General features: G+C 40.7%; 10 protein-coding genes and 4 long non-coding RNA genes across 28 annotated transcripts in view; 6 read left to right on the top strand and 8 right to left on the bottom strand.

Moving 5' to 3' along the window:
* Positions 1 to 274, top strand: part of xaf1 (XIAP associated factor 1) — a 5,712-nt gene extending 5,438 nt beyond the window's left edge. For both annotated transcript variants that reach the window (XM_040025555.1, XM_040025546.1), the window contains exon 7: positions 1 to 274. This exon is cut by the window's left edge and continues 895 nt beyond it. The gene's annotated coding sequence lies outside the window, so the exon portion shown is untranslated.
* Positions 275 to 369: 95 nt separating this feature from the next.
* On the bottom strand, positions 370 to 9,080 carry tekt1 (tektin 1). 3 transcript variants are annotated; one of them, XM_040025503.1, is made up of 9 exons: positions 8,977 to 9,080; positions 7,052 to 7,146; positions 3,522 to 3,697; positions 3,264 to 3,429; positions 2,960 to 3,088; positions 2,706 to 2,852; positions 2,310 to 2,535; positions 830 to 1,026; positions 370 to 693 (listed from the first exon to the last, which is right to left on the bottom strand). In XM_040025503.1, exons 3-9 carry the CDS (start codon positions 3,685 to 3,687, stop codon positions 534 to 536), a joined length of 1,191 nt encoding a protein of 396 aa, XP_039881437.1. In that variant the 5' UTR covers positions 3,688 to 3,697; positions 7,052 to 7,146; positions 8,977 to 9,080; the 3' UTR covers positions 370 to 533. The 3 variants fall into 3 exon arrangements, with proteins under 3 accessions (XP_039881437.1, XP_039881446.1, XP_039881429.1); XM_040025512.1 differs by lacking the exons at positions 7,052 to 7,146; positions 8,977 to 9,080 and adding an exon at positions 5,154 to 5,340; XM_040025495.1 differs by lacking the exons at positions 7,052 to 7,146; positions 8,977 to 9,080 and adding an exon at positions 4,370 to 4,493.
* LOC120729713 lies at positions 7,697 to 11,129 on the top strand. Of its 2 annotated transcripts, XM_040025537.1 has the most exons (3): positions 7,697 to 9,405; positions 10,032 to 10,160; positions 10,660 to 11,129. In XM_040025537.1, the coding sequence occupies exons 1-3, from the start codon at positions 8,838 to 8,840 to the stop codon at positions 10,728 to 10,730; spliced, it is 768 nt and encodes a 255-aa protein (XP_039881471.1). In that variant the 5' UTR covers positions 7,697 to 8,837; the 3' UTR covers positions 10,731 to 11,129. The 2 variants fall into 2 exon arrangements, with proteins under 2 accessions (XP_039881471.1, XP_039881460.1); XM_040025526.1 differs by having other exon boundaries at positions 10,032 to 11,129.
* Positions 11,130 to 46,015: 34,886 nt separating this feature from the next.
* On the top strand, positions 46,016 to 47,652 carry LOC120729732. Its single transcript, XR_005694987.1, has 2 exons — positions 46,016 to 46,063; positions 46,672 to 47,652. It is a non-coding gene; the product is annotated as an uncharacterized LOC120729732 (long non-coding RNA).
* Positions 47,653 to 47,683: 31 nt separating this feature from the next.
* On the bottom strand, positions 47,684 to 51,826 carry LOC120728712 (intracellular protein transport protein USO1-like). The gene is made up of 2 exons (XM_040023790.1): positions 48,594 to 51,826; positions 47,684 to 47,690 (listed from the first exon to the last, which is right to left on the bottom strand). Exons 1-2 carry the CDS (start codon positions 50,258 to 50,260, stop codon positions 47,684 to 47,686), a joined length of 1,674 nt encoding a protein of 557 aa, XP_039879724.1. The 5' UTR covers positions 50,261 to 51,826.
* Positions 51,827 to 56,712: 4,886 nt separating this feature from the next.
* Positions 56,713 to 76,753, bottom strand: inpp5ka (inositol polyphosphate-5-phosphatase Ka). Of its 5 annotated transcripts, none has more exons than XM_040025641.1 (14): positions 76,478 to 76,753; positions 76,005 to 76,086; positions 68,421 to 68,525; positions 68,235 to 68,343; positions 68,022 to 68,138; positions 65,107 to 65,282; positions 64,843 to 64,954; positions 64,637 to 64,746; positions 64,501 to 64,527; positions 61,947 to 62,178; positions 59,951 to 60,088; positions 59,774 to 59,875; positions 59,586 to 59,690; positions 56,713 to 59,449 (listed from the first exon to the last, which is right to left on the bottom strand). In XM_040025641.1, the coding sequence occupies exons 2-14, from the start codon at positions 76,073 to 76,075 to the stop codon at positions 59,360 to 59,362; spliced, it is 1,494 nt and encodes a 497-aa protein (XP_039881575.1). In that variant the 5' UTR covers positions 76,076 to 76,086; positions 76,478 to 76,753; the 3' UTR covers positions 56,713 to 59,359. The 5 variants fall into 5 exon arrangements, with proteins under 5 accessions (XP_039881575.1, XP_039881590.1, XP_039881581.1 ...); XM_040025656.1 differs by having other exon boundaries at positions 59,792 to 59,875; positions 76,478 to 76,747; XM_040025647.1 differs by lacking the exon at positions 76,478 to 76,753 and adding an exon at positions 76,249 to 76,457.
* Positions 65,445 to 72,737, top strand: LOC120729805. Its single transcript, XR_005695000.1, has 3 exons — positions 65,445 to 65,456; positions 68,465 to 68,471; positions 72,366 to 72,737. It is a non-coding gene; the product is annotated as an uncharacterized LOC120729805 (long non-coding RNA).
* Positions 76,754 to 77,288: 535 nt separating the features above from the next.
* On the bottom strand, positions 77,289 to 88,112 carry LOC120729789 (phosphatidylinositol transfer protein alpha isoform-like). The gene is made up of 12 exons (XM_040025684.1): positions 87,947 to 88,112; positions 85,608 to 85,638; positions 82,681 to 82,826; positions 82,234 to 82,325; positions 82,027 to 82,034; positions 81,841 to 81,915; positions 80,929 to 81,012; positions 79,263 to 79,340; positions 79,036 to 79,146; positions 78,802 to 78,924; positions 78,167 to 78,218; positions 77,289 to 78,074 (listed from the first exon to the last, which is right to left on the bottom strand). Exons 1-11 carry the CDS (start codon positions 87,961 to 87,963, stop codon positions 78,171 to 78,173), a joined length of 813 nt encoding a protein of 270 aa, XP_039881618.1. The 5' UTR covers positions 87,964 to 88,112; the 3' UTR covers positions 77,289 to 78,074; positions 78,167 to 78,170.
* Positions 88,113 to 89,336: 1,224 nt separating this feature from the next.
* Positions 89,337 to 115,809, bottom strand: LOC120729751 (large neutral amino acids transporter small subunit 4-like). Of its 2 annotated transcripts, XM_040025620.1 has the most exons (15): positions 115,621 to 115,809; positions 113,385 to 113,607; positions 109,066 to 109,285; positions 108,920 to 108,975; positions 108,686 to 108,762; positions 99,477 to 99,569; positions 99,152 to 99,285; positions 98,520 to 98,731; positions 95,484 to 95,627; positions 95,357 to 95,374; positions 94,999 to 95,125; positions 94,784 to 94,916; positions 94,342 to 94,415; positions 92,772 to 92,895; positions 89,337 to 92,672 (listed from the first exon to the last, which is right to left on the bottom strand). In XM_040025620.1, the coding sequence occupies exons 2-15, from the start codon at positions 113,542 to 113,544 to the stop codon at positions 92,511 to 92,513; spliced, it is 1,734 nt and encodes a 577-aa protein (XP_039881554.1). In that variant the 5' UTR covers positions 113,545 to 113,607; positions 115,621 to 115,809; the 3' UTR covers positions 89,337 to 92,510. The 2 variants fall into 2 exon arrangements, with proteins under 2 accessions (XP_039881554.1, XP_039881562.1); XM_040025628.1 differs by lacking the exon at positions 95,357 to 95,374.
* A 7,215-nt stretch (positions 115,810 to 123,024) lies between these two features.
* On the bottom strand, positions 123,025 to 184,893 carry LOC120729737 (unconventional myosin-Ic-like). 4 transcript variants are annotated; one of them, XM_040025586.1, is made up of 33 exons: positions 184,795 to 184,893; positions 184,357 to 184,535; positions 143,884 to 144,039; positions 143,191 to 143,306; positions 141,439 to 141,637; positions 140,936 to 141,016; positions 140,485 to 140,664; positions 139,617 to 139,715; positions 138,979 to 139,089; positions 137,789 to 137,860; positions 137,475 to 137,594; positions 136,173 to 136,246; positions 135,886 to 135,991; positions 134,695 to 134,775; positions 133,887 to 133,978; positions 133,648 to 133,742; positions 132,125 to 132,171; positions 131,962 to 132,042; positions 131,344 to 131,449; positions 129,839 to 129,956; positions 128,870 to 128,983; positions 128,649 to 128,725; positions 128,481 to 128,549; positions 128,295 to 128,379; positions 127,566 to 127,725; positions 127,355 to 127,438; positions 127,175 to 127,268; positions 127,044 to 127,099; positions 126,831 to 126,966; positions 126,629 to 126,699; positions 126,432 to 126,529; positions 126,188 to 126,287; positions 123,025 to 125,412 (listed from the first exon to the last, which is right to left on the bottom strand). In XM_040025586.1, the coding sequence occupies exons 2-33, from the start codon at positions 184,444 to 184,446 to the stop codon at positions 125,386 to 125,388; spliced, it is 3,195 nt and encodes a 1,064-aa protein (XP_039881520.1). In that variant the 5' UTR covers positions 184,447 to 184,535; positions 184,795 to 184,893; the 3' UTR covers positions 123,025 to 125,385. The 4 variants fall into 4 exon arrangements, with proteins under 4 accessions (XP_039881520.1, XP_039881511.1, XP_039881540.1 ...); XM_040025577.1 differs by having other exon boundaries at positions 184,694 to 184,810; XM_040025606.1 differs by lacking the exons at positions 184,357 to 184,535; positions 184,795 to 184,893 and adding an exon at positions 178,166 to 178,335.
* LOC120729798 lies at positions 178,287 to 189,152 on the top strand. Of its 2 annotated transcripts, XR_005694999.1 has the most exons (4): positions 178,287 to 178,396; positions 184,525 to 184,603; positions 184,804 to 184,953; positions 188,792 to 189,152. It is a non-coding gene; the product is annotated as an uncharacterized LOC120729798 (long non-coding RNA). The 2 variants fall into 2 exon arrangements; XR_005694998.1 differs by having other exon boundaries at positions 184,525 to 184,953.
* A 6,928-nt stretch (positions 189,153 to 196,080) lies between these two features.
* ywhae1 (tyrosine 3-monooxygenase/tryptophan 5-monooxygenase activation protein, epsilon polypeptide 1) lies at positions 196,081 to 207,885 on the bottom strand. Of its 2 annotated transcripts, XM_040025773.1 has the most exons (7): positions 207,642 to 207,885; positions 206,028 to 206,227; positions 204,680 to 204,786; positions 204,303 to 204,509; positions 203,764 to 203,900; positions 200,205 to 200,252; positions 196,081 to 197,282 (listed from the first exon to the last, which is right to left on the bottom strand). In XM_040025773.1, the coding sequence occupies exons 1-6, from the start codon at positions 207,703 to 207,705 to the stop codon at positions 200,245 to 200,247; spliced, it is 723 nt and encodes a 240-aa protein (XP_039881707.1). In that variant the 5' UTR covers positions 207,706 to 207,885; the 3' UTR covers positions 196,081 to 197,282; positions 200,205 to 200,244. The 2 variants fall into 2 exon arrangements, with proteins under 2 accessions (XP_039881707.1, XP_039881697.1); XM_040025763.1 differs by lacking the exon at positions 200,205 to 200,252 and having other exon boundaries at positions 207,642 to 207,883.
* On the top strand, positions 207,376 to 217,148 carry LOC120729856. Its single transcript, XR_005695012.1, has 3 exons — positions 207,376 to 207,758; positions 210,747 to 210,751; positions 217,138 to 217,148. It is a non-coding gene; the product is annotated as an uncharacterized LOC120729856 (long non-coding RNA).
* On the bottom strand, positions 208,294 to 219,336 carry crk (v-crk avian sarcoma virus CT10 oncogene homolog). Its single transcript, XM_040025752.1, is given in 4 exon segments — positions 208,294 to 211,231; positions 217,496 to 218,085; positions 218,780 to 218,870; positions 218,872 to 219,336. Coding segments are annotated over 4 exon segments (948 nt in total). The 5' UTR covers positions 219,001 to 219,336; the 3' UTR covers positions 208,294 to 211,093.
* Between the last annotated feature and the right edge of the window lie 3,058 nt (positions 219,337 to 222,394).

The following is a 222,394-nucleotide window of genomic DNA, read 5'->3' on the forward strand; positions in this document are numbered from 1 at the left end:
CTGGAAGCTAAGTATGTTTGACTTCTGGTCATTTAGGCAAATGCTACTGACATATGTGCTAATATGTGCCATTGGGTTCCGTGAGCTTTCGTGTTAATAATGCCCAGATAATGTAGCTGACATTAAAGGGTCATCAGCAAATGCAGTTCATCTGGGGATTCAGGCTATACAAGCTGGTGAAGGTGATCAGTAAATCTCTTTTACCTTAAATCAATCTTCTTTAGAGGTTAAATTTAAATATTGCTTTTAGGTCTAATAAATTCAGTTTTTATTATCCTGTGTGTGGGCTTCATTCTTGGAACACTTTGCTGTAAAACAAAAAAAAGCTATTATATAGTTTGCAAATAAAAATAATCACAAGATTCTATGTGAGGTCAATTTTAATATTTTAGTGAGGGGAAAAAAGAGATTCAAACAGTTGTAAAAGAAAAATGATGCCAACCAACTACTTAAAAGAGAAACAGGATCACAGTTATTGTAAAGAAAATGTTATATGACTGCATTTTGAAATACATCTGAAGTGCATATAATGGTCAGAATGTATGTATCCTGACAGGCTCCCTGAGCTGAGTGCAGATGACTTCGTCAATGTAAAGAGAGCTGGCCTTCATATCGACATCCTCCTCCATCCTCAGCTTGCAGCGCACTAGCGCCCTCTGCTGCTCCTGTGACTGAGCTGTTTCCTCACGCAGTCTGACAACACAGAGACAAAAAGACATTGCATAATGATGTGTGTCCCCTGCAGTAATATCCCCAAATACTGCACACGGTCATGAGGTTTGAGCTGTGCAGCACAAACATTTTACATCTGTTTTGTTGCAGGCCATACTTCTTGATGTGAGAGGTGAGGTGCTGGATTTCAGTGAGGAGCTGAGCCTGGGCTAGATCGTAGCACTGCTCCTTGCCGGGCCTTTGGAGACGCATAGCCAGCCGGGTCTTTGCCAGATTCAGGGAATGCTCATTCTCTGTGATGGCCACTTGCAGATCCTCTCTGAGCCTCTCCTGGCTGAATATCTCAGACAGAATCTAGAGGGAATACAGGTGTCACACCAGGGGCAGCCAAGATTCACAATCTGCAGTGAAATTATTTCAAACTAATTCTACTATGAAGTTAACATTCTAACGGTGTGTTCACACCGTAACATTTCATTAGTCTGTTCCTCTGTTGTAACTAGCAGATATATGTGTCTTTGCACTGCACACATAAGGTTAGCTTGCTAATACACTTTGATAGCATTAGCTGTTTACATTGCACTCTATCCTCTCATCAAAATATGGTCACCTCTGGGACCAAAATACTAAGGTACTGTGCAAGGTGCTACTCTTGAGGCCTCAAAAATGCAAATCCAATGATGACACCACAGTTGCTATGTCTGTTTTTTTAATGTACACTCTATAATTCAGTTCCTCTGCACTCTGAATCTTTGATCTACTGGGGACAAAGTTTGATGTGATTCACATCTTTTTGGCACTCTGACTAGAGGAGAGCCCTCTGGTTACATGCAGACACATTTTGCTCTGCACATGTTGATTCTCCTGGAAATGAAAACTAAAGTGAGAGGTTTGTTTAGCAGTGTACCTGCAAATGTGGACTTTCAGCGACACTCTGACTGAAACAGAGTTTTGAAGTCAGGGAGTAATCACAATTATCTGAGGCCAACAATATCAACAATGTATGCATGCTTTTAGTCTACAAGAGGATGGGCCATTATATTTTAATAATCATTTTGCTGATGCAATCACATAAAAAATACTTCATGCTTCTTCATGCTTACACTTACTGCAGGGTCAGTTTGAAAACAATGCATGGCCCCTGAATGCATCATATGAAGTCAATCATACAGTTACTGTTTTGAAACGATATGAGGTATAAGGACACAGTCCATGAGTGTGTATGCACACACAAGGACAGACTGTTGTAGAGAACAGCAGATTGCACAGGCAACTTTCTTGGAAACCACACGTTCAAACTATGTGAGTAATGTGTTACAGGAAACCAAAGACAATAAATAGACAAAATGAAGTAAGAACTTGTGAGGCTATCTATGAAAGAACCAGTAGGAGTTTTAGACCATCAGAGTGACGTTTATAAAAGTCAGAACTTTTTGGCAGGCCATCATTCTTCCTAACTATATAAATATAAAGGCCTGACTTAGGTCACCACAACACGTGCTAACTTTAAAGCAGAACAGAAAATGATGTGAAACCAGTCATTAATTTAATACCTGGCAGAATGATAAACACAGCATTACATCTGCTTCCTTGTATATTACAACAAGCACGCAGTCTAACAAACCTCCCTGCCCTACCTCCGGCAGTTTCTCTTCCATCTGGCTCTTGGCAGACTTGATTTCCTGGATATGTGTCTGGAAGGCAGTTGTTGTTGCCTGGAACTGCTTCTGCATGTCAGCAGCTGTCTGCTCCAGGACAGACTGCACCAGGGCCCTCATGGACTCAGAGTTGGTCTTCTGGTGCTCTGCTTTAGCTATGTTGATATCTGAAATGTTCTCCCACTGCTTTGGAGTCACTGTCAAGCTAAGAAAAACCAAATGACGCAACTATCTTTTTAACATTTCTTGACTTTCCTTTTATGCAGAAAACTTAAGGAAATTAATCACAGCATAAGTTTAGACCTCAAGTAGGAAAAAACTAATTCATGTCTGAAAACTGTTTCTACATGTTTCTGTGTTAAACAAGAGGTTCACCTCGGCAGACTGGTGCTCTTGGTTGTGGACAGCTGCAGGTTACCGATGGAATGGGTGGTCATTACAACACAGAAGTTGTCAATGTGCTGAGCCTCAGATTTCTCCTTCAGATCCTTCTCTAAATGGTACTTGGCAGATCGGTTCAGTCTGGAACAAAACAGCAGACTTTCACTTTGGTTGGCTAGGTAGCAAACCCAAAGCCTCTGTGTGCTTTTATGATGCCCTCGAAATCAAATTGAGCCCAATTTTCTTACCGAATCTGTTCACTCATCTGCTCCACTGTACGCTCCAGGAGGGAAGCCACTCCTTTGAGAACCTCCTGCTCCTTCAGCAGCTCTCTTTCCACTTCATCCTCCACCCTCTCAGCCGGGAAGCGTTTCATCCTGCAGATCATGAGCCTAATGTTAGCCTTAGCTAGGAGGTGCATCTTTACACAGAATTAGGGCTGACATTAGCTTCTTTAAAATGTATGCTTCAATCATTTCCTGGACTCTTTGGTACCATTATTATTATAAACTTGTAAATGTTTATAATAATTAAAAAAAAATATTGCCTCACCTCTCCTCCAGACAGAGAACAGTGACTCTCAGAGGCTCTTTGGTGCCCTCCAGAGCCTTCACAACACTGCTCTGTAAAGTTATAAGAGCATCAGTCTCCAGAATGACCTCCTCCAGCTTTAGCTGCAATTCTTTTATCAGAAACTGGATATCTCTGACCCGCTGATCTGGACAGCAGAATTTTTTTTAAAAAAGGAAGAAACATTACAATTCACCTCCATAGTCTTTCATTCTGTGTTAAATATTCATTTTTGCTTACCGAGTCTCTTTTGATCATCATTTTGCATGCGCCGCCATGCTTTGTCAGTCTCCTGGATCAGCCCTTTACACTCTGCCCTGAAGAGCTCAGAGTGATTCAGCATAACTTCAATGTTTTTCAAATCGGGTCCCACACCCAGCAGGGAGCTGTGGTCCGGGAACGACATCGTTCTCCACCTGGTAGTGAGTATGAGCAGAAAGGAGGAACATTAACAAGGAAGTGGAAAGAACTGTGGCTGCTGATTGTTACAGAGAAATTAAAAAATAACACCAGAGGAAAGTGCCCATGACACTCTGCTAGGTCTACTGAACACCAGCTGATCGCCTCTACTGGAATACCAAACACTTAATATCACCCTGTACAACTGCACTGCTGTGAAAAGGAGTCTTGGCCAGCCCTGAATAATCCAACACTCATCATGCCTGAACCACCAGTGTTCTGCTTCAGAGAAGTCTTGTGTTAATGCAGCCTGAGCCTGTGTCCTAAACAATGATGCAAATGCATACAGCCTGCTTTCTGTCCTGTCTCTCTCCCCTCTGCATTAGCAGATGGATTTTCATAGTCAGCCGGCCATTAAAAAGTGAATGAACAGAAACACAGTCAAAATTAAAGTAACAGCTTCCGTTATCCCCCCCTCTCCCAAACACACACACACACACCCTCCCACCGGACAATTCAAAACATACCAGTAAAAGAGTAAAACGACATGGCAAATTTCCATTTGAAACAACACAGGGTGTATGCCAACCCCAAAATTACTTGCCCGCTGTTCAAACTTCAATCTGATATCACAGTTTCCGACGGGTTAACTTAACAAACGACAGGAGCCTAGCGTTTATGATATATACCTTCTTTGGTACAGCAGAAAACCACCAGAAGAGTACGTTTCAATGTCCTGTACCCTATGCAGGAGTTAGGCGAAACAAGTGGTTACCATAGCAACGGCTAATAAAGCCTCATCAGACGCCGCCACCGGAGTACTGTTACATAACAACACTCAACTAGGGAGAACCGGAAGAGTCACACGCATCGAAATAAAGCGTTTTAAAAATGTACTGTGCAATTAAGATTATACATCAGTAAAATAGATTTTAAAATAGATCAGATTCAGTTTCATTTACAAATTCAGTTTTAATTTCGTATTTTTGTTTAGGCATTAACAAAATAAATTATTGTTTAAATAATAAAATAAGAAGAGTAAATAATATAAATATTTCAAATTTAACGGATGTTATGATTTAATAACGAATTGTGCCATAAAACTAATTGTGCAAAAAAATCTAAATCCTAATTTTAATAAACATTTTTGAATTCCAATTTAAAAAAAAAGATTTTCAAAGTATTTTAAAGATGTAATTTATTAAATAAGTGGACTTCAGGACTTAATTGGGAATACAGATGTTTGTTTGTTTTTCTGACATTTTAAAGGGTGATCCAACTCCTTATCGATCCCTTTCCTCTTAGCTATCGGATTAACTATCATGATTCAGCTTTAAGATTAACTACAGGACTAGCTACATAATTCGCTAATAAAACTCATTAAGGCAATGGTGTGTGGTATATGTGGCAAACGTACAGACATTCTTTACTTTAAAATTAGGTCTTTAAAGGATGTGTGTATCAGATACTCACAATAACTTCTGTTGAGAGCTCCAGACGATTTTCTGTGTACAGGCTGTAATCAGCTGACATGTGCTGCTACTCCTCGGAAGTTTCCTGCTCTTTGTGGATTTCCAAAACTGAATTTAACAGAATGTAACCTAAAATTTAACAAGCTAACCTGGCTGATTTCCATTATACTGTTTATCCTAACTTTATACTAGGCACTAAACAGGTACAAAGGTGAAAATCAGTAAATAAAACTAAGCATTATCGGTGTAAATTCAGAATATCTCTGCTATAATTTATGTAACATAACTATGACCTGAGCACCACAGTCGCTGTGCACCAGTCGCCACAGTACAGCAAGTTATAGCAACTATTTATTTATTGTAGGGCCTACCTTACAATATAAAGCACCTTGGGGCGACTGTCGTTGTGACTTGGCACTAGAGTGTATTTACTGAACCTCTGAATAGGAGTCAGTTTGTTTTGCAGGATGTTTCAAAATTTAAAAAAAAAAAAACAACTTTACTTAACATCATATACAGATCTAATATTTGATTGCAAAAACTCAACTAAAGGTCTACTTTACATTTCCGGTTTAGCAAGCATCACTAAGCAGTGCTTACCTTTAAATATAACTTGAAAGATTGTATTTAAAATTACCTGCAGTTTTATAAAACATTATTCTCTTTAATCCCACTATTTCCTTTAACTTATCCCTCTTCCTTGATCTTCTGTCCCAAAAATGCAGTTCCCGAAAGTTGCTATACACTTTGATCCTTAATCCACTCTAACCCTACAGCGCTACAGATTGTAGAGGAAATATCTTTTTGCTGCTTTCATTTTTGTGTGTGTGTAATAATCACTGGTCACGCTATAAGATTGTCATTGGTCACCTCCGTTAGATTGATATAAGTTTGTTGTTTAAAGACTGGTAAATAAAGGTTTCCATCTAATGTGTTAAACCCAAAGTAATGAACCCATTTTTAAAATGTAAGGAAATTACAGTAAAAGTACAAATATTTTGTCAAGGGGTGGAAGGAGCCAACACGAACACAGATCTCACCAAGAGTTTGGCCATTAGACGGACTTCTCCTCTTGGACTTCTCTTGCCCAAAAAAGGCTCTCTATCAAAACATAAACAGACCATCCGTAGTAAAGGCAAAAGAAAGTGTCCTCAAAAAAGAAAAATTCCATCTGCTACTCTGGAGTTGTCACCTCTATTGTATACACTGCTCGAACACAGTAAAGCTGCAGGTTGTGGGAATGGCCCATCATTTTTTATATAGGAGGTCTAGATTTATGCCAGAAGTGCATTGCCATGCAAATAATTTGTATTTACTCAGTATGTACTTACTAAGTACTACTGTTAAAAAGTTTAAAAAAACAAATGTTTGCCTTTTTTAAAATTAAAACCACTTTATAGAGAATCACAACAGTTACAGTGTAGAATCAATGTCATTTATAGTGACAAATGACAAAATGTTTTGAAAAAAATCTCACTATATATACAGCACAAGACTTTTAAGAGTATTTAACAAAAGCACGTTTAATTTTTCACAGGTTGTACAACCACAATGGGGCACATGTTCACCAAAACGCAGCAAAGCTTCACTATCTTATCCAGAAGGGTCATCTCTTCAACCTCACATGGAAGAAGTAATATGATTGGCATGGTGGTATGTTTGAGGCAGGGATTTTGGAGTGCCCCATGTGTAGCGTTGGAATCCAGTCAGAATTTGTATCATCAATTTCATAGGCTGGTTTGCCTGCAATAATGCCAAATAATTATCAACTCTATAAATAGAACATAGTTCTGCAAAATCACTCACTAGGGTATTTGTTCTAATTTGCTATGACCTCAGAGTGCATCGAAAATAAAACTAATAGACTATAAAGAGTAATATGAGCTTTTTAGAACTTACCCGAATGAAAATGTCTAGAACACACCAACAGATATCTGGGGATGGTAGAGAACTTGATATCAGCTCGTCTCACAGCTGCTGTACAGGATGGATGCCTTTTTTCCAGGTGGGAAAACAATGAAAAGATTGAAAGTTTATTCTCTTGCCGATCGTGCAATCTAACATTACAACCGACCACACAGCAAGTATGAACCATAGCTAATGTTATTCAATTCAATTTTATTTATATAACTATGCATATTTACAACATGAACGCATTTTCATCAAGTCATGGATTGCAGAATGTTCTGCTACTGGAGGGGGAATGACATTCTAGCTATTAATAAATACAAAGGTGCTTTTTCTCCATTTTCGTTCAAGTCTCTACTGATGAATTCTCAGATTATACGGATTATGAAGATAAAGACTATGTCCCAGATTCATGTGGCAGTTCCTCTGACACAAGTCTCCATAGTGTGGACATGAAAATCACAGAATCTGTGGTTCCCCAAAATATGTTAAATGACATGGCATTGGAGACGGCTTCAGGACACAGTGGGAAGATCGCCAGTTCAGAGAAACCTACAACATTTAGTTCGTCACTGAGAAGTAGCAGTCACAGTACTTCGGTAACAAGCCGCAGTTTTGATTCATCAGGGGTCACCTAAAGACAGCTCCATAAAAGTCACACCTTTGCCAAACACGGAAAGACAAAGCAAGTACAACAAGAAGCAATACTGTCTATATTGTAAAAAGGCCATTGCTAAATTGGCAAGACACCTTGAATCTGCCCACGGTAATGTGCCGGAAGTTGCAAGCGCCTTCAGTTATGATAAAAGATCCCGCGAAAGAAGAGATTTGTTGCACTCTATTAAGAAGAGGGGAAACTTTAACCATAATGCTACTGTGGCAAACTCTGGTGCTGGAGAAATGGTTGCTTGTCGAAGACCCACTACTGCAACAGGATCTGAGGACTACCGTCATTGCAAATTTTGTCAAGAAATTGCCTATATGCAAGAAATTGCCTTTGGAGGCATGTGAGAAGGTGCCCTCAGAGGTTTAATGAGGAAGCTCCCTCTGGGCAAAGACGGATGCATCTGCAATTACCGAAACCTGATCAAGTTCATGAAGCTGTATGGAAGATTGCATGTGAAATGAATCAGGATGACATTTCCTTGGTAGTAACAAGTGAAAGAGAGTGAAAGATTCTTAGCCTTGGTGAGTCACTGTACAATGGCAGGAAACCAAATGAAAGAAGGAATGATTACATACGCCAAAAAATGAGACAGATCGCAAGGTTATTGATAACCGCCAGAGCTATAACACCTTTGAAGAGCACAGAAGACCTTGTTATGCCTAGTAACTTTCTCCATGTCATACAGGCAGTCAGAGCTGTTGCTGGTTATGAGCTGGAGAGCAACTCATATAAAACCCAATCCTTGGCTTTGAAATTGGGACACAGTTTGGCTAAAGTTGCAAACATTGTGCAGTGTAAAGCCATCATTGCAAATCGCTATGATGTTGCAGAGTCAGCCAAGCAGTTTTGCCACTCTGTATGAAAAAAAGTGGTCAGAGTCCATTTCAGCTGCTGCACTGGGCACACTTCAACAAGCCAAATGGAATAAACCACAGATTTTGCCATTTACACAGGATGTGTCACTGCTGCACAAGTTTCTTGCTACTAAGTCTGCAATGTACATGAAGGACCTTGAGGAAAAACCCAACAGCACAACCTTCGGAAATCTTGCTCAAGTGACTTAACAGGGTAGTGCTATTTAACAGAAAAAGGCAAAGAGAAGTTTCAAAAATGGAGCTCCAGGTTTTTACATCCCGGAATCGCACAGAGTTGAATCCTGACATCATGATCGGCCTAACTGAGTTTGAAAGGAAACTTGCAAAGCACTTTGACAGAGTTGAGATTCGTGGTAAAAGGTCAAGAATGGTACCTGTGCTTCTCACACCTGACATGATCGCTGCAATGGAGCTCCTCGCAAAAGCCAGAAGTGAGTGCCAAGTCCGCCCAGAGAATGTGTACATGTTTGCACGCCCAGGTGTCCTTTCCCATTACAGAGGCTCTGACTGCTTTCGCAAGTATGCAAATAAATGTGGTGCAAAGTACCCAGAGGCCCTTACCTCAACAAGATTGCGGAAACAAGTTGCCACTTTGTCCACAGTACTAAATCTAAAAGAAAATGAAATGGATCAACTTGCCACCTTTCTCGGACACGACATCCGTGTCCATCGAGAATTCTACCGGCTTCCAGAGAGTACCCTGCAGCTTGCAAAAGTCAGCAAACTGTTGATTGCAATGGAGAAAGGAAAACTGTCTGACCTGCAGGGGAAAGGGCTGGATGACATCACGATCAATCCTGATGGTGAATTCTTTTTTTTTTTTAAACATAGTTAGCTTTGAATATAACATTTGTGAATGTTCAGCAGATTCTAATATAAATATTTTGTCTTGACTATTTTTCCCCAACAAGATGAAGTAATTACAAGTGATGATGATTCCAGTGGAGAAACCATCACTGGTATCTTGACTTGCCCAGTGTGTGACAATATCTTTAAGTTATGAGACTGGAGACAGCTAATAGGTTCCTGATAGTCATGTTAGATGGGCTTAAGGGACAGCAGTATATAAATTAGACAGAATGGTAGACACCATTCATTAATATGGTACTAAAAGATCTGGATACATTGAAGTCTGGCAAAATGCATAAATAAGCAATACAAAGGTAAATATTAAATATAAGGATTAGGAGGTCCACTTCTGTGAGATTAGGCACACAAGTTGAGAGGTAGTGCATGCAAGTAATGTGTTCCTAGGGAGATGCCTGAGTATTGATGAGTATTATTAGTAGATTATGTTCACATGTAAAATATTCATATCAAATGTAAAATTACACACTGCCCAATGCTGACTTTGCCTACAATGCAAACAAAAAAGCAAACAAACCTATTGCATGCATTAATTCTCATATTTCACTGTTACTTTTCAAAGGCTCAAGGACCAAGAATTCTGGGAACCAAAGCCACACACTTTACTCAGCTTCCCTGGACAATATGGAGGTTTCTTCTGCCTCATCCACCCTGGACAGCAAAAACATCAGCAACACTGCACCAAGAAAGGGTAAAGGCACCCATATACAAAATGTTTTAAGTGAATATACTTGTTATCAATGGACATGTTTATTCTTTTCAGGCATGACACTATTAAGAGCTTTTATCATAATCCGTTTCATCTTCTTTGATTCCCAGCAGAACACAGCACTTCAAATGGTTCATCCCAAGCATCCTTAAAGGAGCATTAAGCAATATCTTTTCACTGCTAGGTGTGCTGTTGTGCACTGCCTGTAAACCAAACCAAAGTCTATGGCTGAAGATCAACACAGAGAGAGGGATTGTGACTTCATGGTGTACTCCAGATTAAATTACACCTCTAATTCTTCACATAGCCATTTTTAATTCCTTCAACCTAAGTGTGATGAATTGTGCTTATTGCTCCTTTAAAGTGCTCCAGTAGAAAGCAAGGTTTAAGAACATTTTGTATTCACATTATAAACTAGAATATTTTCTCTCTTATCTTACATTCGCATTAAGATATTTTATTTTGTTTCCATTTATGACAGCTGGGAAGGCAAGGTGCAAGTGGACAAATGATGAAGTCAAGCTGCAAAGTACCTGGCAAAAAGGAATGTGACTCCTGCATCCAAGCAGAGCCGGCAGCTCTGAAAGGCAGAGACTGGGTTGCCGTAAAGTATTACATTCACAACAGGATCATAACATTGAAAAGAAAGATGAATAAATAAAATTATAAAATGCAGGTTCAGGAATGCTGCATCAGTTAAAATTAACTTTATTTTCATTTTATTTTTTTAAATTTTTGACTTTATGTCTGTTGGGTTAGTAATGACTAAGTTACTCAGTCCTTTCTCCTGGTTTTTGCCATCATAAGTTCATACTCTGTTTTCAGTTTAAACAAGCAAGGGAGATAGTTTGTTACTCTCACAGTTATTTCAGTATTGCAGGTCTCTGCATTGCGTTGTTCTTACCCATAAATCTGTTTATTATGGGTGCATTTTGTAATTAAAAAATAAGAAAGGCAGATAATGTTCCATGTTTTTATTCACATAAACATTCACTGCAAAATGAATTAATGCAATACAATATTAAGACTTAAAAAGTAGACTGACCACATTTTTGAGCTATGTCTCTTTTTAAGTCTCTATACAGCTCATATTTACTGTGTTGTATTAACACATGAATGTCTGATATTTCTGTCAGAAGTTACCTGACTGGTCATCATTACTATTGTACATCTATGCCTATTATATTGTAATTTCAAAAACCTGTAACAAGAGCCAAGCTGAAAATACAGACTCTAGCCTTACCTGGTCCTTATAAGTCATGTATACTTGAAAATTATGTGTGTATCCATGGGCTTCACAATTCACCTAAACATGAAATATCAGTGTGTGACCTTATGGTACTCATAAGTCACATAAACCTGACAGTGTCCTCACAAGTAGCAGTAAATTCAGGTTTGACCAAAATGTAGCCCTAGCCAAAATCTCAACAGATGGGCGTGTTCCTGGAAGCATGGGTCAAACTTTCTGTGATTCCCATGCCTGTAGGACCTTTGGAAAGTTTTTGTCATACGTACTGATATATCACGAAAACACGTATGTGTGTGTGTGAGAGAGAGAGAGAGAGAGAGCTGTGCATGAAGTGTCATTTTATCATGGTGGAAGCAAAACAGCAAAAGTAAGAGGGAATTCATGACGATGTTTATGTGAAGCGTAGTTTGGATCCTCTTTTGCTGCTGGTTCGGCCAATATTGTTTGGAGAGAGATAAAACTAACAGCTCTAGAATGAGCGCAAAAAGGACGTAAACACAAAGTGCGGACCCGCCGAAACATCAGAATCAACGAGCTGTCGGCTTTCAGCCCCGAGCGTGTCCGTGCCGTCGGGTGAGAAAGGCGACATCTCACTGATTCTGATCTGTCGGCAGGTCCGCGCTTTGTGTTTACGTCTTTGTGCAGAATCCGTGTACCTGCTCTCATTTACTGTTTTAGCTGTTTGGTGGTTGTCGAAATTTTGTGAGGTTTAACCTGAGATTCTGGCGTTTTGGGCAAAATAAATTTATATAAAAAATCGATTCAGGATTTTAATGAATCGATATCACGTTATCCAAGCCAGAATCGATTTTAATCAATAAATCAATTATCAAAACCCACCCATACTTGAAAGCCAGAAATTCCACTACCTTTTCTTTCTGCTCCCATATCTTTTAAAGGTAATGTAGGGAGTAAAAGTTCAAATTTGTCAGAAAAAAATAAATACTCATGCAAAATTATTAAAGTTTTCTGATTCTGAAAATACAGATGCCTGAAAATTAAGTACAGTAACTAAGTATTTTTACTTTGGTACTTCCTACCTCTACTCTCTGCTAAGGTATTAGGATCACAGTGGAAAGTTTAGAATTGTTACCCTGTTTTAAGGAATGAATACAATGAATAGAAGTAGATCAAAAGTACTCAAATACAACAACTCAGACTTAATAAACAAAAAGAAAATCAGTTCAGTCCAATAAATTTTATTTGCAAAGTGCCAGTTCATAAGAAGCTGCTTCAAGGCACTTTATATTGTAAGGTAAAGAAACTACAATATTACAGAGAAACCCCAACAATCCGAGGACCCCCTATGAGCAAGCATTTGGCGATAGTGGGGAGGAAAAACTGCCTGTTAACAGGCAGAGACCTCCGGTGTGTTGGTTAATTTTGGGCGTCTATTGCGTAATCTTTGGAGAGTTGTTGGTGAATTTGGAGGGTCTCCTGCTTAAATTCTGCAATGCAAATGTTTTGCCTACGAGAGGAGGGAGGAGAAAAACCTGTTTTTTCTGTCTTTTGAGGAATGCTGGAGAAGAATCTGGTTTAGTGCCCACCCTCAGACTGCTGATATGATTTTGTCATACAGTTTGACTTGGCCTTGGTGCAGGGGTGGATCTAGAGAAATTTTCTTAGGGTGGCAAAGAAATCAAATGGGGTGGCAAAATCAAAGCCTTTTTTTTCCCAAACACATATGCTGGTGGTTACAAATGGTTAAAATGATTCAAATGCAGTAAGTATACACGTTTTTCATATAAATATAGTCTATAACTTAATTATTGTCTCTAGTACACACTTTAGTTACATAAAACATGTGAGTTTTGATTTTATGTATTGTATAGCCTGTATAATAAATAAATATGTAGCCCAATAACTATAAAATCCAGAAAGCTACACAACATCGGGCGGTTCATTTACAACCGCTAACTTAAGTTTCACACTGCTTCAATTACACAAAATGTCAGAAATGTCACAGACATACTGCATTAGTATTATTGATCTGAAATCACACAAAGAACTTAAAAGCCCAGTAGTATTTTTTTACTGTAAAAAAAAACCCCACAGACATGTTGAGTAAATTTTTATAACTTGAAATGCAAATATCAATTGTACATTTTGTAAACATATACAACTATTTATATAAAAATGCAGCCAGTACACCTGCCGTTTTTTTGTTTTGTTTTTTCCATTTTGTACAACCATTAAAAAATATTACTAAAACTAAAATGAGAGGACAATCAGGTGTGGCAATAAGATGCCCCACAAATGATGTGTGCCAGTAAAAAAAAAAGTTTGTCCACCAAAAGACAGAGGAGAACAGCACAGGGATAAACCTGCAGGCCTGACAACAGAAGGTGCATCACTCCGCTGGTTTTCTACTTCTTGACAGTGTTTACATTGCAAATGTGCCTTTGTGACATTCATTAGTGCCCTCACTGACACACAAAACAAAACGACTACACAACAGAACAACTACACAAGACAACACAACACACTAACTATACACTATACACTAAACGTCACAAATCTCCCACATCTAAAAGCTCTCTCACTCAGCCGCTCTCTCACTCGCTCACTCTGTCTCGCTGCCGTTACTGTCACCCCTAAACTTTCCCCTCTTCCTAAACAACAAAATACCCACATGTTGACTTTTTTTTAATTGGTCGATATGGTACATTTTTCCACCGATAGGAAAGAGGTGGCTTTTTTTCCCTTTCTTTACTGTTTTCGCGCTGTCCTTAAAAAACGCTTAAAACATACACACACAAAAATGTGACGACAGTATTTATCATAACTCTGGATTTACTGGCCTGTAATTAAAATTCTAAAACTTTGAAGTCCAAACTTTCAATATGGGCTGAAATACAGACTCAGCGTGGCTGCAGCTTGCTGCTATGTCAGCTTAAATTGGTCATGTGATTTGGAGGTGCACCTTCCTTCCATTTCCAGAGTGTAACCACCTGTGTAAAATCCGAAATTCCCATGGTGTTGCTCAAAATATGCTCTGGCACAATCATAAGCATCACTTGCTACTGAAAACAAGGAAAAAAGCAAATGAAAGCAGGTACACGGATTCCACACAAAGACATAAACACAGAGCGTGGATCCGACGCATCAGAATCATCATAAATGTCGTCATGAATTCCCTTTTTACTTTTGCTGTTTTGCTTTCACCACGATAAAAATCAGACTTCATGCACAGCTCTCCCTCTCTCTGTACTTCAAGAACAGTTTCCCTTCTCAAATCTCTGTTTTCTGCATTATTCATTTGCTTATGACCCACCAGTCTACCATTTTATACAGCGCTGTCTGCCACTGTCTTTTTCTTTTCTTTTGTTTACGCTTACGCTTTCAGACAAGAAAGCGTAATTTGTGCTGTTCAATACTGAAGAAATGTAAACTTTTTAAAATTGTGCAAAACTGCAGAATATTTTTAAGGTTATCTGCTATAAAAATCCAGGCCAGGAAAATCTCCTTCATGTTTTTCTGTGTTTTACTCTCAGTTACTTTCACACAAAGGCATCTGCTGTGATGTTCACAATTCTGATGAAGTCTCACATGTATCAGTACTGATAAATGATCAGAATTATAATATTTCTGACTGTCTGAGGCAAAATTGAATCGAATCAGGACTTTGAGAACCAGAATCAAATGGATTAAATCAGTGATGATACCCAGCCCTAGTGAGTAGCCTAGGCCCGACAGAAGTGGATGTAGCTGTGGGTAATAAGAAAAGATGTAAAGAACTATTGATAACTTTTTTAAGTTAAGGCCTGATCCATCTGAAATTCATAGGCAGTGCTCTGACACAGTGCCATCAATCTTTGAATGCTGAAAAAGCACAGTGTATTCAGAATACACATTATATGCTGCAATAAATGCACTGCCCAAGTGTCCCCTTCCTCACTGCCTTTCAGCAGGAGACAGCAGCAAACATGTCGTCAGAGGAGGCAGAGATGATGATTAAGTTTAACATTTTCTACAATATTGCCAAAGCACTTTAAGTACAAGATCGTTAGTTAATCATTCACAAATGAATATTGTCTGTATGGACTGCAATCCCCCCCCCCCCCCCAAAAAAGTGCACATGTAAAACTGTGGTGTTAAGGGTGTTAAGGGATGCAGTTAAAAAATTTGAGTGCGCCTAAGTTTTGTGCCGCACCGGTGCAACTGTGGCAAAAAGTTAGTCTAGAGCCCTGTAATGTAAAAAAAAAACCTGGTTTTATTTTGTATATAGGTTTTATTTACATTATATAACATATATATATATATATACTATGTTTATACATAAATATTAGGGGTGCAACGATATTCGTATCGATATTGAACCGTTCGATACAGTGCTTTCGGTTCGGTACGCATATGTATCGAACAATACAACATTTGTAATTTATTTTATCAACTTTCCTTCTGACGATGCTGTCTGTGTTGAGCGCTCAGTGAATCTGCGTTCGACTACTCCGCCTAGGCTGCACTGTCAAGCGCAGATCCACTGAGCGCTCAACACAGACAGCATTGTCAGAAGGAAGAGCGCAGGGCACCTCCCCCACCCTCCCCCACCCTCATTCAGATCTGGCGTTTGGAATTATTTTGGTTTTCATGTGACATATGACCCTGAAGGTAAGCGAGTCATGGACTAAAGTAAAACAGTATGTTGGATGTGGCATGCAATGCTCAATTACATGGGTGGGAACTAGTGTGTTAGCGCAGTTAGCTCGTTAACGTGTTGGCCGTCTAGCCCCATGCACGGGGCGATCGGTGGTAGCTCGTTAACGGAGATTTGCCGTGTTGTGGTGTTAAGGTCATTTCAACGAGATTAACCTGAAAGCACTAGTGGGAACACAACGAATATGACTGCACATTTACGCCGACATCATCCTAGTGCAAAGACAAAAACAACAAGCATGCTACTAACTTTAGCCGAGTCATTTAGACAGCTGTTAGCACATGATTCTCCTTATGCTGCTGAGAATATAGCCCAGAAGAAGCGGATAGTATAGCTTTTATTTTGGAAAGAGACATTTCTCTGTAATAAACTCTCTTTTACAAAGATGAGTGATTCCTCAATAAGATACAGGGCTCGCAATATCGCTAGCCCGACGTCCTGGGGCTAGCGATTTTTTTCAGTCGGGCTACCAAAATCTATCTCTTCCCTGCCCGTCGGGCTATTGTAGGAAGGAAAAATATATGTCAATGCTTTTGCATTCTTTCAGAAATGTAGCTGGGTAATTATGTCATTGGCATCGGTGAGCCACTGTCAATATGTGACATATTGAAATCGCGTTTGAATTTGCGCTTGTTTTTTTGCTTTCCCTTTGCAATCGTGCGAACTGTGTATAGAGAGCGACAGCACTGATCTGTGAGTGATGATAATTTGCGCACCAATTCCTCTGACATCATCTTATTAATCGTTAGCTTACTATGCAAACATGACAAGTGAAATCTCCCGCAGCAAGCTTAAACATGTGAGAGGTTGATCGCGCAGAGAATCGCTGAGCTTATGTGAGTGCGTGTGTAAAAGCAGCAGGATATATATTTGACTACGATGACCTGGATGACTGAGAACCTTCACAGACAGATATATATTTTAGTTCTGCTGAGCCAAATAAGACAGGTCAGGGTGAAGAAGTGACAGCCAAAGAAAAGCTTACCACAAAACGGAGAAGTTATGACAAATCAGACTATAAGGCAAAAAGAAAGTGCAGCTTTATGGTTTCATGGACAAAAGAATTTCTGTGGCTGCAATATGATGAGCTAAATAACCAGGGCTGCACATAAGTGGTCCGCAGGTGCGCATTCGCTGTCAAAATAAAAAAACACGCACAAGGGTTAGGGTTAAATTTAAAAACTGTACTTTTGAGTTAAAATATATATTTATAATTTTAATAAATGACAAATTAAAAAGGCATGAACATTTTTTTTGTATCGAAAAAATATCGAACCGTGACACCAAAGTATTGAACCGAACCGAACCGTGAATTTTGTGTATCGTTGCACCCCTAATAAATATATATGGTGGCCCCTAGAGACAAAGCATGTACAAACTCCAAAACACATACAAACTAGGGATGGACCGATCCGATATTACGTATCGGTATCGGCCCGATACTGACCTAAATTACTGGATCGGATTTCGGAGAGAAATAAAAAATGTAATCCAATCCATTAATTATCAAAAAGAGCATAAAGCACAAAGACATACTTTTCTTTCTCATTTAAAATGTCTAGCATTTAATAAATAATTATCTGAATCTTACACCCAAAGTTTTAATCTGATGTAAAATGTATAGAATTACTGTATATAGTAACCATTAAGTCTAACATATATAGTAAGCTATAGTACTTTTTCTTTTGGGAAGATACCATCTGTGCAGTCTGCAATTCTGTTGGTAAAGATGTTGAATCTATTTAATTATTGTAGAAAAATAATTTATTTCTGTGTTTTTTGTTTTGTTTTTTTACACGTGCATTAAATTAAAGTAGATTGCATCGATTAAACATCAGGAGGCGGAGGGTGGGCGGGTTGTTCCCTATTTTTTTGCTGGGAGTTGACAATAGAGATTGACAGACCACGTGACTTTCGCGCATTGCTTTGTGGGTACCCGTGGCAACAAAATCAAAACACTGCATCAAGCGCTAGTATTTCCAGCACCAGTAATCATTAATTCTGGCTTTTTTCAGTGTTTTATTTGTTCGTGAGTAAATCTGTTTGGCTGAGATTAAAGTTATTAGATTAGATTCGATTATCTAAACTTTAATCCCCTGGGTGGGTTCCTCCTTGGTTTTCATACAGCTGACTAAACGTCAAACAGAAAACTGATTAAACAGAAGTGTGAGATGGTCGAGAATTTATGCCAGTGTCCTGTTATATTTTAGATAGCACGAAGCAGACGGCCGAGTTTATTAAACTCCATCGAGACAGCGGTGACGCTAATCAGAAGGCTAGACCGTCCAATTTCCCCAGCCGTTTACTTCCGGCCTACCCAACCTTCTGAGGACCCGGCCCACGTAGACCGCGAAGGCCGGGTCCTCAGGAGGATGCAGCCCATGAATTTGGACACGACCTATTTGTCGTTTCAGGTTGTAGTATTACACAACATTTTCAGATCTAATAGAAATGTGTTTCGTAATTCATTCAATTTATTGTCTTTATTTATAACTGGCATTATTGTTTTATTCTATTATAGAATCTTACAAGAAAGAGGTAAAATTGTAAAAATCCATCATGATTTATTAGCTGCTTCGGTAAAAAACAAATCAACAATGCAAAAAAAAAAAAAACATTGCAAAACAACATACTGGAAAACAGTCATTCATCACTTGATTGCTTCAATACAACCCTTGGGTACATATATGCGGGACGTTTCGTGGCTGTTTTGATATCGCTCTCTCTCTCTTATCAAATCTCGCTGTGGTAGCAGCTTTAAACTTGGTATGACCCAGGTTGATAGAGGGTGCCCAGTCTGGATCGCATTCCAGCATTTTGTAGGCTGGTTTTCCTACAAAACACAACAAACATTAGCCCGCAAAGCCACAGTGAACAAAGCAGCATTGCGCAACGAATTCAATTCAAATTAATATAAGACTTATTTGTAACCTACATCAACAATTATGTTATGATAAATTACATACAGTAATAACTACAACAGAAGACTTGCCTTTGTGGAAATGCTTGGAGCAGACTAACATGTGAGCTGGAGTGTTCTGGAACATTATATTTGGTCTTTGAATGGCTGCAATCCAGGCCATCCGTCGGCTCTTTGTTACTTCGGAAACATGGCTTAAACAATTTCTCTTCCACCTCCGCTGATGGATGCATTTGCTGTGGCGCTTAAATTGCTGGATTTTTGGCTTCACGACCCTCCTTCATGGTTCGTGCACGTAGAAGCTCAGTTTGCTCTTCGTTGAGTTTCAGCCGACGATACTAAATACCACCATGTGGTGGCCTCACTTGACCCGCTGTCAACCCACCGCATGATGACTCTCCTCCGGGACCCCCCAGCCCAAGGCAAGTACACCGCCCTCAAGGCGCTGCTGCTGCGCCGTTACTCCCTCTCTGATGCTGAGCAAGCATGTGGGGGGGCTGGTTGACCTCTGATGACCTCTAGAAAATTTTTATTAATATCTTTAAAATGATAGCGGCACAAAAGAACATTTTTGCAGCACAAACGTAGCACAAACGTTTGACATCAATTTTGTTTGATTCCATCAATGTGGGGGTGCTAGTTGACCTCTGATGACCTCTAGAAATTTGTATTAATATCTTTAAAATGATAGCAGCACAAACGAAAATTTTTGCAGCACAAACGTAGCACAAACGTTTGACATCAATTTTGTTTGATTTGGGTAATGTGGGGGGCTGGTTGACCTTTTGACCTTTACATTTTCATTAATATCTTTAAAACAGAAGCAGCACAAACAACAATTTTAGCAGCACAAACCAGCACAAACGTAGCACAGTTGATTGACACCCATTTTGTTTGATTTAATTAATGTGGGGGGGCTGGTTGACCTCTGATGACCTCTAGAAATTTTTATTAATATCTTTAAAACAGCGGTGCCCAACCTTTTGTGCGCCACGGACCGGTTTATGCCCGACAATATTTTCACGGACCGGCCTTTAAGGTGTCGCGGATAAATACAACAAAATAAAACTAGTACCGGTACCGAAAAAAAGAAGATTTATTCATAACACACGTGAAAAGACCAAGGAAAACCGAGTTAAAGATAAAAACGATAACAAAATAACGCTGAAAACCGATAAAAACCCTGAAAACCATACATTTCACACCTGAGTCTCAACTCTCGCGGCCCGGTACCAAACGACTCACAGACCGGTACCGGTCCGAGTCCCGGGGACCGCTGCTTTAAAATGATAGCAGCACAAACGAAAATTTTTGCAGCACAAACATAGCACAATCGTTTGATACCACTTTTGTTGGATTTGAAGAAGGTGGGGAGGCCAACTTCACTCACATATTCTGATGTGATGATGTTGTCTCTTGTTGTTGCCCCTGGCTCTCTTTCTCTCCTGCTCTGTTACTGTGCTACTGCAAGTGTAACTACCGCCCATCCCCCCTTTGCTCAGCGCAAGCACAAGGCTCACGTGCGAAGTGAAGCAGAAAAAAGGGCGAGAGAACGGCTCCCAATAAGGAACTGGTTTGCGTAGTTTACTTAAAAGACCCGGCTCTAAGGCTACGTTCACAATGCAGGCGAAAGCGCATCAAATCTGATTTTTTTGACCCTATGCGATCCATATCCGATCATGGTATGACAGTGTGAACAGCACAAATTCTATATTTTCAAATCCAATCTGGGTCACTTTTGTACTCACTGCCTCGGCTAAATGGAGAGGGGATTTCAGAAGGGCCAGGGCACAAGCATGGACCTTTTTCAGCTGTAAGGGAGGCAAGAGCAAGGTGTGATGTAGGTCCCCGGGGCCTGCTGGAGGTCCAGGTCCATGCCCGATGTGAGTAGCAGCAGGGCCAGTGCGCCCAGGAGCACATCTTTTTCGACCGTAGGGGAGAGAGGAGGCCGACTCACTGCCTCGGCTAAATGGAGAGGGGATTTCAGAAGGGCCAGGGCACAAGCATGGACCTTTTTCAGCTGTAAGGGAGGCAAGAGCAAGGTGTGATGTAGGTCCCCGGGGCCTGCTGGAGGTCCAGGTCCATGCCCGATGTGAGTAGCAGCAGGGCCAGTGCGCCCAGGAGCACATCTTTTTCGACCGTTACGGAGACAGGAGGCCGACTCACTGCCTCGGCTAAATGGAGAGGGGATTTCAGAAGGGCCAGGGCACAAGCATGGACCTTTTTCAGCTGTAAGGGAGGCAAGAGCAAGGTGTGATGTAGGTCCCCTGGGCCTGCTGGAGGTCCAGGTCCATGCCCGATGTGAGTAGCAGCAGGGCCAGTGCGCCCAGGAGCGCATCTTTTTCGACCGTAAAGGAGACAGGAGGCCGACTCACTGCCTCGGCTAAATGGAGAGGGGATTTCAGAAGGGCCAGGGCACAAGCATGGACCTTTTTCAGCTGTAAGGGAGGCAAGAGCAAGGTGTGATGGTGGTCCCCGGGGCCTGCTGGAGGTCCAGGTCCATGCCCGATGTGAGTAGCAGCAGGGCCAGTGCGCCCAGGAGCACATCTTTTTCGACCGTTACGGAGACAGGAGGCCGACTCACTGCCTCGGCTAAATGGAGAGGGGATTTCAGAAGGGCCAGGGCACAAGCATGGACCTTTTTCAGCTGTAAGGGAGGCAAGAGCAAGGTGTGATGTAGGTCCCCGGGGCCTGCTGGAGGTCCAGGTCCATGCCCGATGTGAGTAGCAGCAGGGCCAGTGCGCCCAGGAGCACATCTTTTCCGACCGTTACGGAGACAGGAGGCCGACTCACTGCCTCGGCTAAATGGAGAGGGGATTTCAGAAGGGCCAGGGCACAAGCATGGACCTTTTTCAGCTGTAAGGGAGGCAAGAGCAAGGTGCGATGGTGGTCCCCGGGGCCTGCTGGAGGTCCAGGTCCATGCCCGATGTGAGTAGCAGCAGGGCCAGTGCGCCCAGGAGCACATCTTTTTCGACCGTTACGGAGACAGGAGGCCGACTCACTGCCTCGGCTAAATGGAGAGGGGATTTCAGAAGGGCCAGGGCACAAGCATGGACCTTTTTCAGCTGTAAGGGAGGCAAGAGCAAGGTGTGATGTAGGTCCCCGGGGCCTGCTGGAGGTCCAGGTCCATGCCCGATGTGAGTAGCAGCAGGGCCAGTGCGCCCAGGAGCACATCTTTTTCGAACGTAAAGGAGACAGGAGGCCGACTCATTGCCAGGTCCATGCCCGATGTGAGTAGCAGCAGGGCCTGAATCCGATACATATCCGATGTTTTAGAAAGCAACTGCTGTTTGAATGGTCATGTCGCATTAAATCCGTCTTTTATGTCACTGACACAAGACAGACGCCAATTATCAGCGCCAGAAAAGCGCCCGAGAAGACATCGCGAACACTTCCTGTCCATCCAGTGTAGATGTCAGTGAAACTGTAGGAAAGACAACGTTGGAGAAACGTGAATATTTTATTTGTACTGTATAATCTGCAGATTCTGACAGAAATCTGCAACTATCCTTTGAAGCACCGCTCCTCTAAAACAGCAATAAGGATCATTATTAGGTTATCTACATTATTATGTAAATAACAAAATAACTTAAAGCAAAAATTGGGAAACGTAAAGTCCGAAGTCTTTATATTAAGGGCCATCAGTCAAACAATACTGTTTGGTCTGGGTCTAAACAGAGCGCGTTGTGTGTGACGTCTTCTTTTGCGCATGCGGGCCACTTTGAGCGTTCACACTAGAGCGCGTTTGCTGTCGCATTTTATTTGTAGTGTGAACAAGCAGACAAAAAAATCGGATTTGATCAAAAAATCGGAATTGAGCATTAAGACCTGCAGTGTGAACGCAGCCTAAGAGCCGTTTTGTTCGCAACCGACACATCACTAGTGAAAATCCCTTTACTGATACCTTACCAATCAATCAATCAATCAATCAAAGCTTTATTTGTCACAAGCAGGTTGCCCTGCAGCGAAATGGGACCCCCCCGACCTTACACACATAACACAGACATCACATGGGGTTACAAGTCGGAGATCGGTAGCGTTACAGAAAACAACACTGAAATGTACACAACAACGGGAGGGTACAAGAGGGAAAAAAAGAGACCTCCACTCATGCTGTGCTTCCATGGTGGGACAGCACGAGAACAGGAAACAAAAAAAACTCCTCTGCACAAAAAAGCACATGAATGGCCACAGCACCACATTGTGAAAGACATGACAAGCCACAGGGTAAGGTAGGGGATAACACACCATAACACAATAAACACAGTGTGTACATCTGATCCGGGACTGCTGCAATCTTTCGACTGCGCCGCCAGCTGCCCGATGTGCAATATAAATATTGTACGAATGTATTCAAAGTTCTACAGTCTACACAGTCTGTGGAAAAAAAAATTCTGATGAAGATATGCCCTTCAATGCACATATTAAACAAATATCTAGAACTGATTTCTTCCAATTCCAATCTTTGCATAATGTCTCTAAAATAAGAAATATCCTGTCTCAGAATGGCGCTCAAAAACTAGTTCATGCATGTTTTACTTCTAGGCTGGACTAGATGTTGGGACATCATTTTAGAGACAAAACATTACTTTCTACTTACTACATTGTTCTTGCCAATGTCAGAGATGCAGCCGAGGATAATTTACACTTTGCGTGGTCTTTATGTATTATTGGTTCATTTCCACAGATTATATAATAAAGTATTCTTCTATTCCCTGGAGTCATATCAAACACACAGGCCAGCACCAAGAAATAAAGAAAGGAGCAAGACGAACTGAAAACACTGCCCTCTGTATCTGAAAAAAAAAAAAAAAAAACTATATACATATATACAGTAATAACTCCTCAGACTAGCCGCATCTTTTCATGAGGGTCCCTGCGTAAGATGGAGTGGTGTTTCCAGCCTTTCCAGACACGGCGTAGACATGAGGGGTTATAAAGTTTGCAGCAAAACACGAGGCTTTACAACAGATGTTCCTTCCATACATCGAAAGCAGTTCACAGAACAGTGGGGAGGCCTTAAAACTGTTAGTCTTGAGAAATTAAGTTTTCCAGGAAAGGTTTTATTATTAATCACAGCCTGAGGTGTTTCCTTGGTGGAGTGAGGCTCCTGCTGCTGCTCTCGTCCTCTGCAGGCTTTCTCTTTGCACCCTCTGTAAACCTCTTCAGATACTGTCAGACCACCGACATGATAACTCTGCCGTAGGAGGTGTAGTCCGTAACTCTCCAGCGGTTTTTCATTTCCCCGTCTTCTGTGCAATACACAGTGGAAATGACTATGGTGATGGTGAGGCCGTTGACATGCAGAGTGCGGAGACAGTTCCTCCAGTCTGCCTTCAGGACGTAAAGATCTGCCTTCTCTGGAAGTAGAGGAGTCAGTATCCGAGAATGGTCCCTGCAGGCAGCACCATCATACCAGCTGGTGAGTCAGTAGGAGGAGATGGTGTTCTCCCTCTGACTCTGTAGCACACATGGGTGAAAGGTGTCATCAGCTGCAGTAAGTAAAATAATCCCCTGAATGCAATATAAGGAAACTCCTTGGTCCCTGTAACCAGGTTGTGGTGTAACGAGAGGACCAGATTTTTCATCAAGCCCACATGGCTGGGGCTCAAAGGATGGTTTCTCAAGTTGGTGATGAGCATCTGACGTACGCTGACTGGACTCACCAGCTCAGCCACGAGAAAACAAAAAGGTCATCTGTGTTAATCGTGACATAATCTGACAAATTACGGATTTTTCAAACAAAAATTTACCAAATTCACCTGAAATGTTCACACTCATGAAATCTTACTCACCAGTATAAGGTGTATTTGTTTGTTTAAATATTCTATTATACTTATTAGCTTACTAGGCTTTACCATAGCGCTCATCAAGAACACGGGTGACGCCAATGGAGAGCAGGTACTGCTCACGTTGTAATCCACGGGAGCTCATTTTTGGGTGGGTTAGGGTTGCCGGTTTGAGCCCCGGCTTGGACAGTCTTGCTCGTTGTGTCCTTGGGTAAGACACTTCACCCGTTGCCTACTGGTGCTGGTCAGTCAGTGTCCGGCAGCCTTGCATCTGTCCGTGCGCCCCAGGGTGGCTGTGGCTACAATGTAGTTTGCCATCACCAGTATGTGAATGGGTGGATGACTGGTTGTGTAAAGCGTTTTGGGGTCCTTAGGGACTAGTAAAGCGCTATACAAATACAGGCCATTTAAATGAGTTGCTGCATTTATAACATTTTTATGGAAAATTTCTCTCCGTAAATGTTGTTAAGTCAAGTAAAACTGGCAAATCAAAGTAACGCCTCTTTTATACATTATAGCCTCATAAAATCAGACAGCTGTGACAAAAACACCAAGAGCGCACCATCCGCTCCGAGCTCCCTGACCTGCACTCAATCTACAGCAGGCGGTGCTGGACCAAGGCCAGGAAGATCGTGAAGGACCTCAGCCATCCCAACAACAGACTGTTCTCTCTGTTGAGGTCAGGAAAGCGATTCCGCTCCCTGAAGACCAACACAGAGAGACTGAGGAGGAGCTTCTTCCCGCAGGCGATACGGTCTCTCAATCACACCACCACACAGTACTGACCCACACATACAGTTCTTACACACACTGGACATTGTTTTCACTTCATTACTTAAATCACGCTGCTGTTATTGTGTATATGCTGCTGTTATTGTGTATATATTTATTTATATTTCTTTTACATTCTTATATAGTTCTATAGTTCTATATTGTGTATTTTGTTGTACAGTTATTTTATTTTCAACTTTAATTTATATATTTTTATCTTATTCTCCCAGTTAAATTTACCCTTCATTCTAATTTGTGTTGTACAGTTATTTCATTTTTAACCTTAATTTATATTTTATTCCTTCCCAGTTAAATTTACCCTTTTTAATTTTTCATATTTATTTCCTATCTTATTCATAGCCTTTTCCTTTTTTGTTTTCTTTAGGTCACGAGCAGTTGTCCAAGCATTTCACTACATATCGTACTGTGTATGACTGTGTACGTGACAAATAAAATTTGAATTTGAATTTGAATTTGAAGATGTACCAGAATAACGGGAAGAGTATAAAGAAGGATAGAAACAGCTCATAATCCAAAGCCTATTCCACATTATCTGTCAAACATGATGGAAGCAATGGTATAGTGTGGGACTGCCTGCACGTCACTGGTTTCTCTCAGATGATGTGACTGCTGATAGAAGCAGTAGGGTGAACTCAGAAGTGTGCAGTGCAGTACTATAGTCTCTGCTCAGATTCAGAGATTTGGCTGACGTCGGTTGATTGGACGGAATTTAACAGTGCAATTCCATAAGGACCCAAAATGTACTGCAAAAACAACTCAAAATATCCCAAGGCAAAGAAATGGGATATTGTTGTCAAACCAATCACATGATTGAAAAATAACACTCAAAAAAATAACTAAAGCTGATTTACTAAACCAGGATATGTCAACAATTTCCACACAGTAGGGCTGGGCGATATGGCCTAAAATCCATATCACGGTATAATTTGAAGAATGTGTGGTAACGATATATATCGCGATATATTCTTTTCTTCTGTATAACGTATTTTACACACTATAAGGTACACTTAAAATCCTTTAATTTTCACAAAGGTCGACAGTGTGCCTGATGTATGAATTCTGGCTGTGCTTACTGACCTCGAACCGATTTTATGTGGTACACGGCGCATAAAATCCATCAAAAATGTTTTAGTACGACCTTGGTAAGCTATGAAGGCGCAACGCTTGATGGATTGCCAGAAGCATTACGGCTGCCATAGTCAGGAGCCTCACAGAGTAATCTGGGTCCAAAACTCTGTCTGCTTCAGGTCCCAAAGTCAAACAAACACTGCAGCATCACTGAGAGTTAAAAACTGTCTAAATTCTTTCATTATTAATAAAATGATCAGCGTTGCTGCTTTACCAGGTGTAATAATTAAGTTTAACATCCAGGCAGAATTAGCTGGTATATAATGATGTCCTACGTGATTGCTAGCAAAACAGCTATGTTAGCATAACATTAGCACAGTGAAGCTGAAGGATGAACGCCAACTTTTTTCCACTCAATAAAAGTTAACGTGAGTGTTTCTGGTGGTCAGGGACAAATGCAATGGCAGGATGCTATAAACGGACGAGACTTCAGTCAGGAGAACAACTGAGATAATCCATCCACAATACGAGGTTAGTCATTAATATACTGCAACAACACGGGAATAGAGCAGCTGCAAGAGAATTCAGCATTAATGAATCAATGGTACAGAAGTGGAGGAAGCGCAGTTTTTGGCTTTCCCCATATTCCAAAAGTGCTTCGTCTCTTTGCTATTACTGTCGCCCGGCATAATTTGCAGATGATGTTGTTTGCATCCGCTGCGATGCTTTCAACCAGAACAAGCGCCGCTTGATGACACCATCAACATGCACTATTGCGGTAGAGCGGTATAGTCAAAATCTCTACCGTTGCCCAAATTTATATAGCTTCTACCATATACCGTTTATACCGCCCACCCCTACCACACAGTGTAGTTAAGTTACAGCACTTCAGTTATGTGGAACAAACATTTATCACCAACGGAACACAGATATCCAACCCTCTGAGTATCAATAAACATAACTTATTCCTTTTTCTTTATTGGGCGTAATGTTTAACAGTTTTTGCTAAAGAGCAAATAAGAAGGAAAAGTGGTCCTATTTCATTCTTACATTAATAAGATTATAACTAGTGATTTTCTATGCTCTCAAATCCTATTTACAAAACAAACCAACAGCAAATGGACTCTGTAGCAGTAGCCTGTACAAGTGTTCTGCAGTTCCATTTCAAGGTTACACTAAACCAGCGGTTCCCAATCTTTTTTTTGCTAGGCCGCCCTTCATTTTACAAGAAAAATATCCCCAACTACCCCCCCCCCCCTCACCCGCTGCCCGCGCATGCAGGCGCATGCACAGACACATCCTCCAACCACACACACCCATATTTTGCTCCATTGCGGTTTATTTTACACCTCAAACATTTAGTAAACAATTAAGCAAATACAAGTAATCTGCAATAAATTACAGGTAGTAAGAAACTAACTACCTAACTCAACTAACTCTTTTAAGCTACGTCCGCACCTACATGGGTATTTTTGAAAACGCAGCTGTCTTGTCCACACAGACTGTGTTTTGAATCACCGAAAACTGAGATTTTTTTAAAATTCATTTTTTGCGTTGTGTGGACGAGGAATACAGAGTTCGTCATGCAACAAAGGTATGTGCCTTTTTTCACGTCATGCTGTGCACCATGTTATTGTTTACATGAGATGAATTGCAGAATGGCAGATAGATAGATAATCACTGAAAAGTCCAAAATAACTGAAATTTTTAATAGTTTCTGCAGCTGAAAGTAGCAGTTTAAACAGTTTAAATCTTAATTTTAGGAAGATTTTTCAAAATCGACTTTCTATGCCAGAAGTTGTAGCACAGTTGCATTCACACAATAATAATAGAATTAACCGCCTAAGACCCAAACTCTTTCATGCATGCAATTTCTCTTTGCTATTTGGGCTGATTGGGACCTGATGAATGTAAAAACAAAGAATTACCCGGGTTTTTTTTTTTACTGATTTTTGTTTTGAGAAAAATAAGCTCCACATATGAGGACATTCGTTTTAAATTTTGATAGAACAGTGGCTGTATAATGTCCTTGTGGTAGGACTCGACTTAAGCGGTCAAAGAAGTGCAGGAGACTGATGCTGTCCAGTGTAGCAAGTGATTTATTCACCATTTTGTGGCCCAAACAATATTTACAAAGAAACAAATAAGAAACAAATAAGAAACTCAACTCTATAATTAACTCAATTCAAATAAACATAACTGAACTTAAAGCAACGGAACTTAAGGTCAAACTGCACACAGCTACACTGACCTGAACCTTTCTTCCGAAACACCTGAGTTCGTCTGCTTAAATAGTCCACTTAATCAAACCTTTCTCCTCTGGACTATTCCATTCAGTAGGTAGGTGAGATGAACATGATTATATTCATCCTCTACTACTCCTCTTGACTGGCAACATAAACTCTGGTGTAATCAATACATATCACAACATTAACTCTATTTCTTTATAAACCCTTTAAAATCAACTTTATTAAATTATGAGAATTCTTCCCCTCCTGCACTTGGTCCCTTCCTGTGACCTCAGATGAACCCAGAAGGTATAAAGCAGGAAGTAGAACTACATTTCCTCCTTTTGCTTCTGGAAGACAGGTAGGTAAAGGTAAGTTCAAAACAATACAAATTAACAGTTGAAAGAAATAACATGTTAACTTAACAAACTTGTATGAATTGATTTAAACCAAGATGTTATATTATATAATCTGTAAAAGTGCAGAACATAAACAAACCCGGGATAGTAGATGTTTGCCTATTGCAGATTACATGTGAAAATGGTTAAATCAAAACAAGAATGTTAACTAAGAATGTAGACAAATGGTCTTCTCACCCACTTTGTCACAGTCCTCGTCAGTGGATGTCAGGCCCTTGTAGATCAAAATGTAATATTTTGGTCTAGACAACCCAAAATGTGATGTCCACATATGTGGACACCACGTCCTTGGAGGTTAATTGAATACACAAATATATTTTTTGTCACGAAGCTCCTCTTTTCCTTCTGAAGGAAAGAAGGAAAATGTTTGTGCTAAATGGGCTGACTGACAAAAAGGTTACATATACACACCATACATAACTAATATACTGGCATTGCTGCAATGCCATATGCAACAAGTTTACTACTGTGTTGTAAGTTTACTACATCCTTACATTTACTTTGCAATAGCTAATAATAAGCTAGACCATTCTTTTGCATTTTGTGTTTTCCCTACCCGCAGGCTTGCTGGCTCTGAGCAGAACAACAGCCAGCAGCTGTTAGGTTTATATTTTTGGATTGTCATTTATGCTTAGAAATGTATACTCATATATGCTTAGAGTTATATAATCGATTGCATATTGATAGAATGTCTGATCCCTAGCAGTCTGCAAAGACTCTGTGTGCCTTCCAGAGGGTTATGGCATGCACACACATCCTAAGGTCATGAGAGAGGTCGTACTTTCTCTTACTGATTTATACTATGAGAGGACACCTATTCTGTATCTGTTTAAGTATAAGAACCCTTTGTTTAGGTGGACCACTGGGCTCCTAGCACCAGCTTCGGGGAGTCGTTTACAGCATCACATCTTGACACACACACACACCTATGCCTATACGTGCACACAGACAAGGTACTCCTTGTTCACATGTATGCCTATGTAAGACATCATATGTTAATGAGACTATGCATATTCATGTAACCGCAATAAAGAGCTGTTCTACGGGGGAGCTAACTGAGAGTGACTGGTGTTCGAGCGAAAGGAGCGGCACTCGTGCACGAGCAACACGAAGAGCTCTGGTGACTTGCGTCTTGCTTTTGCTGTTGTAGTAGAATTGTCTTGGCGTTCCAGCAGTAGGCCTGTGCTACACAGACCTATCAGCAGCTGCAGTCCAAGAAAATGGGCTTACTGAAGACAGCTAATGACTTATTCACTTATTTATTTTATTTTTATTTTAAGCTAATATTATTTACTTAAGAATAAGCAAGCATAGCTCATCACATTTCATAGGCTACTGTAAGGTATGAATTACACAAGAAAGTGAAGTTTTCTTGTCATTGGTTCACGATACTGCACAAACTAATTACATGTATCCATTAAGAATGACAAATGTGACCTTTGCCACAATTTGGATGAAGAACACAAAAAGCTGACCAATACTGCAGGAGCAGTGTCAGTGTTGTAACAAATAGGAAACTGACATTAAGCAATCCAAACAGATGAAAGTGGCTACACTTCCTGAATTTCTAGCCAATCTAAAATGATTCTTTTCAGTATTAGAGTATAAATTAAAGTCTTCCTTTAAGTCACGCAAGCAGTACGTTATGATTTCTTCACAAAAAAAATTTAACCATTTTAACCAGAACACATACAGATGAGTGACTAAGTGTAAGAACATGGATGGATATTAATAAAATTATGTTCATACAAAATCCATGAGTGACAACCTCATCAGCTGTCCAAATCAAACTAACTGGACACATAGACCTGGATTCCTTCAAGCCAATCCAAACAGATGAAGGAGATGTACTTACGAAAGATTCCTTGGACATTGGCTACCAGGCCACCGGGTGGACATGGTGAGGTCTTCTCAGAGAAATCGCATGAGTACAGGACATTATCCACTGTGGTGCCATGCTCGCTATAGTTAAGAAGTTCATAATGCTTGGTATTGTGAAGGACGACAAGCACACACACAATTTACATCTTGGTCACTAACAACAACAGGAGTGCTCTGCAGAGTGATGTAGTTTAAAGGCCTCACCTCATCATAGAAAATACCGGCATGTTTCCAACTACAACTACAACTACAAATGATGTGTAGTTGCAGTGGCCATAGTTTGTAAGGTACACATCCATGTCAGCACCTTAAAAAACATTTAAAGACTTAAACACCCCTTCCCACAACACAAGGAACAAAGATTTGCAACATGGATTTTTTTTTGTCTTTTTTCTGTAATATTGATGTGTCAAAATGTATTTGAATGACCCTGCACTCCAATGTGACATATTGTGTTTTTGTTCAATAGTTTTTATTCCACATTCTGTGTCACAGTCAATGGTTTACATATTAAGACAAAATAAAAATCATCTAGATCTTAGCGGGTCTTGTCTTGAAATACAACCTCAGATGAACTATAAAATATGACATTACACTGTCACGTATTTGACAAAAACTAAGCCAAAATGCAGAATTAGTGTATGAAACACTAAGCAAACCCTTACTGCTTCCATAGAAATAAAGATGGTATCAAGTGTCAGGTACATACGAATCATAATCATAATCAAATGCAATTGATTAACTGATTAATTGCATGAGTGACTCTATAAACTCAGAAGATTTGGCAGTTTGCTGCTCTGAAGCATTCTGGTGTGTGTCAACATAATGCCAAAGAGGAAATAATCATGACAAAGATTATTTACTATTCAAGTGGAAAACATTCAAGACAGTTGCAAAATATTCCCAGGAGTAAAAGTTTTTTAAAAAATCACCTAAGATCAGGCAGTGCAGTGACTCCAAGCACATCGGAAAATCCAACTTTGACTGAAAAGGCTATCTGGAGGTTCTGCAAGCTAAGGAATCATGGGGTGTTGTTGGTTTTTCCACACACTGCTTCTGCATCACTTCCAAACCAAGGGCCCTGGTGTACATGCTATGTTGGCAGCTTTGCGTGTCACCAGTAATGCCATCACACAGTTATATCTATGATATATGCTAGCTGTTACGGTGCATACATGCTGTAGTATTCTTCTGAACAATAGGTATTTCCAGTCCTCCAAATCAGCATTGGTATAGAAGGAGAAGAAGTCAAAGTTGGAAGCCAAGGAATTTTAAAGTTTTTGTCAAGTTTCAAAGTTTCAACATCTCCCTCTGCATAACCTGTGAATCTCTAAACTTCTGTACTGATATGATGTTTGAATGCCATTAAAAACAGACTTTAACCCAGCTGCAGCAGGAATGGAACAAAGCACCAGATTATTTAAATGGAGAAGTTTATGACCAGCAGAGATGACAGCTTTTGCTGTACAGTGACATTTGCCAGGCACCACACAGCAGGTATAATGGGGACCAACCTATGCTCTACTTCTGTCTTGCTAAACTTTAGTCACAAGGCAAGAATATAACCTAACATGCTTAACTGGACTGTGGTGAACTGGTATGATTTTTAAAAAAGTACATCAGACCAGCTTTAACTGTATTCTCCTATGTGAACCTTTCCCCATCAAAGGTGAAACCTAAGAGTGACTCAGAGCACAGAATGCAGCAGGGTCCATCAGCGCAGGAGCAGCCTTTATGTCTGAGGGAAAGTGAAAAAAATTGGGGGGGGAAAATCATTTAACACATTTCAAAGGGTTGTAAGGACTCTTTGCAACATTATTTCATCTCTTTTAACTATCATCAACTATTTACTGTGCCCTTTAAAACACCTGACACTGCTCTGTCCAGTCTGTGGCAAGTAAACGTAAAGAGATGTCAAATACTAAGTCAGCTTCCTATCTGAGCAGTCCGTATAAAATGCTGTATTTTGTCTTAGTTTTATTAAACTAAATAAATAATTCACTGAGCAAACAACATCGAATCTGATACTTTTGCATCTGCTGGTTAAAGAAACTGATCTGATATCAGTGTTGAGTTAATTAGGTTCATTTCTCTCTTTGACTAAGACACTAGGCATCAGCTAATTATGCATAACATGAGGTAAAAGTACGACTAGAAAAAAAAACTGGTTTTGATAGTTCACTATACAGGAAAAAAGCGCACAGGAACTATTACTGATCTCAGTAGTTAAGCAAGTTATATCTGCTTATTTTTTTATTTTTTTATTCATAACTCAATAACTAAAAATAAAATGTGCTCTTAAATGCACAACAGATTATGTTAGCAATTGAGTATTCAATCAATATCAATAGTAAATATTCAAAAGAGAGAAAACACAACTCTTTTAAAATTAACTTCTCATTTGTTTCCACTTTAGAAATGGCAATGTTTTGATAATTTAACTAACAGTATCTGCCAAAAGAGCTCAACTCTTTCATTGTATTTGCATCCTATATCAAAATCTAATTTTCCACTTTGTTGAAGAAACATTCTCCTAAAGACAAAAAACTGATAAATTATTAAAAGTAGAAATAACAGAATTACAATTTTAAGTGACCTGCCAAATAAAATAAAATTGCCTTCTTCCTATCTTATTGGAATGCTTTCTTACATTGTAAGGGGGGGGGGGAAGAGTTCTGACAGTATTGCATCTTCTAGATGAAGTAAAGTTGATCAGTGTGCATGTGTGTTAAAGTGTGCTAGTGAAGCCTTCAAACAAGCATGGAATGAATTTGAAACACTCATTCCTTTTCATACATTGAAAGAAATAATCAGTTTTTAGACTGGTCAACAAACATAAATCGACTTTTTATAAAATAAAAATCAATCACTAAGGGATATGGTTAAAACATTACTTAAAATATACTGAGGCAGTTACACCTCTAACCCAGGAGGGCCTGTATTTACCGTAACTCCAAAAAATATCAGACAACAATAAGTAATAACATCTGTTTGCTGTGAGGAAGTGACATGACCACACCACTGAGCCCTGCTCTTAAAAACTGCCATAGATGTAACTCTCTCTGTAAAGTTGGATTTAAAAAATAACTGCTTAAAGTTAAAGTTCCTTCTGTCAGCACAGGACATGAAGTCATGTGGTTGGTTGGCTAATAGACTTACATTAGTTTATGTTTGATAACTATTGACACAATCAATAACTCAGAGGAGGAAAATAAGAACACTAAAACTAAAAATCAGAGGATCACTGCGTGGGAGCAGCGGCTTTGCGCATGCGCAATTCATTTGCAGCGAACATCTCGCTCTGACAGCAGCTGGAAGTAGTGACGTGCGATACCACTGATTTCCTTTCCGATCCGATACCAAGTAATATTCAGGGTGGTATCGACGATACTGATCCGATACCGATACTTTATACAAAAACTTATTTTATTTATTGTATCTCAAATTATAGCGTCATAATGATTACGGGACATCAGATTACTTGTTCTTATCACTTAATAATGCAGAGTTCATCATATAGAAATAAAAAAAACTTAAGTTGTGCTTCCTCACAGCAAACTTCCTCACAGCAAACAGATGTTATTACTTATTGTTGTCTGATCATCATCATATAGCTCCAACCTCTTCATCAAGTTTGCGGACGACACAACGGTGGTGGGTCTCATTAGCAACAGGGATGAGACCGACTACAGAAGTGAGGTGAGACGCCTGGCCACGTGGTGTGCTGACAACAATCTCTCTCTGAATGTGGAGAAGACGAAGGAGATTGTTGTGGACTTCAGGAGAATGCACACCCAACATGCTCCTCTGACCATTGACGGAGCGTCTGTGGAGAGAGTGAGCAGCACCAAGTTCTTGGGTGTGCACATCACAGAGGATCTCTCCTGGACGTACAACACCACAGCACTGGCCAAGAAATCACAGCAGCGTCTCTTCTTTCTCCGCAAACTAAGAAGAGCAGGAGCACCAGCCCCCATCATGTACACTTTCTACAGAGGCACCATCGAGAGCATCCTGTCGAGCTGCATCACTGTGTGGTTTGGAGCCTGCAATGCGTCCTGTCATAGAACCCTCCAACGCATAGTGAGAGCTGCAGAGAGGATCATTGGTGTCTCTCTCCCCTCCCTCCAAGACATTTACAGCACCCGTCTCACTAAAAAAGCCCTTTGCATAGCGGCTGATACCACGCACCCAATGCAAAGCTTCTTCAAGCTGCTGCCGTCGGGGAGGAGACTGCGGAGTCTCCAGGCCAGGACCAGCAGACTGAAGGACAGCTTCATCCATCAGGCTGTCAGGAAGCTTAACTCCCTCCCGATTCTGCCCCCTCTCCCCTCTCTCCTCCACGGTCTCACTGAACTCTGTCACACACACACACACACACTCTGACTCACTCACTGGCCTGCACCAGTTACCAGTCACTTTGTGGAGCATTGGACTCCCATTACCTCATAAGACTTTGTTGTTACACTATCTCTTACCGTACAGTACTAAATCTCCATTTGCACTATTTGCCTATTTGCACTACTCTGCCTGGTTTACACCCAATGTCATTTACCCATTATATTGTATATTGTATAGTTTTCTTGCTATATGTAAAATTGTATTGTATTTATTTATTTAAAATTTTTACTTTTTAATTATTTTACCTGCATTTTTAATCACTCTTATATTTAAATGTTCTTTTGCTTTTTTATCTAGGGATTGAGAGTAACGTAGTTTCTATTCTCTGTATGTCCTGTACATGTGGCAGAATTGACAATAAAGTTGACTTTGACTTTGACTTTTGAGAGACGTCTGTCTCGCCCTAGCAGCACCTGTCCCTGTCCTCCTCTTCAGTTCGTCTCAACATACGCTCGTCATATTCTGTGATATGATTTACTCTGAGGTGTTTGACAAGGTTAGTGATGTTGCCACAACCATACATGCCAACCCTCACAATTTTTCCGGGAGAATCCCGGAGCCACCATTCTCCCGAATTTCCACCTGGACAACAAAATTGAAAAACCATGTTGCAGAATTCATAGCGCGGCCCAGCCAATTCCAGTTTCCAACAATGGTGGCAGCTACTTAGTTTTAATATTACTCTTATTTCTCTTTCTGGGTCGCAAAAAAACTTTTAACATATTTTCAGGTGAGTATGTAGCTGTGTAAACTTCAAATATCTGAGCTGACACATCGTTTTCAAACCCCCGCGGTCTTTCGCTACTCGGGTTAAATATGATATATAAGTCACTTTGATAACTTCAAAATGTTATTGTTTGGCTTTTTCAGTGTTTTATCTGTTCGTGAGTAAATCGGTTTGGCTGAGATTAAAGTTATTAGATTAGATTAAATTAAATTTAACTTTATTAATCCCTCGGGTGGGTTCCTCCGTTGTTTTCACACAGCTGAATAAACATCAAACAGAAAACTAATTAAAGAAAGTGTGAGACGGTCGAGAGTTTAAGTCAGCGCCCGGTTATATTTTAGATAGCAAGGAGCAGACGGCAGAGTTTCACTCCACCGAGGGAGCTCGTGAGGTACTACCCGGTGTTCTGACAAAACGTCTTTCTTTAGACCGCGAAGGGCGGGTCCTCAGGTGGAAGCAGCCTCTGAATTTGGACACCCCCGCTGTTTCCGGGCCGGCCAATAATAACGGTGACATTTAACGTATTTTATCCGATAAATAAACACTGTAAAATGTATTTATCACCCCCCCCCCCCAACATCCCTTTTGAATGTCTCCCTAATTCTGAGGTCTCAAGGTTGGGAAAGTATGGCCACAACACCTCACTTAATGTTATAGACTCTTTCCACTGTGTTGCTGTTAATGATAAACTACAAATTTACCCTAAATTACTAAAAATATCGATATTTTAATGTGAGAATCAATTCTAGAACATAAATGACTGGTATTGGAGGAATCGATATTTCAGGATCGATCCGCACACTAACTGGAAGCTAGTGATGTGCGATACCACTGATTTCCTTTCCGATCCAATACCAAGTAAAATTCAGGGTGGTATCGGCGATACTGATCCGATACCGATACTCTGTACAAAAACTTAATGTTTCATTGCATTTCATAATACAATATATAATTGTATTATGTAATTGTAATAATAACATAACCATATTGCTTCATAATGATTAGAGGACATCAGACAACTTGTTTTTATTGCTTAATAATGCAGAATAATCATATAGAAATAAAAAAAAAAAAAAACTGACATTGTGCGTCTGCGAGAGACGTCTGTCTCGCCCTAGCAGCACCTGTCCCTCTCCTCCTCTTCAGTTCACCTCAACATAAGCTTATCATATTCTGTAATGTGATTTACTCCAAGGTGTTTGACGAGGTCAGTGGTGTTGCCACAACACCTCACTGTCTTGCCACATATATCACAAACCGTGTCTGGGCTGTTTGTGGAGGTAAAACGCGTCCACACATGACTCTGTTTGCGCTCAGCCATTGTTGTGAGTGTGCACACCAGGGGCTGCAACACATTTATACAGCCGTATTTCGCATATGACTATGAAAGGCGTAAGAGGAAGTAGTTCCTTCCAAATTAGACGATCCGAATGGTATAGTTTCTTTCCACTGCGTTCATTTTAATGGAAAAACTACAAATTTACCCCAGAGTACTAAAATATCAATATTATAATATGAGAATCGATTCTAGAACATAAATTGCTGGAAGAATCGATATTTCAGTATCGATCCGCACACCACTACTGGAAGCGACTACTGCGTCACCCGTGAGCGAGGTGCCCACGGCAGCACCGGCTGCTTGTTGAGAGTAAAAGCGATACGTGCTTTCACATCAAAAACTCAAACGTCTCCAATAACACCAGAAAAAGTCACTAAGGGTGTCTGGAAACTTGCTAAATATGGCGACAAAGCCGCTAAGTTGGCAACACTGCTAGCTAGACTCAAATGGGAAAATCCAGCCGATAGCCGTAATGTTTGAGTTTGTAAGGGACTTTATAAATGGGGACTGTGTGGTTAGTTTGTGTTTGCTAACTAGTGACATAATATAACGCAGAGGAAAATAAGAACACTAAAACTAAAAATCAGTTAAAGAGAACACATTTAGGAAGATATACTTTCCACTTTCACTGTCTGTCTCTTTAGCAGTAAGCAGCTGTTCACTGTTCGGCTAGCTAGCTAGCTACACGCATTTGAGAAAATCCAGCCGTTAGCCTTAATGTTTGACTTTGTATTTGAATTTATAAATGAGGACTGTGTGGAGAAATAATATGGAAAATTATAAGACCATATTTTGGTTTTTAAGACAGACTAAATTGTTTGGGAGGATCTCTGTCCACACTCCAAACCAGTTGGTGGCGGTAATGCACCATTATGCTGTTTGGCAACCACTATGAAGTAATCCAGTCCAGCTGACGGGAGGAAAAAACAACAAGTGTGGCGCTCTTACTGTGCATCTCTCTCACTTTTACTTCTGTCTTTTTTCACACACACACACGTTTTAACTGAAGGGTGACTTATTTTCTGAAATGCCAACGAAACTAGGAACAGGAAATTGACCGTCTGACGGAGCAGGTAAAGGAGCTGCGTGAGGAGAGTTCGTTAAAGGTTGAGCTGCACAAATACGCTGCACAAACGCAGGAAAAAAATCTTCTCGCAGTGGCGAACAAACAGACTTGATCCTAAAAGAAAAATTCACATGTCCAGTTATGCAATAGTATTTGAACAGCGCTGCCGGGACCACAGAAAAGGACAAAGAAATTAAAGAAGAGACCACTGTTACACCCCGGCATGGCAAGTGGCGTGCAATACAGAAAAAAAAAAAAATAAGGGGGGGGGAAAAAAAAAAAAAAAAAAAAAACTACTACGGGTCTCCACAAAAAAAAAAATCCCAAAACGAAAGTATCGACAGCTATTTACATCAAAACACCAAACTATTTACGGGGGGGGGAGATCACAACCCTGACAAACTGAAACACAGGGCTTAAATACATAGAGGGAGCAATCAGGGAATGGACAACAGGAGGGAAACACAGCTGGGGCAAATCAGAACTGACTAGACAAGGAAGCGTAAACTGAACACACTGAGATAAGACAGACTTTCAAAGTAAAGCAGGAAACACAACCGTCACGCCTAAAACAAAACACTGACAACACCGAATCGTAACACCACTCTTGTCCTGGCCCTGGCTGCAACACTGAGTTTTAAATTGGCTTACTCACTAAATTCACCTAACTTAATTTGGTGTAAACTTGAAATTCAATCAATTTCTCCACATTTTTCACCCGCCTCTCTTATCTATTGTTGTTAAGAAATCATCATTTCCCCCGCCACCATCAACCCCTATTTAATTTGGCATTAAAGAGGCATAAAAAAAAACAGGAGAGCCCTTTACAAAGATGATGGCCTTCTTAGCCTATCAAAGCTACCCTCAAAATTTAACCTACTACCTTCTCACTTTGCTCTCTCTCAAATTAGACACTGCATCTCATCACTGTTTCCAAATTTCCCAATTCTCCCTGCTGAACCACCATGGGTTGACCTTCTGGTTCTTAGGGTTAATCAAAAATCACCTCTATCTAATATATAGTGACCAAATCTGACTCATTAGGCAAAATCAGAACCGCCTGGGAGCGTGAATTAGGTGTTGAACTTTTTGAATCATGGTGGGATAAGATGAATCTCACTTTTGTTATTGGGCTGCTAACATAAGATGTCCAGTGTTCTGTTTCTACCACACTCGGAGTGGCTGTCCTGACTCGGTGACTATCAAACTATATAGCAACAATAGTATGTCTTTACCCGCTGCACTTTGCTCTCTACTTTCATTCTCTTTATTCAACTCATATCCATCCCTGTAGTGAAACACTCACTGAAAATATGGGTCCTGTTTAGGAAATACTTTAATCTCTGTTACTTCTCCCCTCTCAACCCCATTGTGTCTAAACTTTCTGTCCAGTATGGTGTGTTTTGGAGTGACACAGAAGTGGAATAACTTACTTTAAGGACCTTTTCACAGCCAACAAACTAGCATCACAGGGGAGGATGGTGTGTGTGTTTGGCATGATTTGAAGATTTTGAAGCCCTGTTTTGACTGATTATAGTGGGGTTCCCAGAAATGCCAGGACTATTTTTTCCCAGTCCAGCCCTGTTTCTGTGTACACAGATAGATAGAAATCCAACCTGGGCTGTAGCTCACTTTAAGGACAAAAATGTTGGTAATCTGCTGCATGATGTGTTCTGTGAGAAATGGCAAATCAAACGCACTGCTAAGAGAACAAAACATCCCAGTGCCTTCAAGATGGATGGATAAAGAAGACATTGTTAAGTTCCGCATTGATTTCAAAATCCTACTGCTTACTTATAAAATCATAAATAACATCGTACCAAGCTACCTAAGTGTGTACTCCCAGTAGAACACTGAGATCGTCTGACCAATTGCTCTTGGTGCAACCTTTTTTTTTTTCTTTTTTTTTTTTGCCTGTCCCGTTTGGCTCTTTTGCCATCAGAATTATTGTCTAAAGGCAAAGAAAGATGCCCAACGGATTTACTTTACCAAACTGACCATCCCAGCCTTGCCATAATGGTCCATTTGATTCACCTTTTATTGTTTATTTTATTTTCACTTGCTGAATACAGGACAGACTTGACTGGAGGAAAGAGGGGGAGAAAGAAAGAGGGAAAGAGAAACAGCTGAGAAGAGGGACGGGGGAGAAGGGCAAAAAACAAAAACCAACAGAATGGGCAGGGAAAAAAAGAAAAGAAAAAAAAATGCATATATCGATCACCTAGATCACCTGTTGAGAAAGAAAAAAGAAAACAAGCAGAAGAGAACAAGAGTAATAGAATAAACAACATCACAATGATATATGGGAATATGACAGTAAATACTAAATGTTAAACATTATTGTGCAGCACATAAGATCAACAGAACACAGTGTGCTTTGAGGTAGGAGCCAAAAAGGGTGTAGTTTGTGGGTGTGATCACCCGTGTGTACACCTGTGAGCATGGACGCGCTTGTTTTTTTTTGTTTTGTTTTGTTTTTTTTGTTTTTTTTAAAAAAGGTTCCTTCATGTAATGATCTGCTAGAGGGTGTGTGTGTGTGGGGGGGGGGGCACAGCCCCGTCCTCCAGGGCATGAAGCAGGTATGGAGGAGATCAAAACTCCAGACATCCAGAGGCCCCCAGAACACAAGAGACCAAGGAAGACCAACAGAGGGGCAGCCGCGCCACTGTCCCAGTAAGAGCTGAGGAGAGTCCCAGATGAGGGCTCACTCAGCAGCCGCGGAGCAGAAGCCAGGGGGAGTTGCAGTGACGCGCCCGTGAGCTCCGCCGGCAGCCAGCTGTGCCTGAGTGACCGAGCCCCAGGCCGAGAGGCCGGGGGCACCCCACCTCCGAAGTGGCCCGAGCGAGCCCCAGGCTCCAGGCCCCGATAAGCGGCCGCCAAGGAGTGAGCCGGTGTGTACCTGGACGCCCATCCCCAGACACAAAGAACCACCAACGCACCGATATCTGAGGGAGTCCGCCACTGGCAGGGGAAGTGGTGGTAGGGGGAGATAGACCTCCAAACCTTGGAGGGCCTGAGATGTCCCCAGAGAGGTGACGTCTGATACCCAACCTGACATATAGACACAGACATACAGGCACACACAGATACAAACATCCATTCCCACCCTCATGCTCTCATATACACTTACTCCACACTCAACCAACGTGGAGACAGACATAAAGAGACGCTGTACACACGATCACACTCCCCAAGCATACTCTACGAACCGGGTCTAGGTACCCTTGCCCCTGGAGGGGGGAACTGCACCCAGACCCAGGTGGTGTTACCCTTTTCCCTGCGGTGGGGAGAGGCAGACCGCCCCGACTCCGCAGCAGCAGGGAGGCCCCACACTCCAGACCGCAGTCGGACAGCCAACTCCTCCTCCTAGCCCCCCCGCTCCAGCAGGTCGCAGAGAATGGGGGTGAGAGAAGACTCCAAACCTCCCTCCGCCCGCTCATTGTAGTGTTGATGCATGTGTGTTCTAAGGTGCATTTAAAACCCAGGAGGGCATGGAGCTACCTGCCAGAGAGCAGCAGGTAAGCGCATAGCCCCTCCTGCTAGCCCTCAATGTCTACGTGTATTTAAAATTGAGGGCTTGGTGCAACCTAAGTCACTGCTGAAACCAGAGGTGACCGTGCCTTTGCTTCAGTTGCACCTAACCTCTGCAATAACCTCCCTCATACTGTTCGCGCGTCTGACTCGATCCAGACGTTCAAGTCTCGATTGAAAACCCACCTTTTTAGCTTAGCCTTCCCGGCCGCCTATGCATTTTAAGTGTACTTTCTTGCCCTCCCCTTTCTTCTCTTTTGCTTATATTGTTTTTATCATTAAGTCTTGCTTGCTTATCTGCGTACTTGTATACTTGGTTAATCAATGCACCTGCTAGCTTATCTGTCTTTGTGCTTTACTGCTGTTTTATTGGATTATGTGAAGCACTTTGGCTACCTCTGTTTTACATGTGCTATACAAATAAAGTTGTATTGTATTGTGTACTCTGAGACTTCTCCTGGACTCAGACAGCTCTGCATAGCAGGAATTGACTTTTGTGATGATAAAGGTGTAAACAGTAAACCGGGATTCAATAAAGCAGTCAAGTATGGGATATTTGTCTGGACTTTGTTATTACAACTCTGTTGTTGTCAGGGAATACTGTATCCGCAAATGTAGATATTTTAAAACCAAACAGCGGGAAACTGATTGCTTAATAAATCTCCATTCTTGAGTAAATTACTAAAGCTTGCAAGTGATAGGAAGGCCCTTACTTTAGTTACTTTACCTGACCATTTAAATTTAATTTCAGACAAATTCCTGCTTTCTGGTACCGGTAGTTTATAACTTTTTTTTACACATGATTTTATTTGATGAAAACTGTAACTTACTTGTCTGTTTGTTTTGCTATTGTTCATTAATGATATTTTTTAAAACAAACAAACTTCTGAGTTCCTGTGCTGTGGTGGCGGTGATAAGAAGGGTCCGGACGCAGCCTCTGTGGAGCTCCACAGTAGGCGGAGACACGTCACCGCCACAGTAGGTAGAAACAGGCGACCTGCATAGATACAGTGGAAGCCGCGCAAGTTATCATTTTTAAACTTCTACTTTTTATCGTGCTGCATGGCAGAGAAACACGGATATGTTTCCTTCCTGGCCCTGGTTTAAGTAAGGGAGCTTCCAGGTACACACCGGCTCACTCCTTGGCGGCCGCTTATCGGGGCCTGGAGCCTGGGGCTCGCTCGGGCCACTTCGGAGGTGGGGTGCCCCCGGCCTCTCGGCCTGGGGCTCGGTCACTCAGGCACGGCTGGCTGCCGGCGGAGCTCACGGGCGCGTCACTGCAACTCCCCCTGGCTTCTGCTCCGCGGCTGCTGAGTGAGCCCTCATCTGGGACTCTCCTCAGCTCTTTCTGGGACAGTGGCGCGGCTGCCCCTCTGTTGGTCTTCCTTGGTCTCTTGTGTTCTGGGGGCCTCTGGATGTCTGGAGTTTTGATCTCCTCCATACCTGCTTCATGCCCTGGAGGACGGGGCTGTGCCCCCCCCCCCCCCCACACACACACACCCTCTAGCAGATCATTACATGAAGGAACCTTTAAAAGAAAAAAAAACAAGCGCGTCCATGCTCACAGGTGTACACACGGGTGATCACACCCACAAACTACACCCTTTTTGGCTCCTACCTCAAAGCACACTGTGTTCTGTTGATCTTATGTGCTGCACAATAATGTTTAACATTTAGTATTTACTGTCATATTCCCATATATCATTGTGATGTTGTTTATTCTATTACTCTTGTTCTCTTCTGCTTGTTTTCTTTTTTCTTTTAAAGAAAAAAAAAAAAAAGTAAGGGAGCTGGATTAAGGGCTTCTGTGGGTGACATGACAAAAAATAGTCTCTAAACCACATTTTGCATTGAAATATGATTTATTGTTGGTATCAGAGATGGAAAGTAACAAAGTAGAAATATTTTGTAACTGAAGTAGAATTTCCAGTTATCTGTACTTTACTTCACTACTATCTTGTGCCCACTTTTTACTTTTACTTCTGAGTGCCTGTACTTTCTACTCACTACATTTTTTAAATCAGGATCGTTAGATTACCCCCCACCCCCTCGGACACAAGAATATTTTATACTTTACTTTACTTTATACTTGTATACTATATTTAAGTATACTGTAAGTATAAAAATATTTTGTATTCTGAGTAAAGTATTCTGATTCTGAAAATACAGATACCTGAAAATTAACTTAAATACAGCAACTAAGTATTTTTACTTTGGTACTTCCTGCCTCTGCTCTCTGCTAAGGTTTTAGAATCACAGTGGAAAATTTAGAATTATTACTTCGTTTCAAGGAATGAATACAATGTATAGAAATAGATCAAAAGTGCTAAAATACAACCACTCAGACTTAATAAGCAAAAGGAAAATCAGTTCAGTCCAATAATTTTTTATTTGCATAGTGCCAGTTCACAAGAAGATGCTTCAAGGCACTTTATATTGTAAGGTAAAGACCCTACAATATTACAGAAACCCCAACAATCCGAGGACCCCCTATGAGCAAGCACTTGGCGACAGTGGGGAGGAAAAACTGCCTGTTAACAGGCAGAGACCTCCGGCAGAACCAGGCTCAGAAAGGGGCAGTCATCTGCCGCGACTGGTTGGGGGTGAGGTAGTGACACAGATGGAATGTGTTCATGTCACTTCCTCACAGCAAACAGATGTTATTATTTAGTGTTGTCTACTATTTTTGGTATTAAGGGAAATACAGGCCCTCCTGGGTTAGAGATGTAATTGCCTCAGTGTATTTTTAGTATTGTTTTTAACCATATCCCTTAGTGATTGAGTTTTATTTTTAAAAAAGTCAGTTTGTGTTTGTTGACCAGTCTAAAAACTGATTATTTCTTTCAATGTATGAATGGGAATTATTGTTTAAAATTGTTTTTTCTGGTGTGGGAACAGGGCAGCAGGTTTCTTACTGGTGTGATGACCCGGCTGATGGGGTCTGTTACTTAATTATGGGGGTGTGTTGGTTAATCTGGAGGGTCTACTGCTTACATTCTGCAATGCCAACGTTTTGCCTACGAGAGGAGGGAGGAAATAAACCTTTTTTTCTGTCTTTTGAGGAATGCTTGAGATGAATCTGGTTGAGCGCCCAACCTCAGACTGCTGATATGATTTCGCCATAGAGTTTGACTTGGCCTTGGTGGAAATCTGAGGTAGCGGGGCGTGCTTTGCGCTGACCTCAAGTGTCAGTTGTTTATTTTCTTCTACAAGGCTGCTGTTCTTAGCCTCATATACAGAAAGGATTCGCTGTGTTGTTACGAACTGCTTTTTGAGGTCGCGATTTTCCCACTCACATCTGTGGAGTTTCTGTATGGCATCTTTGTTTTGAAGTGCAGCTATGGGCAGAAATCTGTGCCATCAGAAACTGAATTTGAATAAGTTCAATTTGAATTTGAATTGCTCAGATTGAATCTGAATTGTAACTTGAATAAATGCTTTTGAAAACTGAATTTGAATTAGTCTAATTTGAAATTGAATTTATGGTTTGAAAATGATCATCACTAAATTGAAACTGAATTTATATTTTGAAAATGAATTGATTTGCTTTGAAACTGCATTTTATCCTTTAAAAATTCAGCTCTCGAATAATTTCAGTTTCACTTCTCACCATTCAGTTTCAGTTCTACAATTCAATTTCAGTTCCAAAATTCAGTTTTTTGGAACTTACATCCGGTTCCGGTTCAAGCGCAGATTAATAGAACTACGTTTTACTAGCGGACCGAAAGTGTTACTGACGCGAATCTACAGCGTCTTGAGCTGAATTAAGACTTCAGAAGTCATTCGTCATGTCGAATGACCAGCGGATAAACTCTCAGGTTGGTAATAAATGTATTACATGTATAAGAACAAGCGTCATGTTAACAAACGATAGCCGTAAGGTAACTTTTATGCTTATTGTAGCTGCTTGCTAAAAACGCTAATTTAGCGTAGTTTGCCCTGAATTCAGCTTTGACAAACAAATATGATCGACTGTTTCTAGTAGAATTCCAAAGTTGTCATCTTGTACCCTCTCAGAGTACCCCCTCTGTATGCTTGCAGAGACCCCTACAGTAGGGAAACATGCAAAACGGTGCCCAAACCTTTGTATTTTAGCTTTATTTATGTCTTACACAGCATCCCAACTCTTTAGCTAACTTAATAACTTTAGCTAAAGTGAGTAGTTAGTCTAATTCATTAGTGCAGCATTACTGGGTCACCTCTGTTTGAAGTGATATAATATGATATACAACTATCACTGAAACAGCAAACTTTGTAAATAAGCAAACAACACTTCTCATTCTCTAAACGTTTGGCCACAGCTGTAGATTACACTATCAGTGCTTGTTCACTCTTGACAATAATTACATTTCTAAATTCTCTTTGTGCATTTACAGGTAAACAATATCAAATATTTTATCTAAATGACTACTTTGTCTTTGAAAAGGGTGAAGAGCCTGAGGTTGGTGACAGTCCAGTTCTACTCTAAGTACATCCTTACAGTGGCTCACAGGACAAGGCCACATTCCTGTCCTGCCAGAAGAGAAGAGAAACTTCAGAGTCTTCATGCAGTTCAACCACACCTGTCATATTCCGTATGACAGGGGTCTCAAACTCCAGTCCTCAAGGGCCAGTGTCATGCAACTTTTCCATGCCCTCGAGGACTGGAGTTTGAGACCCCTGCCGTATGGTGTTCATGCTGTTTTCTACCACACAGTTACAGCATGTCTGACTGCCTGTTCAGCATATGCAAAAAATATATGATGAGTTTAAGCATGTGATGACTAAGGCCTTCCATTATGGTGTTTGTCATCACATGTCACAGACATCTGGATGATCATTTGGAATAAACAAAAAACTAAAAACTTGTTACTTCATCTTTTATCTTTATTATTATTATTGTTCTTATTTTACACTTTTCATTGTTAGGCATTGGGTTTATTTGTAGTAGTCCTTTCCAACGTCTTTCCCTCTTCCATGTTACTGTGTCAGCTTGTCAGCATCTATTTGGGTTTGGAAGTGGAACAGAAAGTAAAGAAATCCAAAGTGCCATTAAAACCAGGAGAGGTTCTTATATTTCAGAAGAAGGGATTAATTCAAAAGAAATGACCTCAATGCCATATTTTATTTAGGAACCCTAGAGAGCACTTTGCAAAATAACACATTCTTATAATTTCACCCTCAGATGAGCCAAGCTACGACTGTCAGGGAAGGTGATGTAGGTACAGAGCATATGAGAGTGGTTAAGTTAATGTCTCTTGTCTAGATGAAGGCACAATAGGGATCAATGGCAAGGCGTAGAGATTCAGTATCTTCAGTCTTCAGTGGACACTCCATTTCTGGCACAAAACACCTGTAAAAGATGGTCGATTTAGGAGGTGACCCGACAACTTCAGCCTGTCAAACATATTAATGGAGCAGTATGCTTTTAAAAAAAAAAAATCTAATTAAGCATGCACTCAGTACCTTAAGAATTATTATGGTAGTTAAACACTGATAGTTGTATATCATATTATATCACTTCAAACAGAGGTGACCCAGTAATGCTGCACTAATGAATTAGACTAACTATTCACTTTAGCTAAAGTTATTAAGTTAGCTAAAGAGTTGGGATGCTGTGTAAGACATAAATAAAGCTAAAATACAAAGGTTTGGGCACCGTTTTGCATGTTTCCCTACTGTAGGGGTCTCTGCAAGCATACAGAGGGGGTACTCTGAGAGGGTACAAGATGACAACTTTGGAATTCTACTAGAAACAGTCGATCATATTTGTTTGTCAAAGCTGAATTCAGGGCAAACTACGCTAAATTAGCGTTTTTAGCAAGCAGCTACAATAAGCATAAAAGTTACCTTACGGCTATCGTTTGTTAACATGACGCTTGTTCTTATACATGTAATACATTTATTACCAACCTGAGAGTTTATCCGCTGGTCATTCGACATGACGAATGACTTCTGAAGTCTTAATTCAGCTCAAGACGCTGTAGATTCGCGTCAGTAACACTTTCGGTCCGCTAGTAAAACGTAGTTCTATTAATCTGCGCTTGAACCGGAACCGGATGTAAGTTCCAAAAAACTGAATTTTGGAACTGAAATTGAATTGTAGAACTGAAACTGAATGGTGAGAAGTGAAACTGAAATTATTCGAGAGCTGAATTTTTAAAGGATAAAATGCAGTTTCAAAGCAAATCAATTCATTTTCAAAATATAAATTCAGTTTCAATTTAGTGATGATCATTTTCAAACCATAAATTCAATTTCAAATTAGACTAATTCAAATTCAGTTTTCAAAAGCATTTATTCAAGTTACAATTCAGATTCAATCTGAGCAATTCAAATTGAACTTATTCAAATTCAGTTTCTGATGGCACAGATTTCTGCCCATATGCAGCTTCCTGATTCAGCATTGACCGCAGTTCTTTAATTTCTTTGTCCTTTTCTGTGACCAGTTGTTTATATTTGCATAACAGGCGGTCCTGGTGGCGCTGTTCAAATACTAATGCGTGACTGGACATGTGCATTTTTCTTTTAGCGTTAAGTCTGTTTGTTCGCCACTGCGAGAAGATTTTTTCCTGCGTTTTTGCAGCGTATTTGTGCAGCTCAATGGCAACCTTTAAGGAATTCTCCTCACGCAGGTCCTTTACCTGCTCCGTCAGACGGTCAATTTCCTGTTTTTGTCCTTCAATCGTTTGTCTTTGAATTGAACTCATTTGAATTTCAGTTTCCAGCTCTTTTATGTTTTGTCGCTGCTGAAACACAATTTCTTTGTAGTGTGTGAGCTCTTTGTCCACCTTTTCTTTGTCTGCCAAAATCTGGACCAGCCTTTTCTTAACTACGTTGCGCTCCTTGTTGACACAGGCAAGTTGTTTGGCCTGTGCCGTCTGCGCTTCTGCCTGCTTTTGTCTGATGAGCTCCAGTTGATTTTTCACAGCAAAATACCTGGTCTGAGACTTGGATAGCTCTGCTTGAATCATTTCTCGTTCACTATTCTTTTGTTCTGTGTCTTTTGTCAGTGACTCTATGGTGTCCTTAAATTGACTGATCACGGTCTTAGCCTCAGATAACTCTTTATTAAGTTTTTCATTCCAAAACTCGTCGTGCGTCATCTGTATTTTTAGTCTGTGTTCTGTTTCTTTCAGAGCATTTCTCAGACTGACAATCTCATGATCTTGGGATGTCATTTTCTTGAAGGATTCCCACCTCTCACTTTCAAGTTTGGCTATTTGTTCATTTTTCATCTGCAGGACTTTCTCCAGATGTTGCGTGTTAGAAAGCTGCTTTGAGGCTTCCTTTGTCTGACTTTCTATTTCCTCTCGTTTTTCTTTTAACTCTTTTACTAGTTTGTTATTGTCCAAGTCCTTTCCCAAAAGCAAATCTGACAGTTCATTATTTTTCATTATCAGTGCGCTTTTCTCCATAATGACCCTGTCCTTTTGCTCTTCAAAATCCTCTGCTTTTTTTTGCCATGTTTTAATTTCAGCTTTTAATTTCTCTTCTAGTGCCTCCAGTGTTTTAAGTCTGTCTCTACATTGAAACAGCGTGCTAGCCTCTACAAGATATTTTGATGTCCTTTTTTCAAAGTTGACCCTCTCTTCTTTGAGCTGGTCCTGGACTCTAAGCTCATTTTTTATCTGTTCTTCTTTTTCCTTCAGTTCTTTTACTTTTAGGTTTTTTTCAGTGGTCACTTGCTTTAATTCTTGCTTCAGGGCCTCATTTTCTTTGCTCAGTCTATTGACCTTGCCTTGAAGACAAGACAGAAATTCCACATCTTTTTCTTTCTGCTCCCGTCTCTTTTTTTCAGTGGCATGTTTCCTTTCCAAGTCTTTGCATTTCTTTTGAAGGTCCAGGATTTTTTTCTCATATTTCTCTGATCCTGCAGCCTTCATCTCACATTGAGCCATACGTTTTCTTAGTTGGTCTACTTGTGAGAGATGGGCGCGGGCTTCCTGTTTAAGGCTCGAAATATCATCCACACGTTCTCTACACACCTTAACAAATTCTGATATTGTCTTCTGCTGTTCCTTGTTTAAAGCCATGAGGTGTTTTTCTCTTCTTCTTAATTTTTCAATTTTTTTATGCTGTAATTCTAGTGTGGCAGCTATTTTTAAATGAATGTATTTAATTTGTATTTATATTGTTTGCGCAAAGTTACCAAGTGCAACCAGTTATCTACTCAACTAGGTAATGTGGGTTCCAAATGGAAACTCAAACTTACAGTTTCTGTCTACATGGGGTGCATTTATGGGTTTTCTTGAAACCTGACTCCGCCCCCTACAGCTATCTTCAAAGGCAATTCTGTGATGTCACAAATGGCTTTGAAGAAGAAAAACATTAATGCTGTTTGTCTTGACTCTTATGGTAAGTGTCCTTTTTGCTCTTCTGTTCTTAATTAGTGTGAATGCTGTAAAAGCATTCAAACACCGTTAGATTGCTCTTCTTTTGGACATGACTGCTTGTATTTTTCTCATTTTTAACATTTATATTTTTAAATTTATTCAACTTTATTCAACAAAAATTTCCCATGTATTTCAATGGGGAGACCCTTCAAATTCTCCTTCAACTCATTCCTCTTTCAACTCTAACTACTTCCACATACATTGACATAGAGCCACCATTCAAACTTTAAAACGCAGACAAGACATTCAACTATTCAACTTGTATTTATCTTTTCAATATCTATTATACTTTTTCTTCAGTTCCAGTTTAAGTTTCATCCTTTTTTTCAGCCGTTTCAGAGTTTATAATGGGTGTGTATGGGACGGAATGTTGGCGCTAGAGTGAGACAGCTCAGTGAGAGGAGGGTGGGAATTAATCTTAAAATCTTTTCTTAAAACTGCTGCTGTGTCTGCAGCGTTTGCTCTACAGGTATGATTTTACCCTCAAAACATAGCCATCGCTGTCCTCTTTCATCCAATGTGTTTATTATTGTAATAGGTGTTATGGTTCTGTCATAAATGTCACCAATGCACAGCCTCCTCCCTCCAACTCTTCCATAGACTCTAATGTTAAAATGGCTCAGAAGGTTCGTTTGAAAATCAGAAGAGCAGGCTGTCTTTCCACTGTCACCACGTCCGTATAATAAACTCCACAGGCATGAAAACTGAGAATTCAGTAGACTAGACATTGCTGCCTCTCACGGTGAAAGAATTTTGTCAATACGGCTTGTACTTTTCATTTCAATTTGATTTGTTTCAGGTTGACGTTTCTGTTCATTTTAAGCAGCAGAAGTGAGGTGCATGTCTGTGTGCGTGTGTATGGAGCCATTGGGTGCAGTCACTATAGCAACCAGGCTCACACCTGCCTGCTTAACGAGCTCTCTCTCTCTCTGCCAAGATTCATCTTAAACACTTCTCTTTCAACTGCTGCTGTGTCCACAGTGTTTGCTCTACAGCCATCATTTTACCCTCAAAACGTCACCATCGTTGTTCTCTTTCCAACACAGTGTCTTTGAAAGCTCAGAGATGTAAACTTTGTAAACTGTGTGGATCCAAGTGGAGGGATCACAATTTAGTCATTCAGTGATTCAAAGAATATGAACTTTTAATATTCATTCAGACGTTTTCTGACTCTAAATTTTCTTTTCTCATTTCTTAGTTTTTTTAAATTTACATTTAAAACATTTTCAGCTATTTTCCAACTTCTTTTGTGCGAATGTCAGCTTTTAGCAGTTCAGCACTTTTGTTTTCAGGCGAAAATTTCTGTATTTTTCATCTAATTCAAAGTTTTTAACTTAAATTCAGCAATTAATTCATTTCACTGCATAGATTCAGGTATCAGCATTCACACTGCACTTTCTTCAGAAAATGCACTTTCTAGTTTTATTTTCATTTATTCATTTTGCATGTTTCAGACAGGGGCGTTTTTAGCCCATTTTTTTTTCTAGCCGATATTGAATCAAAGCCATGTTTTCTTACTTTTTTTGTCAATATTTGCTTTTTTGTGTGACACACTACTAAAAATATAAAACCCATACAGTACTTGGTTGAGACGTAATATTTTATTTAATATTTTAATATTTTTCCCATATATCATTGTGATGTTGTTTATTCTATTACTCTTGTTCTCTTCTGCTTGTTTTCTTTTTTCTTTCTCAGCAGGTGACCCAGGTGACTGATATATGCATTTTTATTTTTTCTTATTTTTTTTTTTCTTTTTCTGCTCACTCTGTTGGTTTTTGCCCTTCTCCCCCGTCCCTCTTCTCAGCTGTTTCTCTTTCCCTCTTTCTTTCTCCCCTTCTTTCCCCCAGTAAAGTCTGTCCCATATTCAGTAAGTGAAAATAAAATAAACAATAAAAGGTGAATCAAATGGACCATTATGGCAAGGCTGGGATGGTCAATTTGGTAAAGTAAATCCGTTGGGCATCTTTCTTTGCCTTTAGACAATAATTCTGATGGCAAAAGAGCCAAACGGGACAGGCAAAAAAAAAAAAAAAAGTTTTAATTACATTTCGCGGATTTTAACCCTCTATATCCCGGTTTTGTCACATGAGCGCACTGCTTTTTTTGCCCCAAAAAACATAAAACTTGAATATTTTCCAAAAAAAAACATTTGAGGTAATATCCAATTGTTATTATAATTAGGCTTTTAGATGGACTAAAGATTGGCACCAACAGTCATTTCGATCGCCTTTTTTTTTTTTTTTCAGGACCAGAAAATGGTCTCCAGGTGGCAAATGCTCCTCCTCTAGGCCGAAATAAGTGCATTCTTGCCGGGGTAAGTCGCGACGATTACCGGGGCACGATCACCGGGGACTCATTTTTCCAGCACACACATCCGATACCACGTGACAACAAATACGTCATTTCCTGTTGCCTAAAAAAAAAAAAAACACCCTCACACGGTCCTAGGGGCCGAAAATGGTCCCGCCTGATCAGCGGGCGAAGCCGCTGCTGCACGCCGGAAATGAGGCTTCATTTCCCGCAGGTCTGTCCAAGAAGCCCGCTGTTTTCCAGCAGGGATCAAATGTGGAGCAAGGGCGCCACCCGGTGGCCAAATAAAAAAATTACAATTCTAAGGCCCTGAGTCCAGAATGAAAACGAAACTTAAGCCATCGCCACTACGTTAATGGTAATAATCCTGCAGTGAAAAATAGCGTTTATAATGGGTTTCAATGGGGCGATTTATGGCTCTAGGACCTCATGTGGATGGCGGTTTTTAGCTTAGCCACCTTAAGCTAATCGAATAAACGGAGACGGCAATTCTAAAGAAAAAAAAAAGGGTTGGGAGGTTTGGCTATATTCTATTCAACACAGTGAAAATGGCCTAATATTAAAAAAACGCTGTGGATGATAAATGGCCGTAGGTACTACCAAGGGTTAAGTTTTGTTCATCCTGATACCTGCAATTTTGTGGCATCCCTCTTTGATAAATCTTGTGGGTCTATGACCGGGGAACACCACAAACGAGTACAGGAGACGTTTCAGTGCAACTGTAACATTCCTGACTGCCCGACAGACTTGGAAACGTGCTCAGCGTCACCAATATTATACAGAAAGCTCCCGTTTGCAAAAAACCGAAGTGCAGTACAAATAATATGTACAGAACTGAGAGAATGTCCGCGATGTGTCACATGAGCAATATTAGGCCTGAGGATGTTATTCAAATAAATTATAGATTGTGCTGAAAAACGGTAATGTTCACACAGAAAATCATCAGGAAATGATCAAATGTCCGAACGCGCTCTAATCACTCTCTCCCGGCGGAGAGCTCTGCGGAGAATTTGGGCTTCAACATCTACTGGCTCTTCAAGGAAGGAGCACGCCATGTCTGACACTTCCTACAGTCAGGTTTCTGACAAAGAGGCGGAGAACGTCAGGGTTAGTTGAAGTAAACCTGCTAGGGGGCAGGTTAGCTTCACGGAGTGTGTCGTCATAGTAACTCACTCAGAATTAATCTAAACTCGCTTTGTGAAACCGAAAACCCAGAGTTTTCGTTAACTCAGGGTATACGTACTCAGAGTTTGCACTAAACCGGCTTCCTGAAATAGGGCCCTGCTGTGTTGAAAACGTGTTTTCCGACTATGTTTGCTACCCTACAATCTGTCCTACTCAGTAGTAAAATCGGCGACATTTGACCGTCTTGTTTCTCCATTGAAATTTATACAGCCTATTTAACGTCTGAAACTTTAAATTGTCTGTAACCTGCTGTTGTTACCACTGTCCTGTTTGAAGTGGAAACAGAGAAGCTGGTTGTTTTGTCATATGTGCATGTGCCAAATTTAAACCGAGGTACTAACTAGCTAACTGACGGGATGCCCATTAACCTTATAACTCCGTGTGTGTGTGTGTGTGTGTGTGTGTGTGTACAGAGAGACAGCCAGGCTCATAATGGATATAAGGAAGTTTTTTTCAAAAAAAGGAGCCACATTCAGGTAAAAGTGTAAGATCAAATGATCCGTCAATAAAGGATAAAGTTGGATCAGTGTTTCAATATTTATATCTTTTATTGGATGTACATGTGGTTTGGTTATTTGCCTTTTGGTTGAAAATACACCGAGTGAGGACTTTTTTTTATTAGTGATATTAATAGTATTTTTTTCATATTAATGTAATTTTTTAATCTAATGGAATACAATTTATTTGTGTATGATTGTCAGTCCAAAGAGGGAGAGAGGAAAGAGGAGAAAGTACGAGGTCAGGAAGAACCAGATAAGAAAACAGACAGGGAATACTAACAGGCAAAACAGAAACTGTTAAACAGACAAAGAAAAAAAAACTAATTTTACTCATAAAATCTGGAAGTTGTGTTCTCCCTATATTAAAGCTGCTGTACAGAATCTGCAAAACAAACTGGGTTGTCAGCCCTGGCACTGCATTACCATATTGAACTTCATGTAGAGGAAGTCACAGTTGCCAAAAACTTTTTGAAGCTCAAGAGTCAGGCTGGTGCCATTCCAGATATGTTAACATTGTACAATCTTCTGGATAATCAGATCTTCCCCAGACTGAAAACTGTTATTCAGGTTGCCCTAACAATCCCAGTTTGCAGCTGTAGCTGTGAGAGTTGTTTTAGTGTCTTGTGTCAGCTGCATACCTGGCTGAGAAGGCCCATGGGTCATAGCAGACTTCAGCACCTGGCTGTGATGTCAGTTGAGAAAGAGATGTTTGAGAGACTTGACCAACAAAATGTGATAGACAGATTTGCCAACTTCAAGGTGAGGTGACATAGGTTAAAATAAAAGAAAAAATCTGCAAAGCCATAGGAGTATCTGCAGTAAAGATCTCTTCATACATTGTATACATTGTACCATAGACCACGGTGTCTTAATTTTTATAATTTCTTTATTAATACTTTGTACAATTATACATTTCAAGGACTCTTCTATTTTTGGAGTGTATTTTTTATGTATCTGTATTTTATTATACATACATATTAAAAGTGAATCTCTGTCCAAAAAATGCACTCAGTTTACTTTTTGCTCACTACTCACTAAATATTTTTGGTCATATCGCCCTGCTCTATTCCAATCCATTCTTCTTTTTCAGTAGTAGTCTTTTGCAGCACTTAAATAACCTTTTTTCAGATTTGATGGTTTTGTTACAGACTTTTCAAAAAAGTGTTTTGCTTTTCTTTCACAAATGTGGGGATTAAATTGTGTTAAAATGTACCAAACAGTGATGTCATGTTTTGTGATGAGGACCCAGGAACAGAGAGACTTGATGAATTTAAGAATCATACGATTTAATAAAGAAATTTGCAGACTTGCACAGAGATGGTAAAATTATGATGACTGATAATGGAGATGAAGACAACAGATGACGAGGACAGGGAGGAACAGGGGTTTAAATGCACCAAGGAGACAGAGAGAACTCGGGACAACTGGAGACATTTAAGGATGCAGGGACTGACAGAGACAGGGAAGAAGTCTCATCGTTACAAGTCAAGTTTTTCTTGCCTGGCTGGGCATCTCTCTGGGTACTCAGCACCCCCAAAGCTCTGATTCTAGAATCGCCCCTGGTTTCAGATATGTTGATAAATAACAGACATTAAATCTGATGACTATTATTAGAGTTTTTACATTCTTACATATCTTGTGTCATAAGATGGGTCAGACATGTGCCAAATGTTATTACTGACATTCGAGTCAGCCAGCCTGTCAGTCAAAGCATACACTTTAATAAAGGAAATTCAGAACCACTAGCAAGAAATTTAATGCAGAAGTATAATCATTTAAAGTAGAAATATTAAACGGTGATAGTATAAAAATGTAACTGAACATTTAAGATCCCAAAAATGCTACGTACCAAAATACTATTACGTTTTAGATGACAATTGTAGGTGCCCATGTTAAACAAATGCTAACTTTTCTGTTAATGAGCTCAGTGTTTGTCAGTAATCCCTGTGAGCCAAAACTACCTTTAAAGCTGAGGAGCTGATTTTTTTTTTTTTTTTTTTTTTTTAACTTTAGCAGAGTCCAAGAATACAAGTATGCTCCTGGAAATGAGGACAGCAGATGCACTTTGAAACTGAAAAGACAAGCGACACCCACTGAACCAAGAACAAACACACTGGTTTAATCTTGCATATTCAGAGCTATAAATTTATTTGCATTCTGTTACAGTATGGCATTTCAGAAAATAAGTCAGCCTTCAGTTAAAACATATATTTATTGATATGTATATATGTGTGCATGTGTGTGCAAGTATAACTGATTCCAACAAGTCAGTAACGGCAACATTCACAACAAATATTTCTATAGCTCAAAGTTTAAAACAGCAATATTTAAAGGGACAGCCCCCTCTAAAAATCAAGTGTGCATATTTTCACATATTTAACCTGGACTGTAGCAGTCATCTAGATTATTTTGGTGTGGGTTTCCAAGTTTTAGAAATGTAACATTACTGAGAATACAGTGGAACCTGGAATCTCAAAAAGTTAATTTGGTATTAACACTCAGCAGCAGCATCTCTTTTCATAAACCATAACCCGGTTCCTTACTACAATCCACAAACGTCACTGCAAGCAGTGAGCAGGAATTATTTTCCTTCTTCTCTACATCTGCCAATTAAAGGAAGTATTTATACATGTATGTAGTAAATATTCTTTTTTTTACTGGTGCTTTGAGTCAAATGCCATTTAGTTTCTTTAAATTCAAGAGAAGGGGGAGACGCCTCTACAGCTGATAATCCAGATCAGGAAATGTTTCTAGGAGACCAAAGCAAAATATGTACATTTCAAAAAGATCTCCAACAAACATTTTGCCATGTTTTAAGTAATCAAGTCAATGTTACGATACATGTATCAAAGTTAAGCAGCATAGTACAGTACAGTAAATGTAAAGCGGTGTGTCAGAGGCACTTGTTGAATCCACATGGTTCAATCAAAACTACACATTTATATATAGTATTTAATCACACTAACAATACCACGAGAGCCTACAAATACAGTAAACAGTGCAACATTTCTTGAAGGTTTTTGCTGTGACGTCACAATCAACCTTGATAGGAATCATTGTTTTTCTTATATAAAACTGGAACCTTCCAGAAGGTGGATGGCAGAAAGCAAAAAAAAAAAAAAAAAAAAAAAAATCAGCCACAGCAAAAAACAAAACAAGGTTGTATTATACAGCTTTTCTTTCAAGTCCTCCAGGAGCAACTGAAGTTCATTAAAACACTGAGAAGAGAGAAATCAAAGCTACGAAATCATCTCACCTCCCAATAGCACTCACAGTCACAGGGATGGATATTCCAAAAGCCAAGTTAATATTTTAAATAACACAGGAAACATTTAAAATCATGACTAGATCCAGCTCACGTACCTCAGCGATGCTTTCAGGACAGTACGGATTAAGATCATTACCTTACAGCTAAAAACTCTGTGTCTGCTTTAAAAGGAGGAACTCCTTTTAAGGCTGTACTGTTTTAAAGAAGAGTGGAAAGGAAATTTAAGTTGTCTGGTCCTGCAGACCTCTAAACAGTCACATGCAGTGACTGTGGACGTAGAGCTTCTTTTGACTACTGTCATCTGAGGGGTTGCTCTAACTAGCCATTATCTAACCATAAATTAAGACATTTTTAATGTGTAAGCAGCTGGTCTGGCATCACACCGGTTTTGCCATTGAAATAAAAACTTAGCAGTGTAGGTTCGCACACTGGCATCGAGGATACTCGACTCCAAGTAGTAAGCAGTGCAGGCTGACAGCTCATTTTTCACAGAATAACTACTCAGTCTGAATGTGACCATGGTGCCCTTCAAACAAACACGGCCCGTGGGTTTTGCTAACTCATGTTCCCTTTTCCTTTTCATTACAGTAGCAGTAAAGTGAAGTTGGAGCCGAACCTATTCTTAAGAGTAGGTGTGAGCATTTTTCCTCCCACAGCATTGTAGTGTGTTCAGACCAAGTACAAAGCCAAGCTTTCATGTGCCTCCATTTGGACTATGCAAGACTTGACTTGTGATATTCTTCACATCAGGAGATAGGAACAGAAGTGTCAGATATTTTAATTTCAGTGAAAAGTTGTTGTTTTTATGCTTTGTGGCAAAAACCATAAAGCATAAACCCAGAGCAGCTGTTAAGTCTTGAAAACACCTTCAAATTGAAAACCACTGGAGGTGAATATTTGTGGGTTGCAAAATAGTTCAAAAACAGTGGTGTGACATGAAACTTTGGTTCGCAATAGCTCTGAACACCACTGTAGTTACTGTAAGTGTGGAGGGGGTCCACTGGGTGGACTCAGTGATATAACTTTGGTCATCGTGGAGTGAATCCGTGTGGTAAAAAAAAAACAGTACAAGAATGAGTAATTGTATCTGCAGTGGTTTGTGGATAATCAGGCCTTAACCATTTCCTTGAGTATCACAAACCCTAAAATATTCTTCACCCATCCATCGTGACACAAACATATTTGGTAGAATCTAAGCATTCCATCTTATTTATTTTTACTCATAAAGACTAAAAGAAGAGTAAAATTTCTTTGCTCAACATGATGCCAATTTAAATGTGAGCTTCCATTTTAATGCGTTTGACTGCTGAGGAGTAAATGACAAAACAGCCTCACTGGTAGCATTAGAGAGATCAGTGGTGCAGATGGGGAAAAGAGAGAACAGTTCCTAAGTTGCTTTTTCAGCTGCAGGTTAAGAAATGCGACAGAAAACCTTTACAATTTCCCAAATCTAAGACTTTTGACACTTCAGTTCTAAAAGTCATCACCAGACACAGCTTTGTCGAGTCCATTGATCCTTTCAGGCAGCATGCCTTCCTCAATGGCTACCTTGGATGCTTGGACCTAAAAGACAGATGAGCAGATAACACTGATGCTGACCTCCATCCACACGAGAACAGTACTGCAGAAAATCCTTTTACGGTGTAATTCCAAATAAAAGACAATAATATCTTTTCATGTATTATTTCCAATTCATTACCTGGAATGGTTCACTTATTCCAATGATGCACTTCAGAGCGTTACAGTAGTAGCACAGCACGCAGTCTCCTCCCTGCACGGGGATTTCCTCCTTACTTACATAAACCTACAGAAACAAGAACATTTCCATCACCTGAGGCTTACATGCACTTTTGCTCCGGCTCGTGTTCAAACTGCAGTCCCACTCACTGAGACAAGAGTTACCACCTGTATAACCTCCTCGTTGAAGGCCACCTCGTTGTCTTTGACCCACGTGTAGGTGATGTAGTCTGACACGCTGCTGAAACCAACCTGAAAATTCACACAAACATGAAGACTTTCAACTAGCACACTGAACCAGCCAGCAGTGAAACACGTGTTGTCAACCTTATAGAGGCCGATCCAGTCCCAAGTACTGGAGGGGAATGGCTGCAGAGGGCTGTAGACCACCATGGCATCAATATCTGCGCTCCAGTCGCCCTCTGCCCGCAGACGCACCAGAGGAGTCTCGTACGTCTTCCTCAGCTGTAGGCACGCACAAATCAACAGTCCAAGTTAGAAACCACATTCTGTACAAGAGGAACCACACAGCTATGGAGACTTTCAAATGAGGGATAAGAGAGTCACACTATCATGACAAAATCTATGATGGATAGTTAGAGGAGATTGCATCAATATTGAAGTCACATTCACTTTGTCAGAAGAGTGTGAAGCCAAAGCATCTAAAACCTGTTTTGCATCTAAGCAGGGGGCGACTCTTCTGCATACAAAAACACTTTTTCAGTTGTACGAATGTCTATGGGAAAAATGACCTGTCAAGTTAAGTTACAAGTACAATAAAGAATTTTCAGATAAGTTTATAGTCTCAAGTGCTTTCAGTTACAATATATTCCACGGTAATCATTAGAACTCCCAAAAAAAAAGAGGACTGCTAAGGAACCATATTCATTTCCAGTGTTGGGAAGGTTACTTTTAAAATGTATTCCAATACAGATTACATGCTCCAAAATGTATTTTGTAACGTATTCCGTTACGTTACTCAATGAGAGTAACGTATTCAGAATACTTTGGATTACTTGATATATTATCATGCTTTTTACAACGACATGAATGTGCTATTGCTGTGTGATTTATTATGATTACTGAAGGATACTCGCCGTACCAATACCAACTAGATTTTTAAATCTTAATATAAAATGAGTAACAGTAGGTGGACATTAGGTAAGGCTGCGCTTTTTTGCAGCGATCTTGTATAGAAAACTATTCCGCGCATTTATAAAACAGGTGCGCGGCTCTGAACCGTAGTAAAGGGACCTCTGGCTAATACGTCGGGTTCTTGTCGGGCTCATAACCGAAAACTAGTTTTACTTTGTTGTCTGGGTCAACTTTGCTTGAGAGAGACAGAGAGAGCCGTTGAAAGGCTGCTCCAAAGGAACTTATTGTTTTGGAGGAAAACACAGTGTACAGTCGAGTCTTAATAGCTTACTTACAACTAGGCACTCTTTTTGGCTGCAGTGGTTATTATTATTATTATTATTATTATTATATTTAGATGCTTCCATTTCCGGTTGGTGACAACTCGCACTCTTCAACTCTCCTTTTTCTCCCTCCTCGCGCTCACAGACACATAATGGGTACAGCAGTCCATTCCCCCTGCAGCACGGACTACACTGCCCATGAGGCTACATTCTTTAGAGCTATACCTGTAACACTCTGCCTATTGCCTTCATATTAAATAATTTTTTTTGAATAATAAATTTTACATATATTTCTTCACGTCATTATGTGAACCGCAAGTACAGGTGACACAGGCCGAGAGATTAAGACACAGGCATTAGAGCCTCTTAATGCGTGATTTGTTTGGGTTTCCACCGGAGTGGAATGACCACAAATAGAGAGGGCGTAACCTAAGATGAAACAGAAAAAGACCGCCGTGTAATCCATTTATTTCAATAAACTGTATTCTGAACACCACCCTTTGAAACGGTACCAGTTACTCAGATTTTGTATTTTAAATACGCAACGTCGGTACATGTATTCAGTTACTGGTCCTTTAAAAATGAATTTTTGTTTTTAGAATGGGTTGTCAAAACTTATTTGTACAGTGAAATGAGTTTGATATTTCAAAATATCAGCTTAATGTCCCCGTTATAACTGCAGCTACCTCCACACTGAGCAGTAAGTGATGTTTCCCATCACATCCTTCATGTTCACTTTTAGTGGGACACTATGATAAGGATGATGATTTACATCATCTCCAAAAGTGTCGACAATAAATACACAACACAATCAACTGATGACCTGCATCAATAATTCAGGTCATAAACAAATGACTGAAAGGTGACTGACTGCATCTGGATAGTCACAGTTTCCAGTTTCTCACCTCCAGTGTGAAGATACCAATGACAGGCTTGTGGTCACTGATGCTGTACTCCATCATGCTGGTGTACACGTCCTGTCTGATTTTCAGGGGGTACTCCATGTCCTCTTCCAGCTGCTTGAGCTTCTTTGCATCTAGCCCAACTTTGTTTTCATTTTCCTCATCCGGGGGGAGGGCTTTGGGTCGGAGTCGCCACAGAATCCTGTCAGTCCAGGCAGGTTTACGCTTCTTAGCACTGGACAGGTAGTTATAGATGACAGATGGACAGAGAGCAGAGGCCGGTTTGAGTTGTCAGACAAAGTCAAGTGTTTAAAGCAAGAACCTGTGTTGGTATGAGGCACATGCCTGGCTGAAGTGCCTTATACCAATACGATGTGGGGCTGGGGAGAATAAAAGGTTCAGGCAGCAAATGACATGCCAGGACCTCAGTGACGGGGTAACTGGAAAGTATTTCACAGGTACAAGAAAACCAGCACACTGATGTATTCTTTGAACCGCTGTTTGTTAAGAATACTTGGAAAACCTGTTTTATAATGCATGTTGTATACAGCACTTTGAGTACTCCGGGAGAGTAGAAAGTGCTATATAAGAATCAGTCCATTTACCTTTTATTTACAGTACGATGTTTAAGGCCATCACTGTCACCAAAGGACCGCCAGGTATCAGTTTGAAAATGCCTATTTTTACCCCTCATCCTCCACCCTCACCAAACACACACACCTCTGGCCATCACCCAGAACCCCACCCCACCCCCACCCCATCATACATAGTGTCAGCTCTGACTGGAACCCTGTTATAATCAAACACACTCTATTATCCACAATGGTAGTACCGTATTAGCATGACATGCATTTACAGCCATCCATGTTAGGCACATCATATTTAACATGTAAAACGTAGGTTCTGTGAACAGATAATGCTGTGGAGAGTTAAATTTGTTTTCAGTTAGACATGCTACATAAGCTATACCCTATTAATATATTTTTTTTTTATTCTCTATTCTTTATTTATCTCTATCTCTATATCTCTATATATCCATCTCTATCTATCTATCTATCTCTCTCTATCATTTGACAAACAGGAACTTATGCTAGCTAAAACTACAACTTTGCTCTGATGTGCCCGTAGAGATCAAAGCATCCACAGTGTACCTTTAACAGCTGTCGTAATGTGAGCGCAGATGAAAATCTGTAGCACCAACAAGCATTTCGGTCTTTGACTTGCAAACACAACCATAGGGTTTGTCTTTCTTAGACTGTTCAGCCCCTTTCAGACACACTGCTGGCTAATAAATCCGTTAAAGTGATGGCTCTCTTTCACACAGGAGTAACTCTTACATTAACGTTACTCATTAGACTTTAATTAAGTGGTCTAATAACACTTATTCAGCTGTGCTATATCCAACATCGGGCAGTACATCAACGGACGTCATTTCTCGATTTCTGACCAAGGTGCTTATACTTTGGTAGACACTTGGACACTTGCAAATGTCACATCCTGCATGTAGTATTAAGAATCCCTCCACACTTTATAAACTTTAATAAAATGTACCCTTTAAAAACAGCTAAAGCTGAACTGAAGTACAGAGCATTAATTAACAGTAATTAATGAAGTGTTGCCTAAGAAAAACACATCCAACTGCCGTGCTTTGGATAAGTTGGTGATGGTTTCTGGTGCTGTGTGACACTCCAGGTATGTGATAAAATCAGAGGAAAGCCTCCCACAATTAGCTCAACAACACATTACAAATCTGATCTGTCGTTGACTCATAAACTTAGTCACAGTGAAGACTTTCCCACTGTATTTGATGTGTAATAAATACTAAATGTAGAGAAAAGTAAATGAGGGAGAACTGACTGCAGATGAAATGTGTTTCGTGTTTTTTGGAGAGGTCTGTGTGCCTCTCCAAAAACCAGAGCTATACTAACAATGCGTTTCACACCGATTTAATTATTGGCCAGTGCTTGCATTGAAATGTTTACTGTGTATTGCTGTTTTGATACACAGGAGCATATTAAGCTTTTTGTGATATCAGTTTGTCCAAAGATCATGAGCTAGAAACTACAAGCAGGCATGTCAAACCGTTTTGTTTTGTTTTTCTCGTGTTATTGCTGATCGGGACTTTCACCAGAACAATCATGGCTTTTAGTGTACTGAGGAAGTGGAGATGCCGGACAATCACGTGCAACAGAAATTTCTTTGCAAGCCCATCCAGCTGATGTGACTGCATTCATGACCCACATCGTCAGATTGCTGTCCCAACTTTTAGAGAAACATGGGCCGTGTGCTCTTTAAGGCACGAAGCGCAGGAAAGGAGCACATGTCTGAAAGGAGCCTGAACACCTGTGTGTTTGTTTAATGTGCAGCATGTTACAGATAAACATAATCGTCAGTAAGCCTTTGAACACATGAGTGACATTTTAACTTACCACATTAAAAACAAAAAAAACATGACACTACTTTTACTACCGTGTTAAAAGTAGCGTGTACACACATAGTGAAGCTCGGTTAGGTGAACTACGTGCTAGATGTGGACAAATGGATTCTGAACTCTTACTTAAAGCCAAACCATGTGTTGTAGAGTCTGTAAAGTTGGAAAGAGGTACAGATAAAAACATATACAGCATACTGTGAGCAAAGAGAAGGGTGAGTATGATTCATGGTTTTTATGGTGATGTTTTCTTGTGTGCTACCTGGTGTCATAAGTATCAGAGCTACGGTCAAACTTATATGTGGGCTGAAAGTCCAGAGGCCCCTCCTCAAACTCCTGCAACACCTGCTCCTTCTGCTTCATCATGATCAGCTGAAAACAACAACACACATGTTTCATAGTCACATTACTGAGGCTGCTATGTGGGATGGAGGATCAGGAGCTGTGAGACTCTTTAAAGGGCCACACCTGGTCTTTGCTCCACAGCAGGCTGTAGTTCTGCTTGTCGATGCAGGTGCGGACAAAGTGCATGCCGTGGTCCTGAATTCGGAAGTTGAGATCTCCAAACCAGAAAACCAATCTTGACCAGGAGAGGGGAGACAGAGAAGGAGGACGGTGACACATGAAAGAATAATGAAGAAGTGACTTTGGTGAGATATGTGAAGCTTCAACATCATTTCTTATCCCAAACATTCAGGTGAATCACAGTTAGTATCCTGTGCATCTTCTCACCTGTGATCAACAATAGTTGGAGCTCTTTTACAGTCAAAGCTCTGCATGTCCATGATATACTCAAACTCATCCACCCTCTCTGAGGCATAGTTCATATGAGCAGCCAAGTGGCAGTTAAGGAAGCAGAGCGTGTGGCCATAGAAAGATAATCGGATGGAGACACCGCCTTTATTTCCCTGAGAGTGAAACAGGGTTGAGAAAAGAGAAAAAACAGTGAATGTGTTGAACTAGACTCCATACTCTGTCCAGTTTTTAAGCTGCAAGAGACACAACTCCTCCATCAGCTGGTGACCCTCATGTAATAAATGCAGAAGCCCTCTTGAAAACCAAACAAAAATACTGGAGTTCTGGTTTGACATATGTTCCTACATGTTACTCAATTCCTCATTTCAAGGAGAAGTGTGCTAGTTTTACACATTAGAGGGTGCTTACACATGTGAAACAGAAAACCAGCTCCAACAATGACAGTGAAAGGAGTACACAAACCAACATCCACCGTTTATATACAGTCTATAAAGGGGCCAGCACTACTTCTCTTGGAAGTGTGAGCTTGGCTTAACCCTTTAAGACCTACCATAGAACCAAGTCCGCCAGAGCTTATATTATATTTTTACATGCTGTGGAGCCATTTTTGGGAGCATTTCAAGTTGCTATACATCAATACAACCATTACAGCCCAAATTTTAATAATATGTATGCATTAGTAATTACATAAATTGCAAAAAAGTGCAATAAACTACAAAAAAATTGAAAATCGTTTTTGTTTTTTTAACATATATTTCTAGTTAGAGAAATTTAAGAGGCTTATCCCTCAAAACTGTAAATACAAAAAAGTTGCACAAAATAGTTTCCCACCACAGGAAATTTATTTTAAGTGTCTTCATAGTTTTATTTTTGAAATACACCAATTTTCATATACTGCAGGAAAAACGAAAATAAATATTATAATGCAAATTTGCAAAATAACAGCATATGCATCAAAACAAACTATTTCCAGCAGTGCAATATGAGTTCCTAAGCATCCCAGAAATGACACAGAAAGTCATAAACTCAAACATAACTTTTAAAAACACAAGTATAGGCTCATAAGGCCCCGATCGTAAAAAACTACATTTCTGCAAAATGACGTCACTTCCGGTTTCGGGCAGCTCATGGCGGACATGCGACAGTTCACGCTGATGGACGTAGGAAGTGTTACAAACAGCTGATCGGATCAGCAAAGCGCGTTTCTGGAATATTATGTTTTTGTTGCTGCAAGCGCTTTTTATGCAATTTTTGCGAAGCTATATGTGGAAGGAAACTGTGACCTAGGACAAGCTGATGGCATAAGATGCAAGTACAACTCCTCCGGTTTCATATGCAAAAAAATTATTGCGCTAGCTTACGTGGTTGCAGTGCTACCGAGATTTAAAAATAGTTACGAAAAATGGAGCGTGTCCGCTCCGACCGGCTTTAAAGGGTTAATGATGATGATCAAGTTCATCCATCTGAAAGTAGACAGTTCCTCTGAGCTGACCAAAAATCTGAATTCAAGGTCAGTATCTGTGGGTGGGATTTGTGACACTACGATAAGCTGTGACTGATTTAGGCTTTCCTTAAACAGGCATCCAACACAAATAGGAAGGAGGAAACCTGAAGTCTGCACTTGTTCACAATGAGGACAGACTTAAAGAAGACATCCTTAATCCACTAATTAAGAATTTTTGCGGCAGAGGCTTGTTTAAGTCTAATAGTTTTTCCCAAAGTACTAGAATGTTTTGCTTTTAAATAATAATTTTAATACACCTTTAAACAAATAACCAAACAGAGATGAGTAGTATCTAAAACCTGAGGGGACCAATGCATGCACCAGATTTTTAAAACAATAATAATAAAAATAAAAAAAAACACAACAATGCAGCTAAGGGCTGTTCGATATTGGATGACAATATACATCTATCATTTAATATTATGCTATCGTTTGTTTTGTGGTGTCGCAAAATAAGCTGTTTATGGCAATGTTTTCTCATCGTTTTCATGGTCACTGTAGTGGCTATATTAATTTCTTAAAGTTCTCTCTTTCTCTTTTATTTAAAATAACCACATTACAGACAGACAAGCAGCTGTTTTTACGTGTACTTTCGTTAGCAACAACGACGGTAAAACCATTGTGTAGCTCCACTGTCTGCTTGTTTATTTTCCACATAAACCTTTCACAATAAAGCTCAAGATCCTGTTGAGACTTTTCAAAATAACTGAAATGATATGCATTATTCTCAAACATCTAATTTCCGAATATGCATCCAACAAATTACCTCAAATAAAAACATGAACTATAAATGGCGCTTACAGTCACCACATGGATGCAGGCACAGAGAATACCAGCATGGCCAGTGAAGATGAGGCATAACCAGTTAGCTCCAAACAGAAGGACTAGTCGAGGACCTTATTCCAAAACAAGGGCTACCTCTGTAGCAGGTTTGGTTATGACACAGACCAGAAAACTGTATTGTGAAAAATTATGCTGCAAACCAGTCCCCACCACCACTCAAACACGACAATCCTCTTCTAACACCTACGGCCAACTACACAAGAATCCCGTGAAAGAGTGCAGAGAGAGTTTACGGATGAGAAGCAAAAAAGAGCTGTCAGGTGCTCAAAATAAACGTTAGACTCAAACGTTAGAACAGGCTTTTCCCCGCAGCACGCCATGTACTAATTACTCACAAAGAAAATGCACTATTTTGCGATATATATCGTTATTGGGATAAGAAATGTTTATATCGGGAAATGAGATTTTGGTCATATCGCACAACCCTAACACATCTGATTGATTTAGATCACCCCCCCCCCCTTGTTTTTTTTTTTTTTTTTTTTTTTTTTACATCTGAATTTTTTCTAAAAGTGAAATAATAAAGCAGTTCAGCATTTCTCACCCAGTAACCAAAGAGGCCTGTGCGTGTGTACGTCGCCTGGACGTCTCTGATGAAGGGGACATGCTCCAGCTTGGAGAAGAAGAGCAGCAGCAGGCCCTGCATTCTTATGGACGACACCTGAAACACACACAGCACAAACTGTGTTCTCCTGACCCTGTGAAAGTGTGCATCCACTGTATGGCATGTGTGGGAGTTTTCTAAGGTTTTTTTTACCTTGATGTACTTCTGTGGCGCTAAAAGCGACATAAATAGATAACTCCACGGGTCATCGAACACAGCATCTGACACAAACCTCAACGGGCCAGAGTACACTTCCTGCAGACTAACACACACACAAATCTGATTGTAAATCGGCCCCTTATCCACTTATACAGATGCATTGTGCATCACATCACCTACCCAATGACGTAAAGGTCAGGGCTCTTTGGAGAGTTCAGGTGGAGAAGTGTGGTCACATCGTCTGGAGGATCAGCTGTAGCCACATTCCACGTTACCATGTGCAACCTGTGGGCACAGAAGAGGAAATTACAAACAGTCTGAAGTAAACAACTAGATCAGAGGTAGGCAACACCAAGCCTCAAGTGCCAGTGTCCTGCAGGTTTTAGATGTGTCCTTGATCCAACACAGCTGATTCAAATTGCTAAATTACCTCCTCAACATGTCTTGAAGTTCTCCAGAGGCCTGCTAATAAAATCATAATTTGACCCAGGGTGATATTGAAAACCTGCAGGACACCGGCACTTGAGGCCTGGAGTTGCCTACCCCTGAACTAGATATCAGGTACAACATTCAACCTTTAAAACAAACAAGACCATCTTAAATTATGGCTTAATTTTTCCAGGTATGAAAATCAGATGACCTGAATTATGACCTCAATAAACTCTTTCCTGGTCCCTTTTGGGTCTCAATAACAAATTTCAAATCTTCTTTAAGACAACACAATGTTCACTTTGTATATTATGCTCCCCATTAGAGTCACAGGAGCACTAAAGCATTATATACTTTGGGGCGAGACTACATCTTAAAATATACCATGTAATTGACAGGTCACTACAATAAAACATGTGACACTAGATGATACAAATACATGTGGCTTCAGCAGCTAAACACTCAGCCCAAGGCTTCACAGATGGGACTTGGGATGGCTGCGTCCATGATGTACACGCATTCAGCTGCAGCATATCATTTAAGCTTCACAATCAAAGAAGTCCTTTCAGCTTATCTCGAACCAAAGACGAGCCCGTAACACAGGTTTAAAAGCTGCCACAATAGCACCATTGTGCAATTACTGTAAGCAGGCCAGGCTGATGCAGTTGACACATAATCAGATCAGTCATCCTTGAACCCAAACTTGCAACATTCATAACATGGAATAATATTTTCACACTTACTTAAGTGTAAGTAATAAAAGCATATGAATTAAATTTAAAAGACTGCATTTTCTTGGATGGTTTCACTCAGCAAGGGTCTTGTGTTGGTCTCTGGTCACTGCCTGAAGCCAGACAACAACTACAGGTCATGTTGCAATGGGATCACGCCAGCCACAATGAGTTCTCAGTGTTGCTTTCTGCAATACTAAAATGTGTCCACAGTGAGACAAGAAAGTCCTCTCCGTTCAGAAGCATTAAAGGACAGCGAGGGAACACTCCTGAATTACAATATACGAGGATGTTTTGGTAGAAGATGTAGAAATATAAACACAAAAATCAAGTAATATTAATGATTTCTAATACTCTAATTGGTCACAAACTTATTAAGCAGTTTAAAAAACAACAACAACATATTTGACTTTGATGCTCTTCTCATATCCCAGATAAATCCCACAGAAATTTAGATAATTTAAAGTTAAATGCTCAGATAAATCCATGGAGGCATTTCAAAATGACTGCCGAGTTTCAATACAGCAGCTGTCTCTAAAACCACATTTTAGCATACTGACGCACACAGGGAAAGACAAGGTAAGAACAATACAAGCTACACTACTGCAACAAGTACAAACTCATTAAAGCGATAAAATCTCCAGCTTCAAACATCAACAGAGGCGGGTGAGCAGTCAGCATCAGTCTCCACCTGAAGCTGTCCTTCTTCGGCTTGTTGGCTCTCTTGCCGCAGACGAGGAAGGCGTAATCCAGGGTCTTGACCACCTTCTCGTGCAGCTCGTTTTTGGGGTTCAAGTCCTCGACGCAGGTCATCAGCTGGTGAAGCCGATGGAGCAGGGCCAGTTTGCTGCCCGTTGACTGTGTGGAAACACTTTCGGTGCGTTTACGCTCTATGCTGCCCAACAGCCGAGTAATTTCATCCATCCTGGTCCAAAACTGCGAGGCCTGCTTGAGCCGGCTGTGGTCTCAATTGGAGATGGAAGATGTTGGAAGTAACAAAATAGACATGTAAAGAGGGAATCAAATGAGCCACAGTCCTCCTCCTGCAAAATCAAACCACTGAGTGAAGTGGCATCTAAACCCCCAGCTCAGGGGTTTAGGTGCTCCAGAGTTGAACAGAGTGATTAGAGAATTGGTTCATTTGCCCACAATTTGTCTTTGTGTTCTGAAAACTGTTTATAATCTCATTGTTAAATGTCTGAAGGTTAGTCCTATTAAACATTGGGAAATCAACTTGCATGGGTGATTGGAAACACGTCCCTTTTCATTCAGCAAGCCGTCAGGCTGTCCTTTCCTTGGGCAGAACACCAGCAACACATTGCTTTTTTTCCCCTCAAATCCGCATTAGGTATGTATTGTTGGGCAACCTAATCCACCTCCCAGAATGCAGTGACATTTGTTCACTGGCAAACAGCAGACTGTGTCTGGTCTTGGAGCATATTTAACCCAAATGGGACAAACATACGTGCTTCTAGAAAAGGCTGAAAGTCCTGAGAGCTACACTAGGCAGCCAGAATATCACAAGCCTTACATTAGCTAATTGTGTGGATGCTTTAAGCATCCACACTATTGAGTTCCTGTTTCTCTTTATTCTTTATTATTATTCCGGGTGTTTCCGTACACTTTTCGCCGTAGAACTACTTCCACAATTTTCAGCCGATTTTCACCGTTCAAATTTTAAACTATTCTGCTATTTTTGCTCTTTCCGGCTATGACTTTTGCTATTTTTAACTATTATACTTTTTAAAATATTCCACTTTTTTCCTTTAATTTGTCCCATTGAAATGAATGGGAAACTTCAGCAATTCTGCTAAACTTTGCTTGTTTTTGAAACTTAACTACTTCCTCATACTTTCACCTAGAACAACCATTCAAATTTTAAAATGTTCACAAATTATTGGGCTATTCAGGTATAATTCAGCTTTTTCAAATCTTTTACTGTTTTACTTTTATGCCTCTTAAAGTTTTGAGTTGCAAAATTGTGATTTTTCACAAAATACATGCGTTGTTATGGTTGCTATGCTCTTGGCTTCCAGTGTGCCACTGAAGGTTTTGCAATTTTCACTTCATGTCCGAACAACTTCCTGCTACTTGCTCAATTTTCACTCAACTTCCACAAATTATACATCAAAACGTAGGTATTTTTGCTGGCTTTCAGAAAATGTCACCATCATTGTTGTGGGATTTATAGAATTTTGGCAAATCTCCTCAGACTAACACAAGGTCAGAAAACTCTCCATATAAAGTGAATGGAGAGTTTGTTCAAAATCACCGCTGGATTTCTGTAATGAGAGGCATATTCGAATCGTCATATCTCCTTAATGAAGCAAAGTTAAGACATGAGGCTTGTCCCCGAATATCTTCAGACACTCCTGACGCTCACAATTCAAGAATTTCTTTCTTACCTATTACCGTTCTGAAATGAGTTGGACTTGTTTGAGGGTAGGAAATTCGTCCGTTGCTCAGATTTCTTCAGATTTCAAACTGTGGAAATGAACCACTTTTTTCTCTCGTCATAACTTTTTGTTGGATTTCCACAGAGACCTGAAAATTTCCATGACTGTTCACCAAAGCCTGCTGTCTCTTACGGTGAAAGAATGATATCGATACTCCAAATAGATTTCGAGTTAGAAAGGGTTGTTTGAGGGCAAGTCAAGGCAGTTTTTGCTTCGCTCTGCTCAGTTATGGTGCATTAGAAGTCAAATATCTTTAATAATTCATATTTTAATGATAAATTGTTAACACTGGAAGATTCCCCCATCTCTTCTGAACAAAACGGTGTAAGAATGACGGCTCTAGCCCCTACGGTTAGGAAATTATGGTCATTTGTTTGAGGGGAGTCCTCACTATGAGAAATAGGCTGCAATAATCCTGTGCCTCTCTGTGCTGCGTGTGTAAAAAGATGCACCTGTTTTGGCGGGAAAACATAAACAGACACTCTGATTGGTGGATTTAAATTCGGCAGCTCTCTCCCTCTGTGTGTGTGTGTGTGTGTGTGTGTGTGTGTGTGTGTGTGTGTGTTTAGTGGGAGAGAGAGGACCCTACCCTTATTTGGCAGCATGTCATTGTAGGATTTAAATTGAATATAGTTAGACTGGTTGACTGGATTAGAGCCTGTGTTTGTGTGTCCCTCTGTGCATTTCTGTTTCAATATGCCTCCATATTTGTAATTTTGTAAGTTATTACTATTCTGCTAAATCATAGTATTTCTGGTACTTTTCGGTACTTGTGCTAAATACAGTATTTCTGCTAAATCATACTATTTCTGCTTTTCATAAGATTTGTGCCTAACATAGTATTTCTGCTAAATTATAGTATTTCTGCTTTTTATAGTATTTGTGCCTAATATAGTATTTCTGCTTTTTATAGGATTTGTGCTTAATATAGTATTTCTGCTAAATTATAGTATTTCTGCTTTTTATAGTATTTGTGCTAAAACATAGTATTTCTACTAAATGTAGTATTTATGCTTAATCATAGTATTTCTATATATTTCTGCCAGGTCCCCAGGCAGCCAATCCTCTGTGAGGACTGAGACATTCAAATTTTCAAATCAGGGCCTGCACGGCTTCCCAGCCAATCATATATGTGTCCTGAGGCATTCAAATTTGCATATTGGGGCCTTCATGGCTTCTAAGCCAGCCAATCATATCAGGGCTGAGGAATTCAAATCCACAAATCAGGGCCTGCACGGCGTCCCAGCCAGCCAATCATATATGTGGCCTCAGCCATTCAAATTTGCATATTGGGGAATTCGTGGCTTCTAAGTCAACAAGTCATCCATGTCATATATCTCTAAAAATTCACATTTTAATGATAAATTGTCAACACTTGAAGATTCCCCAATCACTTCTGAACAAAACGGTGTAAGAATGACCGCTCTAGCCCCTACGGTTAGGAAATTATGGTCATTTGTTTGAGGGGAGTCGTCACTATGAGAAATAGACTGCAAAAATCCTGTGTCTCTCTGTGCTGCGTGTGTAAACAGAAGCACCTGTTTTGGCGGGAAAAAGTACACAGCCACTCTGATTGGTGGATTCAAATTCAGCAGCTCTCTCCCTCTGTGTGTTTGTGTGTGTGCGTGTGTGTGTGTGCGTGTGTGTGAGACAGAGAGAGAGAGAGAGAGAGAGAGAGAGAGAGAGAGAGAGAGAGAGAGAGAGCCTTTTAATGGGATGATCTCATTGTAAGATTCAAATTCAATATATTTAGACTGGTTGACTGAATTGGATCTTGTGTGTGTGTCTCTCTGTGCATGTGTGTTTCCTCATGTGTACATATTTGTGATTGTGTGGCTGTTATAGATTTTTTTTGCAGATTTTTGTCATTTAACAAGTATATTTGAGGGACCCTCAGCATGTTCAGCATTTTTTCAGCTGTCCATTTTGCTTTTCCAATTTTTCTGTTTAACTTATTACTATTGTGCTAAATCATACTATTTCTGCTATTTTATAAGATTTGTGCTTAATATAGTATTTCTGCTTTTTATAAGATTTGTGCTTAATATAGTATTTCTGCTAAATGTAGTATTTATGCTTAATCATACTATTTCTGCTTTTTATAAGATTTGTGCTTAATATAGTATTTCTGCTAAATTTAGTATTTCTGATTAATTATAGTTTTTCTACTAAATCATAGTACATTATTTCTGCTTTTTGTAGGATTTGTGCTAAAACAAAGTATTTCTACTAAATGTAGTATTTATGCTTAATCATACCATTTCTGCTTCTTATAGGATTTCTGCTGCGTATAGGTTGTGAGTACCCCTATTTCCTGCTATAATAAATTATAGTATTTCTGCCAATATAATATTTGTTGCTAAGACATAGTCTTAATTTAAAATTTCAATATTCATAGTTCATCACAGTGTCTCTGGTAAATCACAACATTTCTGCTCTGTTGTACTATTTTTCTAAATCATAGTGTTTCTGTAATGTTTAAGTATTTTTGGGCTAAATATATTCTTTCTGTTATCTTATACTATTTCTCCTAAATTCTTGTATTTTTTAAGAGTTATCATGTTTCTGGTAAGTTACAATATTTCTGCTAAATTCTGCTATGCTATTGTATTTCTGCCAAGTATTATGTTTCCTCTAAGATATTGCAGTTCTGCTAAGTTATTCCATTTTAGCAAACTTCTTTTGCTTCTGCAAAGTTTTTACAATTTCTGCAACTTTTCAGCTTTTTCAGCTACTTTTTGCATACAGCTTCAGCTTTAAGCATCCACACTGCATTTTCGCAGGAAATGCAAATTTTTCTAGTGTGGAAATGCATCACACAGTAAGAAAGGCAGGACAAACACAGCTCAGCGGGGGGGGAAAGGAAAGGAATACGTCTTTTAACCAGCTTTACCACTAAACTTGGTGATGTCATGTTGGTGAAACAAAAGGAGAAGCTCAACTGGCTAAAACAACACCACAACACACAAGACAGAAATGCCTTATCAGTGGAAACACCACAAAGACGACATGTGGGAAAAGGGCTGGAGCTGAAGTACAATATAGTGAGAACAGCAAGAAAATGTTCTGTTGTTTCTTAATATAAATAAGCCAACCAACTTGGGCACTGCAAGACTGGGTTCCTACAAAAAGTAGATCACTGCTGTTGCAGCTCAACAGCATTTTCCTGCTTTCAAATTATTCACGTTGAAAGGTGAAATATTTCTTCTCTATTTGTTTGTTTTTGGATGTCTGATATCTAATGTTAAAGACTTTTCACCAAAACTGACTAAAAACCACAGGGCTAGGAAAATCAAGCAAGTAAGAAAACAAACAAACCACAAGTACGTCCTGTACTGAGACTTGAGTTGAGTAAATCATACAGACCATTAATAAAATATGGAAAATTCCACTAAAAATACACCACAGACATGATGGAGAGGTTTAGCTGAGTACATTAGCTGAGGTGAGATACTCCCTAACTTTAAGATCAATCACCATAGCTGTGGACACCATGGACCCCACGTGTAGTTACATTTTCTAGAGAATTGTTGTTTAACTGCCCAGTTTACTTTGTATGGTTTCACAGGGGTTTCCAGTTATGATGTAGCTACAGTGCAAATTTACAGCTAAAGCATAAATTCCCAGTAAAGCTTAAACCATCCAAACAGCTGAATTACAATTACCTTTATCCCGTGAGTTGGTATGAATTGAGACATAAGCTTTTGAAGCCAGGAACTGGAGTTTATGTACCCGGAGGCTTCATCTGTCTATATGCACCTCATACGCGCTTTACTTTCAAGTCATACTGAATGCATGAATTTAATTTTCTAAATTACTGTCCACGCTTCACTTAACTAGACCCCTGATTTTTTATTTTTTTATAAATATGCCGACTGTGACTTTAGGAGCTTTTTAAAAGGATTTTTTGATACGCAAGCCCGTACTCCATTATGTTGCGTGAACCTCTAATGTGTTAATTTGCACTGGCGTATGTCTAAGTGTCTCACCCCAACACTTTATAAATTCAAATTACCGGCAAAGCTTGCTAGTTACCTGCTAACTTAAAGCCTTTTCTAATACAGTCACTTCTGGCTCCCAGAGAAACACAAAGCTAACACCGACCCGGTCACAGTGACTCTGTTCATCTTTCACATCCATGCACCAACCTGAAGCTTTCCTCCTCCTTCTCCCCGAGGTCTAACTGCTGACTTTCCAGTGGCTCTTCACTGTCCTCCATCGGGTCCACACCTGGCAGGCAAAGAGGCAAATTCAGTCAAATCAACTTCATTAAGCTCACGTCGCCACGAAATGAAAGGACAAACTAAAGTAAAAGTACAACTCTTATGCATAGTTGTTAGCTGACAACGCTAACTCACAAAGTTTTCATGTAAGGACTGAGGTTTAACTAACCTGAGTAGGGCACATTTTCCACCCCCGGCTATTCTTTTCTACCAAGTTTGTAGCATTTATTTACACCCAGCTAACATCTTACAGCCATTCACTACCGTGGTGCTGCATCTGATAAACACAGCGCTAGCTACACTGCGCAGTTAGCGAAACCAAGCGTCTTGCTTTTTCACATTCAACAGCAAACACTTTAATCAATAATTATGCCCGATAATGATTTATCGTACGCTACCTTTTATGCGTTAGTAGTATTTGTGAATGTTGTTTTATCTATTTGCAGGAAGCTGTACAGTACGTCAATAATCCAGCCTGCGGGCTCACTAATAGGGAAGTTGATTACTTTCAAAATAAAAGCACGAACAAGATAAGGCACAAGGACTTAGTTACAAGTAAGACACACGACTGGCACACAAAACCGGGAAAATGCCTGTTAATTGAGACTGGAAGTTGGCTAGTTTAAAAGAAAAACGCTAGAGTTAATTGTTTGTACACCAAATCTATTTCAATCTAAACTGTCAGTATATAATATAATCATACGCGAATAAAAATGTAAGTTTACTCAAAAAAGTTCTGCAAAGAACACAAATTAATAATGCTAAAAAAAATAAAAATAACTAAATACTATTTCTGTTAAAGCATGAGGAATCAGACTCCTGTCTTCAACAATATTAAATGCCAGTAATCAAGACTTTTGACTTCTGCCAAGTATTTTAAAGCTTTAAAAAAAAAAAAAAAAAAAAAAAAAAAAAAAAAATTAGTTTCAAAACGCACATGTGAATATTTTTCTCCAGGGCACTGACAGCCCATTTCCTTTTTTGTGGCACCCAAATGTGTCACAGAAAATAAAGGTCAAAATCACAATAAATGTTATGAATTAATCTGGATATTGTATGATCTGCATGGTCTAAAGACATTCAGCTATATCACAGAAAGGGTCTTTGGTGGTGGTGGTGGTGGGGGGGGGGGGGGGGTGTTGCTGAAGGTTTAAAAGATCACTGAGACACTTACAGCAGAGATACAAATACATATGTACAAATGCAATGAACAATGTTATAACTCATATTTATATCCAGGTTATTTCATTTCATTCAGTACATGGAAGACTTGGACATCTGAACAATCATCAAGACAGAAGTGGCTGTAGTGTCAATTGTTTTGAAATCTGCTTAGAGTTCAGGGTCTTCTTGCACATTATCAGCAACACATCTTCAACACATATCAACAAATCATCAACCCAATGAAATACAAAACACCCCCCCACCCCACCCCACCAATATCTATCTGATTACAAGAAATAATTTGAGGCAGAGGAAGGTGGAGGATTATCCAGTCTGAGCCCTTTATGAAATCACGAAATTTGGAGATTTTGAAAGCATTTATGTCCACTTATAGTTAAGACACAACAAGACAATTTATAGATAAGAAAAATATAAAATCTTATTAACACTGGAGATTTTGCAGTTGCAGGTACGTAAACAATAAGTCACTGAGACGAGGAGAAGGGGGAGAAAAAAAAAAAAAGATTACAGTAATGTGGAATGTTGTTTCAGAGATAACCTGCACTGTCCCCCCCAGTGGTTCAAGATATAATGACCAAAAGCATAAATAAGAATTCTCCCTCAACCTGCAACCCACTTCTTTAAAAGCACTAAAAGCTGCTGTACTTGTATTTCAGCATAATACATAAATATACACAACAGCTTCACAACAATGAGATCTTATTAAGACAAGATTTTTATTGGGACGTAAATGCTTTTCTTCTTTATAGCAGTCCAGTTTCAGCGGCGCCAGTCAGGGAGTGGAGTCAAGTCTTCCAGTATCAAAATGAGCTGAAGAGGAGAAGAGAACAAACACAATTGAAGAGTGATTGAACATTTATGTTCAGATTGAAAATTCTTCAGAGCACCAGTTAAATACTCACTGAGCTAGTCTTCAGCAGCCGTACTGCCTTTAACTGGATCTTTGACCCTCATCTGTGACATGGAGACACGGTATTTAGAAGGGTAGAAAACCAGATTAGTGCACTAAAGAAAGTGATGTGAAATACTGCTCAGCTCCCAGTTCTTGTTTTAGAAAGATCCTTCTTCACATTGACCCAAAATACTTTGATCTTATTACAGGCAAACACACAAACAGTGTTTAGGGTCGTTTCTGCTTTTATAACAACTGTTTTCAAGCAGAAACAAAGGGAGCAGCTCAACACCCGAACAGATCCTCCAGTGACATACACCATTGCAGCACATTGGAGCAGTGAGATCAAACTTTTAGATACTTCACTGCATATTGCAACTCACTGTTACCAGTCACCAAGAATTGATAACATGAGCAGTTGAACTGTTAATTTCATCAGATCATTGATTTTACTGACAAAGACAACACAAACATGCTGCTGTAACACACCACAGTGAGCCAATGAGCTCTGTTTTCATGAACTAAAATTCTAAACTAAAAAAAAAACTGCCTTTTTTTCTACATAAGAGATCTCAATAAATGTGAAGGGCAACAAAGAAATACTGCTCCACCCTCCAGCAGGTCTAATATACAGTCCTCAGTCACCTCATCAAGCTCCTTCTGCGTTTCCTCCTCCATACGTCGTATGTCATCCATCGTCAGATCAATCCATTTGTCTAACCAGCAGAACACCTGTCTGTGGAATTTGGTGAACAAACGCTTCTCTTGCTGAACAGAGGGGACGTGTGAAAGACAGTCAGGACACACTGGAATTTATTGTTTTTTTGTGCAGAAATATGTGCATTAGGTTATATTTATTCTGCACTTTTTATTTCATACCTTCTGAATGAAGTTTTCTACTTTGTTCTGCAGTCCAAACCACTTAAAGTTAACAGTGACTAGCTTGTAGGCACACATGTGTGGACAGTCACTTTTGTTTGGTAGCTCCTTCTGAAAACACACAGAGGTACACACAACATAAATACACAAAGTCTCCAGACCTGTAAACACAGTCAATTCAGAGCTTTAATGAAGTGAGCCACAGTGAAGAGAAGGAGGGAGCGTACCTTCCAGTCAGGTCCCAGAGGCCCTCTGCCCGTCTTCTCCGACGTAAACTTGGCTGGATCCTCATCTTCTTTGTAATCCTAAAAATGAATACAAGCAATACAATGTAGCTTATAACAGGCCACATTCATCATTTATAATATTAACACTAGAACCAAGGGGGTCATTTCAACCCCTTGCCATTATAAAATCCAGTAACTCTTAAATTAAACCGCCCATCATCTCATATTTCCTGACTTTCCTTAAACATTCGCTCATTTGTTAAATACTGCATTTTGGAGTATGTGGGATCAAAAGGACAAGGAACACACACACACACACACACACCTTGTAGCTTCCGGCCAGTATCAGCAGCTCCAACCTGACCGAGTCCTTTTATCTTTTTCTTTGTTGTTATTGTGTTTCTTGCTGCTGTTACAACCAAATGTCCCCTTGTGGGACAATTAAAGGATTATTCTATTCTATTACCACCGACATCATTTTGACCCCAAAGAAATGAATTGAATGTGTTAAAAAAACCCTGGTGTTTTGCAGTAAGCAACACTATTGTTTACACACATTCTGACATGAAGGCTAATATCGCATGAGCCAGAGCTAGCTAGAGCTGATTGATAAATAAATATATAGAGGACTGTAGCTAGAAAAAAAGATTAGTAATGACTGGCGGGGTGGTGAGTGTAACTGAACATGTTGACAACCGGGCTGGTTGTTGGCTGTTCTTAGCAGCGAGGGACCTGTAGCTAAACTAAGCTGACAGTCCAGAGTGTAGAGAATTCATCCAAAAGAATGAAGAGAAAAGAGCACGGCAGCCACACAGGTTTCAGCCCTGGCCGCAGAGCTGAGTAGGTGAAGTTGCAGATGACGCGGAGCAGTGTGGATGCAGCACGTTTGGTGATCGTGGGCAGATGTGGATAAGATGAGTAATTTAGACCATTTTATTTGTACATTTTTTTCCTTTATGCATTTCTTACATTTTGGAAACCACTATTAGGAGAGTTTTAAAATTTAGACAATCACCTGTTCATGTTTCACAGCGAGTTGGGTTTTTTTTGGTTTTCTTAAACAGTCTCTCTTTTAGCGCAAATAATACCACACTAAAAATTTATTTTTTAATGAAATAATCTAGATAATTGATAAAACACCCCAAAAATCATCTTAAATACCAGTTTTGTCAAATCTTACTTAAAATGTGATGAAAAACTAACAAATTAACTAACATCAAATGTCCTATGCTGGGAGTTCTGGTTTTATGTGTATGGCACAACAGCACGAATGTTTATTCTTTACCTTTAAGACATATAAACAATATACAAACCTAAGAGTGACTAAAATATGACTCCCAGGATATATTATTTCGATTTATTTACCGACTTTTTTTCCCCCCTTCAATGAAGACATTAAAATGTACTTGCAAGTGCAGGAGTAAGACAAATGGCTGACCCATTTTTTACAAGTGACCTTCAGCACAAATCAAGTTCAGCATCTCTCATATAAAGCGTAACAAACAGTAAACTGATGTACTCAATGTTTAAGAAAACAGGTGTGCTAACTCAACCATCACAGGTTCAAAGAAAAATAAATAAATAAATAAAATAAAATCACACCTAAAGACATGTGGGTTGAAAAAAAAAAAAAAAATAAAAAAAATAAAAAAAAAAAAAACCCTACCTTTGAATCTATTTGTCTTTTGTCAGCAATGTCAATGTAAACAACTTCAGCATTCTTCCATGTGTCTGGATCTAGTCCATGCACCTGCAGACAAGGAAAAAAATAATAATAATATCTTCATATTTGGTTGGTTGCCTGACAGGGAACAGGTCAGACTTAAAATGAAAAGCTGCATAATAATGACCTATTGGTTAATGACAAACATAACTGCTGCCCCTTAATTCAAAGATATAAAACTGCAGCAGTGCTTTAGCTGTCTTTTCCATAAATATGAAGATTGATGAGTAATCAATATGCAGGTATGACACAATCAAGATCAAGTTACACATGCATATGCACAAAACCTTGTGTTTACTTTGACCCTTGCATACTTGTAAAAGGTAGTTGTTGCTGCTGCAACATAATAGCTGGATCAGGGCATCAGTGAGCTCCTGGTGGTGCGTGGCTATATTTTGAGGTGTTGGACAGATGCATAACACGCCAAAGGTTGTGCCTTCTTGTCATGTTCTGTTGCACCACAGCAGGTGAAATAAACTCACAACGGTTTAAACTTTCTGACAATATCCCTAAAGTCCAGCTTTGTGTTATAATGAGATGATCAAGTCTTTGAGCAGTGTATACTTTCAATTTAAGATACGCTGCCCTGCTCCACATCTGTGTGCAGATGTCCTTGGACACCATCTGCTGACTCACCGGGAGCATGCTCAGAAGTCCTTACAGTCACACAGATTGGGTCCTCCTACGATTTCAATTATTAACTTTGACTTCTGGTGCGATTTTAAATCCAGGAATTTCACAATGTGCATCGCAATATTTTGAACTTGAATACCTCATTTATCAAGATCCAATGTCATTTTGAAAACATATGGTAGATCAAGTCAAACTAAGTGGTCAAGTACTGTGTGCACTTACATTCTCCTGATCCCCCATATCAGGCTTGTGCCACGTCTCGATCTTGATCATGAAATTGTCTTTCATGTATTCATTCTGTAAGAATGAGTGAGACACAATCAGGTTAACTAACACTAAGGGCAATGCAGTTCCTGTGAAGTTTAAATTTAACTTTTATCCGAACCATCAAAAGAAAATAATACATACTGTGAGGACTGCAGCAGAAACAAAGTGGACCAAGTTGGGAAGATAATGCAGAGAGGGAAAGATTTTAGATAAGTCAGATTTTAAACTTCAGTTTTTTGTGTAATTTCACACAAACGCATTTCTGGTGTCTCGCCTCACACATGTGAGGTGAGACATTGTAAGCATGACCATCAGTGAATGTGAGTGTGTGTGTGTATTAGGACTCACTGGTTCGACAGTATGGATATGCATTCCAGGCCTTCTCGTGAACAGTCAGAGAACCTTTTGGAGCAATTTTAGCGATGAAACCTGACACTTTACTGCAGAGAGAAACAGGCAAATGTTAATGTAGCCACATAAAACTGTAATATAATAAGACACAGATTATCATCAAGCAGTTTCTTTACATCCCACTCTGCTTTCTGGAAAAACATTTTTATTACAGAGCAACAGAGATGGGAATCATTCTCATCTCTGTTAAGCTGAGCAAAAAGCAGGTGAGGTCAAAGTTGTGGTCTCCACAGGGCAAAGTTTTTCCAGTGCTCTCTGCAAAATGATTTCATTTGCAATTAGGGGAAATAGTAAGAATAATCAGTGTTTTTACAACTTTTTGTGTAGTATTTCAACCGCTTTCAATATAGTACAGCGTGTTTGAAGCTGAGCTGTGCTGCTTACGTCTGCAGGTGGTAGATCTTGTGGGTGTACTGTCCCTTCTCTCCATCTTTTTCATAGGGCTCGTTCTTCAGCACCTCCACACCGTCCCCTCCACCCGTCTCATTCTTACTGGCCTCTGCTACTGTGTAGAGCTGACCCACTTGGTACTGGAAGGACAAAAGTAGAAAGGAGGTTTGAAACTACAATGAACTATGTGAAAGATCATCATTTGTGATAAAAATCTGTCTCTATTGACCAAGAGTTTCCAAGTGTGCAGACAGCACATCATGTCAAGAGTGATGGTGACGAGCACGCTCGTCACCATGCCAACATTGCCTGAGGTTCTGAGGGAGAACATCCATCAGACAGGATAAACTGTGGTTTGTGCTAGTGTGCCAGCGCTGGCACATTCAGGAGCTTTTGGCTATATAAACACATCTTCACTCACCACCTACACTGTCTGCTTCCCTGTAACTCACTTTCCAAAGATGAAAATCAAGTTGAGACACTGTAGGAGATCCGGATACAGTGTCATTCCAGTGTTGAATGAAACGATGTTATAAGGGAGATCAGCCAAATGTAAATTCAGGCAAGGTTTATGATTTTTACTTCAATGCGTCAAAAGAAAAACAGACAGGAGAGCATTTAAAAGGTAGGTTAAAAAACCTCTCTTTAAAAAGCCTGTCATGACCTGAGTTAACCATTTATGTAAAATGAGCCTGAGTTAACCATTTTCCAATATGTCCCTACACACAGACTTCAGCAGTGTAAAGCATTTCCATGACTTGTTCTTCCCCGCATCTTCCCTCCCCTAACGTTTCCTGAGTCAGGCAAAAGTGTGTGACTCACTTCACTGGTGGTGTCAGCCACACACCGTACACACACGTCACCCAGAGCTGTAAAACCTGGTTCCAGAGGAACCAGACAAACAAATGACTGCTATTTTTTTTTTATGATTGGCTCTTCTTACTCTTTGTGGATTTCGGTTAAAGTTGCAGAGGTGTTGCCACATGTACTGCCTCCTGTAGTTTAGCTGGACAAGTACAATCTAGCCCTGCCCTCCACTCCTTAAACCAAAGAAGTTGGTGACCCATTTTTCTTGCTGTGGATGCTCAGTTTTGATGCCGTGAATAGAAACTCAGGAATGTGGTTTGCCATGTGTAACCAGTGTGCCTCGTCATTGCCGCTGATGTCTTACAGTCTTTCAGAAGCAGTCAGGGGGCAGGAACCATGTGTAGGTGCAGACAACAATCACTACTGGAAAACATGTTTGGGCAAAGAGCTCAAACTGTTAGTCAGGGGAAAAAGTGAACCTGCCAGCTTGCATCATACGATCTCCAAACAAAAACAAGGTGCAGAATGTGACTGAACGGTTTACTGGTTTAATGAGAGCAGGAATCACTGGATTAAAGTCTTACTCGGCCTTCATTTAAGAGGACAACTGTTAGAATGACTCAAATGGTTGCTCGTTGAAACACCTTAACATACCACACCTTCAGAATTTGCTATGCTGTGCTTTGACATTTAAGTTTTGTAATAGGATTAGAAATTCAAATGAAAAAAAAAAAAAAAATTGAATAAGCAATTTCATGTTTTATAAGAATCTGATTGTAAATGTATTTTTCAGTCTTTCTCAAAGTATATTCCAGAGTTTCCATTTTCTTTTTAGGACCACATTAAGCATCCTCATCACAAGTATGTCGCTATTGCTCAAAGCGATTCAGGATTGCATCAGAAATATCAGCAAACTGAACGGGTCTGTGGCTATGAGACCAAACACAAGTCCTACTCCAGGTTCAGCACATCAGTGCAGAGCTGTTCTGTTGTGTTGCCACACCAACAGTCTTCACTCACACCCCTCACAACTTGCAAATCTGCTTCCCTGAGACTCGGAGTAGACACAGTGGAGGAGATTGGGTTTTTGTTTTATATCCCTGAATGTTACAATCACACCTTGCACTGTGGAGTGAAACGACACGCCACTGGTCTTTCAGCTTTTTTTTATAAAAAAAAAAAAAAAAAAAAAAAAGGAAATAGATATTACCAATCACAAATTGTCAAACTATACCTGCCAGCAACTCAATATAATTAATTACCGTTTATGTTTATATTAAACATAAACAACTGTAGTTTCTAACCTGTAACCCACCCAACATTACTTCTAAACACTACAGCTGTCTCACATTGACTGCACAAATAAATGAACTACACAAAATAGAGCAGCCCCCTCCCCATACAGTCACACCTCAACCAAGGCAATTGAGGATTAAACCTGCAAACTTTCACACTGAATCGGATCACAGAGCAAGCCGGTTGCATAGCTGTGATTATGTTGCTTAGTGAAATACTGGCTTCTGCTCTCTGTAAAGCAAAAGAAAAACAAAGCAAACTGTTGTATGGAACGTGAGGATTAAGAGGTAGAATGAGCCAGAGAAATAAAGGTTTCATAACATGAAAATCTGTAAGGTAAATGTCTAAAGTTACAGAAGCTGCTCTCTTGAAGGTTTGGGGCCATCCGCTGCTAAGGCAAATTAAACACAGCTTAATGAATCCTGGACCTGGCATGTAGTACAGACCAACTACAAGAGCACAATATGCTAGTGAAACCGCTTAGATTTAATAAAGTCCATGCATTAATAAATAAAATTTGCTGATCAACAGGCTTGAAATTTGTAAAAGTACTTTATCTGGGAAAAATGAAGACTAGGTACTGTCACAGCAATGACAACCGTCACTAGAGAAAAGAGACAGTAGTGAATCGGTGAAGGGCATAAAACAGTTTCACAGAGCTGTCAAATGTTGCTTAAAATAGCCATTTCAAAAAGAAAGAAATAATGCAGTAACTGTGTGAATCAATGACAAGGGTATACAGGAGCCAGCAAGTGGAAGATGCCGATGGTTACAGTGTCCATCACTGATGGTATTAAAGTAAATGAGTAAGTCCTTACCTCCTCCACTGAAACAGGCAGAACAACTCGGCTGTAAGAGAAAGAACACATCGCAGTCAGAAACCTCTGCCCAAATCTGCAAATCATTTTACAACACCAGCTGCCCATTCACATGATGCCAGCTTATTGATGAACTGATCAAAAACTGCTTCCAGACTAGGTGGCAACATCCACAGCTGAATATTGAGGCAGGAAGAGGACCAAAAGTTCCTCTAATAAATGCAGATTCCACAAACTTCCATGTAAAGTTGCAGAGATGAAATCAGCGCATTTACCAACTGCTAGAAGAAGCAGCTTTAGTCTCAATGCTCAACTGCTCTTCATAACACTTCACTATTTGAATTTGGTTAAGATGGGAATTAGTGTCACTTTGGCAGATCCGCCAACAACAGCAGCTCTGGCAGGTCACTGCACCCAGGCCTCGCCTCAGTGCGTTTGTGGTCAGGATATCTTCTGAGAACGGACTGGACCTCTTGACCGTGTTTTTGATGCTTTTTGGAGCACATAATGACCTGATAAATACTATTACTCTGGTTTGCTTCAGTATTTTTAATAGTCTGGTACTGCACTAATTAGTGAATATTGGTGTCTGCATTTTGCACAGATTCCAGAGACTGGATATAAAAGATGGAAATTACCATTGGGACGTCCCCTTTGGTTTCTATACCAATTGTTCTTACTTTTGCCTGCAGCCACTGTCAGCAAGTGGCCAGCATTAGAGGCTTTAGTGATGAGCTACTTGTTAACGATAGCAAACTTGGTTACCAAGTTGCATCCACAAACAGGCTGTCAGTTAAACATTTTAATAATCAGTACAAATTATGTGCATTTATCTTGTTGGATGCATTTTAGTTTTTGTTGTATTATTATCTAAATTACTTTAATTCAACAGCAACCAGGACAATATTTAATTATTGTAATTATTTTTTTAAATTTACATTTGCTGAGTTTGCTCTAAAATAGAGGTTTTAATAAGTAAATTCATAGAAGTTACCTTCTACCACAATATTTGGTGAACTCTCCTATAGAATCAGTGTTAGATTCTTCAAGTGCCACACCTCTGATGTCATCATGTTGGCTACACCCATCTTTTCTATACAGTCTTTGTCCACCAATTTGATTTATTATTATTTTTGGGTGGTGTTGGCTATTTCTACACCTTTTGGAGCGACTTACTGGAATACTTGTGGCACGTTCCTTTAACTGGGAGCTACGGAACTGATATAATTTCTGAGTCTGAGTACCCAGAACCTGGAGGCGCAGCCATAAAGATAGCAAATATCACATACAATGCTCCCTCTTCCAGAGGCTCCAGCTTGTTCAGACCCTGCACAACAACATCATGATTTATAGGAATGAATCATTATTACTAGGAAGTAACACGGTAGTCAGTTCTCTGCAACCACAGGAACCTAGAAATGAGGAAGCGGAAATTATGAAGCTGTAATCAAGACCGCTGCAGAACCCAAACAAACAATGCAGACGCTTTTAGAGGAAACTCTACGTGTGTGCGCATGTGCTCTGCGTGCGTAGCCTCCTCTCCTATATCATAACACAATCCCCACCTGCTTTAGCCTGAGTATTTGCAGGCATGAAGGTGACAGAACACGAGGTTACGTTTCTGTGACCATAAACTGAAAGAAAAAGCAGCACTGGGCAATCCTCTTTAACGCCTGAGCCTCTTATTGTACTTTGCACTGTGGTCAAATGACAGCCATGTCAGAGGTGTCAGCCAGCCATGATTGGCACATGACACTATCGCGGTAAAAGCACCCGGCAGCTGATTCTTCCCATTTGAGGCACATGTGATAAACTGGCATTATGAGCTCCTGATCTTGTTAAACGTTCTCAAACTCCTCCCCAATTCTTATGGTTTTCCTGACAAGTTCGAGGCTAAGCAAGTATGAATTACTATATTTTACATTTACAACATCTCGTTGAAATGTTACACTTCGGTTTATATTACATACTGTAATAAACTCTTTAAGTCAAAGAAAGTTAAACTTTTCGAGTTTCCTCGCGGCACTCCTTCCTACTAATCTGAAGTGTGATGTCAGCAGTGGATTTACCTCTGCTGACAGCGCCTAACCTAAAGTTTGACGGTGTCCGGAGTTCTGCCGTTTGAAACTTTACACCCTGTGACTAAATTATTTCCTGAGTGGTCCTTTATTTCTGTAATCCTGCTAACGACTCAATAACACTTTAAACTGCTAAAAGCTCAGCTGACTTCAAAGAGCAAACAAATACATTCATCCTGCTGTAATGGTCCATATTTCAACACAAACGCGTCCCGGCTCGCTCCTTTGTCGGGTGGAAGGCGACAAAGTTCAGATACTCACAACTCTTTAATCAGCATGTCGGTCGTGTCCGTACAAAAGGCTGCATACGAGATAGAAAACTTCTTCTCTAACTGTGACAGGAGCACTTCATTCACTGCCTGCCGCTGGGGTTCACTCCGGGAAACTCCGGCTTTCCTTCCTGTGTGTGAGCGAAGGGGCGCGGCGGGAAGGAAGGAGGCGGCACACACCTTTAGCTCAGGTGCCTCCGTGTGACGTTCACGTGCAGTCGTGAAACCTTCGACCAGTCTTTAAGTGAACGTTTAAGTTGCCTTTTCTTGTTATCACGTTCCTTTAAATATCTTCTCACAGTGTCATTAATTTAGTTTATTCTCGCAGCCAACACACCGCATCGTTTATAGCCTGAGCTAATCTGCAATGACCCTAGTTGGGGCCTTTAAAACACACATTAAACACACATTAAAACACAAAAATCAAACACAAAAAAAACAGAGACTGCAGTATAATATAACATCATAGCAAAACAGCAGCTTATTCATGTCTGTATGACTGGTTCATTTTTAATAAGCGTTTCAGTTTAATGTTAAAAATGCTCAACTCCTGAAGGCAAAGAACAGAAATGAAAATTTCCATTGAGGCACCTTTCAATTTCCAGTGGATGCTCCACACTATACTGAACACAGAGCTCTCAAAGGAACCACAAGGTCACTGAGCATTATGTAAACAGAGATTAGATTAGTGAATGTGACAAAACTGTCAACATCTAACACGTTTACTTTCTTACGCACTTTGCAGCGGTGCACGCTTATAGGTTGAATGTCTGTTGTTGTAACTATTCTGCTACTGTCAATGCTTCTGTTCCGGTATCAAAACCAGTCAAATAATAATTTGTAAAATAATGGGGTAGGTATCAGTTTAATAGCTCTGGTGGGAAGCAGAAACCACAAAACGGACGTTTTCACACATTTTAAAGCTCATCTTTACTGTCTATGCATGGCACACTGATTTCTGTGAACTTAACAGATGTGTCCGCATGTGTTAATAGCAAATAGATGGTGCATAACTGAGACATTTTCTAGTGAGTCTCATGATTGCTTGTATGTTTTTTTCATTTAGATCTTTGATTATACCTCACCAAGTATCCGATAATAATGTACATTTCCTTGTCTTCATAGTGGGTGGAGTGTGTGTCAACGCCCAGTGTGGTCTAACCAGTACAGAGAGGAACAGCTAACTCAGGTTGAACCTGTTGTGAATGAACTGTTTTCACTGCTGCTGCTCAACAGGTTTGCTTTCAGACTTGACTCTCTGTTGCTTTACTTCGAAATCGGGTGGTTTCTTTCCTGCTATGCTATTTAACTGCAGATACCACAAGCTTCCATATTGTAGTACCTGCACATCTCTGCCACTGGAAATAAGAGACACAGCAGTACAAATTATTGTTTATTTTGCTTCATATATTGATTTTTTTTTATTTTTTAGTTGAAATAGCATCTGTTGGAAAGTCCAAGACAATGGCTATACTGTGGTACAAGGCAAAAGAAAAACCAACATACACTGTAAGACAATACAAAGACATTCTTGTAAACATCAGAGGCAAAGAAGCGTAATAAAAGACAGAAAAACTAAAATTAAGCATGGTAGGTAGATAAAAAAAAAATGTCAGAGTTTTAGCTCCAATCTAGATTTTCTATCAGTACACAGTGACATAAAACACAACACACAGAAAGGTTGTCTGGGAATTCATCATGAGAAAAAAAAAAACAAATAAGTACATCAATACATCGATCAATAAACCAATTCCAATTATCAGAGGTTCGGGTTAAGCTATGAAGGTGAGGATGCCGGGAGGATGGGGTGAGGTGTTTCAGGTACACCGATGAAGGAAAAGTGCTGATTGGTTTACAGTTTGTGAAAAAAATAAACTCACTCGTCCACAAAGTGTCTGTCTTCACATGACATTTACATGTGATGTTATTCCTGCACAAGCTTGTACTCAGAGGACACTTCTTTAAGTTACAGGAAACACCAGCATGCTACCAGAGGCACTCTCTATGGAGTCCAGATAGGGCTTTAATCATATGAAGGACAACTGTACCACAAATAAAACTGTACATTTGTAAGTGAAGATATGAGCACTGACTTTACATTCTTTACATTTCCATTTAAAAAAAAAATCCATTGTGTTGTATCCCACAAGCACAAAACTGTTATTGAGAGGTTGTCTTTGTGTGGATCTGAATTTACAAAATACAAATAAAGATGGCAGAATGATAAATATTTAGATCTGTTCAGGTCTGATATATCCAATACCTTTTGTGCTAGCTAACTGCTCCAAACAACAAGACATGTGGATGTATGAAATAAGATCTGCATTTATGGAAATACAGTCAGTCAGGATTGTAATATATGACCAAAAAGGCCACCATTCAGTTAGATAAAGAGATGCAAACACCTTTAATTACAAATGCACACTTTTTCCCTATCATCCAACTAAAATCATTTCTGCACCAACTTTAACCCATACAGTCTTCTACTGATTCTTTAAACCTTAATTAGTTCATCAAGGATGAGATTGTTGCGACTGGTTCGTCCTGTGAAGGTTGCAGAACTGAAAGACGAGTCTCTGCCCCACTGTCCAAGCACAAAAAGGCAATAAAAGGAACGTGTGAAGCAAGGGCATTATACAAAAATAACTGAATTGTAAATTACAAATCTAGATTTTAAGTTCAGTCTACATTCTTTGCATCATGCACCATCCATAAGCAGCCATGCACTGTGTGATAGATACATGGACAGGCAGGTCCGTTTTAGAGGCTCTAAAGTGCATCGTGTGCCGTTCTTGTCTTAATGAAGTCATTCGCTGGGAGCATATGATGGCTGCAGAGCTTTGTCTCTCAGTTCTGTCAGTAAACATTTTAAGGTGTGCTTGAGTAGGTAGCACAGATGAAAGGATAGATGAATGGATGATGGCTAGATGGGAGGAAGAGCGGGGCTAAATGCTACCCAGATCCACTACCCCTATCACAGTGAGGAACTCTGAGGGTCATGAGGCTGTCTTTGGATGTGCCTCTGTCACCGTACTGCAAATTGGGGGCGGGGCGTGTCAGAGGAGCTTCTCTGTATGACATTTGAGGACAGCAGACTGAATTATTATCTCCCTGCTCCATCATCTACACACTCCATGCTTCTGTTCTGGGCTTCTGCTTGAAAGACAAAGACTGCTTTATTGTCTGTACTTAGTCTCAGAACGCTGGTGTCTTTCCTCAGAAGCTGGAAGATTGTGTCTGTTTCACTCTGCTACCATCAAGCTAAATCTCCCTTTGTCTGTAAGAGGTGAATTCAAGAATCCCAGAGTTTGTGTGACCGAGCAGAAGTGATACCAAGCAAAACATAATCTGACTGATTCTTTGGAACATGCCTTAAATTGGTAATCTGATGACCTTAACAGTGCCTTAAAGCAAATGCAACGGACACATTTCTGTGATTAAACTAGCACCTTTTTGTGATTTGGAAATGCAGTCCACTGAATGTCCTGTCTGTCTGGATTTCAGCATGTTATACCTCGCTGAAGACTTATTGCTACAACCAATCAAGATCCTAAAATTCACCTAGCTACCACACCAACCTTTGAAAACACAATATGTCTAAAATCATTTCCACCTTAATAGCTTGAGATCATGCAAAAGAAATAAACACCTAACACACGAGATCATATTGCAAGTAAATACAAAAAAAGGTTACATATTTCAAACATATGGACAAAGAAACAAAACAAAAGAAAATAATGGCAACAGTAATAAAGGACCAGCACCATCGCTGGCATCATGCAGTGTGTGTCTAACCCAGTCACGCACACACTGAGGCTATGTATCGTGCGCTGAGCTCAAACCTGTCCAGGTTTCCATCTAAACTGCTACCAGTGCTGCTGTCTGTGGGTTCTTATTGAGTTAATGCCCTTGTGCACAAGAGAGCATGGAGATGCCGTGGCCCAGCATCTCTGTGCTGAGTGGGTCTGAGTATGTGTGCTTCTTCTCACCGAAACAAAAACCAGACCATCCTGGGCAATCATAAAGCAAATGTCTAAAACCTTTGAACACTGCCACTAACATTTGTTTTGGCATCTTCTTCTCCTGTGGTCTCTTAAGTAGGACTAGGAGAAGCTAAACCAGCATGAAATACAAAATGGCAGACATGAAGAAAAAAGTGAGAGAGGAGGAACCTTTGGGGAGGTTGAAGCAGCTGCTTCTTTTCTCTCCCTTTAGTCAGTTTTCTCCTCAGTTCACGGGTGAAGTCAAGGAACTGAAAGCTCTCCATGTGGAAAGAGTGTGTGTGTGTGTGTGTGTGTGTGTGTGTGTGTGTGTTAGGGGTTCTTCACAGAGAGGGTGAAGGAGGTGTCACAGTGGTGTTCAGTCACATATGGGTGTCAGTATGATGGTGGAAGTGTGTGCATCTGTGTGAGCATGCGGAATGTAAGATTTGTGAGTGTGAGGTGCGGCGGTCTCAGAGTGAATTCGTTCGTCACATGTCCCACAGTAACGTGACCTCAGTCCCCTCCATCTTTAGTGTAGCTCATCTACTTTGTAAAAATCGTCTTCATGCCCATCTACACGCAGGCCTCGGGCGTGCTGCCGTTGTTCATCTTAACGTAGATCTTGGGATCTTTGTCACGTTCGTCTCGGAGGCGCTGGAGCTGGCGGCTGTGGTACAGCAGGTAGAAGGGCAGGCAGAAACCCAGCATGCTCAGCACCAGGAGACCCACGTTCACCTGGGCACCGCGTGAGTAAAGCAGTTAGATAGAATGATATGGTAAACTTTGAATACTACACTCTTTAAAGCCAATATCTCTATATGTGCATCATCTTACCCATAGGGGGTCTTCCTCCAGGGGTCCCACCATGGCCATGAAGAGAGGTTGCTGGAGCAGGGCGAACAGAGCGCTGATCAGAGACTGCATGCCTGTCAGGCTGCCAAACTGAGAGGATGGATACCTGCAGGGGATAAACAGCATGAGTCATATGGGAAATTTGAACACATTTGTCACATAACTAACCTGAGTGAACTATCAGGCCCATTAAATCAATTTACAGTGAGTCAAATTAAAAACAAATTCACAGCCAGTTATATATCGCATGCCCCCAGACACACTGTTATGTAATATTCACATCCTGTGTAGGCTCATTTTGGATAATACTGTTCTTGCAACTCAGAGGAAATGTTTTGGAAGGTATTTTTATTTCATTCCAAGAAAAATGCCCAATCATCATTTTCTCTAAATGCGGCAGTGTCAGCTAATCTCCAGCTGCAGTCATTTGGAAATTTTTCATAAGATTTTTTAACTCTTATCACCCTGCACACAGTCGCAGGTCAACAGGCAAGAACATGTGGCTGCTACAGGTCAAAGTGTGAGAACACCTCACCTCAACTACGTAATTATAATATCCATTTGCATATCTCCATAATAAATATGCAATGTCTATACATATATATAGTCACTTCTTTTACATGCTTATAGTCCATTTTTAATTATGTGGAGTGCTATTTACTGCAAATATAATATCTATAAGCAAGAAACTGTTTTTCCAGTTTTAACAGATTTATAAACAGAATCCATTTTAGGTGAAGACAGTTTTATTCTTTTTTTTTTTTCACATCAGATTTGGTTAGCTTGACAGCTTTTGTTTTACATTTTTCAGAATACATTTTTTTGTTTATAATTTCAAACATTAGATGATAGTTGGGTTTTTTTTGACCAAAGTAACTGTAGTGTGAAAGTTTAGTGTTAAATACTAAGAACATGTGACTGCGAGCCAGACTTCATCGCTTAACAGCAGTGGTGGACTTCTTTTTTTGCTCTAATACGGGGATGTCAAAAACATGTTGCATTGTGGGCTATATACAGCCTACTTTAATCTTAAGTGGCAGAATCAGAGAAATTATCAAAACTGGTAAAATGTAAAATTACAAAAAAAAAATAAATCCCATAGCACACTGCCCAGAATGCCCAGTAAATATAAAATATACAGTTTTATAAAGTTTTTGTTAATTTGCATAAAATGTTTTTTTTAACAGTGGTAAAAAGTGTTAAAAAAGAAGACATCTTTTTATAGTAGACAAATTTTCTATCACTTGTTTATCTTAATTTAGTAGTATGAATGGCAATGGGGGAGGGGGTCTTTATTAATAGGAAAAGCGGGACAAAATTTATGCCCTCCTTCATTTTGTCTTTGCTGGACCAATTCTGGCCCACAGGCTTTATGTCCAGAATCTTGTGGAAAGTTGACCAAAAAGGGTGATTGCTGGCACAGAAGGACAGAAGAAGAAATGCCTAAAATTCACTTATTTTTAGTCACTTTCTGTATCTAGTGTAGGACAGCATTAGGCTGCATGATTCCTTACTGGTTTGCCATCATCTTTTAAACATGTCACACACTTACACAGCAGCGTAAAGCCCGCCAACTGCAGAGTGGATGAAGCCTCTCACAATAGTGTGTAGGACAAAGGAGACAACCTGAAGTAGGAGAGAAAAGAGGAAAAGAAAGATTTTTACAGTAAATACATGCTCAGGGCCGAGCTGCTGGGTTTTCACTGAAAAACAAAAGGGTTTGTCTTTGACAAATGAGATTCAAGAGAGAACAAAATAAACTGCAACAACATTTTTGTCCATTAGGTGGCTCCACATCACTTAGAAATATCAGCCGCTGCATTGCCATGTGAGTGGTTTGAATATCATGTACATCACTCTCTCTCTCTCTCTCTCTCTGCAGTGTTTAGTCTCCCTCTAGGGGAGACGTACAGCAGCAGCACATGCAGAGGAGCGTGAACCCACACCACCTAAACACTTTAATAAAATGGCTCCCCCAGCCTCCTACTGCATACCTGAAGTGGGAGGTTGGGGATGATGCAGGTGACTCCAAAGCCAACAAGGAGTATGTTGGTGAAGATAAAAGCTCTGGTGGCATTGACGATCTTCTGGATCCGTTTGTCAGGGCGACGGGGCTGCCCAGGCTCTCTGATAGAACAAAAGAAGAAAACATTAAAAAAAAAATTGAGAAAAATAGAATTATTTGTTCTTCCTTAGCGTGCACACTGACCTCTTGGTGCTCTTGTCGTTTTCATCCTCACAGTCTTTAAGCTTCCAGTCCATGACGTAGCCAATGACAGGAGAGGTGACCAGACACAGGAGCTGGAGCACGCCAAAGATGGAGGTGTACACGCTCACTAGGAGACAAACAGCGGCAGAGGCAGCGTTAATACGGTTTCAGGGTGAACATCCGGTAAACAGTATGAAGACATCAGAGGGTGGTGCACACTGACAGGAATGGAAAAACAGTTTGCAGATGTCATGGAGTTATTGGGGGGGCGGGGTCATGCTCTAGACAAAAAAGTGGACAAACAGTTTAGGGTAGGGAGGGGGGCAGAGGGTTGCTAGTGTGGCCTCAGGTCTCTTACCCACTTCCATCCTCTCCACTGCAACAGCAGGAAGCCAGCATGACAGAGATGTCAAAGAGGTGTTAAAGATAAAAACGCAACCACTCTCAAAACATGTATAGCTTGACACACTAACAACCACACACACCTGTGCTGAGGTCTCTGCCTGTTAGGGACTCCAGGATAGTGTTCATGGCTCCCATGTAGAATATGAGGCGTAGCTGAGTCACACACATGGTGATAAGGCTCAGCAAGAAGATGGGACTGAAGATACTCTTCATGAAGCTCTGAGCTGCAGAGGAAATGAGAGAAGTCAGGGTGAGATCAAATCACTGTGTTAATATACCACAAAGATATTAACCAAAAATATTGGATAAGGAGATTTAGGGAAACGTCCAAATCCTTTTATGGAGCAGAAAGTTCTATGATCTATTTTTATGACACTGCCTGCATCAGAAGATGTTTGCAAAATCAACTTTATCTGTGCACGATGTAGGGAACACTAAGAGCAAAAGTGAATGTAAGGACTAAGATCAACTGTTCATTGCTTGTGGGACATGATAATCAGTTTTCAAGTGTTCAGTGGTAAAAAAAAAAAAAAAATCATAAAATATATGAGGCCTAAGTTGTGGTACACTGAGGATGACTTTAGGCACAGCAGTGCTTTGAGATGAAAGTCCAACATGACTGTGCTAATTTGCATAATGAGTCAGCATAAAGGTGTACTGTTTACCACTTTATGAAAATAACTTACTGCGCTAGCAGGGATGCACTAAAATCCCGAGCCAATACCAAGAGATGTATTTACCATATTTGTTTCTTTTCTCATTGCTATTCATATCATATCAGTCAACTAGGCCAGTATCAGTCAATATCGACCTATATCAGGCTCTAAGTTCATTGCTGGTTCGCTGAGTGTTAATGTTAGCATTCAAATGTTTGCTAATCAAACAGGAGCACAGCTGAGGCTGATGTGATGTACATTAGTTCTGAATGTACCGGACTGACTGATATGTTGGCCTGTTTTTACAAGTCTTTACAATTCATCCTGGCAAGACTACGACGTCTGCCAAATTTCATGACAATCACTACAATGGATGAGTAGGTAATTCACTGCAGCCGAAGATGTCAGACTGCTGTAACAGCGATTGTGATGTTTACAACTTTTCCAGGAAACTGATTTTTTTTAAAGAAAAAAAAGATTGCTCATTTCAATAAAAAATAGCAACGTACGAGTGTATTCATAGCATCCTGACAAACAACCTACATGATGATGACCTTGTTTGAAGCCTCCACTATCAGCACCAACAAACTTTCATCTAAAGTACAGATGGTGAAACATGCAGAGTCTCTTTTCACTTTCTAAACAGATGGAAAACTCCACTGGCTGAGAGGAACGGATGAGACTGACATGTAAATTTTCCCACTGGCACCCAGGTGTTATGGTGACATCTTAATGTGAATGAACGTCTGGAGGATTCAAAGGAAAGCGGGTTCTAGGAAACGTTGATCATTAATGAATGCTGTGGATAGAAGTGGAAAATGGACAGCTGTCCATACAGAGAAACCCCGGACACACCAACTAATGATGGGTACCCAGATGAAGCAGATGGGTTCATTGTCTTCAACAACAGGTATCTATCCTGGACTTAATTGTTTGAAAATGCTCATAGAGCACTAAAATAATTTATAAGAGAATACAGCTGTTAATCTAAAACTAGCTTATATTTCATTTCAACATTTACAAAATCTACCAATATATTTACAAAAAGTTCTTTGGCCTTCATTCTCTGTCTACAGCTCTAGTACAAAGTGTACTTAACATACTAAACAAGTGCTGACTGTGCCGGTCCAGATACATGATTTAAGTGCATTCCTAACAGAAAACACAAACATTTGAATCCGACCTTGATCCTTATATCTGAGGAGGCAGGAGGAATAGGCCAAGGCCTAAGATGCATGTACTCTGCAACCCTCACAGCTGCTTCAACTTACAGCAAACAGAGAGAGGAACAAGGTTGTGTTCAAGGGTGTAATATGGGCCTCTTTAAACATCCCAACATGTCCAGCTGTTATGAAACCAGCCACGGGCATCCTGAATGCACTCCAAACACACACACACAGTCAGAAATTCACTGTAATGGCTGATACAGTCCACCGCAGTGCTTCTCTAGGGCTCCCTGCCAGCGCGACACACACCTGCTGAGCCCCTTTCTAAGAACAGGGTCTGAACCGATTCCACGGTCCGTTTGGTACCAAAGAGACCGAGAGAGGTGTGACAAGACTCTCCCACTGGGAGTCCCTGACCCTGTTAGGAAAGCCAGGAGGGACTGAAAAAGTGCATGGGTAACAGAGGTTACCTTAGCATGGATGTGATATTTTTTGCCAACCAACCTAAAACACTACATACAGTGTTATCACATTTTAAAAATGTAAAAACTAACAGAAGTGTTAGCCTTTTTTTTAAAAAATTTCACACTTTTAAACTTCATTTGAAATACATTATTGTTAAATATTCTATGTAAATAATATTCATTGCCAAAATAAATTACAAAATTTTAAGTATATTAATAAGTCTATTGTCTATATTTTAACTTGGATTTATGATTCAAAGCACACAGTAAGGACATTAAGTTAATTTTTAAAAGTTCTATAACACTTTGCACTTACACTACACTATAACAATGGAATTCAAGTCTTTACTTTTCATATCAGTGGGATTTATTTTATTTATGTGGGATTCCACTTGGCATCAGTCCTTTCAAAGAGAAGAGATACACTTTTATGACTTGATTACTGGCAAACCTAACACACTTAGCACCTCTTTTGCTCAGTTCGTTTCAAGTCTAACTGCACCAACTGACTGACTTTTGAGTTGTGAGAATATTCATAAGCTAGTATCTACTCAAGAATGACTAATTTGATCACAAGTTACACTTGTGCTGACTTGTGCATGTTTTTGGATTTCTTCCTCTTACAGACAGCAGTTATATTCTGTCGGCAGCTTGCTTAGATTCCAGTTTTGACGACCAGATGGCAAAGAAAGCCACTGCTAAAAACTGTGAATGGGCTTTTACAGTCTTTCAAGAAACATAACTGTTGCTCCAATTCAACTAGTTTCTATTTTAAGTTCATCCTGTCTTTATATAACAGACTTTAGATGTTAGAGCATATTCAGACTTACTTTCCTCCTGACTCTTGCAATTCACCTCCAGGTCAACGGTGGACAGGCACAGCTTGTTGGCCTCTTGTGTGGACAGCTCTTTGGAGGGTGCCTCCTGCTGCTTTATGGCATGGCCTACGCTCAGACGGCGTCCCACTGTGGTCACCTGCCGATAAAACTGCTTCCCGGTGATCTTATGGTCAAATCCCAGCCAGCTGAATTTGATTTTCACCCTGAGAAAGGAAAGTAAGAAAGAAGGGGAAATGTAAGCAGACACCTAAAGGAAGAGGAAAACAGGCTAAGGAAACATTAAAAGATCCAGGTGAATGAGAGCAAAGTAGGCCAATCATCTGGTTTTATGGTCTTTCCCCTTTAGGGCTCACTTGGTCTCCACTGCATTATTTTGGGATTTACTGCACATAAGTGTGTGCGCTTGTACGTGTATACAATCTTGCAGTGTGTATGAGGTAAAGCAGGGATCTCTTTGGAAAATCCAGAATCCCTAGGCTCAGTCAGAATCCTTTTTCAAGCAGGTATAACTCGAGCTTAGCTAATAATACTGCAGTGGCTGCTTAAAAACAATAGCTGGAAGCTACACATATGTTTATGCGGCTTTGTGTGCATGCCAGACTAAGTATGCCTGTTTGTCTTACGTGAAGTCCATGTCTTCTGGGCCAGGGAAGGGCTCCAAAGGCCAGTTGATGAAGCAGTTCAAGAAGACGAGGCAGGCACAGCCGGCCCAAACCAGAAGGATGGAGATGAATGTGGCACCCAGATCATAGATCACCTACAGGCAGGAAGATGGGACGCACACAAAAACATCATAATGGAGAATCAATAACACACTCTCCAGTTGCAGGGTTATTCCTTCTGAGTTAATATTGCCCTTTAGGAAAATCTTTCAGTCATGGATGAGGACACGTGGATGTTTAAAGTAAATCAAGAATCAGCCACAGTAAGTGAGTGACTGTAAGTTACCTTGATGCCAGGGAAAGTGACAGCAGAGGAAGCATAGGATCCAATCATCAGGGCAATGAAGGTCGACCTCAGATCTCCAAACATGTTGGGCAGCTGTGAAGAGAGCAGCCAGATCAGTTTACACATTTAACTGCAAGACCAAGTTCATTTAAATGCACAAAATGTCCACAGACTCATAAGAAGCAAAGCAGTCAAGCTTGACCTCTTTATGTCACCTAACTATGATTTACATTATCAAAAACTAGTGGCCAGGGGCTTAAAGGAGGACAAAAAATAATCAATAATCCATAGCATGCAGAAACTGCGAAACAAAAACAAAGATAAAACAGCTTTCTCGTTAGCTGTGTTATAGATGAAGGCTTTCGAGTGTGAAAAGTGCCCAGTAGGAGGCGACTCCTCTCATTGCAAAAACAAGTCTGGATCTTTAGAAATCAAATGCAAAACAGCCATCTACTCGCTTGAGAAATAAACTTACCAAACATTTTCCTAATATCTGTAAGGGCTCAGTCGCTACTTTCAAGTTGTCTGATTCCAAATAACAGTCCCATATAAAGCAAAACAGAAGATAAAGCAGCGTAAGGTGTGACTACCCTGTGACTAGTAACTACTACATGCGTGTGCAAAGCCCTGAACTATTCCCCGTGATCCACCACTCAAGTACATTCAGGCAGGCATGTCTCTTTACAGCAATATAATACTTGTTTCTATAGAGCTCGTGCTCAGCCCTGTCGTCCACGTTCCACATTTGTAAAGGCAGATGGTCAAAATGCTGAACTGTTCATGTCTTCTGCTGCAAATGAAAGTTTTTAATGACAGCACACCATGAATCTGTTTTCACTGTGAGTAATATTAGCTCATGTGGGCTAATCTCAGCAAACCGCTATGCTATGCTACATTTTAGCATTTGCTACTTTATACTTGAATTGGTGCCTGAGGAAACAGGCTGTACTGATCAGGAAAAGTTACAGCATTGAACTAAACTTACATGTATCACAGCCCATTAACCTACAGCAGTGGAGCTGCTGCAGCCAAAATGACATCTATTACCCATCTATAATTGGATTAGCTTCATTTCTGCTCTGTGGGCAGCATATTAGGTTGCGCAATAATCTTTGTTGTCATATTTTGTCCTTCAATCCACTTAGACCTGCAAATGGCCACTGACTGTGAAAGAATGCAGCACACTGCATACAAATGGCGAATAGTTTAATCTGCTGCTCACAAATATTGACTGGTGATAGTCTTGTCCCCACCAAGTATTTGCACAATCTGTACTGCCTGCATTGATGAGTTTTTTTTTCCGAGATCTGCAGAAGAGCAGAGACAAAAAAGCTCGGGTCTTGCATAATGACACTCAGCTCTTGACGAGAGATAAGTGTACGCCCTGTTCCTTTACTAGGTAACTTCAGAGTGTAAACAGCCGTCTTGAGGAAGTGAAAAACAGTGTGAACATGAGAGCACCATGTGGCTGACTGGTCTGATGTAGGTCAGAGTTCATCTGTGCCATCTGGATTCAAAGTGCTATATAGGAGAGAGGAAATCAAACTCTAGAGTCAAAAGCATTGAAAGGAAGCTCCCGCAGTGAACAAGCATGGGCAGGGAGTTCAAAATTTGACTGTAACTCATCACTGAAAGCGTTATTATGGGTCATAAATAGCGGAGGCGCTTCCCTCCAGCTCCCCTCTCATTGTCCTCATCTGTCCATCCACCCGTCCATTGAGGCGCTGTGCTCGCCACAGGGGCGAAGCTTGTTAGCCAGCTGCTCGAACCCCCTCACCCCATATGGACGTTACTCCCTGCACTAATTGGAGCAAAGGTGAGCTACAAAAAAAAAAATCACTACACCCCAGCCAGGTCATCCAAAACAACAAGCCCCCCCCAAATTCCTGCGCTACAAGGGGGCAAGTTGGCTGACCTTTGGCTCGCTTGGTGAAGAAGAGACAGAGGACACGTAGATCCCCGTCTCAGCAGATTCTGTGTCACGATGATGGCAGCCCGCTCACAAATCTATGCAGTCAACAGGTTCAGATTTCCCTGCTGACGCTGCAGCACTTCCTCACTCTGGCCTGTGATGATGGCTCTTTTTATGCCAGACTTTTGCAAGAGTTCTGTTATTATATTGTAAATCATGGGAAGAGCTTTGATTTAAACAACTGAATGGAAATTATCAAGGAAAAAGTAATTCAATGTAATCCTCCATTATTTCATTACAAGCAGGGTGTTTAAGGACAACAGAAATCACTCTGGGGGGCAGATTCTCTAATAAATAATTTTAATCCAGGCCCTTAATCCCTAGTTCAAATAAATAGCTCCCCATTCAGTTACCAAATATTCAGTACAGTTAAAAAAGGAACAAGCCCACTGCAGTGTTGATAAGTCAGTCCCTGACTTTTCTGCCATTCACCTTTTTTGTCTGGTGAACGGAACTGTTATCATTGGCATTAACTTCGGTGAGCACACTGGAAAGTGGGAGAAAACAAAATCACGTGAGTGAATGGTAGCAAGCCCGAAGCAGTGGGAAAAAAAGAAAAAAGAAACATAACAGATCTAGTGCTTGTGATACTGCTGAGCAAAACAAGCTTACGTCACACTGGGAGTTTCTGTGACTGACTCTAGTTCTTAGTCAGAGTCAGCTGCTGAGACCACTCTTTTCCAAAAACATGTCACAAACTGGTTTGGTCTGCTAATCATGAAAGGAGAAGTAGGGATTAATGGGTTCAGCAGCGTGAGGACAAAGTGTGGGTGGGTGCGTCGATGGGAGAAGCAGGTGTCGGGCTCGATGAGGAAGAGATAGCAGAGTTTCCGTAACTGCAGTCAATAACACTTAAGTCAGGCAGACTGACCAAAGAATCAGCTGTGGCCTCACGTGCTAACAGACACACTGTAACTGGAAATGGCCTCTCAACAACAGACAAAAGTATGCTCCTGTGATCACAAATTTGTGACGCAGTATAAACACACATTTTTCTCAAAGGGGATTCATTAAGTCTGTATATATGAACCAGCTCTTGATTATGAAAGTGATAAAAAAGCAGCTGACTCTTCATGCAGGCTCACTGCTCTGTGAAGCTCTGTGCACAATCCCACAACACTGCAAATACACATAACATAACATGATAAGAATAGGTAACACCTTGTATTTTGTAATACTGTTTACATGAGCTGTACTAGTGTTTTGTGTCTATCTGCTAAAGGACTGCAGATTTAAATTAGCCACTAGCTTCAGATGAATGTTTTTAAATACAATAGATTTTAGCCCATTTCTGCCGCAAGTAAGATTAAATCTTTAATTTTTCTATCTGCTCATTTCTTATTTGTCCTAGATTTATATCCATCGTGAATATAAATCTAGGTGGTCTTGAAACATCATGTTTTTCCTGGTGCAATAAACAGGTAAATCTGGAACTCTGCAGTGTGCATGCAGTTGAATCTTTTCCCCTGTTATGTGCTTGTACATTAACCATCTTATTAATGTACCCTTACACTTTGTTGGACATATGATAATATTGTAGGGCCATGAGAATATACACTGTTCTGTACTGTGCTCTTCTGTACTTTTTAACACCAAGTCAGATGACATGAGAGTTTTCATAAAAATGTTTTAGTTGCAATTCCAACTTGACAGATAATATTTACAACCTAATTATGATAGATAATGGCTTGAAAATTGTATTCATACTCTTAAATGTCAGCCATAGGATATAGTATATCTGCCGAACACTTTTTGGCAATCCATCCAACAGATGTTTGTTAAGCTAGCTAAAAATCTGTGTGTGTTTTTCAGTCCCAGTCCCTGTAAGACCTGACTTCAGAGAACAGCCGCTTGTTTTGGTGCTTTTTCTAATCATCAGAGGAATGTGTTGCCTATGTTTCTCGGCCTTCAAGGTACAGTATGTGATCACGTAGTTCTTGATCCAACACCTTCCCAGTGTTTGCTCTGGAAATTTCACCTCTGTCCTCACCTTTCTGCTTCACTAAATACAGGCTTTGCTAATCCCTTACTACTTCTATTAGTTTTCTAATCTCCACGTCATCACAAATATCACACTTGCTGTGTTCATTTCTGTTGTGAGTGGTGCAGGAACAGACTGAGAGCAACCTTATACCTCTCTGAAGGTAATAACACCCATCACTAACCGCTCTTGTTGCTTCGTCCCTGAATAGCCCTTTTGTTAGCTCTATGGTCACAGTGTATCCCTGCACAAAGTACACACATAGATGATGGGCCCTGTATTTGAACAGCCACTGAAGGTCTATTTTATCTTCAGAGCAGTGACCTGGAGATAAGAGATCAGGGACTGGTTATTGGGTTCAGCAGGTGTGTGGGTTTTATTTATTTTTTTGGTAATGCACGTGCTTAATAAATGGCGTAAACATAAAGACAACTATAAAACGCCAATATATCTAGAGACACAAATATGAAAGCAAAGAGTGGGCGTTTGGGTTTTTGTTTGAAGGGTATCCATATAACTTATCATTTCACTTATCATTTCAGCAAGCTGTCAATATCATCAGTGTGATTTATGTGAGTGAAAAGAAATGTTTCTTTGACAAATGCTCCTTTTTGGCTAGCCTCAAGGACTACAGAGGTTGTTTTTTTTGCATCAGAACAACCCTTTTATCACTGAGGCTTGATACAAACAGGTGGATTATTTAAAGGCATGCTAACAGTTTAGCATCACTGTTAAGCCACGCACAACTTCAACAACACAGGCTAGCACTGATGAAAGAAATTGCATGGGCTAGAAGCATAGGGTTTAAATCAGTTGGATAACTGGAATTGGTTCTTGATTCTTGTGTTTTTTTAGTATAGTAGTTACCTTTGGCAAGTGTTCTTGTCTATCCTTACATCCTGAAGTATAGCAAAAACTACACATGGAAGTTGGGGACCTATGCAGCGGCCACGTTAGCATTGCCCTATTTTGTTGATAAGGCAGGCGGAATGGGCTAAGAAGTGTTTTATGACCAGGGGGGCATCCTGATTTGATTTGCAAAAGGCAATGTGCAAACAATGTTACTGAGCTTTCCAATTTAGTACAGCACTTAAAAGACCAGCAAACAGATCTGAGCAAAGTTGAAGGAGTTTGCAATGGATAATGTAAGCAAAGGTAATGAAACAGAGTCAAGTTAGATGGATACATTTCAGTCTGTGTCCTGTAGAAAAATATAACGTTTAACATTTTAAATAAACAATCTGCCATCATCAGTGATTTAAAACCATTTTTTTTTATTAACACACCCAAATGGAAAAGGTTTAAATAGAAAAAACAGTATTCCCAAAATAATTTTATGTTAGGCATGTAACATCATAAATCTTTAGAAAAATTGCCCGAAAAAACCCCGACCATAATACTCGATGTGCTTCAGCTGTTAAATTTTAAACACACTTTAACACTACTTGTTTATTAGCAAATATTAACATTAGCATTTAGCTCTACCTTATGACAACAGTACAGATTTGCTAGCATACCTGTGTGAGTCAATACTGTAAAACTTTTTTTTTAATAATGTTTGCTTCAAACAAACGCACAGGCGCGCTGTAACCTGGACAGCGCTCACTCATTGTTATTTGGTGACAGTGCTGAATGTAGTGAGTGCAAACAGAGGAGCTGTGACCCACTTATACATAATAAGTAGACTCTACGTGTTTGTTGATTATATATCAGAGGGGCTTCGGGCAAGACTGACTCAGGCAACTGAGTAAGACTACAGTCTGCATCTACTGTCTTATCACTGGACTGTGCAAACATTCTGTCATTGCAATTTTTTGGCCACGGCACACTTTTGCGCATAGTTTGTACGCCACCAGGAGTAAGTGTCTGTGTGTCTGTTTGCGCTGAGTGTTTAAAACTGAAATGAAAAAGGCAGTGTGAAGTGACAAAGACGTCTGGGTGAGGAGTGGGAAAATATGCTGAGTCTTTTCGTGCAGAAAAAAAAGAAGAGAAAATTCGATTCAGCCCTCTGAGAGGAAAGAACAGAGAAATGAAAGGAGGAAGAGGGTTTTGCTGCAGCAAGTGGAAACTTCAGCACCCTGATGCTGCTTGACCATTGAGAACCAGCTCTGACTGGTCCTGTCCTGAAACACAGGATAGTCATAAAGAGCAGCCAAGTGGGCCATAAGAACAGCAAACACCAGATGACAAACACCAAAAGGCATACTTCATTCAACCTGACGTCATCTCGCTCTCTCGCTTATTAGAAGTCAATTTCTTTTTCTAAACATATTTAGGGGTGAAACCAGCAAAAAACAAAGCCAGCAATGTTTCCACCAGAAATATGACTTTGGAAGGGTGGGGATGTCTCTGAGCTAACATTAAGATCCAACATTGCAGTCATTCCAGCCCCTCAGCCACCCCGATCAGACCATTCATGTCGCTACGTAACACTCGATATTAGTGATAGCTGCTCTGTCTGGCCAGCTTCCATCTCACATTACTGAATAACTCCTGACCCTTTTCACTCCAACATTGTTCCCCTACGTTTTGTGCTGTAAACAATTTATATAGTATACTGTGCTTCCTCCATCTCACTCCAGCCTGATCTTACTGCTTTTTGTTACAACTCCCATCACTTCAACGGGTGGAATGAAGTGCTGTGTGTGCACTTTACACATTGTCCAACTCAGAAGAAATCACTCCCCGTTTCTCCTTTAGCCACATCTCAAAGTTGGAAAGTGACTCAGTGAAGAGAACATTTACATTTCGCAGCTATGACCACAAGTCAGAGAGCTTGCTGGTAAATAAATGTGTTTTCAGATAGAGAAACAGTCTGTGCATTCAAGACATTGGACAAAAAGCAGATTTTTGAGCAGAGCTTCAGATTGAAACTTAGCAAACAGGGTGGGATACGAAATGTCCCACCAGCCAGACAAAAACAAGAGGCGGAGCTTGGCGTGTGCCTGTGGGTGTGGTTTTACAGTATGTATATGTATATGTATGTAGAGGGGTTTGTAACATGAAACTGCTTACAAGTCAAGACTGTAAGCAGAGAGAAAGTCATTATTAACCACAGCTCCCTTCCTCTCTATTGTCTCCTGTGCTCATCCTTCACTGCCTGTTTTCATCGACAGCTTGGGACAAAGAGTTTTGGTAGAATGTAGAATTGAGGCAAAGACAAAGAGTAAGAAGGGGAGAAGCCAAATGAACAGAGACTAAAAAGAAACGTAAAACAGTAGAGGAAGGGGATGATTTTGGGAACATGCACAGATACACAGTGGGGAAATGGCACAGGTCACGGTGGCCTGAGGAGTTTCGGTGACCTATGATAGTCCAAATGCAGCTTGAGAGCTTTCCACGCCCTGAAAAATAAGGTTATAGTTTTCCTCTCACAACCCTTCACACAGACCTTCAGGAAAAAGAGAATGGAAACATAAGCATTCACACAGCAGCACTTTTTATTTGCCTCTTTCTCAGTTTCCCCAGCATTTGACCAATTTAAATTACAGGGGCTCCACTTTTTTATGATTAGGTTTTATTTTTCAATACTTCTTAGCAACATGGACCAATAAAAATTTTAAAAAGGTTAAATTTAGAAGTTTTAAAAATCTTCTACGACCTTCTGAATCTATCGATTATGTGCTTTTTAAGTTCTGCAAACACCCTGACACAGACACACTCACACACACAGAAGTGGCAGTATAACTGAAATGTTTGTCTGGACCTGCAGGGAGCGGTAACTCAGCTAAAATAACACACACACACACACACACACACACACACACACACACATACACACACACACACAGTTTCGACGGTCGTGTGAGAGCAGCTAAAACTGAAACAGGAGAAGACGAAAACAGCCGGGCTCAGACTAGTGTGTGTGTGGGGGGTGTGGAGGGAGGAGTGCAGCAAGATAAAACCAGCTGAACAGCTAGTGCATGTATCCGTCAGGGTCCTAATACACAGCCTGGAAAGGAAATGGAAAAGCATGGGTGGAGAAGACAGACACACATACACACACTACCCTCCTGTTGCTACTTCCTGTTTGAGCCCTTTCTGAGAGAGTCCACCTCGGCTGTTCAGGCAGGAAGAGAAATACTGTAGCTACCATGAAGCAACAAAGTGATACACGCGCTTGCACACATACACACACACACATACGTCCTTGTGTGGATGAAATAATAATGAGGAGAGGTCTTTATTTGGCTCGTAGCCAGAGCAGGAGTGAATAATAGATCACTGCTCTCTGCCTTGTAACAACTCTCTTGCTCACGTGTCCTCTCCTGTGATGCAGCACTTTCTCTGATGAGGTCATCCTGACCACTGGCTATCCTCAGTCACTGCATCCCTCACCACCCTTCTCCTATCTGCACACCACCTCTTATCCCTCTCCTCCAAGCAGTCTGTTGTCAGCCGTTTCTCTCCAGCTCTTCCTTCAGCCATCTTTTTTAAATGTTTCCTCTGTCGAATGCATCCATCTTTCTGCCCCTCACTTCTTTGTATGCACGTCTGAAGCCATCACTTCACTCTCTTCCTCCATCTCCCCTTTTAATACCTTTTCATTTCTCCAGATATCACAATGTTGTGGCTCACTGATATTTAGTACAGGCTGTCATTCAGAGAGGAAACAAACTACATGTAATTGCCAACGAAGTGGAGATTTTAGTGTCGGATTGCGGAGAAGCTGGCAGCACTACCTTTCCTTGAAAAATGAGGTTGTTGTCCTAATAAATGAAAAGCACTGAGGTATTCCACAACACTTTATTTGTAGAGCTATGAGACATTTCGCAGGGTGACGGGATTCTTCAGCGTGCCTCGATGAGTTATGAAGGATATCCTGATAACGTGACCGAAGGTTTCATGTTTAAAACTCTATGCACTGTTCAAGTCATAACATTTCATTCACAGAATGTATTATAACCACACAGTGGCCTGCACAGATTACAGCCTCAGCAGGCAACTACCAAGTCAAATAAGAGAGAGACTCAACAGTGAACAAATGCTGAAACCATACCAAGGAAGAATTCCCCAGCAATGAAGTGAAAGCTAAAGGTCCAGTGGAAAAAGGGTTCTCAAAAGCTTATTTTGGGGCAAATGTAGTTATTTTTTGTTGTTGTTTGATTGCTGATTATATACATGCAGTTTTATGTCCCAATCATGAGAGTCACCGCCCAGTAAAAAACAAGACTTGTGGAGAAGTAGGAATGAAGCAGCGCTTCAGACCAAAGCTAAGTATGTCCCAATATGTGAGCTTCGTAAAGCATCTCTTACCGTCAGTGAAGTGAAGGTCATGCACATGCCTCCAAACCCATTCAATGCCAATGCGAAGAAGATCAGGATGGACAGATCTACCGGAGAAAGCAACACACGCAGATGTTACTAGACCGACTTACTAGGCCAACACATGACGAATCTCACATACTGTATCTGATTAATTAGCATTAATACATCATATGAGCCGTGATAATGTAATGAGATGTATGTGACACAGGTAGAGGTACGTACTGTTGGGGTCTCTGGCACCATAGGCGATGAGAAGACAGGAGAAGGCAAAGCAGGCACTGGAAAGACAAAGCAGTTGGCTATGAAAAATAGGTTGGACAAGAAAAGAACCATCACTATCCAACAGACAGCAGGATTCATGGGCTCACCTCCCCAACAGTCGCAGCTTCCGCGGCCCGTATTTGTCCATGATAATACCCAGGGGCAGAGTTATGGCTGACAGCAAGAAGGAACCCACAGTAAAGGCCAGGTTCAGCATCTCATCCTGGTCTTTGCAGATGGGCCAGCTGTTCATTTCCAAGTACTCTTCTTCTGCACCTTTGGCTGCAGGGGTGGATGTGTTGGAGAAGTTGAAGCTGGAGCTGTTTTCTGGTTGGAAATAAGAGCAGACAGAATTTTATGTACTTTTTTTTCCAGTATTTCCATTTTGCAACATAAGACTAACAAGGCTAAGGTCCTGATGACACAGTTTTCTAGACATTTCTAGAGGTGAGATCTGAAATGAACACTTGCTTGCTTTTTCAGAGCTTATTTCTGATATTGTTCTTGGAATACTGAGCTTTTACAGCCACCCCTCCCCTCTCAGAGCTGAGCTTCTGATCAAAAAAGCCAGGAAACTCATTCAAAGGTCAAGTAAACAACCCAATACAGGGTAAACAAGTACCAGAAATAGACCCAAACTGAACCCCCTGCATGGTGCAGGGCAACTCTGTAACAGTTTTAATCAGTCTACCTCCTCTGGTGAATTACTGGTAAACACAGTCCACTGAGTTCATGTGGAGTCTATTTTTGTCCTTGTGCTCGATAAGACCGCTGCTGTTGGGTAAACTCTGCTGTTGTCAGACAGATAGACAGAGGACACAGAGGAGCACTGATTGAGGAAAGCAACTCGTCTTTGATTAGGCAAGGAAAACAATACAAGTCAAATCAGCATTTACCACATACTTCATATGTGGAGGAGGGAGCTTTAAAGAAAGTCATCTGAGTGTTTTCTTTATTTGAGTCCTGCGGGCAAGTTTGCAACAGCAGCTGAAGCCTCTGCACACTCAGTGTAAACAGAACTGGAAATCTGTTTCCCGTTACAAGAGTGTGTCACTGAGCTCTACTCAAGGGAAAAGTGAGGATGGGAGGACGGATGTGTTGTTGTTGGTCTCAAACCCCTTAGGCATTGGTTTGAGACCAACAGAAAGCTGTTATTTCATATTTAAGGCAGAGTGGTGCAGAAAAAACTGGCATGCACCCTGTGATGAGAGGAGGTGAAAGGTAACGTGGCTTAATGAATATCTGATGACTGCAGGGTCATTCTAATGCTGGTGCATTCATTCACTGAGGAACACAAGGACACTTGAGCTCCAGAGGCTGCTTTTAGCTAAACACATGCAGAAGAGCTCGATTATGCACGAGGGCACAAACGTGGAATGATCTGTGAGATGTTACTAAATGTCTTCCACCTCTAATGTGATACATTTTATTCAAACGCATCCTCAATATAGATTGAATTAATGAAACACACAGTAGGATCTTCCCACAAGGTAGGGTGCATCATCATCATACTGATTTAGAGTAAATGGATAAACTCAACAGTGCATTTCCTTGGTTGCTGTTTCTACAGTTTGGGATTAAGCTTCCAATCTCAAAATCTTAAAATTTTTCTTTAAAAAAAAAAAAAAAGAGCCAGTACACATATGTGAAATTAAAAGCCACACTGATTCATCCACTGGGAACCACGAATAACTCCAAGATATTACATTGAATACATTTTAAATGGCACCTATAGTGTTAATAACAGTGGCGGTTCTTAAATTTGTTGAGACCCTGGGCAAGATTCACAAGAGGCACCCCCGAAGTAATCTTCTTGATGTTTGCTGTATATTTGCTGCTGTGACAACTCAATTTCCCTCTGGGATTAATAAAGTTTACCTGATTCTGATTATGTTATAACCAACAACAACAGTCCTATAAAATGAAAGAGATCATTTTTATTTTGATAACAATGCACAAGATCCAGTTGTCTATGAACGTTCAGCCTGCTAGCTATGCTAACAACCCGACAGGGTGAAGTCAGGTGGGGAAGTCAGATGACTTTGCACATTGCCACTGCTGCAGTTTAACGTTTGTTGCTGGCCTTGCCTGGTAGCAAGAAACACATCTGGTTAGTAAAGTAAGGTGATCACAACAGTCAATAGAGTCTTTCATATGGGCACCACATCTGAAAATAATTTTTTTTTCATCTAATATTGTCAATTATAGATTATGTGCTCTGCCTCCCAGGCAGGTATTTCACATCAACTAGACAAGAGCATTAAGTGCTGACTGTGAAAGAAGATAGCAGCATCTGTCCTCCAGTAGCCCCAACTACTGCTGACTAATCAAATGGCCACAGCAAACATGAGTCAATAATGGAAGAAACATGTCCACGCAAACACACTGAGGCATAAAGCTCCAACTCCCCTTCTCTGAAAACGTCTTTCTGATAAGTCACATACGTCCACCGCTCTTCAGTGTTCTTTTCAACACCACAGGAACCTTCTAAGATTCTCAACATGGCCTTTTGTTTAATAAACTCCTACTGTGGATACAAAGGATGTCAAACAGTCTCATCTACAACAAAGTGATTTGGTTTCATCATTACTGCAATGTGCTAAGAGCACCGTTCTTTTGGCTTGACTGTTTACCAAGAAACGTAGCTTATCACTAAAAGAGTCAACTGACAGGAGAGCATGAAGAGAAACATCGCTCTAGAGCCCACAAACCACAACCATGCTACAGCAGCTGTATTAACACAAAAACAGAGAAGTGACCTCTTAGGAAGGCTGTGCTTCTTGTGATCAGTGGCTCGTGTAAGGATGTGGTTATTATGCAAAGGTCAAGTGATTGTTACAAGTCTGTACACCTACCCATGTAGCCTCAACAGGTAAAATACAAACAGAGCAGCAGCACTCTACTTCAAGTACTGAAATCATGATTTCCTTCGGAGTAAAACAATAAAACTATTAAAAAAAAGCTGTTTTGGTCACTTCACACCATAGAAACACCAAAGGTTAGGAACACAAACTGTCTATTTTTATGATTTGATGTGAGATATATGCGCAAACTGAACAAACAGCTCATTCAAATAGAATATCAGTCACACAAAGAATGATACATTTACACTGTGCCTTCATATTTAAGTCTCTAAAGCACCCCTTTCCTCCCTCATCAGGGCGTCTGTTTGCAGGAAAATGCCTTTTCCTCCTAATTTCACTCACAGACTTCTCACAATTGAAGTGAAATGTAAAAAAACAAAAACAAAATGCAGATTTAACACAATAATGGGTGGTTTTTAAAAAGTGTGGGGCTACACTGATGTGCCAGAGGTCAGGTCACTGTGGAAGGAGCTGAGTCAACAGTAAGCGATACCTAAAGCTTAATCAGAGCAAACAGATAAGGAAATGACCCGAGCAAAACAGTCAGAGAAAGAGAATTATCAGAGCTAAATTGATTTAAAAAAGGCTTTATATGCACATATTAACCCTGCAAGGCTTTCGCAGCTGCTGCTTTGTAGGATACAAAGAGAGAAATACACAGAGGAAGATACAATCAGAGGATCAAAGAGACAAAGACATAGAGCAGCCTGTCTGATGATCACTGTGGAGAATGAAGGGATGAATGGTCTCCTTCACAGGCGGGCTGCAATGGATAAAAACGCAATCCCTGATGATGAAGATGAAGCAGCCAGTTCTCTTCAGCATGCTGTTACATTTCACCTCCTCTACACTGTTTCTGTGGACAGCACTGATTACCGAATGCTAGGATGGAGGAACCACTGTCCTCATCTGGTTGGGTTTTTTTGCTTTTTAAACAGGGCAATCTTTCATAACCAAATAATAACCCTCTCAGTACAGCAGCTCACTGTATCATCTTTGATCACAGAGTAGGAGACAGAATCAAATAACAACAAAATGACCATCTCTGATGCATCTGTGGCATTGTTGTGCAGGAGCACTTTATGGATGCTTTCGAGGGTTTTTCAGACCGAGGCTGCTGTCACCATAATGACCCGTTTTCCACAAGGAGAAGCCAACTGTTGGATCAATGAGAAGCTCTTGTTTGCCAATATGCAGGCAGGCACTTTTCTCAAAGGTCCTGCTCCTGCTGAGGATGAGGTGCCAAAGTAAGATAAAACATGGGTACTTTCTACAAAAAGGTTTGCACACTTGCTTATGTGTTCTGCATAATTCCACAGCAGCGGAACAGCAAGTACACCTGAGTGTTCAGATCAATGTCCTGGGGCTTTCAGTTTTTTACCAGCTCAGGGGATCGTCATGCAGAAAGGAAGAAAGGATGGAAAATGAATGAATTTGATGTGTTTTTGTTAAAACAGGTCAAAGGGGCCCTCAGCAGATACTCATTTGCTCAAGGACTCCAAATAAACAACCCCCTCACCAAAACCACACATGATAACCCAATTACAGTAAAGTAGACTCACCTCGTCCTTTGCACAGGTAAGAGTAGAAGCCCTCCGACTTGAGCATGATGAGCAGGGACGACCAGCCAAGAAGCACAGCAGAGAAAAGCAGGTTCTCAATGACTGCTGTAACCGCCATCCACCAGCGGCGGGAGAAGGCCGTGGCCAGAGTAGGAGCCATTTTGGATGGATCAGAGGTAGCAATGTGCTAGACCTGACCGAATATGAGGAGGGCTGCTTAAGCCTGGAAGATAAGATAGAGACAGCAGAGACAAGATGACAACCAGAAATTATACCCATGGTGAGGTACTTCTTACAGGTTTATTTATAATTATTTTCGTTAAGTCTAGTTCATGTAGTTCTTTAACATTATGAAATATTTGAACAATATGACCTCTTGCAAGTGTTTTAGATGATTCCTGGATCCATATTCTGTACAGGTCTTTTTTTTCTAACCCACTGAGGACGGTTGTGATCGAGAAGACAGTCACAAACTGAAAACGGCTGAGACATTTGAGAAGCAAACCCCTCCTATAAATATTAAACTGTCTCCCCCTGACATATCTGATTGACTCCAGGGTACAACAGGTCTCCCCTTATTGGTTGTTTGTACAGCAGCTACACGTGAGGTTGCTGTTGTATTCCACCCGAATAGGACACAGCAGAGGGTGTTTACATTTTTGAAAATGTTGTTTGTATAAGTTTTGACGTGGAAACTGTAAGATTTAAATTTTATTTTAGTTTTAAAATAAAAAATGCCTTTACAGGACACGACTTCTCCTCTGCTTTTGCTGAAACGTGAGGCGTTTTATTTGGGGTTGTGTGGCAACCCTTTGTCACAAACGTGGTCCGAAAATCCCACTTCAATTGAATGCAGCGCAAGCTCAGCCGGTTCGAACCAGCGCGGCGCGAGACTCAGCTGCTGCTGGTTGGTGTTCAGCGCGAGCGCTTCTCAACAGGAGCTGTTAGTGCAGTGTGCACCGTTACAGAGGCGAACGTCATAACGCAAAAAATACTCACTGGAAATGTATTCAAACATACAGAAATGAATTTATTACGAACACCCAGCCAACATTTATCTGATAATACTGAGCGACATTATGTGTAATTGTACTTGTTTTAATAACCAGATAAAAACTCCATCTGGCTGGAACACATAACCTATCTGTTCCCTTCACTTTGTTCATCTTAGACAGTCATCTTTTGAAAGAAGACCGTTTTAAACCTACTGTCCGCATTTTTGTGTGAATATAAACTTGAGATAGCCTAACTCGACGACCCCAACACTAACGACCGTGAAAATACGCTAATATAGCTTGAACACACACAGACCAGAGTTCATTAGAAGTTTGTGCATTTCTCAGCAACAGCTTTGTCGTACTGAACAATGACACAAAGAACACTGCGATGAACAAGCAGAAGCCTTAGAACTGGTCTGAACTGGACTAAAAGCATCCGCACAAAACACCCCCTCCACCTTCCTCGATCCACATCTCTAGCCCCCTGCACGCGACACAGAACATTATATTCCTATTCCGGTTTTGAATTTCAATATAAAACGCGTTCGCGTTCAGCCGCGCGCTCTCAGCGCTCGACGCATTCTTGCTGCTTTTATTTTTGAAAACCACTTCGCCTGATTTTCCGGGTCTGCACACTTTAGGCTTCAGCACTTGACGCCGATCTCAGCCAGAAGCTCTCAGCTGTTCAGTATCAACAACAGCTCAGGGGGAACCGCCGTAATCATGCCCAAACAAAGACAGTTAACTAGACACAAACAGCCTCCAAAACAAAGCATCCCCGCTATCACTTTGCTTCTTGACAGCAGCTTCCGTCACATTACTTTTACCATAAATCGAACCAGTACTTTAAAGGCACCTTCAGTTTGGTTAATAACAGTTTGGTTATTAATGATTAATAAAGAGAGGAAAATTAAGTATGTTCGTGTGTGTGAGTGCCTGTGTAAATATGGACTGTGTTATCATATCAGTTGTAAGTTTGCTGTAAAAAAGCGCTGAAAAAACGAAGCGCGGATGGAAAATGACTGACACACAGTGAGAGGCTGGATGAAGTTGATGAGAGAGTCACGGCTGTTGCAGCTCGAGCTTCCTCTCAACAGCCTTTAAGCAAAGCGGAGACACTGTGAGTGAAGGAGGACACTGCAACACGCCGCCTGTCACAGATCATGTCCTCTCAGAGTATGTGCAGCCTCTTTCCCGGGGAGCAGTGTCTGCAGAGCATCCTGTGGTGCGAAACTCACCTGAAGCGCGCGCGTCTATGGGTCTTGGAGGTGGCGTGGGTGTGGGGGGGTTCAGCTGAGCGGCTCGGTCCTCGCAGTCAAATCCGCCTCTGCGGGTGAGAGCGTCGGTCGGTGGAAGAGACGCGGGGCAGCAGTGACAGCTCACAGCCAGGTGCCCCCTGGCTTTCTTCAGTTCTCAGTTTTCCTTCTCGGGGGTCGTCGCCTCCTGTTTTATATGAGCGCAGCAGCGGTACACAAACAACAGAGCCTCTCCATTGGCTACTGGCTGAGCTAGAGACCAGCCGTGGCCAATCAGAGCGCTCCAATGTTATACATGTGCACTGTTTCACAATATATTAAGAAATATACTGTGGGGGCTTGTTTGGACAAGGACTGAACAGCTGGTCATTATGTAGCTCTCACTGTGAAACAAAAACAGTGTCATAAAGAGGACAGCACAACCCAGACTGTCCAGCTGTGATCTGTGGAGGAAAAAATGTTCTGCATCTGCATTAAAGGTGTCAGTGGGCTACGGTAAACTAGGAAACTTCTGAAAAGCCTCGTGAGGTGTGTGTGCTTATGTAAGCCACAAATTGCCCATAAATCCACCAGAATATGAGGTGACACTCTGTTTACGTTCAGCTTCGTGCCAAATGCAGGATTCCTTGAACTACAGGAGAGGAGGGTCTACATGGTCCAGAGGAAAAAGCTCCTCTGAGGAGGGCAAATAACACCAGGGGAGTATTCTCAGTGGGCGACACCTGCTGGCTGCCTCAAACCATGACAGCGCAGTGCAGAGATTATACAGACAGTTAAACCACTGAAAACGTGCTTCTCAAAGGTTCAGCGGGAAACCTAGTGTTTACTATAGCACAGATCTCTAAACTGTTTGACAGCAGAATCACATAATCAGCACTCACGTGATCAGTGGAGCCATTTAAAGGAGTCTGTTGAATCAGATTCAAACAAATTACCATGAGATAACGGTCTTGATGCACGTTCAATTCCAAAAAGTTGATTATGTTAATCTGGACATAGCATTTTCAGTGGGACTCAGATAGCTCCATTCCTATTTCATCCTCCCCACAACAACAGACACTTTGGAGATGGAGATCACTGCTTTTGTGACATGTTAGGTATTTTGTAGCACTGACACAACCATTCCTGATCTTTTGAGGAGGTAATTTGGATCAGATTGGACTCCTGCATGTGGTTCTATCCCCACATGGTTTAAATGAAGAATATGATATGAGCCGTTGTGGTTCTGACGTCTCACTGCCTGCAGTGCAGTTTGTGCATGAAAACAGTTTTCTGATGCTATCAGTTTGATCTGTATTTTATAAAACATCCAACTTGGATTTTTTTTTAATTAGTTAATGATTGATACAACAGGGTGAACTTGAGCAGCTGCACAGCATATACACTTACACCATGAAGTATAGGGAGGTGTTTGACAGTTTTTATAAGCTTTGTTGTTTCCTGTCAATATAACAATACTGTCACGGCTGCCGAGGTGAGCCGTGTGGAATTGGAAGAAGGACCCAAGATGCAGGCAGTGGATGAGATACCGGTGGTTTTATTTACAGAGGTGTAGTGGCAAACAAAGAGTGGGGCATAACAAATAACTAAAGACACCTAAACTGGGAGAACTAAAAATAACAGACCTGGGAGCATATGACAACGGGATGAGAAGCAGAGAGACGCAGACGAGGAACAGGACACCGTAGAACACAGGGTAACAGACTGACACGGAGTTACACAGACGAACCGGCAACAGGCAGGAGAACACACAGGGCTTAAATACACACACCAGTAATCAGGGGATGAGAGACAGGAGGGCAACACAGCTGGGAGGAATCTGGGCTGACGGGACAGGGGAAACGTAAACTGATCACACTCACATACGACACGGACCTTCACAATAAAACAGGAAACTCAGACACATGGAACCAGACAAGACATTGAACTAAACAGACAGATTCACAAACAGATGGGGAGACACCATAGACAGACGGATACAGACGCAGACTCAGAGGCAGATCGAAAATAACACAGAACTTAAACAATCATCATCTAGAAAATGATAACAAACTAAAAGCGCTGGGTCACCGACCCAGGACCATGACAAATACAACTTGTTACTGTTCCATCATTTTGATGTTTAATTTGATTTCTTATTTTTAACAGATTTAAAAAAAAAATTAAAATAGGCCTGTAATGACAGTTTTTACCTCTATACTACTTTTGTTGGACTCTAATGGAGTAGTTTTCCATGTTTCAACATTGAAAACGATCCTTATTAATCATATACCGAGGCCTGGTGCGGTTCCTCGGTTCATCCACTGAACACTGAAAGTAGTAATTTCGGTTCATGTTACTTTAAGCTAACTTTCTCCTGATTGGCTGTCCCTCGCAAAGAGAAAGTTTGAATGGCAGGTGGGTGGAGCATTTGCCTCACATGGGTCATTTGTGCACATAGTGACCTGTTTATCTGAAACACGCTGTATAAACACTCACCAATCAGTTTGCTTATCACCTAAACCTTTTACACTCACTGATCACTGTATCGACCGCTCTTTAACATAAATATCTAATCAGCCAATCACATGGCAACAACTCAATGTATTTGGTCGTGGACACATGTCAAACCAACCTGCTGATGCTCAAACTAGTCATCAGAAAGAGGAGAGGATGTGATTTAAGTGACTTGATTTTTGATTGTTGGTGCCAGTGAGGCTGGTTTGAGTATTTCAAAAATGGATCTACTGAGATATCCCCACACAAGCATCTCTACTGTTTACAGGGCGACCGTGGCTCAGGGGGTTGGGAATCGCATCTGTAACCGGAAGGTCGCCGGTTCGATCCCTGGACTCTCTGTCCTGGTCGTTGTGTCCTTGGGCAAGACACTTTACCCTACTTGCCTACTGGTGTTGGCCAGAGGGGCCAATGGTGCGATATGGCAGCCTCGCTTCTGTCAGTCTGCCCCAGGGCAGCTGTGGCTACAACTGTAGCTGTCTCCACCTGTGTGTGAGAGTGAATGAATAGTGATATTGTAAAGTGCTTTGGGTGCCTTGAAAAGCGCTATATAAATCCAATCCATTATTGATTTTTGATTGTTGGTGCCAGTGAGGCTGGTTTGAGTATTTCAAAAATGGATCTACTGAGATATCCCCACACAACCATCTCTACTGTTTACAGAGAGAATATCCAGCATTGATGCCAAAGGTCAGAGTAGACTAGTATCTGCTCAAAGCAGTGTGACCAAAGGAAATAACCACTCATTTAAATCAACATATGCAGAAGAGCATCTGTGAATGTACAACATGTCTAAACTTGAAGCAGATGGGCTACAGCAGCAGAAGAACACACTGGGTACCACTCCTTCCAGCTAGAATAGGAAACAAACTACAACTCACCAAATCACACAGCAAAAGACTGGAAAAACATGGATGTGGTCTGATGAGTCTCGATTTCTGCTGCCACATTTGGGTGGTAGGGTCATAATTTAGTGTAGGCAACATGAAACCATGGATCCATCCTGCCTTGTATCAATGGTTCAGGCTGCAGGTGGCGGCCTAATGGTGTGGAGGCTATTTTCTTGGCACACTTTAGGCCCTTAGTACATCCTGAACACTGCTTAAACGTCACAGCCTACCTGAGTGTTCTTGCGGAGCATGTCCATCCCTTCATGATCAGTGTAGCATTTTCTGATGGCTGCTTCCAGCAGGATAACACATCATGCCACAAAGCCATCTGTGAGGAAAGTTTCCAGCACCTTGCTGAATCGAAGCCACGAAGAATTAAAAAGAGCTTTGAAGACAAAAGGGGTCCAACTCAGGTCTAGCACCTAATAAAGTGGCAGATGAGGGTTTATTATATGGATTAGCATAACCGGTTCACTTTAAGCGTTTCGTGTTTAGTTTCAGTTGCTAATCGTTTATAAATATGAATGTTTTCAGGTATCTTAAAAAAATAATAAATTACAATCTTGGTTACACTCCCTAACTCTGAGATTTGCACTTGGTCTTATTCACATTGTAAACCAAGGCAAGGCAAGGCAAGGCAAGGCAAGGCAAGGCAAGGCAAGTTTATTTGTATAGCACAATTCAACAACAAGGTGATTCAAAGTGCTTTACAGAGACATTAGAAACAAGAACAAATAAAAAGCATGATTTAAAATTGATTAAAACAAGCAAATAAACTAACTAACTAATTAACAAACAAACAAACAAACAAACAACAGTATATAAAATCAAAACAGATAAAATCAGAACAGTAGATAAAATCAGTAGTTAAATGTAAGTTTTGAAATTTAAGCTTAAAGTGTGGATTTGGTGCTTTATTCAAATGCAGCTGAGAACAGGTGAGTCTTCAACCTGGATTTAAATAAACTGAGTGTTTCAGCTGATCTGAGGCTTTCTGGGAGTTTGTTCCAGATATAAGGAGCATAAAAGCTGAATGCAGCTTCTCCGTGTCTGGTTCTGACTCTGGGAACTGATAAAAGACCGGATCCAGATGACCTGAGGGATCTGGATGGTTCATACTGGGTCAGGAGGTCATTGATGTATTTTGGTCCTAAACCATTCAGAGCTTTATAGGCCAGCATCAGAACTTTAAAGTCTATCCTCTGACGGACAGGCAGCCAGTGTAAGGACCTCAGAGCTGGACTGATGTGGTCCACTTTTTTGGTCTTAGTGAGGACTCGAGCAGCAGAGTTCTGAATGAGCTGTAGTTGTCTGACTGATTTTTTAGGTAGACCTGTAAAGATGCTGTTACAGTAATCAAGCCTACTAAAGATGAATGCATGGACTAGTTTTTCCAGGTCCTGTTGAGACATCAGATCTTTTATCCTTGATATATTCTTGAGGTGATAGTAAGCTGACTTTGTTATTGTCTTAATGTGTTTTTCTAAGTTTAGGTCTGCATCCATCACTACACCCAAATTTCTCGCCTGGTTTGTGGTTTTTAGATGTATAGATTGAAGTTCTCTGGTGACCTGTAATCGTTTTTCTTTGGCGCCAAAGACTATTACCTCAGTTTTGTTTTTGTTTAGCTGGAGAAAATTGTGGCACAACCAGTCATTGATTTCCTCAATGCATTTGCCAAGAGCCTGTACAGGGCCTCGGTCTCCTGGTGACATTGTGATATATATTTGTGTGTCATCTGCATAGCTGTGATAGTTTATTTTGTTGTTGTTTATAATCTGTGCCAGTGGGAGCATGTAGATGTTAAACAGAAGGGGTCCCAAGATGGAACCTTGGGGAACTCCACATGTGATACTTGTCTGCTCAGATGTGAAGTTACCTATTGATACAAAGTATTTCCTGTTTTCTAAGTATGTTTTGAACCAGTTTAGTACAGTTCCTGAAAGACCTGTCCAGTTCTCCAGTCGTTTGAGTAATATGTTGTGGTCAACTGTATCAAATGCTGCACTGAGATCCAGTAAAACTAGGACTGACATTTTTCCACTGTCTGTATTCAGACATATGTCATTAAACACTTTGGTCAGAGCGGTTTCAGTGCTGTGGTTCTGTCTAAAACCTGACTGGAAGGCATCGTAGCAATTATTCTGTTTTAAGAAGTAATTGAGCTGTTGAGAAACTGCTTTTTCAATGATCTTACTTAAAAACGGGAGATTTGAGATCGGCCTGTAGTTGTTCATTTGTGTCTTGTCAAGATTGTCCTTTTTCAGTATAGGTTTGATTACAGCAGTTTTTAGTGATTCTGGAAACACACCTGATAATAAAGAAAAGTTGACGATCTGTAATAGGTCTGACTCTATAGTCTTTGAGACCTTTTTGAAAAAACTTGTTGGCAGGACATCTAAACAGCAGGAGGAGGAGTTCAGTTGACCTAAGATGTCCTCCAGGTCTTTGCTGTTAATAGGTTGAAACTGTTTCATGGTGTTTAAACAGTTTTTTGGTGGGCACAGTACATATCCTGGATCTGCTGTTGATGTACCAATTGCTTGTCTAATTTTTTGGATTTTTTCAGTGAAGAATTTGGCAAAGTCATTGCAGGCCATGGTCGAATGAAGTTCAGCTGCCACTGACACAGGAGGGTTTGTTAGCCTGTCAACTGTAGAAAATAAGACCCGAGCATTATGGCTGTTTTTAGTGATGATGTCAGAGAAGTAGGACCTCCTTGCATTCCTCAGTTGTAAATTATAATTGTGAAGTTTCTCTTTATAAATGCCATAATGAACCTGGAGGTTTGTTTTTCTCCATCTGCGCTCAGCTTTCCTACACTCTCTTTTTTCATTTTTCACCAGTGTGGTTTCTCCATGGAGACTTTTTCCTTCCAGAGATAACCTTCACCTTAATGGGAGCAATAGTGTCCATTACATTTAACATGTTAGCATTGAAGCTATTGACGAGCTCATTGACTGACCCTCTGGGCAGGTCAGGTGTTAATGGGAAGACCTGGTTAAAAATTGCACTACTGTGTTCAGTTATACACCGTTTTGTGATCACTGTTGTTGATATATTTGTGTGGGCTGAGATTTTACTTTCAAAGAAAACACAGTAATGATCAGACAGGCCCACATCAGACACAGTAACCTTTGAAATGCTCAGGCCTTTGGAGATCAGTAGGTCAAGAGTGTGTCCTCTATTATGTGTGGCCTCTGTTACATGCCGAGTCAGCCCAAAGTTGCCCAGAGTGTTACTCAGGTCTTTAGTCCCTTTGTCCTGAGGGTTGTCCACATGAATGTTAAAATCCCCAGCAATAATTACACAGTCAAAATCAACACAGATCACAGACAGCAGTTCACTGAGGTCATTAAAAAAGTCTGTGCAGTATTTGGGAGGCCTGTAAACATTAAGAAACACAACTTTGGATGGGGCCTTCAGCTGTAAAGCCACATATTCAAAAGACTGAAAACTTCCAGGAGATAGCTGCTTACATTGAAATGATTCATTAAATAAGACAGCAACCCCTCCTCCTCTCCTGCTCGCCCTGACCTCACTGATAAAACTGTAGTTAGGAGGGGTCGTCTCGATGAGAACAGCTCCACTGTTACTTTGGTCCAACCAAGTTTCAGTTAAAAACATAAAATCAAGGCTGTGCTCAGTGATTAAATCATTAATTAAAAATGTTTTCCCAGCTAGAGATCTAATGTTTAATAAAGCCAACTTAAGTGTTTTAGAGGTATTACTTGTCCCCTCGTGTTTGGGAGCAGTCTGTGGCACACAAGGTATGTTTACTATGTTTAAAGATCTTTTAGAGTGCAGCTCTCTGTGGAAAAAACCAACCTGGAAAATATTAGAAAAAAACCCAGAACACATCAGCAGGCATTTCTGGACCCTGCTAAAGGAGGGTTGCATGTTGTTGCCATTTTATTAACTCTGGGCTACTTAACAACCCCTTTGGAAAAAAGGATAGGTCACACACACATAAAAAGCAACACCCAGCAGACACAGCCAGTTTGTTTTTAATTTTCAAATTTATTCATTCTTCAAATTCTATGTCATGGTTTAGTGTGTTGGCAGAATTCTACATTGGTTTGGTGGATACAGTAACTCAGGAGTGATAACAAGAGTGTATCTGTGAATCAACAGACAGACTTGGTTTGAATAAAGCTTATACACAGAGAGGAAACATCTCCAGGCAGGCTAACAGAGGTCTTCCTCTTCCCAGACACGTCTTATATTGCTATACTAACAAAGGCACATGGACAAGTTTGGGTTAACAAACACCAAAAAGCTTCTTCTCCCCAAAACGTTTCACATCATCAAACCTCGTTTGGCTTGAGTCGCTCATTTAAAACACAACAAAAATGGACATTTACATCTCCAACAACATTTAGTACGACACCATAACGTCATATTAATCATACAACACATAATCACTAGAAATCAACAGGGCCTTTGGCTAATGCACACAGCAGCAGCAGCACTCAGAGACAAAGTTCTGACATCAAGTGGAAACATTTTGGAGCTGCTCTCAAAAGTTTTCCAGAGCAAAACCTTTCCCCCATCTTTGGTCTCAGCTGCAGGCTTCAGGGAGAATCAGAGGTAAGACAGGGCTAAACAGAAATGTCTGAACTGGACTACAGGATGTGTTACACCTGAACAACTTCTGCTGTGACAGTTGGCATCAGATGGCATTTTCTTGGCCTTTCAGATGGTGTCCTGCTCTGAGAAGTCTACTTTTGTTGTCACATATGAGTGAATGAACATCATGAGGCTACAGCGAGGAAACTGTTAGCTTGATTATAATTGCAAAGAAAAGAGTTAGCCTTCCAATAGGCTATATTGGAGATATAAAGCTCAGAGTTACATTCTGTCTTCATTAACGATTACAAAACCAAATGTGTAGGAGGGCTTTAACAAACAAGATTTCCTGGAAATTTCCCATAAATCAAACCAAAGTCTTTCCCACAAACCGGGCCATTATTCTCTCCTAAATCAAGCTGGATGTAGCTACATATTTACAATTAAGACATGAGACTCTTGTCAATTCAATCTTCTCATCAATTAATAGCATCTTTTGGCCTTTTAACATAGCCCAATATTAAAGTACAATCATTGCTGAACCAAATACAGCTTTAAAATTTAGTCTCACAGGGCTAAAGTTATTATTATTATTATTATTTTTAAAAGCCAAAATGCTGTTAGCTGTCAGACTGGTGAAAGCCTATTTAGGTGTAGCAACACCTGGTTAGTTGAGTGTAACAGGCAGTGTGGAGGGTGGAGCGGAGGGCAGACATAGTGATGGAGGGACTCTGTGGTGGTGAACAATTGGTGTGTGCTGTACATGCTGCTGCTGCTGGTGTTAATCCAACGTTCACTGAGAGGATGGCAGGTTCCCATCTGCACTTAACTCGACTCATTGGAGCGTCATGGTTCTCACACGGCGGTGAAGAGCTGCAAAACTGTTGTAAATAAAGTCAGAGAGAAAGGCACAAGCACCTAGCATCAAGGCAAACCACTGCTGCACCCTCACTTCTCTCTCCCTGTCTTTCTCTTGCCTTTACCACAAACCCGTCTCACTTACTTTGTTCTTTTCTTGCAGCATTTAAGGAACATGCTGCTGCGATTCTCTCACAATTACCTCTCTTCTTACTCAAACACTGTACAAATAAAGATTTTGAAGAGTATTCAGTAGTAAATTGAACTCTTTAAGGTATTTTCAGCCACATCTGACACTAAAAAGTTTTTTTTGGCCTCAAATCTTTACTGAATGTTCGAAAAGTTCCTGTTCCTCCTCGTCAAACCTCCCAGCATCTGTCCTACATGCTGTCAAACCTTGTTCTTAACACTCCGCAACAAGATACAGCTTTAATAACTCGCCCAGTTAACGAAGCAGTGTCAGGCAGACAAAGGAGCAAAATAAAAATAAAAAAGTAAACAGGGAAAAAAAAAAAAAGAGGCAACAGCTGACCCTGACTTTGATCCACAACAGCCCCCTTCATCTCACTGTCTTCTATTCTAACACTTTCCTTATTGTTTTCTTGGTCATGTTCCCATATAAAGCACAATAAACAGCTGGTGCAAGAAAATTGCACCAAATATATTTGTTATCCCTTGGCCTCATATATAAAATCAGAATATTTAAACAGCATTAAACAGTATTAATCCCAAAAATATTATCTATAAACATAAATATATCAATTAGTTTAGCTGGATTTTTATTGTTTTTTGTTTAAATCGGAAACACATGCCACCCATCTAGTGACAGTTTGCATCTGATTGGCTTAAGCAGAGTGGAGTCTGCAGTCATGTGATTGGTGGATGGCAGAGGTCAGGAGGACATGGGTCCTGGTGTGTGTGGTCAGAGTGGCCATCATCTGGAGTTCAGCCTGGGAGCCGTCTGAAAGGGAGCCGGAGGAGAAACGTTTCACCTTAACTCAGAAACTACTGTGTACTGCTTTACACCAAAATCTTTATTCACAGCAGTTGAACAGCATACAACAACAGTCAGGATCAGCAAATCGATTCAAATCAGTCAGCAAAGCTGTTCCTGTAGTAACTAGCAACATTTTTCTCTTTGAGGAACAAAAACACTAGAACTGAATAAGCTAAAAGGCTCGGAGAGGTTTTTCTATTTTGCATCTATATGACATCACTGAGAGCGGGGCATGGTCTACGGTGCCACTGCAGGGGAGGTGGACACACCTGAGCAGCAGCTGCAATCACGCCTCTCTGGCTTTAAAGTCTGTACTGGCTCCTGTCAGTGTTATTGTTGGTATGTTGAGCTGTAGCTGTGGTTTGTACAGCAACCGTGTGTGTGATAGTAATAAAGAATGCTGAAAAGCATTAAGATGTGGACCAGTCTGCCGTGTGTTTACTACAACCTAATATGGTCATCTCACGCACACTGCTCTGGCTTTGAACACAGATGCTCCACCCACCCACTGTTGGGCAGGTGGTCGGGCAACCAATTAAAAGAAAGCTGGTTCAAATGTTTTTTTTAGAACTGTGAATGATGTGTAGATACACCCTTTGAAGCTGCACCAGCACTCATTAATGCAGACTGAAAAACGAGTATACAACAAAGTGACCCCCCCCCCCCAAACATCTGTAAACACTTTGCTGACAAAAACATAGAACTGATAATGATGCAGAAGATGATAAAGTACACTTACCACAGACAAGTGTCCATTCTTAGCTTTGGCCACCAGCAGTTCTGATCCAGGTGTGAAATCTATTATCCCCTCCTTTCCCTGACCCATTGTAAACTTTATACTGGGGAAGCAACAGAGGGGCAGTGAGAATCATGAAGGAACTCATAAAGTACTCCAGAATGATTAACATGAAAGGAGCCTGAGATTACCAGTGCAGACCGTGCACAGCTTTGTGGGGAACAGTGTGTGTGTTTCTGCCTCTCACCTGCCCTGGTTGATGTTGATGGTGTTGATTTTGTCAGCGCAGATGGCGATCTTGGTCAGGGTCTCGATCACATGGTCGCTCTGCAGAACCACATCTCCCTGCGAGGAAACACAAGCAGACGCAAATTAGTTTTTTCTGTGGGACTTTTTTTTCTTCTTCAAAACAGCAGCAAAGCAGTTAGGTGTCCTCATCTTCACCTTTTGCTTGTTGTCCTCACTGGGCACGTGCAGAACAAACACGCCATCGCTAAGAGAGCTGACGGAGATGCCTGCAAACACAGCACAACAATTAGTGGCTGTTTTCTTTTCAAAATGTCAATCACTATTCCAAATCATGTGACAAACACCCGCTAAAAGACAAGAAGACACGAGAAGCGTCTGTCTGTTTTTGACCTCTGACCTTTCAGAGCGCCGTAGTCAATGCGCTGCTTGAGCTTGCCCTCCTCTGCAATAACGGCACTGTTGGCAGTGAGCAGCAGCTGCCGGGGGCGGGGCTTGTAGCCCCTCCTGTCGTACTTGGTGACCGGCACTGCATACTGGGGACAAAAGCGCAGGAAGATCAGTACATGCTGATGCTGAGCTTGTAGTTAAAACTGTCTAAAGCTTCACTAACCTTCATCTTCTCATTGCCCAGAGCCTGCACAACTTTGGGGTTAATGTTCTCGCCATCTGAATAAGAGCAGACGCGTTCACTGATCTGAAAGCATTTGTAGCTCGTTGGCTGCAGAGTGAGCAATGGCTTACCGAGTCTGGTGCTGACAAACAGCTTGGGCACGCTCTGTGGGTAGTTGTCCTTCTTGTCTTTGAAGATCTCGCTGGCAATCATCTTCTGCTCCATCTATTCAAAGGCGAGAGTGATGTGAATGAAGCAAGCAGCAAACCAGAAAACTTACAGTGTGATAGAGAGCGCGGGACAGTCATCACCTGATGTTTCCACTCAGGACTGATCTTCTTGCAGTAACTCCACACCATGTTCTGCATGCACATCTTACGCAAATGCACAGACGCCTACAGACACACAGAGGTTTCACATTACTTGACTACTGGCTTCAATTTTCACTCATTTTCTATATGAGAAGGTCCTACCAGACAGAACATTTACATGAACATTTTTCAGTCAAATCTGAATTCTGACCTCAGTGAGAGCAGCTGGAGGAGTGGGCCAGCTCTTGTCCAGGACATTTTTGGGCAGGTTCTTGCAGAGGTTCATGAGGAAAGAGTAGCGCACATAATCCAGGAAATACTCGTTCTCTGGACAGCGCTCCTTGTGACGGTAGATGAAGCCTTTGATGAACCTGATGGAGAGACAAGAAAGGAGCTGGAATCATCAAAAACCAGCAACATAAAGTTTCTTCACAGTAATCCTAAGGGAAACATTAGAATGAAACAGCACCTTTATTTTTTATTTTTTTTAAAGAACTCATTGGAACTTTCATAGCTTTCAGAATGTAATGATTTGTTTTTTCCAATTCATTTACTTCATTGTCTCCCTGACAATTATTCTGAATTTTGTTTCACTTTACTTAAATGATTATTATTAGGACTGATCCTCAAAGCAAGTCTGTTGAGTAAAACACGAAATCTGACCGTTAGTAATTAAGGCAAATGAGGTAAGGTAATAAGGTTGTAATTAAATATGTTTAAATGAAACCAAACAGAGCTTCCCATACTTTACATTTCACAGTCACGCGTAAGCACAATCCTTTGGCAATACTAAAGTGCCAAAAAGCTGCAGTTCCTCTAATCTCCACTTGAGGTTGCTCCAATGGTCCACAGCCTTTGACACAAAAACTTGGTCTCTATAGATAAACGTTTTCATTAAAGTATGGCACCATCTACTGGTTGGATCCGGTATAATCTGTACCTGCGGATTGTATTTGCTGCCTGTCGTCTGCGCTGGGCCCTTCTTCTGGCCAGGATCCCCCTCCACCATGCCTGGACTGCAATAGCTGCCAGATACAGCAAATTCACATAAATAAATGGTTCAGATTTACTGTAAATATGAGATACACATGTATCTCGTGTATAAACTTTATATAAACCTCCCTACCTGAGTTTCTGAGCTTCTGGTATTTGCACTTCTGGCTGTAGCCTTTCCACCCCGCCTGCAGCTTGGTGGCTGTGTGGGGACAGAGACAACAAGCTCAAACCTGCAGCACATTGTCTCTCAGCAATATAACGGCATTGATGCGTCAGATCGAGACTTGCCAACTCTTACCGAGACTGTGTTTCCTGGTCTCCAGTGCATCCTCTGTAGCAAACAAGGTCTTTGGGAAGCGAATGAAGATTTTGGATCTAAGTGGTTATGAAAGACATGGAATTACAGACACGATAAAGAAAGTCAAAATATGGGACAGTGCTTCTTATTCTACAGGATCTGTGACAGCTGCCAGATATGACAGATTAGTTTTGACATCTTCATCAGACAGTGCGGCTGACCTGCCCATTTTGTACTCCTCAGGCTTGTATCCCAAGTGTTTGACCAATGTGGAAACTCCATCTGACAGCTTCCCATCCCAGTTAGGCCACGTGCCTGGACACAGGGACTTGTATCTAAACATAAAAAGAAAAAAAACAAAGTAATCATTTGAATTAAATCAAAAACTAAAAGGGTCTGGCTGTTTATAAGACAGCAGGTTAGCCAGCTATTTCTATAGTTTCTATTTGGAGGCCAGCCTTTATTTGTTTGTCTCACCTCTGCCTGATCATTATCAGAGACCCGCTTTTTAACAGATAAAGACATACAGGTAAATAAATGTCTCAGGCGAGCACAAACCAGTCAGAGAAATAATGTGCAATATGTAAGCTTTGTTTGATTTATCTGTAGTAAGACTGCCAAATGATCCCTTGTTCCAGCCTCTGACCTGTGAGGATTTAGTGCTTTTGCCTAACGTCACAGGAAGTAACAAGGAATTTTCTGTTTCCCCTTTTTTGCTTCAGGAAACTTCTTTTTTTCAACCTTTATTCCAAATTTAAAGTTAGCAATGATAGCAGAAGGTGACTTAAGACACTTTGGCTTAAAAGGCCACTCACCTGAGAGAAGAATAATAGCTCTACACCAGCATGGGTTTACTGTCATTCAAATCGAGTTTAAATACTGGGAATAGTCACTGTTGAGCAGCTTTGAACTTTTTCTCTTGTTTTGCTGCCAATGACTTGGGGTATGAGGAGGAGGTATTTGAGACTTTTGGTAGGTGTTAAAAGCTACTATAGTGTACTGAGGTATCCAATGGAATGCAAAGCTCAATACTACGTTGTTCCATAGTTATGAACGAATCTAAATATTTTTACTTAATAATGTTCAATGAATTACTAAAACTAATGTGTTTCTATGTGAGAATCTTTGTGACCGATAGCTGCGATGACACCAGCAGATGTTGTGGAGACATGTTAGCGGTGGCAGATCACCTCTGCAGGAACACCTCGTAGCGGCGTCTGTAGGCAAAGCCTGCCCTCCTCACCCGCAGATTCTCCATTAGTCCCAGATACTTGACCTGGTGACGGATCAATACTTCATCAAATCGACCTGTGACGGAGAGCAGAGGGAGAGCAGGCTCAGTGAGAAAAATGTGAAAGGCAGCAGAGCAAAATGAACCAGAGAAAACCAGTAAATGCTAAGCAGCAGGAGTGGGAGTGACACAGGACAAAGAAAGAGTGTGAAACCAACAAAAGGCCAACTGTGGAGAGAAACAAAGGGCTGGTCCGATATACTGACGACCACACGGAGAGGTCCACTGCAGCTACTGATGGAGCAGAAAAAAACAAAACAAACAAACAAACAAAAAAACAACAACAACCCCAAATCCAACCTGCTTTGGTCAGAATTTTTGAAATATCAGAATGAATGTGAGGTTTGTGGGGAAATTATTATCTTGTTGAAGCTCCTTTTACTAAAAGTATTGCATAAAGCTGACATTGACCCTCTGAAAAATACTAACACTCATAGCAATCTGAATCGAGCTGACAACAAAAAACAACTTTATTACAGGAATATTTTATTTTGAAAATCTGAATTTATATAGTGTGAAACATTAACAGAGACAAATAAAGCACAAAATTAAAACTTACTACATGCACTTGAAACATTTTCATGCTGTTGAAATCTAAATTTATGAACTACACCTAAATGTAAGCTTTGCAATTGGAAAACAGTATTAGCACAGGTCTCCACCAAAACAACAGGCTTCTTTGTAAATGTCCAGTAAAGTCACTGGTTTTGTTTGAACAGATTAAAGAGAGTAGAAAGCTCACATCTGTCAACTGTTTTTATTATCATCACTTAGAGTGGTGATGGCAGCTGGTAGTAATAACAGCAAAAATACCATCATTTTGTTGTAGGGGGTAATAATATGTGAGAGAGGGTCGGGCGTATGCAGGTACACACAAACAGACATAAATGCTCCCAATTTACTCAACATCTGACACCTATGTGTCACCTCACTGTCTTCCTCGCTTTCCTGGCCTCACACTTATACTCTTTGTTGTGCCCTGGATTTATTATTTATATTGTGTTTGTGAGGAAAGTATTGTTCCATAGTTAGATTTTGCATTGGAAAAAAAGCAAAGACTAGAAGGAAAAACTGATGATGGATATGTCTGTGAAGGTTCATCGTAGTCTAAGGAGCTTGGAAAGAAAAGCGTCTGGACCTCTCATCCGAGAAGCTTCTTCAGTTCAGAACTGAACTGAACAGATGAGAGGTGAAACGTCTTCAAGCAACTTAAAGAAGTCCAGACGCTTTTCTTTCCAAGCTCCTTAGACTGATGATGGATATGAGATCATTATGAAATCGTGATCCACTAGCTGACACCGAATGAGGCGAACAATCGATTCAAACATTTAACAACAACATTTGAAAGAATGCCCTCTATCGTGTTCTGCACTACATTAACAGAAAAAGGACTTGAAATCATACCTGACTGCTTGGAGTCATTGGGCTTGATACAGCGCACGTACGACGGCTCCTTGGACATCAGGATCTCCATGAGTTTCGCCAGACTGGCTTTGAACTGGGTGGCTGCCTGGAGGGGCAGACACAGAAATATGATGAATGAGAGGTGGTTAGCAGGGGATAGAGAGATGAAGGCAAGAGGACGCTGGGTGGCAAATGGAGCAAAGACTTAAAAAGATAAAAAGTGACGAGGAGAAGAGCAAACTGAAGCCTGCTGACAGAGAGGATGAGCTAAGAAGAGCAACGTAAGCAGGGGGCGGCGATGTGACGGCAAGCCCAGCTGACACTGAACACTGGGCCCAGTGTGGAGTACTGGGACTCTTAACCCGCCAGCCTGTGACAGGTCCTGTGTGAGTGAGCGTGCATGGAGGACATACAAGTGTCAGGGAATTCCTCAGTGAGTGGGTAGCCACAGAGAATCCCCATCAGACCGCCCACTCAGCACTGGAGTGGGGAAACACACCACTGTTTGTTTTGCTGTGGGAAAGTATGCTGGGACGCAAACAAGGAAAAACACGGCAGACCTCAGGAAACCTCAGAAATTGAAGCAGGGAGGCACAGATGGACACTGAGGTATCTCACCGTATCAGGACGCTTCTTGTCACTCAGCTCTTCCCTGTTAAAGCACTGCGTCAGGATCTTGTTCTCTGACATACACATGACCTGCAGACACACACACGCAGGGTACGTTTAGCCTGAACGTCAACTCTGGGAAAGAAAATGGTTCGCTTAAACTCTGTCTCACCTCTTTTAGGTTCCTGAAGAGCAGGTCGTTGTTCTTGTCCAAAAATCCTGAAAGGAGAAAGAGTCAGATGTGAAAATGCAATACCTCACATTAACACTCATCACTGGCCCACTGCTCTGACTTTCTCTTCTTCAAATGTGTGAGAGAAAAAAATCCAGATTCTCTGATTATTTCTTGGTCTTCCTTCAAAGGGAAAAACTCCCAATGCAGCAAGCGAGCTAAAACAATAATAATACTAATAAAAAAAAAATCAAACAAACAGTGGTACATTTTCAATTTAGACAGACTGAAGACTTTTCTAATACTGAATTTGATTTTATACCACACTAAATAAAAATTTTATTTTCTGATTTTCCAGCTGTAACAAGTTCAATTGAGGATCTTTCAAAGTGGTCTTAAAGCGGATCTATGTGACTTTTCCTCATTTCCTTTCATATATGACCCTGTTACAATGTAATGTAATGTAAATGCTCATTTTAACCACGACAAACAGCTCAAGATCAGTGTAGGTACAAGTAGTCACTGAAACTTAGGGTTCAGGCTGATGCTTCTTTCTACTCTTGGCTCAGCGTTACATTATTCAAAGTGGATACCTCTAATATGGTCAGGCCCCAGCCAACTGCTATTCAAATACTTTGTTAGTGAGGGGCATCCAGTCACAAGAACGTTGTCTTGTTTCAGTCAGACGTTAAATTAAAAGGCTGCATGAAGTCCTGGGATAAGCAAATACGTAAGGATAATTTTGGACTGTGAATTATGCAAAGTTACTGAATTAAAGTTTAAAAATATGAACAGAATAGGTTACCTTTAACAGCTTGCTTAATAGCAAATAAAGCCGATATATTTAGAGTTGTATCCAAATGTACTTACTACTACAGGTTAATTTGACGGATAACGTAACTACTAACTGTATGCTTTCTCTGTTAAGGTGAGCCTTCCAAATTGGTGAATTAACCTTTTTCAAGCAAGGTTCATAAGAAGTAAGCAGGATTTTCATAAGAAGTACTTTCACACAGTGCATTTGTGGCTAACTAGCTTGTTGCTTCTGAAATGTTGACCCAGGGCAACATTAAGAATAAGGGTTCAAAATTGCTACTTATTATGTTTGAATGTCAAGAAGATGGTCAGAAACTGGATTATTTATATAACTTTATAAAAAATCCGTCACATCACTGCTACAAACAAACTGTGCAAGAACAGGCCTGATGTATGTGATTTTGTTATGTGAAGTATTAGAGTTTCTGTAACTCTGCTCAGAGCTTTTACCATTTACTGGGAGTATTATCAAACAGTACTGGTATTTAGTACTGGAAAGGAGTCTGACATGCCTGACTGCTTTGCCAAATTCACCACAATAACAAACATGCAACGGCACGAGGTCATGCTGTCCTTGGCTGTTTTTTTCCACTTAGAAAAAAGAAGCACTACTTTGATGTTGACACTGTTCACAGCAGTACACTCTCACATCAACACAACCACACACATATACATACATATATATATATATATAAATACACACACACCGTTGACATTGTAGTTAACCTCCCCAGCATAATGCAGCAGTCTGAATTCATCACGGCCCATTACCTTCCGGGTCTTTGCATCTGCCAGTTTGTGACTGCAGGGAAGAACACAAACAAACAACGTGGATTTACCAGGAAATAAACTGGATACATTTAATAGTTCAAAGTCTGACAAGCTGAACTTTATGTGAGATCACACTGTATAAGCTGTGGATGAGAAGAGAGAATATCAAACTAACGTGACAAAGTGTGCGTGTCCGCCCACGGTGTCCTCCAGCTTCTCTAGGAAGGTCAAGTCACTGGCATCTCCGGGCCTCAGACACTCCTCATCCTGTGACACATGAACAGAGAGGTCAAATATTGTGACTACAAACTCTCAGAGTTTGGCTGTCACACTTGCCTGTTGTGTCCTGTGTATTAAAGGTCAGGTACAAAAGGTCTTGTTCACTTGTCTAACAAAAGGTGTAATTTTCACTGAGGTAAGCAGGAACATCTCCCTTTCACATTTTAAAATCATAACTTTCCTCTTAATCTTTGGGTATATGTTTAATTTTCCCCCTAAAATGTCTCTAAACACAAAAAATAAGTTTGATTCATTCATACAGTAACATATCTAAATATAGATGATACATGGTGAGCTTCTTTATAGCAGTCACTGAACAGCCAACACTGGACCCACAGTGCGCAGTGGTTAGCAGCGCTCGCCTTGCAGGAAGAGGTTTGTGGTTTGAATCTGCTGTTGTCTGAGGAGCTTGCAGACTGAAGTGTTCTGTCACTTTTCAACCAAATTCACCACATCTTTGTTTGTTTTTTCCCCCAATTTTACATTTTTAGTTTTTGCTTCGACTGTCACTCTCAGGCCTACGCACTAAATAAGAAGCTGGAGACAAAAGTCTATGTGCTTGTCTATGCATGGATTATTCCTGTTTGTCTGATATGTTCCACTAAAGACTATTCTTTTTAATATGCTTACCCATACATTCTTTAAATATTTCTGCTTCTAGACCACATAAGCAATAAGTGAGAGGGACTAGCATATCTCCTCACCAGAATGGAGATGATGCCTTTAAACTTCTCCTCCACCAGGTCACAGATTATCTTGTTGTTGAAGTACTGCACTGGCTCCCACTGGAAATGCACAAAACTTATGGTTAGAGATCATTAAGAGAAAAAAAATGACATTGATTGCTGAGCAGCTCAACGATCTGCTGCACAGATAGGAAAAAGAAATCATTAATAGATTTTTTTTCTCATTAAAATCTGAGCTGCCACCAGAAATTGATAAGACCAAGACACAAAACAACTTGAAAGCACAAGAATCAAAATCACAGTGCACCCCAGGCTGAGTGTGGTGGTTGCAGGTCCTGTTACCTGTTAGCACAGTCAAACTATTTCCACTGAGACGGCAGAGAGAGAGAGCGAGAGAGGGCAGCCTACAGCTCTGATATCAGATAAGAATGGACTCTTTGAGAAGAGAATCCAAGCTTCTCCCACAACTTGTTTGCTCTCTGACCACATAGACCATTACATTAGAATGAAAACAAGATGCTCTTGTTCTGAAGGGCCAAACAAAATCAAAATTCAATGAATATAAATGAGGAGAATAAGAGTAAGTGAGGAGAACAGTCAGCATCTTGAAACATCTTTCAGTGCAGAGCTGTTTTGACATGTAATCTTCTTAAGAGGTTGAAATTTTTAATCTGTAAATAAAAGGCCCCCACCTCCCTCACCTCCACCAATAAGAGGGCTTCATTTCTAATGGGTCTGCATCTTCTAAAAATATGTGCACTTTCTCTAAATTACTTTGAGTTTAGACTCTGAGGGGAAAAAGCAGAACAGTGAATTCAATTATCGGCTTTACTTTGGAAAACTGCAGACACAATTGCATTAGGAGCTCTTTGCAGAGCCTGAACTCTCACTGACCCACTGATGAAAACAAACTGTGGAAAAAGTAAATAAGAAATCTTTAAAGCATGAGCAGAGCGGTGCACAGAGCAGGGAAACCCCTGCACAAAATTTTTAAAAAAAGAGAAAAAAAAATTCTACATGTACATTTGCTGCAGCTGAAGAAGCAAACAGCAGGTGTTTTTACATATGGAAAAGGTCCACGGCCATCACTGTCTAAGCTTTCTGAAACCAGACCTGAGGAACACATGGTACTTTTAATGGGAAACTACATATGACAACAGGTCGATCACAGCAGGTGTATGGGCACTGAGACAGAGAGGAGTGTCTGACCGTGATGCCTTCGGCCTCGTACTCGTCCTGCTCCGACTTCAGGGTGAGCTCGATGAAGAGCTGCTGCAGCTTCTCGTTACAATAGTTGATGCAGAACTGCTCAAAGCTGACACATGCAACAAACGAGACAGATAAGACAAAGCAAGGAGACCTGTTGATTCTAGTTTATTATGTCACACTGTTCACAGAGTAGACGACAATGGAAGTGGAACACATCCAAATGAGTTCATCTAAGTTTTTTAGCACAGGGGAAAAGGATTCATTGGCTAATTTGGGGGTAGTTGTACCTGTTGTGCTGGAAGACCTCAAAGCCATAGATATCCAGCAGACCAATGACTCTGTAATTCTTGGAAGAGTCGCCCTGTTAGAAAAAACAAACAAAAAACGCATTTGTAATATACAGGAAAAGGAAAGTCCCAGCATACAATAAACACCAAAAGATTGAAATCATAACACTTTAAATATTTGAAAATCAACTCGTTGAGGGAAGCGGCATTTCATCATCTAAAAAAAAACTGCTGTTATGCTGCTCAGAACAATACTACCAATGAGGTTGAGCAATACAGTAAATCAGACCAGTGCTAGCATTTATATAATAACTGGATTGAATAATATTCTGCAGAAATAAAACATTAAGATTGATAACTGCCATGGCATTAATGTACTGAGAGGTTGGAAAAGAATTTGTAAAGTAATGAATTTAGAGGAAGACTCTAAACTTAATTTAAAACCAAGTATGTTAGCTACTCTCTTTCACTGGCTAAAAAAAAAAAAAAAAAAACAAGAAAAAAATAAAGACTGGTTCAGGCAAACGTTTGCTGGAAGTAAGCCAGACGTCTACCTCTTGTTTTCTGCACTATAATAAGTTTGTTTTTAAGCCTCGAGATTTAAAGGTAATGGTTCATATTAGATGGATTAATTCTTGAGGATAAAAGAATTAAAGAAAATATAAAAGTTAAATTTATGGAAATAGAAAACAAGCTAAAACTGGTATAGTTTCTGTTCTTTCTTTCTTTTTTGAAAATGGGATTATTTCACGTAACGGGTGTGATAATATAAAAAAAAGTGTATATTCATGACAAATGTGAAACTATAGAAATAAGAAATGCACTCAATGTATATGAACATGTGCAGCGTCCAGCATGTATGACGGCCGTTATTAGTGCGCTTTTTGATATGGCTTGAAACTTTGTCTATACATTTTTAATTTTTGGTACAGTTAAACTAAGGGTAGCTTTATAAATTTATCAATAAACACATTTTATTAAGGAAAATCACAGGTTAAGATTTAAACTTTAAAGCTTCATGGTCTTCGTTGAAACATTTTGGTCAAAAAACAAGAACAAAAACAGATTTTATAAATTCTTTTAATTTGAATCTATTTGTGTTCAAGTTGTTACCAGTAAGGTACTACAGGACATGATACAAGACTGTGCCCACAAGGTGGAGCTGTGCCGTAACAATACAGGGACACTGATGTGCTCTGTGCTACAGTAATCAGTGTGACAGATGTAGTAACTGACTCCAGGTTAAACAGAAAAGTACGGTGAACTGAAAACATTATCAACTGTATGTGTGCGTGTGTATACCGTGTATGTCAGCGACGCGTTGATCTTGTTAACTAGCCAGGTGAAGGTGCGTCCATACACGGCTTTGGCTAAAGCGTCCCGGGCTGACGATGCCTGCTCGAGGTTCAGCGGGCTCATCAGCTGATGATGAAACACACAGAGAGACAGGAAGGTGAGAGACAAGTGCAGACAAGCAAAGACTGACTAAACCAGAGTTACACGGGGCTCAGCGGGGACAGTTAGACAAATCACTGTATTAGAGCAGACATTACACACACAGGAAGGCTTTGTAAACAAATGCTTATCGCACAATGAGAGTGTGTATCCAAACCCACCTCCTCTCCCTTTGCAATGATCTTCTTGTGTGTGAGCGCCTCCGTCAGCACCGACACATTCACTCCTAACAACTGGAAAAAAGCACGGCAGCGTTAGGAAGCTACACGGTGACACACACAGACATCATGCTGGTCGGCAGTGACGCACTGCTCTGGTATCTGCACATTAGGTCTGACTCCTGGTCTAACTGGAAGACTAAAGGCATGAATGAGAGCCTTCTCTGTGGAAAGTAATGATAGGATCATATCGCATGCTTGACAAATTAAAGAGCGGGGCCCATATTTCCACAAAGTCAGCTCTAACCTGCCAGCAGAAGTGAGGGCAGTTTCTTTTTTTCTGGGCAATACCCGATTAGAAAACATTTAGTAAGCAGCAGAAATATAGTTGTGAGAAACACTAAATTCAGACACAACTTAGACAATAATACTGAATTCAACTCTACATGTTAGGAACATGTAGAGTCTGAAAAAGTCACTTGGATGGGTGACGAAACGTTTCTCGCACTGAGAACGCTACGTCCAGATGAACAGAATCAGCCTTTTGGGGCAAAAGGTGAACTTTGACCTTTTATAACCAAAATCTCGCCTTGTGTGAAAATGTTCCCTCATTATGCACGTGAACGTTATATGGCATAAAATGTTTTGACAGATCGCCGTTACCAAACCAGCTCATCTCAGTCCAAATCAACCTTTTTCCCAGAATGTTTTCAAACCCCCAAAAAGCAGCACTAACAAAGTGAGACGGACGTGTTACAGTGACTTTTAACCTTTGACCCCATAACACAAAACAAAACAACGCTGAATCTAAGTTAAGGTTTATGTTAAATTTAAACATAAGAAGAAGGGACAGATGAATGGTCTGGAAGCAGACTGCATTCAGCCTTGACTGCTGCCTGTGTGGAGGCACAAGCAGTTATCAAGTGAATAGGACAGTTTGAATAGCTATTAACGTTCTTGGCAGACTGCTGAAAATTATTACCTAAAGCAGCTCAATACATGTTTGTCAAAGTTTGCTTGAAGTGAAAAGAAATGTGCAATTTGTCTGCCTCATACAGGATACCTTATATGTGACACTCAATCCTTCTGTTTTCACTTTTCTTCTGCTTTCCATGAGGGACTTGTCTGAAAACTAAAAGCCCTGTTGCTTTTATGTGACGCTGAGCGTGTTCGTGATCCTAACATCGTCTTACCCTGGCCAGGTACTTTATCTGTATGTCAGAAGTGATGCAGGCATTGCTGTCTTCTCCGCCGTACTGCACATTGCCAAGATGGAGAACGCTGGCGATTATGTTCAGCAGCTCCTACGCAGAGACGGAGGGAACAGGAGTGAGAAAAAAGGAGAAGAACAAAGGGTTGTGGCGTGATAAGATTAACCTGAAGTTACTACCGAGGCTATCTTTTAGAGACTGATACGAGCTGCTTTGATTAAAGTTAAGATCCGGAGAGAACAGGAATCCAAGTATCAAACCAGAGCTGCACACACACACTCTCACACCTGTTCTTCACTTTATGAGCAGTGTGGGATCTCAAAGAGCTTTGGAGGCGAGCCCAGGCTCACGAACATGTAGGAAGACTCCCACGCTGAGCTCAAGAAACATCTCACTTTAGAATAACAGACACACACACACACACACACACACACACACTCTCAGCAACAAACGCCCACAGAGTAGCAGAAACAACCCCCTCAGGCACACACAGTTCAGTGTTTGCAGCACAGCCTGTAGTAAAAACAGTTTCATGGGCATTAATGCACACTGGATTATCCATGCTAAACTTATATGTTCCCACAAAACTAAATACATGCCAGCGTGGCCTTTGTCCTCACCTCCACCTCGTTCTCACTGAAGCCAATCACAGTCAAGGCTTTCCTCACTACCTTCCAGTCACTGCGATCGTTGATGGAGCTCACTTTGGGACAGTTTCCCTGTGGAAAGAAGAAAAACATGTGAACGACCTAAAGCACTTTAAACATGCTGCTTATTTACAGTCAGTTTTAGCTTTTCATCCCCTTTATTAAATATGTCCAGCAAACCCTACAAAGCAGCTAATGTGCAAATTGCTGTTTACAGGTAAAGTAAACACCTACTTATATGTGAGCTAAACACCTATTTAGACAAACACAAATGTGAGGTGCTCTGCTCGGTAGCTGCTGGGAGGGGGAGAGTTCAGCTAGTGCCTTAAAGGCAGACCGCTCCCCTGAGGACCCCTCCGCACCTTGTACCGTGAGGCTATTAGCCAAACTCCCATTAGGACAAGCACACAGTGCAGGCCAGTGGTTTCTGGCAGGTCACAGAGAGAGAGAGTGAATCTTTACAAATCAGTTATTCATCAGCAATGTTTCTCTTCCCATCCAATTGTGAGAAAGCAGTTCCTCCTGAGCAGGCAGCATGCTGCAGTCTTATTAGCTAAACCAAACACTTCTATTTTATGATTAATAGCAACCACACACACACACACACAGGCAGCTGCTTTTACGCATTTTCACATAGGAGGAGCTGCATAGCAATTTTTCTGATGGACTCTTTTTGACTGTAGTTTCCAAAAAGACCAAGTTAGAATACATGAATGGACAGCGCTAACACTGCTAACACTGCTAACACTAAGGATTATGATCACATCCATGATGATAAGATGCTCAATAAAAACTCAGATGAGCTGCACCACAAACACGAGTTCAGGTACTACGTTCTTACTTTGATCAGGTACTGGTACTGCTGCGGGTTCCTCTCCAGGCCCAGGTGTCTGAGAAGGTCTTCCTCTCCCCCTTCGATCAACTGGTAGAAAATGTGGAAGTTTCTCTCCCCGTGGTTCTGGTGGACCACACGCGACTTCTCCAGCAGATAGTTGATGATGTGACCTCCCACTGGGGCTCCCTGCCGACGGAACAAAGGCCAGAGAGGGAGGGGGGACGAAGGGGAGGAGGCGGAGAGGGTGAGGCTGGGGTACTGAGGTGTGATTTGGGGTTGATATTAACATGCAGGTTCCATGGGGATTTTCATATTTTTCATATTTTATGTTTCTTTTAAAAATAATGCATTAATTGATTCTCATGCTCGAGTGTCGAAATACAGCAGCTACATTTGAGATTCTACTTGCTGCACTGCTTAAAGTAGCTGTCAGTATAAATCACCGTGCTGTGCTCACCTTGAAGTCAAACTGAATGTCCATGTACTTGCCAAAGCGGCTCGAGTTGTCATTACGCAACGTCTTGGCATTGCCGAAAGCCTGGAAGGAGGACAGAGTGGAGTGGGATAAGGAGCAGAGCGATGATTGATAGATTAAAGAGGTAGAGATAACAGAAAAATGGAGAGAACAAGTGTGATAAGGACGGGTTGACAGACGAGGAAAAAGCAGGAAAGGAAGGAGAAAGCCGCAGCCATTAGACTCCCTGCGGTGTCTGTCTAGGACAGTAGCACAGATTACAGGGTACAGGGCATGCACACACACTTAAAGACATCTGGAACACATCTGGCTGAGACATAGAGACACCTAAACAAGCGCTCATGAAAGCTCCGGTGCTCGTGGACCGCCTTCATCCTCCAAAATAAAGGTTTTTATCTAAACACACCATCATTAATTAAGTTATTCAAAATTAAGAAAAAACATTTTTGGCCATTATTTTTAGCCAAAATGGCACAATGTCTCACCTCGAGCACAGGATTGGACTGCAGCAGGCGGTCCTTCACCGTCTGCACCTGCTCGCTGGCTGGACAGGTGACAGCATAGTACTGCAGGATCTTCTTGGACGCCTCAGTCTTCCCGGCACCGCTCTCCCCTGAGATCAGAATGCACTGGTCCTTCCCCTCCGTCCTCATGGAGCGGTATGAGTTGTCTGCCACTGCATAGCTGGAGGAGTGGAGCAGAAATAAATTCATCATGACTGTAAATTACAGTTTCAATAGTTATGATTACCAATGACAAATACTTTTAAAGACCATTTTACTCTTAAAAAAAAAAAAAAAAAAAAAAGAGGGCAGATCAAGAGGTGAAATGCAAATAAAATTAAACACATGATTACTGTTCAGTCATGATGATGAAAAAAAATGCTGTGCTGGGATAACTTGGAAAACTTGCGTTAGGAATGTGACATATGACAGCGCCTCATGGCATGTGAGCATGGAAAGATAGCAGACTACCCGTGTGAAGCAGAAAGGCCAGAGTGGAAAACAGCCTGTTTCACTTACAGTATAGCCTGTCAGCCCTGTGCTGCTATCACCACTGCCATGTTGTTTCAGCTTATTTGGAAATATTAAGAAAACAGCCCCGTGACACTAGCTACATCATTTTGTATGCATACGTTGAGTTATACTGTAGAGGTCAGCTTCAGGTCAGAGGAATTCCCTCTCTCTGGTACCATCATTTGCTTACTTTTCTTTCCACAACTCTTTGCCAAAGCACATCTTTCTTTCCACTCAGGGGCCAAGAAAACATTTACCCACATGCTCGAGTGTTTAAGGTGAGAGAGTTGGGAGAAAAAAGAAAAAACTAGCAGTGGTTACAGCAGAGAGAGAAAGCTCGCCAAATGTTTCGATGATGCCACTGGGAGCCTTTATAATGCTCGGCATTGTTTCTCTGACCATTTCTGTGGCAACCTTTCAAACAAACTTTAACTCATACAAGGACAGACAGGCTTTCACAGCATTATAAGCTAGTTGACTCTGCAAGATTGGCACTTAGAGAAAATATTCCCACATGCTCTGCGGCAATATTTGGAACGCCGTTATGTCATCGACAGGAAAAAACCTCACAAAGCTTCAACAAATTCCCTCTTTTAGGCTGTAGGAGCAAAAACATGACCACAGTAAACATACTGTCCACCATGAATGGTGCAGTCAGTGTTTCAGAAATGTGATTCACCTAACAGCACGGAATCCTCCCCCCAAGCTTTCACTCAAAGATATTATTTATATAATCCAGGATTTACAGACAGGCACACAAACATAGGCCTTTCACATCACAGGAGCAAAGATGAGCAAAACACTATTTGTTATGATGGTAGGCCATGGGCTACTTAAGAGTCAGTCATAAAGTTAACACCTCATTCCGACAGCACCGTCCATGTCATAATAGTTGAAACAACAAAGCCAACAACAAACCATGGTACAGTCACTATCAACAAAACTGGAGTCAAAGAACAAGAGTGCTACTTCTGGAAGCTTTCTGATTTCAGTCTGTAGCCCTCCAACAGTGTGACTACCATTGAAGACTGAATACTATGGTCCTGAGGTTTCAAAATGAGGAGGTCGTAAGCTAACATCATGTTTCTCCCTGACTGCCTAAAATGCACCCATGAAAGTTTGGATGCAACATTGCACCTCAAATGCAGTCTTCAGACCCAGCCCATGCTGAATCAGTCTGAGCTGCGCACGGTGAGATCGACCGACGCTGACATTACTTACATGTGTGGTGAGACCTCGTAGAAGTTGACCCCACGGTATCGCTCCATGTGGTTCTTGGTATAGATCTCCAGGTCTTTGTAGGGGTTAACCGACACCAGCACTGAACCAATGTATGTCTAAGGAAAAGGAAACGTGAGGTCACATTACATGAAAATGATGGACTTTTACTACTACCACTTTGTTAGTAGGATCCTGAGTGTGTATTGTGTGATGAGAATCACACCATAGCTTTATCAGGGACACATAGACATCTTAACTGCATGTCTTACCCTGGGCAAGCATGCTGTGAGCTTTTAATTCAGAACTCAATGCCCAACATTATTTTTCCTTTGCCTGCTTGTGGACAGAGGTAAAAATAAATAATCTAAATAATCTCTGCATCATTCAGAGGTCTGTCCTCTTCCAAGTGCAACATAATACTGCTTTAAAAAAAGAAAAAAGAAAAAAGAAAAACAAACAAACCTCAGAGGTCCACACAAAAGAGAAACAAGGCTCATGGCTCACTGCTCTGTTTGACAGCAGTGAGGTCATTTTCACACAGTTACATCAGGCTTAGAATAAATATTTAAATAAGTAATATATTACAGGAACTCATAATTTAAAATGTAAATAAATCCTTATGAAGAGTGCTGGGACACAGGTCACTATCTTTATGATAGCAGTACACATGTCCATGCCCCCACGCCCACTCACATAGATAAGGTTCTCTTTGAAGCGTTTGCGTAGGTTCTCTATGAAGGCTGCCTCACTGGTGTAGTTCTCCAGCAGGACAAAGTCCTGCACGCCCACCCGGTCTCTGGCTGTCAGGGCCGACTCCATCATAGCCCGCACCCCGTCACTAGCCACCACCTACAGGAGCAGAGAAAAAGGGAGGAGGTGTGGTTAGTGAATGAACATACCGAAACAGAGTAACACTTCATAAACCACAATCTGCCAGTCCCACGCAAGGAGAAACAGAAACTCTACAGCACGCAAGCACGATCCATCTTCATTAGGGGAGGACTGAGAGGACTGAAGGGAAGCAGCAACCAAAAACACGAGGTAGAGCAGCACCAAGACACAATGACATTCCTCCTGAAACTCAAACGTGTTGCATCCAAAAGATTGTGTTTGTTTTATGGAAGTGCTGAATACTGCAGCATGCTGGCTGGCCTTGAAGCCACTCCTTGTGGCTCCATTTACTGAAGTCAATAAAACTCTTCATTCAGTAGTCTTTGATGTTTTCCTTGTACAACGGGGCTTGGCCTTCTGTGGCGTGCTGGCTAATCTTACTCACATTCAACAGATATTTATAGCTCACTGCTTATTATTAGAGATCCACTAACAATTTGTCATATTTCTAAAAGGTCTGATTTGCTGGTATGAATTTTGTTCAAATTCAGTTTTATGACACATTTTAAATAGTTATTAACTTCTACATTTTCTCTATATTGACAGCAGATTACAAGTCCTGCTAACACTCCCACTTGAATCTCAAAATGAGATGTTCCAGGTTACTGTGCAGATCTAAAAAAATAAAACAAAACAAGAAGCACTGGGAGAGCGCACACCTTCACCGAGCCAGCTCACTCTCTGGGCACGATTTACTTTGAAGCGGAGAGTATCGCATTTTCTATATATTGACTTTTGTACTTTTTAAAAGGTACTTTAAGAAATCTGCAGTGCAGTAAAAACAAGTGTGGGCTTTTATTATTTGCCCATTTTAATATACCCGACATCATTCTGAGTATGGCTATACCACATGTGTAACAATCAGGTCAGCGTTTATCACATTAGTTTCAATGTTTAGTAATGAATATCAAGCAAGATGTTTTTAAACACAAGTTAATCCTGTTATCCAAATAATAAGTATCTCTATATAGCATTACTGTCACGTAGACCTTAATCTATTGATCTTGCAGGAGAAGTCAGAGGTCAAATATAACAAGACATTTTAAATCTTTATACAGTACCTTCTATTTAGTATACACATCCAGAAATGCATACACTATTATATATTGTACATATATTTATTAGTTTCAGGTTGGCCATTCTTGTATTTTGCTCGTTTGTGTTGTTGTGTTTGCACATCTCTGTTGCTTGTGGGGCTCGCACACAAGAATTTCACTCGCATGTGCTGTGCCAGTGTGCCTGCACATGTGATGTGACAATAAAAGTGATTTGATTTGATTTGATTACACAGCACAGTTGTAAGAATCAGTTTCTAAGTTATAAGGCCTTTTGTTATTAGGTTGACCTAGTGGATGCAAGTTGGTGGATGCAAGCTAAATTTTAATGGATTGTTAACACGACCCCACTCTCCACCCATACAAAGTTTTATTCACAACTTTTCAAGCTATGGTGTTTACAGACAAAATGACACTCAAGCAAACACAAACAAAAAAAGGACCTCCATGGCAGAGGTAATAAAAAAAAAAAAAAAAAAAAAAGATTTCAGTACTGCAGTCTCTGACATTTCTGGTCTCTGATTAGCTCTCCAAAACAAACGAAGGAGTTATTATGTCAATTAATCCTTAATCTAACAGCTATTTTATGATTGATTTATTGTTTATTCCACAAAAAGTAAAATCAAGTGAATCAGTTTTTAAGTGTGACGTCTAAATATACGGTTTTCTTTGTGAAACAGTCAAAAATTATGTTTAAAAACATAATAATAATAATAATAATACAACATAAAGAGCAGCAAACATGTGGACACAGGTGCAGAATTCTAACCATTACAACCTCTAGGAGAAAATCCCAAGCCCCCCCTCACAGCTTGAAGCCTACAGCAGAAAACATTCAGGCCGATGCTGAGAAACACTGTTTGAAGTTTACAAGCCACTCACAGACCTCCAATTTATTCCAACACATGCTGCAAAACACAACCAAGTGTCTGCTTGTACATCATCCAGAACTTCCTGTAGAAAAGCTTCAAAGAGCTTCAACTACCCCTAAAGAATTAGAGAGAACGCCAGGAGCAGGGCTGTACAAAGTTATCACTCTAACCAAAGTGGGCAAAGTCACACCCAGGTTTCACATATTCAAAAACACGGAGGCTAACTTAAGAGTCAGACCTGAATTTAAATTGAACACTTACATGTTTAAGTTCATCAACGCCTTTGACCAGGAAGCCATTTTCTAAAATAGATGTTTGAGTTTTGCGCATAAGATTGCGAAAGTTACTGAGATCCATGTTTACTGAGTCGGACTGAAGCAAACTCTGAATAACTTCTTTCTTAGGGCAGAGGCAAAGGTGGCCAGTGCAAACGCAATGAGAGAACACACACACACGCACACACACACACACGCACACACACAGTACAGCAGGTGTTGTTGTTGTGTTATGTAGCACAGCAGTCTTCAGCCCCCAGGAGATCACAAAGAAGAACTGGAGACAGATAGGGAAGCTGAGGGTGGAGGGAGGAGAGGATATATTAATTAGTGCTAGGTGAGACCAGAGGGAAAAACACCGAGGAGAGAAACAAAACGAGGAGAGAGGAGATGAGAAATGCGAGGTTATGACTCCAGTCCTTCTCCATCACTCCATTTAAACTGTGAGGGAAAGTTAGCAATCCTCCCTGAAATTCCACACATTTCAACAACCCATTAAATCACTGCAGCACACACGCACACAGAGTTTGAATTTCACACAAGTATGCATTAATATGTTTGATCCCTGCTTTCAAAGCAGAGTGGTAATGTCCCAGGAGCTTCAGTCATGGGATGCTGGTGTGGACCTTGTTCCAAGTCTGTAAACACAAAAGTAGCACCACGCAGGTTTCTATAAATTAATAACATTGCCCGTTATGTGTATGCTCTTTAATTAAGTGAACCACCACTGCACTTTATCCTCACAGCCTTTCACAAAGTCTACGAGGCAGGCCGTTGTAGCCGATTCACTTAAGAAGTTTATGTTATGATGGTGACTCAAGCTTTCACCTCTTTTACTTCTCCGAGCTATTAAATATACGATTGGGCACATATCTGCTCATAACGACACCATGATGGCACAAATCCTGAGTGTACCATTACTATTGGATAATATAGCCAGACCTGCTCTGATGTTTGCCTGTATGGGTGTGTCCTAATATCTAAGGTCCTGCCCTTCTGTACAGATGTTTCTACTCAACAATTAGGCCGGAGAGGGGAGCTCCAGGGCCATATAGCCTTTTTGGTTTGCAGCTTGTGAGGTGTGTGTGTGTGTGTGTGTGTGTGTGTGTGTGTGTGTGTGTGTGTGTGTGTGTGTGTGTATATCAACTTTCAAAGTTGATAGAAGCTTGCCCGTCTCCTTTAGTTTAATAATTATTAAGAAAAACTATTTTGTTAGATCCCCGTGGACATTTTAGGGTAAGTAGCTCCCACTATCAAATTAATAAAAGCATCACGTTCACTTTAGCTTTTGTGTCTTTGTGCCTCACTATAGTAAATGCAGCTTTAAGGCAAATCAAACCTCAAGAGTGGAGAAAAGATGCCGACAGAACAACAACAGTGAGGGAAATAGTCAAATGAAAATGGATGTGTTTAAGCATGTAGGAAGGGAAGGAAAAGAGATACATATCCAATTTAGAGATATTTGTTAACTGCCATGTATAACATGATTAGATTACGTGTACTACATTGCTTTTCAATAAGCGTCAAGTTTCACCTCTCAAGTTCTGACTCAAAATTAGACTTCAAAATGAAGACCAGTTAGTCTAACAGCAAGACATCTTAGATCATAACAAACATTAAAATCCCAAATCAAGACCAACCTAAGTTTATTCTCAACTTAAGGGGCAGAGTCAAATCCCACCCCCAACCAACAGGTTTCAAGTTAAGGATATTAAAAAGGAACAAGTTAAATATAGTGGATCGTCTAAACTGAGCAAAGTTAAACCTTACGCACTTTTCTCATGTCTGAATGTGATGGTGTCCTGCGACTTTACTTGTGCTTGCCAATATGACAAAGTGCATCCATTTGATCTGATTTACACAACACTTTAATTTTCTTTGCAGAAGGTAAAGTCCATTAATGGATCAAGAAGTCATGATTCCAGGACAGGTCATGTGACTCCGGCCTACACCTCTGGGTATCATTGTGATTTATTGACACAACCATGTGTACATATGTGACCTTGTGAGTGTGGTAACTGGAACCTATACATCCCTGAGCTCTGGTGACCTATTGTTTGACACATGTGTTCAAAAAACAAAGAAACTGCAGCTGGGAGTGTGTGAGTGTGCATATATACTGTGGCATTCTCTGTTGTCAGTCATTGCTGAGTTGTTTTATGCTGCACTTCCCACCTGTAACGTCAAATAAGCGTGGTACTTTGAGTTCTCAGTTTGGGTTTTCTGGTAAAAAATAAAACTGTCTGATTGCTGTTATGATGAACAATTAACTTCTTAGTTTTCTTCATCCAAACACACTGCTGTTACTACAGCTGGAGACAAACTTCCTGCTTGGAGGATTTTTCCTGGGAAAGACTCAGCAGGCAGCGGGTGTTCAGACCAAACACAGGGGAATATTCCATGTGGGAATGGCTTAAATCACTGTTAAGAGCAGCAGTACTGACATTCATTTACATTAAAGGAGCCATGTTTCATTACAACAGCATCCAATAATTGTGATGCCTGGGACAGAAACCAGAGCCTTATTTCCTCACCTCTCCCCTCCTCTTCCTCCTCTATACATTGTCACCTCTCATTCACTTTCTGTCCTTGTTTTGGTCTCCCGTCCTCTCTCTCCATTACTTCATTGTTTCGCAACGCTTCATTCACTGTTTGGCTTTCCTGCTGCCGGGTAATGCTCCACACCGGACCTCCACCCGGTCTCAGGAACACACCAACTACGTGCCAACCCAGTTCCTACATGTCGTCATGTTTTCCAGAGCCTTTGCTGCAAAACAAGGTAGCCTGGAGCCAGGTTAGCAGGAGGGAACCTGGAGAGGTGCACCACTCTGCCAAGATGGTGCACCTCTGGTTGTTTGGCACTGCCAGAGGTGCACCATCTGGTCCACTGCTTCGGTGCAGACTTCATTATCTGAATATCTACTGGACGTTTGGTATAGACACTTAATACTTTCTGATGATACATTTTCCTTTGGTGATCCTGTTACTCTTACTCCAGCACCACCCCACAATGACACTGACATTTCAAGTATTCACCTGTTAGTGAGTTTCCATAAACAGACTGACATTAATGCTGTCTATTAATATATTTCTTGAACTATTAAACTTTTGCTATTATTACTACACATAGCATGTGCACCACTTACTTGATTTAAGGTAATCTACCTACAAGTATATTTTTAAAGCCATCCATATTGATACAGGTACAGTTTAATGTTCCGGGCCATAGCTGCTTGGACCTCTTAATTTGAATCCCAGTTCACCTACCAGTTTATGCTCTACTTTTCTAGTTTCTAGGTCACTTGGCACAAATTGGTATATCTGAGGGTTGTGGCAGGAAAGTCATCTGTTGTAAAAACAATCTGTGCCAAACTCAATATGCAGGTATATCCACAGTGGCAACACCTTCCAAATAAGCGAGTGGTGTAAAGACGTGTTTGTGTCTTTGCATTGAATGGATGCACCTTTCTAACCAAGCTTGCTGGCATTATCTGACAGGACAATGCTCCACCCTGTTGTCCCAATATGGTCACTTCTGGCTTAAATACAAACCAATAAGCTAATGTAGCTTCAAAAGGCATGATAAGGAAACAAATGGGTAAAACCATATTGGCTACACCCATCTTTTATATACAGTCTATGATGTGTGTGGACTGTCATAAACAAAACAAACAAAAGAAAATTCTAAAAGTTTCTAAAACATCCACTGTAAGGATTATCCTTATTAAAGGTATTCATTTCAGCCTATAATAATCCAGAATATCAGTATAGTTAAGGGTTGGTTTTTTTTTTTTTACTAACAAATTTCATTTCCTTTATTTTATCTTCTGTACCATCATTTGTATCACTGTCTTTTCTCAAATGACCAAAAGTAACCACATGTAAGAGAAGCAGAGAAAGGAGAAAGCAGAGGGGTTTGATCACTCAGGCAGCCTGTGAACAATAGCAGCTCTTTCCTTGACCTTTACATTGCTGCGGGCGCGCTCACAGAGCTCAGATGTCACTCTGTTTATGTAAACGTCATCTAACCAGCTGCTTTTAATGCACCGCGCAGTGCACGTCGTGGAAGTACAGATGGATGGTGAAGAGGATTTTAAGACAGCGAGACTTTTCAAACGCGAATTTGAAATAAGGCAAGTTTGAGTGTTTCTATCCAGTTGGCTTATGTGTGAGCAGCTTAATCACTGTTGATACAGTTGCAACAGCTTTCCACTTAGTGTTTGGTCCATTTAGTATCTGGTTGCCATGACAAAACATTTTGAAATGTTTCGTCATGGTAACCGTTAAAAAGTTGCCTGCAAATCCAGCTGTCAGAGATGTCTGATTACACCGATATTAACTATGTTTAACTCATCTCAACTTCTTAATCGGATCAGTAGTTACCTCTTTAGATTTAGGGGAAAAGGAAAGCATTCACCCAGTTTTTCAATGAAATCTAGTTTGCATACCCAAATGGTAACTCACAGAATTAGACCGAAATGAGTATAAAAATGTAGAAATGTAGCCTTGAAAAAAATCTAACACTGAACGGGTGGTTGGCAACCTGATGGATGTTATCAAATTTAAACATTTTTAAAAGCAGCCATAATTTCTTACTTCTAAATTTAACAACATTTAAAGCTTGAAAGCCTAGAGAATTCTGGCAAAAGTACTTTAAAAAAAAATCTCAAATGTCAGAAATTTTTTATTACTTGTCCTAAACAACAGTCAACACGTTAATAAAAAAAAAACAAATCAATAAAAATCTATAAGTTCTAAATGAGCACAAGTGTTAGATGCAGTTCTACAACAAACAGCTACTCAATTATCTGGATTATTTTGGATGACTCAATTAAAAGGAACCTTCCACTGTTTGAGTAACGCAGGTGTCGAACAGAATGGCCAAATCCAAGCAGCAGAGGCCCAGATCCACACTTCTTTGGTAACTATTCAGGGTCAAATTCATAAGCCTACATTCCCATAATGCACTCAAATGGCCTCTTTCATTCAAAATTAATACTTTAATACATTTGGAAACAGTGTTTTGTCAAGCTGAGATGAGTAAACTGGACTACTTGAGTAGGTTTCAGTGGAGCAACCCCTTAAAGATTTGAATTAAGACAAAACGTAAAGTTTTCATTTTGCAAGAACATGCCTTATTTCTTATATTAGATGACATCACTTACATGCAAAAATAGTTTTTACATGTAAAACAGAATAACTACACCATTCCTCACCGACACGTGTTAAAGGTATGCGTGTGATGTCTTTCTAATGTTTTTCATTCACAGAGCTACTAAACAAATCAGGATCAAAACACTTAAGCCAAATGGAGTCGAACATTTTCACATGCAAAAGATTCAGGTTAAATATGCAAAAAGAAGAAAGGGATAATAGAGGAGTGTAGCCGTCACTTCTGTTAGAGTAAAAAAACATCCGACTTGTGTTTTACATGATTTGTCGAAAGTTCTACAATGACAACCAAATGAGTGAGGCTCGGTGTGGTTCTGATGGAGTTTGCTACACACAGTTTATTTTGCCCTTTCCTACATTTTTACAGTATGAATCAGCTTTCTGGCACACATAGCCCACCTGTCCTTATCTGCTCTGCACTTGCTGCTGGAAACACGAGGGGCATGAAGTGAAGAAGAAGTACTCATTCACCTTTGTGTCAAAGGTGGTCGTGGATGTTGCTCTTGTTAAATCCTAGCAAGCCGTAATGATGCCATATACAACATCAGTGGCCAGGCAAGTTTTTTGGGATAACTGGCAGAGTACCGTCACAGTATCAACCAGACCAATGAGCCAGCTTGTAGGTAAAATAAGAGACGGAAAGGGATGGGACTAACTGAACTTTCAAAATAAGAGCGAGAGGACTTTCCACTGCACTAGCCAACAGATCGTAAGAATGAAATTAAAACACAGGTACATTTTTCAGTCTTATTCTTTCACTGTAATTTGAAGATGTGGATATAAACCAAGGGGAGGTGAGGTAGACCCTGTGTCAACACAAGCCTGTGCAGGTAAAACTCAAAACAACATTTCCCCACTGCTCACCTGTAAAGGCTCCAAGCTTATTAAAGTTTTGATTGCTATCACCATGGTGACGAATGCAGGCTTGTCAGGGCTCTTTTTTAAATTTCCATTTAAGAGACAGTGAGTGAGATCAGAGAGCAGTCAGACAGGTGTAGCAGGCTAGTGACAGTCTACTGCAGGTTGCTAAAATGAAGCTGCCCACCTGATGATATGTGGGCCAAAGCACAAGTCCAGAGCATTTTTTTCTTTGCTACTCTGCATAACACTTTCTGTCATACTCATGTCACATCTTCCAAACCCATTACTATTAGCTCCAGTTATGGCTTTCCACAGCTCTCCATGACCTGTGATCTTTCCGGAGCAGGCAGAGACCCAGTGTAAGGACAACATTTTCCACTTAATTCTCTATTTTCTACCATTTTGTGACCAAGTTACAAACTTATTCCTGTGTAGGCTGCAATACTGCTGTGCAGCACTGCTAAAAAATTAAAGTTGAAGTTTGTGTTTCATGTAGAGTTAAAGAAAGCATATGTTCTCATGTCATATCCAAAGAAGAAACTCAAATACCCAAAACTAATTAACAAGACCTCTCACATTAATTCATTTGGGTTCCTGATTCTTCCTCTGTAAATTAAACTAGGCACATACGGTCCTCTCCTACTTGGAGGTTAACCCTGAAACTCTGCATATCAACTTTAACCTCCTAAGACCCGAACTCTTCCATGGCATGCATTTTTAATTTATCTTTGATATTTGGGCTGATTGGGACCTAATGAATGTAGAAATAAAGAATTACCAGATTATTTTTTTTTACCTAATTTTTGTTTCTAAGAAAAATGAGAGCCACATATGAGCATATTTGTTTAAAATTTCGATAGAACGGTTGCAGTATAATGTCCTCGTAAGTGGATATCAGGCCCTTGTAGAGCAAGATTGAGTATTTTGGTCTAAATAACCCAAAATGTCCACATGTGTGGACGCCAGGTCCTAGGAGGTTAAAGTTCCTTTTGTCATGATTTACAACCCATCGGTCAGTCAGTGTATGACAATGAGGTAATTCTAACTTACTATATTACAGCGATCCTCCATTGAGAAACAGCTCAGGTTTTAAGCCATTAGATTTGCAATTCAGAATCTTTCTGAAGCAAGTGAGACCAGTCCTACATAAACAATTTCTTGAACTAAGATCAGATGCACTGCAGGCAACAATGATTGTGTCAGGAATCTCTGAGTGCATTGCACTATCCTGACATCTAATTGTACACACGGTGCTATAACAGAGAAGGCTGGAGAAATACACAAATCTTTATAGAGGTATATGCCTAAATACAGCAGTTCCCTTAAAGACTTAGTGTCAGCTCATTCTATAACTCAGAGAAGATCCACCACATTGTACAGACAAGGTACTTCAGTGTCATTCATTAACATGTTACCTCATAGTTTCAATGAAGCAAAAGAATGCCACCCAGCCACACAACACCACCATGCGAGAGCCTCGCCCTGGGGCAGTGCAAACACACAAACAATGCTAAGGACACACCTTTACCGATATCAAATAGACCTGACGTGGATATGACAAATACAGAGTTGAGATGTGAGAGGATGCAGATCAACGAGGAGAAACAGAGAGAGCATGAAGTCTGCAAAAGAACTGTCCTACCTCATTGCTGAGGGATTTCGCTCTCACCTGTGTCCTTCAAGTTCACACTATTACCCAAGCCAAAGCTAGTCCCCAAAAACTTCCACACTAACTTCATCTGACCACAATGAAATCTAACAGCCTTTAATGTAAATCTACATGTCAAAACATCGCCACTTCTCAGGCAAGAAAAAAAAAAAAACATTTTCAGAGAACTTTTTTCAGGATGAAGGATGTGTCCCTTACCAGAGGTCTGTACTTCATTGCTCCTGCACTGCTCTCGACTGGTTGTGGACAGGGTGTCCCCCCCTCCGCAATCCTTTTTCTCACCACTCCAATACGAATGTGGGCTCCAGCGCCGCGTCACAACCACTATTTAGCTGAGAGTTTGTTTTTAGAAGCTCTCCCCTCCATTCTGAGAGCCAGCTGCCATAGCTTCTCCTCTTACTGCTGCTCGCACACGCTTGACGCACACCTCATTCTGTCCTCTCTCACTCGCCACTCATTTGTACACTTTTCTTCTCCCCCCTCCCCTTCAGAAGAAACAGTCCCTGTGCTGGGTGACACACAACACCCCACATTTGCTCCCACTCTATGTACTTTTTTGTCCCGGTCACTTTCTCTGTAATCCACTACATACTATTACTTGTTTGGTCTTTCTCCATTAAAAAGAAGAGAGCCCACACATGCCTCATCCAATGCGCACACACACACACACACACACACACACACCTGGCCCGAACCACCCCTGGAGAGAAAAAAGGATCCGAAAGGAAAAATGTGTCCTGCTGCCAAATGGGTAAGAAGTGTTTGTGTGCATCAGAGCAAAATACTGTAAACTCTTTAGTAGTAACTGCCCATAAATAATTATCTAGTTGAGCTTCCTATTCCTTCCCCCTCCTCCCGTCTTTTCTCATCCTTCACTTCCTGCTGTCCTCCACTCTCAGATTTACAGGCCGAAATGGAAACCAGACAGACTGCCAGAAATATGGCTCGTGACCCCCACTGCATCGAGCTGACACACACACACACACACACAATGATACATGCATGCATGCACGCACAAGGACTTACCATCATTAGCCCAATGTCATTATAGGCTGGGTGATTACTTCAGACCAGAGCTGTGTGTTTGTGTAGGTGTGTGTGTGTGTGTGTGTGTGTGTGTGTGTGTGTGTGTGTGTGTGTGTGTGTGTGTGTGTGTATACACACATACAAACACATACACAGCCTACAGATCAAAGGCCTCAGCAGTTTAATGCATCTGCTTGTTAACACTAACAACAACTGACACGTTACAAGCAGCAGGCGTGTGTTGCTGAGAACAAGTTTCCACTGCACTCACTGGACTCAGAAACGCATACTGGACAGTTTGAAGGTCAAAAAAGATGTGAGTTTTCAATTACAGCCTAACAGATACAGGATTTTTGAGGCCGATACTGATTTTCCCAGAGTAAAAAAATCCCTGTTTGTATATACAATTATGTCCCCACAGTATGTTAGAGTTATAACGTAAAGAAAAAAAATGATGGCGGTCCTAATGACTCTCCAACACAGTCGGCTCAGCTGTATGCTCCTCTAGGGCTGCTCAATTAATCGAATTTTAATCACGATTACGATCTGGGCTTTCAACGATCAGTAAAAATGGCTGAGCCGATTATTAGCCCCTCCCTCATGCTTTACTCTCGCGCTGCTCCGTGTGGTAAATCAAGCGCACCGCTCTCCATTTCGAACACGCGTCACAACAATTAAGAGGACCCGAGGGAAGCTCGGAAAGCTAAGCAGAAGTTATTTGGAGAGGAGAGGTAAAAAAAAAAAAAAAAAACTTCAGTGGTGTGGAAACATTATGGGTTCGCGGAGTCAGACGTGGATCAAGTAGACACAGTGTGTAAACTTTGCTATGGTGTAGTAGCTGCACCACAGAGCAACACTGCAAAGTTCACTAAACATAGATGTTTACATTTTTCATTTATTTCTTATATTGCAAACATTTGCACTGTTATCAGTATTTGCACCCTGTTTTATATTATTTTTTAAAGTCATTATTCAATACATTGTTATTGTTAACCCTTTAAAGCCGGTCAGAGCAGCATGCTCTGTTTTGTGTAACTATTTTTAAATCCCTGTAGAACCTGAACCACGTAAGCTAGTGCAATAATTTGTTTTGCATATGAAACCAGAGGAGTTGTACTTACATCTTATGCCATCAGCTTGTCCTAGGTCACAGTTTCCTTCCACATATAGCTTTGCAAAAATTGCATAAAAAGCGCTTGCAGGAACAAAAACATAATATTCCAGAAACACGCTTTGCCGATCCGATCAGCTGTTCGTAACACTTCCCACATTGAAAAAGACGTCAACGTGAACTATTGCATTTCCTGCCCGAAACCGGAAGTGACATCATTTTCGCGGAAAATGTAGTTTTTTACTTGTAGGCCTTAAAAGCCTATACTAGTGTTGTTATAAGTCATGTTTGACTTTTCTGAATAGTTGCTGGGATGCTTAGAACTCGAATTGCACTGCTGGAAATAGTTTATTTTGATGCATATGCTGTTTTCTTTGCAAATTTGCATCATAGGATTGTTTTTTTGTTTTTCCTGCAGTATATAAAAATTGCTGTATCTCCAAAATAAAACTATGAAGACACTCAAAATAAATTTCCTGTTGTTGTAAACTATTTTTTGCAACTTTTTTGTATTTAAAGTTTTGAGGGATAAACTTCTTAAATTTCTCCAAGTAGAAATATATGTAAAAAACAAAACAAAAGCGATTTTCAATTTTTTTGTAGTTTATTGCACTTGTTTGCAATTAATGTAGTTACTATGGACTTAATGCATACATATTATTAAAATATGGGCTATAACAGTTGTATTGATGTATAGCAACTCGAAATGCTCCCACAAATGGCACTACAGCATGTAAAAAAATAATATAAGCTCTGGCGGACTTGGTTCTATAGTAGGTCTTAAAGGCTTAAATAAATATCGTCAAATAATCGTGATCTCAATTTCAGTGAAAATAATCGTGATTATCATTTTTGCCATAATCGAGCAGCCCTATGCTCCTCTGCTGCACACAGTGCTGAAGAACCGAGGTCTGCAATCTGTTATTTAAAAAAAAAAAAACAATTACATGTTTGCAGAACAAATCCCTTGACACAGATATATATATATATATATATTATATATATATAATGTATATGTATGGTGTATATATATATATATATACACACACACACACATATTATATATAATATATATAGATATATAGAATATATATAATATGTGTATATATATATATGTGTATATATATATATATATAATATGTGTATGTGTGTGTGTATATATAATATATCTAGAGTATAGCACATACACACCCACACATATTATACAACACACATAACACTATATATATATAATATATATCTATATTATAATATATATATAGAAAGGGGTGCAACGATACACAAAATTCACGGTTCGGTTCGGTTCAATACTTTGGTGTCACGGTTCGATATTTTTTCGATACAAAAAAAATGTTCATGCCTTTTTAATTTGTCATTTATTAAAATTATAAATATATATTTTAACTCAAAAGTACAGTTTTTAAATTTAACCCTAACCCTTGTGCGTGTTTTTTATTTTGACAGCGAATGCGCACCTGCGGACCACTTATGTGCAGCCCTGGTTATTTAGCTTGTCATATTGCAGCCACAGAAATTATTTTGTCCATGAAACCATAAAGCTGCACTTTCTTTTTGCCTTATAGTCTGATTTGTCATAACTTCTCCGTTTTGTGGTAAGCTTTTCTTTGGCTGTCACTTCTTCACCCTGACCTGTCTTATTTGGCTCAGCAGAACTAAAATATATATATCCTGCTGCTTTTACACACGCACTCACATAAGCTCAGCGATTCTCTGCGCGATCAACCTCTCACATGTTTAAGCTTGCTGCGGGAGATTTCACTTGTCATGTTTGCATAGTAAGCTAACGATTAATAAGACGATGTCAGAGGAATTGGTGCACAAATTATCATCACTCACAGATCAGTGCTGTCGCTCTCTATACACAGTTCGCATGATTGCAAAGTGAAAGCAAAAAAACAAGCGCAAATTCAAACGCGATTTCAATATGTCACATATTGACAGTGGCTCACAGATGCCAATGACAGAATTACCCAGCTACATTTCTGAAAGAATGCAAAAGCATTGACATATATTTTTCCTTCCTACAATAGCCCGACGGGCAGGGCAGAGATAGATTTTGGTAGCCCGACTGAAAAAAATCGCTAGCTCCAGGACGTCGGGCTAGCGATATTGCAAGCCCTGTATCTGATTGAGGAATCACTCATCTTTGTAAAAGAGAGTTTATTACAGAGAAATGGCTCTTTCCAAAATAAAAGCTATACTATCCGCTTCTTCTGGGCTATATTCTCAGTAGCATAAGGAGAATCATGTGCTAACAGCTGTCTAAATGACTCGGCTAAAGTTAGTAGCATGCTTGTTGTTTTGGTCTTTGCACTAGGATGATGTCGGCGTAAATGTGCAGTCATATTCATTGTGTTCCCACTAGTGCTTTCAGGTTAATCTCGTTGAAATGACCTTAACGCCACAACACGGCAAATCTCCGTTAACGAGCTACCGCCGATCGCCCGTGTGTGGGGCTAGACGGCCAACACGTTAACGAGCTAACTGCGCTAACACACTAGTTCCCACCCATGTAATTGAGCATTGCATGGCACATCCAACATACTGTTTTACTTTAGTCCATGACTCGCTTACCTTCAGGGTCATACGTCACATGAAAACCAAAATAATTCCAAACGCCAGATCTGAATGAGGGTGGGGGAGGTCCATGTGTCTTGCTAGCTTGCCCTGCGCTCTTCCTTCTGACTATGCTGTCTGTGTTGAGCGCTCAGTGGATCTGCGCTCGACAGTGCAGCCTAGGCGGAGTAGTCGAACGCAGATTCACTGAGCGCTCAACACAGACAGCATCGTCGGAAGGAAAGTTGATAAAATAAATTACAAATGTTGTATTGTTCGATACATATGCGTACCGAACCGAAAGCACTGTATCGAACGGTTCAATATCGATACGAATATCGTTGCACCCCTAATATATATATATATATATATATAAGCCCATAAACTACAGCTTGAAGAAAGAATTAGAGCTTGCTAGTTCTGTCCATTACATGTCTTCTCTAAGTCTGACTCAGCTATCTTTGAGCTACCTACACACATCTCAGAGGTTTCTTCTTTCCCCCAGTTTCAGAAATCTGTGCAGCCGTCACTTCTCATATTCTACATTCACCTCAGTGAGCTTAGGTGAAGTCTTGGCTGAGGTCATTCTATTCATGCCTCTAATTACTTTTGCTTGAAGCTCTTAAAGACAGAAAACTGAAATTTTGTAAATGTTTCAGTTAGCACAATGACTCTTTTCAGGGACAGCAGAACAAGTTTCATTTACTATTATAGTACTGAACATCAGTAGACACTGTCATAATATGTACACACATATATATATGAAAAGAAATAAAAAACTGTTAAGTGATTGGTAGCGTGAGGGGTCTAACCAGCACGTCTTATCAAAGAGTACTCCAGTGATAAAAGTAGAAAAAAACAGAATACTTCTTGCATATACTTGCTGTCTTTCAGACCGCCCTCTACTGGTCACCTCCATTTAATTTACATTAAACTAGTAGGTTCTCTGCAAATGCAGGCTTTAAACAAATGCTTAGGTAGTAGTGTCTGTGTCAGAAATTACACAATGCACACTTCATCTGATGCCTCTCTCACTCTCCCCCTCCCTCTTGCTTCATTGCCAGTATAATCAAAGCCTGTACTGCAGGAATCTGAGTAATGTTTTCCAGACGTGGTCCTTCGCTCTCTTACTAGTGTAAGAACACAGCGGACAGTCAGCAGGACACAGGCACCGATGTGACAGAAGATGCCAAATATCTGGATGGATTTACTCATCTTACTCCTAAGCTCTAATGTTTGTGGTTCACATTTTCTTTTGGCAAGTGCTGGGAGAGTAGAGGTGTGCGCCTCTGCTTGTGTGTGTGTTTGTGTGTGTGCTTCTGCAGGCTCATGCTGAGGCAGCATATTTAGAAGGAGCTGGAAGGAGGAGGGGCTGTATCTCACCACCAGTGTCTTGCTCAGCTGTCACACATTTAACTCTTCGCCATCCAAACCATTTTCCCCACTTCACTTGAAGTTCTAGTTAAGTGGACCCTGCATGGCCCGGCGGAGGATTCGTAAACACCAAAGGCCGGGGAAAAAAATATGCACTTCATAGAATGTTATCAGTGCAGCAGATGGGACGTACTGCCTGACAATAGCATCCTGCTCTCACTACATCACCACCATATCCAGGCTGTCCTTTATGGCTCTGGAGCTATAAATGATGTGGTATAAAAGGACTATGAAGAACATAAAGCCATGGAGACAATACAAACAGTGTGTTATACCTGCTATTGGGCTACTCAGTTACAGCCTCTGTGCCCATCACAACTGTAATTGCCACCAGCATATAGCATAAGGCCATCATTTGATATTTTTTTACTTTGCAGCACTGTAGTCATACCGTCCAGCTCTCATGTCACCGGTTACAGTTAATCATTACAGGGTTATTCAATAAAAGCATGTATTTATCTGTGGGGATTTTCTTTCTTATTGCTAGGGGAATATTGCACATGGTGTTGTTTAGACCGAAAGAGTTTAAAAACAACTGAAATCCCACCGACTGCTTTCAGGGAAATGCGTGTGAGCTCGACTCCGTGGGAAACCAGAAATGGGAACTTGACTTTCCCCTCAATTACCCTCTCTCTCTCAGCCACCCACCCCCCAATCAAATTCTTTTCCCTCTCTCACTTCCTCTTCAAAGTTTCAGGATTATGTGGGGCATACAAACACACACATATATATATATATATATATATATATATATATATATATATATATATATATATATATATATATATATATTCATTCGGTAGGCATATGTATCGAACAATACAAAATTTTTAATTTATTTTATCAACTTTCCTTCTGCAGATGCTGTCTGTGTTGAGCGCTCAGTGGATCTGCGCTCGACAGTGCAGCCTAGGCGGAGTAGTCGAACGCAGATTCACTGAGCGCAGGGCAAGCTAGCCAGACAGAAGCTAAGCTCTCCTTGCAACATGGCAAATTGAACCTCCCCCACCCTCATTCAGATGTGGCGTTTGGAACTATTTTGGTTTTCATGTGACATATGACCCTGAAGGTAAGCGCGTCATGGACTAAAGTAAAACAGTATGTTGGATGTGGCACACAATGCTCAATTGGTGGGAACTAGTGCGTTAGCACAGTTAGCTCGTTAACGTGTTGGCCGTCCAGCCCCACGCACAGGGCGATCTGCGGTAGCTCGTTAACGGAGATTTGCCGTGTTGTGGCGTTAACGTCATTTCAACGAGATCAACCTGAAAGCACTAGTGGGAACACAACGAATATGATTGCACATTTACTCCGATATCATCCTAGTGCAAAGACAATTGGAAGCAGACAAAAACAACAAGCATGCATGCTACAAACTTTACCTGAGTTATTTAGACAGCCGTTAGCACATGATTGTCCTTATGGGGACTTGATATGTTTAATATGCTGCTGAGAATATAGCCCAGAAGACACGTATAGTATAGCTTTTATTTTGGAAAAAGCCATTTCTCTGTAATAAACTCTCTTTTCCAAAGATGAGTGATTCCTCGATCAGATAGATTTTTTTTATTACTTTGTTGTTTCAGCAACATTAAATTTAAAAACTGTACTTTTGAGTTAAAATATATATTTATAATTTTAATAAATGACAAATTAAAAAGGCATGAACATTTTTTTTTGTATCGAAAAAATATCGAACCGTGACACCAAAGTATCGAACCGAACCGTGAATTTTGTGCATCGTTGCACCCCTAATATATATATATATATATAAAAACAACCGCTACCACACAGGACTAACTCCATGTGTTTGATTCAGACTGAATCAAACACATGGAGTTATCACAGTGTGAGAACTCACACTGTGATACGTATGTACCATGCACTTCTTTAAAAAGAAATTGCATATGCTCTATTACCATACTAATGATCAATATGCTATATGTGCCAAATATGCACACTGTGTTCAGCCAATCATAAGCCTAATCATGTTTTGATACTAAATAATATAAAAGGAGAAATATGGTGAAGAGAAAGTGATAATTAAAACAAGATAACTTCTACAGTTTTTAATCTGATTATGGCTCTTATTCCACGTCAGTGCAGTGTGAAAGCCTCTGCAGCATTTTGCAGGAAGTTATGGTCACACTAGTTACTGTCCCCTCCTGCTTCAGTCTGTTGTTGCCACTGTGTATGTGTGTGAAAAGGAGAGGTATGGAGCTGAAGACAGCTGGCCAAGTTCCAACACAAGGTTTCCAAAAAAAGTATTAATATCTCTTTTAAAAAGACATTGCAGATGGACAGAGTTGTCATTTCTGTCTGGAAACCTCAAGTTCAAAATTTGGGGCATCTTGTTCATTTGAAAGCAGATGGCATGAATCGGAAATGGACTTCACCGAGCTGAGGACACTGCACAATCATAAAGTAGTGCCCTGGTAATCATAAGATAGCCGTGGCCCACGCCTGGCTATCTGGCTTTATCATCCATTTGTCTTGTATTGTCACCATAATTAAGTCAGCAATATACTGTATTAAAAAGAATTGAAGATAGTGTTTAGTGGGGTTATAAATGATAAGTATAAACTGACTTCATTACAGTTTGTCTTCATTTTACAATCAGAGCTTCCCCTTTCTTGGAGATTAGAAAGAATGCAGGTTTAAGGCTCTTCCAGAGGCTGTGTCCATACAGTCAATGGCTATAGCAGACCAACATTATTTTTTTAGTACAAATGTAACACTTGCTCTCATGTAATTTTACATAAAGACAACTTCATTGAATTCCACAGAGTAAAGCTGTGGACTGGAAGCAACGTGACATCCAGAGACCATAGAAAATGAATGACACTCCACAGATTCAAGCATCTATCACACACAATCACACTTCATTTGTTTATTTAAAGCTTGCCTGTGGAGTTTTGGCCAGTGTTTCTTGCGTTTTACGTTGTTTGCATAGTGCACATAAAGGATGCAGATGGTGTGCAAGCAAGCACGCATCCTGCTGTCTAAGAATCTAAAGTCGTTGTGAATAACAAACCAAGAAGTATTTTGACATACAGTAAATATAACTGAGCACTTCAAATCTGTAGTATCAGCTTCGGTGAGCTCATAATGATTGTCACAGTTTTAAGATTCCTCCCAAGCTTTCAGGATCATTTCTTTATCAGCGCCCCACCGTTGCATCATGATGAGCACACCCTTGATGAAAGGGTTGCATAGTTCAATTTCAGCCTGTGCTCTAAAAGTTTCATCATAATGACACATCTCAGGAATTGAACATGTTGATATATATGACGTGACTAGATCAGCAAAACAGCTTGGGATTGGCCCTTGCTGTTAAATAGCACCATAAACCAAAACCAGCTTTAGTGCCAGAAAGATTAGACTGGGCCTGAACGATAAGGGTTACGAAACAGACCATTAAAGCTTGAACTGAGACAAGATAAAGAAATAAAACAAATGGATGCGACTGAAACACGCACTCTACATTAATGTTCTTTTATATGTACAATCCGTATGCCCTTATAAATTCCCCACTCATGTCCATTATAATTACCTCCAGATTTAAATTACATGTAAGGAAGCGCTGTCAGTGTAAGTACTGATGAAAAAGTAGGGAAGAGAATTATCATTACTAAAGCCAAGTGTAAAGACGTGTTATTTCAGTGCATCCTCGGCGTTAAAAATCACCGCGCACACACAGCAAGTCCATTCACTGGCTCCTTCTGTGGACTGTAGCTTTCAGTCGGGCCTGGTTTTCCTCCACAAGTTCTTCCAACATAACAAAGCTGTTCGTGTAATCAGTGCTAATACAAGTCATCACAATAGTTTGAACAATAAATATTGCATGAACTCTTGGACTTCCTTTGCTGTGGAGTGAATAGGAGTGTGAGTCAAAAGCCAGAGGAGGATCAGACCCTGGTTTACTGGCTACAAATCATAAAGAAAATCTAAAGCTGCTCCCTGTGCTCCATTGGACCATTAAATTCCTGCTTCAAGTCTCTGTAAATCTGTGTGTTGCTGCCCAACCAAGACATCAATACTAACAAGATCCTAACATTAGACAGTCATTCCACTACCCTCTCATGCTCTCAACATTTCACTTTCTCTCTTTCACTCTCTCTCCTTCATACTTCCTCCCACTTCTCATAAACCTTCTTCATACGTCATACTCTACTTACACTTTCTGTTCTGAATAATGATGTAAAATCATCAGCCTTTGAGGTAATTTTAACACCAACATTTATTCTTCTTCCCATTTCTCATATAATATAAATAGCAGGTCAACAGCACAAACAGCTTGTATGTCCCTTTAGATACTCAGTTAAGAAATATATGCTGTGGATGGATTTCCTCACTTTCTCTCATACAGTTAGAACGATGGATGGATTATATTAAACACGGAAAAAGTTTCAAATAATAACTTCAAGTGATCACAGAGCAAAACTTCAACCTGCACTAAACCCTCTCTTTCAGACTTTTTTTCAGTTCTATTTCAGTTCTATGATGCCACAGAGGAAATTTCTCTAATAAGGTCATCTCAGACCTTATCTCGAGAAATACAACTATAATTCTTTATTCCAGCTCCATAAGATGGAGGGATGGTAGTGAGGGACCCAGGGCTAGTAAAGGAGACAAGAGAACAAGCAGAGTAAGACACACAAAATAAAGAAAAAAAGGAGAGAAAAAATAAATGGCAGTGCTGGGCGGCCCTGATGTCAGAGTGAAAGAATGCAGGCCAAGTGGGCGGCAAACAAGAGTCGGGAAACGGAGAGGAGAGGGCATATATGAGAGAGAGAGCGAGAGAGAGAGAGAGCGAGAGAGAGAGAGAGCGAGAGAGACAGGAAGTTGGTGACAGATGGTGAAAGTGTTGTACTAAAGAGGAATTAAGACATTAAACTACTGTGTGTGTGTGTGTGTGTGTGTGTGTGTGTGTGTGTGTGTGTGTGTGTGTGTGTGTGTTTTCTGACATAACCGGTGGTCTGTCAGTTTATGGTGGCCTAACACGATATTAACACAAGGGGGAATCCCAGGGTTCAGATACACTCAGACACTTCCTGTTTCTCTCTCTGCCACCTACTTAATGTGACTCTCTCACTGGCCTGACTCCTCCGGGTTAAGTGAATCACCACAGTGGGTGTGTTGGTGTGTGTGTGTCCATGTGCACTAGACCATAGCACAGCATAAGTGTGATGTTGCCAGTAAGATCAGGTGTGAAACCACGTGACAAAAGATGAGCCGCATGCTTCAAATTAGGTTCATAAAAACTGCAGGCCAGTTTGCACCCACCAAATATCGGGACACTCCCTGCCCTTCACACACATACACACCCAACACTTCCACTGTAGCAGCACTTTGGTCATGCTGGCATTTCCTAGATTGTCTAGCATCCTCCACAAAGCCATAATCCTAGACTGAGCTAAGCTGGCAGCCAAGTTTTGCAGAGATGGTTTCTGTGTGAATGGAGGGAGGCAGTTTGTTCATCTAAGCCACTACTACCTAAGGTTCCAGCTCTTCAACTACATTTTCAGACTGAAGAGAACTTCTGGGAGGCGGCTCTCTAACCGTAAAACACTACCCTAAATTAACACCCTATTTTAAACTGTTTTTACAGCTGGTGATGTTGATGTGATACAGGCCCAGCAGGGGTCAATGGGTGTGACACTTCACAACAAGTCTGCCAGCATGCACTGAAATGCAGAAGGGCTTCCATGTAGCCATATATGCTTCTGTGCTTTCATAAAGACTCCCCAAAAAAATCTATTCTGGAAAAAAAAAAAAAAATCAATTAACGCAGTGTGGCTTTCCATTCAATAACACCCAGTGTTGTGCATAACAGAAGAGGTCAAGCTGACTGGCATCTCATTAACACAGGTCATATAGTAGATTCTTAGCTTTAGCATTACAGATCAATAGTTATGAAGTATGCAATGTCTTCAAAATTTCTTTGCTTTGACAAACTTAACAGAAACTTGATTTCAATATCTTACTCGATCCTTGATATTGTACACTATGTATACCACTGTATACCCATGCAGCCAACATATGGTGATTACATAATAATAATAATAATAATAATAATAATAATAATAATAACAACAATAATAATAACAATAATGAGAATGATGATGAGAAATGGTATAGCCAACTCCTAATGACACAGAGGGAACTATTGTTAACACCTAGTCAACTCTAAACCCAAAGGAATGCCCAAAGTATGTATAACTGTCATATGCAGGTACAGAGGTTAAAAAACACAGACAAATAATTCAGCAAACCATTTCAACATCAGGCAGGTGTTGACTTGCCGAAGTGCAACTCAAAACGTAGTACACATTCTGCCTGTCCTACCCCCATTCCCGCCCCTTTTTCTATGTTGTGCAAATCTGTCCCAATACTCCTTAAGTCTTTCCTTCAGTCTCTTTTGTGTCCCTCTCATATCTCCTACATTTTTTCACTCCCTCTCCCACCCCTCTTCACCTTTTCTAGTCTTTCTCCTCCACATTTTTCCTGCTCTTCTATTGATAGAGCCTTTCAGTCCTTTTATACCCAGCAGGCCTTATATGGAGAGGAGCTTCTGAGAAACCACTACAGACTCATACCAATTCCACTGACTAGCCAGATGTTTTAACTGCTCACATTTAGTTTTGACTACTCCTGTAGACAAATCTTTTCTGAATACTCAACACACACACGCACAGTAACCTTAACCATCAAAAATGAATGCCTAACCAAATGGGCATTTTGTCCCTATAAGAGGCTGTTGGTCCCCACAAGTATAGTAGCATTCAAATTTTTGGTCCTCACACACACACACACACACACACACGCACAGACACGTTTTCCTTGTTGTGTCTATTTGCATGTCCTGGACGCTGCTATTGCTATGAGCTACAGAGGTCACGAATACAGGATAAACAATGCACACAATACTGTTTAGACTGCACTAAACAAATAAGGAAGTATTTCATCAGATTTGACTAACAACACAAAAATTGGGCAAATCGGCATGCATCCAGTCCAGTAGCATTTAAATGGACTAAGTTGCTATGTTCCCAAACAGCAAATTTCCTGTTTACTCTGAGCACTTCCCCTTTGCTGATTAGATGTTAATAACAGTTCAGCTGAGAGGCAAAACAAAACCAGATTACAGCCAAAAGAGTGTCAAATTTTTTTCTGCATGGTATAGCTCTGTCCTTCCATGCACATATGTGAGTAAAGCACCTCCCCTCCCTTCCACATGCATTCCCCAGGCCAGTATAAATGACAACAGATGAAGACAGTCACAGCATGATAGGTGGAGTTTGGTTGCAAAGAAGCTTGCACATGTGCAGTTACTGAGAATGTTAAAGCAGTGTAAATAGTACCAACTACTAAAGCCTCTTTCCTCTCGTTATTTCATTTCAGAGCCGTTTTTCTGACTTCTATCTCTGCCTGTGTTATTTTTCTCCCTCTCCCTCCTATTATCTACTTTTTATAAAATTTTAAATTATAAAGATCAATTAAGAGTGCTATAGCAATCAAATTAGCTGGTGTTTGCCTGCATCCACATACAGGAATACAATAAAGTCATTAGTGTTCAGTTAAATTTACACGTGAGTGGTACAGGAGGCAAGGATATGGAGAAAAGGGGAGCTGACAAAGTGAAAGTTTGAATAGAAGGCCATCCAGTTTGTCATTACAGTGTTTTTGACATGTCAGCACAAACCTACATTAAACTTGACAAATTACTGCGAAGGCTTGTTTGAACAGCTTAAACTATGAGAGCAATCTCCTGAGACAGTAACTTAACACAGACCCTCTCCCAATGCAAGGGAGCTGCTCTGCAGTTTGGTCACACAAAGTTTAACTGCAACATCTTCTGAACGCTCTCCTCTCTGACTGGGGTAGGGCTGAGGCAGAAAATACAGACACATACATATGCAACTGCTTCTGAGAAATGCACGTCTGCAATACTACACTAAACAAACTTTAGCTAGACATCACGGTTCACTTCATTTCCCACTTTCATCTAAATATTCATATCCACCTACAACCACAACGTGGGCTTCTAGTGAAAAACATATCACAAAGCAAGACAACTGCCCCTGTGTAGACCCACACACACACACACTCCTCTTGTTCAGGTCATTTGGTTTTAGCCAGCAAGTAGTGACTAGACAGCTACATATGGGTCATCCTCAGTGATGAAATGCACTGCCAGATGCGACTGGCATCCTGAGACTGAAATAAACAGAGACAGAAGCATTTTCTGAATGAGGGTGGAGATGGGGATGAGTGGTAATATGTGGGAGACAGAAGGGCAGAATATGTGTGGAAGCCACCAAATGTAAAAATAAATAAATAAATAGATAAACAAATAAACAATGCGCAAGATGGAAATCTTTAACCCGCAACATCAACATAAACATATATATGGACAAACGTATTGTACAAGCTTATAGAGGCTCCCAGTGATGTTTCTCAGCTTAACATTTCCGGCATCTATACTGATGTTAAAATGATAAACACAAAATCTTTGCTGCCGATTGTTAAAACTAATATAAGGCTGTGAATGCAAAGTCAAAAAGTGGTGACTGAGTGGACAGAACTAGTATAAAACTGTAGAATCCCCATTTTAGATTTAGTCAGTGTGATTAAATATCTTTTTAAGAATGTGTTCAATCAACTGCCACACCCATAATAATTCAATACCGCTGGGGAACCTACAAGAGCAGCTGTTCCAAGTCTCACTTTAGTACTGCAGAGAGTTCACACAAACACGCACGCAGACACACATGTAACAACGTCTTAACCAATTGTCATAGTCAGACTGGGCAGGGCTGTAGATATTTTGATAATAAAGTTGCTAATTTCTGTTTGTAAAGCAGGAATGTGGCTCAGGGTAACTGTGATGATTTGGCAAATATCCTGTACATAAATCAGGAGTAGGAAATCCTGGTTGTCTGGGGCTTAAGGCGCTGCTGATGTTGTAATTTTGCTTTTTGTTCTTTTAAACTTCAACAAGATCTTTTTGGGCCTGAAGGGAAAACTGAAAGTCATTCCAGAGCAAATCTGTCATCTGACAGTGTCTCTCATACACACTGTAGTTTGGCAGGGTGCCCCGTTGTGTTAACATATAATCTTGTATGTTTGGTGGCACTTTTTGATCAGAATTGCATCATCAATTCAATTCAATCCCCTAAGTCTAGCACCGTGGACCTTCCCATCTTCCAGCTGTGCGCAGATGGACAGATTCCAGCATCATATTGCAATATTATACCTTCCACTATAAAACCTGTATCCACTGTATACCGAATGCATGCCAATATGCATTTTTATGTCATAAAAACTTTTTTTGACCTATACTGGGTCTCTGCTCTTGCATTATAATGCTGCAGCCAGCACCTTGTTGACACCATTGAAGTAGTCTATCAACAGTAACAGCCCCCCATTGAAAGGAAGGCTGAAAAAATACGCTTCATTTAATTTTCATTATTAAAGGCTGCTGCCTGCAAGCTGCAATCATCAATAAAACATTCACTACTTTCTTTCTACATCATCAGAAATACCATTATTGCAAACTTCTTTGAAATACTGTGATATAATTTTGAGGATTTAATCACCCACCCCTCCAATTCCTTCCTTTCTGGATTGCAGCTGGTCTTACAGTGTTGTAGCACAGTGCTTTAGTATAAAGTATGACATAAACCCCTTACCATGTGAAACACAGGAGGATTAAACACATTTACACATTAACCCTACACAACCAACAGGTCTGTCAATGAATCGTCTAAATTCAAGAAAGCCCATATTAGAATGGACTGAATCTGTGCCTGGGAAAAACAATCAAATATTTTTAGGCTTTAGCAGTACCAACACTCCCACACTGTTAGGGTTTTACAGACTGACTGAAGAATTAATGAACAGTAACCTAACCCAACTACACCAGAACCTGGTGTCCTTTGGCCACTAATGTGCATTACATGGTTGTATGAGGACACTGTACATATGTAAGACATCAGGGGAAAGGAAAAAAAAAAAAACTGTCAAAAAAGCCTAGTTCATGCCAGCCATTCTAATCTCATCCATCAGCTGTTGTTTGCATTCCTCCAGACTCCATAGGTTGCTTTATTTTCGTCTTTGCTTCCGCTGCTATCTGCCTTTTCCTTCATGCCACATTGAGTTTTCTACAGAAAGAATAGGGTTCTTATTTGTGCACTTATAATTCACACAGTCAACCTCCTCCTTCCCCAACACTTCTTTCATAACTTTTCTTCCCTTTAATTTAATTTCTCTTTTTTCAGATTAAGACAACCCCTGCCTATATTAGTACTGACATTATCAAAGCTCCATGGAAAGACTTGGTTAAAGGTTAACAAGCAGGTGGAGAGAGAGAAGCCTTCAAAGACTTACCCAAGGACAGCCTATTATCACCACACTCCAGGCAAATGAAAACAAACACACACTTTCTTTCCTGTAAATTGGGCTGCCTATTCAGAGTCTTGCAACACTTATTTGAAACTAGTTTTTCATGAAAGCCACTATATAAATTATTGTGTGGCTAGTACAACAGGTATGAGAGCATACTAAAACAATCACTGAATTTTATAGTGAATGTGGTTTGTTGGTGAACTTTGATACCAGAACTTTGAGAACTGACTAATGATAAGCTATCTAGGTAGTCAAGGGAGACTTGGATAGGCTCTTATTATACACGCTCTCCAGTTAACCTCCTTTCACACATGAACTGTGGGCAGTGTTGGGAGAATCAGGGCAGACAGTTGCTCTCTTTCAACAGCTCAACAAGGGGGAATCTCTGGCATCAGAGGTATTCTAACTACTTGGACTACCCTGTTTGGTTTAGGCGAGGGTAGCGCATTCAATGACACACACCCACTCTTTGAATTTACTAAACAATTACCCGCACTATTCTCACATTACACAGTTGAACAATATTATATACTAGGCTCAACTCTTCCTATCTTAAGTTTACTCACTAGCTGGTTCACTGGCCAGGCTGATGTTGTGGTGATCACTGATCTGCTGCTTTCCCAGCAAGGACCTTGCCTCACGGTCAGACATACTCCAACTCCCCCATCTCCGACTGCTATTGGTGGCAAGAGTCCTTCTCTAAAAAACTGAGCTGGAAGTCAACTCCAACCAAAAGGTGGAGCAAGTGGAGATCTGGTTCATGGGGCTGTAGAGCAGAGCAAGAACTACCATTACCAGATACTGTACGATGACGGCGTTCAGAAACTAATAAAGGCTGGAGCCAAGCAAAAAAAACCAGAGTGATCTCAGGTAATACTGATACTGATACATGTAGCTGTCCTTTTTGGTTCTTACACTTGATATGAGTTCATTCTGTCACAAAACCATAAAAAACAAAGAAATAAAATCTGTCAATTAACAGTTTGAGACAGATATAAGATATGGACCCAGGGAGAAGAATCTTAGCAAGTATGCATTTTGCGATGAGGTTTAAATTTCGGGGTTATGTCCAATACCGCTTAGGCACAAGTGTACTTAATAAGGCAGCTTACTAAACCAAAGGGCAGCAACTGTTTGCGAAGGAATTTCATCAAGTTCTTTTTTCTCAGACTTTTTCTTTTCCATCTGCTTTCCAGTTTCACATGACACAAACATGCCTCATTCTCAAATTTCAGTGTGAACACATCTGACTTGAATGAGTCACGCAGTGAGCTAAGAATAGTAAACCTGAATCTTATCATAGTTAAGAGGGGTGCTGAGTAGGGAGGGGCTACAATGAGGAATTTATTTGAAGAATAAAATTTGAGCCTGTCTGAATTCTGCACAGCTGGGAAAAGCTTTAAATTTTTCTGATATTTGCTCCCATGCCCATCAGCATACACAATCACTGAACGCTTTTTCAACAAACACCGAGATTTGCCTTTGGTGTTATGCCACAGCAAACACAGAGCAGGTAGGTGTGCCTTTACAATGACAGATGATATTGAACATTACATAACCAGGAGAGGAGTGGACATAATCACATGCAAGTTCCCAGCAGGATCCAGAGAGCTTTGGTTGCCTGTTGTTAGAGTAAGGAGGGCAGATCACACACACATGCACGCACCTGACTAAAAAGGTAAATGTACAGGTGTTCTAGGCCTATTTTGGGATGGTTTACACAGTTTGACTTGCCCAGTGTAAGGACAAGGAGAGTGTTCTTGTTCCTCAGACCACCTACCTACTGCTTATGTGGGCGGCAGAGCCAGAGTACAATTCAAATAAATATCTATTATTGTACGTTTATAACTGTTGTGTTTAACCTGGAGGTAAGCGTTTGAGCCAAATCCAGTAGGGTTTAAAGTCCAAGAAAAATGATCCAAAATGTTACAACAGAACTACACAGCAGAAGATCCTCCAAACACCCACAGAGCTCCTCTCCTTCTGGCCTGCCAGTACACATTGAACAAGTGCAAGAGCAGAGGAAATTGGATTACCTTTTTAGCTTGTATCATCGGGTTAATCTGAGTAAAGGTGTGCAGGTGAGGCTGTTTACAACAGAACAGAATTAGGAAGCAACTTAGTCAGCACTGTGTAACTAAACATGAATGAGCAGTTCTTTACTTAGTCGAATTCAACCTGTCAGATGTGACTGAGGGCTGTTAGCAGGCATCAGTCTGTTTCTTTTTGCCGTTTCATCACATCAAATACACTTGAACTGTGACAAATAAATAAATAAAACTCAAGCATTCAACTTTCAGTCTTTTGAGGACTTCCCATCTCCTACAGTCACACCGCATGTACAAAAATGGCAGTGAAGCTGGTGTGGATTTTGACTCATGTCCAGGGTGGTTTCCAGTCACACACCAGTCAAGGCTGTAATACTGAGGAGAAGCAGGATGCAGTCACTCATAGCATTTTTTCCCAGCAGGGCAGGGCTCGCTGTACCACTCGTCAAGCTTTGGGATGTGGGAAAGAATTACATGGAAATGCTAAAGCAGCTGCCCACAACTAAAACTAACCAGGCGCACATACTGTACTCACATACCCTACGAGACTGCGAGTCATCATCATACAGGTAACACACTCTGACTCACTGTCAGAGACAAGCTCTCATTACTTCCATTCAGCTAGAGGGTTCCAGCACCCTAACACTAACAAACACCATCAAACTGTAAAGTGGTGCAGCAACAATAAAGAGAGCAGTGTCGCTCACTATTTGAGATTCATTCTGATTAACCCTAACTATAGTGACTGACTGGTGTTACACTGAAATGGCACTGATGTTTACCCCACTACTGAGTCTAAGCACGTTTATGTAAATGATTTTGTTAAAGAGATGAAGAATTAGACAAAAGTCATGAATTACTGCAGTCTTACCTGTCTATTTGACATCTTTTCATCGAGATCATTCTGTGACAAAGGTAAATGACATTAACTGTGATTCTGTGCTTTCATTGATACAGGATGTTTAGTGGAGAACTTTTGTGTGTGCAGACATCCAGTTTTTCAGCCAATTTTCTTTTGAACAAACATTACAACTTCTTTTTTGTCCATTTTAACAGCAAGTGGCATTTACTGTGGCTCAAGAGTTGGCAATTTGTCTTGTAATCGGAAAGTTGCCGGTTCGAACCCTGGCTTGGACAGTCTCAGTCCTTGTGTCCTTGGGCAAGACACTTCACCTGTTGCCTACTGGTGGTGGTCAGAGGGCCCGGTGGAGCCAGTGTCCGGCAGCCTCGCCTCTGTCAGTGTGCCCCAGGGCGGCTGTGGCTACATGTAGCTTGCCATCACCAGTGTGTGAATGTGTGTGTGAATGGGTGGATGACTGAATGTGTAAAGTGCTTTGGGGTCCTTAGGGACTAGTAAAGCGCTATACAAATACAGGCCATTTGCCATTTGACTATATAAGGATACCTGTTCTCATCACACAGAGCCAAGAGTAGAAAGAAATCTGTCCGAGTTCATGCTTTGGGCCCGCAGGTAATGCTTGTGCACATGCAAACCTCATTGTTTGAAATGCTGTTTGTGTTTAACAAGAGCATTTAGTACTTTTATAGTACCCATGCCAGGAATAGCATCACAGGTCAACTTTAACGTCACAGGGACTTTAAGGTCTTAACCTGTAAATGACATGAAAAACCTGAGCTGTTCTAACATGCAAATGTCAGTGTTCATGAAAATTGTACTTGCAATGCTTTTGATGCTTACAATAACATCGGCTTCCAAGTTTATTAAAAAAAAAAAAAACAGGAACAACTGGGGAAAAATTTTCAAATGACTTTGATCTACACTTTCTTTTGGTCCTTCAACTTTAACTGAATTCCTTTGAATACTTTCTTTAATCCAGTGCTTCAACTACACAAAGTTTCTGCATTAACAAAAAATAAATCTATCAATCAGTCACTTCAGCTTTTACAGCAATTCTGTTATTTTAAATCTTTGAAATCTGAACCTTTAAGAAACAAGCACACAGTCATTGCTAGTTGTTCACAGATTGCTTATCCAGAAATCAGTCGTGGTGAGATGAGAAACAAAAAAGTTTATTCTGCATGTAGAAAGTCTACAACCATAGAAATGGATTATACCAGCCCACATGGTTGTTGTTAATCTGTTATTGTGCTCTCTGTCTCCAACAGTCTGTCTGCCCAAGGGTAGATCAATAGTCGCTCCCCTCCAGCATCTCCAACACCTTCCCATTTCAAGGTCTGATTTCATTTCCCACATGCAAACAAGTGGTAGTCGTCATCTAAACCAGCGGTCCCCAACCCAATTTTTTTTTTCCAAAGTTAGTTTAATACCATGACCAACACAGCCAACGTCTACTAGAGCTCACTTCCATTAGTATCGAGTCTCTTGACTGTGTTGGCATCTTTAATGAAATTATTTAACAAATATTAGGTATGCTGTATGTGAAAGCCCATGCATGAAGTTTCTGCTTCAGTTTTGTTTTTGTTTTTTAAACTGCAGTATTAACTTTAATCATTATCATGTATATTGCATTTGTTCATGGACGCAGCTTGCCAGCCAAGCTCACTAGCGTTAGTTGTTAACTAAGCACTCCACCCTCCTGTGCAAACATGGTCACTTATAGTTGAGAAATAAATAACGTGCCAGCTAACTCTGAGGCTTCAAAGGGCAGAGTCTAGAAAACAATGGGAGATGCCACTGTGTCTACATCCATCTTTTATATACAGTCAACAGTTCAACTAATAATTTCTTCAGTACAAAAATGGCAGTTAATTTAATTTAATTTAATTTTTTTTTACTTAACCCAAACCTCATTACATGCAGGCAGCTTAGTCACCTAGGAGGCATTACTTGTGCATGGGCCCTGACAGTATTCCCGCCCACAAACCCAATGTTTTGTACATTTCTCTCATTCAAGTTTACACTCCCTTTACCATGACAAGCGTAACTTTAACACACATCCCATTTGCTGACATCAACAAGTCTGACAGGACAAGTTGACATTATGAGGTTAATGAAGGGAAATTCCTCTCCGTCTCCCCCCCCCGCCCCAGTGAGTATTTCCTATTGCAAAGTTTAAGTACATTAGCGTGTATCAACACACACCACACATTCACACATGCAAGCGTTCCTCTCTCTTCCTGTTGTATAGCGGATGGTAGTGATCTGGCTAAGAGCCAGGCTGTCAGGTGTGCCCTTTGCAGTCCACCTGACATGCAGCTGAGCAACTACAGGCCAGGGAAGACCTTCACCCCGTCAACAGCAGGTCCTGTATCCGCCAAAACAAAATGCTCAAAGTGGGAGTCGCCCAGTGTTCTTTTTTTATTCAATATTTATTCAGCTCCAGGCAATCCCCTAACCCATCTGGTCTCACTGCAATGCACTGCAGAAACTGGCAGCAGAAATCTGGCATGAAGGAATCTACTAACTTCCATAACAATGTGGAGGGTAGCATGACTAGTATTTGATCAGATAAACAGGCAAAGAACAAGCCAGGACAATCCATGTAAGAATTAGATGTGAAATTAAAACTGAGAGTGTGGGAAAAAAAACTGAGCTCATAACGTTATCTTAATAATCTAAAAAACACACGCACGCATTTCACAAACCCTTGCATTGTGTTTGTGCTTAAAGTGGGAAAGTGAAAACACCCAGCCATGCAGAAGTAGGAATACATCCAGTGAAGAGCCCAACCTCACCCTAAACTACCAAACTTCACTCTCACCACAACTCGGCCTCAGCCATGAACCAAAATATCTCCGAAAGCCCAGCCCATTAAAATAAAATAAAGCCGGCAGTACAGCACTAAGGGAAGAACTGCCTTCAAGCCTCTGCCCACATCAGCCCAATGGAAACTGCAGCTAAACGTGACTGACCACAGAGTATACAACTGGTGGAACTGCTTTGGAAAAATGTATTGACTGCAGCACGCTGATGTGCATTTTGTGCCAAGTAGAATAATTGTGCAGACTGTGCACGCTGAAAATTCCACCATGTGCACTTTCTTTAAAGAGCTACCCAAATTAGACCACCCTGCAGATCAGTACAACCCTGCTTCAGGGCTAATCGTCTCCAGTTACAAGCTGCCATTTAAAAAAGGAGCTTGTATCAAACTTAGAGCACTTTAACAGGGCGCTGAGGAGCAGCTGCAGCATGCTAGTCAGCACAGGGAGGCCCTGCCCTTCAGGTGACCTTGAAGGAACTGGTCAGCTGGTCTTGCTGCAGCTTGACCCCTGGAGGACTATCCCGCCCATTCTGGCTCACTTTTCTGAACTTCTATCTTCTGGTTTCTGTCTACACATGCATTTATTTAACTAACAGCACAGGCTATTTTGCGTTCCCCTTTCTGCTGGGTGGGTAATCAACTTCTCTTATAATCAAGATGAAGCTCAGCAGATCAGATGCCAAAACACAATTTCCTCAAAGATAAAAACAGCATAATGGTTTTATAACACTGCCTCAGTATTTTTGGTCAGATTTCTCACCCCGTGACAGCCATCAGCACCTGTGGGCTGCATTACATGCCAGCTGCTTGCATTATGTTTACCTCTTCCAAACCACACACAGGTTAACAGGTGGACAGGTTTGTGGACCAAGCCCTTCCTCAATTGCAGACACTCTCTCAGCACAAGTCCAGCGTCTTCTGACACATACACAGGGTCTCTTAAAGCTCCATTAAGAGATGGTTCATTTAAAATGATTAACACTGCAGCACCTTCTGCTTGCATCAGGTGTGCAAGCCTGTGACGTGAGCCGTGTAGTTGCTGTCTTAATCTGTGTCTGTCTCGCGTCTATAAAAAGACAACCCCAACCTGAAGGATTTGATTTTGTGGGCTATAGGCCAAATCACTACGTGGCTAAAAGTCCACAGCACTGCTTTTCAATGAACGCCAGTGAGCCAGCTCCCAGAAAATACAAGCCTACACAAGTGTACGGAGGACGGAGGAGAGAATGCCAGACCAAACTTCATTCAAACAAAAAAAAAAAAAGGGTCTCGTATTGGATTTCATAGACACTTAAAATAATCACATGTAATGTTGATTCTTTAAACCGGTATATATGCAACACACCAGCAAGGCATGTTTAAACTTTGAACTTAAGCACTTAGCTAGGTTAGCTGAAATGCATCACAATTTAATATATTACTTATGACAGACAATGAAGCAGCGGTAGATAACCGAGTTTAACCGCTTTAACCACACTGTACTAATACGACTCCTGCTGCTGTATTACGAGTCTTGATGTATGGTTTAACTGAGTAAAATGAGTCACAAACAGGCTGTGTCGCGTTTAAACCCCACATTATTTTTATATATATATATATATATATATATATAAATTTTTTTATTTATTTATTTATTTTTTTTACAATGGCGTTTTGGTGAAAAGCTTCTCTCCATATGGTGCACACGGGGACTTTCAGCCCACTCACTCAAACATGCTGCACTGTCACGAATTACTGAGCAGAGACTGGCCGGTATCACAGCTGTAACCAGTACAGCAGCCGTGAGGTTGGAAAGAGCCAAAGTTAACAGTTAGCACAGTGGGGCAACTGCCGAGGAGCGCGCGGGAGGCACCTAGCTTAAAATCTGTGTTTAAACTGGATGAAAGCTTACCTTACAACAGCCGAGGTCAAATGCGCTATGCCGCTTTTCTTTCACTCACTTCCACCGCCCGAGGTTTTGGAGTTGTCTCACCGCCGTGTCAGTCAGTCCACTTACTGACTGGTCACTGTTAGTCAGTAGGTAACGTACTGTGTGCCGGGTTTCTCCTGACCCTCCCACCACCACTCCCAGTTCCCCAACCGTGGGCTCTGCCTCAGCGCGGAGGCTTCTCCTGGACTGCAGGTATCAGTTACACTATGCTTCGTGAACTGATATGCTAGTATGAAACAAACTGCCAGTGTGTCGTAGTTGTCGGGGGTTAAACTCTATGGGAGTGGTGTGGTAATTTCTCCTTTATTTTTCTGTCATCAAAGGACAGCACAGCCGCCTAATACCAGGAAGTTAACCAAAAACCCACCCTGCTACAGCTCCCGTAGGAGTCATGAGTTTCTTTCGGACAGGTCGTGCACTATGATTTGCCTGCTAATACTCTTCAGGCGGTATTGTTATCTTCTTGTCTCTGGGACATTAGAAATTTAAAAAAACAAAACAATGTCTGCTTTTACTAGCCTGATAAATGGCAGCGTGCTAGGTGAGCTGACAGAGACTAAAGGCTTAAATGAGGAATGATACACAGACAGCTTTCGTGAATTAGAAGATCATAACCAGATCCCTTCACTTTAAAGCCAAACTCTCTGGGAGATCGCAAACTACACTCATAGCCATTTATTGCTGTCCACCCATCTGAGCTCTGAGCGGGTTAAAAGTTCATCCATCGGCACCTCTAACGGGTGGGGTAGAAAACAAATGCGCGCAGACATAAAAGTAGACGTGAAAATGCTAGATATTTGAGTCTGGAGGAACCGCTAACCAGTGCCATTCCAGCCGGCCATTCAGCGGCAAACTGCAGCTCAGCGGTTCCATTGAGCGGCTCTCGTCGTTTTCACGGGGTTCTCGTACCCTCTGCTGTCCAAACAGGCGTCACTGCACCTGCACGCCATCACTCACAGCTCTACCTCGTGACAGGAGACTCTAAAGTCTGCTGCCATCAAAGTCTAAATAAGCTAATATTTCCCATGAAACAGTCAAATCTCTCAGTTCAAACATTTGGCATGTTTTCTATGTTCCCTTGCGAATAAAATATGGGTTTCTGAGTTTCTAAAACCATTGCATTCTGTTTTTACTTTACATATCGTCCCAAGTTTTTTTTTTTTCAGGTAAGAAAGAAATCCACAAATAAGAACTAGAAATTTCCACCCTTGCTGCTAAAATTTTCATTTACAATAACTGAAATGTTGTTGAAGTTTTAAGATACAACACTGAGAGTAGCAGAGAATGAATAAAAGGTTTACTGGGAGTTTTTAAAAAGTATGATTTTTTTTTTTTTTAATTATTGTACTTATGAATGAGTGAAAGTCAGTGTCATGATGTATATTTGAAAATATTTCATTTGCACTTTTTATGGGTTTTTTTTTATAACTGTCCTTATTGAGCATCGTCCAGACGTGACACAGCTGTCATATCTTGTGTCACTCATGCGTTCTCTCTTCCCCTAGTCCTGATAAACATGAAAAGACTGAAGCTTTTTCCTGTGTATGCAATACAAAGTTATGAGGCTCAGAAATTCTAGAAAATCTGATGCAAACCAAAGAGTGCTAAATGTTCATCCACCCCTGTGAGGGCCTGTAACTCAGATAATGATATAAGATAAAAACACATTTTCATGCCTTTTAGTTACTAAAAAAAGTTAGCTGATTATGCAAGGGTAAGACAGACTCAATTTTTGAATATTTGAATCATTTATAAGAAAAAGACAACATAAATGGAGCTCCTGCACTAAGTATAAGATAAATAAGGGTTGTTTTCGCCTGCCAATACTCTAGAGGAGACCAATAATGAACATTATTGGTTAGATGTGAGTATAATCATACCCTTTAAGATTTTCATTGAAGAATATTCATTGGGAAAACTTGACAGCTAAACATGTTCATACAGCTGAACCCTTGCAGTTTGGCTGTACATTTAAGCACCAAAACTTTCCATCTCTCTCTGACCTGCCAGTGCCACTGCTGCCCTCCATCGCTGCCTGCTCTGTGAACCCCTAACTAGGCTTGCTAGTAAAACTGCACCATCCCACCATACACCTGTAGGCTCTGACAGCATAATACTCCCCATTTTCTATGTGTGTCACAAGTGCAGTCAGTGATGAGCTCAGAGCCTAGATGATAAACTCTAACTGTACTCTGTTTCTCTAATAAATTAAACATTCCAGGTCTGAATCCCCTGCACTGGACTTTGTATCAGATATTACTGCAGTTATGCACTGTGCTCATGTGAAGGTGACCTCAGTCTTAATTGGGTGACGAAGCAAGAGCTCAGTTGTAATGTGACTGCACTGCCAGAGGGGGGGGGTGATCGATTCAGCCTCAAACAATGACACACACACACGCACGTCGTATCCTGTTGGCGTTGAGTAGATGGGCAGAAGAGCTGGTCATGACACTGGCCCCTTACCTTCAGGCCCAGCCCTGTCTCCTGTTCACTTCCCTTCCAAAATCAACAAACAGCAGCACACTTGATCTTTCTTTTTCTCCCAGGATCAGTTAACACCACATCGTTCTGATTTCACTTAACAAAAGCCAAAAAGGTTTGCTTGACTTATCTGCTGTAATGCAGCAAAAAGGTCCTACATTAGCCTACAAACTCAGTGTGATCCCAGCATTCACTGACCAACTGCCAGACTTTCAGAAAGGGGGAAAAGCATTATCTGTGGGAAGTTTGAACTGTATAAATGTTCTGAATATTTTGCACACTTCATCAGTAAAGTCAGTACATAGTTGTTCATGCTGAATTAATTTACCGTCAGACTAATTGAGTTTTGCTGTGCTGTGCTGTGATTGTAGGTGTCGATTTTTGATGTCGAAAGACAGGCACATTATAGGTCAGGGAACGCACACTTTTCACATGTACCCAGACGCAGGGTGAGTTGACCTTTAAGGAATGTGGGAAGGGGAACGAATGAAGCCATGTACTGGAATGTCTTTGTCGTTTCCTCCCATCCAGGCTACGGTACATTCCAGTCCTCCCCAGTCATTACTAACCAGCACGCAGCAGGCTGCATTAACCACACCACAATTCTCTTTCTAGAAATCTGAAACCTGTGTCTGCCAGTGGTTACACTTTACCAAAATATACCTTATCCCATAAAGGGACTGCTTTAAAAAAAAGCTAATTCCATTCAATCTGTAGACAACTATATTTAGATATTACATATGAGCTTAGCACATACAGTATGAACTGCTGAAATGTAAATGAAATGTGTTAGTCACATCATATAGAGTCTATTTCAGAGTCTGGGCATATTTCTTTATACTGTGTGTGCTCACCTACATGTAAAGCTATGGCTACTGCCAAAAACTGTGGTTCCTTTAATGGCCACTTGAGACAGGCTTCAAAAGCGAGGAATAGACTCCCATTTTAAATGCCAAACTTTAAACCATTAAAGGCATGTTTACACCCTAATACAAAAAGGTTTTTGCTCTCTATAGATAGTTTTCCCCTTCCTTCCATTTGGAAACCGATAAGTCTTAAACATAGGAGCACAGAAGCTTTGCTCGACATCTGTGTCTACTTGGCCTCCTCTCTGCTAATTAAAGGCACTGAACTGGACCTCTTTCTTGTTTGTTCTAGAGGATTATCCGACTAACATTATGGCCTGTTTTACAGCACAGACAATTTCTGTTTCTGCTTCAGTTTTGGAGATTGAAATTCTTCCTTCGTTATTTAGCACCAATTTTTAACTAGGCTTGCTAGTAAAGCTACAAAGATTCGCCGATTAACTTGGATAAATTGATTATAAAAAAACCAAGATGAACTGTTAAATTATTCCGATGTGAGATTTAAATTAGACAGCTTGCTGAAGGCTGATGGCAGCCATCCTATTTTTCTATTTGTAATACTTACACCAAGCAGGGGTGAGTCTAAAGGGGGGCATGGGGTGTACTAATATTAATATTTAATACTTAAGATAAATAAGAATTTTCTCTTTACGCAGACCAGTAAAAATATACATGGGCCAGTAAAACTCAGAGCCACTGACCTGGAGCTGTTAGGCTGGACGCTGAGTTATTATTAACATTAATTATTGACATTATTAACATCTACACCATCATAACTTCCGTTTTCTACAACAGGAAACGTTGCATCAAAGCACAGGCCAAATCTGAGAGAATGCTGATACACTCGCTTTCCTGTCATATGGTCCTTTAAAGGCTTTCGGGCACACTTAAACGCACAGACATGCACAAAAACACTTACACATGAACACATATACACAGACACACCAAATCTACCTCATCCAGGGGATATGATATTGTAAAAACTCTTTTTTGTTTCCTACTAATGTAAGAAAGCTTTCCAAGAAGACAGGATATTTCATTTTATGCCTTAGTTCAGATTGTATATATATATGTTTTGTTTTTTTGTTTGTTTTTACATTACTGTACTTTATTTTATTTGTACTTTACTGTACTGTTGTTTTTAGGAAAATGTCTTTGAAGATTCTCAGTCATTCATTTTATCGTAGTCTAAGAAGCCTGGAAAGAAAAGCGTCTGGACTTCTTTGAGTTTCTTGAAGACGTGTAGGAGAAGACTCTCCTGAGTTTTTTGATAAACCGGCTACATAGGGGATGACAGTGTTGTTGCGTTTGTCTTTCTGATCCTCCCTAGTTTGTGTCTGATCTTCTTTTCTGTGCATCTTTGCTGACTTGATGAAAGCCCAATTAGGATAACAACATGTTTTAAGAGCTTCCTTTACATGTGTGTGTTCTCTCTTTTTTCCTTTGGGCTAAGAGGGAACATTTTCTGCCCAGTGTTGCAGGGTCCTGATTACTCCAAGTTTGTGTTCCAGATGGTGGTGGGAGTCAAAGAGGAGGTACTGGTCCATGTGTGTGGGCTTCCGCTAAAACTAGTTGAGGTTCGCATTCTCTTTGATGCGCACGGCACAGCCCAGGAATGGCAAACTGTTATCTTTTGTGTCTTCCCTGGTGAACTTTATGTTTTTATCCACAGAGTTGATGTGAGCAGTGAAGGATTCTACTTCTTGGGTTTTGGTTTTGACCCAGGTGTTATCAACATATCTGTACCAGTGTTTAGGTACTGTCGCTTTAAAAGAGCCAAGCGCCTTTATTTCCACTTCCTCCAGATACTACGATATGACCCAGTGTCATTATTAAGTTGGGGATGGTTTTGTACCACCTGATAAAAACAAGTTCAATATTTGCCTTTGTTTTAGCCCTGCTGTGGGTGCTCACCCAGCTTTACTTGGAAATACCTGCCTGTGCTCACCAGCTAGTTGGTAACTTTGCTTTTGGACTTTTCGAGCAGCACAACGGGAGAACATTAAACATTTGGCCTTCAAACCAAAACAGGGTAAGAATTCTGTGCAGAGCTGAAGGGAACTGGGAGTCTGGTGAAAATTCTCTATAAGCCGCTCTATAATCAATTTACTGTTAGCATATAAACATTGGATGTAGCAGCTTTCAAATGCATCATATGCAGTGAGGTTACTTGACTCACAACATCCTCTCTATAATTACTTATGTGAGGGCTGACACTAAACCTTTTACACTCAATGTTGCACATTCCTACAATATTATAACTGTGCTGGTATTTACTGAAAATATCCAAAAATGCCCTTTGTATCACCAAAGAACGTTTTAGGGAAGACACTATGAATGTCAAATTGCTACTTAAAGCACCGTGACTTCTTTAAAGAGGGTTCTTATTCACTCTAATTAACACTTAGCATCATGAGTCTTGTTCTGTAACACAGTACAGATGTCTCTAACGTGTCCAGAAATTACAGAGGCAGCCTGGTTTGACATGCATAATTACCTCTGAGTAATGCGTTTTATAATTCGGAGAGCACTGCTCAGGGCCAAGCAAGATTTAAATGCATTTACTAACCACAGATCATTTGATTTATCACCACAGACAGCAGATTCTGAAGCAATTTACAGTTCTTAAATTATGTAAAAGTTTCTCAATGTCAACCCTGTGGGAGATGAACCCTATAACCTCAGCTGTGTCAGCACCTATGTCTACCCACTGAGCCGCATAAAACCTCTGGAATGAAAGATGAGTGGAAAAATCTGACTCCAGAGCTGGCCTCAGCCATGGTCACAGTGTGTATGCAAACTGACCTTGCAGTTGTGGCAGTGGTTTTCTCCGTTCTTCCCTGGAGAAAGGATGATTTCCCCTGTCGGGATCAGCTGGATCTTCAGTTCCATCATTTTTTTCTTTATTCCTTTAGCTTCTGTTAAAGTGATCCTGTTTTTGTGTGTGTGTGTGTTTCTTGTTCCTCCCCAAAGAATTGCAACTCCTAAGATTGAGCAGAAAGAGAACGTGCGTAGAAGATCATCCCAAGAGAAGTTAAAATTATCAGAGATAGTAGATTCATTTGAAATGCATGCAAGATCACAAATCTCTCTCTGAAATGAAAAGAAACCACATGCAGTATCTTTCAGTTGGAGCCCTTACCTGATAGAGAAATGTTATTTCATGGCACGAGGATCAGTAGACATACAGTAGTGATAGTAGTTTACAAGCATTGGCACAGAGATTTGAGGTTGGGGTGTTACCTGTTGCAGAGCGGAGAGTCACAGTGAGGCGAGCTTCCTCTCATGCAGCCAGAGGATGTTGCCTCTCTGGCTGAATTCACGGGAAGGATATAATACGTAGCCTGACTCAAGATGGATGCCACTTACAGAGGATATGTGTCTTTTGTTTTACAAGTGCATGTGAGTATGTGTCTTTAGTTAGATAAAAAATATGTGCTCTCGTAGCGAGTGGTAAACCAATTCGTATCTTCAGTAAAATAAACTATGCATAAGTCTAGCTAATAAAAGTCTAGATCAGTGGTTTTTAACATTTTTTGCCTCAGTCAGAAATGCCCTATCTCTTGTCTTGAACCTGCTATTTTAAGCAGATTTTACACGTTAGACTATTTAATGCCATTAATTTAAAAAGACAGAAATTGTTCTTTGTTTTTCCATTCAGGTCAAAGTTTCCACTTGTAGGATATTACTTGGAGTGACAGAATTCAGAGATGCTTCATCAAATTATCTACTTTCACTCTGATTTATACACCACTTATATTTAAACTATTTAATCATTATTTTACACAATATATTTAGCTTGTCTTTTTATCATTTCTTACCTTAAAGGAACTATATTTCACCTATTGTTTAGGCCTAATTTTAGCTAGCTAGTAAACTATTTATTTAACATATTATTATATGATTTGAACCGTTTAAACTTTTCACTTATCTTTTCATTTTAGTTTAAAAAATGTTGCTCTTTTTACCATTTATCTTCCTTTAGCATTTATTTGAACACTATCAGTAATTTACTTTTTACTTTTAGCTAGGATTTAACCTCTCTCTCTTTTAGCTAAATAAAAGCTACTTTTAGCTAACATTTTCTTAACCTTTCTGTTACTGGTATTTAACCTTTTACCTTTTGCAATGAGGTAACTTAGCTTAATGAGCTTAATTAGCTTTTGCCTGCCAACTAAACCATTGCTTTTAGCTAATATTTCACCAATCTAGCTAGCTAGGAGCAGGTTGTCAATTACTTTAAGCTATTTTATACTTAGCTGGATATATTTATGCACTAATTATGCCCCAAAATTTCAATTGTTCACTACTTCTGGCGTTTTTACTACTACAAACGAGCTGTCTATTTTTACCATCTAGCCAATACTTTATACTTTGTAAGGTGTTGCAACCTCAACATGTCATTGTTTCTTCATTGATTTAAGTTAACATTATTTTTGCTATAATTCTTATTTTAAATGAACTACATTTTACCCCAAAATGGCTACCTATGGTTTTGGCTCCTGTTACATAACTAATCATTGCATGCACACACACATACACACATACAGGGTTGGTCTAAACATGGTTTCCTTCTAGAAACAGCATCCTGCTTCAGACATTTACAACACCCACCCAGATGATTTAGTGTGTACGTATGTGTGAGAGAGATGCATTTTTGTTTGAGCGTGTGCATGACGGAACCTACTTGTGCTTCTCTAAGGATATACAGTGCACACAAGTGGCAGGCGTTTGCATCGCTGGCTTTCTAAAAACAAATAAGGGACTTGTGCTCTCATAGTGGTGCACTTCCTCAGAAGGAATGCTTCCAGGGGTAAAGGGGTAATGTTTGACACTGGAGTCGAACATTGGTGCATGTGAGACAGAAGCATATAAACAGCTTCAATCTGATAGATAAACATGCATCATTCGCATAACCTTCCTAAACTGTCTGATGACTCCAGACCCCTCACACCCTGTTGGTTCACTGTTATCACCACAGGTCACATCCAGTTATTTGGGCACATCATAATATGTGTGGTGAATGGCCAAGCCACAGAAAAGATAGCTTTAGAGCACATAGAGGGGTCTGTCTTGAGAGTATTCAGCTTTTATCTCTCTTAATCCTGCGCTATAAAAGGTTTTTTTGATACATAATTAATGAGCAGTAGCATAAAAAGGGATATCTTTCAGCATGAGCTTCACGCAGGATTTGTATGTCCTGTGTTTTGCAAAGGGGCATCGCACATTGGTGTTAAGAGAGGGGAAGTGACAGAGACACACATCCTTTGACCTCTGACCCTAGCTGGAGGAATTTCTGACAGCTTGGCATCAACAGGAAATCTGTAGCCTTGATACACACACACATGCACACGAACATTCCTACACACAATCTTGGAGTTGAGACGTCTCTGCCCAGTTCTATTTTAAAATAAGAACACATACTTTCAAAGTGATTGGCTTCCAAGGAAAACACACTGTTAAAAAGGAAAATAAAATGGAAAAGACAGAGCACAGTGGCCACAAATGCAGATTATTGGTAGTAAAGTAAGAACTGTAGAATAACACACTAATCACTGTCATTCCATCAACTGTAATTAGATCTTCACTGATGAGGACATGGCAGTTAAAAAACCTGTTACTGTAAGTCTAGGTCACAAAAGGGTTGTAATTATTTGTTTTCCTATTTTCCTGCTTAAATCATCATATCCGTTTTCTCACTGTGGAGACTAAACTTCCTTGCTTTCCTTTCCATTTCCATGGAGAAGTGTCTCAGTGGTTACCGAAAGGTAAGGCGGATCCAAAGCCACTTTTTCCGTCTTACATTAATGATGTATTATCTTTTTTATACATATGTGTGTAGTGCTTGTGTCACTGTGTGATTCCTTTGCTACAACAGTCTGAAGGTAAGTCATCATATGACAAAGGTGACTCCTCTCGAAGAGTATAATATTGGGATTTTCCAGGCCAAGACTTCTGACTCAGCCCACCTACAGCTGTGATAAAACCAATAATCTGCATCCTTTTAATTTAGTGATAAGTTAAGTGATGAGTTATGTTAAAATGAATTTGATGAGTGGGCTTAAGTTTGTGTTAGGCTATGCAAAATGTTTAATATTACTTTTTTACTGGCTTCTATATGTTATAAAATTCATTCATTCATTTCATTAACATAAAAGCTTTAAAACTGTCTTAAAGCCTCTGAGCTAAATATGTGAAACACAACCTTTTAATACGGTTAGCTATAAATAAGTTTATTAAAGGAAGCAAAAGTTTTAGTATTATGTATAAAGCAATAGCGAAACATAATGGATACAAAAATAACATCTACTATCTGTTAGCTAAAAGGAACTTTGTTACAATGTTTAACTTTTTTTAAAGTAACAGTTCTGAACCTGAAAAATGACATTTCAGTTTTGGGGAAGATGTATTGCATCATATATCTGCTTTTATATGAAATAAATGTGTTTTGAAATAATTTATAGTGTTTTTAGTCAAGAATTGACAATTCTTGTCAATTCTTGACTAAAAACAAGAACTCCTGCAAGTATCCTTGGATCCGAGGAGTATCCAAGAGTATCCTTGGATGTCTTTGACCATGTTTGTTGATGGTGGTGGTTATGATTTTCTTGTAGTTTGGAGTTTTCAAAAAATTCTAAATATAAAACTACCAAAGTCTTACACATCTTTGATTCCATTGGCATGGCAGGTTGAATATAATCTTTAATAATATTTATTGGTCAGATTCCTTTGATGTTGTTCACATTCCCCTCTTTATGGCCCATGACCATGATATTACTTCACCATGGTCAAACATCCCCCCAGCACCTTTTCATGTGTTGTCTCTCAACTTACACCTTTTTATTGTGACTGGTTACATTTCTCATCATTGTTTGTCTTCATTTTCTTTTCATTAGCAACTGAATCACATCTATTATATTTGTGATTTTCTATATAATGGGACTTTATATTACTTTAGCCAACATGCATTTCCTGCATTCAGTCCTACTTGTGACACTGCAAGTCGTTGTGTATACATGTGTAAACGTACAGTATTACAGCTGCATGGATCAAGGGCATTTGGGCACTGCAGGCCAAATCCTGTAACCAGATCCCACGCGGAGGCTCAGCCCAGACCAGATCAGACCAGGACTGAGTAAATCTCACAAGTGTTGTCTGAAAATAATCCTAGCTATTTATAACAGCTGTCTCTACAGTCGAAGAGGAAGTTCATAATATTTCATTGACGTTTGTTCCCCAGGTCCTACTCTGCGAGCAGTAATCTTGCTCTGACAACAGAACGCTGGCAGTTTCCAGTTTCCACAGGAAGGCAGAGGAAGCTAGAGGACGCCGATTAGGCTGCAGATGTAGAAGAGGGAGCCACTGACACGACGGCCAAAACACTCCCTCCGGAGAACAGTGTCTTCAAACATAATTACTGGAAAGTTAAACTATTGACATTTTTTCCTTTATAGCACTTCCATCTCCTGTGTAAATATGGAAATTATTTTAGCACGAGTGATGTATTGTCAGATTAGCTGGAAGTTGCTGCCCTCTTGAGGTTTCATGTTTCAGCAGGCAGATCTCTAAAAGACAAATAAAAAGGTGCTGTTGGAAGCTGACAGTCAAGGCTTATATGACCCACACCACACCCAGTGACTCGGATAAGAAACTTGAATAATGAATGCTACATGCCACTTGTCTTTTATTAAATACTACCTTGTGGCAGTGTCTGGACATGTTGTTACTGTTAGCAGTTTCAACAATCTCTTCATTATGTTTAGTTTATTAGTTTGACAATTTATTGATTAATTTTATATGCTATAACTATATAGCCAGCACTATTATTTTAGTCATAATCTGTTACTTTTAACAAAAATATTTGCACCATTTACTTTTAGCAAAAAATAAAGTGCTATTGCTAGTTTATTTTTCCACTTATGAATTAAATCAGATTATTACTTTTTTAAATAATCCATATAATCCATTTTATAATCCAAAACTTACTTGTACCTAATCATTTTATACATTTGTTTTAACCTCTATTTTGAGTAATCATTTTACATTAGTTTTAGCTTGTATATAACCTGTATATAACAAAAATGTCAGTGATTTATTTTTTTTAACCTAAAAGTTCTAAAAATATGTGCGTATTTGTACGTTTATCTACTTCAGTCATTTTTTCCATTACATCTAACAACTGAACAATATTTATTTCAGATAATAATTTATAAATCAGTTTTATCTACCAGGGTTTTTTTTATATGTCGCTAATTTTTCATTCTTAACATGTTGCTAATCCTAGTTTTAACTAGGTGCATCTTTTTTTAAAGTTCTTTTATCCACAACTTTTAGCTTTATACCTACCTATCTGGGTAGCCTGGTAGGTAGTCCACCCAAATTGCTCCATCCCCTTCAACGTAAGCTGGGTAAGTAGTTCAGAAAGTGGATGTTTCCTTGACCATAGTGTTGTATAAATAGCTTCTAAAACCCACCTTTTTTAAAAATGCGTATCCTGAAGCATAAACTAACAGCTGGGAATACAACAGATTTAACCTCTGTAGCTAGATGTCACCATATCTGTGTGTCCATTTTTCATTCTGTGACTGATCCTCGGTGCTTCTGAAACACGTCATTTAGAAAGTGATTTGAAAGCATCTCTTGTGAGTGCCGGATTCAAACTGTAGAGGGCTCTAGAGCAGCTGCTGCACTGCCAGACTTGGATGGTTCTTCAGTCAGCTCTCTCCTCAGGCGCATATGATGTATATCCCCGACATTACACACAAAATTAGAAGGTTTTAGGTGATCTGACAAAACTAAGCTAGACTTTTCATTCTTGTGACAGTCGGTGTTAACTGCTTCCTGCTTGTAAATGACTGTAATCACACCGTTGTTTTGAGAAAAAGCAGACACAACAAATACAATGACTGGGTTTCAAAGAAAATCCCGTCTACAGCCACTTCAGTGCTGTATGGTTAAAAGTCAGGGGATGACTAACGATGGGTGTCTGCACCAAATCTGATAGAAATTTCTTTCAAAATCACAAATGTCAAGGAATTGTTAGATTCATGAAGATCATTCTTGGAAATCTTGAATCTCAGCCATGTGGTGGTGCTAGATTATCACGATTTTCCATCTAGGAGGGATAATTGATCTGCTTCAGTCTGGATCAAAGTGGTGGACCAACCTACAACCCTATGGTTCATCTCCTTGCATCCTTTGTTTGAAAATATAAGCCAATCAACCACAACAAGAGAACCGCAGGTGAAATTACGCTAATTATCCTGTTACAATCCTGGCATTCGTATAAATGTTACCAGACACCTAAGCCTTATTGCACACGAAGCACGCCCCCATGACAACAGTATTTGCTGACAGCAACAGCTGCTCTCAAACACAAAACAAAAACTGCTCAGGAATGGAAAAGACAAAGAGCCCAAACCTCAGACGGGGCTACCAAACTCCCCAGATCCCATCCAACTGAACATCTGCGTGAGCCATCGGATCTGCTGCCAGTGTCATGAAACAAGACACCACAGGATGCCTCCAGAAGTCCCATGCCAGGGCCCGATGGGTCAAAACTGTATTAGCAAAGTCTTTCAAGTATGCTTTCTTTTAATGTCACTAACACTGGGTTAAAGAGTTTGGCAATGGGTAGATCAAGGACAACTTGAAGACATCAGCGTGGAAAAGTCCCATCCTCTGTGGGACACAAATGTGATATGTACATTTCAGTGCAGTATGGCACTGAGTCTAAATCATCCTCACTCATGGCTTAGACCTAACCCTAACCCTAAGTTTTGCCTTTTTACAGAATCTAGGGTTAGTGCTACAGGAGCAAGGTCATTGGGTTTTGCAGTTTCTGTCTGAGTAGTTACTCTTGTTTAAAGGCCAGTGGGGCTAGAGCAAAATATTATGCCCAAACTTCAGGGGACTATGCATTTTTTCAACAGCATTCAGCATTTAAAGAGATGGTAGGTGAAAAATGATATCAGCTAGAAGGATCCTGTTCAGGCATTTTATTCAGCTCCTTTCATCGGGAGGAAATGCAAAGAAGCACCAGGAAGCCCATCATGCTAGAGAAAGGATGTCACACTGCTGGCTGCTCTGGCCACTTTCTGTCTAACAGTCTGCTCCACTTTCACCTGAGACTCTAAATTTAGGCCCGGCATGGAGTTCAAGCTGTTATTATGGATGATGTAACAGTAGAACAGGCTCCAACTGCTGCAGAGGTTACGAGCAAGCAAAATGAGGGAGGCAAAAGGTTAAGGCCTGAGGGCCCTCTCAGAATCACCATGTGTGATGTAAATGTTAATAAAAGAAACAAGGTCAGGGTATTTTGACACATTTAACTACATAATCTGTCATAAAATATGGTGGCGATGACTAAACATTTTTGTATTCAGCCCCAAGAAACTAGCTGTTAGCTGTGTGCTACATGTCCCTATCAACTGTGTTAGCAGCAGTCACCCTGTCACTGCAGAAGCACGGGCATTAATATTGCATTTGTCTCTCGCACACTATAAATAGCACGTATAAATTTATGATCACGCTCACAGTTGCCAACTCAGATTGCAGTAGAAACATCTGCTGAGTGTGTGTGAAAGTGACGACACAGCTCGGGGGGGGGGGTTAGAAAGTCAATATCCACTGTGCAATGTTCAGTTGTGAAGGCAGGTGTGCCTAATGTAGCCAGCTGATTACAACAAGACTGACCACATATCTGAAATGCCTGCATGTGATTAGTTACTAGGCAACAAAAAACTTAACAACTAGCTGTTATATGCAGTACTTGGTGTTTACTTTATGATTTTGAAAACAACAACAATGACAACAAAAACGTAACAATTGGGAAGCAGTAAAAATCACCAGTCACTTCCTGGTGTTAACCAAAGGTCAACACAAAATAATATTCTTTTTTTTTTTTGCCTGTCCCGTTTGGATCTTTAGCCATCAGAATTGTTGTCTGAAAGCCAAGAAAGATGCCAAGTGGATTTACTTTACCAAGTGGATCATCATGGCCTTGCCATATTGGTCCATTTGATTGACCTTTATTATAATTATGTATTTATTTTATTTTCGTTTTTTTAAAGACGGGACAGACATGACTGGGGGATAGGACAGGGAGAAAGAATGAAAGAAAGAGAGGGTGAGAAAGAAAAATAGAGGGAAGAGGAGAGGGTGAGAAAGGGGGGAAGAAAAAAAAAAGAAAAACAAACAAAACACCTGGATCACCACGATCACCAAAGAGCAACATAATAAAAACAACACCACCACAATAAAATAGCTAATAATAGATAACAGTAGATACTTTTTTTAATTTCACCTGTTGAGAATGAAAAAAGAAAACAAGCAGAAGAAAACGAGAGCAATAGAATAAACAACATCACGATGATATATGGGAATATAACTGTAAATACTAAATATTAAACATTATTGTGCAGTACGTGAGATCGACAGTGCACAATGTACACAGAGCACACAGAGGGTGTGGGGAGCCACTGCCCCGTCCTCCAGGGCATGAAGCAGGTATGGAGGAGATCAAAACTCCAGACATCCAGAGGCCCTCAGAACACAAGAGACCAAGGAAGACCAACAGAGGGGCAGCCGCGCCACTGTCCCAGTAAGAGCTGAGATGAGGGGTCACTCAGCAGCCGCGGAGCAGAAGCCAGGGGGAGTTGCAGTGACGTGCCTGTGAGCTCCGCCAGCAGCCAGCTGTGCCAGAGTGACCGAGCCCCAGGCCGAGAAGCCGAGGGCACCCCACCCCCGAAGTGGCCCAAGCGAGCCCCAGGCTCCAGGCCCCGACAAGCAGCCACCAAGGAGTGAGTCGGTGTGTACCCGGACGCCCATCCCCGGACACAAAGAACCACCAACGCACCGATGTCTGAGGGCGTCTGCCACCGGCAGGGGAAGTGGTGGGGGGAGATAGGCCTCCATACCTTGGAGGACCTGGGGTGGCGTCTGATACCCGACCTGACATATGGACACAGACAAACGGGCACACACAGATACAAACATCCATTCCCACCCTCATGCTCTCATATGCAATTACTCAACACCCACCCAACGTGGAGACAGACATAAAGAGACGCTGTAAACACAATCACACTCCCCAAGCGTACTCTAAGCCCCGGGTCTAGGTACCCTTGCCCTTGGAGGGGGAAACTGCACCCAGACCCAGGTGGTGTTACCCTTTTCCCTGCGGTGGGGAGAAGCAGACTGCCCCGACTCCGCAGCAGCAAGAAGGCCCCACACTCCAGACCTCAGTCCGACGGCCAACTTCTCCTCCTAGCCCCCCCGCAGAGAACGGGGGTGTGTGAAGACTCCAAACCTCCCTCCGCTCGCTCATATGTAGTGTTGATGCATGTGTGTTCTAAGGTGCCTTTAAAACCCAGGAGGGCATGGAGCTACCTGCCAGAGAGCAGCAGGTAAGCACATAGTCCCTCCTGCTAGCCCTCAATGTCTACGTGTATTTAAAATTGAGAGGTGGGCAACGACGCCAGGGGTGAGGTTGTACACCCTGATGGTCTTTTGGATTCCGTGTAGCGTGCCCACCCCCAAGATCCTATATGTATGTGTTATGAGAGTGTGAGTAATGTGAATGTCTAAGTTGTGAGATAAAATTGAGGCACAGGCAGCCAGAAGGGGACAGAGGGGGGCATGCCTCCCCTGCACCCTGGTGACACATCTTTACCCCAAGGCCCTGCATGTGTGGGTGATTGTGGTGGAGCGAGAAGAGGGAGGCAGCTGGAGATGGGGAGGGAAGGAAGGGAGAGGCAAGTGACCCCTCCCTGGGGCCAGCTCCCCCGCTGACCCCAGTAGGCACCCCCATACTAGAATATTCATGTCTACCTCCAACAGAGTGAAGTATTTAATATTTTGCTGAATGTTTTCATAGTTTTTACATTATTGTGTTTCCTTTTTTTGGTACATGTAACAGATTTATTGTTTGTATTCAGTATGTATTGTTAAAGGGTTTTTTTCAGGGAATAATCATACTGATGATGCAGAAGTCTCATACGATCACAAAAACTGATGTGTTCAATATAATACACTTGGTGTTACAGGGTTAATATTACTTTATTCACAAACCCAAGTGTTACACATATTTCAGATAGACTAAGATAACCCAAGTAAATACAAAATTAAGTTCTTAAACAATTTCACTTATTAACAAAAGAAAGCTATCAAAACATACCTGCCCCGTGTGACAAAAACAAGTTAATACCTGCTTGTTTGCAAGAACTGTCAAGAATCAAGCGTTTGTGATAACTGACATTGAGTCTTTCACATCACTGTGGAGGAATTTTGGCCTACTCTTCTTTGGTTTAATTCAGCCACACTGAACGGCCTGTTTAAGTTCATGTTGAAGCAATTCGATTTGAGCCCAGACTTTGAGTAGGTCACTCCCTAAACTTTTTTCCTTTTTGTGAGCCATTCACAGGTGGACTTGTTGGTGTGTTTCGGATCATTGTCAGGACTTTCTGGTAGAGAGCAGAATTCATGGTTCCATAAATTCCAGCAAGGCATCCACGTCCCGAAGCAGCAAAGCAACCCCAGACCATTACACTACCACCACGTCTGACTGTTGGTATGGTAAAATGCTTTTTATTTTCACAAAAAGCTGTTACTTTTATGCCAGATGTAACAGGACACAAACCTTCCCAAAAAAGTTCAGCTCTTGTCTCATTCTCTCAGAAGATTTGGGAGTACCCACTACTCCATACGGTCCTTCAGCTGGACTCCAAGTAGTCCTGAAAAAAGCTAGTGGGAAGGACTACTCGTCCATAGTGACTACGTGTGCAGTGCAAATAATCCCAGCCTTATTTTAAGAATGAACATCACAGGAAGCAATTTGCTCATCACACACGACCCTTAATGCTGAAGATCAGTTGCACTCAGACATTCCAGGCTAGTTTCCTAGCTAACCCTGTAATGCACTTACCACCCCGTCATGTTTTGATGTCATCAGCAGTTGTTTCAAACATTACCCAATTTGACAAAAACTTTGCATCATCACCCAAAAGTTGATGAATGTAATTGACATGTTACGGTGTCTGGTTGCACCATTGAAGCAAACTGTGGCTGCTCCACTTCCTGCATCCTTGCAGTTATATAATCATATTTCACCTGGTAATCATAAAGAAAGGACTCATAATACTCAACAATCACGCTTCTTGTAGGATCTCAGTATGAGCAAGTTCAGTGATAATGGCAAAGCAATTATATTCTGTAGCACAACTTGTGATGCTACAAATCTTAACCAATCATTACACAACTAATAGTAAATGAATTTTGTGCTGTCCACGGCTGGTTCAGAGTGTAGGACCCACCCATGAAGGATGGGGTCAGATTGATTTTGTTTTTTTGTGGTCATAGATTATTCATCTACACAGCTCTCCAAATCTGTTGTCCAGTAACAGTAAGGAATCCCAGCTTCTTTCCCATTATTTTTCATTCAGGGTCTTGACAAAGACTTGACAGACTTGACCATATCCTAACATAAAGTCCCTAAAGGTGAAGTCTTGGCAACAAAATAAACACCACATGTCATCTTATAATGTTTAATTTAGATTGTTTAATGTTAATTCCATGCTGTGTTTCAGTAAGAACAATACAGATTCCCTGTCTGTGGCTCCAGTCAGATATCCAGTAGTACAAATCAGCTCCAAGTTACACATAATGAAGCAACACAAAAAGAAACTGCAAAAGAAAAAACACCCTCTGAATGGCAGAGGAGCATCGATAAAAAGCAGGGGGAAGCAGCAGAAAAGAAAAATAGAATATTAAATCTTTTTAACTCATGCAAGTACTAATCTTCTTTATTTAAGGATGGGGCCAAATTAAGTCTACTCTTTTACACAAGTTAGAGAGCTCCCAAGTTTGTTTTTCTTTTTTCAAACCACCAGCAAGAGATAAACCTTCAGAGAGCCAGAATGTGTGCACAGTTACAGTATTTCAGCACAAAGTACAGTCCAAAGACAACTACATGAACATGACAACAGAATCACTATGGTGTAAAAGTTAAGCACTTCTTTGCCCCACGTGGATATCGCGAATATTGCCAACTTCCTCTCAACTACTAAGTTAACAAAAAGGGCACTTGTACTCTTCCAAACTGCCCCTAAAAACGGTCAAATGATCTGCATGACATTTCATTAAAAACAGATAAAATAGCTCCCACAACTAATAGTCAACATTGTCAGTAATAAAAGTTAATTTCTGTAATTACATTAAGAAAAAAAAATTCTCAATACATCCAGCAACTGATAAAAATATTGAGGAAAAAAAAGAAGAAGAAGCAAAAAACAACAAAAAAAATACAATAATGAAACCAAAAGATAACATTTTCAGAACTGCTTGTACCAGGACAAAATAAAAGAAACAATCCAGGGACCGCTTTCTTTATCTTTGCCTTTCTAACATTGTATTTCCTGCCTCAATTAAGTGGTATTTACTTGAACGATGTCAGGGCTAATATAAAAAATAAAAAAAAAGGAGAGAAAAATTAACTTGTTAACTCCGTGGCCCTGTTGGGTCTTGGAGCTACAGAGGTGGAAGAAAAGGAAAAAGGACGACAAAGAGGAAAGTGACTTGTAGATGGATGGGTGGGGTGGTTGAGGAGGAGGAAGATGAAGGTGGAGGGAGTGCAGGGGGTGGGGTGAGGGTCTCAAGTTGTTGGCTGTTGGTGGCATAGTCTCACTGGGCCTCGTCCTCAGCGTCTTGCAGTGCCTCTTTGTTCTGTTCTTCACCTGGTGGAGAGAGATTTACTGTTAGCTCCTCTTAACAACCTCACAAGATATCATCCTTCGGTAGTGCACAAGTGGCAGGCATGTCTGACGTGACAGGTGAAACTGAACACAAACCAAAACCTTGAGGAACTGAGGAGATTATGGTGGTAGCTATTTCGCTTAAGAGTTTGCAGCTTCTCTCTGAGTATTTGGCTTCCTGTCACTGCAATAACAGAAATGGTGACACTGCCCCCTTTGGACACCTTTAGGTGTTCGGCGTAAGTTACCATAGTACCGAAGCGATGTAAAGAGAGTCACCTTCATGACACTGAATCACTAACCTGTTAATGTAACTTTTTCACCCTCCAAATATATGATGATAATGGCAAAGATATTCTGAATAGTCTTTCCTACAACAGGCCCTTGTTCACACTGATATGTGAACCAGGCTGGATGAGAATTATTAGAGGACTACAGACAAGACACTCAGATGAACAGAAGGTCTGCATTTTACGGCAGCATCCAAGTAGTAGTGGTACCAATAATTTCTAATAAATGCATGCACAGTGGTATTATGATTACCAGTGCATGGAACAGCGGGTTCGAATCAAGCCGACTGCAATTACTTGGTTGGTTTAATCTGCATATGCAAAACACTCATATCTTCAAATCCCTCATTTCAGCTAAATCTGACCCGTTTATCAGCCAAAGTGTTTTTAGAACTAATTGGTTGCATGCACCCTGTGAATACAATGAAAAACAAAGTGCAGTTAGCCTACCACTGCTACTGCTACAGAAACCGATTTTACCAAAGTGCCTGAAACAAGTTGAACTCCACTGAAATCTGCTTGGAGGACTTTGAGGCAGATTTTTCTTAGAGACAGATGATTTCACAAGGACTAAAGACTGACAAAAAAACCAAACAAACAAACTGGTAAATAAAGAGATAAATATCTAGAATGCAGAACAGTGTATTAGGGCAGGGCAACGTGGCCAGAAATATTTATCACGATATATATTTGAAAATTTGCGATAAACGATATAACTGATGATATAATTGACGCCAGACAAAATGCTTTACAACTCCACAACTTTATTAATGCAAACCCCCCCCCCCCCCCAAAAAAAACCCCCTCATCAATGTATTTTCACTTAAATGAGCAGCTGTTTTTTTATGTGCATTAAAGCTATAAAAAGATTTAACAGTGCAAATGCAAATTCTTTGCTGACAGTTTAACCAGTGGAAATTGGCCAACATATCCTGAGCATAACCATGTATAATATCCACAAAACTTAAAAAGAGGTTATACACACACACACAATACGGTAATATTATGTTGAAGCACAGTACGTATCACTCCGCGAGGCTCCTGACTACGGTAGCCGTAATGCTCCGACAATCCATCAAGCGGTGCAGCTTCGTAGCTTACGAAGTCGTACTAAAACAGTTTTTGACAGATTTCTGCGCGCCATGTACCACATAAAATCGGTTCGGGGTCAGTAAACACAACCAGAATTCATACATAAGGCGCACCGGATTATAAGGGGCACTGTCGATTTTTCAGAAAATCGAAGGATTGATTTTAAGTGTGCCGTATTTTCCAAAAAACACAGTAACAGCGACGGCCTGCTAGCATGCTCTACCAAAAATTGTGCTTTGTTGTGTATCTGACGGAAGAAAGCCAAACGAGTTCCACACCACTGAAGTTGCAGCATTTTTACAAACCAATTCTGGTTCATCCGATTCATTCAACGATCCGCTTTCGCCCTTCTCATTCTCTGTCGCCGCCATGTGCGTATGAAAACAAAGGCACTGCGCATGCGCGTTTTACCCATATTTTATCGCGATATTTCATTTTCTTATCATTGCCTAACATTATACCGGTATTACCATGAACAGTATGATATGGCCCAGCCCTACAGTGCATGTAGAACTGTTTCCAGATTAGATTTCCCCCACAAACACTGTGCTCACAGCCAAAGCTGTGTGCCTGACACGACCATATTAGGGATATCCTCTCTCACTGACATCATACAGTGTTGAGTGTAAAAAAAAAAAAAAAAAAGAAAAAAAAAATGTTTAGATGTGATTACATGCACTGACACTGAGCTGATTCTTTAAATCTTTAGCCATCCACCACTGAAAATATGAAAATATAAAATAAAGAAAAGCATAATGGGTCCACTTTAGGTTCCATCAATATTTATTACTGTACTGTTATGTATGTGACTTGTTTATAAAGGGGGAAAAGAAACAAAACCCCAAACACTTGAATTTTGCAACTAGCAGAAATCTGTAAAGAAAACCTGCACGCTGGATGCTAATTTTCTACGGTTTCAGGTGTTGGGTGAAATGGTGCATTCATTTCCATAGTTTGGAAACAGAGCTCAAAAGTGTGTGTTTGTGTGCTGGTGGTGGGGGGCAAGTTTTACATAAAACTCAACACCTTCAGTGTTAGCTTAGCTTAGGTTAACAAGCACCTCTAGAAGGCAATGGTTTTGGCAAACACTGCCATTTCCATTAAACTAATAATGACCCTGTTCTTGTTAGAGAACACCAAATACTGCAGCACTACTTTAAACGTGAACGTGCACATACCACTTGAATGGACCTGAATGTCTTTAAATAACTGACTGGCTATACTGGTCCACGGTGTGAAAGCATGCAAATAACATGATGTAAAGCACTCTGCTTGTGCACAGGTACAACGGGGAACTACTCATCACACTATACAAACTACCTTTAGTCAAGTGAGCCAGTTACATGAGACTGTGATGGGAAGACCAAAGATTAGAGCATGTCACCAAAAGTTAATACAAGATCCAAGTGAATGGGTGAGTGAGTGGGCTGAATTATTAAACCATGAGTGAGCTAGTGCAGAGAGGTAAAAACAAGCCACACACAACACACACAGAGCAAATGTGTGGGTGAGCAACACTTACAAAGTACAGTTAACATGGGAAATGTACAGGTTTGTTTCCTTTAGGACTCTACAGCAGAGGGAATGAGAAAAAGACAAGAGAGGTGATGAGTCACTGAAATAATAATAATAATAAAAAAAAGGTCTTGGTGGATGCTCTGCAGCGTAGCTGATGCATACTGCTGGAATGAAAGGAATAGAAAAAAATGAATCAAAAAGGGCTGAATGATTTCTTTTTTGTAAATTTCTTACACCAAAAGTTGTTGCTAGTAAAAGCTGAACAGCTACAAGAAGATCAGCTATGACAGATTTACTCTGCTGCATTTTATTAATCATTGTGGGACTTGGCGAACCAAGACAAATGCTGGCTGTATCAGCTTCATGTGTCATCTGTATGCAGATGACTGCGCTCTTTACGCCTTACAAGACAGCACATCCCTCTGTATCATTTCTGAGGTTTTGGTTAGAGACCAAAACAAGCTAGTGTTGTGCCATTACCACAGGTGTTGGTTTCAGGTAACTAGCCACACCTCACTAGTTAGGCAGTAGCTTGCCAAATAGACAGCTTTAGACAGCTGTTGGAATCTCAACCTCCATGTTTGAGCTTATTAACACAGTGTTTTAACTTAGTGAGGCCATCTAGGTATATTAACAGCCACCCAAGTTGTGGTGACTCACTTTGTCTGCTATTTTTTTTTTCCCTTTTAAAGCTAAAGAGAACAACACTGTCTACAACTGATAGTCTTCTCACACTTGCCATTTGGGCCAGCTGACCAGGTAGCTTGAACCCTCAATATCAATCAGCTGCATCTCCAACATATCTGTCAGATCTATCTCAGCTGCACTGTCATGGACTGCAGTCAACCACTGCTGCAGTCTGGAAAACTACATAAACCAGAACCTGCAGCAGCTGGAGAACGAGTCCGTGTGGCTCCACATATTACATGTGTGAGCTAAACATGTGCAATTTTTACAAAACTGGGCTCAGGCACACTACTATATCTGTAGTGATGAAGTTTTCTCTGTGTGGAATTTACTTCACACAAATTCATTCAAATTTTGATTAGACTGTTGAAAACAGTTTTTCTTAAATCACTCAGCACGAGAATCTAATTCTGACACAGGAACACAGGTTAGATGGGATGCCTCCAGTTCAGCGTCATGTCAACACAGCAATTAGCCCCCCCCGCAAAAAACAAAAACTCTCTGTACCTCGACAGGCACACTGTGAGCACCTGACACAGTCCTGACAGCTACTGTTGACTTGTTTTATTTTAAAATTGAAATTTGTGTCAAATTATTAACAAAAGGTGCATTACCACTGAAAAAACCCTCAGACCTACAGTGGGGCAAAAAAGTATTTAGTCAGCCACCGATTGTGCAAGTTCCCTCACTTAAAATGATGACAGAGGTCAGTAATTTGCACCAGAGGTACACTTCAACTGTGAGACAGAATGTGAAAAAAAAATCCATGAATCCACATGGTAGGATTTGTAAAGAATTTATTCGTAATCAGGTGGAAAATAAGTATTTGGTCACCTCAAACAAGGAAAATCTCTGGCTCTCACAGACCCTGTAACGTCTTCGTAAGAAGCTTTTCTGTCCCCACTCGTTACCTGTATGAATGGCACCTGTTTGAACTCATCATCTGTATAAAAGACACCTGTCCACAGCCTCAAACAGTCAGACTCCAAACTCCGCCATGGCCAAGACCAAAGAGCTTTCGAAGGACACCAGGAAAAGTATTGTAGACCTGCACCAGACTGGGAAGAGTGAATCTACAATAGGCAAGCAGCTTGGTGTGAAAAAATCAACTGTGGGAGCAATCATCAGAAAATGGAAGACATACAAGACCACTGATAATCTCCCTCGATCTGGGGCTCCACGCAAGATCTCATCCCGTGGGGTCAAAATGATCATGAGAACGGTGAGCAAAGATCCCAGAACCACACGGGGGGACCTGGTGAATGACCCGCAGAGAGCTGGGACCAAAGTAACAAAGGTCACCATCAGTAACACACTACAACGGCAGGGAATCACATCCCGCAGTGCCAGACGTGTTCCACTGCTGAAGCCAGTGCATGTCCAGGCCCGTCTGAAGTTTGCCAGAGAGCACATGGATGATACAGCAGAGGATTGGGAGAATGTCATGTGGTCAGATGAAACCAAAGTAGAACTTTTTGGTATAAACTCAACTCGTCGTGTTTGGAGGAAGAAGAATACTGAGTTGCATCCCAAGAACACCATACCTACTGTGAAGCATGGGGGTGGAAACATCATGCTATGGGGCTGTTTTTCTGCCAAGGGGACAGGACGACTGATCCGTGTTAAGGACAGAATGAATGGGGCCATATATCGTGAGATTTTGAGCCAAAACCTCCTTCCATCAGTGAGAACTTTGAAGATGAAACGAGGCTGGGTCTTCCAACATGACAATGATCCAAAACACACCGCCCGGGCAACAAAGGAGTGGCTCCGTAAGAAGCATTTCAAAGTCCTGGAGTGGCCTAGCCAGTCTCCAGACCTCAACCCCATAGAAAATCTGTGGCGGGAGTTGAAAGTCCGTGTTGCTCGGCGACAGCCCCAAAACATCACTGCTCTCGAGAAGATCTGCATGGAGGAATGGGCCAAAATACCAGCTACTGTGTGTGCAAACCTGGTAAAGACCTATAGTGAACGTTTGACCTCTGTTATTGCCAACAAAGGTTATGTTACAAAGTATTGAGTTGTATTTTTGTTATTGACCAAATACTTATTTTCCACCCTGATTTACGAATAAATTCTTTACAAATCCTACCATGTGGATTCATGGATTTTTCTTTCACATTCTGTCTCTCACAGTTGAAGTGTACCTCTGGTGCAAATTACTGACCTCTGTCATCATTTTAGGTGGGGGAACTTGCACAATCGGTGGCTGACTAAATACTTTTTTGCCCCACTGTATGTACGTGTTGACTGGAGGAACAACTCTCAGGGTGGGAATTTCATTGCTGACTGCTGGAAACTGACCAAGTGAGTTATTGTTTTCTGCAGCATAGTTACACATCCTGCATTTGGGATGGTCGGGCTATGCTGCTAAAGCACAAGGCTTGGTGTGCTAGAGGACTACGTGGTCTTAGAAAAATTCCTAGATATTAGTTCTTGGGAAATCCGAGTTCCCAGAACTTTCCATCGAAAAGCAGATTAGAGAAGACCTCTAACTTTTTTTTTTCTAGCTGTCTAGTGTTTAAATTCTGCACAAACAGTCCTTGAGCAGGAATACCACTCAGCTTTTCAAGTAAACAAAAACAAAACGTAGCAACATGTCTGATTAGTTGTAACTGAATTGAACTGTTAGGCAGTTGATTTTCTATCAAGCCTTTTTCTATTATTTTTCGCAAGCTGTCAGTGAGACAAAAAAGCCATCAAGATGCTCACAGTATAAAGACACATTATAAGAACAAATGTAAGAAAGTGTTAAGGTGAAGATGAGTGGGTTAGTGTCAGCACCTTGTCCTGGAAAAAGATCTGCATTGAGACACAGGTAGAAATACCATCATAGAAAAACACCTGATGAAATAAACACACTACAGGACTGTTACCTTCTCCCTGCATATCTGAAGTCCATAGTGTCAGGTTGTCACGTAACAACTGCATGATAAGTGTGGAGTCCTTGTAGCTTTCTTCACTCAGTGTGTCCAGTTCTGCGATGGCGTCATCGAACGCAGCCTTTGCCAACCTGAGCAAACAAACGTGTGCTGAAATCACATCATGCTTCAGACAGAAAAATCATGTTTTTACTGATTATTTTTAAGCTGCGTTATGATTCCAGCTGTACGAAATCATGTTTCACTGTGTGTCTGGAACTCAGTATTGGGTAAATGTGAACATAAAGTCAAAGACAATCAAGAATGGCTTATAATATACAGCATTACTGCAAAGTCTAAGTCTAATCCTCAACCTATGGGCATGAGGAGGGCGAAGGTCAACCTCAAACAGGAGTTGAGTCAGGGTTCGTCATACAGTCCACTCAGCAGTGAGGGACAGTCTTGCTGTTATGTAATATACAGACAAAAAACAAAAAAACAAACAGCTGCCCTGAGTTACAGTGACAGTGCTGCTGCAGTGATGGAGCAGTGACCTGCAAGCGCGGTCAGGTGAGTTGAGAATCTCATAGTAGAAGACGGAGAAGTTGAGGGCGAGCCCGAGGCGGATGGGGTGTGTGGGTGGCAGCTCTGACATGGCAAGGTCAGTAGCAGCTTTGTAGGCCACCAGACTGTTCTCTGCTGCCTCCTTTCTGTCGTTGCCAGTGGCAAACTCTGCCAGGTACCTGTGGTAGTCACCCTTCCTGCAAGTGGAAGGAAACAAAGAAACATTTTACATGTTATTTCCTGTGAAGTGTTCCTGACAACGGTTTCCTGTGTCGATAAATACCCCAGCCCAAAAAGATAGCTGTACTTGATGACCAACCAGAGGAAGTTACTGCATTTATCTGATAATTAACATCAAGGCTCTTACATTTTGTTGTAGAAGACCTTCGACTCTCCTATCTTAGCAGATGGCAGTAGGTGCCTTTCAAGTGCTTCCAGAATTTCATTACAGATGTTCTTCAGCTCCTTCTCCACCTGTTGAAAAAAACACACTGATTCAGTGATCCTCTTCCTCTGACACAATCTCCAAGTATCAATTTGGATTCCTGCTCCTGTGTAATTTCAGAATCCAGTATGAGAAATTCTGCCCGTTTCTGCAAAGGTTCACGTTCAAGATCCATCAAGATCAAAAAAGGATCCAATAACTTGGGACAACAAACACATATCTGTGGTCTCTTTAGGACCTTGATCACTCCCTTTAAACTCCCTGCTAACAACATTTGTAATATCTTTAATACTTGACATTTATTAATCCAATTAGGATGTTGCTCAACGCTTATCAGAAGCTCAAGAGTGTTTCCCCACACGAGCAGGCCACCCAAGTACACTCAAGCATTTTTGACTTTTCTTTTATCCCTTTGAAAAACGCGACACCATCAGCAGCCATTTTTCTTGCACAGACAGCCTCCGTACTCCTATTCTGTTGCTGCTGACCAAACAGACTCACTGTCCATCAATACTACTCAACCGCTTTTCCACTGAGTCTCTTATCCCACCAAATAACTGGCTCCAACTCCACCCTCTGGGACTGCAGCTTGGAACTGGAGTCTACACTTATCTCCTATTTATTTGTAACACAGTAATTAGTTTGTAAAATATTTGCAGAGAACCTTATAACTGGTATTATTTAATAATTCCCACATGTGCATGCACATAGCAGCCCATTCTTCACCACAAACAGAAACTAAATCTGTGGGAAACACTGCCATATTTGTAAACCGATTCCCTTCAACCTTTATTTAAACTCCAACCTAACAACCTCTTTAATGGACCACTTAGAGTAGCTTTAATATTTGATATTTACTAAACAATCAGGATGTTGCTCAAAGCTTATCGAATGGTGTGCCAGTGATAAGAAATGTGTCTGCCAGGGACTTAGAGAGCTACTAACAAAATCAAGGTGTACTCTCCCTGAATCCAATTATGTCATTGACTGCAGTCCAAGTGCCTCTCCCATCTCTGACACTCTCTGGCCTCTCCCATTATAACAGCAGCTCTTATTTCCCTTCATAAAAAAGGCAAGAGTGGAGGACTTGCCAACTATGACTCAGATGCAGTCTGTCCAGTAGCTGCTCAGAGTGTGCATCGCTAATGTGTGTTTGTGATCTCGCACTAACACAGCCGATCTTTATAATGAGAACACATTCTGGATGCTGAGACATTACAGAACAATCTAAAACAGAAATCTAAGCTTGAGCCTGTCTCGAGTGCTTTACCTTTTGCCTGTATTCCCGGATCATCTTCAGTTTCTCTTCTCCGCCCTTGTTCTCTTCCCTCTGTTCGATACTGCTGATTATCCTCCAGGAGGCTCTCCGAGCTCCGATCACATTCTTGTAGGCCACTGATAGTAGGTTCCTCTCCTCCACTGTGAGCTCCACGTCCATGTCTGCCACCTTCTTCATAGACTCCACCATCTCTGTTAAAAGAAATGCCCAGGATTTGCCAACAGTTTTATTTTTGTCATGTCTCTTGAGAGTATGCCTCATTGGCAACATTGTCAACCTAAGTGGCACAATCTGACGTGCCTCACAAATTCATGGGTTTCGGGCTGATAATCATAATAAATGAAACAGTCGGACGCCTGGCAAACCGTGCCCAGAGATGACGTGCAAGAAAGGGCATTGATGTGAGGTGACAGACAGTGTTAAAGAGTAAATGCTGAGGCAGTTTCTTCTATCTCTGGCACCAATCCAACAAACACACACACACACACACACACACACACACACACACACAGACATAAACTGGTTACTTGCTTAAGCGATAAGCAATGCACTTCTCAGTTTAAGCTGTGTGCCATCATTTACCGCTGGGGAGGGGTTTAACCCTTTGAAAGTAGGTTAAACGGATAGTACGGATGGAAAAGTGGCTGATGTAATTTAGCAAACATCTGACTCCCCGCCCCTCCTCGCCTCACCTTAAAATATGAAACCTTCAAAGAAAAAAGAAAAGAAAAAGGAAGAAAAAAGAAACCTTTACCTGACATGTTAAAATTTCATTAAGCTGAAGAGTGATCGAATAGATTTGCATTAGCCAGTAAACCATAAATCTCTCTGCAAATACACTCGGTTCAAATCCCGTGAATGAGTCATGGTACATTCACTTAACGTTACTGAGCAACGTGTGACCGGGTGGCAAAGGCAGTCGTCTAAAAACAGCCTGTACACGGCCTGTAATGGTATGACAGTGTTATAGGAGTGCACCGGGGAGAGGAAGAGGGGGTCGTTTCTGCCAATCGATCTGTCCAGCTTGCTTGCATGGGAACACCCCACGAAGTGAACATCTGACCTCCCACTCCCTGCTAATACACATTGGTTTCAAGGTGCTAATCCTCCTAGTATCTGCAACAGAATGGCGTAAAAGTTGCCAGGTCAATAAACGGAGTCAGTTATAAGCAACGAGTGCTGCTTATACCGAAAAGAAGCACTGGCTCATGTGTAAAGTTACACAGCTAGCTGGTGCAGGGGAGGCAACTCCTGACAGCTCACGCTCCACTAATCCGCCATTTTGTTGTAGCCCCTTCGCTAATGCTAGCCAGTGTCTGTGACATCCGCTCACTTTCCTCAGAACAAACAGGTTTCGTGCTCACGAACTGTTTTAATGTCGCAGTACTGTCACCGGACAAAAAGCCATACGTCTTGGCCAATAAACAGTTGGAAATCTGCGATGGTAGCTGCATTAGCCATGTAGCCTGCCGCGGCTGGCGTTGAGCTACACAGCAAAGCGGTGCTCGGTTAAGGTTAGCTAGCACAGTAAAAAAAAAAAAAAAAAAAAAAAATCCCATCGGCGAACATGTCCCACTCCAAGCCGGCCCAGAGATGGTGCCTTACCGTCATATCGCTCTGCCTGCTCGGCGAGTTTCGCCTGATAAACTAGATCCTCTCGCTCTCCCATTGTGTATCAAGATACAGGTAGCGTAGCAAAAGGGCTAATCAAAGTGACAGATCGTTAGTGCAAAACACAGTGGTGATGTGCCAGCCCTGTCTGTGGCTCCTTCAAACCAACTGGGTCGATGAGTGCTGTTCCGCCCCACCGGCAGCGCTGGGATGGAGTAAAGATGGCGACCAGCTTCATCCGGGTACTGCGCATACGCACAAGACTCACCGACTCCGATGCTTCCTCCTCTATTGTTTTTTTTTTTCTTTTTTTGAAGAGAAAAGCAAGAGTAATAACGATAAATGCAGGCGTTGAATCACATCTACGGTATAGTGTGTTAACACCACCAGTTTCTGTTCCTGGTCTATGATATTTATAGCGGTGCAATTCTGTATTTTTTGAACTACATAAATAATACAAAACGTAGCTTGTACTCCAAAATACAGGACAGCATCATTAGACTGTGGAGCTCAGTGTGCCACAGAAAATTCTCAACGTAACAGACAATATGTTTCTCCTTTATTTTACCTCAACATTTTCACAGATATTAACACACTTTAACACTTCAAGTAAGGTTTGAGAAGAGAATCTAACACACAAACCGAGTCATTTGTCATGGGTTTGACTTTATTTACTAGTATATTAACACATTACATGCTACAGAAAATAAAAAGGTAATTTGTCTTGAAAGAATATAGTGTTATAATAAAATGGCACATTTTGATATTAACACAATTACCACTGCTGTTTTGCCACCCCTTCCTTTGCATGAAAGGAAATGAATGACTTCATGCAGGGCTACTAAAAAAATACTTCTTGGTGGTTTCATTGGCAACACAATTTATAAAGGTAATGATTTATGTAGCTAAGCACCTGCCATAGGCAGTATGAGTGACACAGAAGTCAGATTTGATCAAAATTACAGATAAAAATGAACCTTATCAGAAAGCTGGCAGCAAAGATGAATGCAATTTCATCAACCGGATTATCTTTTAGTAATATCTTTAAATAGGAAATATTACAGTATTGAAGCTGGATATGGCCAACACAAAAATGAAATCTGAAAGCGAGACTGAAGATATTGGGCAGAACTATGAGGACAGAGAAGCAACGAGTAATGTCAATCTAAAGAGCACAAATATCAATGCAGAATGGATCAGATAAAATCAAATTTCATCTCCTTTAATCTCAAACACTGGAGGATTTCACTTTCAGCATGGAGCCCCCTTCTGAATGCTGTCACAGTGCCACCTAAGGGCTGCTCAAGGAGGTGGCCAGAAACACTGTACCATTATTTCTGAGAGGAACCCTTCACATGGAAGAGAAATCAAGTTCTCACAGATCAAATTCAAAGTTGAGCAGGTTAACTCTGGTAAAGATTTAAGCCGCACACCCAGCCTGCTTCAATCCAAGCCAGTCTGCATTTTGATGAATGATGGGGATGATTGTCAGGTGTCAACAAGTAAAACAGATTCAATTTCACAAAGAGAGGGGGGAAAAGGCAATCTAGACCACTACTTAGAATGTGGGAAATAAAGAAAACAGAGAGAGGAATAAAGCAGTAAAGCAGATTTGGCTTGTGCATTGTAACTTAAAGGGCTTTAAATTAAAGACTGACAAAAAGGATTAACTGAGGAAGCACAAATGAAACAAAGGCCCATAAGCCTGAGGATTAAAAGAGCACACTGGTGGAAGATGGCAACAACATAGTTAAAAGGTTAAAAACAAAAAATGGCCAGGGATCAAATATTTCCACCACTTTCTCTTTTCTTGGACACACTTGACAAGATCTGAACACAGAGTCAGTTCTGTTACAGTAAATCCTGTGAGCTGAATGGAGAGCACTAACATGTAAAGACAGTACTAACTAGTATAGTGGACAGCCTACATTCACTCTGTTCAATCATGTACATCACACGCAGAATGAGAACACCATGGCCCTTGTGAGGGGCTTGGGTGGGGGGCAGACGTGCCTCCCCCATAAGTCAGTTCGTTCATTTTGCACCCTTCACTCCCTCCCAACATGCAGCAGTAAAAAGTGTTTCGCCCCTTGGTACTAAACCAGCTATGAAGAGAACTACAAAATAACAAAAACAAACAAACAAACAAAAATAAATCAATATTTATCATGTAATGATAATCACATAGTACGTCATTTCATAACAGTATGTTCTTATTTTTTCTTACAAAAAAAAAAGACTACTTGGTGGTACTTGGTCATAGGTGATTGCTGGATAGGTATTTGAAGTGAGAGAATGTAGTGTTGCCTTTATCGCCTCCACCTCCTTGACAGTCTCGCAGCTTCTCTGCTTGGCTGCTGGGGCTAGAACTATGGCTATAGCTACATGAAGTTGCTCCGAGCTGCTGGTCTTCACTCAGTTCTCCGTTTGACACCAGGCAGGAGGGTAAAGTGAGTGTTGGACTGGGTCTTCTCCTCGAGAACAGCAAGCCTCCAAAACCGAGCTCAATCATTTCCCATGGAGATCAGTTAAATCTCTTTTCTAAAATGTTGCTGCTGTATTTGATCACACTGGAGTTGTGGGTAACACAGAATAGTGCTGCATTCATGTCGAATATGAAGGAAAATGTAGAAGAAAAGAAAATAATGGAGCCATGTTTGACTGTGCTGCTCTGATCAGGCTTAGCATCAAGATCAGAAAATGGAAGAGGCTATGTCCAAAGGTTAGCACGTGCAGTCTTCTTTGTTTAATTCTAAACTTCAAAGAAACCTGATCAGTGTGTAGCTGTTTTCCTTCTCCTTCATGCTAACTGCAACCGGCTGATTTAGCTAAGCTAACTATCTCCACCTTCATATTCACCATGTGGAAATGAGAGGGTTGCCTACTGTCCTCTAAGACTAAGCACATACAAAACCGGGATTGCTGCTGGATTCCCATCTGACATCAATGCAGCACAAGTGACCCCACAGTGTTCCACGATGACAGATGAAGAAACAACAGCAGTTATCTACAGGCTCTGACACAGAAAGAGGAAGTGGTTGAACTCTGCGCCGAGGAGTCTCCCGAGGAGTGAGTGTTGATAATGTGTCTACGATGGAGGGAAGGTTCTAAAGGGTGTCGCCTAATCCACAGACGGGCGAGTCACTTTGTATCTGTTCCACTGTAGATGACTGAATTCGGTCTGTCAGTAAGTGAGGGCAGGTGGGGGATGCGCAGGGTAACTGTGACTACATAAGAGGCTAGAAATGGAGGGTATGTGCATTACAAGTCTAGTGAGGGCCAGTTTTGTTCTCAGTGATTCTCTGAAACTGTACTTGGTGCAGATAAAAGCTGGAGCTGTGAGGTGAAGTGGGGAGAGGACGTAGAATGAGGCAAAGGTAGGGAGGGGAGGAGGGGCGAGGAAGGGTCTACCACTAGTGTCCAGGTAGAGGCCCGGTGGTCCGCTCTCAGCTGAGCTCGTCCTCGGCATTGTGCTGGTCCAGCAGTTTGACATGCGTGAAGGGAAAGTGGCCGCGCTTGCCTTTGCATTCCCCCTCCCATTGGCCGTTCACGTTGATTTTGGTCACCTTCACCATGTCCCCCACCTGCACAGGAAGAGAGGAGAAACTATGAGACACAAGCTCAATCCAACTGTCCTCTCAAAAACCACCATGTCACATGCAGTTGCATTCATCATTAGAGTTTCTTAGCAGTAACTGTAATGATGAAGAACCAGACTGACTCAGATGCTTGGAAAAACATTTGAAGCAAGCAAGAGATGCGAGTGATCTGTAGGAGAGGGCTTGCTCCTGGGTGAAGTAATGCATGATTACAGGTGATCTGCACAGGGAGGGGAGTGTCCTGTGTCACTGAACCTGCGCAAACAAAGAGCAGCAGACAGTTCCAAAGTTCAAGTCTGTGAAGGCGATGACTTAACGGCATAAGATCTATCTGATAACATTTACCAGACAGGTGCAGCTGTGTCAAAGAATTTGCACGACAGGTTTTTATATCCCGGATGTGAAGCCTCGGAGAGGTATTGCGCTCTGTGCACCCAATACTGCTGCTTCAAATAGGTATGCAGTTTAGCCAGTTTTATTTATCCAGGTAGCTGAAAAGTCTCTACAATTAATTGTCACGAGTTATTATTTTTTTGTATCAGAAGTAAGGCGATTGAACACCTGGCATTGTTTTTGATCATTATTTGTTCCACAAAATGTGAGAAGAGGGTTTAAAAAAACAAGAAAGAAAAAAACTCAGGTTGCTGGTTTTGTCCCACCAGCAGTATGCAGAGCCTGTTGGAGGATATGAGTAATAAAGGAAGAGGAACTCCTGGAGACAGTTTTCATACTGTATCATTACCAGGTCTCAGACAAATAGTGCATCAATAGACTACACACAACTCTTCATGAGCAAACACTGGCAATAGTGGATATAATAGCTATCATCACTACTGCAAAACAGACAATTAGTACAGTTCTTGACATTTAAAAATGTGCTTATGCCTACAGTGAGCAACTACCGCACCACAACTACTTGAACTGGTTTGTAACAACATGCATTCATGTTAAATTCTGGTCTACAACATTTGAGTAATACTGATATCTTTAATTTTTTTTTAGTTAAGGCATCTGGGTTGTGGAATTAAGTACCACAAAGCATCAGTGGGTGCAGTACTTTTTAGCATTTTAAGTATGGTTTACAAATGTGGTTAAAAGATTCTCATTCTTGTTGCCATAAAGTTGTGTGAGAGTGATACTTGTGGTTAGAAATGTCTTGCAGTGATGAAATGCTTGTTATCTTTGCTTTTGGCATTGTGCTCTAGCTGTAAAACCATTAAGGGCGTTTCACTGTGTGAATCCATGTGCTAGCTTTGAGTTACCACAAGTTATTGCTATCATTTAGCAATACTGGCGCATCATGAAAAGCCTGCACCCAGGAACTACAGATGGAAAGTTTCTTTTAGCTATATCTAGTGCATGTATTGCAAATAAATAAATGAATCAAATTTTTACTTGGATGATCATTAAGCTGTTTGGGGACTGTGTAGCACAGCGGTCCCCAACCCCTGGGCCTCGGACCGGTCCGTGAGTCGTTTAGTACCGGGCCGCGAGAGTTGAGGCTCAGGTGTGAAATGTATGGTTTTCAGGGTTTTTATCGGTTTTCAGCGTTATTTTGTTATCGTTTTTATTGGTAACTCTGTTTTCCTGGGTCTTTTCACGTGTGTTATGAATAAATCTTCTTTTTTTCGGTACCGGTACTAGTTTTATTTTGTTGTATTTATCCGCGACACCTTAAAGGCCGGTCCGTGGATTGTCGGGCATAAACCGGTCCTTGGCGCAAAAAAGGTGTAGCACACGGTTTACAGATTTTGATCTTTTAGATTTTTTTTAGATTTAGATTTTCTCCCTTTTCAGTTAATTAAACTGATTACTTTTTACTTAATAATGTAACTTTACTGAACTAATTTCTATTGTATGTTGTGCACCATATTTGCACTTGTTCACTAATCCTGTAGTATCCAGTGTGGGCGTGTATGACAAGTTCTAGGATGGCAGTTAATGTTAGCTAGAATATTCTGCATGTTATTTCATACTGAGCCATTTTATCTTTACAGTTCAGTTACTTATGCTGCGTTTTATTTCCCTTAATGGTAGAGGCTGTGGCACTATGGGTGCAGTGGCTTAGTGGGTTTATGATCACCATCGTTTGCAGAATGATCCTCTTCACACTGACTTTTAAGTGGATTATCACGCTCTATAAAAGCATTACAAAAGTAACGATTAATGATGTCATTTATTATCACTATTTCCAGTATGTAATAGGTAGGAAGATAGGTAAACAATTACCTAAGACAAAGGTTGGTTATGAAAACATTCATTAGTTGAAAATACTAGTGTTTACTAGGGGTGCAACGATACACAAAATTCACGGTTCGGTTCGGTTCGATACTTTGGTGTCACGGTTCGATATTTTTTCGATACAAAAAAAATGTTCATGCCTTTTTAATTTGTCATTTATTAAAATTATAAATATATATTTTAACTCAAAAGTACAGTTTTTAAATTTAACCCTAACCCTTGTGCGTGTTTTTTATTTTGACAGCGAATGCGCACCTGCGGACCACTTATGTGCAGCCCTGGTTATATAGCTCGTCATATTGCAGCCACAGAAATTCTTTTGTCCATGAAACCATAAAGCTGCACTTTCTTTTTGCCTTATACTCTGATTTGTCATAACTTCTCCGTTTTGTGGTAAGCTTTTCTTTGGCTGTCACTTCTTCACCCTGACCTGTCTTATTTGGCTCAGCAGAACTAAAATATATATCCTGCTGCTTTTACACACGCACTCACATAACGCTCAGCGATTCTCTGCGCGATCAACCTCTCACATGTTTAAGCTTGCTGCGTGAGCTTTCACTTGTCATGTTTGCATAGTAAGCTAACGATTAATAAGACGATGTCAGAGGAATTGGTGCACAAATTATCATCACTCACAGATCAGTGCTGTCGCTCTCTATACACAGTTCGCACGATTGCAAAGTGAAAGCAAAAAACAAGCGCAAATTCAAACGCGATTGCAATATGTCACATATTGACAGTGGCTCACAGATGCCAATGACATAATTACCCAGCTACATTTCTGAAAGAATGCAAAAGCATTGACATATATTTTTCCTTCCTACAATAGCCCGACGGGCAGGGCAGAGATAGATTTTGGTAAACCGACTGAAAAAAATCGCTAGCCCCTGGGACGTCGGGCTAGCGATATTGCGAGCCCTGTATCTGAGTGAGGAATCACTCATCTTTGTAAAAGAGAGTTTATTACAGAGAAATGTCTCTTTCCAAAATAAAAGCTATACTATCCGCTTCTTCTGGGCTATATTCTCAGCAGCATATTAAACATATAAGGAGAATCATGTGCTAACAGCTGTCTAAATGACTCGGCTAAAGTTAGTAGCATGCTTGCTTGTTTTTTTTCTGCTTCCACTTGTCTTTGCACTAGGATGATGTCGGCGTAAATGTGCAGTCATATTCGTTGTGTTCCCACTAGTGCTTTCAGGTTAATCTCGTTGAAATGACCTTAACGCCACAACACGGCAAATCTCTGTTAACGAACTACCGCCGATCGCCCCGTGCATGGGGCTAGACGGCCAACACGTTAACGAGCTAACTGCGCTAACACACTAGTTCCCACCCATGTAATTGAGCATTGCGTGGCACATCCAACATACTGTTTTACTTTAGTCTATGACTCGCTTACCTTCAGGGTCATACGTCACATGAAAACCAAAATAATTCCAAACGCCAGATCTGAATGAGGGTGGGGGAGGTCCATGTTGCAAGGAGAGCTTAACTTCTGTCTCGCTAGCTTGCCCTGCGCTCTTCCTTCTGACGATGCTGTCTGTGTTGAGCGCTCAGTGAATCTGTGTTCGACTACTCCGCCTAGGCTGCACTGTCGAGCCTAGGCGGAGTAGTCGAACGCAGATTCACTGAGCGCTCAACACAGACAGCATCGTCAGAAGGAAAGTTGATAAAATAAATTACAAATTTTGTATTGTTCGATACATATGCGTACCGAACCGAAAGCACTGTATCGAACGGTTCAATATCGATACGAATATCGTTGCACCCCTAGTGTTTACATAAAAAGGACTTTACTGAACACATTTAAATACCAATTCCATCCATTTAAACATATTAAAACTTTAACTTGAGTTCTGTGTACATTCAGTGTAGTCCCTGCAGTAAGGACTACAACTACAAGAGTTTCTTGATTTGTTTTTTATGTTAATGACGACGATGATGTACTGATGACGTAAAAGCAGGTGCAGGCAACGGCAGACTAGCTGAGCTGGTGAAGAATAGTTACTGCTTTCAACCACAATGGCCAACAAAGTACTTGCGGTTGTAGTAGGAGGGGAATGCTATGAGGTTTTAGTATTATAGTCAGTCTGCCTCTCTGCACACAACTCTAACCTTGTTACTAGGTCAACACACTTCAAACAGAAAAAGCTCAAGGTATCCAACAACAGTAAGATACCTGAATGATCCTAAAACAGAGTAGTGCCAAAAGGAGGAGGTAAAAGGTATTTTTGGTATTTCTGGTAAAGATATTTTAAATCTTCATAATTTAAAAAAAATATAACAGATTAAAAACAGCATGTTATAAATATTTTAAATCTAAGGCAAGATATTGACATTATTGTCTAAATTACACCTAAATAAAATAATCCACGTTCTGGTCTGAACAAATTGAATAGAAAGCACCAGTGCAGCCAGTCGGATGTTAGTCTGGATCTCTGGAACTGACCTAAAAACAAGTTTGTCACATCTGTAACTTATAAGACGTTTCAAAAATAAGAAAGAAACTTTGTATTAAGAAATTATATATAATTTACATAGAAAATTGGTGACATGTTCAATATTTATTTTACCTGCTGTATATAGTCAGACTCTTGTCTGCTGTCTTTGATGTGTTTAATAATAAAACGAATGCTTTCAATATCACTGTGACATTTCACAGTTCAACTGATATGAAAGTTTTATGCAAATGAGGGTTAGTGTTTAAGAGAGGTGAAAATTCTTTAGGAACGGATTACAATGTAGTAAAATATTAAATATTAGTATGAAGACATGCTAATTTAAAGAATAATAGGAATAATTAGCAGCTGCAGCGCCGAACTGAGTCCACGGCTACTGGAATTACACATGTTCTCGGTAACATACCTACTACCTTTATCTCCAACTATATGGACTTCGACCTTTATGATGACTCAAGCTTAAGTACATTTCTATAATAAACTCCAGCGACAATGACATCTCTGTGAAGCTGACATGTTTTGTGCCTCAGAATTGAGAAAACAAGTGAATAACCAGAGTCACATGAAGCAGGATTTAAATATTGCAAATTAACTGCTCAAGATAAACAGTGATCTTTACCATCAAGGAAATGTAAGCTAATAATTAACTGTCCAGCACTGCCATGATGAGCAACTGATGGCCAAACAGAGTGGCGAAAACGCATTGTCTCATATGGGCCTAACCCAGAAAGGTCCTCCACAGGTGGGAGTGGCAGAATCCAGTTCATACAAAGGATGTCTCTGTCATATGCGAAAACAAATTTCAAGTAAATTCAAGCTATTTTTCTGGCTGCTGAACAAGCCAGAGAAATAGCTTGTTCATCAGAATGAAAAGCAAAATGTGGGTAGAGGTGTCTTTAGCCATCCAACAGCAGAGGAGCAGAGACAGAGCACGCTCAGTTTAACCTCCTAGTCCCATTTGTGGCTCAGCTGGACTCCTGGCTTCACAGAGACCAGAGGAAATGGTCCTGTTCCCAAACACAAACTATTTCCTTCCCCAAATGACCTGCTCCGTGGGAGCCCCGCTCTCACTTCCGGACAGTTTAACAGCCCAGCCGCCGTGAGCAGCACTTAATGGCAGTCATACTTTGAGTCTCCTATTTAGGTTCAAATCTGGGGGAAAAGCGCAAACACTCGTCAACTGACTAGAGCACAAGTCTACAAGGAAGAATCCAGGGTATTAATAACCACTGTGTAGAGACTTGCAGGTCAGTCTGTAATGGTGCTGGACTGATTTCAGCAGAGAAATTAAAAGAGCAGATTAACTACAGAACCTAAAAGAGAGCTGCTTAATCACTTTCTGACCTTGATTACTCTTCACCCAGCTCAACAAATAATGAGGAAGAACTTGCCAAAAGCACAATGGGGAAAGAGAGCCAAAGAATGTGAGTTCAGTCTCGATAAGCTAAAAGGGCTGGATCTACATCCGTCTTCCTAACTATCTCCTAGCTTCCAGTGCATGTTATAAGGAGAAAAAAAATTAAAATACCCATACAGCCATATTTACCTCTAGAGCCAGGGCTGTCTTGTCATAGGCATTAGGCACCCTCTTCTGTATTGCCCTGGCATAGACAGGTCCGTTCTGGAGGTTTGGGAGGGGTGTGGGTTGGGCGTACTGGCTGGGGTCTCCCAGCAGTGGAGCGCCAGATGGTCCTGCAGAGCCGTCAGAGTTCCCCAGCATCCCCATCCCACCAGGTGCAGCACTGGACATGCTAGACCCCGCCACCGAATTGGGGGATGCCGGTCGGTACTTCTCCACGTACGGCACTGGGATCATCCCTGTGCGACCTTCCGAGTTCTGGGCGTTCCACCACTGCTCCTCTGGTTTCTCAAGAACTCGGAGGATATCACCTTTCCTGAATGGGAGATCCTCGTCGTCGTTGCCGGGGAAATCAAAAAGTGCCCGAACATACTCATCCTCCAGGCGTGGTGGGGGGCCTCCACCGGGGCCAGCACTCATGAAAGTGGGGTGCTTAGATTTGTTGATGGGTTCTATTAAGGTGGTGGTATCCAAGTAGTGGATTTTATAGAACTCTAGCAAAGCAGGTAGTGCATCAAACTCCTGGTCGCCGATACGGAACCTTGGATGGGCCAAACCTGGAGAAAAAGAGGGAGGGCAGTTAAAAGGTGAAGTTAGAAGCAGAAAAATTAAATCATTACTCACCCGAAACACTCCTTTCCTTATCTATTAGTGTTCACATCTGGGAAATCTAAAGGCAGCCTATTTATGTACACAAGTATGATGGTGATGATTTCCAACATGACCAGGAAGTCTTTCAGTTTCCTTATTTTACATTTTTCTCATACATGTCGTGTTTCTTCCAGTAAGTGTTCTGGAAAATGCATGAGGGAATACAACAAATATTGTGGGAGAAGACAACCAAGCAGACGCTTTTTTCAGATCAAAGCCTGCCAAAATCAGTCTATGAGAGACACCCCCCCCCCTTCTTTTTTAAGGTGATTTGCTTCCAGTTTGACAAGTTGGCTTATATAATGTTACACCGGGCCTGACTTGCACTGATAGTGTGCGCTATTTAAGAACGCATACCGCCCACGCCGGAACCTATAGACACATCAATTTGTGATTTCTTAAAAACAGTGTGTTGCATAACGCACAGAGAATTGTCCGTCTGAGCTAACGTCAAACTGAAACATGTTTCAATGTCTGGCCTGCCAGGAAAATGTACTATTGCGCATCTTCTTTGGTGCAAGTCATGCAAGAATGGTCACATCAGCATCTCCTAATATCAAGCCTCCCCCCCACCCCGTACCCCCAGCTCTGCTAGCTTACCTGGACCAGATTGTCGGTTGTTGCTGATGCTGTTAATTATATAATGCGAGACTTTGGAGTTCTCTGACACCGAAAGCACGTAGTCCCCCGGGGCTGGTGATGGAGTCCCGAACCAGAAACACGCCATGCCTCTGCCCCTGCAACAGAGACACAGCCTCCTGCCTGCTCAACCGACCCCAGTACCAACTACCACGGTCCTCCGCGTCAAAATTTCCAGCCATGATAACCACTCCAAAGCCGAGGCTTCACCGGGCCTTCCCTGCTCTCCCTCCCGTTATCCACAGGCAGAGCGTTCAACTCATACAAAAACTTTAGCGCCTAGAGCACGTTTAGTAAACAGGCGACATCCGCAGCTGGCCGTTTGGGCATCAATTCTCCGACACTGAAGCTCAAGCACCTAATAAAAAGGGACTCTGGCTCGGTTTGTGCTCAGAAGTCAGCTCTGTCCGTCCTATTATACGTTTTAACGCCACAAATCCTGCTACAATCCAGCCGCCGATGACAACTAACTTCAAAAACTGAAATGGCGGATACGCGAAAACAAAAAAAGACCCTTCTCACCGGATATGATGTATCACACTTACGGCGCACGCGCCAGGGTGACAGCATCAGCTTGTCGTCTCGTCCATCATCCTCTTCGAGCGACGTCTTTTGAAAAACAAGCACGAAAATACTTACAACATTTAGAGGAGCTTATCATAACATGCCATGTCGCTTATTCGTGCGTGTTTTCTTACAGAAATTAAACATTTTTAAAGTTATATTGTGGCGATGGTCACGAAAGCGCTTTTCCTGCTCGGGCTAACTTTGTCTTGTGTTTTATGGTGGTGGGTTATGAAAGCCAAAGCTTATACCCCCACTGCTGCACCGAGCGCAGAGCGTTATGCTAACCAACGCTTAAGTTCTTTCTCACACAGTAAAGTAAATAACTTCATATATTTTTATCTTAACCAAGTGAACATAAAATAGATTAGCTGCATTTTGTAATATTGGCCGCTAGGTGTCACTCAAAGACATCAAAATCCTGTCAATATACCGGTTCTCACACCTAAATGTCAAGCTTCGGTACTCCAGTGAGAGTAGTTAAAGTAAATTCTACCTGCTAAGTTTTCTGTGGATAAGAGAGCTTCATTCTGCAATCAAATGTAACCACAGAAGAAAGCAGGTCATGTTCTATGTGTACCACCAACATAAACACTTGATCGCTGTAAATACTGAGATAAAGCAAATCTGGAGTATTGCATCATGCAGAAAACAATGATAAAATAAAAGCTGATTACAGCCTTTGTCTGTGTAATCCATGTATACTCCCGTGTTTCTCCTCAAGAAACACAGGAATGTACAGAATATATGTTTTATACCTTATAATATAAAGCACCTTGAGGCAACTGTTTTTGTGATTTGGTGCTATATAAAACAGAAAACAAACAAACAAACCCTACAGTAATATAGAGAAAAAACCTAATAATCAAATGACCCCTTATGAGTAAGCAGCTGGTGACAGTGGAAAGGAAAAACTGCCTTTTAACAGGAAGAGGAGAGGGGACAGGAAAAAAAATTACTCTGTTCTACTGTTTGTTTGCCACTATACCATTTACCATTTAATCTAAATGTATAATTATCTCCATGTCCACAGAGCCTCAACTCTACTGGGAATTACAAGACTCACATTTTGAAATGACTGACTTATTACCTTAGCAGAATACAGTGAGGATTTGGGATCTGGACTCCACGTGCATCATCCCTACAATAATGTAATGTAAAATTGGGGAGTGATAGGAAACATCCCCTAATGCCTAAAGGGGGATGTTGGGGTGGTAGAGGAGCTGGAACAGAAGGCAGTTTCAAATGTGAGGTAGATGTCCTCACATTTAGTGGTGATGCAAAAAAAAGTTCAACTTGTTCTCAGCTGTCCACAAAACATAGTTCAAACAGCCTTTTGGGTTGGATGTTTGAGTCTTAACAGGCTGCAGATGGACAACAGATCCCACTTATGCCACCAGTATAATTCTGGCCTCTTAGGACATGGACACGGGACCTCTGATTGGTGGTGTCGCTTACATGTAGTGTCTGACGTCTGGACACATGGGAAATTATCTCCACTATCAGCCAAAAAGATATGAAATACAAAATAGGCATTGTTTTTAAAAAGAATTGATTGGCAAAGCAAATGTCTCTTCAACTTTTATATAATGTTATAATTTAAAGCTACAGTACATTACTGTGCAAAAGCTCTTGAGCCACCTCTTCCCATTTCTTTGTGTTTTGTGAAGAAAATGGGAAATGAGTACAAAGACTGATTGAAATGTGCAGACATAAATAAAAAATACAGCATATAAGTCAAAATCAGTCTGTACAATTATAACAAGCTTGAAAGTCAATGTTTGGTATGATTCAACACAGTCTGAACTCTCTAAGGCCGATTTCTTGTCGGCCTTTAAGTAGACTTCAGGAACAATTCTCCAGGCTTCTTGAAGGACATTCAAAGCTCTTCTTTGGATGCTGGATGCCTTTTGTTCTGGTCTATGTTAAGATGATCCCACACTGCTTCAGTAATGTTTTGCCACTTCTCCTTATGTCTTCCACTTGTAAGGTTTCCTCATATTTTTAAGGTCACACTGCACAACACACCGAGATACACCAAGTCTTTGGTTAATACTATTTTGGAAATCTCCACGTTAGTGCAAAAATACTATTTCATGCCTGTCGAACTGAGTTATTATTTTGGCTTTTTTCATTGGGTCAACTAAAGAAATTAGAGCAAATAAGGTGTAGACACTGCACTAGTTCATTCCTAGAGTCAGGTGCTTTCTTTATGCATGACTTACAGGTCAGTGTTAAGTGGTTTAAAGAACAAAACACATTCCTCTGAGAATGGTAAGTTTCAAGGACTGGACTGAAAATGGGTGAAAAAGCAGTCAATGTCCAAAGAAAAATTTGAAAGACCACCAGAAAACCTGGAGAACTATTGCTCAAGACCACTTTTAAAATGTTATAAATCTGTTCCCTTTTGCTATCTTTTGCTCCTTGGAAGCAAAACGCTAGCTTTGTTAAAACAATTTCAGGATGCTGACACAAATGGATTTTATTATAGTGTCATTTATTACCTTTTAATCCACCACAGTGCACTTGCTAACCCTAACCCAGACATATGATAGAATACATTTGTTTACAACTGCACCATGCTGTGTTTTTGGATCATTATAGATGCATATCAAATGAGTTATTAGAACATGTATTTTGTGAATTTATTAATATGCATGTATAAATTCATCTGTCAGGAGAAAAGCCATGACCATTTAGTAAAGACTTGGCTGTTAATGACTTGATAACAAGAAAGAGTTTATAACAAGCCCATTGTTTTTCCTGTTGTTCTGCTGGCACATCATTTGATGACTGTTTATAATATAAATCACTTTAAGAAGCACAGATAACAGTTATCCACATGTTAATATGCTATAGTATTATAGCGTCAGATGTATGTATGATGTGTCCTACAAATATTTGCTGTAGCTAACACATGAACACATGAGGAAAACACAAACGTAAGAGTAAGGCAGGGTTTTTCCCTTCAGAGAATTTATTGATAAGATCCATGGCAAAACAGCAGACAAT

This window comes from Simochromis diagramma, unplaced genomic scaffold (assembly GCF_900408965.1).
Source record: "Simochromis diagramma unplaced genomic scaffold, fSimDia1.1 OVJJ01000348.1, whole genome shotgun sequence".
In the NCBI taxonomy this organism is placed as follows: domain Eukaryota; kingdom Metazoa; phylum Chordata; class Actinopteri; order Cichliformes; family Cichlidae; genus Simochromis; species Simochromis diagramma.

What these genes read in the sequence shown, in the direction of transcription:
- tekt1 (XM_040025503.1), bottom strand. Translation starts at nt 3,687, where the DNA reads ATGTCGTTCCCGGACCACAGCTCCCTGCTGGGTGTGGGACCCGATTTG. An exon ending in TGATGATCAAAAGAGACTCG is followed by an intron (nt 3,430 to 3,521) that starts GTAAGCAAAAAT and finishes TCTGCTGTCCAG; the next exon opens with ATCAGCGGGTCAGAGATATC. An exon ending in GTTCTCTGTCTGGAGGAGAG is followed by an intron (nt 3,089 to 3,263) that starts GTGAGGCAATAT and finishes CATGATCTGCAG; the next exon opens with GATGAAACGCTTCCCGGCTG.
- LOC120729713 (XM_040025526.1), top strand. Translation starts at nt 8,838, where the DNA reads ATGGAGCTCCAGGTTTTTACATCCCGGAATCGCACAGAGTTGAATCCT. An exon ending in CATCACGATCAATCCTGATG is followed by an intron (nt 9,406 to 10,031) that starts GTGAATTCTTTT and finishes TACTTTTCAAAG; the next exon opens with GCTCAAGGACCAAGAATTCT.
- LOC120728712 (XM_040023790.1), bottom strand. Translation starts at nt 50,260, where the DNA reads ATGGCTTTAAACAAGGAACAGCAGAAGACAATATCAGAATTTGTTAAG.
- inpp5ka (XM_040025641.1), bottom strand. Translation starts at nt 76,075, where the DNA reads ATGGAGGACAGTGAAGAGCCACTGGAAAGTCAGCAGTTAGACCTCGGG. An exon ending in AACACATGGTTTGGCTTTAA is followed by an intron (nt 62,179 to 64,500) that starts GTAAGAGTTCAG and finishes CTACCTGTCCAG; the next exon opens with TGCTAAGAAGCGTAAACCTG. An exon ending in ACTGGATCGGCCTCTATAAG is followed by an intron (nt 59,876 to 59,950) that starts GTTGACAACACG and finishes GTGAATTTTCAG; the next exon opens with GTTGGTTTCAGCAGCGTGTC.
- LOC120729789 (XM_040025684.1), bottom strand. An exon ending in TGCCTGTTTCAGTGGAGGAG is followed by an intron (nt 82,827 to 85,607) that starts GTAAGGACTTAC and finishes TTGTCCTTCCAG; the next exon opens with TACCAAGTGGGTCAGCTCTA. An exon ending in AAGATCTACCACCTGCAGAC is followed by an intron (nt 82,326 to 82,680) that starts GTAAGCAGCACA and finishes TTCTCTCTGCAG; the next exon opens with TAAAGTGTCAGGTTTCATCG.
- LOC120729751 (XM_040025620.1), bottom strand. Translation starts at nt 113,544, where the DNA reads ATGGCTCCTACTCTGGCCACGGCCTTCTCCCGCCGCTGGTGGATGGCG. An exon ending in TTACCTGTGCAAAGGACGAG is followed by an intron (nt 109,286 to 113,384) that starts GTGAGTCTACTT and finishes ATTTCCAACCAG; the next exon opens with AAAACAGCTCCAGCTTCAAC. An exon ending in TCACTTTCCCTGGCATCAAG is followed by an intron (nt 99,286 to 99,476) that starts GTAACTTACAGT and finishes TCCTGCCTGTAG; the next exon opens with GTGATCTATGATCTGGGTGC.
- LOC120729737 (XM_040025586.1), bottom strand. Translation starts at nt 184,446, where the DNA reads ATGATGGAACTGAAGATCCAGCTGATCCCGACAGGGGAAATCATCCTT. An exon ending in CTCCAGCTGCTCTCACTGAG is followed by an intron (nt 127,439 to 127,565) that starts GTCAGAATTCAG and finishes GTGTGTCTGTAG; the next exon opens with GCGTCTGTGCATTTGCGTAA. An exon ending in TGGGCAATGAGAAGATGAAG is followed by an intron (nt 126,967 to 127,043) that starts GTTAGTGAAGCT and finishes TTTTGTCCCCAG; the next exon opens with TATGCAGTGCCGGTCACCAA.
- ywhae1 (XM_040025763.1), bottom strand. Translation starts at nt 207,705, where the DNA reads ATGGGAGAGCGAGAGGATCTAGTTTATCAGGCGAAACTCGCCGAGCAG. An exon ending in AAGGTCTTCTACAACAAAAT is followed by an intron (nt 204,510 to 204,679) that starts GTAAGAGCCTTG and finishes TTCCACTTGCAG; the next exon opens with GAAGGGTGACTACCACAGGT. An exon ending in TCACCTGACCGCGCTTGCAG is followed by an intron (nt 203,901 to 204,302) that starts GTCACTGCTCCA and finishes TTGTTTGCTCAG; the next exon opens with GTTGGCAAAGGCTGCGTTCG.